This window comes from Corythoichthys intestinalis, chromosome 18 (assembly GCF_030265065.1).
Source record: "Corythoichthys intestinalis isolate RoL2023-P3 chromosome 18, ASM3026506v1, whole genome shotgun sequence".
NCBI lineage: Eukaryota > Metazoa > Chordata > Actinopteri > Syngnathiformes > Syngnathidae > Corythoichthys > Corythoichthys intestinalis.
This window is the reverse complement of record NC_080412.1, coordinates 43,750,547-44,022,846: the sequence shown is the minus strand read 5'-3', so window position 1 is coordinate 44,022,846 and position 272,300 is coordinate 43,750,547. Positions and strand designations below refer to the sequence as shown.

General features: G+C 39.6%; 3 protein-coding genes and 1 long non-coding RNA gene across 15 annotated transcripts; 3 read left to right on the top strand and 1 right to left on the bottom strand.

Annotated features, from left to right (window-relative positions):
- The first annotated feature begins 31,429 nt into the window (after positions 1-31,429).
- On the top strand, positions 31,430-41,024 carry epd (ependymin). Its single transcript, XM_057820981.1, has 6 exons — positions 31,430-31,563; positions 31,641-31,672; positions 31,769-31,906; positions 31,979-32,165; positions 40,207-40,288; positions 40,362-41,024. The coding sequence occupies exons 1-6, from the start codon at positions 31,491-31,493 to the stop codon at positions 40,486-40,488; spliced, it is 639 nt and encodes a 212-aa protein (XP_057676964.1). The 5' UTR covers positions 31,430-31,490; the 3' UTR covers positions 40,489-41,024.
- Positions 41,025-45,495: 4,471 nt separating this feature from the next.
- thoc2 (THO complex 2) lies at positions 45,496-89,872 on the top strand. Of its 8 annotated transcripts, none has more exons than XM_057821748.1 (39): positions 45,497-45,740; positions 46,748-46,803; positions 50,374-50,465; positions 50,603-50,654; positions 50,748-50,818; positions 51,022-51,143; positions 51,226-51,359; positions 52,261-52,421; positions 54,091-54,183; positions 56,777-56,932; positions 57,089-57,261; positions 57,331-57,526; positions 57,594-57,632; positions 57,710-57,840; positions 57,916-58,017; positions 59,383-59,467; positions 59,543-59,636; positions 59,717-59,797; positions 59,902-59,998; positions 63,701-63,818; positions 63,908-64,087; positions 64,161-64,325; positions 64,398-64,673; positions 66,257-66,398; positions 66,485-66,642; positions 68,182-68,310; positions 70,676-70,807; positions 70,896-71,080; positions 73,741-73,916; positions 74,010-74,109; positions 74,298-74,680; positions 76,038-76,096; positions 77,458-77,493; positions 81,498-81,626; positions 83,147-83,213; positions 83,289-83,431; positions 88,844-88,911; positions 89,014-89,053; positions 89,136-89,872. In XM_057821748.1, the coding sequence occupies exons 1-38, from the start codon at positions 45,676-45,678 to the stop codon at positions 89,033-89,035; spliced, it is 4,668 nt and encodes a 1,555-aa protein (XP_057677731.1). In that variant the 5' UTR covers positions 45,497-45,675; the 3' UTR covers positions 89,036-89,053; positions 89,136-89,872. The 8 variants fall into 8 exon arrangements, 6 of the variants coding, with proteins under 6 accessions (XP_057677731.1, XP_057677730.1, XP_057677728.1 ...); XM_057821747.1 differs by having other exon boundaries at positions 89,133-89,872; XM_057821745.1 differs by having other exon boundaries at positions 89,008-89,053.
- A 3,570-nt stretch (positions 89,873-93,442) lies between these two features.
- Positions 93,443-262,930, bottom strand: gria3a (glutamate receptor, ionotropic, AMPA 3a). Of its 5 annotated transcripts, none has more exons than XM_057821750.1 (16): positions 262,593-262,928; positions 258,929-259,087; positions 219,308-219,547; positions 180,503-180,690; positions 167,937-167,990; positions 163,240-163,401; positions 162,988-163,155; positions 162,555-162,659; positions 155,781-155,888; positions 146,332-146,538; positions 140,824-141,197; positions 136,815-137,013; positions 119,702-119,949; positions 115,876-115,990; positions 95,843-96,091; positions 93,443-95,770 (listed from the first exon to the last, which is right to left on the bottom strand). In XM_057821750.1, the coding sequence occupies exons 1-15, from the start codon at positions 262,672-262,674 to the stop codon at positions 95,846-95,848; spliced, it is 2,655 nt and encodes an 884-aa protein (XP_057677733.1). In that variant the 5' UTR covers positions 262,675-262,928; the 3' UTR covers positions 93,443-95,770; positions 95,843-95,845. The 5 variants fall into 5 exon arrangements, 4 of the variants coding, with proteins under 4 accessions (XP_057677733.1, XP_057677734.1, XP_057677736.1 ...); XM_057821751.1 differs by lacking the exon at positions 115,876-115,990 and adding an exon at positions 102,461-102,575; XR_009061388.1 differs by lacking the exon at positions 93,443-95,770 and adding an exon at positions 102,461-102,575 and having other exon boundaries at positions 95,944-96,091; positions 262,593-262,930.
- Positions 241,922-242,938, top strand: LOC130906983 (uncharacterized). Its single transcript, XR_009061399.1, has 3 exons — positions 241,922-242,459; positions 242,534-242,597; positions 242,688-242,938. It is a non-coding gene; the product is annotated as an uncharacterized LOC130906983 (long non-coding RNA).
- Positions 262,931-272,300: the final 9,370 nt, after the last annotated feature.

Here is a 272,300-nt window from a genome sequence, read left to right as displayed (position 1 = left end):
TACTCTCCAGTCTCCAGGCTTGCACACACTGTTAGATTGTTTTTCTTATCTTTGCCAGAGAGCATATGCAATGCTTTAGCCGTTAAAGGTCTGTGCTGAGTGATTATCAAACACTAAATGTAACTCATAGCGTTAGCATAGCGTTCGCGTAATGCTAATGCTAACTTTTTTTTTTTTTTTTTTTTTTTTTTTTTTACATATAGTTTGTGGTGTCCAGGTGGGTATAATTAATATAAAATAATGTACTGTTTTCCTACCGAGTGTGTACTATCGCCAAATTGGCGTTTACCTTGTAGATGTTACAAAACATGTTCGTCTGTCAATTTTCATTTGAAATAATTGGAAACTATTGGAATCTATTTATTTACTTTTGGAGTCTTTTTTTGTTGTTTTACGGACAGAAACATTTTTAATAAACGTCGACTAAAACTAGACTAAATTAGTCTTGCGTTTTCGTCAACAAAAACCTGACGAAGACAAACACATTTTCAGGTTACTAAAATATGCCGAAGACTAATAAGTGTTAACGTCCAAAAGACTCAGAATAAATCGAAAATTAAAAGGGCTGCCAAAAACAACAATGTTTTCCACTTACATATTTCGACAGTAGCTGCTGGACACGGGTTCGTGCAGATCTTGCAAGGTGGAAGGAGTTGCTGTATTTAGCCTTTTGAGTGCTAACTGATGGAGCTGAAGACTCGGCACAAATCAGTGTACAACAAAGAAGGATGAAAGCACAGCACCAAGCAGCCATCTGGAAAAAAAGTAGCAACTTAGTTGTGAGAAATGTTCCTTTAAAAAAATAACAATTAAAACTAGGCCTGCAAGCAGGACTGAACGGGCCCTCGCAATCTAGCGCAACTCGGACGTCACGCAACTCGGACTGTGTGCAGGTCAGGGTGTTGGCAGATCCTCCTCTCTAATCATCTCATTAGAACATAACATGCTCGAAAGTCGCCTATTTACATTCCCACACCCAAGAGATAAAAACCCCTATTGGAGAGAGTACTACAAAAAAGGAGCCACTACTGAGCTGTGCAGCCAAGCCCTTATTCAAAACCAAAATTAATCTTCTAACTCGGCCAATTCGACGAAGTGTGCCAACTATTGTGGCTCTATAAGCTCCCTGAGTCTCTGAAAAAAAATATTTCCTTTAAATGGCGAATAAAGGGTCGTCACGGCAACAGACAGAGACACGTGGACATGGGCCGTAAAAAAGTATTACAATAGGTCTTGAAACTACAATGACCAACATGAAAAGAACTGGACATGTTTTGGAAAAACGAGTGACTTTCTATCGCCACTAGTTGGCGCTGTAGGGTTGATGCAAATGACCCCTACAAGGCCCTTCAGGGTATGACTCTCAACAAGCACGGGAAGTTTGGCGCAGATATCTTGTATATCTGCCGAGTTATGACTGTTCAAAGTTTTTGGAGAGAAAAATTGTTGACAGTCATTTTCACTTTCCTGTTTGGACCCCTCCGCTTCAACGAAACTTCAATATTTTTCATCAGGCACCTGAAGACAGGTCTTAAGGTTTCCCTTATGCAGGTTTGAGGTAGATTGATTTTTTTCCCTTTAGAGGAGGAGTGTGTCCCGTAAAAAAGGGCATTTCCTGTTCCCACTAGGAGGCGCCAGGCACAAATGGTAAATTTTCAATCCAGTCCTGCTCAGGCTGGTATACCTCACACACATGCCAGATTTAAAATAGATTGAACGTTGTATGAGGGAGTTATCAGTCATTTTCCGAATTCGGTTTTTGGCGAAAAAATGGAAGAGTTTGGCGCCCCGCCCAGGTCAGGCCCATGAATGAAAACACACCATTTTTATAACTTAAGATTTCATATGCCTCATGAACAGTCTCACTAATTTTGAGAATGATCAAACTAATTCCCTAGGTGCCAAGGTGTAAAATGTGCACACTGTAAATCGATAAAAAGTTCACATTCAATCCAAAATACCCGATTTCCTGTAGGATTTGGAATGTGTGTGCAAGAGACTTTTTGGAGCAGTTTTGCACAAAGTTTTGACTCTCCAAATTTCATCACTCTATGTTAGAAAAACCTAAATGGAGAGGCCTTTTTGAAAATTTCAAGGGGGCGCCAGTGAGCCATTTTTTTACATGTTTTCGTAACGTTGCAAGATTATTGAACGTTATGCAAAGCCGCATGTATGTCGAAATTTTTGTGAGTTTTCGTGCATGTTCAAGCCTCCAAATGTAAACTCCTACTGTGAACCGATAAAAATTTCACATTTGATCCAAAATACCCGATTTCCTGTTGGATTTGGAATACGGGTGCAAGAGACTTTTTGGAGCAGTTTTGCATAAGGTATCTACTCCCCAAATTTCCTCGCTCTATGTTGAAAAAACCCAATAGGAAAGGCCTTTTTTAAAACTTCTTTCTGTCGCCACTAGTTGGCACTGTAGAGTTGATGCAAATGACCCCTACAAGAACCTTCAGGGTATGACTCTCAACAAACACGGAAAGTTTGGCGCAGATATGTTGCATATCTGCCGAGTTATGACTGTTCAAAGTTTTTGGCGAGACAAATTGTTGACGGTCATTTTCACTTCCAGTTTGGACCTCTCCGCTTCAACGAAACCTCAATATTTTTCATCAGGCACCTGAACACATGTCTTGAGGCTCCCCTGAAACAGGTTTGAAGTCAATAGATTTTTTTCCCTTGGAGGAGGAGCCTGTCTCGTAAAGAAGGCCATTTCCTGTTCCCACTAGGGGGCGCCAGGCCTAATGAGTAATATTTCAATGCAGTCGTGTTCAGGCTGGGATATCTCATATACATGCTAGAAATGAAAAAGATTGAACGTTGTATCACGGAGTTTTTAATCATTTTCTGAATTTGGTATTTTGCCCAAAAATGGCCGACTTTGGGACCACGCCCAGGTCAGACCCTTGGATGAAAACTCACCATTTTGAAAACTTAAGATCTCATATGTCTCCTGAATAGTCTGACCAATTTTGAAGACGATCCAACTATTTTCTTCAGCGACAAGGTCTCAAATGTAAATCGATAAAATTTCGCATTTGATCCAAAATTTCCGACTTCCTGTTGGATTTGGAATATAGGTGCAAGAGACTTTTTGGAGCAGTTTTACACAATGTATCGACTCACCAAATTTCATCATTCTACGTTGAAAAAACCTAATAGGACAGGCCTTTTTGAAAATTTCAAGGGGGCGCCACTGAGCCTTTTTGTTAATTTTTTTCAAAGATTATCAAAATTTACGCAAAGTTGAACATATGTGCACATTTTGGTGAGTTTTCGTGCATGTTCAAGCCTCCAAATGTGAACTCCAACTGTGAACCGAAAAAATTTCAGATTCGATCCAAAATAACCGATTTCCTGTTGGATTTGGAATATGGGTGCAAGAGGCTTTTTTGAGCAGTTAGGCATAAGGTATCTACTCCCCAAATTTCATTGCTCTACGTTGAAAACCTGAGAGGAGAGGCCTTTTTGAAAATTTTAAGGGTCAAGGGGGCGCCACTGAGCCATTTTTTGACATTTTTTCAAAACGACGCAAGATTATCGAAATTTACGCGAATCTGCACGTATGTGCAAATTTTGGTGACTTTTCGTGCATGTTCAGGCCTCCAAATTGGCCATTTTCATTTGCCATGAAGAAAGAAGAATAATAATAATAATAACTAGGCCTGCAAGCAGGACTGAACGGGCCCTCGCAATCTAGCGCAACTCGGACGTCACGCAACTCGGACTGTGTGCAGGTCAGGGTGGTGGCAGATCCTCCTCTGTAATCATCTCATTAGAACCTAACATGCACGAAAGTCGCCTATTTACATTACCACACCCAAGAGATAAAAAACCCTATTGGAGAGAGTACTACAAAAAAGGAGCAACTACTGAGCTGTGCAGCCAAGCCCTTATTCAAAACCAAATTAATCTTCTAACTGGGCCTATTCGACCAAGTGTGCCAAATATTGTGGCTCTATAAGCTGCCTGAGTCTCTGAAAAAAAATATTTCCTTTAAATGGCGAACAAAGGGTCGTCACGGCAACAGACAGAGACACGTGGACATGGGCCGTAAATAAGTATTTTAATAGGTCTTGAAACTACAATGACCAACCTGAAAAGAACTGGACATGTATTGGAAAAACGAGTGACTTTCTATTGCCACTAGTTGGCGCTGTAGGGTTGATGCAAATGACCCCTACAACGCCCTTCAGGGTATGACTCTCAACAAGCACGGGAAGTTTGGCGCAGATATGTTGTATATCTGCCGAGTTATGACTGTTCAAAGTTTTTGGAGAGAAAAATTGTTGACAGTCATTTTCACTTTCCTGTTTGGACCCCTCCGCTTCAACGAAACTTCAATATTTTTCATCAGGCACCTGAAGACAGGTCTTAAGGCTTCCCTTTTGCAGGTTTGAGGTAGATTGATTTTTTCCCTTTAGAGGAGGAGTGTGTCCCGTAAAAAAGGGCATTTCCTGTTCCCACTAGGAGGCGCCAGGCACAAATGGTAAATTTTCAATCCAGTCCTGCTCAGGCTAGTATACCTCACACACATGCCAGATTTAAAATAGATTGAACGTTGTATGAGGGAGTTATCAGTCATTTTCCGAATTCGGTGTTTTGGCGAAAAAATGGCCGACTTTGGCACCCCGCCCAGGTCAGGCCCGTGAATGAAAACACACCATTTTGATAAATTAAGATTTCATATGCCTCATGAACAGGCTCGCCAATTTTGAGAATGATCAAACTAATTCCCTAGGTGCCAAGGTGTAAAATGTGCACACTGTAAATCGATAAAAATTTCACATTCAATCAAAAATACCCGATTTCCTGTTGGGTTTGGAATATGCATGCAAGAGACTTTTTGGAGCAGTTTTGTACAAGGTATTGACTCTCCGAATTTCATCCCTCTACGTTGAAAAAACCTAAATGGAGAGGCCTTTTTGAAAATTTCAAGGGGGCGCCAGTGAGCCATTTTGTTACATTTTTTTGTAACATTGCAAGATTATCGAACGTTATCCAAAGCCGCATGTATGTGCAAATTTTGGTGAGTTTTTATGCATATTCAAGCCTCCAAATGTAAACTCTTACTGTGAACCCATGAAAATTTCACATTCGATCCAAAATACCCGATTTCCTGTTGGATTTGGAATATGGGTGCAAGAGACTTTTTGGAGCAGTTTTGCATAAGGTATCTACTCCCCAAATTTCCTTGCTCTATGTTGAAAAAACCCAATAGGAAAGGCCTTTTTTAAAACTTCTTTCTGTCGCCACTAGTTGGCACTGTAGAGTTGATGCAAATGACCCCTACAAGAACCTTCAGGGTATGACTCTCAACAAACACGGAAAGTTTGGCGCAGATATGTTGCATATCTGCCGAGTTATGACTGTTCAAAGTTTTTGGCGAGACAAATTGTTGACGGTCATTTTCACTTCCAGTTTGGACCTCTCCGCTTCAACGAAACCTCAATATTTTTCATCAGGGACCTGAACACATGTCTTGAGGCTCCCCTGAAACAGGTTTGAGGTCAATAGATTTTTTTCCCTTGGAGGAGGAGCCTGTCTCGTAAAGAAGGCCATTTCCTGTTTCCACTAGGGGGCGCCAGGCCTAATGGGTAATATTTCAATGCAGTCGTGTTCAGGCTGGGATATCTCATATACATGCTAGAAATGAAAAAGATTGAACGTTGTATCACCGAGTTTTTAATCATATTCTGAATTTGGTATTTTGCCCAAAAATGGCCGACTTTGGGACCACGCCCAGGTCAGACCCTTGAGTGAAAACTCACCATTTTGAAAACTTAAGATCTCATATGTCTCCTGAATAGTCTGACCAATTTTGAAGACGATCCAACTATTTTCTTCAGCGACAAGGTCTCAAATGTAAATCGATAAAATTTCACATTTGATCCAAAATTTCCGGCTTCCTGTTGGGTTTGGAATATTGGTGCAAGAGACTTTTTGGAGCAGTTTTACACAATGTATCGACTCACCAAATTTCATCATTCTACGTTGAAAAAACCTAATAGGACAGGCCTTTTTGAAAATTTCAAGGGGGCGCCACTGAGCGATTTTGTTAAATTTTTTTGTAGATTATCAAAATTTACGCAAAGTTGCATGTATGTGCAAATTTTGGTGAGTTTTCGTGCATGTTCAGGCCTCCAAACGTAAACTCCAACTGTGAACCGAAAAAATTTCACATTTGATCCAAAATATCCGATTTCCTGTCAGATTTGGAATATGGGTGCAAGAGGCTTTTTTGAACAGTTAGGCATAAGGTATCTACTCCCCAAATTTCATCGCTCTACATTGAAAACCTGAGAGGAAAGGCCTTTTTGAAAATTTTAAGGGTCAAGGGGGCGCCACTGAGCCATTTTTTGAAATTTTTTCAAAACGACGCTAGATTATCAAATTTTACGCGAATCTGCACGTATGTGCAAATTTTGGTGACTTTTCGTGCATGTTCAGGCCTCCAAATTGGCCATTTTCATTTGCCATGAAGAAAGAAGAATAATAACTAGGCCTGCAAGCAGGACTGAACGGGCCCTCGCAATCTAGCGCAACTCGGACGTCACGCAACTCGGACTGTGTGCAGGTCAGGGTGGTGGCAGATCCTCCTCTCTAATCATCTCATTAGAACCTAACATGCTCGAAAGTCGCCTAATTACATTCCCACACCCAAGAGATAAAAACCCCTATTGGAGAGAGTACTACAAAAAAGGAGCCACTACTGAGCTGTGCAGCCAAGCCCTTATTCAAAACCAAAATTAATCTTCTAACTTGGCCAATTCGACCAAGTGTGCCAAATATTGTGGCTCTATAAGCTGCCTGAGTCTCTGAAAAAAAATATTTCCTTTAAATGGCGAACAAAGGGTCGTCATGGCAACAGACAGAGACACGTGGACATGGGCCGTAAAAAAGTATTTTAATAGGTCTTGAAACTACAATGACCAACATGAAAAGAACTGGACATGTTTTGGAAAAACGAGTGACTTCCTATCGCCACTAGTTGGCGCTGTAGGGTTGATGCAAATGACCCCTACAAGTTCCTTCAGGGTATGACTCTCAACAAGCACGGGAAGTTTGGCGCAGATATGTTCTATATCTGCCGAGTTATGATTGTTCAAAGTTTTTGGAGAGAAAAATTGTTGACAGTCATTTTCACTTTCCTGTTTGGACCCCTCCGCTTCAACGAAACTTCAATATTTTTCATCAGGCACCTGAAGACAGGTCTTAAGGCTTCCCTTATGCAGGTTTGAGGTAGATTGGTTTTTTCCCTTTAGAGGAGGAGTGTGTCCCGTAAAAAAGGGCATTTCCTGTTTCCACTAGGAGGCGCCAGGCACAAATGGTAAATTTTCAATCCAGTCCTGCTCAGGCTGGTATACCTCACACACATGCCAGATTTAAAATAGATTTAACATTGTATGAGGGTGTTATCAGTCATTTTCCGAATTTGGTGTTTTGGCGAAAAAATGGAAGAATTTGGCGCCCCGCCCAGGTCAGGCCCGTGAATGAAAACACACCATTTTTATAACTTAAGATTTCATATGCCTCATGAACAGTCTCGCCAATTTTGAGAATGATCAAACTAATTCCCTAGGTGCCAAGGTGTAAAATGTGCACACTGTAAATCGATAAAAAGTTCACATTCAATCCAAAATACCCGATTTCCTGTAGGATTTGGAATGTGTGTGCAAGAGACTTTTTGGAGCAGTTTTGCACAAAGTTTTGACTCTCCAAATTTCATCACTCTATGTTAGAAAAACCTAAATGGAGAGGCCTTTTTGAAAATTTCAAGGGGGCGCCACTGAGCCATTTTCTTAAATTGTTTCGTAACGTTGCAAGATTATCGAACGTTATCCAAAGCCGCATGTATGTGCAAATTTTGGTGAGTTTTTATGCATATTCAAGCCTCCAAATGTAAACTCTTACTGTGAACCCATGAAAATTTCACATTCGATCCAAAATACCCGATTTCCTGTTGGATTTGGAATATGGGTGCAAGAGACTTTTTGGAGCAGTTTTGCATAAGGTATCTACTCCCCAAATTTCCTTGCTCTATGTTGAAAAAACCCAATAGGAAAGGCCTTTTTTAAAACTTCTTTCTGTCGCCACTAGTTGGCACTGTAGAGTTGATGCAAATGACCCCTACAAGAACCTTCAGGGTATGACTCTCAACAAACACGGAAAGTTTGGCGCAGATATGTTGCATATCTGCCGAGTTATGACTGTTCAAAATTTTTGGCGAGACAAATTGTTGACGGTCATTTTCACTTCCAGTTTGGACCTCTCCGCTTCAACGAAACCTCAATATTTTTCATCAGGGACCTGAACACATGTCTTGAGGCTCCCCTGAAACAGGTTTGAGGTCAATAGATTTTTTTCCCTTGGAGGAGGAGCCTGTCTCGTAAAGAAGGCCATTTCCTGTTCCCACTAGGGGGCGCCAGGCCTAATGGGTAATATTTCAATGCAGTCGTGTTCAGGCTGGGATATCTCATATACATGCTAGAAATGAAAAAGATTGAACGTTGTATCACGGAGTTTTTAATCATTTTCTGAATTTGGTATTTTGCCCAAAAATGGCCGACTTTGGGACCACGCCCAGGTCAGACCCTTGAGTGAAAACTCCCCATTTTGAAAACTTAAGATCTCATATGTCTCCTGAATAGTCTGACCAATTTTGAAGACTATCCAACTATTTTCTTCAGCGACAAGGTCTCAAATGTAAATCGATAAAATTTCACATTTGATCCAAAATTTCCGGCTTCCTGTTGGGTTTGGAATATGGGTGCAAGAGACTTTTTGGAGCAGTTTTGCACAATGTATCGACTTGCCAAATTTCATCGTTCTACGTTGAAAAAACCTAATAGGAAAGGCCTTTTTGAAAATTTCAAGGGGGCGCCACTGAGCCATTTTGTTAAATTTTTTTGTAGATTATCAAAATTTACGCAAAGTTGCATGTATGTGCAAATTTTGGTGAGTTTTCGTGCATGTTCAGGCCTCCAAATGTAAACTCAAACTGTGAACCGATAAAAATTTCACATTTGATCCAAAATATCCGATTTCCTGTTGGATTTGGAATATGGGTGCAAGAGGCTTTTTTGAACAGTTAGGCATAAGGTATCTACTCCCCAAATTTCATTGCTCTACGTTGAAAACCTGAGAGGAGAGGCCTTTTTGAAAATTTTAAGGGTCAAGGGGGCGCCACTGAGCCATTTTTTGACATTTTTTCAAAACGACACAAGATTATCGAAATTTACGCAAAGCCGCACGTTTGTGCAAATTTTGGTGACTTTTCGTGCATGTTCAGGCCTCCAAATTGGCCATTTTCATTTGCCCTGAAAAAAGAAGAATAATAATAATAATAATAATAATAATAATAATAATAATAATAATAATAATCCTTTGCAAAACAATAGGGCCTTCGCACGCTTAGTGCTCGGGCCCTAATAATAATAATAATAATAATCCTTTGCATTACAATAGGGCCTTCGCACGCCTAGTGCTCGGGCCCTAACTAGGCCTGCAAGCAGGACTGAACGGGCCCTCGCAATCTAGCGCAACTCGGACGTCACGCAACTCGGACTGTGTGCAGGTCAGGGTGGTGGCAGATCCTCCTCTCTAATCATCTCATTAGAACCTAACAAGCTCGAAAGTCGCCTCTTTACATTCCCACACCCAAGAGATAAAAACCCCTATTGGAGAGAGTACTACAAAAAAGGAGCCACTACTGAGCTGTGCAGCCAAGCCCTTATTCAAAACCAAATTAATCTTCTAACTGGGCCAATTCGACCAAGTGTGCCAACTATTGTGGCTCTATAAGCTCCCTGAGTCTCTGAAAAAAATATATTTCCTTTAAATGGCGAACAAAGGGTCGTCACGGCAACAGACAGAGACACGTGGACATGGGCCGTAAAAAAGTATTTTAATAGGTCTTGAAACTACAATGACCAACATGAAAAGAACTGGACATGTTTTGGAAAAACGAGTGACTTTCTATCGCCACTAGTTGGCGCTGTAGGGTTGATGCAAATGACCCCTACAAGGCCCTTCAGGGTATGACTCTCAACAAGCACGGGAAGTTTGGCGCAGATATCTTGTATATCTGCCGAGTTATGACTGTTCAAAGTTTTTGGAGAGAAAAATTGTTGACAGTCATTTTCACTTTCCTGTTTGGACCCCTCCGCTTCAACGAAACTTCAATATTTTTCATCAGGCACCTGAAGACAGGTCTTAAGGTTTCCCTTATGCAGGTTTGAGGTAGATTGATTTTTTCCCTTTAGAGGAGGAGTGTGTCCCGTAAAAAAGGGCATTTCCTGTTCCCACTAGGAGGCGCCAGGCACAAATGGTAAATTTTCAATCCAGTCCTGCTCAGGCTGGTATACCTCACACACATGCCAGATTTAAAATAGATTGAACGTTGTATGAGGGAGTTATCAGTCATTTTCCGAATTCGGTGTTTTGGCGAAAAAATGGAAGAATTTGGCGCCCCGCCCAGGTCAGGCCCGTGAATGAAAACACACCATTTTTATAACTTAAGATTTCATATGCCTCATGAACAGTCTCACCAATTTTGAGAATGATCAAACTAATTCCCTAGGTGCCAAGGTGTAAAATGTGCACACTGTAAATCGATAAAAAGTTCACATTCAATCCAAAATACCCGATTTCCTGTAGGATTTGGAATGTGTGTGCAAGAGACTTTTTGGAGCAGTTTTGCACAAAGTTTTGACTCTCCAAATTTCATCACTCTATGTTAGAAAAACCTAAATGGAGAGGCCTTTTTGAAAATTTCAAGGGGGCGCCACTGAGCCATTTTGTTAAATTGTTTCGTAACGTTGCAAGATTATCGAACGTTATCCAAAGCCGCATGTATGTGCAAATTTTGGTGAGTTTTTATGCATATTCAAGCCTCCAAATGTAAACTCTTACTGTGAACCCATGAAAATTTCACATTCGATCCAAAATACCCGATTTCCTGTTGGATTTGGAATATGGGTGCAAGAGACTTTTTGGAGCAGTTTTGCATAATGTATCTACTCCCCAAATTTCCTTGCTCTATGTTGAAAAAACCCAATAGGAAAGGCCTTTTTTAAAACTTCTTTCTGTCGCCACTAGTTGGCACTGTAGAGTTGATGCAAATGACCCCTACAAGAACCTTCAGGGTATGACTCTCAACAAACACGGAAAGTTTGGCGCAGATATGTTGCATATCTGCCGAGTTATGACTGTTCAAAATTTTTGGCGAGACAAATTGTTGACGGTCATTTTCACTTCCAGTTTGGACCTCTCCGCTTCAACGAAACCTCAATATTTTTCATCAGGGACCTGAACACATGTCTTGAGGCTCCCCTGAAACAGGTTTGAGGTCAATAGATTTTTTTCCCTTGGAGGAGGAGCCTGTCTCGTAAAGAAGGCCATTTCCTGTTCCCACTAGGGGGCGCCAGGCCTAATGGGTAATATTTCAATGCAGTCGTGTTCAGGCTGGGATATCTCATATACATGCTAGAAATGAAAAAGATTGAACGTTGTATCACGGAGTTTTTAATCATTTTCTGAATTTGGTATTTTGCCCAAAAATGGCCGACTTTGGGACCACGCCCAGGTCAGACCCTTGAGTGAAAACTCACCATTTTCAAAACTTAAGATCTCATATGTCTCCTGAATAGTCTGACCAATTTTGAAGACGATCCAACTATTTTCTTCAGCGACAAGGTCTCAAATGTAAATCGATAAAATTTCACATTTGATCCAAAATTTCCGGCTTCCTGTTGGGTTTGGAATATGGGTGCAAGAGACTTTTTGGAGCAGTTTTGCACAATGTATCGACTCGCCAAATTTCATCGTTCTACGTTGAAAAAACCTAATAGGAAAGGCCTTTTTGAAAATTTCAAGGGGGCGCCACTGAGCCATTTTGTTAAATTTTTTTGTAGATTATCAAAATTTACGTAAAGTTGCATGTATGTGCAAATTTTGGTGAGTTTTCGTGCATGTTCAGGCCTCCAAATGTAAACTCCAACTGTGAACCGATAAAAATTTCACATTTGATCCAAAATATCCGATTTCCTGTTGGATTTGGAATATGGGTGCAAGAGGCTTTTTTGAACAGTTAGGCATAAGGTATCTACTCCCCAAATTTCATTGCTCTACGTTGAAAACCTGAGAGGAGAGGCCTTTTTGAAAATTTTAAGGGTAAAGGGGGCGCCACTGAGCCATTTTTTGACATTTTTTCAAAACGACACAAGATTATCGAAATTTACGCAAAGCCGCACGTATGTGCAAATTTTGGTGACTTTTCGTGCATGTTCAGGCCTCCAAATTGGCCATTTTCATTTGCCCTGAAAAAAGAAGAATAATAATAATAATAATAATAATAATAATAATAATAATAATAATCCTTTGCAAAACAATAGGGCCTTCGCACGCTGAGTGCTCGGGCCCTAACTAGGCCTGCAAGCAGGACTGAACGGGCCCTCGCAATCTAGCGCAACTCGGACGTCACGCAACTCGGACTGTGTACAGGTCAGGCTGGTGGCAGATCCTCCTCTCTAATTATCTCATTAGAACCTAACATGCTCGAAAGTCGCCTATTTACATTCCCACACCCAAGAGATAAAAACCCCTATTGGAGAGAGTACTACAAAAAAGGAGCCACTACTGAGCTGTGCAGCCAAGCCCTTATTCAAAACCCAAAATTAATCTTCTAACTCGGCCAATTCGACCAAGTGTGCCAAATACTGTGGCTCTATAAGCTGCCTGAGTCTCTGAAAAAAAATATTTCCTTTAAATGGCGAACAAAGGGTCGTCACGGCAACAGACAGAGACACGTGGACATGGGCCGTAAATAAGTATTTTAATAGGTCTTGAAACTACAATGACCAACCTGAAAAGAACTGAACATGTATTGGAAAAACGAGTGACTTTCTATTGCCACTAGTTGGCGCTGTAGGTTTGATGCAAATGACCCCTACAAGGCCCTTCAGGGTATGACTCTCAACAAGCACGGGAAGTTTGCCGCAGATATGTTGTATATCTGCCGAGTTATGACTGTTCAAAATTTTTGGAGAGAAAAATTATTGACAGTCATTTTCACTTTCCTGTTTGGACCCCTCCGCTTCAACGAAACTTCAATATTTTTCATCAGGCACCTGAAGACAGGTCTTAAGGCTTCCCTTATGCAGGTTTGAGGTCGATTAATTTTTTCCCTTGGAGGAGGAGTGTGTCACCGTAAAAAAGGGCATTTCCTGTTCCCACTAGGAGGCGCCAGGCACAAATGGTAAATTTTCAATCCAGTCGTGCTCAGGCTGGTATACCTCACACACATGGCAGATTTAAAATAGATTGAACGTTGTATGAGGGAGTTATCAGTCATTTTCCGAATTCGGTGTTTTGGCGAAAAAATGGCCGACTTTGGCACCCCGCCCAGGTCAGGCCCGTGAATGAAAACACACCATTTTGATAACTTAAGATTTCATATGCCTCATGAACAGTCTCGCCAATTTTGAGAATGATCAAACTAATTCCCTAGGTGCCAAGGTGTAAAATGTGCACACTGTAAATCGATAAAAAATTCACATTCAATCCAAAATACCCGATTTCCTGTTGGGTTTGGAATACGCATGCAAGAGACTTTTTGGAGCAGTTTTGTACAAGGTATTGACTCTCCGAATTTCATCCATCTACGTTGAAAAAACCTAAATGGAGAGATCTTTTTGAAAATTTCAAGGGGGCGCCACTGAGCCATTTTGTTACATTTTTTCGTAACGTTGCAAGATTATTGAACGTTATGCAAAGCCGCATGTATGTCGAAATTTTTGTGAGTTTTCGTGCATGTTCAAGCCTCCAAATGTAAACTCCTACTGTTAACCGATAAAAATTTCACATTTGATCCAAAATACCCGATTTCCTGTTGGATTTGGAAAATGGGTGCAAGAGACTTTTTGGAGCAGTTTTGCACAAGGTATCAACTCCCCAAATTTCCTCACTCTATGTTGGAAAAACCCAATAGGAAAGGCCTTTTTTAAAACTTCTTTCTGTCGCCACTAGTTGGCACTGTAGAGTTGATGCAAATGACCCTTACACGAACCTTCAGGGTATGACTCTCAACAAACACGGGAAGTTTGGCGCAGATATGTTGTATATCTGCCGAGTTATGATTGTTCAAAGTTTTTGGCGAGACAAATTGTTGACGGTCATTTTCACTTCCAGTTTGTACCTCTCCGCTTCTACAAAACCTCAATATTTTTCATTAGGCACCTGAACACATGTCTTGAGGCTCCCCTGAAACAGGTTTGAGGTCAATAGATTTTTTTCCCTTGGAGGAGGAGCCTGTCTCGTAAAGAAGGCCATTTCCTGTTCCCACTAGGGGGCGCCAAGCCTAATGGGTAAAATTTAAATGCAGTCGTGTTCAGGCTGGGATATCTCATATACTTGCTAGAAATGAAAAAGATTGAACGTTGTATCACGGAGTTTTTAATCATTTTCTGAATTTGGTGTTTTGCCCAAAAATGGCCAACTTTGGGACTACGCCCAGGCCAGACCCTTGGATGAAAACTCACCATTTTGAAAACTTAAGATCTCATATGTCTCCTGTATAGTCTGACCAATTTTGAAGACGATCCAACTATTTTCTTCAGCGACAAGGTCTCAAATGTAAATCGATAAAATTTCGCATTTGATCCAAAATTTCCGACTTCCTGTTGGATTTGGAATATAGGTGCAAGAGACTTTTTGGAGCAGTTTTACGCAATGTATCGACTCACCAAATTTCATCATTCTACGTTGAAAAAACCTAATAGGAAAGGCCTTTTTGAAAATTTCAAGGGGGCGCCACTGAGCGATTTTGTTAAATTTTTTTGTAGATTATCAAAATTTACGCAAAGTTGCATGTATGTGCAAATTTTGGTGAGTTTTCGTGCATGTTCAGGCCTCCAAACGTAAACTCCAACTGTGAACCGAAAAAATTTCACATTTGATCCAAAATATCCGATTTCCTGTCGGATTTGGAATATGGGTGCAAGAGGCTTTTTTGAACAGTTAGGCATAAGGTATCTACTCCCCAAATTTCATCGCTCTACGTTGAAAACCTGAGAGGAGAGGCCTTTTTGAAAATTTTAAGGGTCAAGGGGGCGCCACTGAGCCATTTTTTGAAATTTTTTCAAAACGACGCAAGATTATCAAATTTTACGCGAATCTGCACGTATGTGCAAATTTTGGTGACTTTTCGTGCATGTTCAGGCCTCCAAATTGGCCATTTTCATTTGCCATGAAGAAAGAATAATAATAATAATAATAATAATAATAATAATCCTTTGCATTACAATAGGGCCTTCGCACGCCTAGTGCTCGGGCCCTAATAATAATAATAATCCTTTGCATTACAATAGGGCCTTCGCACGCCTAGTGCTCGGGCCCTAAAAAAAAAAAGCATTAATCACAATTACTCATTATGTTCAAATCTGAAAGATGAACTTACCTTGGAGCAGAAGTAGTGTAAGATCTCTCTGATGCTCAAAATCTGATGCATCTCTGAGATTTCACCTTCAATTTATATGATCTGTCATTGTTTCGGTTCTTTGCACTTAAGATACCGCCCCCGCTCCTTCCTTCACGATACAAGCATTCTGTCAAGAAAAACATGAATCATACGAAAATGAAGAAGTGTCACGTCCGAAATTTACAGCACATAAGTAGGGTAGAATTAATTAAATGTTTATTACACGTAGCATTCGAATATTGCTAGTATAAGTAGACAAATTTGGCCATGATTTGCAGGTGAAACATAAAGCAGAGTATGAGTTCAACTCTTACCTCAGGTTGAAATTGAAAATGTTTTAAAGATAAATACTGTAAATAATCATTTCAAAGTTCAAATAGTTTGTTTTCCATTGTTTTTCACACAGTAAAATCCACTTTCTATCTTTTCATTTTCCTTTCCCTCTTCTTGTAGTCTAAAAATAAACACCGCCTGGAAGGTCCCTGCCACGTTTGGCAATACTGTAACCGAGCGTTTGATCTCATGCGTATTTAGCTCTGTAAACAAAACAGGAAATTTTGCAGAGAATCAAATCTGAGCGTACACCCACAGGGAATATACCAGGAGTCTTATGATACAGATGACTAATGAAAGGAATAGTATCACTGAATTGCAAAGTTGGAAATATTTTTTTTTTCTCCACAGCTCACCCTGCAGAAAGGGAAAATACAATGGCTGTCTATTTCATAGTGAGTTATCATATTGTAGTAATCATATCCTTCGTAATATAATAATAATAGTAAAAATGAATACTAAAATCTTTGTAGCTGCTAAGGTAAAAACTCTCGTGTCTAATTTTATTAGTCGTTTGAATGGTTCTACAAAAGTGACGAACATGCATTTTTTCTACACGCTGCTGGCAGCAATGGTATAGGTGCCTTCTAAAAGTGGGTCACTAGGAGACCCAGTGTTGTGTCACTTTAGTTCCCTTTTTTAAAATTATTATTATTATTTTGTTTTGATTTTTTAATCTTTTCCTCGTGTTGTGTTGCTGTGATTTGGAAATCAAGTCTGTCAATAAAATCTATATATGTCTATATACAGTGGGGCAAATAAGTATTTAGTCAACCATCAAATGTGCAAAATCTCCTACTTGAAAAGATTAGAGGCCTGTAATTGTCAACATGGGTAAACCTCAACCATGAGAGACAGAATGTGAAAAGAAAAAAAAAAGAAAATCACATTGTTTGATTTTTAAAGAATTTATTTCCAAATTAGAGTGGAAAATAAGTATTTTGGTCACCTACAAACAAGCAAGATTTCTGGCTGTCAAAGAGGTCTAACTTCTAACGAGGCTCCACTCGTTACCTGTATTAATGGCACCTGGTTTAACTCATTATCGGTATATAAGACACCTGTCCTCAACCTCAGTCAGTCACACTGCAAACTCCACTATGGCCAAGACCAAAGAGCTGTCAAAGGACACCAGAGACAAAATTGTAGACCTGCACCAGGCTGGGAAGACTGAATCTGCAATAGGTAAAACGCTTGGTGTAAAGCAGACATGTCCAAAGTCCGGCCCAGGGGCCAAATGCGGCCCGTGGTCAAATTTCATCCGGCCCCCAGCCTCTGTCTTGAAATCAATAACGTCTGGCCCGCACACAGACTTAATAAATTGGTCAGCAGTACTGCTACCAGCATAACTTACACACTAAATGCTGCTCCTCATTTACCGACTTAAGGGCAGCATTACTCTAAGCAACATTACTCCGTGGGACCTTTTACTACCAATTTTCTAAAATGGCGACAATCAACAAAAGATTACAGGGAAGATTCGTAGCGAGAAATTGAAGCAACTTGAAGCTAGTTTAATGTTACACCAGCAGTGTTTCGCAAGAGCCCGAGAGTCGAAAGCCTCGCCACAATTAGGCTAGTTGCGAGATTGTTGAAATTCTTAATTTAAAAAAATTATAAAGCAAATGTGACACACAGAATGGCTTGCTAAAATTTGCTTAAATATATTGTTATACATAAAGGACGTCAGCCAAGGTCGGCCCCCCCACATTTTTACCACACCAAATCTGGACCCCTTTGCAAAAAGGTTGGACACCCCTGGTGTAAAGAAATCAACTGTGGGAGCAATTATAGCAAATGGAAGACATACAAGACCACTAATAATCTCCCTCGATCTGGGGCTCCATGCAAGATCTAACCCCGTGGCGTCAAAATGATAACAAGAACGGTGAGCAAAAATCCCAGAACCACACGGGGGACCTAGTGAATGACCTACAGAGAGCTGGGATCACAGTAACAAAGGCTACTATCAGTAACACAATGCGCCGCCAGGGACTCAAATCCTGCACTGCCAGACGTGTCCCCCTGCTGAAGAAAGTACACGTCCAGGCCCGTCTGCGGTTCACTAGAGAGCATTTGGATGATCCAGAAGAGGACTGGGAGAATGTGTTATGGTTAGATGAAACCAAAATAGAACTTTTTGGTAGAAACACAGGTTCTCGTGTTTGGAGGAGAAAGAATACTGAATTGCATCCGAAGAAGACCATACCCACTGTGAAGCATGGGGGTGGAAATATCATGCTTTGGGGCTGTTTTTCTGCAAAGGGACTAGGACGACTGATCTGTGTAAAGGAAAGAATGAATGGGGCCATGTATTGAGAGATTTTGGTGAAAATCTCCTTCCATCGGCAATGGCATTGAAGATGAGACGTGGCTGGGTTGATCCCAAACACACAGCCAGGCAACAAAGGAGTGGCTTCGTAAGAAGCATTTCAAGGTCCTGAAGTGGCCTAGCCAGTCTCCAGACCTCAGTCCCAAAGAAAATCTGTGGAGGGAGTTGAAAATCTGTGTTGCCCAGTGACAGCCCCTAAACATCACTGCTCTAGGGGAGATCTGCATGGAGGAATGGGCCAAAATACCAGCAACAGTGTGTGAAAAGCTTGTGAAGAGTTACAGAAAACGTTTGGCTTCCATTATTGCCAGCAAAGGGTATATAACAAAGTATAGAGATGAACTTTTGGTATTGACCATGATTTGCAAATAAATTCTTTAAAAATCAAACAATGTGATTTTCTGTTGGGTTTTTTTTCACTTTCTGTCTCTCATGGTTGAGGTTTGCCCATGTTGACAATTACAGGCCTCTCTAATATTTTCAAGTGGGAGAACTTGCACAATTAGTGGTTAACTAAATACTTATTTGCCCCACTGTACATAATAGTTTATTTATTTCCCCCTCAAAATAACTCAAAATATAGCCCTTAATATCTAAACCCCTGGCAACAAAAGTGAGTACACCCCTTAGAAACTACACACATCCCTAAACGTCCAAATTGAGTACTGCTTGTCATTTTCCCTCCAAAATGGCATGTGACTCGTTACAGGAGTGCTGTCAGAATTGCTGCAGAGATTAAAGAGGTGGGGGGGGTCAGCCTGTTAGTGCTCGGACCATACGCCGCACTCTACATCAAATTGGTGTGCATGGCTGTCACCCCAGGAGGAAGCCTCTTCTGAAGACGGTAAACAAGAAAGCAGTTTGCTGAAGACATGTCAACAAAGCACATGGATTACTGGAACCATGTCCTATGGTCTGATGAGACGAAGATTAATTTGTTTGGTTCCGATGGTCTCAAGCATGGGTGGCGGAGACCGGGTGAGGAGTACAAAGATAAGTGTGTCAGGCCAACTGTCAAGCATGGTGGTGGGAATGACCCCCCCACCCCCCACCTCTTCAATCTCTAACTTATTGCTTACACTGCCTTTCGGGGTGATCAACATATTGTGACCCACCTGCCCCAAAAGTCAAACTCCCCCTATGACTGTCCCACATGCGCAGGAGCATGAAAAATAATGACCACACATGCTGGCTCAACATCATCGAGAGGTGATCATATTTTGATTTCCAAAAAGAGGACACAAATAACAGACATAAATACTCTAATAATAATTAGTTATATATTTGAAGTTTAATTGGATATATAGCATGCACACACTGCCCGTGCATGATACACACACATACGGAAAGTTTGCCCCGACTCTCGGCCGTGTAAGCAATCTTGAAATGTTGCTCATATGGAGCAGAGGGAAAACCGAGCATTTTCAGGCTTATCATCAACCCATTTTTAAAAAAAAAAAATTTTTATGACTGTTGTCAAGCCCGACCCTTCCCCAAAAGCCGTGTTCAAGGCATGCCAGGCTCTAACGCACAGCTGCACCGCTACCGTAGCGCCCTGTCTCTCTCGACGTAATTGCTGCGTGAATTCCGATTTGGGAGACTTGACAACTCAGACCGCCACGACATTCTGGAAAAATGTGGCCCAAATTGGATTTAAACCACGTACAAAAGTGACCCAGATTGGATTTGAAATGGTCCAATTCTATGCGAATTGTCCTATTCAGACTGTCAAGTTAATGCCTCACTCGAGTCAGAAAAACAAAAAAATTGGATTTGTGCATTAAGACCTGCAGTATGAACCTAGCCTAAACGAATGAAAATTTCCATTACCCTAATATGTTAGGTCCAGGGCTGCATACATCGGCGTCTGTTTAATATTAGTAGCAGGTTTTTGGAGTTAGACAATATCGGGATATCGGTTTTAAAAAATTATAAAAAAAACAATAGGGTAAAATATCTAACAGATTCTTTCAGTAACACTTTATTGTGTGTGTGTGTCACAAGACTGTCATAATTATGACACCCAGCAAATGATGTAACTTTTGAATGGATGTAAAGGACATAAATGGAGTTAGTGACAAAATTTGATTTCATAACATCTGTCATAAGCATTCATTAATGCTCATGACAGTGTCTTATGACTGTCTAATGGCAGTCTTATGACGCACGCCACTGTCAAATAAAGTGTTACAGTTCTTTCATATTTCATCATATGGCAATATTTGAACTTCTTTGAAAAAAATAAATAAATAAAAGCACATACAGTATCTGCTTAATCTGGTATTTTACAGTTTTGTTGTTTTGTTCAGAAAATGGCGATCCTATAGTTCCAAAAATTTGATGTGGTAGTGAACACTGATATAAATGTTGGGTTCTGCACCCAAAAAATGAGTTGAAACATAACATACAGTGGGGCAAATAAGTATTTAGTCAACCACTAATTGTGCAAGTTCTCCCACTTGAAAGTATTAGAGAGGCCTGTAATTGTCAACATGGGGAAACCTCAACCATGAGAGACAGAATGTGGAAAAAAAACACAGAAAATCACATTGTTTGATTTTTAAAGAATTTATTTGCAAATCATGGTGGAAAATAAGTATTTGGTCTATACCAAAAGTTCATCTCAATATTTTGTTATGTACCCTTTGTTGGCAATAACGGAGGCCAAACGTTTTCTATAACTCTTCACAAACTTTTCACACACTGTTGCTGGTATTTTGGCCCATTTCTCCATGCAGATCTCCTCTAGACAGTGATGTTTTGGGGCTGTCGTTGGGCAACACGGACTTTCAACTCCCTCCTCACCCCGTGGCGTCAAAATGATAACAAGAACGGGGAGCAAAAATCCCTGAACCACACGGGGGGACCTAGTGAATGACCTACAGAGAGCTGGGACCACAGTAACAAAGGCTACTATCAGTAACACAATGCGCTGCCACGGACTCAAATCCTGCACTGCCAGACGTGTCCCACTGCTGAAGAAAGTACACGTCCAGGCCCGTCTGCGGTTCGCTAGAGAGCATTTGGATGATCCAGAAGAGGACTGGGAGAATGTGTTATGGTCAGATGAAACCAAAATAGAAAAAGAATACTGAATTGCACCATACCCACTGTGAAGCAAGGGGGTGGAAACATCATGCTTTGAGGCTTTTTTTCTGCAAAGGGACCAGGACGACTGATCTGTGTAAAGGAAAGAATGAATGGGGCCACATATCGAGAGATTTTGAGTGAAAATCTCCTTCCATCAGCAAGGGCATTGAAGATGAGACGTGGCTGGGTCTTTCAGCATGACAATGATCCCAAACACACAGCCAGGGCATCAAAGGAGTGGCTTCGTAAGAAGCATTTCAAGGTCCTGGAGTGGCCTAGCCAGTCTCCAGATCTCAACCCCATAGAAAATCTGCGGAGGGAGTTGAAAGTCCGTGTTGCCCAACGAGAGCGCCAAAACATCACTGCTCTAAAGGAGATCTACATGGAGGAATGGGCCAAAATACCAGCAACAGTGTGTGAAAAGCTTGTGAAGAGTTACAGAAAACGTTTGGCCTCCGTTATTGCCAACAAAGGGTACATAACAAAGTATTGAGATGAACTTTGGTATTGACCAAATACTTATTTTCCACCATGATTTGCAAAGAAATTATTTAAAAATGAAACAATGTGATTTTCTGTTGTTTTTTTTTCCACATTCTGTCTCTCATGGTTGAGGTTTAACCATTTTGACAATTACAGGCCTCTCTAATATTTTCTAGTGGGAGAACTTGCACAATTAGTGGTTGACTAAATACTTATTTGCCCCACTGTATGACATAAGTTGTGTTCCCTAGTAAACATCTGCTACAAGACTAACAATAAAGTGGCTTTATGAAGTAGTCCGAACTTTATTTACCAAAGGGACCGACCCCCTAGGTGGAAGAATACACAGCAAACCGAGAGGACAGGATAGACTAGGGTATGAAAGAGCAGAGTGATTTTCTTAAAAACAACAAATGAAGCATGAGAGCATAAGGAATGATGACCATAATTATTCATGAATGTACAAGCTACCCAAACAAGCATGTGATTTGTTTTAAATAATGTGTAGTAAGTCAGTGACAGCCGGGTTAAAACAGATTGAAAGTCTAACGGCAGTTGTGTGACCCCAAAAAATCTATATTTGTCTGCCTTGAGAATATCTTGCATTCAGCAATAATGTGAAATTTCAACACGAATATGACGCAACCAGTTTGCTATTGAATCATTGTGCCGGATGACTTGCGATTCTGCAGAAAAATTCATGTGCTTTGCGTATACGGAGAAGGCATTCCCTCATTTTCATAACCCCTGCCCCCATGGTCCTTCAAGAGCAAATTTCCCTTAAGCGCACGACATCTTATTGTCTTTACTCCAAGTCTCACTCTTGGTTTTGTTATGTATTTCCTTCCCGTTTTTGCTTTTCTCACTTTATGATGTAACTTCTCTATTTGTGCTGTGGTTGAGAACTGCTAAACAATCACTTGCACATGATGAAATTAATACAATAACCGGAGGTGAGTAGTAGCGTGTAACCTTTACTCCGTTACATTTACTTGAGTAACTTTTTGAGAAAAAAATTTACTTCTTAGAGTAGGTTTGCCACGCAATACTTTTTAGTTTTACTGGAATAAATTTGTGAAGAAGAAACGCTACTCTTACTGAACTACTTTGGGCTACACTAGAGTTGTTAAATCAGGGCTCCCCAAACTTTTTCCTGTGAGGGCCACATAACTATTCCCTTCTCTGATGAGGGGCCGGGTCAGTTTGTAACAGAAAAAGTGTGACGATTGCAGGAGTGCCTAAATGTAAAAATTTATTGTTTTTCAGAAAGCCACAATCAAATAACCCTATCTGGATTCTTCAGGGAACAAAAGTAAATAAAATAAAAATAATTACCAAAAAAATAATAATAATAACAATAATAATATGATATAATTAGGGCTGTCAAAATTATCGCGTTAACGGACGGTAATGAATTTTTCTAAGTAATCACGTTAAAATATTTGGCGCATATAACGCACATGCCCCGCTCAAACAGATTCAAATGACAGCACGGTGTCATGTCCACTTGTTACTTGTGTTTTTTGGTGTTTTGTCGCCCTCTGCTGGCTCTTTGGTGCTACTGATTTTATGGGTTTTAGCACCATGAGCATTGTGTAATTATTGACATAAATAATGACGAGTTACTAGTTTATTTTTTGAATGAAAATTTTACAAATATTATTAAATGAAAACATTAAGATGGGTTTTAATATAAAATTTCTATAACTTGTACAAACATTTATCTTTTAAGAACTACAAGTCTTTCTATCCATGGATCGCTTTAACAGAATGTTAATAATGTCAATGCCATCTTGTTGATTTATTGTTATAATAAACAAATACAGTACTTATGTACAGTATGTTGAAGGTATATATCCGTCTTGTGTCTTATTTTTCCATTCCAACAATAATTTACAGAAAAATATGGCATATTTGACAGATGGTTTGAATTGTGATTAATTACGATTAATTAATTTCTAAGCTGTGATTAACTCAATCAAAAATTTTAATCGATTGACAGCCCTAAATGTAATATAATATAATATAATATAATATAATATAATAATAACACTGTTAATTAAATACATAATAACCAAATAACACTCTCTGGGTTTTTCACAGAAAAAAGCCAGGAAATAAATAACACTATTGAAAATAAATAAATAAATCAATTGTTCTGGGGCCGGACCAAATGTGGAGGCGGGCCGTATCCAGCCCGCGGGCCGTAGTTTGGGGACCCCTGTGTTAAATTTTTCCTCTATATTCTACATAAAGGTAGTCCCTGGGTTACGAACTAGTTCCGTTCCTTTGCTGGCGACGTAACACATATTTCCGCGTAAATCAGGATGAACCCTTTACGTAGCCCTAAATCTCAAAAGAACTATCCAAAACTCCAAAAGTATTGTATTTTCTTTAATGATGGAGGATACACTGCCCTCTGGTGGCAGCGTTAGGTCTGGCTGGACTGTTGCCTTTTAAGACCGAGGAGCAACCTTGTCTGACATGGATAAAGGACAGCTGCACTCTGGTTTGGCCCACATAAGGCTGTAAGTTGTTTCAGCTAATAGTGCATATGTTTGTGTATGGTGGAAAACACTCAGGTAACTTGAAGTTCCGCTTTGAGACCCCTAATTTGGCCAGATTTCAAAATTGTCTGATATGCATGTGTGATACATCATTGGAAAGCTTAAAATCTCCATTTTCTGGAGAATGAACATTTTTGAACAGCAGGGCATTTATTAAAAAAAAAAAAAGCTTTTTAAACAGCAAAACCCGATCTGGAGGCGAGAGCAGAATTACAGACGCCATCTCTCTCTCTCTCTCTCTCTCTCTCTCTCTCTCTCTCTCTCTCTCTCTCTCTCTCTCTCTCTCTCTCAGACATTTTAATGCTTAAAGTCACATGACAATAGGGCACAATGCCGTGTCTGCAAACTTAACCCCTTATAGCCTAATGTATCAGATTTGATACATTTAGAATTTCATTCATCTGAGACTCTAATTAAGAAATTTTATTTTTTTTAAATTTTATTTTATTTATTTTTTTTTTTTATGAAGGATGCAAGTCAACATATGCATCTGCAGGTTCCAAGAGAAAAAAAAAATCTGGATTTAGCTAAAAGACTGGACAAATAATCACTGAAAGAAGGAGCTGGATCAGCCTGTCCAGTGTCCAAGTTGAAGTATTTAGTTTTCTTGAATGCAAATTTAAAATAAAGCACAGAGTAGCTCATGTTTGTTAAAATAAAGCAAGGAGTAGCTTATGTTTGTTTTATTCGCTACTGCTGTTGCAGTTACTACTCACTATCTTTGTTATGATGCAGGATGTTTGATTGTTGGTTGAAGTTTAATTTTGTTGCTTGTTTATTGTTTGGAGCCTTTTTAATGTTCAATAAAATAAGTAAACTAAACCCTTTCTTTGCTTGATAATTTTTGCTATTTGTAGTCAGTAGAGTGCAATATTTAGTTCACCAAGTCATTTATCAAAATGTATGCTAAATTTGTCATAAATATTTAAAAGAAAAGCTAAAGTTAAAAGAGCCGTTTGAGAGCCAAAAAGAGCCAGCTCTTTTCACTGAGCCGATCCAAATGAACCGAATCACCGAAAAGAGCCGAAAATCCCATCACTAGTAATACATGAGGCTTCTCCTTTTTACGCATGCGTAGTTTGCACAAATGCAGGCGTACCGTAGTATGCCATGTATCAGCCTACGGTGAATCTACTTACTTAGTTGCGCACTCCCGTTTTTAATGACGAATATTTTCCTGGGCTGAATTTTTTTACATGTAATCATATTTTGTACTTGTTTCATTGTTGGTTGAAGTTTAATTTTGTTTCTTGTTTCTTGTTTGGAGCCTTTATAATGTTCAATAAAATAAGTAAAAAAAAACCCTTTCTTTGCTTGATAATTTTTGCTATTTGTAGTCAGTAGAGTGCAATATTTAGTTCACCAAGTCATTTATCAAAATGTATGCTAAATTTGTCATAAATATTTAAAAGAAAAGCTAAAGTTAAAAGAGCCGTTTGAGAGCCAAAAAGAGCCGGCTCTTTTCACTGAGCCGATCCAAATGAACCGGATCATCGAAAAGAGCTGAAAATCCCATCACTAGTAATACATGAGGCTTCTCCTTTTTACGCATGCGTAGTTTGCGCAAATGCAGGCGTACCTCGCAGAAGCGGGGAGGCCCTTAAACGCACCTTAAACGAAGTGTGAACAGGTATAAAAATAGTCAGCAAAATACCCTAGAAAAAATTATCTGTCTTAGTGTAGACGTAGATAGTCATTTCATTTATATCGGACGTTATTATCAAGTAGTATGCCATGTATCAGCCTACGATGAATCTACTTAATTATTTGCGCACTCCCCACAGTACACGTTTTTGTTGACGAATATTCTCCTAGGCTGAATTTTGTTACATGTAATCATATTTTGTACTTTGGATGATTCAAAGGAGCTATTGAGAAGTATCTTGGAATTGGAGGTGGAGTGTCGTCCTCTTCACAAGATGATTTCCCCAAATGTACAATTCAAGGTAATACTTGTCAACATCGTGTACATAGTTATGAGATTAAGAATCAAGAAAGATGCACATAAAGTTACAATTTTAATACATTTTTACAAAAATATGGGACCCTTGGCATTATTTTGCTTAGGGCCGGCCCTGGATACAAGTGATTAGATTTCTCATGCCTTTATATTTACGAGCAGAAGACGCAATCGCGCTGTTGCTGTTGTTTGGTTGACCCAAAAAGTGGGGCTTGTTGACGGGGATAAGGTGACACAAGGACACGATGTTGAGCAGAATAACAAGCGACAGCTGAACCAACTTTGGACAACAACACATTCCAGAATAACAAATGCTTGCTACACAAACTTTGGGCAACAAAACATTCCTAACCTAACTTGTGCTGTTGGTGGGGTGGAAATCAAATGGCTACAATTTGTCTTAGTGAAGTTTTCTTTCTTAATTCAACTTTGAAGGGTAAATCCCAAAAATAAAAGTAGCTTTCTGTTAAGTAAAGTCCATCTAACACCTCACATTGAATTCACAGGTGTGCTGGAAGCTATCCCGGTGTTTAATGAACCAAACATGCATGCTTTTGCAAAAGTACAGCAACGTGCAAACTCCAGAGCTGAATTTCTGCAAGATTTTTCCAAGTGTAACAAACCTCGCGTCATGAGAATAATAGTTTACCCAATTTTATTAATTTTATCCGAATTTTTACTGCAAATAAATAACCCAATTAGTCCCTTTTTGACGCAATGCTGTATATTTTAGTAAGTAATATCGGGAAAGTTTTGCGTCAGTTTGTATGATGGGTTATATATTAATGTTCCAGCCTTTGTGTATGGGCTGGTCACACATTTATACAGCAGCTGTTTTCAGGGCAACCTGTAGATGTCACAAAACTAAGATGCTTGGGATTTGCGAACTGAGGGAAAGACTCTAATTACTCATGGTGCGCAAATAAAAATAATATAATAATGTAATGTAATAATAAAACAAAATAATGAATAATAAACAAAGCACACATAGCTACTGCGTTGCCAGAACGAAATAGTCTCTAAGAAAAGTAATAAAACACATAATTATAATGGAAAAATCTGTGCAAAAGCCCAATGAATGCCTGCCTGTATTTGTAATGCTTTGCTTGCCCCCTAGTGGCTCTTTGAGGTAATGAGTGTAAATCTGATTTAATTGTGGACATTTTGGCTCATTTCAGTTTATATTACATTACAGGGATCCTTCTTTGTTTTTTTTGCGGTTGATGGGGTGAACCCCCCCCCCCCCCCCCCAAAATCATAATTCGCAGTAGAGGCTAAGCTTATTTACATTTTTGTGTGTGTGTGTGTGTGTGTATGTGTGTGTTTAATGTATTTATTGTGGTATAACAGTATTGATACATATGAAACATCTTTTTCCTTTTTTCCCAAGGTATAACTTAAAACAAACAAACAAAAACCACTTATATGGATATGTATATTTTTATAATTGGCTTATAAGCACTGCAAATGTAATAATTATGATATATAAGAAAACAATAATTTGTACATGTATACATGTATGTATCTTAACATTCTAAAAAATACAATTCTATAACTTAATTTGAAACTGTTCTCTTATTTTTCACTGAATGTTTATTTTATTTGGAAAACCTTGAAGTTGGTTACATTTATCATTATTAAAGCATCCAGTGGGACATCAAAATACAATTAGAATTAACTTGTGAAGTCTACGACTGCATATGTCGGTATCGGTTTGATTTCGGAAACAAATTTTGGAGTTGGACAACGTCGGGCTATCGATTAAAAACTCAATATCGGACAACTCTAGTTTTAAGCATACAATTATGTCCAATTTATGTTCATTCATGAATCAATGAGTGAAGAAGGGGTTTAGTGGGAAATAAAACCTTGTCATGTCTATTCAAATTAGAAAATAAAATGGGAAGATTCCCTGTGGATACTGCCAAATTAAATGGTAACAAAAATTATATCCATTTTGACACTTTATAACCAATCAATAAATTCAGACTTATCCTCAGCTCTGTTACAAAGTAGCCTACAGTGGGGCAAAGAAGTATTTAGTCAATCACCAATTGTGCAAGTTCTCCTACTTGAAAAGATTAGAGAGGCCTGTAATTGTCAACATGGGTAAACCTCAACCATGAGAGACAGAATGTGGAAAAAAACAACAGAAAATCACATCGTTTGATTTTTAAAGAATTTATTTCCAAATTAGAGTGGAAAATAAGTATTTGCTCACCTACAAACAAGCAAGATTTCTGGCTGTCAAAGAGGTCTAACTTCTTCTAACGAGGTCTAACGATTCTCCACTTGTTACCTGTATTAATGGCACCTGTTTTAACTCATTATTGGTACAAAAGACACCTGTCCACACACTCAGTCAGTCACACTCCAAACTCCACTATGGCCAAGACCAAAGAGCTGTCGAAGGACACCAGAGACAAAATTGTAGACCTGCACCAGGCTGGGAAGACTGAATCTGCAATAGGTAAAATGCTTGGTGAAAAGAAATCAACTGTGGGAGAAATTATTAGAAAACGGAAGACATACAAGACCAGTGATAATCTCCCTCGATCTGGGGGTCCATGCAAGATCTCACCCCGTGGCGTCAAAATGATAACAAGAACGGGGAGCAAAAATCCCAGAGCCACACAGGGGGACCTAGTGAATGACCTACAGAGAGCTGGGACCACAGTAACAAAGGCTACTATCAGTAACACAATGCGCCGCCATGGACTCAAATCCTGCAATACCAGACGTGTCCCCCTGCTGAAGAAAGTACATGTCCAGGCCCGTCTGGGGTTCGCTATAGAGCATTTCGATGATTCAGAAGAGGACTGGGAGAATGTGTTATGGACAGGTGAACGATGGAGTTGCCATTTGATATGGTCATAATGTGCAGGTCCTGCACCCATCCGCAGCAAAACTGTTCGCAGCTTTGTAGCAATTTGTGATTTCGGAATCGCTAAAGAGTTTAGTAACATACACCAAACAATAAATACAGCAGAATGTCCATTTCGCGTAACTGTGGAAGCCCGTCGACATCTTTACTCCATTTGTCTTTGGCTTGCTCGTAAGGGTCAACATTTTTCACATCCTTAAGTTTGATCACATATTTGTTCTTCGCCTAAGTAACGAGTTTCTAGTGTCTCTTTACCGAACTGGCAAGTTAAAGTTTAATGTCCCGCGAGCCAGACCTGCTTTCAATATGGCTGTATTTTTATCAAATCTCACGTGATCCCCCATTCTGTGACGTAAACGCTCGAGCCTAGTAGCGCACGTGTATTTGTTGTTAATAAAGTTTTTTTTAAACAAACTTCAGAGTTTTCACACACAAACCGGAACAGCGCGTGCAGCAAACACACACACGCAAAACAGATGCAGAGGGATATGATGGCAGAGCATTCAGAGGAAAATTGTTCCTTTACGAAGTGGAGATATAAACACTATTTCAAGTTGGTCAAAATTAAAGGAAAGAACGTACACGTAAAGTGTCATTTATGTCTCAGGGCAAATCTTTTGTTGACATCTGTGGTAAGCAATTCAAATCTGTTCATTTTTGTTGCACTTCAAGTGTAGGATAAATCTGTTGCTGGTGAGGTGCAATAAATATTACAAGGTTCTATAACACAATTACTTGCCTGTTCTTCTTTATTCGACTGACTCGACTACTGCTCAGAAAATTTCAAATTCTTTGACATCCAACAATTTCTTTTTAGAGTAACGGAAATAGTTACTTTCCCTGGTAACTAGTTACTTTTACTATAGAGTAATTCAGTTACTAACTCAGTTACTTTTTGGAAGAAGTAGCGAGTAACTATAACTAATTACTATTTTAAAGTAACTTGCCCAACACTGATAACAAACTATTGAGATGAGCTTTTGGTATTGACCACTACCCTAATTTTCGCACTATAAGGCGCACCTGACTATAAGCCGCAGCCCACCAAATTTGGCACGAAAACGGCATTTGTTCATAGATAAGCTGCACTGGACTATAAGCCGCAGCTGTCCTCACTGTATCATGAGATATTTACACCAAAAGATATTAACCGGTACAACCTTATTTGACAGCGGCATCATACGACCGACTGTCATAAGACCAAATGAACCATCATTAAACTTTGAACCAATTAGTGCAAAGCTTTATTGCTTCAAGAAGCTTCATTTGGCCATCACTGCTCCCTTGGGGGAGACAGTCAACCTCTGCTGCCACCTGCTGTTGACTGTTGTCATCCAACATGCCTCTTAGCATGCACTGCAGCGCTACAGACGTAAATAACAATCAAAAATCATGTTCTGTGCTAAATATTTCTTCAGTTACTGTTCCAATTGTTTCATCAATTGCTAGTTATGGTATTTGCTAACACTTTATTTGACAGTGGTGCCATAAGACTGTCATTACACAATCATAATTATGACATGTCTCTGTCCTGAGCATTCATGAATGCTTATAACAGATGTCATTTAAGTGTTATCTGGCAAATGATCTCACTTTTGAATGGATGCAAAAGATCCAAGATGGACAAAAATTGAGTTAGTGACATAATTTGCCAAATGACACTTAATGACATAAGCATTCAGTAATGTCCATCATAGTGTCATGTCATAATTTTGATGATCTTATGACAGTCTTATGACACCGCTGTCAAATAAAGTGTTACCTAAAAAAAATCAACAAATAAGCCGCACTGGACTATAAGCCACAGGTATCAAAATGAAGGAAAAAAGTAGCGGCTTATAGTCCGAAAATTACAGTTCTTATTTTCCACCATAAATTCTTTAAAAATCAAACAATGTGATTTTCTGTTTTTTTTTTCCCACATTCTGTCTCTCATGGTTGAGGTTTACCCATGTTGACAATTACAGGCCTCTCTAATATTTTCAAGTGGGAGAACATGCACAATTAGTGGTTGACTAAATACTTATTTGCACCACTGTATACTGATAAAAAAAAATCAGGAAGACTAAAAAGAGCACGCATTTAAAAGCAAGCTGCAGTAAAACCCTTATAAAACACCAGACAGCTGAATACATCAAGTGACAAAAAGAAATTCTGACAAATCCTTTTCTAAAAAGGTCACCACCTGCTGGAACAAAGCAGGGGGCTTGTTTGGAAAGCTGACTGTTTGACGTCATCTCCGACTCGGTTACGTCCCTTTAAAAGCTGCTCGAGCTGCGCAGGAAGGCAGTTGCGTTCGGGCCATCCTTTTTTGTTTTTTTTATTTGGAACCAAAACTGCTTTCGAGGAGGAAAAACATGTATACGGCGTTTTTGATCTTTGCCTTAATGTGCTGGACTGCCCACGCAGACCATCATCATCATCTTTGCCGTAAGAATTTCAGTCTTTCCGTGTCTTGCAAATATCCATCAGGTAAGTTTTGTAATCCAAATGGAAATGCCTTTCAGGTTCATCCAATATGACAGGATTCCTTTCGGTGGTGAGTGAGAATCTTTCATATCTAACACCGAAACGCTGATGGATTTTCAAAGCATTAAACTTTCTCTTCCCGATGTTTGCTTTTAAATGAAATCAGATGGGAAACATGGCCGAAATAAAAGCAGCAGGCCAATTCACTTATGACTCGCAGAATAAGAGACTCCGGTTCCAAACCAATACAAGCATTCCCTGGAATGTAACCACGGATCAAGATCTATTGGTGTTTTTTGACGAGGTAAAAACTTTGTCACACTAGTCTATGATATTTCACAATATTAAATTTGTGTTTCATATTTGTATGCACAAGGGGATAATATACAAGATCGACAGCAAAAACCAGAGCTGTGAGAAGAAGTTGCTGCAATCCACAAAGCACCCTTTCGATCTTCCCGCTGATGCTACTTATATGTCCACTATGATCTCCGGGAGTGTCGCCCTGGAGGGCGAAGGCATGAAATTTCAAATATGGTCAACACCGACACCAAACTTGAAAGGTATATAGAACAAGTAATTGACAAGCACAGATATTCAGTAAAACATATTTTGGACTATAAGTCTCTCTGGATAGCAGGCGCAACAGTACAAATATGCATCATGACAAGCAAAAAAAAACCCACACTGGACTATAAGTCGCATTCTTTTGGGCGAAATACGTTTTTCAAGAAATCGAGACGAGAACAAATCTCCGCGAATTTATAGAAAAATTATGTCATTTCTTTGTGCCGAAAAACGGCGCTGTTAGAGATATTTTAACACCTAAAACTAGGGCTGTCAAAATCGCGTTAACGGGCGGTAATTAATTTTTTAAATTAATCACGTTAAGATAGAGTGCAAGTGCTGATGGTGATAGTAAAAATAAGTGGTTATACATATCCATATAAATGAAAACTAGTATTTAGAAAAAAAAAAGTTTATATGCCTAGTAGGGCTGTCAAAATTATCGCGTTAACAGGCGTTTTTTTTTTTTTAATTAATCAAGTTAAAATATTTGACGCAATTAACGCACATGCCCCGCTCAAACAGACTAAAATGACAGCACAGTGCAATGCCAACTTGTTACTTGTGTTTTTTGGAGTTTTGTCGCCCCCTACTGGCGCTTGGGTGCGACTGATTTTATGGGCTTAAGCACCCATGAGCATTGTGTAATTATTGACATCAACAATGGCGGGCTACTAGTTTATTTTTTGATTGAAAATTTTACAAATTTTATTAAAACGAAAACATTAAGAGGGGTTTGAATATAAAGTCCAGATTTTATAGTTTTTAACAATACTTTGAGTAAGATAGAGTGCTGGTGCTGATGGTGATAGTTAAAATAAATGGTTATACATATCCATATAGATGAAAACTAGTATTAAAAAAAAAAAAAAAGTTTATATGCCTGCTAGGGCTGTCAAAATTATTGCGTTAACAGGCGTTCTTTTTTTTTTTTAATTAATCAAGTTAAAATATTTGACGCAATTAACGCACATGCCCCGCTCAAACAGACTAAAATGACAGCACAGTGCAATGCCAACTTGTTACTTGTGTTTTTTAGAGTTTTGTCGCCCTCTGCTGGCACTTGGGTGCGACTGATTTTATGGGCTTAAGCACCCATTAGCATTGTGTAATTATTGACGTCAACAATGGCAGGCTACTAGTTTATTTTTTGATTGAAAATTTTACAAATTTTATTAAAACGAAAACATTAAGAGGGGTTTTAATATAAAGTCCAGATTTTATAGTTTTTAACAATACTTTGAGTAAGATAGAGTGCTGGTGCTGATGGTGATAGTTAAAATAAATGGTTATACATATCCATATAGATTAAAACTAGTATTTAAAAAAAATAAAATAAATAAGTTTATATGCCTGCTAGGGCTGTCAAAATTATTGCGTTAACAGGCGTTTTTTTTTTTTTTTTTAATTAATCAAGTTAAAATATTTGACGCAATTAACGCACATGCCCCGCTCAAACAGACTAAAATGACAGCACAGTGCAATGCCAACTTGTTACTTGTGTTTTTTAGAGTTTTGTCGCCCTCTGCTGGCACTTGGGTGCGACTGATTTTATGGGTTTAAGCACCCATTAGCATTGTGTAATTATTGACATCAACAATGGCGGGCTACTAGTTTATTTTTTGATTGAAAATTTTTACAAATTTTATTAAAACGAAAACATTAAGAGGGGTTTTAATATAAAGTCCAGATTTTATAGTTTTTAACAATACTTTGAGTAAGAGAGAGTGCTGGTGCTGATGGTGACAGTTAAAATAAATGGTTATACATATCCATATACTGGACTGTCTCAGAAAATTAGAATACACAATATTCTAATTTTTTGAGACAGTCCTGTGTATATATACAGGACTGTCTCAGGAAATTAGAATACACAATATTCTAATTTCCTGACTGTCTCAGGAAATTAGAATATTGTGTATTCTAATTTCCTGAGACAGTCCTGTATATATACACAGGACTGTCTCAAAAAATTAGAATATTGTGTATTCTAATTTTCTGAGACAGTCCAGTAGATGAAAACTAGTATTAAAAAAAAAAAAGTTTATATGCCTGCTAGGGCTGTCAAAATTATCGTGTTAACGGGTGGTATTTTTTATTTTTTTTTTGTAATTAATCACGTTAAAATATTTGACGCAATTAACACACATGCCCCGCTCAAACAGACTAAAATGACAGTACAGTGTAATGTCCGCTTCTTACTTGTTTTTTGGTGTTTGGCGCCCTCTGCTGCGATTGGGTCCAACTGATTTTATGGGTTAGTACCATGAGTGAGCATGGTGTAATTATTGACATCAACAATGGTGAGCTACTAGTTTATTTTTTGATTGAAAATTTTACAAATTTTAATAAAACGAAAACATTAAGAGGGGTTTTAATATAAAATTTCTATAACTTGTACAAACATTTATCTTTTAAGAACTACAAGTCTTTCTATCCATGGATCGCTTTAACAGAATGTCAATAATTTTAATGCCATCTTGTTGATTTATTGTTATAATAAACAAATACAGTACTTATGTACCGTATGTTAAATGTATATATCCATCTTGTGTCTTATCTTTCCATTCCAACAATAATTTACGGAAAAATATGGCATATTTTATAGATGGTTTGAATTGCGATTAATTACGATTAATTAAGATTAATTAATTTTTAAGCTGTAATTAACTCGATTAAAAATTTTAATCGTTTGACAGCCCTACTTAAAACATTATACAGTTACTATACAGGTATACGGGTTAAAAACGAGTTCTGTTCCTACGCTGGCAATGTATATTACCATAATGACCATTTGACACTGTCACGAGGATTAATGACAGAAGTGTGATCTAGCAAGTAATGTCACTTTTGAATGGATGTAAAAGATGCGGACTAATTGGTTGATTGAGTGATCTATTTTCAAGCCGTAATAACGAAATACAACAACAAGAGTGGAGAAAATAAAACAACAACAATAATAACAGTAATGATGATTATAACAAAAATAATAACAAGTACACACATACTGTACTTGTCCTTCTAAAAAAAAATAGCATTTTGTGATAAAATTCATTATTTTCTGTAATGTACATTGGACTTTCATATATTTTAGATTCATTACACACAACAGAAGTAGTTCAAGACTTTTATTGTTTTAATATTGATGATTTTGGCAAAAAAGTCAAGAAAAACCAAAAATCCCTATCTAAAAAAAAATTGCATATTTCATCCGACCAATACAAAAAAGTGTTTTTTAATACCAAAAAAATCAACCTTCAATTAATTATATCAGCTATGCACTCAATACTTGGTCGGGAATCCTTTTGCAGAACTGACTGCTTCAATGCGGCGTGGCATGGAGGCAATCAGCCTGTGGCACTGCTGAGGTGTTATAGACGTTTCGATAGCGGCCTTAAGCTCATCCACAATGTTGGGTCTGGAGTCTCTCAACTTCCTCTTCACAATATCCCAAAGATTCTCTATGGGGTTCAGGTCAGGAGAGTTGGCAAGCCAACTGAGGACAGTAATGCCATGGTCAGTAAACCATTTACCAGTGGTTTTGGCACTGTGAGCAGGTGCTGAAAAATGAAATCTTCATCTCCATAAACCAGACCATCACTGACTGTGGGTACTTGACACTGGACATTTCATTCTCCCCAGTCTTCCTCCAAACTCTGGCACCTTGATTTCCGAATGACATGCAAAATTTGCTTTCATCTGAAAAAAGTACTTTGGACCACTGAGCAACAGTCCAGTGCTGCTTTTCTGTAGCCCAGGTCAGGCGCTTCTGCCGCTGTTTCACACACGCTTGTGCACGGTGGCTCTGGATGTTTCTATTCCAGATTCAGTCCGCTGTTTCTGCAGGTCCCCCAAGGTCTGGAATGGGCCCTTCTCCACAATCCTTCTTAGGGTGTGGTCACCTCTTCTGGTTGTGCATTGTTTCCTGCCACACTTTTTCCTTCCCACTGAGGTGCCTTGATACAGCACTCTGGGAAAAGCCTATTCGCTCAGAAATTTATTTCAGTGTCTTAGCCTCTTGCTTGAGGGTGTCAGTGATGGCCTTCTGGACAGCAGTCAGGTCGGCAGTCTTGCCCATGATTGCGGTTTTGAGTCATGAACCAGGCTGGGACTTTTTAAAAGCCTCAGGAATCTTTCGCAGGAGTTAATTCGTTGATTCAGATGATTAGGTTAGTAGCTTCTTCAGAGTACCTTTTCATGATATGCTAATTTTTTGAGAAAGGGATTTTTGGGTTTTTCTTGACTTTTTTGCCAAAATCATCAATATCAAAACAATAAAAGGCTTGGGCTACTTCAGTTGTGTGTAATGAATCTGAAATATATGAAAGTCTTGTGTTTATCAGTACATTACAGAAAATAATGAACTTTATCACAATATGCCAATTTTTTGAGAAGGACTAGTATGTAGCCCGAAAAGGAGTGGGAAGAATCCCAGCTTTTTTGGGGGGGGCCCCACAGCCATTTCACTCCTTAAAAATTCTATAAGAATACAGTCACCTCCCAATATCATCATCATTATCATATCATCACTATCACTACCGCCATCACTACCACCGCCTTTATCACCGCTGTTTCAGTATAACGATCGTACATTCAAGAGTCAAAATATATGTAATAACAGCTATACTGGCACTCATGGTGATAACCATTATTATTGAGATGTGTATTATTCATTATCCAATATTATTTGTGGACTTGCTGCCAAAGGGAAGCAACCCCCAGGCAACAGGACCACCCATTACAAAGTGTCCTAACTTTGCATTAAAAGACAAGATTTGGGAGCCTGTGCCCAGGGGTTAGCCTCCAGCATCAGAGCTCCTCCTTGCCAGCCCCATACTCCAAGTTATATTGAATGTGTAGGCATTAGGGCTGTCAAACGATTAAAATTTTTAATCGAGTTAATTACAGCTTAAAAATTAATTAATTGTAATTAATCGCAATTCAAACCATCTATAAAATATGCCATATTTTTCTGTAAATTATTGTTGGAATGGAAAGATAAAACACAAGACGGATATATACATTCAACTTACGGTACATAAGTACTGTATTTGTTTATCATAACAATAAATCAACAAGATGGCATTAACATTATTAACATTCTGTTAAAGCGATCCATGGATAGAAAGACTTGTCATTCTTAAAAGATAAATGTTAGTACAAGTTATAGAAATTTTATATTAAAACCCCTCTTAATGTTTTCATTTTATTAAAATTTGTAAAGTTTTCAATCAAAAAATAAACTAGTAGCTCGCCATTGTTGATGTCAATAACAACACCATGCTCACTCATGGTACTAACGCATAAAATCAGTTGGACCCAAACGCCAGAAGAGGGCGCCAAACACCAAAAAACAAGTAACAAGCGGACGTTACACTGTACTGTCATTTTAGTCTGTTTGAGCGGGGCATGTGCGTTAATTGCGTCAAATATTTTAACGTGATTAATTTAAAAAATTAATCACCGCCCGTTAACGCGATAATTTTGACAGCCCTAGTAGGCATAGCCTATAAACTTTTTTTTTTTTTTCTTAATACTAGTTTTCATCTACAGGACTGTCTCAAAAAATTAGAATATTGTGTATTCTAATTTTCTGAGACAGTCCAGTATAACCATTTATTTTAACCATCACCATCAGCACAATCACTCTATCTTACTCAAAGTATTGTTAAAAACAATCAAATCTGGACTCAATTATATCCAAGCATCAAAACAAAAAATCTTCTAAAAACAGTGATTAGACATATAATAACAGATGAAACTATCAATTCTTTGAAGAATAGTTTAATGATTCACTTAATGAATAAGTGTTATTAAGAGGTCAATTTTGTCACTAACACCATTTATGTCCAGTCTGCTACTTTTACATCCATTCAAAATTGACATCATTTGCCAGATGACACTTCATGACATCTGTCATAAGCTTTCATTAATGCTCATGACAGTGTTATGTCATAATAATGACACTTTATTTGACAGCGGTGTCACACGTCTGTCATAAAACCATCATAATTATGACATAACAGATGAGATCAGCTGGCAAATGATGTCACTTTTGGATGGATGGATGAAGACTGGACAGAATTGTTAGTGACAAAATTTGACATTTAATAACACATAATGACACCTCTCATAAGTATTCATTAATATTCCTGACAGTGTCATGTAATAATTATGACAGATGACTGTCATAAAGTGTCATCTGGCAAATGATGTAAATTTTAAATGCATGTAAGAGACATGGAGTGGACATAAATAGAGTTAGGGACAAAATTTGACATTTATGTCATATATCATGTCATAATTATGACATGACGACACTGTCTTGAGCATTATGAATCCTTATGACAGATGTCATAATTAATTACACTTTATGACAGCCGTCTACATAGGCGGAGTTTGACTTTTGGGGCGGGGGGGGGGGGGGGGGGGGCAATATGTTGAAGACCCTGAACGCAGTGTCAGCAATAAAATTAATTTCCAATAATATTTTATAATAATAAGTTGACAATGAGCATTTTTTGTTTCCCATCATTCTTGAGGGGAATTCTAAATCAGGCTGCCTAAGCAATACTTTTCACAAAGATCGTCAACCATTGAAGATGGTACGCCCGCCGGTTTCGTACCAATGTAGATACCCCAGTCAAAAACTATCCCCTGGGCGGAGCCATATGGAGGTAGATTTGTGTCTTTATTATTCAATCCAAAAAAGAAAAAAAAAAAAAGTTGCTTCAATCAAAATATATATATTCAATCAAAAAACATGTTTGAAGGCAAAAATAAATTTGAAACTAAAAAAAAATGCATGTGAAAGCTATTTTTCTTTGATTTAAATTTATTGGGGGATTGAAGCAACTTTTTTGATTTGAAGTAATGTTGATTTGTGTTTGGGCCACATTTTGGCTAGGATGTTTTTGTCTTTATTATTCAATCAAAAAATAAGTTGCTTCAAAAATCTATATTTTCAAAAAGAAAAATCACTTTAATCAAAAAAGGAAAAAATTTCTATCACAGAAAACGTTTTTGAATGCGAAAAAATATTTGAGATTGAAAAATTTGCATTTGAACACTTAATTTTTCATTGAAAAAGTTTTATTTGATTGAAGCAATCCTTTTTGTGTTTGGGTCATATTATAGGTAGAACATTTGTGTCCAAATCATTCATTTCAATCAAAAAACATATTTTCAATCAAAGAAAAAAATCATTTGAAAAATAAATAATTTTTATATATTTATTTGCTGTTGAAAATTAAATGCAAAGCAAATGACAGTCTAAGGTGCTAGTCACATGATCTGTTCGGAAAATAATTTTGATGCATTATAAAAATTTTTTTTTTTGTTCATTTCATTCATTTTTGTTGCCGTTCTATTGCTTTACAACTTTTATATGTATAGGAAAGTCAATTTCATGCAATGATACTTTTCAGCCACCAGGGGGGGGCCTGCCCCCCCCTTAAAATCCGCTTATGGCAGTTTGTCATAATTATGACATAATACTGTCATGCTCATGACAGTGTCATATCATAATTATGACACTTCATAATTACGATATGAGACTGTCATGAGCATTAATGAATACTTATGACAGATGTCATAATTATGACACTTTATGACAGTCATCCGTCACAAATATGACATAATACTATCATACTGTCATAATTATGACACTCTACAACAGTCAGCCATCATAATTATGACATGAGACTGTCATGAGCATTAATGAATACTTATGACAGATGTCATGAAGTGTCATCCAGCAAGTGATATCACTTTTGAATGGATGTAAAAGATGCAGACCAGACAGAAATGGCGTTATTGACAAAATTGACATTTATTGACACTTCATGACATCTGTCATAAGAATTCAATAATGCTCATGACAGTGTCATGTCATAATTATGACAGTCTTATGAACACACTGTCAAATAAAGTGTTACCGATTTTCTTTTGTATAAGTGCACTTTAAAGTCCAAAAATAAGGTATGTGTATGTTTATGTAGTAAGTATAGGTGACTGACTGTTCTTCCTTTTTTTAAGGCAATGCCATGATGTGTTTAACCATGAGATGTTTGCCTGTAAGTACAATCTACGTGACGGAATCCTCCATGTTCATGTTCAGGTAGGTCTATGTCTTTTGAAGCATATTTAGTATCACATGAACATCTTCTTATGACCTATATGCCCCACGCCAGCAACATGAATGTGGAGCTGGATGTCAAGGATCCTGATCTTCTTACTGTGCCTTCGTTTTGCCAAGGATTGCCTGCGGAGGAGGCGCCCGAAGGGACAGCGTACAGTTTCTTCGATGAAATAATCTGAATGCAGTTTTGGTTGTCATTGCGGGTGATAGACGTCCAATCCATTCAAATGGATTGGATGTCTATCGCCCTCAACGGGTGTTTTTAATATAAGTTTTTTCTTTTTCTTTTACTAACTACCACACGACATACTCTGAGAAGAATATACATATACAGTACCTTGGCTTCCTGTGAATGAGATAATACTTTGCATGAGACCGTATTGCAGTTATTTCACATTCCGCTCCTTTATGCTGTACACACGTTTTCCGTGTTAAGAAATGACAGCTGATTTACTTAATCACATTTAATTACTGCTTATGCATCAGTATCGCTTCCAAAACCTTTCACAAAATGATTAATGGAAGAAAAAACTAAAGTGTCAGTGGTTTCAACTAGTCTTTTGCTTGTTTTTGTTTGTTTGTTTGGGTGGTCACTGAATGGAATAAGAGTTAAGGAATAATACAATTGCCTGGATTGTTCTATGTATTGTACTCTGTGTGTTCAGTTAATAAAATAGCTAATAGACGAGCGATGTCAGGTCGCTACAAAGAGAAATATTTGATATGTTGATTTATGCTCATGAGGTTCTGAGTTTGAATGTTGCTTCCAGCTTTCTCTATATTATTTTAGTTGTAACTAATTCAATTATGGATCCTCCTGCTATTTAATAAAATAAATATAAAATCGGTGAGCGAATTGGTAAATTGTAAAGTAAGTCGATATGGATTACTGATAATATTCACCAACAAGGTCCCTGAGCAGAGAGAACCTCAGAACTAAGAATCCATTGTGCTACCCACACACACTAAAATCAACATCTATTTTAATACTGTACATATGTTTAAAACGCAATGCAGGTTCAAAGCGCTTCCAAAGTTATATTTGTTCCAAAATGTGTATTCCTGGCATTTTGGCGCCCTCTAGCAGCGACAAAGCTATTATGTACTCGCTATAATGCACCCCCAAACACACACGCACAGAGTTTAAAAAAAAATAATAATATTAATAATATATATTTTATATATATATATATATATATATATATATATATATATATATATATATATATATATATATATATATATATATATATGGCGGAAAACACAGACAAGACTGAAAAAGCAGTTTCTGCTCTTGCACTCCTCTTTAAAAGAAACTGCTGTATTTTAAGCCAAAACAACTGTTGTGCTTGATAGAACAATATGTCTATACGCTGCCATAGCAGATTCATGGCACACTAAGCCTCCGAACTATTTTTCATTTGTCCGTTTTACCCTGAAAACCCCCGTTTACAGACGTCGTGCAACCGCTTTTGTTTCAACCTAGCCATAAAAAGAAGGTAAGTAATTATATTTATTATTCAAAATGTCTGTCATTTTTAGCTTAGAATCATTAATTGATGTCTAAATTTTAGTTAAAAAAAAAAAAAAAAAACGACTTTAAAAAATTATTCACTCGCATAGTTTAAACTTTTAAACGAATTACGTCACAATGAAAAATTTGGCGTCTGTAAAAAAGTAACGGATATCTACCTCATAACTATCGTTTAATTGTATTTTTTTTGTTACTGTCGCATTTTCCGCAATATGTTAGATGATAATTAATCGATCCAAACAAAAAAAAAAAAAAAAAGAAAAATAACGTTTAAAAGGGTAACTATATGAAAAAGAAAATGTCAACCACTACTTGTTGTCTGCGATTTCTGCATCGCCACCCTTGTTATATCACCATGTTTCACCCATAAAATACAAAAAAAATCTGGCTGTGGCCATTCACAGCTGTGTCTTGACACGTGGTGAAACATGCTACATGGAGTTTTTGGATCGAAATAAGGTAAGTACGCGATAATATCTCGTTAAAATCGTGGCGTCTTTAATTCTGCTCTTTAATTAGTGTTTTGCTGTTTAATTTTTTTTTTTTAATGCCTTCCTGTTCAAAATTTTTGTTCCCCCAGAAAATTGAGATTTTAAGCTTTCCAATGATGTATCACACATGCATTTCAGACCATTTTAAAAGTTGGCCAAATTGAGGGTCTCAGAGCGGAACTTCAAGTCACCTGAGTGTTTTCCGCCATATATATATATATATATATATATATATATATATATACATAAATGAAGATATCACTACAAAAGCATTTGTAATTACAACCATTTTCTGGGAGAAATAATAATTGTAATAGAAATAGTAATATCTTCATTTATTTTGCTTGCAATAAAAAAACACAAAAGAGAATGGGGGAAAAAATACCTAATCATTATCATTTTACACAAAACTCCAAAAATGAGCCGGACACAAGTATTGGCACCCTTTGAAAAATCATGTGATGCTTCTCTTGTGTAATTAACAGCACCTGTTACTTACAGTGTATCACAAAAGTGAGTACAACCCTCACATTTCTGCAGATATTTAAGAATATATTTTCATGGGACAACACTGACAAAATGACACTTTGGCTAGGTTCATAGTACAGGTCTTAATGCACGAATCCGATTTTTTCATGTTTTTCCGACTTGAGTCAGGCATTAACTTGACTGTCTGAACTGGACAAGTCGCATAGAAGTGGACCATTTCAAATCCGATCTGAGTCACTTTCGTATGTGGTTCATATCTGATCTGGGCCACATTTTTTCAGAACGTGACTGGCGGTCTGAACTGTCAAGACTCCCAAATCGGAATTCGTGCAGCAATTACGTCAGCAAAGAGCAAGAGGCACGGAGGATGGCAGCCATGGAGGCATTAGCGCCTAGCTTGAACTCTACTTATAAGCACGAAGCGGGCTTGACCACAGTCAAAAAAATAAAATGAATAAAAGAAGAATAAGCCCTACAATTTTCAATTTTCATTCTGTGCGCCGAATGAGCAATATTTAATTATTGCACACATGGCCGAGTCGGGGCAAATTGACGCACCCACGTCATTTCACGCACACACGTCAAGGCTCATACTGTATGTGTGCGTGTATGCGTTCTATCAGTCCATATAAACTTTGAATATAAGACTAAACGGGGATTATTAATGTCTGTTATTTGTGTCCTCTTTTTGGAAATCAAAATATGTTCGCTCTGAAATGACATACAGCTAGCATGTGTAATTTGTTTTGATGCCTCTGCGCATGCGGGTCTCTTTGCTGAGCGCATCTCGGACTGCGAATTAGTGCGCATGCGTGATACTCGAACGGTCTCAATTGACAAAGGCAGTCTGAACGGGCACGCCAAAAAAAAACAAATATGGCAAAAAAATCGGATTTGTGCATTAAGACCTGTAGTATGAACCTAGCCTTCGACACAATGAAAAGTAGTCTGTAGCTTATATAATAGTGTTGATTTATTTTTTTCCTCAAAATAACTCAAAATATAGGCATTAATATCTAAACCTCTGGCAAAAAAGTGAGTACAGCCCTTAGTAAAAGTTGTCAATATAACATACAACATTTCAACTGTCAATATTTTGTGTGGCCACCAATATTATCCAAAACTGCCTTTACTCTCCTGGGCATGGAGTTGACCAGAGCTTCACAAGTTGTCAATGGAATGCACTTCCACTCCTCCATGACGATGTTGCGGAGCTGCCGGATATTTGAGACTTTGCGCACCTCCACCTTCCGCTTGAGGATCCCCCAAAGATGTTCTATTGGGTTCAAGTCTGGAGACATGCTTGGCCAGTCAACCACCTTTACCCTCAGCCTCTTCAGTAAAGCAGTGATCATCTTGGAGGTGTGTTTGGGGTCATTGTCATGCTGGAACACTGCCCTGCGATCCAGTTTCTGGAGGGAGGGGATCATGCTCTGCTGCAGTATTTCACAGTACATGTTGGAGTTCATGTTTCCCTCAATGGAATGTAACTCTCCAACACCTGCAGCACTCATGCAGCCCCAGACCATGACATTCCCACCACCATGCTTGACTGTAGGCATGACACACTCATCTTTGTACTCCTCACCCGGTCGCCGCCACACATGCTTGAGAACATTGGAACCAAACAAATTAATCTTCGTCTCATCAGACCATAGGACATTGTTCCAGTAATCCATGTGCTTTGTTGACATGTCTTCAGCAAACTGTTTGCGGGCTTTCTTGTATACTGCCTTCAGAAGAGGCTTCCTCCTGGGGTGACAGCCATGCACACCAATTTGATGTAGAGTGTGCGTTATGGTCTAAGCACTAACAGCCTGACCCCCCACCTCTTCAATCTCTGCAGCAATGCTGACAGCACTCCTGTGACGATCTTTCAAAGAAAGCATTTGGATGTGACGCTCAGCACGTGCGTTCAGTTTCTTTGGACGACCAACCCGAGGCCTGTTCTGAGTGGACCCTGCTCTTTTAAAACGCTGGACGATCTTAACCACTGTGCTGCAGCTCAGTTTCAGGGTGTTGGCAATGTTCTTGTCGACTTGGCCATCTTCATGTAGCACAACAATACATCTTTTAAGATCCTCAGAGAGTTCTTTGCCATGTGGTGCCATGTTGGAACTTTCAGTGACCAGTATGAGAGAGTGTGAGAGCTGCACTACAAATTTGAACACACCTGCTCCCTATGCACACCTGGACCTAGTAACACTAACAAGTCACATGACATTTTGGAGAGAAAATGACAAGCAGTACTCAATTTGGACATTTAGGGGTTTAGATTTTAATGGTTATATTTTGAGTTATTTTGAGGGGAAAATAAATTAACTCTATTATATAAGCTGCACACAGACTACTTTTCATTGTGTCAAAATGTCATTTTGTCAGTTCTTGTCCCATGAAAAGATATGCGAGGGCTGTACTCACTTTTGTGGTACACTGTAGTCGAATCCTCTCAAAACAGGGTTTTAATTCACAAAACAATGCTATTTAAGACATTTTTTATCCCGTCACGGGCACTTCAATGTCCAAATGCATTAAGAACTGGGACGGTTGGAAGTGAATGATCACGTTTTAATGCCATTGTCAGCTATAAACATTGGAACTGAAATGAATTGGACGTCTATCGCCGTCAACGACAAGCGATGAGTACGTTATGTACGTTTGTACTTTGTGGCATTGGCTGCGAGTCTTTGTGAGAGAGAAAGAGAGAGCGAGAGAGAGCCTCCGGTCCACGTCCCGCCATGCATCTGTGTGCTTAGCCGCCATAGCGTCGATGTGCTAAGGCTAAACCGAGCCTAGCTAAGCGTGCGAATGTGCGCTGAGCCTACAAGACATCCGGGCGCTGTGGATGGAAGATGGCGACGCTTATCCTCGCTGGTGAATGGGTCAAAAATTGGGAGAAATCAGGAAAACATCAATTGTAAGTGAGCTAACTTCAACGCAGTTAATAAATATCGAAAAACAAATCATATACCGAAGACGGTGTATAGTAGTGGCGGTAGATTTGTACTGCTAGTTGTGCTTATGCTAGCTAGTTTGGTGACCGCTTTTTCTTCAAATTTGCTTGTTGTGGATGTAAAGCGGGCAATGTAACGGGATTATTTTTTGCCCATCGGGTGGAATTGATGAATAAACTTGAAGGTTGTGAGCTAACAATTCCTGCATGTTTGCCAAATCCATTCACTTAAGAGCTCGTCGATTGTAAACACGATGGCTAGTGAAGCTAGGCTAATTAGCACATTTGCACTCCTCGATTACATTTCCGAATTTAAATGCAAACTCTTCTAACATAAGTCGTGTTTCCCGTGTCGATAAACGTCAAATTTGATGATTGTTGGGTGAAATAAATGGCAGGGACAAGTGGGGTGAAGGAAAGAGCTTGACACAATGCTAGCAAATTAGCCTTGAATGCTAGTTCGTTGTTTCTCAATATCGATTTAGGCACATTTGATTCGATATTATACACATGTATTAATTCGAGTTCGGTACACGTTTACGAAGGCAACGCAATGTAAACGTCGACTGAATCTAGGCGTAAATAGAAAGTGCATAACATCTGACGAGTACTTTGCATAGTTTTTTTTACTAGTCAATCATATTTATTACAAGATTATTATTGTATGTTAATGATAATAATTCTGTGTTCAAGTAGCACTCAATTTCATGGTTAGAAATGTCCGTGGGTGCATTTTGTGAATTTTCTGTTCTGTTGGTCACTCTAGGCCTGTTAACATTTAAGGCCAGAAATATAAGGCCAGAAATACAGATAATGAATTCTATGTATAACATCAGTTTGCATCCTCGGACCGTAAAAATTAGTGAACATGAGTTGTAGTTATTTACAATCTTATTTATCTAATAAGCACTTTCACACTTTCCACAAAATCTGATGAGTTACTTATCATTTTTTTCCATTTTGTCTCCTAGTGTACAACTCTGCAAAGGACTAACAGAGAAAATAGATCATGGATGTCGGATTAAAGGTAAATATTGTTTTAGGGATGTCTTAATCACATGTTTTTGCACCCAAGTCTGTAACCTGAGGTTGACAATCTGCTAGTAACGAGTCCCGAAACGATACCGATAAAAAGTATTATTCTTATCTATTTTTTTTAATAAAAGTTCCAAACGTTTTACAGTACTTCCTCTCTTTTTTCCAGGAGTGTTGCGGAGTTAAAACCGTATATATATTTGTATCTTTTGGCAATGCCATTGTATTTCTGGATTATTTTCTTAGTTTTTAGCTCTTAAAAGTTAAAAAAAAAAAAAAAAAAAATACATATACAGTGGTACCTCTACATACGAAGTTAATTCGTTCCAGGAACTTGTTTGTAAGTCAAAATGGTCGTATGTCGAGCAGGATTTTCCCATAGGAATACATTATAATTCCATTAATTCGTTCAACAGCCCAAAAACCTAAACTAAATCCTTAATAAATACTGCTTGTACTATTACAAATGGCAATTACACCTAGCAAAACAAATAAATTATAAATAAAAATCGGAATAATATAATAATAAATAATAATAATTCCTGTAATAACGTAATGAACCGGGTTCTAATGTGGCAAACGTTTTTGCTGTACCTGAACGCACTGCGCCCGAGAGTGGTGAGCTTGAGAGTTTCACTTTCAATGTTTTCTTGAGAACACAGTCAACTTTGGCGGTCAGGAGGCGTTTTGTGTTGAATAAGTGTTGAAATAAATTATAAAAACTTGACGAAGCTGGCGATTTCTTTGGCGATGTTACCACAATAATAATTGTCAGCTTAACTTATAAAGACTGGTGAACGATTGTCGGAGAAGGACCGTGGAAATGTCTATAATCTATAATTTGCATATTCATTTAGAAGGTAAGTGTCACCTTTTTGAAACCCGTGTTGATTTCTCACACAAGAAAATCTGCCGTGCTTTCGTCTGCGGTGCTGTCATGTCGTCGTATGTAGAAAAAACTGGCAAGTCAAACTTTACGTCAAATGTCGAAAAGAACTTATGTCGAGGTACCACTGTATATATGAATTAGGCCTGAATGATATTGGGAAAAAATTAGCGCCTCAGAGTCTAAATGGATTTGATGTCCATCGTTTTCATTGGCAGTGAATGAGTTAATGTGGTTAAACATAAATGTGTGGGAACTGCAAAAAAGAAAATATTTGGAAAAAGCAGTAAATACTTTTCCACATGGGATAATGTTATTTAGAGGTCGACCGATAGGGGATTTTCAAACACTGATATGTGAAATGTATGTAATTTGTAAAATATCAACCGATTGCCGATATCCAAAACCAATTTTGTAAGCTGGATATTTGAGGACGATATACTTTTTTTCTTAAAGCACGTTGATTATGAAACGATTTTTTAAAAAAATTGCTTCAACAGCTTCAAATTTACAATGATGACCGGAGACTTAAAGGATTAATTCGGTCTAGTGCTACCAAACCAACAAACACAGCACTTTTTTAAAATTATTATTATAGACACTCAGCAGGAATAGTACATTATTTTCAAATAATTAAACCCACCAGGACGTTAAAAACGAGATGAAAACAAGTGAGAGTTTAAGAAGATGCTCGCCATGCTAACTCGATTGCTACGCTAATGTTACAACAGGGTTTCCCCTAGGATTTTTTTTAAGCTGTGGGGGTGGGCAGCATCGGAGTTGGACAGCCTCACCATGTTGCACTGCGGGGAAATTGCTTCATATCATGACAAATTAGCTCTTCTTTTTTTCCCCACATTTTTTCCCAAAAAGAACCATAACTAATATCTATTTGAAATATTTCATTCGCCAGGGTAATGTCGCAGCTCTCAGCTATGGTACATGTACGTAAAATGCGCGGCTGATTACAGCTACATTACCCTACGTGATAATATGACTTACAGTGGGGAGAACAAGTATTTGATACATTGCCAATGGATTTTCCCATTGGCAGTGTATCAAATACTTGTTCTCCCCACTGTATATGTCATAGTCCTTCTTTTTCCTTTTATTTGGCCCTAATTTGGAATGAGCTCGGCGACAGGCTTAAAGTGTTGAAATCCATCTCCACCTTTAAAACGATGCTAAAAAGCATTCTGATCAGTAAGCATAAAAATTCCAGCATACCTAGGTTATAAATTATCCTCTTCTAGGGAAGTATTTCTTTTGTGTGTGTGTGTTATTAGTGTTTGTTTGTCAGTATGTTATTGTATGAGGATACTATTATATGTGACAGTTGACCCTTTCTGCTCTTCTTATAATTTTTCTTATGAGTGTCTAATTGTATGCAGGCTCCTGGCTATAAGCTTTGAGTAGCTTCTTAAGGAGACCTGACTCACACATGATCCTACCTCAGCATTATGAGAGGATGAACACTTTGTGAATATGAATGTGCGTGTGAATAAATTGAAATTAATACGTACTACATTACCACAGCAATAATAGTCCTTCTGTTAATGGACCCATTTCAAGGAGTAGGGGGAAATTCTAATAGCAGTGTAAAGAGTTTTACTAGTTTTGGTGAGAAGGTGAATAGTTTTTTTTGTTTGTTCGTGAACTACATTTCCTTATAAACGCACGTCGAGGTACCATTTAGCTTAGCAAGGAGAGGTATGAGTCATTTTTCGAGTGTCCCAGAGCTTGCGAGAATTGGAAAAAAAAAAAAAACACATCAGGTTTCATCAGCTGTGATTACATATATCCATCTGCCAAAACAGCCTGATAGCAAAGATATAAGTACGCCTGCCCCTCTGCTATTGGATGCGTTGTTGACGTTAACGTGGCGACGCTTTGGGCCCCGCATCTCGGCGCAAATTCATTCAAGCTTGCTGTTCTGTCCAATACGCCTGTCTACCACTCACTTTCGCCAAAAAGTCGGATCCAAAATACTGTAATACCCCAGATGGGGGGAAAAAAGACAGGAGTCGGTATTGGCTTACCCACTTTATTGTGGCAACAATAATAAAGAAAATCAATAACAAAATAACAGCGGGTTGCTGCAACATGCGACCGCTATCTCTCACTATCTTGTCCCTCCTCGTTTCCCCCTACGTCACAGCTCTCCAGTCCGATAGTTTCTTAAGGGGGTCGCGCATAGTGTGCCACATTCTGTTATTTGTAGGGGAAACCCTGTTACAAGTTACATTTAGAGTGTAAGGGTCACTCAGGAAATACACCTAAAAAGGCTAAAGCAACACTGCATATTTTCTCATGCAAGATATAAAAAAAAAAACCTTACAATATTTACAAAACAGGCTAGCTTGAATCTTGTTGTAGCAGCCTGCATTCAAGCTGCTGCAGGGTCCTTTCGGGGTCCAACAGTCAGTCATAGGCGGCCACAGTTGCCTACACAGATGCCTAATCAAAATGCTTTATTGGCTTATTCTTTTTGTTTATCGGCTGATGTTGTGGAAAAAGTCCATATAGCGGTCGACCTCTAATCTTATTTGTCAATGTATTATTCACATGTCTTTCAGGTACTTTATAATATTGTGTTAAATGGGACTAAGTGGGCCTATGAAGTTTTTGCTTTCTGGTGCAAATAAACATGCATTTCTTGTCTGTTGAACCACGCAGACATCCAGGCAGCCTTATATGAGCTCTGCTGGCAAGTTGTGCAGGGCAACCTCAAATTGGACCTTGTCGCTAGTGTTCTCGGAGAGATGATGGTACTTTTATTTATTCATTTTTTAAAGCAATAATATTGCGTTTGGTGATGTAAATGACTTCCACACTTCCAGTCCATTTGACTTGGAATGCATTGCTGGTTTTCCATGTTCATTTCGCCCCCCAATTTTTCTCACAGGAACTCAGAGATGACATGCCATCGATTTTAGCTGATGTCTTTAGTATTCTAGGTAAAGTTTTATTATTGATCAGTGAGCAAGCATGCTTTAAGCACTGAAATCAGCCAAATTGTAAATATGTTTTATTTTTGTTTTCCGGCACAGATTTAGAGACTGTTGCACTGGAGGAAAAACACAAGCGTGACCATTATATCCAATTAGTGGGAGCGTGTTTGGTAAGAACGACTATTTTTATGCATGAGAGGATTTTGCTATGTACGTAATGACGATATAATAGACTAGTGGTTTTTAAAGTCAAGCTAACTTGGGTTTCTGCTTGAGTCCATAAAATATTTATTAGGAAATTGCACTAGGCTGGATAAAATTTGTGGATATGTTTTTAGCCCAAATTGCAGCCCTCTCTCTCCTATTGTCACAGGTTTTTGTTCCCGAGGCCATTTTGAAAGAGCGTCTAGATCCAGAAACACTTGAATCTCTTGGGCTTATTAAGCAAGCCCATCAATTTAATCAGAAGATAGTGAAGATAAAGACAAAGCTGTTGTAAGTAGTATTTGAGAAAATGAGGGAAAAAAACATTTTGCTTATTTAGTTTAACGTATGCTGACTTTTTTTTCCCCCCCAGTTACAAGCAACAGAAGTTCAACTTGCTAAGAGAGGAAAATGAGGGCTACGCCAAACTCATTACCGAGCTTGGCCAAGACCTGTCTGGCAACATCACCAGCCACATTGTTCTAGAAAGTATCAAGTCTCTCATAGGTATTTACTCATTTGTCACATTCCAAAGATTTGTTGCAAAAAAATAATCATTAGTCGACCATAGACTTCATAATGTAATGACGGGGCGCGGGGCCAATAAACAGGGGTCCTGCATTGTCGACGAGGCCGTCAAAGCTGACCGAGTGGAATCACAAAGAGCTTTTTTCGTCGAAAATTCTTGTGAATAAATGCTTAAATCCCTGAATTCTTTATAGATATGGACGTAAAACAGTCTCGATTCTTTGTTAGAAGCAGAAAAAAACCCCTGCCGTTGGCATTTATTTTACGTAAATATGTCGAAGTACAATGCTAGTCTGTTGGTGAATGTAGCTAGCGGCTGCCTGATGTAAACAGAGCTTTCCCGGTGAAAATTCTTGTGAATAAATGCTTAAATCCCTGAATTCTTTATAGATATGGACGTAAAACAGTCTCGATTCTTGGTGAAATGCAAAAAAATAGTGCAGTTAGCATTTATTTTACGTAAATATTGCGAACTATGATGCCAGTGCAGTAGCAGCTAATTTCTCCCATTGATTTTTTCCACAATGTTTCAAAATGCATGCTTTGTACGAAAAATATCATAATTACCTTGAATCCTTGAACAAATCATTCTTAAGACAATCTTTCCTGTTTGTATGCGGTACAGCTTTTGTACTTTTTCAACAAAAATCCGGCCTTAGATTGCAGCCTGCGTTTGTGAATAGCGGCTCTTGATGTGGGCGGTCCCCCTACTTGAATGCGAAGCGCAGTGCATGACCGATCTGACCCGTCAATACATTATGAAGTCTATGAGTCGACTGGCTAAATAATATCAGTAATGTTCTGGTTCATTTCTGGCAACAATGCATAATTATTTTGTTCCTAATGTTTCTTATGTCTCCCAAATTGTTGCTGCCAACAGGATGTTTCAATTTAGATCCCAACCGAGTTCTAGACATTATCCTGGAGGTGTATGAGAGTCGATCAGACCAAGATGAGTTCTTTCTGTCCCTCATCAAGTCCTACATGTGTGAGGCGCTGACTCTCTGCCACATCCTTGGCTTTAAATTTAAATTTTATCAGGTAAGAACATTTGAAGGGTGGAGTATATTTTAACAGCAAACTCCTCTAAGTATTTTAAAATTGATTAACAGTAGGGCTGCAACTAACGATTATTTTTACAGTCGATTAATCAGACGATTACTTAAACAATTAATTGGATATTTGTCACTTTTTGCAATTACGTTCACAATTTAACTTGAAGTTGTTTTAGGCATGTTGTAAGTAACCATGAAGACAAAATGGATGATTATTTCCTTCAAAAATATTTTATGACAGCTTCCTGACTGTACTGTTTTAAGTACATAAAACTTGTTCTAAATAAAGATTCTGAGTATAAGATATAAAAAATAATGTCTCAGAACACAAATCAGACAAAGATCCTGTTCATCCAAATAAGAAAAACGCTGCTGATTGACATTTTTTTTAATCTTGTGGGCAAAGCGCTGATATTAATTGGGTCAATGACTTATTTATCTTCTTTAAACAAACTAAACAACAAAATCGAACTAGGGCTTTGCTATGTGGAGATACAGTTCTTAGCCCAGCCCAGGTTGGTTTGGAGATGTTTCGGGGACAATATCAGGTCGCTTCCTGTTGATTTGGGGACATTTGGGGGACCTGTCCTGGTAATATCAGATCCTTTGGGAACCAATGGGGGGGCTTGTCCTGGTCATATCAGGTCATTTGGGAATATTTGGGGGGGGCGTGTCCTGGTCATTTCAGGTCATTTGGGGACATTTGAGGGGCGTGTCCTTGTCATATCAGGTCATTTGGGGACATTTTTTGGGGGGGGGGTCCTGGCCATATCAGGTCATTTAGGGACATATAAGGGGCATGTTCTGGTCATATCAGGTCATTTGGGGGCGTGTCCCAGTCATATCAGGTCATTTGGTGACATTTTGGGGGCGTGTCCTGGCCATGTCATGTCATTTGGGGGGCTTGTCCTTGTCATATGAGGGGTAGACTTTAAAATTTAAGTTTTCTTGATCAAAGAGGTGTTCATAAATACAATCCAATTTCAAAGCACACTCTCTTGTATGACAATTTACAGTTTGAATGGGAGTTTGTTGTTGTGTAATCCTAAACTGTTATAGGAATGGGTTTATGTGTGTGGTTTCTTTATAAAAAGAAATGAGACAACTTCACTATCTAACAATTACTCAAGTGCTAATATTTTCAAAACGATACAAAAACGGATACTCGACACTAATTAGCTTAATCGCTAACTAACTTTGCGCTCCGTGCTAAGTAGTAACGTCTCATCAACAAAGAATACGAAAAATACAATTGACTTCATTCATTCACCTCTAATGGAGGCACGCTGAATCTAACAACACAAAGACAATTGAACTCACGACACTTTGTCATACTGTATTATTGATTCCGCAATCCAACCTGAGTGTAGCAGTGAACTCTCTTTTGCTCCAATAGCTGACGCGTGCGCAGCCTCACATTACACACAAATAAGGACCCACACGGGACTGCTCATAGCTGCCAGCAAAATCGATTATCAAATTTGTTGGCAACTAATTTATGAATCAATTAGTTGTTGCAGCCCTAATAGAGTCATTTTGCAATTAAATATGTAAAGCTTCTTTTGCCTAAAACCCGGCACAAAGTTAGATTCTAAAGCATAATTGGCCTTTTTTCTATGATATCTGTGATTTTTTTTTTTTTTTTTTGCTTTCAGGAACCAAATGAGGAAACCCCCAAGTCACTATACCACATTGCTGCTGCTCTACTTCATCATAACCTAATAGAATTGGAAGATCTCTATGTACATGTAAGTGAAAATAATGACATTATACTGATTTTACCCTGTGCACATTGGCTAGGTTTACACGGCTGGTCTGAATGCACTAATCAGATTTTTTTTTTTTTTCCCGACTCGGGTGAGCCAGTAACTTGAGGTTCTTGAATGGGACAAGTTGCATTGAAGTGGACTATTTCAAATAAGCTCTAGGTCACTTTCATATGTAGTTTTAAAGGGAACCTCAGACTTAAAGACTTTTAGGCTCTAATAAGCCACAATGGTTCTTGTTTTCTTAAAATATGTTATTAGAAACACATAAAATATTGCCATTGATTTAAAAATCTATAATATTTAGTACATGTTTTGACCTACGGAGGGCGCCATGTTTTATGCGCGCAATGGACACTCGGGGTGATGACGTAGTTAGTCACTGTCACTAGATGAGGTGTTCTGCAATTCCTTCCTACGCGGCGAAACATCCAACACATGCGCACTTCGAATGAAAGCGGCGAATACTTACTATTTTGGTTTTTATTTTCATTGCTTCAAAATACTTTTTGCATGTGTTTCCCTCTCATATTTTGAGCATTGCGTTTTCTTGTGGTCGCATTAAAGCAAATTGTTGATCTGTTGACCATATCAGTCATGTAGCGTGTTTAGACCACTCTTATTTGATATTACTACATTTAAGTATTTTCCTAAGGCATCTTTAGAATATTCTGTCTGTATGCATCTAAACGCAACAAGCTGAAAGCGCACGGTAGTACTTTGGGTTTCAAATTTGCCTCTTGTAGACATTTCGCCGGTGTGGCACATTTTGGCAGAACACCGGTTTTGTCCTACTTTCGTCCCGTCTTTCCTGTTCATTTTGCTTTTGCTGCTCGTTTTGTGAAATATCGACAGTGCTGTCATGCTCATTAATGTTCCTCTCGCGTTCAAATTGAAAGGGCTGAACAGATAACATGTTTATGTCGCTAGAGTCATACTTTGGAAGCCCGGCAGCGTAACCCAGTGACGTCACCGCCCTGCGACGGCAATGGCGACCTACTGGTTAAAGTGATTTTATAAATTGTATAAAAACAAATACATCAAGAGGGGTTTAATACAATTATTTCAACTCATAATGTTTATCTTTGAAGAACTACAAGTCTTTCTATCCATGGTTCCCTTTAAATCTGATCTGGGCCACATTTTTCCTGGATGTGGTGGCAGTCTCACGTGTCTCAAACCGGAATTCGGGCGACTGCTGATGACGTTAATTTGGATTGCTTAGCTACGGGTGTGACATGTCTATTATTGTCCTACGCATGCGTAGGAGACCAATAGCGTAGTACTCTACCAAGAGCGTAGTACTCTGAACGGGCTTGCAAAAAGAGCAATTTGACAAAAAAAGGATTTGTGCATTAAAACCTGCTGTATACCGTATTTTTCGGACTATAAGTTGCAGGTTTTTTTTCATAGTTTGGCTGGGGGTGCGACTTATACTCGGCGACTTATATGTGAAATTATTAACACGTTATGATATCATTTTGTTATTTTGGTGGTTTGGAGTGACACTGATGGTTTGGTAAACTTGTTAGCATGTTCTTTATGCTATAGTTATCTGAATAACTCTTAATAGCTACGGCCACGTTCGCATCCTGCCTTTGGCAAAGTGTGTTCAATTGTATTATTGACTTTTTTTATATTCAAATGCATGCTTTTAGTTTGTGGCATTTTCACGCCCACGTGGGGGTGCATTTGCACTTGTTTACGTGCAGAAGAGCACTCAGACGCCAGAAGAAGACCGACAGCTATGTAGCTCTGAGTGGGCGAGTTAGCGAGAGAGAAGCACGGCTGCGAACCTACGTTCATTGTTTATGCTTGTAAAATATCTCTACAGTGGCAACGCCTGTGTGTATCGTCTTTTCTGTTGTTGTTGTTGTGTGTTTTCCACCCGCGATTGGACACTTAGAGCCAGTTGTTGTGTGGTTGTTTGAACGATGTGCTAGTGCTAGCGAATGCATGCTAACCGTTTTTGTCATTGCTGTAAAAGCACCTAATTATCATTTATTTACGTTGATGCGAACCTGTTTGGTATCGAGGACGAAATTGATTCAGCAAATTATACGGACGTCCAGAATCGTCATTTGGGAGTTTAGCCCGCTGAATAGCCAGGACCGAGCCGTAGCGTCCTGGTGAGGACAGTATATTCGCATTTCGTTGTTCATGCACTGTACACTGTACACTTATTCAGCATGTTGTTCTCTATTGTATTTTTATATTAAAGTGCCTTTCAAGATGACATGTCTGTTCTATGTGTTGGATTTTATCAAGTAAATTTCCCCCAAAAATGCGACTTATACTCCAGTGCGACTTATGTTTTTTTTCTCTTCGTTGGGAATTTTATGGCTGGTGCGACTTATACTCAGTTGCAACTTGTAGTCCGAAAAATACGGTAACCCTAGTCTTAGTGAATTGTATTTAGTGTAAACATTTGAATTGGACTAATCCAGTTTATTAGAATTTAAAAAAACAAACATTCATGGTACCGGTATTGTTGGCTCAGTAATCAGGTTCTTTATCAATTCTTAGAATAAGTTAAGTCATCAGCAACGTCTTCTTTTTGCCTCTATCATTCCAGCTTTTGCCACTTGATGCCGCCATTGTTGAGGAACACAAACTCGTCATTTCCGAGGCCAAACAGATCGCTCGCAAGCTAGTCATGGTTGTGGTGCCTTCAGACAAAAGTGAAGACAAAGAAAAAGAGAAAGAAAAGGAGGAAGACAAGATTGAGCAGGTACTTTGTTTGGTTTATAGACCAAAACGTGAGTAGTTTTTTGTAGGTTACACATCATTACGTTTAATCAAATGTTTTTTTTTTTTTTTTTAATTTGTCAAATTGTGGAATATCAAAGTCCTATAATGACATTCCCAACTCTGTGTTCTGCCATAGCCACCAGACAACCAGAAGCTCGGTTTGCTGGAGGCACTTCTCAGGATTGGTGACTGGCACCATGCACAGAGCATTATGGACCAGATGCCTCCCTTCTATGCTACTTCTCATAAATTCATCGCATTAGCACTCTGTCAGCTGCTCCACCTGACTGTGGAGCCTCTTTACCGAGGGTATGATTTGACTTTCGGTTAGACTGACGCGACAACGTTTATGCTAGTTTTTTTTTTTTCCCCTCACAGGGCCGGCCTTCCAAAAGGTGCACGGGGACGCGTGATGCATCCGCTGCAGAACAAGCGCGCTCCGAAACCGGCAGAGAGCTTTGAAGACTTGCGGAGGGAAACATTCAGCATGCTAGGCTACTTGGGGCCTCACCTTGCCCACGACGCCATTCTCTTCGCCAAGATCGTGAGACTCGGCAAGGCGTTCATGAAAGAGGTACACCATCGCGTCGCTGTGTATGCACTTGAACCTCGTATTTACGTGCGTATCCTTTGTTTCATAGTACCAGAGCAACGAGAACTTGGATAACAAAGACAAGATGGTCAGTGTAAAAATGATCTTCTAATTTCTACATTATGATTAAACGACAGTCCTTTGATTTTCACGGTTTGGTCCCAGGAAGTACTGTTGAGTTGTTTCCTGAGCATTGCAGACCAGGTGCTTCTCCCGTCCCTCTCGCTGATGGAGTGTAACGCGTGCATGTCTGAGGAGCTATGGGGTTTCTTTAAGCTCTTTCCCTACCATCACAGGTAGGACATACATACACACATTACTTGCATAAGGTGTCAGTAAACTGAGCATTTTTTGAAAATCTTTTTCTTCAGGTACCGCCTGTATGGACAGTGGAAAAATGAAACCTATTCCAGCCATCCCTTACTAGTAAAAGTCAAAGCAAACACTGTGGAAGGGGCCAGATATATCATGAAGTAAGTCCTTTTTTAATTGTTACAGCTTACATCCACATTTTTCTTTTTGCACAAGATTTCTTGTCCATTTATATGAATAAACAGTGGTACCATTTTCCTCAAAGTCCTGTTTTATACAGAGTTGTCCCAATCACATATTTTTGTACCGGAGTCAGATTCATCTTATTTTGAGGATCTGCCGATAGCAAGTACTAATCTGATACAGTGGTACCTCGACATACGATCGCTTCGACACACGTTCTTTTCGACATACAAATTAAAATTTTACTAGCCATTTGTTTCTACATCCGAAGACATGCTCGAAATACAACGACATGACAGCGCTGCAGACGAATGCACGGCAGATTTTGTGGTGTGAGAAATCAACACAGGTCTCAAAAAGGTTGGTACAGTTGGTGAAACAAGGAGAAAGGTGACGCTTACCTTTGAAATGAAAATGCAAATTATAGAAAATTATGAGCGTGGGGTGCGCATCTGTGAACTGGCTCAACAATACATGTCCACGGTCCTCCGACGACCACCGTTTGCCAGTGTAAGTCAAGTTGATAATTATTATTGTGGTAACATCGCCAAAGAAATAGCCATGTTCGTCAGGTTTTTATCATTAATTTCAGAATGTATCCAAAACAAAAAGTCTATTGTACGCAGCAGTTGACGGTGTTCTCAAGAAAACTTTAAAAGTGAAAGTTTTATCTCTACCGCATCGACTTCTCTTTATTTTGTTATGTGTAATTGCCATTTGTAATAACACCAGCAGTATTTATTAAGGATTTACTGTAGGTTTTTGGGCTGTGGAACGAATTAATGGAATTATAATGTATTCCTATGGGAAAATCCTGCTCGACATACGACCATTTCGACTTACAAGCAAGGCCCTGGAACGAATTAACTTCGTATGTAGTGGTACCACTGTACTTTGGCAACGACATACGACCATTTTGACTTACAAACAAGGCCCTGGAACGAATTAACTTCGCAAATAATGATTATTTCAACTCATTAGTCATAATTTAAAAAAATCATACATTACCAAAATATACAGTGCTGTGCAAAAGTTTTAGGCAGGACACCTGCCTAAAACTTTTGCACAGTACTGTATATATTTTTTTTAAATTATTCATTGGGATCATAGAAGCTTCCACTTGGGGAAAATATATGCATACAGTATATCCTGTATATACATAATATAATAAAAATATACAGTACTGTGCAAAAATTTTAGGCAGGTGTCCTGCCTAAAACTTTTGCACAGTACTGTATTTCAACAATATTCTTGCCCATCTGTTTGTAGCCATAAAAAAAAAAATCCCCCAAATTTTTTGAACTGTTTATTTAAACACTGCTGAAATGATTTTCTTCTTCCAGGCGGTTGACCAAAGAGAATGTGAAACAATCCGGAAGGCAAATTGGCAAACTAAGCCACAGTAACCCCACCATCCTTTTTGATTATGTAAGTGAATTTTGTCCATTTGTGTATGTTTGTTTTAATAGACTTTGTTGTGACCTGAATCTCTGTGCTTATCAGATGCTATCACAGATCCAGTGGTATGACAACCTAATTGGTCCAGTGGTGGATTCCTTGAAGTACCTCACATCCCTCAATTACGATGTCTTAGCCTGTATCCTACATTGTTCAACTAAAAAATGTGCATATAATGTCATTGCTTGGCTAATTAAAACTCTTAACCCCAATGTTCAGATTGTATCATTGAAGCTCTGGCCAATCCTGAGAAAGAGAAGATGAAGCATGACGACACCACAATCTCATCCTGGCTGCAAAGTAGGCTTTAATAGAAATGTTTGCTGTCCCTATACTTAACCTAATTGAAGAGAAACTATTTGAAATTTGAGTGCCTAACACTTGTGTTCCATTTGTCAAATAAGGCCTGGCAAGTCTGTGTGGAGCTGTGTTTAGGAAATATCCAATCGAATTGGCTGGCCTTCTTCAATATGTCACCAATCAGCTAAAAGCAGGAAAAAGGTGAGTTTCCTTTACCAGGGTTTATACGGGTCATTAAAATGCATTATGTCAAAATGCAGGCCTTAAAGTGCATGTGACACGAAAAAGCATGTTTATTTCATAATACACGCGGTATTTTATGCCCCTGAATGATATGGACCGCTTGGATGTGTGTGGAAGCGATCGCTATTTTTATTTAGTTTTTTTGAATCCCGCGCCATGAAAATGAGTGACCTCCGGCTTTAGTCTTGCATTGAGGAGGAGGACGCTGTGACGTGTACGGTAGAAGACGTCCTCTTCACGCTACAGTGTACTGTTGTGTATGAGGACGAAGGATTGAGCTGATTTTGCGGATTAATACGTTTATTTTTCGCATCACGCCAGCCAAATGGCTGCAGAAAAATCTTGCTGTATGAGGGAGAGGCGTATGCGCCTTTTTGGAGTTTCAAAAGGTTCCCATTCACCGTGGATATTTACTGTGGGACCATTGGACTTACGAGGAAGTGAGTAAACATCTTGTTTTGTATTATGTCAAATACGAATACAGCGATTACAAAGTAAACACTACAATCTTTTTTTAAATAAAGGACTACTTACGTTTGATCATTGATAGGCATGTAAAAAGCCCTCCTCATGCACATTAGCAGCACGTTAGCTGCACAACAACAGCAGCCGCCCTCCTCCGGGGAACGAACTGTAAATTGCTCTCCGCCGGGCTGTTTGCGAAGACAATCGACAACCCAGTCGTCATGTCAAATAATTGAGGCTAGTTATGTGTGATTTTCCGCTTCGAAGACTTTGAAACATCACTCGGTTCGGGTTAGCATGTCGGCTAGCTGTCACGCCTTTTGGTTTGTTTACATTCTCCGAAGCCGGTAAAGGGAAATGACATATGTCCGATTTAGGTGTCCTAAAATATCGTTCGGGAGGTGCGACAGTAAAGGTGAAGTCGACAGTTTTGACCATTATGGAGTAATTTTGCCATGTCGTCCTGAATAAATCCATTTTTATGATTTCATATTCCATTTAGCACAAGACTGTTATTTGTCATGACCATGCCATTTATATAGCTATTGGGGAAAAATACTTGGATAAAAAGAATATCCTGTAAAAATATTGGAGTAGAGAGACTGAAACAATGACATTTTGCGGCTCTCTTCGTCGCGTTTTCCTCGTTCTGAATAATTCCCCCTCAGTGGGCTGAATAGTAAAACCGATGAGCCCAGTCTACCGCTGACGTCATCCACCTGTTGGGGACGCTAAAGCCCTATAATGGTAGGCTTGGCTAACCGGCAGATTAAAAGACTAATTTCTTGTCATCTGCGCTTTGCTAAATTGTTGTATATAGTCGAATCGTCTCAAAATATGATTCTAATTCACATAATAATGCCATTTAAGACTTTTTTTTTCTCATGTCGTATGCTCTTTAAAAAGCATTCAGCTAAATGTTCGAGGCATTAAAAAATATGTAAACTTGACAGTTAAAAAAAAAACTTGTTTACATAATCGAGTTGTCCGATATTATCAGGTAGTTGATCATATCGGCCAATAAAAGCATTTTAAAATGGTATCGGATAATATCGACATTGGGATTTCATTATCGGTTTTTGGGCCAATATGTTTGTGGTCTTCAAAGTGAATTTTGAAGCCTTCTGCCTTTGTACAAGGGCTGATCACAGCTTAGCGCAGCAGTTATGCTTATTGACCATTAGATTTCTCCAAACTAAGATTCTAGGGATTTGTTATGGGAGCAGACCATTTGCATTATGGTGCAAAAATTCAATGAACATTAAATTAAAATAATGAATTATAAACTCATTACATACCTCATTCACTGTACTGAAGCTGTGTCCCTTTGTAATTTTGAGCCAGAGGCCCTGTGTGAGCCATATGTGATATGGCTAGAGGTGGGAATATTAGGTCACCTCACGATTCAGAGGCTACGATTCGATTATAAATCGATTATTAATGCCCCCCAGCTATTAGCTGCTTTTAATGTTTCGTACATTAGTCACAAAAATAGTACAAAAATCCTCTCAGGCTTAAATAAACTGTTTCACTATCAAGTTAGCAGTTCAAAACAGTAAATAAAACACTCAAGTCCCCATTCTGTATCAGCAGCTTTAAACTACATTCAATTAATTTAATGTGGTGAATCAATCATTAAAGTTGTTAAAATTGCTCCCGTTATTACCTAATTTTCCATTCTGTCTACTTTCGACATGTGAAAGTTTTAAAACTGTTTCATCATTTAAAGTTGGATACAAGTCAAGGTTTTGCCGATTTAAAAGTATTTTAGATAGTTAATTAGGTTCGCTCGGAAGGTTCGCTACAACAGAGCCTTCCTAAGAAGTCTACTTCTTTAAGATGGTGTCTGTTTACTAACGCTGGCGAGTCTGTCATTTCACATCTAGTTTCCTATACAAGTGATATCTACCGTAGCATTATGTGGGCATAGTTTTTAGCAAATGGGCATTGTTTTTTGAGGCTGTCGGCGGTTTTTTATCTAGCGACATGCGTTGTGGTGGATGTTTAATCTCGGTCCGTTCCTCATTGTGTCCCGAAGACTGTGCCGTCTGTGTTTTAGTTCTGCTTTACTTAGCATATTTAAATAATCGGAATATGGATGTTTGTGAATTGTTTTATAATCTTCAGCAGCCGAATCGCAATCATGTAAGAATCGGAAATTTCACACACCATTAGATATGTCAGTGCCTTATTGGTACTTTGCACTTGGACTTGAGCCAAAACTGATGTTTGCACAATTTTGATATTAACAACATGGAAGAAGTGTTGCAATATAGGCACTTCAGTTTAAGTTGTTCGCTTATTTTTCACAAAATGTTTATTGGAAAACCTCAAAGTTGTTACATTTATCGTTATTAAAGTATCCAGCGGGGAGTAATAGAACAATTAGCCATAACATGTTAAGTCCACAACCGCATTGATATCGCTATTGGATTTTTGGTGTTGGACAATATTGGGATATTGGTTAGAAAGTCATTGGACAACTAAACCTACAATTTACAGTGGTATGAAAAGGTACCTGAACCTTTTAGAATTTCCCACATTATTGCATAAAATCCCCATCAAATGTGATCTTTGTCAAAATCGCACAGATATAAAAACAGTGCTTAAACTAAAACCACCCAAACATTTATAGGTTTTTCATATTTTAATGAGGATAGCATGCAAACAATGACACAAGGGGGAAGAACAAGTACGTGAACCCCTTGCCGAAGGAGACTTAAAGAGCAACTGAAACCCATTTTTACCAAACAATTTAAGTCACAAAATATCAAATGTGAAGGTTCACTTACTTATTTTTTCCCCCTTCTGTCATTGTTTACATACTGTGCTAATTAAAATATGAAAACCTATAAATGTTTGGGTGGTTTTAGTTAAAGTAGACACCGTTTTTTCATCTGTGTGATTTCGACAAAATTCAGATCACATTTGAAGGTGATTTTATGCCGAAATGTGATAAATTCCAAAAGGTTCCGATACTTTTTCATACCACTGAATGTGTGTGAAACTATCTGTAGTTGGGCATGGGCATGAAATTTCAAAGTGGCGTTAAAGAGCATAAAATGGGATTTGCTGAAACCTGTAGAAACTATGTTAACGTCCAAACCAGACGTGGCATGGAACATGTTCCCATAATTCGCAGTTGCGACGGATTTGCGGACATTTTATGAACATTGTTGTCATTCCTCATTGCAGTTTTGACCTACTGATCCTCAAGGAAGTGGTACAGAAAATGGCCGGAATTGAGGTCACGGATGATATGACGTTGGAGCAGCTTGAAGCAATGACAGGAGGGGAACAACTCAAAGCTGAGGTATGGACAGTGGTTAAGTTTCCTTATATGCATCGGTTTGCATTTGACTTGGAGATACAATCATCATGGTTGTGGCACTCTGTCCACAGGGTGGCTATTTTGGTCAGATTCGGAACACTAAAAAGTCATCGCAGCGTCTCAAGGATGCGCTTCTTGATCATGAACTAGCCCTACCACTTTGTGTACTCATGGTCCAGCAACGAAATGGTGTGGTTTTTCTAGAAAGTGGAGAGAAAGATCTCAAACTAGTTGGTCACCTGTATGACCAGGTATGTATTCTGCAGATGTATAACTCTACATTATATGTTAATAAGATACTCATGACATGACTATTTCCTGCAGTGTCATGACACGCTAGTGCAATTTGGTGGCTTCCTGGCCTCCAACCTCAGCACCGAGGACTACATCAAGCGCGTTCCTCCCATTGATGTACTTTGTAACCAATTCCACACCCCGCACGACGCTGCCTTTTTCCTTTCCCGGCCAATGTACGCCCATCAAATCTCGGTAAGTGGGCGTCCTTGGCACGCGGGGGAGTTCATGTTCATCGAATCTAATCTGCTGACCGTCTTCTTTCAGTCAAAGTACGACGAGCTGAAGAAAGCAGAGAAAGGTAACCGGCAGCAGCAGAAGGTGCAGAAATATGTGGCGGCGTGCGAACAAGTGATGACGCCGGTGCACGAAGCGGTGATGTCCCTTCACCCAGGCAGAGTTTGGGAAGACCTCCGGCCTCAATTCTACGCCACCTTCTGGTCTCTTACCATGTATGACCTAGCTGTGCCTCACGCGGCCTACGAGCGAGAGGTCAACAAGCTCAAGGCTCAGATAAAGGCCATTGATGAGAACCCTGAAATAGTGAGTGTATTAAATTCATTCATTCATTCATTCATTTTCCATGCCGCTTATTAAATTGACTAATCAAATTAATGTACAACTATTTTGATAGTCAATTTATTATTTGGAGACAGTGTTGACCCGAAAATTGTCTGAATGCTCCTGTTTTTAAAAGCAACACTAAACTAGGTAACTTTTATAAAATATTTTCATAACATTTGTGGTAAGGGTTAGGCAGATGGCAGAGCAACAGAAGAGACAAAAGGTTTTGTCTGAGGAGGAGGAAAAAAAGGGAGGCTACCGGTGTTCGGCCATTCCTTACTACACGGCGAAGCGTGCTATACAATGCTCAGTGCGCTTGCGCAAGCATCCACACGCATGCGCACATCGGTTAGAAGCGGCGAATACTCAGTATTTTTGTTTTTATTTAGTTCCCACAACTGGATTCATTACCATATTAGTATTAATCTATCACACACCCGCTGGAAACAAAAATGTTTTATCCATCTGCAGGCGACCGGACAATTGATTGATGATTTTATTACACTGTGCGGTTGTGCGCTGGACCTCATGGGGAAATGCTGTCTTTCATAAGGCTAAACCTTTGACCTTTTGCTTTTGTCCACCAGCTTCGCCAAAATCGACCAAAACTGAAAAGTTACCAAGTGTTGCTTCAATAGTCAGTATTCACTATAATCACAATATTCAATTTAAAAATTACCGTCATTTCTGGACTATAAAGCGCACCTGATTATAAGCCGCAACGGCCAAATTTCACAAAATTTTAGAAATCCACAAATATGCCGTACCTGACTATAAGCCGCAGGTGTCCATATCTTAACATTGGATATTTACATAGATGTTAACTAAATATTTCATTGATCAAAAATATATTTATTAACCAGATAAACACGCATCAACATGCATTGTCTGAATGCTTAAAAACTAACTTTAAAAACCAGGTCACTACGTTTGAACGATATTTGCCTTCTAAACTTGAAGTGGATGAAATCCTCCTAAAAGCGGCTAACGGCTAGCGCTAACCCTTATATAGTAGCATGGCTGTAGCATACCATGACAAAAAAAGTCCTCCGAGTGACAGTTGAAAACAGCTAATTGACGCTAGCATCGCATTCTCTTGTCGTAGCAAATAGTGGATGTCCATCCATTTAAAGAGAAATTTGTTCTTTTGTAGCAGCATATAGTATCAGATGGAGCCAAATTCATATATAAAATCCTGAGTTTTTAAGTAAGCATGACGAGCTTCTGGCAAGCTTTATTGGTGCTAGTGTAGTGGCTAAGAGCTATGTCGTGGCAAAATTTAGAAAGCCATTCTTTTAAAATATGTCAAATCATCCAGTTTTTTTTCATTTAACAAGAAAATATGAAGCTCGCTTGTCAAACAATTAAAAAAAAAAAAAAAAAAAAAAACATGAATAAGCCGCTTCCTTTTAAAAGCCGCATGGTAGAAATGGCAAGAAAAAGAAAAGTAGTGGCTTATAGTCCGAAAAATACAGTAATGATGTGATGTGGGCATCTATTGCAAACTATTGACGCCTTATTGGGCATAAAGCATGTGTGTTTTGTTTTGCCTCCCCCTGCAGCCCATAAATAAGAAAAAGAAAGAAAAGGAGCGCTGCACTGCTCTGCAGGAAAAACTGCAGGAGGAGGAGAAAAAGCAGCTGGAGCACGTCCAAAGGGTTCTCCATCGTCTCAAACTGGAGAAGGACAAATGGTTGATGACCAGTAAGTATTCTGTAATGAAACACAGTCTCTTGATATTCTGACATTATCATCGTGGTGATATAATAATACAACTTATTAATCGACAGAATCTACCAAGAATGAGACCATAACAAAGTTTCTGCAGCTCTGTCTGTTCCCTCGCTGCACTTTCTCCTCCATCGACGCTGTTTACTGTGCCCGTTTCGTGGAGCTGGTTCACCAGCAAATGACGCCCAACTTTTGCACGCTTCTGTGCTACGACAGGGTAAGATGGATTTATACTGCGCTCCAGACACGACATGAATCAAAACAAAAAAAAAACTCGTTCACGCGCTCAAATTTTTTATGTGAACGAGTTTGTACTTCGTGCGCACTATGTATTTATTTTAGGGATGTCCCGATCGCATATTTTTGCTTCCGAGTCACCTAATTTTAAGAATATGTCGATACCAAGTCCCGATCCGATACGGAAGAAAGTTTTTTTTTCCCTAAACGTTACTGTCCTACCATGCCCCTTTCGTAATGTGAATTATTTATAAAGAAGAATTAAGTAGAAAAAAAAAAATTTTTTTTTAATTATTAAATTTATTAGGATCATGGAAGCTTCCACTTGGGGAAAATATATTCATACAGTATATCCTGTATATACATAATATAATAAAAATATACAGTACTGTACTTTTCTTTATTAACAAGCTAAACAATAATTGACACATTTATGCCTTTGACCGTAGAGCCACCAAGCTTCTCTGGCAAGATCAAAGCTATAAACCTGTCAATCATTGTTAACTTTAAGTACCAAACGCAAGCTGCACTGGACAGTTTGGCTGCACTGCTTAGCAGTAGGGGGTGTGGTGCTGTACAAGCATGAAGCAGAAAAACAAATATTTAAAAAAAAAATTAAAACCCCGATCCTTTGCAGCTGATTCTGATCCTCTGAAAAATGGTGCAATCGGCCCGATTTCCGATCACGTGACCAGATCGGGACATCCCTAATTAATTTCATGTGCACGAAATTGTTGCGGCGAGCTCACGAAGTACCGTAATTTTCAGACGATAAGACGCTACTTTTTTCCTTTATTTTGAAACCTGCGATTTATATACCAGTGCGGGTTATTTGATAATTTGTTTGGGTTAATAGGTAACACTTTATTTAACAGTGGCGCCATAAGACCGTCATTATTATGACATGACACTATCATGGGCATTACTGAATGCCTATGTAAGATGTCATTAAGTGTCATCCGTCAAAGTATGTCAACAACTCCATTTATGTGCAGCTTTTACATCCATTCAAAAGTGAGATAATTTACCGCACAACACTAAATGACATCTGTTATAAGCATTCATTAATGCTCATGACAGTGTCATAATTGTCTAATGACAGTCTTATGGCCCCACTGCTAAAGTGTTACCGAATACCATAACTAGCGATTAATGAAACAACTGGTTAGGTAACTGAATAAATAATTAGCACAGAACATGAATTTTGATTGTTTTTTACATCTGTAGAGCTGCAATGCATACTAGGAGGCATGTTGGACAACAACAGTGTTGACAGCAGGTGGCAGCAGAGGTTCACTTTTTTTAACTTGAATTTTAGCGCATGCACGAGTTAATTTTTTTTCATTCATGTAATGTGTGATGCTCCATACAATCAAGCTCTGTTATGTGTCTCTTTGAAAACAAGAGCATTTACAACATGTATCCCCCAATTACCTAATGCAATGGAGTTTGGTTATCTAACCAGATGCTATATATATATATATATATCTATATATAATTTTTTTTTATTGCTCTGTAGGTTTTCTCAGCCATCATTTACACTGTGGCCAGCTGTACGGAGAACGAGTCACACAGATATGGCCGCTTCCTCTGCTGCATGCTGGAGACGGTGACCCGCTGGCACAGCGACCGTGCTGTCTATGAGAAGGTATCTTTATGAACTCATTGGCGCTGAACAGTGTTTTTATTGGTTGCTGTTTTAATTTTTGTCTTGTCTTTAGAAGACGAAAATACTTATTAGTGTCATATTTTAGTCATTTCAAAATGTCTTCATCTAGTTTTAGTTGACGAAATCTCAAACAAATTTCGTTTAGTCAGAAGTTACTCAAAATGTTTTAGTCTGTAAAATTCAAAAGTTTTAGTCCAAAAACAAAGGTTTCCAACGATTTTGAATGTACATACAGACAAGCATATATTGTAGCATCTGCAAGGACAACTGCAACTTGGTGATGATAATACACACTCAGCAGGAAAAGCAGTATATTATGTTCAATTAAACCTACCTAGATGCCACAAACTGTATATAAAAATTTTTTTGCCCCAGCGTTTAACACTGGGAAGACTGGGTTTTTTTGGGCTATGCTTAGAATCTAGCACCAGAGCCACTTGGCGAACACATTCCAAGGTGACAACTCTGCTGCCTGCTATTAGCCTCCTATAGGCGACTATAAAGAGTGTCCAATAAATGCCATTTTGCCAAATATTGACTAGAAAAGCCATGTGGCTCTGCTTTAGACTGGCCAGAGTTTTGAGGACGCTCGCCATTCTGAAGCTAATGCTAACGTGAACTGAAATGCTACGCTAACGCGACATGTTACATTTAGCATCCGACAATGACTCAGCACTAGGGGTGTAACGGTACACAAAAATCTCAGTACGGTATGTACCTCGGATTTGAGCTCACGGTTTGGTACATTTTCGGTACAATAAGAAAGCAAAATATAAATGTGCTAGTTGTTAATTACACACTTTTGTGCTTTCAACAATAGGAACATTAGCCTATACAAAGCTAGAATTCTGCTCAAAAAGTAACGGGTACTTAAAGATAATTCAACAACAATTTGCCTTTCAGACACCGTGTATTGGTCAGCCTTCTTTCTGAAAGAAGAAAAAAGTCCTGTGCTAAAGAGAAAAGCAATCCCAATGACAGATTTTAACATGTATTTTACAAATGAAATGCCTCAATGAAACGTTTTTTTTTTCTTATGAACGGTTTTCAAAAGCTTTGTTGGTGGATTTTCTCAAGTTAAAGCACCACACAGAAATTAATAAATTTAATTGTGTAAGCAGGATGTGTGTATTATTCTTATTATTTAATTATAGGTGTTTTAACTCATTTCAATTTATTTTATTTAAACGGGCTATTATTTGTTTTACTATGTGTTTATATTTTACAAATGTGATGTAGTATTCATTTGTATTATATATTTTATGTTGTATAACTTTAGTTCCTATGTGAATATTAGTTCCTACTTGTTTTGTTGTGGTAGGAGGGTTTTGTATTGAACACGGGGCCGTGTTGGTTATTATTATAGCAGAGAAGACAGCAGTAAATCAACAAAAACAAGTCAACTGTACCCCAATCTACCACTCAAGAGATCTGATGGACTCAAAAAGTAGGTTACGATTGCATATTAGTTTGAAAATCGACCGGATCCACCGTATTTTTACACGAGTGACTTCCGGCCCGATCCTAGCTACAGATAGCAGTATTGACGCAGGAGGGCCGTGTCTCGCGTCAAATAATAAACGCTGCCGTTCTTTTTGCGTGCGTTGCGTTGAGCCGCTTCTGGAACACGTCTACACGCGGCCGCACTGCAACTGGTGTGTATTAGCTGATTGACTCTAACGCCCGCATTTCACCGCGTTCTCGCGGCGGCCACGTTCTCGCGCCGTTGACGTTTCTGGTTTATACTGTCTTACCGTGTTGGTCCTCATTATAGTAGAGAAGATGGCGTAAATATAATCTACACAAAGAAACTGTAACCCGATCAACTCACAGCCTCGAAATGTAAGGGTTACATTACGTCAGAAACTCGTTCGGTACGCGTCCGCTCCGAACCGAGCACCACGTACCAAAACAGTTCAATACTATTACATGTACCGTTACACCCTTACTCAGCACAGACCTTTAAAGGCTATAACAGCATTGCATATTCTCCTTTTCCGTTTCCAAACAAGCAAGATTGAGACACATCCTAAACTCCGGTGAGGAGAGTGAGGGAGCGGTGCACCACATGAGTGACACAACCCAAACACTGCCATGATGCAAGCTGGAATACCATATGAAAATTTCACACATTGTGAACATATTACAGAAACTATGTTGCATTTTCGTTTCGTTGTCGTCCCATCATACGAAAACTGACATTCGTCTCTTTGTTTTAATCTTCCAAGTCACGTTTTTAGCTCATCGAAGTATTTTGGTTAACTTCACTGTTGAGAAAAACAACACTGGGGCTGAAACATGATCATTCACTGTCAATTTTTTTTGTTTTAATTGTGTGATCCAGGAGTGCGGCAATTATCCCGGCTTTCTCACTATCTTGCGAGCGTCAGGCTTCGATGGAGGCCAACAAGCGAATCCGCTCGATTATGAGAACTTCAGGCACGTGGTGCACAAATGGCATTACATGTTGACAAAAGTAAGCCACTTCGAATTTTCCGTATAGTACCAGAGGTTCTGTTGAACATACATCCTCTAAACTATAAGCATATCTCTGTTTCATCCAGGCTTCAGTTCACTGCCTGGAAACGGGAGATTACACCCACATCCGAAACATCCTCATTGTTCTCATCAAAATCCTGCCGTGTTATCCCAAGGTTTTAAATCTTGGCCAAGCGTTGGAGTACCGTGTCCACAAGATCTGCCTTAAGGAGAAGGAGAAGAGGCCAGACCTCTATGCCTTAGCCATGGGGTAACATAGCATTGTGTGCAGTTTAGCGCTCTGTGGAGCTTTAAGATTAAGTAACATGGGGTTTAGTCCTGGGATGCTGTTCAATCGGGTAATGACATAACACAATTAGTCTTAAACTTGCAACAATGTTGCATACATTATCTCATTGTCATATTATAAATCTGTCTGTGCGGCTTTAGTGGGGGACATGGTTGTCAAACTTGGTGGGAGATTGCATATTGGCCAGGGGAAAAATGAGTTGAACCTTTTTTTTTTTAGGTGATTGGTCAACAAATGGCTTCAAAAATAGTTTAAAAAATTGAAATTAATCAGACACAAAGAATTGTTTCTGTACCGACCACCTGGCGTCGCCATGGGTACGGGAACCAACTGGTCCTCATTGAGTGAAAGAACTTCATATTGTAGATAAATTGTTAATACAAAAAGAAGTGGCCTCAAATTGACCAAAATTGAGAAAAATATGGCTTGCCAAAGAAAATTAACATGGTAACAAATTTGCAGGGGATTAGCGACCCTCTCAACGTGAATTCTGTTGGTGCTTTTCATACATTCTTTAATCATTTGTGTGTGTGAGACGGGGGAGTGGGGGAGGACTGACGTGGACAAGCTAGTATTGACTAATCCGTGTAGAGATTTGTGTACGTTACCCTCTAGTGGTTGGCCACCATTAGTGGGGTGTTTACCAGAGATGTCCCGAGCGATCATGCCATTTTTCAGAAAATCTGCTGAAAGGGATTAGGTTTTTAATGTTTCTCTGTATCATGCGTGTAAAGCCTTCACTCTCCCTCCTGCTGTTTTTCTTGCTCACGAGTGCAGCTAGCGTTGAGTGACAGCTTTCAAGCTTTGATTTTGCCAGAGAAGCCTGGGAGCGCTATACTTTAAAGAGGCCGCATGTTTAGCAAGGTCACCAATGATTGACACATCGTTGAGCTTGTTAAGTGTGTAAGTGCAGCAGCGTGAGCGGATTTAAGTGGACTTACTCAATGAGTATTTTTTTATACCTTATTCTTGTTTAAAAATTCAGTGGGAGAGTAACATTTTTTAAACTTTTTTTTTTTTTGGACATAGATTTTTTTTGTTATAGGATCGGGACTCTTAATCGGCAGACTCTCAAAATCCGGTGACTCGGGTGCAAAAATATGCAATCTAGACATCCTGAGCGTTTACACACCTATAGCAGCCCAGCGTCAGTCGATTTAAATCAATCAATGTCCAAACTTGTCCTCAAGGGCCGCTGTGGATCCTGGTTTTTGTTCTTACCAATCGAGCACAGACAGTCTTACCCAGTGTTTTTCAACCAGTGTGCCGCAGCACACTAGTGTGCCGTAAGAGATCGTCAGGTGTGCTGCGAGAAGTTATCCAATATCGCTTTTTCTTTTCTTTTTTTTTTTTTTTTTACATCGTTGGGCGACGTTGTAGTAGGAAAGAAGTAATAGACAGAACCGTGGAAGGTTGCGGTCGTGTGCAGATGAGCAAGTTATTGCTCGTGTTGCGTTCAAGAACTGCTCATATTTCCAGCCATCAGCCACCTTGCTGTCCGCGACAATGTTGACCCCAGCACGTCTACTGTACATCATTTGACTGGAGTCGTCAAGTATCAATATACATGAAAGTGTCCTTTCCATTTCATCCATAAGTGAGACCGTCAATCCCTCCCCCTGTTTTATTCCAACACATTGCAAGGTGGCTGATAGCCAGAAATCCGAGCAGTTCTTGAACGTGACACGAGCAGTAGCATTTGCTGTCGTTTCAAAACAAGTCGATTTGACTATTTTGTTCGCCTCCATGAAAACACAGAAAAACGGGCAGCATTTTTGAGAAACACTACAAAGGTAAATGAGAAAGCCCTCAAAACCTTGTTGCTAAACCCAAAAAAGACAATACTACCTGCCTGCAAAGCCATTGTCAACGAGATGCTTGGCCCTGATGCGGTTAAAGACATTGCTAAAGTCCCCTTGTCTGATTATTCTGAGCTTTTCAAGCCTTACTGCTCTAAAAAAATAAAAACAGAGAAAGACAAAGAGCTGTTGACGAAGATTCCTGCCAACAAATTGGCTTTGTGTTCATCCATACAGGCTCAAGTTTCACACTGAGCAAGTATAAATATTGAGAAATTATTTTATAATTAAATATTGAAAGTAATTTTGGAACATTTTATAAATATTGAAAAATTATTTTAAAATATAGAAAGTAATTTTGGAACATTTTTGGTTTGTGGTGTACTGCGAGATTTTTTCCAATGTAAAAATGTGCCGTGACAAGGAAAAGGTTGAATAACACTGGTCCAACCAATGAAGTTTCTTCTAAAACAAGCAGCGCCTGACTGCAATCAACTGTTTACATTTGTAAGACCACATTGGTAAAAAGTTGTCGTCTTGTTTTGGAATGAAATCCAGCAGCACTGCGGCACTATGTAGAATAGTTTGGACCCCCGATTTAAATAGTCACGTTAGCTGCAGTTGGCGGCACACCTCGGTAATGGTGGCGGCTTACTTCCGGTCGTCTTGCTAGGATTAGTCGACGAGAAAGCGTAAACTGCAAATGATACTCGCACTAATGAAGGGCTGTCGCTGCGCCAGAACAACTATTCTAATGAAACAGATGTTCTGCTCTGCTTTTTTTTTTTGTCTTCCATGTGAAACCTTTTATAAATCTTCCAGCTATTCAGGTCGGTTAAAAAGCCAGAAGTTGCGCATGGTCCCTGAGAACGAGTTTCACCATAAAGAGCCACCAGCACGCAATGTCACTTCCACCAGTCAGCAGAACGGTCCGGGCAACACGGGCAAGCCTGCCGCAGCCATGATGAAAGGAGACGATGTTTTTTCAGAAGATGCTGGTGAGTGACTGAAAGTTGGCTGACAAATAAGAGCAATGCTTTAAAGTGCACTGGAATAGTGAAGTCAAAACACTCTGAATTATTTGCCTGCAGATCGGGGCAAGGACAAATCTCAGACTACAAAGATAGTAAACAAAGCCAACAGTGCAGCCGCTAAAGTGACCGCCAGTAATGGGAATGGTGCTCTTAACAGGTGAGGAGATGAAAGTTTAAAAAAAAAAAAAAAAAATGGAAAAATGTCCTATTGATTGTGCATTGGGAAGTTAACACAAACAGTGGAGCAATACGTGTGGACAATCATAAAATAAACAATGAAAAGTGATAAGGCATTCTATTTCAAATAGGGAAAAAATACTTTAAAAAAATCTTTTCTCTTTGCAGCACCAAAATCATAAAAGAGCGAGACGACAAAGAAAAGAGTGGCAAGGAGAAAAAAGAGAAAAAGGAAAAGACAGCCGGCAGTACTCCTGACACAAAAGCCGAGGCCCGCCGAGAAAAGCTGAGAGAAGAGAGAGCTGGCAAGGATGAGCGGGCGCTACGCGAGGGTAAGGAGAAGACGCCCAAGGCGGAACGAGACAAAGTCAAGCCCGAGGAGAAGAATAAAGATGACAAGGCCAAAGCGGGCAACGGGGAGTCCGTGGAGCCTTCCAGGGAGCGCGATGCCATCAAGGAGTTGAAGAACAAGGAGAAAGCAGAGAGGAGCGCTGTGGCCGTCTCGCGCAAGTCACCAGTTCCCAGATCAGATTCAGCTGAAACAGAGAGGGGTATGGAACTTCTTACACTTGGCAATTCCACTAGCAAATTCATTCATTTAATTGTCCAATGGCGTACCGCAAACAACACGTCACTTTTGCTCATGAATATTCACGACGTTAGCAATTGTTGCTAGGCGGGTCAACCTCCCGTTTGTCCCTTATAGTAAATGAATGGAAATAGTGTACTAAAGAGATGTTTGCGGGGCTAAACCTTAAAAAAAAAAAAAAAAAAAAAAAAAAGAGGGTGTTTTGAGTTATTCAACACCAGAAGTTCCAGAGAATCCTGGTACTCCTATTAGTCACAAGCAATGGCCGATATGGCCTCTCCCTCGGAAAACCCAGCGGTGGTCAAAATGACCCATGTGCTTTTGAATTGGCAAGTTGCTATCCGACAGATAACGCCCGTTCATATGGACAACTAGGCATACATTAAGTTCAGACACAATGGCCACAATTCATGCTCCATGCCCCTGATTCAGTCCTTCTAAACTATAGACACAATTCGTCCTTTACATTCAAATTGCAGTTCTAAAACGCTTTTTTTTTTCTCTTCAAAATATACACATTTGGGCCATTTTTTCTGTCGTTGTGTGTAGAGTATAGGAGTAGTGAGTTAAAAAATGTGTAAAAAGTGTCAAACTTCATAAATAAATGTAATTAAATAAATGTAGCTTGACTTGAATTGATCCAAACTATTACATGGATAATTCACCCGTGATGTGTTTCCCTCCGTTTGGGCCACATACCAATACACTGTGTCTAGTGGTTGCATTTACATATGAACGGTTGCTTTCTGTCGGACAACGACTTGCTAATTCAATAGCACTTGGGTCATTTTGGCCACCTCTGGGTTTTTTTCAGGAGAGGCCAAATCGGCCATTGCTTGGGAACATTAGGATTATTTGTCTTGGGAAAGGCCGAGTCAGCCCCTGCTGGGTTTTCTAGTGTTAACTGGTTCATTCCGACTCACGCTGAAATCCGGGTTACATCGCCAGCGCAGGAACGGAACTGGTTCGTAAACCGGGGACTACCTGTATTTTTTCAAAAATTGTTATTTTTAGTTTTATTCAATTTTTTTTAGATTTAAATATTGCTACATTTGGCCCCTGAGAGCAGGTTTCAGACTCCTGTCCTGCATAAATAAAAACATTGAAGAGGAAAAATAATCACAATTCGTGCGTGAAAGGTTAATAAAAACAGTGAATATTCTCCGATTGCTGTCTTAGTGATTTCTAGATGAGCTGATAAGTCTGTGACTAGTCGCCAAAATCTCAAATTATCGATTGCAGCAGCCCTCATTTCAAATGTCTTGCGAAATTAATCCCACGACCTAAAAGTTTTTAATTGACCTGTTTCCTCCTTTCAGATCACAAAAGACGAAAGCTCGACAGTCACTCTTCTCCATCCCACTCCTCGTCTGTTAAGGTTAGTATGGCTTGAGGAAGGCTGTGCCATTACTTCTCTATCTGCCGGAGCGTTCCCTGCCGTTGCACATTCCAGCCCGCCCGACTCCCCTGAAGACCAGCGAGGAAAAATCATATAACCTATACGCAGGCTGCTCGGCGTCTGGAAAGCCCCACCGAATCCATGAGCGATGGAAAAGCATTCCGTGGACATTGGCAGAATATTTTTTGCAGAATTGAGAAAAAAACTTCTCAAGGACTTAGCAACGAAAATGTAAATATTGAATATTTTTTATAGTAAATATTTATCTATTTTCATACTAATGAAAAGCGGTCAGTGTGCCTTTGGAAGAAATGCATTTTTGTACGCATTTCTTTGTATCTGGTGGAGTTTTTTATTTTTGGGGAAACTTTTTTTTTTCCCCCTATCATCTTTTTGTACCTAATGAGGAATATGGCTCGTCTGTTCATTTTTTTCCTCCCCAAACCAAGAGTTTGCAACGTCTTTTTAAATTTTATGTGAGCTGAGAAGATTTTGTGATTCCTGCGATGAAAGCATATTGCATCCCTCCGCCCTCGTCGTTGCCAAATCCAGCAGAGAGTGGGATGTATTTCTGCTGACGGAGTGCCTGATCAATCCTCCCCCGTATGCAAGCTGCGAGTCATTTGGTCTTCCCGACCTCCGCCGCCCCGACAACCGCATCAGCAGCCACGCCACCTCCCGGCAAGCGTTCCGCGAAGCCGCCGGCAGCTGAGATCGACAGAGATGATGAATGTCACGGTCTTGAAGGGGCCTCTGGAAAATAAGCCTGCCTCTTCAACAAAGACAGGGCTGCAGCCGTGAGGAAACATCGGGAGCTTTGCCCAATCTGCTGGGAGCTTGTAATAGGTCTATATTTAACCTTCCAGCAGAGAAATAGGCTCCCTGTGTCATATCCTGAACTGTAAGTGACAGCCACAGTTATCTCTGTAGGGACGTAGTTTCATGCACTTGTGCACACACACAGATTTGTCATATGCACACGCACATTAGCACCACTAGCACTTTTGATGTAACGTATTTATATAGTATTAATAACACTAGAGACTATATTATACACGCTCAGGGATTTTCATTATATATTTACATTCCACATGTTGAGCCAATGATCTCTCCTCTGTGATAACCATGTCGAAGCCTAAGTCCTTGAAGGTCAGAAGTCAATGGAGCGCTACGCTGTTGGTCCGGCCAGCCCAGCCCAGCCCAGCTCAGCCCCCCCTCGCCCCCACACCCCCCGACACCTACCAAATCCTATCTTCCGACTCTCTACTGCTGTCTGACAACCGCCTACCAAAACTCCCACCCTCCCTCAGCTCATCTGTCATCTCCATTCATCCCTACAGGACAATAGCATCGATCCCAAGGAGTCCACATCCAAGGTTTGAACCCAGTTTGCTATTCATCAGACACATTTGCACACACTTTTATTGAATCAATGAGTCAGGAATGGGGCTGAGAATTGTTAACTTTAGCTGGCATTGACTGAATGATCGCTGCCATCCCTCCCAGTCAAAATGGATTGGATGTCTATCGCCACAGATGGCTGTGAATGAGTTAACTTCATTCATATAAACCAGGGGTCGGCAACCCGTAGCTCAAGAGCCGCAAAGCCCTGTCCTAGTGGCTCCCGGGAGTTTTTTCAAAAATGTTTTAAAATGGAAAAAGATTTTGGTGGGAAATATATACTGTATTTTTTTGGACTATAAGTCACACCTGATATACACTGCCCTCCATAATTATTGGCACCCCTGGTTAAGATGCGTTTTTTAGCTTCTAATAAATTTTTTTTCTTATCAATATGGGACCTTAATGGAAAAAAAATAGAAAAATCCAACCTTCAATACAAGTGCATTTATTCAGTGGGGGAAAAAATCCCACATAAAGAAATAATTATTTGACATCAAATAATGTGTTACCCAATTATTAGCACCCCTGGTGTTAATACTTTGTACAATCCCCTTTTGTCAACAAAACAGCACCTAATCTTCTCCTATAATGTTTCACAAGATGGGAAAAGACAGAAAGAGGGATCTTCAGCCATTCCTCTTTGTGGAATCTCTCTAAATCATCCAAAAACCTGGGTCCTCTCCTCTGTACTATCTTCAGCTCACCCCACAGGTTTTCAATGGGGTTGAGGTCTGGGGACTGAGATGGCCATGGGAGGAGCTTGATTTTGTGTCTGGTGAACCATTTCTGTGTAGATTTGGCCATATGTTTTGGGTCATTGTCTTGCTGAAAGACCCAGTGAAGACCCATCTTCAGCTTTCGGGCAGAGGGCAACAGATTTTGGTTTAAAATGTCCTGGTATTTCAAAGCATTCATGATGCCATGCACCCTAACAAGGTTCCCAGGGCCTTTGGAAGCGAAACAGCCCCACAGCATCACTGACCCACCCCCATACTTCACAGTGGGTATGAGGTGCTGTCTACACGCCAACAAGCCGTTTGGGAGGCATGCACGGAGAAAACTTTTCCTCACTCACAATCATAAACGCAAACGTCTGGAGTTCTGGAGCCAAGCGGTATTGGGGCTCCAACTGGGACCGTGTGCTTTGGTCAGATGAGACCAATATTGAGCTTTTTGGCAACAAACACTCTAAGTGGGTCTGGCGTGCCACTTAAGATGCGCATGCTGATAAGCACCTCATACCCACTGTGAAGTATGGGGGTGGGTCAGTAATGCTGTGGGGCTGTTTCGCTTCCAAAGGCCCTGGGAACCTTGTTAGGGTGCATGGCTTCATGAATGCTTTGATATACCAGGACATTTGAAATCAAAATCTGTTGCCCTCTGCCCGAAAGCTGAAGATGGGTCGTCACTGGGTCTTTCAGCAAGACAGTTACCCTAAACATATGGCCAAATCTACACAGAAGTGGTTCACCAGACACAAAATCAAGCTTCTCCCATGGCCATCTCAGTCCCCAGACCTCAACCCCATTGAAAACCTGTGGGGTGAGCTGAAGAGTACAGAGGAGAGGACCCAGGTCTCTGGATGATTTAGAGAGATTCTGCAAAGAGGAATGGCTGAAGATCCCTCGTTCTGTCTTTTCCCATCTTGTGAAACATTCTAGGAGAAGATTAGGTGCCGTTTTGTTGGCAAAAGGGGGTTGTACAAAGTATTAACACCAGGGGTGCTAATAATTGTGACACACATTATTTGATGTCAAATAATTATTTCTTTATGTGGGCTTTTTCCCCACTGAATAAATGCACTTGTATTGAAGGTTGGATTTTTCTCTTTTTTTCCCCATTAAGGTCCCATATTATTTAGAAGAAAAAAAAATATTAGAAGCTAAAAACCACATCTTAACCAGGGGTGCCGATAATTATAGAGGGCACTGTAGGTGCGGCTTATAGTCCGAAAATTACGGCTGTCATTTTGATAGTAGGCTAATATACCTAATATAGCATGTGTTACCTTCATTATAAGGCTTATAAAAGGCTTTTAATTTTTGGTGGGTCCAGACACGTTTTTTTTTTTTTTTTTTTTGGGTGGGGGGGTCCAGAATGACTTTCAACATTTTGGGTTGCCAACTCCTGATATACACCATGCATGCAGACATTTTTTTGTTTTTGATGGAAAACAAAATACGTAAAATTCTGCTTAGTTTCCTACACTGATCAGAAGCTACCACCATAGCATCATGTGGTAGTGTTTTGTACGAGGCGTGGTTTGTAGCAGCTGTCGCTTGGCTCTGGGCTGCAGTCAGGTATTATTGACATTGATTAGAAATACAGATAGTCCCCGGGTTAGGAACGAGTTCCCTTGCTACGTTGGCGAAGGAAACCCAATTTCTGCCTGAGTCGGAATCATTTAAGTACGCCATAATAACTCCACAAAGTTCAAAAGTATTGTATTTTGTTTAATGATAGAGGATACATTGCCCTCGTGTACTCATTTGACATTGATACAGGACAGCTGCACTCTTGTTTGGCCCACATAAGGCTTCAAGTTGTTTCAGTTAATATGTTTGTGTATGTATTTGTAAATAAGTCTACAGCTACAGTTTGTTGAGTTACGTGTGAGCAATTTGCTATGAGAATTGTAAATATGTTAGCATTCGTAGCATTTAGGATAGCAGACTTTTGTTAGTCAAATAAGGTTAATCAACTAAATTTACATCTTGATCAGACTAGATGGACGTTTGAACACTAGTTGTTTTGTGGCAAGTGTTATATTGTTAAAATGCGTGTTGTTTTGAACATAAGCGTACATATGTGTGTCGCAGCTTTACAAATTGTCAAAAGTGAAGGAAGTCAAAAGCTTCAAAAAGCACAATTGCCTTGTTTGCGGTTTGTTAACCTGAATAACTTCACGTTTAGTGAGAACAACGTCAAAAAATAAGATACTGTGAGGTACAATAAGGTACTGTTAATGAAACAAATGTCCATATTTTTATAGATATGGACATAAAACAGTCTGGATTCTTGGTTAAAAGCAAAAACAGGCAGTTAGCATTTATTTTTTTGTAAATATGTGGAATGCGCTGCTAGTCTTTAAGCCACTTTGCGCCGCCTTATCACCACAAAGAGCTTTTACATTGAAAATTCTTGTGAATAAATGCTTAGATCCCTGAATTCTACAGAGATATGGATGTTAAATGGTCTCGATTCTAGGTTAAAAGCAAAAAAAAAAAAAGGGCAGTTAGCATTTTACATAAATATTGCGAATTATGACGCCAGTGCCGTAGCGGTTAATTTCTCCCTATTGATTTTTTTTTCTTTCAATGTTTCAAAATACATGCATGGTACGAAAAATTTAATAATTACATCGAATCCTCGAACAAATCACTCCTGAGACAGTCCTTCCTGTTAGTATGCTGTACAGCTTTCATACTTTTCAACCTAAATCTGGCGTTGGATCGCTGCATGGCTTTGAGAATCACCGACTGAAGCGAATTGTGGGACGGCCCCGCTATTTGAAGGCGTGGCGCATTGTCTGGTGAAAGTGTCCCGTCAATATCATTATGAAGTCTATGGTAGGCTAAATTTAGGCTGCGAGCCAATAAAAACTGGGTGACGGGCTGCTTTCTGCCCGCGGGATGCAGTTTGGACACCTCTGTTTTAGAGCATGGATGGATAGTTTTTTTTGTTTGTTTTTTTTTTTTAAATATGGCTAGTGGTTAGCTAAGTATGGTCTAAACAAATAGGGTTTGTGTGCGGATGTCATCCATGCCTTCAAAATGGGTCCCTTGAATTTGGGAACAAGGAATTATCACACGAGCTAGGTGGGGTGAGGACAGAAGTTCATCTCGGCTAGGAAACGTGAGCGGCTACCACAAGGTTCTCCTCAGGAAATTCTTATTTCAAACATGTCTTGTCAAAGCGCCATATTTAAGACATTTGCTCTTTGTTTTCCTCTGTCTGGGTCTAATTGTCATTGCAGTACCACCTCAACTACATTGCACTATCGCGGTCCAAGAGCAGAGAGAGGGAGCTGGAGAAGATCGATCCTGAGAATGCAATTGGTCGTAAAGAGAAGAGAGAAGAAAAGGAGCGCAAAGAGAGGAAGAGGGTCAGTATCGCTAAAGTCGCAAATTTCATACGTGGGGGAGGAAAAAAGTGAAATTTTTGTCCTACATAATTAAGTTTACGGCAACAGTTTGTGGTGTTACATGTGAGCAATTTGCTATGAGAATTGTAAATACGGTAGCATTTAAGCTAGCGGACTTTTGTTCGGCAAATTAGGCTAATTTAATCTACTAAATCGACATATTGATCAGACTAGCTGGACGTTTGAACACCAAGTGTTTTGTGTCAATTGTTTTATTGTTAAAATGCGTGTCGTTTTGAACGTAAGTGTACACGTGTTTTACAGCTGTCCAAATTGTCAAAAGTGAAGGAAGTAAAAAGCTTCAAAAAGCATAACTACCTTGTTTACGGTCTGTAAAGCGGAACAACTTCACGTTTAGTGACGACAGAACACATCATATTAATAAAGTAAAAAATATGATACTGCAAGGTGTAATAAGGTACTGTTTAGAGGCGTGCAAAATTTCCGATTCTTAGATTATTCGCGATTCGGCCGTGGAAGATTCGAGAACGATTCACAAACATCCAAATTCCAATTATTGAATTATACCAGGTAGAGCGGAAATAAAACGCAGTCAGCGCGGTCTTCGGGACGCAATGAGGAACGGACAGAGAGTAAATATCATGTGCAGCTAATGCCGCTAGGTAAAAAAAAAAACAATAATCCCTGACTGCGGCCGTCAGCCGCTACAAACAGCGCCCAATTGCTAGTTGCTACAAACATACGGCAACATACGGCTATGGTAGATATCACATGTATCTAGACTAGATGGGAAATGACAGACTTTCCCGCGCCATCTTAAAGCAGTAGACTTCTCTAGAAGGCTCTGTTGTAGAGAACCTAATTACTTTTCATCTAAAATACCCCTAAATCGGCAAAATCTTGACTTGAATCCATCTTTAAATGATGAAACAGTTTTAAAACTTTCACACGTCGAAAGTAGATATGAGGAAAATTATGGAATAACGGGCGCAATTTTAACAACTTTAACGGTTGATTTACAACATGGAAAATGAATGAATGAAATTAATTGAACGTAGTTTAAAGCTGCTGATACTCAATGGGGACTTGAGTATTTTATTTACTGTTTTTAAACGGTAACTTGATACTAAAATAGTAGTTTGGTTTATTTAGCCTGAGAGGATTTTTGAACAATTTTGGAACAAATATACAAAACATAAAAAAAAAAATGGGGGGGGGGGGGCCATCAATAATCGATTTATAATCGGAGTCTCTGAATCGTAATCGAATCGTTAGGTGCCCAAAGATTCCCACCTCTAGTACCGTTTATGTGACCAATAAAAAAGATGCTTGGGACAAAATGGGGGGCGAGACTCTGGCGTCGTATAGTCGAAATCGCGCAAGTCGAGTACGTCTTAACCAGGGAACTACGTGTATTGATTCTCGGCGGGAGCATATCAGTAAATTCTTGCGCTACAAAGTATCGCGATATATCATCTTTTCGACATATTTTCACACCCCTGATTGTGATTGTCGTTTAGGACGTCGTTGCGGGTGAGCGCGAAGCCAGCCTCGAACCCAAACGCAGAAAGGATGAGAACGGGACCAGTAAGTTGTCGGACTTAAAGTAAAAGCCCGGGAAAACTCGCGAGAAGCCTTTGACAATAAGTGTTTTGTCGACAGACTCGTCCAAAAACAGTCAAAGCGAGAGTCCTTGCGATTCGCCGTTGTCTGTGGAAAAGGAGAAGAGCAAAAGATCCAAATCATCCAGCAAAGAGAAAGGCGAATCTGTCAAGACCGAGCGAACCTCCACGGGAGGGAAAAAGGTATTCTTTGCTATGTTCTTCCTTGGGCTGCAACTAACTACCGTAAATTCCGGACCATTGAGCGCCCCGGATTACAAGCCTCACCCAGTACATTTTTAAAGGAAAAAGCATTTTGTACATACATAAGCCTCTCCTGCCTATAAGCCGCGTGTGCCCACATATTAAACTGAAATATTTATAAAGAAATACACAGTTTTCCAAGTTTGAATACCATATTTTAACGAATCGGGTTATGATACAGCGCGTGACTTACAGGTAAGGGAGGTGCGGAAGAGCAAGAGACGTGCTGTCGTTGTTGTTGCGGGTGTGTCTGTGCGTCGGCTGCTAGAGGCAGCAGTCGTGTGTTGTTCGACGAGTTTCCAAAATAAAGAATTGTAACCTAACTTAACGGGTTACTATTTGTCATCGTTACAATACCTTAACTTTTCTTTCCAAACAGCGCCAGCAACACGGCACTTAGCTGACTCCTCAAGCTCACTCCTTAGCGTGTCGTCCTCTTCATCACGCAGCAGACCGGCTTTTCGAAACCCGTTGGTGATGGTGGATTTTTTTCGCGCTGCTCCACGCTGTCAGACTTTTGCAAAAGTTGCTCTTTGCATACGACCACTTTTGTAAACGATCTGACGCCGCTGGCCATCCAAGCCTTCAATTCAACTCGGCACATCATATCCATCTTCTAGCACGATGCGGGTATGCTAATTCTTGCCTGGCACGGCCAGACTGTTCTCCGTGTGTTTTTCAAACACTGAGACAATAGTCTGAGACCCAGCCCATTAATGCCCTCTCGCGCAAGTACAAAATCAATCGATAAATCAGATTCGTTTATTTGCGTGACGTGCTCTTAACGAGCGGTGTCACTCTTCCGCGTCGGAAGTCGTCTCCACAACACAGATGGCGAACAGGAGTGCCGAAAATATGTTCCAATCCACGGTAAAATCAGTTTTAAATTACCAAAAACACATCGACATAAGTCAGTGACAACAGTCTGTCTCGCGCTAGCCATGTTGAATAAACTCCGCTCTCCTCGTATGTTTACTTCCGCGCGCAAGTCCCTCGTCCCGGCCGTTGCTGATTGGTCCACTCCGCTGTCTGTTTGCTGTGGCTTGCTCCGCCCTGAAAATTTTATCTGCTTAATGGTGGCCAGACTCAATAGCTGGAACAGCGCTGAGTCTGGAGTACCAGGCTATGCTAATTCTACTAATGCACAAAGATAGGGTCTGCTACTTTTATTCGTGCACAAAGCACAAAGTTAAAATACGGGCAAGAGTGCCAACTGGCGTCTTCCTCGACACACATATTCCACGTGTCTTATGCTTGCATTTTATGCTCGAGCGCTCCTGGCGGTCGTTAGAAAAATTGATAAATTGGCCGCATCATTGCGTACGCCGCAGGATTCAAAATGAGGGAAAAAAGTAGCAGCTTGTAATCCGGAATTTACGGTATTATTTTCATAGTTGACTAATTGGAAGATTAATTCAACGATTAACGTATTGGCCCGAATATAAGACGGTGTTTTTTTGCATTGAAATAAGACGGAAAAAGTGGGGTCGTCTTATATTCGCGTTCTAGACATTATACCCATTCACGACGCTAGATGGCGCCAGATATCATTGAAGCGATGTTCTGTTCTGACAGATCTCAGCTACTCTCAAGTTTAACTAGTTTGCATTATTTTATTGCAGTGTCTTTCCTGATTCAGATTTTTTTTCAAGACTACAGTTACAGTTTGACTTGCAGTTGCTGCAATTTTGTTGTTTTGTCCCAATATATTGGTTTATTTACATTTCAAAAACCAGAAGCCATTCATTTACGAATGTGATTGCACTTTAGTTTACATATTTAAATGTTCAGATATTAAGATTTGAATAAGGCAAAATAACATACCGGTACTTTTTCTCTCAAATATGTTATAATCATTTGTTTCAGATGTACTGTAATTATTTTCTGTATAAAAATGAATTTGTTGTTCAAAAAGTTTTTTTTCCAAACTTAGAGGCCCAAGTACACTGCATGCGTGATCGTTGCGGTTCCGGTCCGACTCCGGTAAAAAATAGCGCCGAAGCCGATCCGTTCCCATTATATCCTATTGTTCAACGTATACCGGCCGCGTCAGTGCTCCGGCTTGACTGCGAACCACCTCCGGCGTGCCGCATGCCCGCCGGATGGTATAGGCTATTTTCTATTTTTGCCGGACACGCATCCGGCAAAATGGGCGGAGCTGGGCCTGGACGTAACAACCCAGGTGCCTAATCACGGTTTAAACACGAGCGAAGATGGATGATGAGCGCTTCATCATGGAGGTGTAAACCCACAAAATCATTTATGATGCAGCAGATCCTTTCTATAAGGACAATTTTAAAAAGGAAGCTGCAAGGTGTCCTATTATGTGTGTTTTTCTGTCCTGATCTCATCATGATGCAGTCATGTCTGTCTCTTAATTCCAGATTAACTAAAATATCAATATGCAAAGAAAATATGTGCTCTCTCTGCTTCTCTGATGAGCATAGACTCTGTGTGTTTTTCGTTGTTTTAAATGGCACATTATCGCGCGCGATCACGCGAGAGCTCACGGGGGGGACGAGGTTGGCGGACCGCAGCCGTGCAGCAGCCGGTATGATTTGCCTGTTTTTGACGGACTGCGTGGCACGCAGGCAACACTGGACCGGACCGGAACCGCAACGATCACGCATGCAGTGTACTTGGGCCTTGAGTCTTGGAAAAAGAGTCGTCTTATAATCAGGGACGTCTTATATTTGGGCCAATACGGTAATTGGTTAATTGGTACTAGGGCTGCAGCCGTTGATTATTTTAGTAGTCGATCAATCAATGAACTAGTTAATTGGAGTAACCGGATAAAGAACACAAAAAGTTTAAATACCTGAGCTGAGCTTCAAACGGTATTAAAAAATGAAGTCCACATTTAGGGAGGTTAGCCACAGTGCCATGGGCTTTACACTTATTGATAACACTGCGTACGGTCGACACAGGAACATTCAGGTCTTTGGAGATGGAGATAGCCTGCAGTTTTGTTTCTCAAGTCCTCAGAGAGTTCTTTGGTATTCTTTCTTTTCTCCATGCTCAATGTGTTACACACAAGGACACAGGATAGAGTTTGAGTCAATTTTAATCAATTTTAACTGGCTGCAAGTGTGATTTAGTTATTGCCTTCACCTGTTATGTGCCACAGGTAAGTAACAGGTGCTGTTAATTACAAAAATTAGAGAAGCATCACATGATTTTTCAAAGGGTGCCAATACTTTTGTTCGGCCCATTTTTGGAGTTTTGTGTAAAATGATAACAATTTAATTTTTTTTTCATTGCAAGCAAAATAAGTGAAGATATTACTACCAAAGCATTTGTAACTGCAATCATTTTCTGGGAGAAATTAAGCATTATCTGAAAGAATTGCAGGGGTGCCAATACTTTTGGCCAGCACTGTATAATGAAATTCATCAATTGAATTGATTAGTTGTTGCTAGTGGTGTCAACAATAACGGATGCGGCGATGCATCCCGATGCGGGGCTTGGACAATTCGATTCAATGCGGGCAACAAGCCGAATCGATAAAGCGCATTTTAAAATATACAAGTACGTTCAAAAATCTTCCCTGCGCAATTCCAGTGATGCAACAGATTTGGTTTCCCCATTTGTATTTTTATTCTCATGTTTCATTTTTTACACACCGCATAACTCTGGTCAAGTTTCCCACCAACCTCGTAGAAGCCAAAATGTCTCCAGATGTCTGCTTTCAATGTCTTAGGTGCATCAATAATGTTTCTCGCTCCCTCTTTCTCCGCTTCAGCCATTGTTATGTCCTATCTCTTTGAGCAGAGGTGTCAAACCGATTCCAGAAAGAGCAGGCTCTCTGTATTGTGCATTTGCATGTGCCGTGAACGCCGTGGCCCGCATGTTTTTTTAAAAAATATATATTAAACTTTACCAGCGTTATTTCATTGTGTAAATGCTTTTATAATGATCATAAAAATATGTAGACTATTTAAACATGAATAAAACTGAGAATTCGTTACGAAAGACACTTTTATTTATGCACACAAAGGCAACAGAATTGTTATCCTTTTGCATCTTCACATCTGTGTCTGCAAAACCCAAAATTTTTTTTTATATTACACTTTCCCAGCTTTATTTTGTTGTGTAAATGCTTTTATAATGATCATAAAAATATGTAGACTATTTCAACATTAAGAAAACTTTTTTTTCCTGCCAACTCGAAGAAATGAAAATAAATTGCTGCTGCTGTGTTTTTTTTTTCTTTTTCGCGTCACTCCAACAAAAAAAAAAACAAAAAAAAAATTCGGATTTTTCCGGGCCGGGCCTGCAAATCTAGTGAATTGATCAGGCTTGGGCCAGGTCGGGCTTCAATACCAGCGGGCCTTGTTGGGTCAGGCTGGATTTTTTAGGCCCGATCTAACCTCTATTGCACATATATAGTGGGCTAGGCCTACATTTTACTTTTGTTCTACATTGCAATTTAGTTGTTTTGTTTGCAACTGAACTGATCCCTGGATTGATATTGCGATAAAGATGCTGTTGCACTACAATATTTTCGTAGTCGTTTTCTTTAATATTTACTTGAATATTTTTATTGATGGGTCGTTGTGACTAAAATACAGTGACTGTTATTACTGATTTTGCACAGGAGTTCAGATGTTGCACTGTGTGAAAGGCTGCTACTGTGTGTATAAAAAATAATAATAATTTAAAAAAAGACAAAGCCCTGGTCTCATTCAAAGCACTAATTAAATGCTGTGATCTGGTTTTTTTCTTTTTAAATATACAGTATATGAAAGTATTTTCATTTGACTTCAACCAGGAGTGACACAAGAGCCAATAAAAAGTTGTTCATTGCCTCATGATTCAAGAAAAATATGCTTTGCTTTAGAATTTTAATGCATCCCAGGCTTTAATGCATTGCGATGCATTGCGAATCCAGGGCCGGCCCAGGCCATTTGGGGGCCCTAAGCAAAATAATGCCAAGGGGCCCATATTTTTGGCCAACCATTTCGTCACAGTGTACTGTGAAACCCATACATGCAATCCAATCCATACGTCCATATTTTGTATATTAATCATATTTTGTTGCACTGCATACTGCACCCCAAATGACATGTAATGACAAGAAAATGAATGTCTGCATGGATAAACAGCAATGCGCTCCACATTATTCACGATACTGTATTAACAACGTATAAAATGAGGTTACCAGATTGGGGGCCCCCTAGTGGTCAGGGGCCCTAAGCAGCTGCATAGTCTGTGTATAGGCTGGGCCGGCCTTGGCCGAATCGAACCGTGAGGGCAGTGCCGATGCACACCTCTAGTTGTTGCCGCCTTCATTTTTGGTGCCCCTCTTGGTTTGAAGCCATGTGTGACTTTGCCCGCGTTTTTGTGTTGCAGGAATCCCGACATGACAAAGAAAAGAAAGAGAAGAGGGACAGCAGCGGAGGAAAGGAAGAGAAAAAACAATATCCTTAACAGCCGTTGACTTTTAGCAGCGCCGGCACCGTCCGTCTACTAGCTTATGATAGGGACACGTCCAAGGTTTCCCTTAACACTCGCACTCATAAGTCCTCTGACAAGCACAGATAATGTGCGTTATGGGTGAAGGTAAGCCGCTTTCTTCAAAAGCACCAACGCGCCATTGGCTTCTCCTTTTGACGTCTTCTCTTTTCGTCTGATCCACCAGCAGACCTGCAAAGTCGTGCTTTTAACCGCAAGATTTCAACACTTCCATTTGCGCTTTGTCGACATTATTGCCAATCTCCATTCCTCCTGTTTCTTTTCCTTTTTTTTTTGTTTTGTTATTAAATGGCCTCCCACGTGCTATCTGCTGGACTCTGTTACAATTTGTAACCTGCAGAAAACAAGTCTGAATTTGTTTGGTGGCCAAAGTGTTCGGCCCTATTGACAATGTTGATATTTAGTGACGTCACTATAAGAAATGACCTCTTGTAGCACATAATAGATTTAGTGGTCTCATGCTTTTTAAAAAGAAAATGTCTTCAGGCTTTGCTTTTGCTCATTTTATTGGCATTAAAACACTTTCCATATTCACGAAGCTCATATCCCACCAAGATACTTTTATTTATTTTTTTCGCCGCCTTTAAGTGATTTAAGAAGAGACAATTTTGTATATTGTGTAAAATAATAAACACGGTAACATGAAATTCATGTCATTTTTATTTTCTCCTTCCGCTCCTTATTTTATATGCTGCAGTGTTTCCTCTTGTGCTTGTGTTGATTAGGTTTTACATAATTTATAAATAAATGGCAGTTGGTTTTAAATTGTTAAATAAATGGCAGTTGGTTTTAAATTGTTGTACGGCATAAATGCGAAAACTGTTCTCCACAATGGAAGCTGCTTTGGAGATTTTATCTGCTGTGCTCAATGAGTGTTTTTTTAATTGTTTTTTTTTTTTTTTTTTTTTTTTTTTTTAAACAGACAAAAAATAAATAGTTTTCCTATGGTGTGTCACTTTCGTCGTCTCTTTCCTCTTCTACTGACAGAACGCTGGGGGTAGTCATTTTTTAAGTTAGGTCTGATAGTTGTTTTGGTCACTGCCAGATCGTGATGGGCTACCGGATCGCGACAAATTCTTACTGCGCATGCGCCAGCGATTAAAAAGTCTTAAAAGCATTGAATTTAAGAATTGGGAAATAATACCTTAAAACAGGGGTCTCCAAACCGGTTCTCGAGGGCCGCTGTGGGTCCTGGTTTTTGTTCATACCGATCAAGCACAGACCTTTTAACCAATGTGGATTCTACTAAAAAAAGCAGCACCTGATTGCAATCAACTGATTACACTTATAAAACACCAGATTGGTGAAAAGGTGTGGTCTTGTTTTGTTGGAATGAAATCCTGCACCCACCGCGGCCCTATTTGGAATAGTTTGGAGACCACTACCTTAAAAGGTCTTTAAAAAAAGAAAAATTTCATATCTGGGTCTTAAAATTTATGATGCATGCATAGACTTCATAATGTATTGACAGGGCGCGGGGTTGAAAAGTAGGTTGCCTGCATTGTTAGCGAGGCCGTGAACACCGACCGAGTGGACCAGAGCTTTTTTTCGTTAAAAAGACTTCTGAATAAATGCTTAAATCTCTGAATTCTATATAGATATGGACGTAAAACAGTTTGGATTCTTGGTTAGAAGCAAAAAACCATACAGTTAGCATTTAATTTTTCGTGAATATGTCGAAGAAAATGATAGTCTGTTAGTAAATGTAGCTAGCGGCCACCTTATGTAAACAGCTTTTCCGATGAAAATTCTTGTGAATGAATGCTTAAATCCTCCAATTCTTAATAGATATGGACGTAAAACAGTCTCGATTCTTGGTTAGAAGCAAAAAAAACGTGCAGTTAGCATTTATTTTACGTAAATATGTCGAAGAACAACGCTAGTCTGTTAATAAATGTAGCTAGCGGCCACCTTATGTAAACAGAGCTTTTCTGGTGAAAATTCTTTTGAATGAATGCTTAAATCCCCAAATTCTTAATGGATATGGACGTAAAGCAGTCTTGATTCTTGGTTAAAAGCAAATAACCGTGCAGTTAGCATTTATTTTTCATGAATATGTCGAATTACAATGCTAGTCTGTTAGCGCATGTAGCTAGCAGCCGCCTTATGTAAACAGCTTTTATGTTGAAAGTCTTGTGAATAAATGCCTAAATCCCTAAATTTTTTATAGGTATGGATGTAAAATAGTCTCGATTCTTGGTTGAAAGCAAAAAAAGCGTGCAGTCAGCATTTATTTTACGTAACACCATGTATTGTACTCAACGCAGAGAAGATATATCCTTTGCAGCAACCACTGTGACTCATGGTTGCTCAAATTCCTATCATGCATTTGGGCAGTTAAGAACATTTAAATCGCTACAGTATCATTTAGTGAAAGCACAACAAAAATAATATTCCTATCTCTCAAAAATGAAATAATGTTCACAAAAAGAAAACCGCTCAATGCAAAGAGGTCTGGCATTCCCAATCGAAATAGCTATGCAAAATAATACGCTATTCAAACATTAAGTTTAGCTAAAAAAAATACACTAGATGGCAATATTTAGTCACAATATACAAACCTATCAAGATTACTATAACTTGTACTCACATTTATCTTTTATGAATTGTCTTACTATCCGTGGATCCCTTTCACACAAAGAATGTTAATGCCGTCTTGTGGATTTATTGTTATAATAAACACAGTACTTATGTACAGTATGTTGAATGTATATATCAGTCTTTCCATTCCAACAATAATTTACAGAAAAATATAGCATATTTTAGAGATGGTTTGAATTGCGATTAACTAATTTTTAAGCTGTAATCAACTCGATTAAACATTGTAATCGTTTGACAGCCCTAATATGTATATATATATGTGTGTTTAATATAGACGTATATAAGTGTATATGTAACCATGTAAGGATTTTTTTTTCTTAATTATTACGTCTAGTTTGGCGAGGACAATGTATGGTAAGGTTTTTTTTTTCCCCCTAAAAACCTAAAACGGGCATTTTTGTTTTGCAAATTTGATCATGTAATGTAAAATTGTATTTTTTTTTCCCCCCACTCAAAAATGATGACACTATAATTCAGCGCAATCTATTGGTGTGTGTGAATGTCCGTGAAAGTCTGTCCGGTTTTACATGAAGATTGAAGCGCACAGTCGTCCGACTGTTTTCCGCGTGTCATCAAGAGTAAAACAAACCAATACAAACCAGCTTTTATTAAGGAAATGTAGTAAAATGCTATGCGGCCTCTCCTTCCAACGTTCACGTGGTCCAAGCATGCATGTTTGCCATACAAATGATTTGAAACAACCGAGGTCATGTACTTCTGGAGATCAGATAGGCTCAAATGTCATTTACATATTTTCAAGTTTGTATAAAGTTCCCTTTTAATAAATGTGTTTTTGCCTTTTTACAGCTCACTTCCGTCAATTCACTCCACAAAGTGTCTCGCCACCTTGTTCTCACCCCCAAAAAAAATGCTGCGAACAGCGTCTACGAGTGTACAAAGTGTAAACCAGAAGCCCAGTTAAGCTGGAATATCACACGAGTTTTCTCAAATTCGGAAGTACAATATGGCACTAAGTGAAAAATCAAAGTGGCAGTTGGAGCAAATGTAGCAAAGGCAGTCATTTTATTTTTCCCTTCACTACATATCTTGTTCTTCTTCAAAATAATAGCTTTCTAATACAAAGACAGGGAAGGGGGGAAAATAAGCTTAAACCTTAATTGACGCTTGTTCTAAATATTATGACACTGAAAAGTCGAAAATCAAAATGACTTCACCAAATATAGCAGTAATACAATGTAAGTTTTCACCACAAAAATAGCTTTCTAAAGCAGGGTCACCAACGTCGTCCAAATAAGGCTTTCCTTGCAATGTTGTCTTTTGAGAATAACACGAGTATACATAAAATATCTTATTCTCTCATCATCAATGGCAGTCAAAGTGTTAATTCTGCTCATCTGGGACAACAAGAGTTCAGTTCAAGAAAATTTTACTGAGCCTCTAAAGGGACATCGACAGAAATAAAATAAATTTAAGCAATCTGGTCTGCACGAGATTACACTTTTACATACCATTTAAGATAGCGGAATTTTGCTATGTAAACTAGCCAATTATTGTAAACGTTAGCGTTATGTAGCATTTAATTTAGCTGACTTTTGCTATGCAAGCTAGCCAATTGTTGTAAACATTAGTATTATGTAGCATTTAAGCTAACGGACCTTTGCTATGCAAGTTAGCCAATTGTTGTAAAAAGATTGTATTTTTATTTCTCTCAGTTAAAATAGCGGAATTTTGCTATGCAAGCAAGCCAATTATTGTTATCATTTGAATCATTGTTAGCATTTCATTGAGCTGACTTTTGCTATGCAAGCTAGCCAATTGTTGTAAACATTAGCATTATGTAGCATTTAAGCTAGCGGGCCTTTGCTATGCAAGTTAGCCAATTGTTGTAAAAAGATTATATTTTTATTTCTCTCATTTAAAATAGCGGAATTTTGCTATGCAAGCTAGCCAATTATTGTAAAAGTTAGCCTTATGTAGCATTTAAGTTAGCTGACTTTGCTATGCAAGCTAGCCAATTGTTGTAAACATTAGCATTATGTAGCATTTATGCTAGCGGACCTTTGCTATGCAAGTTAGCCAATTGTTGTTAAAAGATTATATTTCTCTCATTCAAAATTGCGGAATTTTGCTATGCAAGCTAGCCAATTGTTGTAAATGTAACCGGTGTGTCCGCGCCGCACCCATGTTCCGATCCCACCTCGCTCAGGTCAAGACTTGAACACGCGGCGCCTGACGCGTCACTCAGCAGGTGGAAACACTAACCGCTAGGCCAGGGGTCCCCAAACTACGGCCCGCCTCCACATTTGGTCCGGCCCCCTGAACAAAACCAGAAACCATTTTGAATTTTTTTTTTTTTTTCTTAAGTGTTATTTATTTCCTGGCCTTTTTCTGTGAAGAACTCAGAGAGGGTTATTTGGTTATCATCTATTTAATTAATAGTGTTATTATTATTTATTATTATATTATTATTTTTATTTTATTTACTTATGATTGTGGTTTTCTGAAAAACAATATTTTTTTACATTTAGGCACTCCTGCAATCGTCACACTTTTTCTGTTACAAACTGACCCCGGCCCCTCATCAGAGAAGGGAAAAGTTATGTGGCCCTCACAGGAAAAAGTTTGGGGACCCCTGCGCTAGGCCATAAACTCGAGCTGACAGCCTAGCCGCCAGCCCACCCACATGAAGGTGGGTACACATTAATCTCACTCCCCGAAAACCTTCGCTGCCGATCCGGGTCACGGCACCAATGTAACTGGTGTGTCCGCGCTGCACCTGTGTTCTGATCCCACTTCGCTCAGGTCAAGATTAGAACACGCACCACATCCGCTCGGCAGGCGGAAACACTAACCGCTAGGCCATAAGCTCGAGCTGATGGCCTAGCCGCCAGCGCAACCACATGAAGGCATCGGAGGGAAGGTTTCTCACACACGCCGACCTGCGTGTACCAGTTACGTAAACATTAGCATTATGTAGTATTTAAGCTAGCGGACTTTGCTATGCAAGGTAGCCAATTGTTGTAAACATGAGCATTATATAGCATTTAAGCTGGTGGACTTTTGCTATGCAAGCTAGCCAATTGTTGTAAACGTTTGCATTATGTAGCATTTAAGCTAGCGGATTTTGCCATGCAAGTTTGCAAATTGTTGTAAACATTAGCATTATGTAGCATTTAAGCTAGCGGTCTTTGCTATGCCAGTTATCCAGTTGTTGTAGACGTTAGCAATATATAGCATTTAAGCTAACGGACTTTTGCTAATGCGCCAATTGTTCCAAAAAGTTTATTCTTATTTCTCTCATTCAAGATAGCGGAATTTTGTTATGCAAGCTAGTCAATTGTTGTAACCCAGATAGCAGACAGACATTGAATAAACGTTGATTTTCCATCAAAATCCTCAGTATGGTTATTGAAATTTTCGACGTCAAATGACGTTGAAACAACGTTCTATGGTATGTCAGGCGATGGTTGGGTTAACATTGTTTTATAGTTGATGAACTAATGTTGACAAATAGCTGATTTATGATTGACCGGGGAATATGATTGAAAAGTCATTGAATTATGGATGAGCGGGCATTTTGGTCGAAAAAATTGATTTAGCGTTGTTCCAACATTATTAATACTCTAAATGACGTTTAGGTTTTGTAAAGATTTCAGTGTTGAAAAAAAATTGAGGGTGCAAAAGTGACGTTTATTCAACGACATAAGATCGACAGCAGAATGTTGATCCAACATCTTTTCAGTGTCGGTCTGCTATCTGGGTAAACATTAGCGTTATGTAGCATTTAAGCTAGCGGACTTTTGCTCTGCAAGTTAGCCAATTGTTGCAAAAAGTTTATTCTTATTTCTGTCGATGTCCCTTTAGGGGCGGCGTAGAATTTTAAAAACTCAAATTTCCAAAGCGTGTATCAAACTGCAAGCCCTTCGCGTTACTGAAAAAGCAGCTCACAATTTCCAAAATGTTGGCGACTCCTGCTCAACAGAATTGAAATCAAGATGGTTCCAGTTCTCGATGATGTCAAACGTAAAAGTGAACGTTGACACTATTCCCTTTTTAACTCCACACACGTATAATTTCAAGTGAATGTCAATTGCCATGACACCGAAAGCTCCGTAAGGCACTTCGAGGCACTGTGTTTTTGTGGCGGGTCTCGCAAAAGAACGCCTCCCGTTGTCCACGCGGCGGCCGAGCGTCAGGGTCACACAAGCGGCGTACCCTTGGGAATTTGCCACCTTTCGCTTCCTGTGAAAGAACAAACCGGGCGTATTAAGCGTAGAATAAGCATTTAGACATAAACTAATCGCGAATACTTACCCCTTAGATTTTGACACTTTCTGTCCCGTACACATTGTAGCCTTCACGGTACGTGGCAAAATTCTGGCTGTTCACCGGAGGGGCCGGCTTAAAATTTTGTGCATTCTTTGCCAGTTTGAGTCTTTTAGTCTCTTGCCGAGACTTGTAGCAAAACTCTATGAGCGCCACGGTCATAGCCAGGCCGAGCCCCCCCACCAGAATATAGAAGACTCCTGCCACGTTGCTTAGGCTTAGTGCACTTGTCTTGTCCTGGGGGAGGTAAAAACCACCATTAAGGCTTTTTTGGAACTGGCGCCGTGAGGTCACAAAAAGTAGATTTGCTAAATAAAGCCCTTCCGAAAGGCCGCTCGGTGTAAAGTATCAACCGGGAAGGTGAATGCAGAGAAGTCTGAACGGCTGATATTTATTCTAAAAGGAAGGCGGTCGTGGTCGTACAGGTCTACGCGTCATGTGACTAGCTCTAACTTTGCCATTTTGCTGCTATTAAATGCCAAACGACAATATTGAAAGCAATTTATGTGAGTTTCCCCATTTGCAACGCTAGACTCTTTAGCATGGAAATGCTAGCTCGCATCCAAAATACGACTTTTAACAGCGACATGATCTATCTGCTAAATACAGGGGTGTCCTAAATTTTCAGCGACAGCCACTGTAGCTCTTTCAGTTTCACCAGTGAGAGGTTGCAACAATAATCACATGACTCCATTACAGGGCCAGCCCAGCCTATACGCAGACTATGCAGCTGCTTAGGGCCCCTGACCACTAGGGGGCCCCCAATCTGGCAATTGTTTAATTTATATTCTATTTTGTTTACTACAGTTTGCTTTATTTGACTTTTGTGAGTTTTGATACTTGATTAAAAGCTTTAAAAAATAAAAGTTCTTCCTTAACTTCTTTCTTTCCTCTTTTAGAAAAAGGTTTGGCAGTGTCTACTGTAAGTACTGACAATCATTTGGGGTGAGAAGTTTGAAGTATGCCGTGCAACAAAATCTGATTAATATACAAAATATGGACGTATGGGTTGGATTGCATTTATGGGTTTCACAGTACACTGTGACCAAATGGTGGGCCAAAAATATGGGCCCCTTTGCATTATTTTGCTTAGGGCCCCCAAATTGCCTGCTCCATTATAATAATCAGACTCAAGCTTGTGTTCTATGATCACGCTGGCCTGTTCAATCACGTGGCGTATTTAAAGCATGTACAAAAAGTATTTGACATAGCCCTTAACATGACTCGAAAGTGTGGATTTTAACCCCTCCCCCTGATTTTATTTGGCACCGATTGACCATGGAAAACTGGAGATAAGATCTTTTTCGTAACAGGAACTATGAACGAATGATTCATTATTCAACTTTTCAAACTAGGAACTATTTTCTCCACTAGAGGACACTCATGCTATTTGGACGAACGATGCTTCAGTTCTGTTTGATTTTTTTTCCCCCTATCGTCGGATTTATTTATTTTTCTTTGGCTTAATGTGGTTATGTAATAGGTTATAGTGCAGTTTAACCCCTTCAGACCCAAGCATGCTGCTGAAGGACATGACGCGTTCGCGTTGTGAATTTAGTTACTATTGCCACTTCTGGGATAGGATTGGATGAAACTTTACCCATCGTAATCAAATCATGCGGTTTGGCACGTCCTCTTTGAAAATGGCTGACCAAACGCAACTTCAAAAAGGATCACGTAAATTGCTCATTTCTCATTAAAAACACATCAACATTAAAAATAACCAATAAAAGCATGAAATATCCTCGACCAAAAAATTGCAGTTTGAGTGAATTTTTTTTTTTTGCCCAGCAGAAAAAATGCGGGTCTGAAGGGGTTAATAATATCGGTTCATGTAGGTAACTTTGTACTGAGGAAAAAAAAATTTGTTTAAAGCAACACTTGATAACTTTTCAGTTTTAGTTGATTTTAGCGACGCTAGTGGACAAAAGTGGTAGTGTTTTGCGTTAAAGTGCGTATGACACCAAAAAGCATGTTAATTTCATATTTCAAGTGATGTTTTATCCTCCTGAATGGAATGGACTGCTTGGATGTGTGTGGAAGCGATCGTTTTATGTATTCAATTTTTTAATCCTGCGCCATGAAAATGAATAACTTTTGGCTCCAGTCTCGGGTTTAGGACGAATGCGAATGTGACGTCACCCGGGTCAGCATCTCACAATACAGCATTGCTTTATAGCATGCGGATGGACTGCGCATTCAGGCGATTTTGCGGATTAATTCATTTATTTTTCGCATCACACCAGCCAAATGTGCTGCAGAAAATTGTTGCTGCACCAGGGAGAGGCGTGTGAGCTTTTTTGGGTTTCAAAAGGTTCCCGTTCACTGCGGATATTGTCCAAAACAAGCCCTACCACTGTGGGACCATTGGACTTACGAGGAAGTAAACATCGTATTTTGTAATATGTCAAATACTGGGATCATGGCACACGTTTTAATACGGAGGTGGCTTGCATTTTGTGACCGATTGTCCGAGAATGCCACTCGGCCGACGACCGGCAGCTTGACGCACATCCCCCCGCCGAACAGCACTATACTCTGCTTATTTCCCTCTTCGTCTGCCCGTTGTTCTGTCAAATTTTCAACCCCATCAGAAATTGCAACTTTGTGTTAAAAATGGCCGCGAATACAGCGATTACAAAGTAAACACTACAAACTTTCTTTAAATCAAGGAATATTTACTTATGTTTGATCATGGACGGACATGTAGAAAAGTTCTCCTCAGACACATCCTGCCATGTTAGCTGCACAACAACTGTACGCCGCTCTCTCACTGTTTATGTCTTTGCCGTGCAGTAAAGCATTATTTTACGCCATATTTGTGTTGACCATGTGACAGCTATGCGCTCCTCTGACGTCGGCCGGTTTGTGCAGCTGCTTCCCCGGCAAATGGGCTCTCCTGCCCGCAGCAGGGGAACGAGTCCGACGAGCTGTAACTTGCTCGCCGCCAGGCGGGTTGCCGATCGGCGATGACAATCGACAACCCTGCCGCCGTGCAACTCGATCCTGGGTAGTTTTGTGTGATTTTTCACTTCGAAGACTTTGAAACATCACTCGGTTTGGGTTAGCATGTCGGCTAGCTGTCGCGCCTCCTGGTTTGTTTACACTCTCTGAAGCCGGGCTAGGGAAATGACAAAAGCTGAATAACTCTGGTGGCAGAAAATATAGTTTGGGAAGTGCAAGAAGTGGATAGTTTTGACCATTATGGAGTAATTTTGCCATGTCGTACTGAGTAAATGCATTTTTAATATTTCATATTCCATTCAGTACAAGAATGTTATTTGTCATAACCATACCATTTATTGAGCAGTTGGGGAAAAATACAGATGTCATTCAATTAGTAGTCAGTCGACATATCATCACGTTATGAAAATATTTGATAAAGGTTAAGAAGTTACCTAGTGTTGCTTTAAAGAAAAATCTAACATCGTGACAATTTACTCCCAAATGTTACTCATTACTTGAGTTTTTTTTCCCCTTGTACTTATGTACATCTTTTGGATGACTACTTTTACTTGAGTACCGTAATTTTCAGACTATAAGCTGCTACTTTTTTCCTTCATTTTGAATCCTGCGGCTATAGTCCAGTGCGGCTTATTTGACACTAACACTAACACTTTATTTGACAGCGGCGTCATTAGACTGTTATAAGACCATCATAATTATGACATGACACTATCATGGGCATTACTGATTGCTTATGACAGATGTCATTAAGTGTCATCTGGCAAATTACGTCACTAACTCCATTTATGTCCAGCTGGGATCTTTTACATCCATTCAAAAGTAAGATCATTTGCCGGATAACACTTAATAACATCTGTTATAAGCATTCATTCATGCTCATGACAGTGTCATATCATAATTATGACTGTCTGATGACAGTCTTTTGGCGCCACTGTCAAATAAAGTGGTAGCAAACACCATAACTAGCAACTGATAGAACAACTGGAACAGTAACTAAAGAAATAATTAGCACAGAACATGAATTTTGATAGTTATTTACACCTGTAGCGCTGCAATGCATGCTAGGAGGCATGTTGGACAACAAAAGTATTGACAGCAGGTGGCAGCAGAGGTTGACTGTCTCCCTTAAGGGAGCAGTGATGGCCAAATGAAGCTTCTTGAAGCAATGACATTTTGCAGCCAATTGATTCAAAGCTTCATGGCACACTTACACTTATAATACAGTGAAGACAGCTGCGGCTTATAGTCCAGTGCGGCTTATCTATGAACAAATGCGGTTTTCCTTTCAAATTTGGTGGTAGGCGGCTTATAGTCCGGTGCGCCTTATAGTGAGAAAATTACGGTAATATTATTTAGAAGTCACGCTACTCTTACCTGAGAGAAATTTTTGGCTACTCTACCCGCCTCTGTTTGTTTGTCACTGAGACACGTGAAACTTGACTCATTGGCTGCCACTGACGACGTCTCACATATAGGGCCTTCAGCGGCAGTCAGGGAGTTAAAAGTCAGCTGGGACTTTTGTCAGGAAGTGCGATAATAAGTTACAGTCCTGGCCAAGAGTATCGGCACCCATGCAATTCTGTCAGGTAATGCTCAAGTTCTCCCAGAAAATGATTGCAACTAAAAATTGCTTTGGTAGCAATACCTTCATTTATTTTACTTGCAATGAAATAACACAAAAGAGAATGTGAAAAAAAATTATCATAATCATTTCAAGCAAAACTCCAAAAATGGGCCGGTCAAAAGTATTGGGCACCCTTTGATAAATCATGTGATGCTCCTTGAATTTGTGTAATTAAGAGCACCTGTTACTTCCCTGTGGCATATAACCGGTGGTGGCAAGAACTAAATCACACTTGCAGTCAGTTAAAATAGATTAAAGTTGACTCAACCACTGTCCTGTGTCCTTGTGTGTACCACATTGAGCATTGAGAAAAGAAAGAAGACCAAAGAACTGTCTGAGGACTTGACAAGCAAAATTGTCAGGAAGCATGCGCAATCTCAAGGCAACAAGTCCATCTCCAAAGACCTGAATGTTCCTGTGTCTACCATGGACAGTGTCATCAATAAGGTAAAGCCCATGGCACTCTGGCCAACCTCCCTAGATGTGGACGGAAAAGAAAAATTGACGAGAGATTTCAACGAATGCTTGTGCGGATGGTGGATAAAGAACCTCGACTAACATCCAAACAAGTTCAAGCTGTCCCGCAGTCCGAGGGTACAACAGTGTTATCCATCGGCGTCTGAAGGAAAAGGGACTCTATGGTAGGATACCCAGGAAGACCCAACTTCTGACCCAGAGACATAAAAAAGCCAGGCTGGAGTTTGCCAAAACTCACCTGAGCCAAAAACGTTTCAGAAGAATGTTCTCTGGTCAGATGAGACAAAAGTAGAGCTTTTTGGGAAAAGGCATCAACATAGAGTTAACAGGGAAAAAAAACATAAGGCCTTCAAAGAAAAGAACATGGTCACCACAGTCAAACATGGGGGAGGTTCCCTGATGTGGTTCTCCCCAAGGTTTCTTTTTTTTCCCATGGGTTTTTGAGTTTTTTCTTGCCGCCATAGAGGGTCTAAGGATGGGGGATGCCCAGGACATGGACTCATCTCATTCATCTACTGTATCTGACTGTATATCAAAATAACTGTAAAGCCCTCTGAGACAAACCTGTTGTGATATAGGGCTATACAAATAAAATTGATGTTTTGGGGTTGCTTTGCTACCTCTGGCACTGGACTGCTTGACCGTGTGCATGGCATTATGAAGTCTTAAGACCGACAACAAATTTTGCAGCATAATGTAGGGCCCAGTGTGAGAAAGCTGGGTCTCCCTCAAAGGTCATGTGTCTTCCAGCAGGACACACTTAAAAAAGCACTAGAAAATGGTTTGAGAGAAAGCACTGGAGACTTCTAAAGTGGCCAGCAATGAGTCCAGACCTGAATCCAAAAGAAGAGATCTGAAAAATGGCAGTTTGGAGTAGGCACCCTTTTAAATCTCAGAGACCTGGAGCAGTTTGCCAAAGAAGAACGGTCTAAAATTCCAGCAGAGTATTGTAAGAATCTCATTGATGGATACCGGAAGCTGTCTTTCGCAGTTATTTTGTCGAGAGGTTGTTCTACCAAGTATTAGTCTGAGGGTGCCAATGCTTTTGTTTGGCCCATTTTTGGAGTTTTGTGTAAAATGATAATGATTTAATTTTTTTTCATTCTCTTTTGTGTTTTTTTCATTGCTAGCAAAATAAATGACGATATTACTACCAAAGCATTTGTAATTGCAATCATTTTCCGGGAGAAATTGAGCTTTATCTGACAGAATTGCAGGGGTGCCAATACTTTCGGCCAGCACTGTAAATGTACTTTGCAAACGCAAACACCAATAAATTCCATTTCAATAGCAGCCTGGATGATTAAATAGCAGCAGGATGGTTTCATTCCAATGTGGCTTGATGGCATGATCTTAAAAAAAAAAAAGCCGAGTGTGTTCATGCGCTAACCGGATTCCGGACCGTCTACATGCATGAATCATGATCGCTACGTGTGATTTCCAGCTACGAATTGTGAATGCGCAGAGATGCGTATGAACAAGTAGGCCACAATGCACTGTTTTTGGCAATCAGTATAAAAAGACCTGCAGCGACTGACCTTACTTCCCGAGTCCTTGGTTCCACATTCACCTTTATCGTACCACCATTTGTTTTTCAGCTTGTCTAAGATGCCTTGTTCACTGAGTTTCAATACTGCAAGGTTTACTGGAGTTCTTCACGTGGGAAATAACATAAATAACATTTGATTATGTTATTTTATGTTATTCAACTTTTTGTCAACTAGTGTGCAAAGCGATCACAAGTAGGGTGCTGGCCAAGACATGACATATAGCAAGCAAGACTAGATCCAGAAAAAACAGCTGATGTGTGACCTGAGCCTAGACCCTAGCGTGCCAGACCCTACCGGTATCGCTCGGAGTAATCGGCACACGCTGCTCACGGGTTTTAACGATTATTCTCGAAGCCGCTGATGAATGAGAAGCGCTTGAATGCTTTGAACAACAGTCACCCTTTGTTGACTAACAAGTCAAGCAAAAATCAGTGTTAACTCATTGGCTGGCATTGACGTAATGGACGTCTAATCCATTTGAAATGGGCGGGGCTTCATTTAATCGCCGCCAGCCCTCCCGGTTCAGATAGATTGGAGGTTCATCGACATCCATGACAGGGAGTGAGTTAATATTTGGAATTAAAATGTGGGAGGAGCAGGATTTGGTTGTTGTTTTAGTCTGTAAAGAAACAAAAAGACACCTGAAAAAGTTGAACATGTGACATTAACATGGACATACATGTCATACTGCAGGGGTGTCCAAACTTTTTTCTCTGTTCCATCAGAGGATCGGAATTGAAAAAAAAAAAAAAAAGATTAGTTGTTTTTTTTTCTAAGTACAATAGCACCTCTACTTACAAATGTCTCTACATACAACATAAGAATTTTCAGGTCAATGGGGATAAAATTGCATCTTGGTATTGTAGGAATATATTTCCATTTATTCACAATAATCATATGTGGACATTGCATTCTCCATCATAAGACAGTATATGTCATTGAATAGCGGCACATCTGGAAAATATTAACTAGTCCTAGCAAGATGGGGGTGCACAATGCACGTTCCAAGCAATTTGACCCTGCCCCCAAGTTAGAGGGAAGAAAAAGAGTCCGAGCAGATAGGCGGGTGCACTTTTGTCCTTTGTCTGATGGTACCAATATATGTCTTGTGTGTATTTCTTTGTCTTTAAGTGTAAATTCTTTGTTCTTTTTTATTCCCGAATTCTGTCTCATCATCTCCTGTTCGTTGTAAGAATAAAACAACCTGTAACAAGGATAAATTTCCTTCAGTATGAAGGCATTGGAGGGAAAGGTTTTCCACGCAACGCCTCACACACGCGGACCTGCGTGTACCCGTCACACTCACCCCCTGAAAACTTTCGCTGCCGATCCGGGTCACGGCACCAATGTAACCAGTTTTGAAACACACCCCGACGCGATCCGCTCCCACCTATCTTGACCAAGCTGGGACGCAAACCCACGCCGAAAACCTTCGCTGCCGATCCGGGTCACGGCACCAATGTAACCGGTTTTGAAACACACCCCGACGCGATCCGCTCCCATCTATCTTGACCAAGCTGGGACGCAAACCCACGCCGCGTTATGTATGTGTGACCGGTACACGCCGGTACACGCAGGTCCGCGAGTGTGAGGCAGTGCGTGGAAAACCTTCCCTCCGATGCCTTCAAGTAGGGACGCTAACCACTGCGCCGTTGGCTCGAGCTTTATTGGAGCAGTGGTTAGCGTCCCTGCACTGTTGATGTGGGGCGCGTCATGCAGCGCGGCGTGGGTTCGCGTCCCAGCCTGGTCAGTGAGGTGCGAACAGAGCGTGGCGTGTTTTAAACCAGTTACATATGTCCAGTGTTGGGACGCTAACCACTGCGCCATAAAGCCCAAGCCAACAACACAGCTGCCAACGTCCCTACTTGAAGGCGTCGGAGGGAAGGTTTTCCATTGCCTGGTACACCAGACTCACCGCTGTTCCAGCTATTGAGTCTGGCCACCATTCACGTAAAAAAACAGCCCGTTATTTTTTATATTATGCGCAACTCTGATTTCATGTTTATTGTGCAATAATCTAATTGTTACATGTATTTGTTACATGTTTTGATGCATTTTAAATGATTTATGTCTGTATGTTAAACACATCTTTAATCACAGAATTTTCAGGTTACAAAACTATTTCCAGAGCCAATTAATTTCATCAGTAGAGGTACCGCTGTATTAACTCATTGGCTGCCATTCACTGACGTCATGGTGGCGATCGTTCAAGGGAAACATGATCACTCAATGCTAGCCAGTGTCGTTTTCGTCACAATGACGATAATGCAAAAATTTCGTGGACGAAAATTTTTTCATGACGATGACGAGACGATAACAAGCTAAAAACTTATCTTGGGAAACTAAAACCAGACGACACGAATGCCAGTTTTCGTCTGACGAGACGAAAATGCGCCATAGTTTTCGTCGCATGTTCACAGTGTGTGACATTTTATGTGGTTAGCCTGCCTGGTTGTGTCACTCATGTGACGTGCTGAGACTCCCCAACTCACCCACTAGTTTAGTGTTCTCTCCAGCCTACCCATTTCTTGTTTTGAGACACACACGGTAAGATTTTTTATCCTGGCAAGAGAGAATATGCAATGTTGTTTTAGCCTTTAAGGTCTGTGCTGAGTGCTAAATGTAACTCATAGCGTTAGCATAGCATTCACGTTAGCATTAGGCCATTGCTAACGGCGAGTGTCCTCCTAAACTCTCGGACAACTTTTTTACATACAATTTGTGGCGTCCAGGCGGGTATGACTAATTTAAAGTAATATAGCCTACTGTTTTCTTGCTGAGTGTGTATTATCACATGATAGATTTGTAGATGCTACAATATGTGCTCGTCTGTCAATGTCCATTGGAAACCTTTTATTTTTGGAGTGAAGTTTTCAAATTTTACAGATAAAAATATTGAGTAAACGTCGACTAAAACTAGACAAATTTTGAGTTTTCATCAACAAAAACTAGACAAAGACGCATTTGGAAATGACTAAAATAAGACTAATAAGTATTATCGTCCAAAAGACTAAAACTAAGACGAAAATTAAAATGGCTGCCAAAAACATCAGTGCCAGAGAGAATATGTAATGTTGCTTTAGCCTTTCAAGTCTGTGCTAGGTGATCATCACACACCAAATGTAACTCGTAGCGTTAGCAACGGCGAACGTCCTCTTAAACTGATGTAGTCCCCGGGTTATGACGTACCCAATTTACGTGATTTTGACATTTTCGCCATTTTGTCTAGTCTTTTTTTAAATAATGTTGACTTTTGTTTTGTGATGCTTGCTTTTATTTTGCTGCAGGAAGCATAGAGCAGGTAGTACTTCCGCATGCGAGTAAGAGGGTATTTAACAATTTTGAGATTTAAGGGGTGTTTAGGGGTACTTAAATGGTTAATACCAACTTACGCAGAAATTTGGGTTACGTCGCCAGTGTAGGAACAGAACTCGTTCGCAGTGTTGTTAATCTTACTTTAAAAAAGTAATTAATTACAGTTACAAATTACTTCTCCCAAAAGTAATTGTGTTAGTAACTCGGTTACCTGAATGTAAAAGTAATTAGTTACTTGGCAAAGTAACTGGTGAGAATTTTCTTTTTGTTTTCTCAAAAAATAAAAAATAAAAACAGCTCACACAATGTGAAGTTTAAAGGGTTTTTGGGACAATTGGCCCTAGCCCAATTCTTTACCCTCCACTTACCTGGACACAAGGGTATTGCGATAACTAGATAGTAACCTTTGCTATGTGTGGAAGTCATTTAATGTTCTAAATCAACCGTAAAAGTTGTTAAAATTGCTCCCATTATTGCATTAGTTCCCTTCTACTTTCAACATGTGTAAGTTTTAAAACTGTTTCATCATTTAAAGATAGATTTAAGTCAGGATTTTGCTGATTTAGGAGCATTTTAGATAAAAGGTTATTTGAATCACTAGGAAGCTTCTCTACTACAGAGCTTTCCTAAGAGGTCTACTGCTTTAAGATGGCGACTGTTTACTGACGCATCTAGTTCTTTAGATATGTTGCTAATGCCACTGTGTCTGTCATTTGCATCTAGTTCTACAATATTTGATTTCTACTGTAGCATTATGTGGGCGTAGTTTGGCTATCGGCTACAGTCAGGTATTATTGGAGCCACCTTGCATCGCGTTTGCAACGGGGTCCCCACTCCTGCTCTGCTCTCTCGTCTCCGTGAGTCCGTCTCCCTCAGATTTACGCGTAATCCAACATAGTAACGCAGAGTAACGCACGCCTTTTCCGCCTCAGAAATGGTAACGCCGTTGCCAAGATGAGAAAAGTAATTAATTAGATTAGCCACTATTGAAAAAAATAACGCCATTAGTAACGCTGTTATATTCTAATGCCGTTATTAACAACCAGTGTTGTTAATCTTACTGAAAAAAAGTAATTAATTATAGTTACAAATTACTTCTCCCAAAAAGTAATTGCGTTAGTAACTCAATTACCTGAATGTGTGAATAATTAGTTACTTGGCAAAGTAATTGGTGATAATTACTTTTTTTTTTCCTCAAAAAAAAAAAAAAAAAAAAAAAAACATTGGCCATACTATGTGAACTTTTTTTGTGAAGGTTTTTGGTACAATTGGCCCGAGCCCAATTCTTTACCCTAATTTACCCTTCACCCTGAATCAACTGTTAAAAGTTGTTAAAATTGCTCCCATTATTGCATTAGTTCCCTTCTCTCTACTTTCGACAAATGAAAGTTTTAAAACTATTTCATCATTTAAAGATAGATTCAAGTCAAGATTTTGCCGATTTAGAAGTATTTTAGATAAAAAGTTACTTAGGTTCGTTAGGAAGGTTCTCTACAACAGAGCCGTAATAAAAGGTCTACTGCTTTAAGATGGAGGCTGTTTACTAACGCATCTAGTGCCGTGTCTGTCATTTTGCATCTAGTTATATCTATATACAGTATATGCAGTGTTGTTAATTTTACTTTAAAATAGTAATTAATTACAGTTACAAATTACTTCTCCCAAAAAGTAATTGCGTTAGTAACTCAGTTACCTGAATGTAAGAGTAATTAGTTACTTGGCAAAGTAACTAGTGATAATTTTTTTTTCTCAAAAAAAAAAACAAAAAAAAACAAAAAACAAAACAAACAAACAAACAAACAAAAAACAGGTCACACAATGTGAAGTTTAAAGGATTTGGGGGACAATTGGCCCAAGTCTTTACCCTCCACTTAACTAGACACAAGGGTATAGAGCCTACCCACGTACCACGTGCTCGCTGTATGGTTCCGCCCACTTGTCCGTCATTTTGACTCTGTATTAGCATTGTTTTCAATTGATGGCGGAATTTAAAATGCATTTCATGGAAGACTCGGTGCTTTCTGATGCCGCAAACTCACTGGATCTGTTGCATAAAAGGCGTTATGAGGAAAAGCTTCGTTCTATACAGTCGCCAGATCCATATTTGATGCCCAAATCGATGTTTTTCGACCCACTGTCTTCGCCCTGTCTGCCTGACATCTGCTACGCAGATATTTACAATTATCTTGTCCACACTAAATCAGCCTATTCTCACGAAAATTTGAAAAACTTCAAGAGCTTGGAGGCTTATAAATACTTCGTTGCTGGTTGGGTGAAACAGGTCCTCGTCCACGAAAATTCGGCAGGAATCTATCTTGTGCTTGGAAAGGTGAGTTACGAAATTTTCAATTCAAAATCTTTTGTTATTGCTAACATCCACTGTCAAGTCTAATGTATTTCATGTCGTTTGTCAATGGAGTTAAGGCTTTTAATGTTTATATGGTTTAGCGATAGCACTCTCACTACATACATACGTGTATGTTGTCGGCGATTAGCCTAGCAATGATCTTAATTGTGGTTATTTGTCAGCCCCGTAGACGAGGCCAGTTTCTTTCACTTGGTACCAGCTAAATATTATTCAAAAAATAACGATGGTGGAAGAAAGGGAAGTCACAAACATCTTGAATTTGAAACTATGTCGTACTACGTCGTATGTTGTCGGTGATTAGCCTCGCAATGATCTTAATTGTGGTTGTCAGGCCAAAACCCTCTAAATATATATTAAATGCATCTTACCGGATATAAAATGACTACTACATAGTCTGTGGTGATTTTTTGGTGTCCAGTTTTCACGTCGAATTGCAGCCGTCCATTTCGCTCTCCTCTTTGGATCCCTCAGAATACGGTAAAACTTCAAGTCTCTCCTTCCATCTTCTCTGTTAGTGCAACCAACAGCCACACACGCCTTCACCATTTTGATTATTAATGTTAAGGAGCAGAAAAACACGCCGTAAATAGGAGAAATGTACGTAGCCGTAACAGGTTAACACTATGTTTTGACGGACAAGTGGGCGGAACCATACAGCGAGCACGTGGTACGTGGGTAGGCTCTATTGCGATAACTAGCTAGTAACCTTTGCTATGTGTGGAAGTCATTTAAAGTTGTGAATCAACCGTTAAAGTTGTTAAAATTGCTCCCGTTATTGCATTAGTTCCCTTCTGTCTACTTTAAACATGTGTACGTTTTAAAACTGTTTCATCATTTAAAGATAGATTTAAGTTAAGATTTTGCCGATTTAGAAGCATTTTAGATTAAAAAAAAAAAAAAGTTACTTAGGTTCGCTAGGAAGGATCTCTACATCAGGACCTTCCTGACAGGTCTACTGCTTTAAGATGGCGGCTGTTTACTAACACATGTAGTCCTTAAAACATGTTGGCAATGCAGCTGTGTCAGTTTTGCATCTAGTTCTATAATATGATATCTACCGTGTCATGTGGGCGTAGTTTGTCGGCTATGGCTACAGTCAGGTATTATTGGAGCCACCTAGCATCGCGGTTGCAACGGCGTCTTCCCCACTGCTGCTCTGCTCTCGTCCCCGTGAGTCCGTTTCTCTCAGACTGTTTTTTATTCAACCAACTTAGTAACGCATAGTAACGCACGCCTTTCCCGCCTCAGTAACGGTAACGGCGTTGCCAAGATGAGAAAAGTAATTAATTAGATTACTCATTGCTGAAAAAAATAACGCCGTTAGTAACGCCGTTATATTGTAACGCCGTTATTAACAACACTGTTAACAACACTGCTTGTTCGTAACCCGGGGACTACCTGTACTGGACATTTAGTTTCCTACATTGATTGGAAAAAATTGGGAGGCGGTGTTTAAGTGACTGGCTCCATCTAGTGTTAAAGCTGAGATGTGCAACAAAATGTAGGCTGAATTTAAGCTTCTTTTGTGGAAATTTTCGATGATATTCTCATAAATTCCTGTAGGCGAACAAAAACTGTGGCCGTAGTTTGGACACCCCCGCAGTACCGCATAATTGTTGGCTAAAATGACATCACATCTTGATGTAAATTAGGGCTGCCACAATCGACAACTATTTTGAAAATTGATAAATTGTCCTAAAAATTTCCCCAATCTTCTTTATTTAAAAACCACATAAGCTGTTTTCTGATGCATTGTTTTTTTTTTTTTTAAGTATTCATTTAAAAACAGCAATTTCCAACCTAAAATGTGAAGCCCAGAGTAATATATTGTGATTTAACGAGCTGATGAGTCGACTCATCGCAAAAGTACTTGTGGTGATTAACCAAGAATCAAAATAATTGTTTGTGGCAGCCCTAACGTAAATTTGGATTTCATTTCTGTAGAATACTATAGTGCACGTGATTAAACGTTGCCATGAAATGTTCTCAGCAGTTTTTGCATATGTTACATTGATTATCCACTTTTCTGAAACTGAAACAAAAGGCGTCAGTCAGGAGGTTGTCTACAGTCTCTCCCAGCGATGGACCACAGACTCGAGTCGTCGCCTGTTTGATAATTCTGTGGCAGTGTGTTGCAAGCTGGAAAAAAGGGAAGTGAGTAGCAATCGTGGGGCCGGTGCTCATTGTCAGGGGCCTCATTGGTGAACCAAACAAAAGGACACACAACATGATAACGTGCATCTTCTCAAATGGAATGAAAATATCCCACAAGACAGTACTGTACAAAAAGTCACCATTGTGTTTGTTGTTATTTATACTTCACGTCAATGTTGATTATCTTACTTTCTTAATTAATGTAGGCATCATATGTTAGCGTTAAAATTTGCATATTGCCACATCTTTTAGAATCTTTCGTGCCAAACATATATGGGAATTAAGCAAGGATTGTCTGAAACAGCTATACTGTGAATTTGAAGCTTGTTGACAAGTTTGAATTGAAAAAATTGCCACAAGAGCGCAGCAATCCACCATTTAAAAAAACATTAATATTAGAATTGAGGAAATACAGGTCGTCCCTGGGTTACAACGTAAACGACTTTGTGATGACGATGTCTGGTCCACCACTTTGTCGTGTTTTTTAGTCACATGAACAGTACCTTACTGTACTTCACGGTATCTCATTTTTTACTTTGCTTTATTAATATGACGTGTTTTGTCCTCACTAAATGTGAAGTCGTTCAGCTTGACAGCAAATAAGGTAATTGTGCTTTTTAAAGCTTTTGACTTACTTCACTTTTGACAATTTGTAAAGCTGTAACACACACATGTACACTCATGTTCAAAACGGCACGTGTTTTTATGATAAAATATTTGACACAGAAGTGTTCAAACATCAATCTAGTCTGATAATATATAAATTTAGTAGATTAAATTATCCTAATTTGCCTAACAAAAGTCTGCTAGTTGAAATGCTACGAATGCTAACATATTTACAATTCTCATAGCAAATTGCTCACACATAACTCCACAAACTGTAGCTGTAAACTTAATTACAAATGCATACACAAACATATATCAGCTGAAACATCTTACAGCCTGATGTGAGCCAAACCAGAGCGCAGCTATCCTTTATCCATGTCAGACGTCTGAGTCTGCTAAGTCATACAAGGCGACAGTCCAGCCAGACCCTACGCTGCCACCAGAGGGCAGTGTATCCACTGTCATTAAACAAAATACAATACTTTTGGACTTTTTGGATAGCGAAATCTCGGGTTACGTCGCCAGCGTAGGAAAGCAACTCGTTCGTAACTAGGGTTGTTCCGATCATGTTTTTTTTGCTCCCGATCCGATCCCGATCGTTTTAGTTTGAGTATCTGCCGATATTTCCCGATCCAATTGCTTTTTTTTGCTCCCGATTCAATTCCAATCATTCCCGATAATTTTTCCCGATCATATACATTTTGGCAATGCATTAAGAAAAAAAGGAATAAAACTCGAACGAATATATAGATTCAACATACAGTACATGAGTACTATATTTGTTTATTATGACAATAAATCCTCAAGATGGCATTTGCATTATTAACATTCTATCTGTGAGAGGGATCCACGGATAGAAAGACTTGTGACTTTGTATATTGTGACTAAATATTGCCATCTAGTGTATTTGTTGAGCTTTCAGTAAATGATACTGTAGCCATGCCCAAATGCATGATGGGAAGTGGAACCATGACTGTGCGCAGTGCTACCAATTGATATATCTTCTCTGCATTGGGAAATAACATAAGGTCTTAAGAAAAAGATCAACTGCTACCTTGCTTCCCCACATTGCTTCCCATGATATTTCTAATCATAGGGAGAGAGATTTTAAGGCTTTAGCCAATTAAAAAAAGGCTCCAAAGGCTGCCAAAATTCACTGTACTCATTTTACGCTGCCTTTTATCTATCTATACAGGCAAAACTGCGCCATTACAGATTGAGCGCAACAATGCGTGAGTGGGTCGTGCAGTGCATGCATTAATTGCGTTAAATATTTTTAACGTAATACATTTTTTAAAAAATTAATTACCGCCGTTATCGGGATAAATTTGAATAACCCTACCTTAAGCCTAAACTAAAGACTCTGGATGAGTGTAACATATTATGTCTGTAACGTTAAATACAATTAGAAAACGATTTAATTAAAAAAAAAATATATATTAAAAAAAGGCATGGCCGATATTTTTTTGCCAATTCCGATACTTTGCCGATCGATCGGGACATCTCTATTCGTAACCTGGGGACTACCTGTATTTGCTCCTACAACACATGAAATGCTGATGAACATAAGCGCTTTTTTGTTTCAAAAAATTCCAAAGGCTTTTCCATATATCCAGGGTGCTTAGTCTCGATGTGCTGAAGCAGCTTTGAAGGCTTAATGCTAACTTTTGGCCACATGTTATGCAGAGTGGACTTGGCGTAGACTCCTCTTCTGACTCGTCAGGTGGCATTTCCCCCGTAAAAAGCTGTTCTAAGACATCTGTTTTTCAGTCATCTTCCCTAAGCGTGTGGGCTTATAACCGTATTGGCCTGAATATAAGATGACCCCCTCTTTTGAAAAAAAGACTTTTTGAACACCAAATTAATTTTTATACAGAAAATTACAGTACATCCGAAACAAATCATTATAACAATATATTTGAGAGAAAAAGCATGTTATTTTGCCTCATTCAAATCTTAATATCTGAACATTTAAATATGTAAACTAAAGTGCAATCACATTCGTAAATGAATGGCTTCTGGTTTTTGAAATGTAAATAAACCAATTTATTGTGATAAAACAACAAAATTGCAATAACTGCATTAACCATCAAAGTGAAGTCTTACTAACTGTAGTCTTGAAACAAATCTGAATAAGGAAAAACATTGCAATAAAATAATGCAAACTGGTTAAACTTGAGAGTAGCTGAGATCTGTCATGACAGGACATCGCTTCAATGATATCTGGCGCCATCTAGCGTAGTGAATGGGGAGAGTAGCTGAGATCTGTCATGACAGAACATCGCTTCAATGATATCTCGCGCCATCTAGCGCCGTGAATGGGTAGTATGTCTAGACCGCGAATGTAAGACGACCCCCTCTTTTTCAGTGTTATTTCAATGCAAAAAACACCGTCTTATATTCGGGCCAATACGGTAATAAACTGTGAACCTTGACAACTGAATGTTGGACTTGTCAAGACAAAGTAGAGGTGCTTAATGGGATTTGTCCCAGATTTTCTAATACTACATTTTCTAAAATGTAGACAGAACGTACACTGGTTTAGCTACAGTTCTGGATGCTAGTCGTAGGGGCCGTTTACATGGTGACTCTCCAAGAAGACGAAAAATTTCAAATATGCATTTACATGGTTTCGTTCCAATTTTTCGTCTTCGCCGACACCATATGCACGCGAGGCAATTCCGCTACTCAGTCATTGCGTCTTTGTGTCGCAGAGTCGCCATGTAAACTGCCCCTAACACACCACAGACGCGCCTGGTGTATTACCGGGGTCACTGTTTTCACTGACTGACGCTCGGCTGCTACTGAGGTGTGTAAACACTCCAGTAATGGCGGCCACCACTAGAGGGCGATGTTTTTATATCTCTACACGGATTAGTCAATAGAGTAGGCAGGCAGATTGGTGTGTCAAGAGTCACAGGCCAGAATGTGGTCGTTAATTATTTATTATTTCTGTGCGGCCTGGTAGCATTTGCGCCACGGTGGTTGGGGTACAATGATATCAACAATAATCTGTGACCTATCTAAAAAAATATTAATATTAGAAATGAATAAACTATTATTGTTTTCAATTTTATTAAATAAATAAGCACTATTATAAGAGTCTCAAAAAAGAGGGTTCCAAACGAATTTAAGTAAACTATGTCACAAAACTAATAATCGACTATTAAAATAGTAGTTGCAATTTATCATGGCAGCCCAAGTCTGTAATATATCCACAATACAGATTGTATTGTCATAGCCAGGGGTGAAAGTGGCTAGAATTTCTTGCCGGAACTCCCCAACATGAATGTCGCCACGGAGCCAGAAATTTTATTTATTATTATTATTTCTTTCTTTTTTTTTTTCTTTATGCTACCTCTTAAACTACTGAAATGCAAAGAAAACTGTTTTAGTGCTATCATTCAAAATTGTATTTTTTCAATGATTTGCAAAATAAAAGTTAACAAAAGCAGCAATAACCCCAACCTCCATCTCCTATTTTTTATTTTCCCTCATTTCCTCACATACTAAATGCCAAATCTCAATTTTAACTACTTAAGAACATAGGATGTATATTAAAATTGAGGTTAATGTAAACATGTACAATAAGATGTAGATAACATACATTCAGAAAAATAAGTGAGTGAAATGGAATATATTTTGAAGATTACGCAATGACTTTTTCAAATCACAAGGAAATGAATAAGTAGCCTTACATAAATGAACAAATATAAGTCCAAAGTGCACATTGACAGCTAAGATGTTCTGAACTTCCCCATCGGAGCAAATAAAACTAAACATGATAAATAAGCCTCCTCAACTCTTTCATTGCTCTTAAAGATTTGATCCATTTTACGTTGCATTGCCCTTTTTTGAACCTTCATTTGAACCAATCAAAGCTAACTATCTCTGCTGATCACATGTTAGTATGTCAGCCAATTGAACAGATAAATGAGTCAAGGCGTTTTGGTTTGCATTCGCACATTAACATGACTCATCATCATCAGACTGCAGCAGCTGCGGAAACCTCCATGCCGTCCGTGGAATAAAATAAATAATAAATATTGGCGGAAACGGATTACGCTACACAAGCACTTTATTATGCTTGTTGTTAACACTTGTGTATGTAAATCTGATGTTGGTAGATTGTTTTCTTCTTGGAGATGAAACGCACGTGTGGCAGCTTAGCATTATTATTATTTTTTTTTACATAACGATTTGACAGTTGCCGTCATTTTTTCGGAATCAAACCACCGTGTACCGGAACAGCATTCCGGCCCTGAATCTTATACCAGAACTGCGTTCCTGACTGTTCTGGCCCACTTTCACACCTGGTTATAGCAAACAATAATCAAATGAAAATGGTACAACAAACGTGACTTTTTAACAGTACTGTATAAGAAAAAAAAAAAAAAAATCAAAACCAGAATGGGATATGATGGTGTACATGTCACAAATGGGGCCCCTGTTTATATCTTGCATGGTTTCACCGCCACACGGAGGTGACCATTTGTGTGTGTGTGACCAAGCAAATGTGACATCCATGATTTGTCTGTTTAGAATTCTCACGTTTGCCTGTAATGCTTCATCCCCTCAAGACAACGCTGTTCCCTGTGCCTGCTGCACTAGAGCGCCCACTGGGGGCGTGCTTGTAGCGCTCAGCTTAGCGCTTTGGCAGATTAACCTTAAAGCGTTCTTGTTGGCGTGTGGTTAAAAAAAAGCGGGGTTTAGGAAATGTTTCCCGTATTTTTTAGCCACACACCAAACGTTTCCACTCCAAAAAATATTCACAAATCATTCATTTCTTATGTAAGAATGAATGGCGCTCTATTAGCCAAGTAAAGGGTTCCTGGTTGATCTCAGCAGCAAAGAATCAAGAGAAACTAGAATAGTTATCACGTGGGATTAAGTTTGACGTGACGTCAGCCTTGCCGATTACTCTGTTAGGACACCCGACTTTGGTGACATTGAGGCTGACCTTAGAGTCACCTCCCCCGCTGCCGCACTCTCCTTTGTCGTACCACCATTTGTTTTTCAATTTGTCCAAGAGGCCTTGCTCATTCAGTTTTAACACTGCCAGGTTAACAGCATTTCTTGAAACGATAAAACATAACTTGTAAGAAAAGGGAACAGGTCCGTGAGAAATCTAATAGTAATAGTAGTGGTGTTCAAGATCAGTGAGTGGTTGATTAGGGGAGCACGGAAGGGACAAATTGCTAGAGAATTGTCACTTGTGTGGAAAAAGTAAGAGGCAATTTGACATTCATACGTAGAGAGGTGGCATGGAGAGTCACACTGTTTGGTACACCGCTCACCAAAAGTTCGGGGTGAAATTTCAGGATGAACCTGAAGTGCACTTTCACCTTTACAAGTAAACTAAACAAAAAAAGTCATATTATTACATAGTGTAAACTGCTACACACTCTACGTACATGTAGCTTAGCTGGGAGCTACGACGAAGCATCAATATAAGCCATTTATTGATTATAATTTGATGTAGATGAGCCAAAAGATAAACTCTAAAATATAGACTCAGGAGATGCACTATATTATTCCAATTCGCTATGACGTCACTTACGTCGTAAAGCTACTACGTAGCTGGGAGTTACGACGAAGTGTCGGTAGAACTATAAATCATTCTATTGATAATGATTTGATGTAGATGAGCCAAAATATGAAGGATTTCTTTTTCTTTAATTGTAAACCCGATTGTAAAACGTAGTGGGTAGCAGTTTATTAAGCTACATCATACGGAGCCCCTATAGGGACATGGGACATAAACTATCTGGTAAACATTAGCATTCTATAGCATTTAAGCTAGCGGACTTTTGCTATGCAAGTTAGCCAACTGTTGTAAACATTAGCATTATATAGCATTTAAGCGAGCGGACATTTGCTATGCATAAATATATAATATATGATAAAAATAATAATATACAACATACATAATATATAATATATATTAGTGCTGCAATGATTAATCGATTAACTCGAGTATTCGATAGGAAAAAAATATTCGAATTAAATTTTGCTGCTTCGAGTATTCGTTTAATTAAAGTGACATTGTAATGGTTTATTTTGAAAGTGTTTGCATTTAGTTTTATTGATTTGGGTGGATACACTGCCTTCTAGTCTGCCTCAATTCACATGGCTGAATCCAGGTGCTCGCTGTTAAGACCAACATAAGCTAAATTTTGTTTGAGCTAATTTAATTTTTTTTTTTTTTTTTTTTTATGCATTCGTAATTTAGTTTATAGGTATATTTAGCCTATTTTTGTGGGAATATGTGTCTGAACCATTTGTTAAGAGCATTGTAAAAAAGTTAGCATTTTATCGCATTTAAACTAGCGGACTTTTGCAATCTAAGCTAGCCAATTGTTCTTTTGTTGTACATAGAGCCTCATTAATTTTTCATACCGTTTGAGGCTCAGCTCAGGTAATTTAATTTTTCATGTTCCTTATCCGATTACTAGATTATTCAAAGTAATGGTTTATCAATTAATCGACTACTAAAATAATCGATAGCTGCAGCCCTAATATATATAAATATAAATATATGTTTACCAGATATTATCAGTTATTTTCTGGTAAACATTAGCATTATGTATCATTCAAGCTATAATGCTATATAATGCTAATGTTTACCAGATATTTTCAGATATATTCTGGTAAACATTAGCATTATATAGCATTCAAGCCAGCGGACTTTTGCTATGCAAGTTAGCCAATTGTTGTAAACATTAGCATTCTCTAGCATTTAAGCTAGTGGACTTTTGCTATGCAAGTTAGCCAATCAACAATTTACCAGATATTTTCTGGTGCGCACCATCGATGTCCCTTTAAGGGCTCCGTATTATATAGCATTTAAGCTAGCAAACTTTTGCTATGCAAGTTAGCCAATTGTTGTAAACATTAGCATCATATAGCATTTAAGCTAGCAGACTTTTGCTATGCAAGTTAGCCAATTGTTGTAAATATTAGCATTATATAGCATTTAAGCTAGCAAACTTTTGCAAGTTAGCCAAGACTAACTTGCAAGTTAGCCAAGGCCAACTTTCATAGCAAACGTCCGCTAGCTTAAATGCTATATAATGCTAACCCCAACCAGAAAGTTTCTGGTGCGCACCAGAACATTAGCCCACGGAAATAATACGACTTTTTCTCTCATAGTAATAGTACTAGTAGCAAAAGTAGGACTATTACATCGAGAAAAAAAGAAAGTCAAACTGTTACTACGAGAAAGTCGTAGAAATTGTTCAAAACATTATTTAAAAGCAAATTTTTCTTGATTTAGATGAAAAATTACCATTTTTTAGAGCTTTAATAAGAACAAATGGTCATATTGACTTAAAGTGAAATAAACTAACACATTCATCTTTTAACTAGTCTTCAACACTCAAAACAAGATGGAGGAAATTATTTGACTACATTTAAGAAAAAATAGCTGATTAAGATGTTATAAATTTGCATTGTAAAATATTTATTCTGGAATCAAGAACTTTTCTGATTAAAGATGAAATATTAGGGCTGTCAAAAGATTAAAATTTTTTAATCGAGTTAATTACAGTTTAAAAATGAATCGTAATTAATCGCAATTCAAACCATCTGTAAAATATGCCATATTTTTCTGTAAATTATTGTTGGACTGGAAAGATAAGACACAAGATGGATACATACATTCAACATACGATACATAAGTACTGTATTTGTTTATTATAACAATAAATCAACAAGATGGCATTAACATTATTAACATTCTGTTAAAGCGATCCATGGATAGAAAGACTTGTAGTTCTTAAAAGATAAATGTTAGTACAAGTTATAGAAATTTTATATTAAAACCCCTCTGAATGTTTTCGTTTTAATAAAATTTGTAAAATTTTCAATCAAAAAATAAACTAGTAGCCCGCCATTGTTCATGTCAATAATTACAAAATGCTCATGGGTACTTAAGCCCATAAAATCAGTCGCACCAAAGCGCCAGCAGAGGGCAGCAAAACTCCCAAAAACACAAGTAACAAGTTGGCATTGCACTGTGTTGTCATTTTAATCTGTTTGAGGGGGGCATGTGCATTAATTGCGTCAAATATTTTAACGTGATTAATTTAAAAATTACCGCCCGTTAATGCGATAATTTTGACAGCCCTATTAAATATACTCATTTATTGCTTAAAATAAGCATGTTAAGCTTATTTCCAGCTAGATGGCAAATACAACACCTGGACTGGAAGGGAGTGAGTTAATCACTCTCCAGGAAAATAACTACCGGTAGCATAAGTGTAGCTAGCTAACGCTACGTCTCAGCGACTCACAATTTAGGTGTAATAAAAACTACAGAAACATTAAAGAGCTAGACATGTGTTAACCTGTGAAGGTTAAAATGCATTTAGGGTCCGTTCAGAAATTTCAAGTGATAGGCCAACATCCCCAACTTTTTGTGAGTGGTGTATCAGTGTGCGGGATAGGGACGAGCGTTGTTGGATTAGCAGAGAAGACATTCAGCATGCTGCTCAACATTCATCACGAGGAACTCTGCTTGCAAATGCAAAAAAAAAAAAAAAAAAAATCATTCGGGAGTATGATTTAGGAAACAAAGGCACTACAAAAACAAGAAGCACTCAACCAAAGATGGAGGACAGGAAAAGGGAGGTGTGGCAAAGGAGGCAAAGACAATGCAGACAGAGCAAAGAGAAGATTCTCTCCATCCATGATAGGAAAGGGAATGAAAGCATGAGAAAAGGTGACATCAGGGTGAGTGGAATACTATAACAACATGGCGCATATTGTTATAATATCCCACCCACCTTAATGCGGAGCCTTTGGGTGTGGCCACGCCGTAGCCTTTGGAGTCGAGGTTGCCGCCCACTTTCATGGTGTCGCACGGCTTGCGTTGCTCTATGTACTCATTCATAGTGGACTCCAGGAGAAAGGCGAACTTTCCCTTCGACTTTCGTACCCGGGAGACCCCGTCCGGTGTTGTCTTGGCAAACACCGACGGTTCCGCCGATTTCATGTATGACCACATTTTCTCGTAAACGGCTATTTTGGAGCGCTGCGTTTGGAGGGAAAGACACAAAACAGAGTTAGATTATGAAATCACAAACAATGAAATGGTTGTAATCATTTTTTTCACTCATGTATCATGTTTTTGGTTTCAATGTGATGCAATAATATTTAGTAATGCAACGATTAATCGATTTAACTTGAGTAATTTGATTAAAAAAAAAAAATTCAAATTAAATTTTGCTGCTTTAAGTATTTGTTTAATTAAAGTGGCATAGTTTTGAAAGTGTTTGCATTTAGTTTTATTGATTTAGGTGTATACACTGCCCTCTAGTCGCAAAGCTGAATATGACATAACTCATTTCACATGGCTGAATCCAGCCGCACCCTGTTAAGACCAACTTAAGCTCAGTTTTGTTTGAGCTTATGTTTTTTAACGCATTTGTAATTTATAGGTATATTTAGCCGTTTTTTTGTGGGAATGTTTTTGAACATTTTGTTAAGAGCATTGCGAAAAAAATTTAAATAAATGACCATTTTATAGCATTTAAGCTAGCGGACTTTTGCTATCCATTTGTTCTACTTAGATCCTCATTTATTTATTTATTTTACACGGTTTGAGGCTCAGCTCAGGTATTTTAATTTTTTATGTTCCTTATCCGATTACTCGATTACTCGAACTAACAAGTTCATCAATCAATCGACTAGATGGGATCAGAAAAAAGCTTCAAATCAAATTTTGCTGCTTCGTGAATTCGTTTAGTTAGAGTGGTGTTGCAATGGTTTGTTTTGAAAGTGTTTGTATTTAGTTTTATTGATTTTGTTGGATACAAGGCCCTCTAGTGTCAACAGTGAATATGACGCAACTCATTTAACATGGCTGAATCTAGCTGCTCCCTGTGAAGACCAACATAAAGTTGCGCTAATATGTTTTTGATGGATTCTTAATTTAGTTTATATGTATATTTAGCATTTTTTGTGGGAATATGTATTTGAACAATTTGTCAAGAGCAAGTGCAAAAAAATTCTAGCATTTTATAGCATTTAAGCTAGCGGACTTTGTTATGCAAGCTAGCCAATTGTTCTTTTGTTGTACTTAGAACTTTTTTTTTTTTTTTCTTTTTAAATACTGTTTGCATTTATTGCTGTTGTGAAATTAAAGTGCAATTCTGCATCGTTTGAAGAAACACTGGGGAATTTTATTTTGTATTCTCTTAATGCTCTTTTAAAAGTTCAATCTTAGCAAGCCTTTGTTGTACATCTCTTAAAATGTATTCTGCAACACATTGAAATGGTTGTAATAATTTTTTCACTCATGTATATTGTCGTTTCAGTGTGATGCAATAATGTATATTCTGATAAGACTAGATGGGTATAAAGTAGGGGTGGGAACATCTGGGCAGATATCGATGATACAATTTGTGATACAATGCGATAATTATCTTATACTATGGCGATAGTGATGAAACGATTAATCGATTAACTCGAGTAATTGGATTAGAAAAAAGTTTAGAATGAAATTTTGCTGCTTTGAGGATTCCTTTCATTAGAATGGTGTTGTAATGAATTGTTTTGAAAGTGTTAGTTTAGTTTTATTGATTTGAGTGGATACGCTGGCCTCTAGTGGCAACAGTGAATATGATATAACTCATTTAACATTGCTTAATCTAGCTGCTCCCTGTTAAAACCAACATAAGGTAAGTTTTTGTTTGAGCTAATATGTTTTTTTATGCATTTGTAATTTAGTGTATATGTATATTTAGCAGTTTTTTTGCAGAAATATGTGTTTGAACTATTAAGAGCATTATTTAAAATAAATAAATAAATAAATAAACGTTATTGTTATATATATATATATATAGGGCTGTCAAAATTATCGCGTTAACGGGCGGTAATTAATTTTTTAAATTAATCATGTTAAAATATTTGACGCATTTAACGCACGTGCCCTGCTCAAACAGATTAAAATGACAGCACAGTGTCATGTCCACTTGTTACTTGTGTTTTTCGGTGTTTTGTCGCCCTCTGCTGGTGCTTGGGTGCGACTGATTTTATGGGTTGCAGCACCATGAGCATTGTGTAATTATTAACATCAACAATAGCAAGCGACTAGTTTATTTTTTGATTGAAAATTTTACAAATTTTATTAAAACGAAAACATTAAGAAAGGGGTTTTAATATAAAATTTCTATAACTTGTGCTAACATTGATCTTTTTAAGAACTACAAGTCTTTTTATCCATGGATCGCTTTAACAGAAAGAATGTCAATAATACCATTTGTGAATTTATTGTTAAAATAAACAAATACAGTACTTATGTACAGTTGTATGTATATTCCATCTTGTTTCTTAACTTTCCATTCCAACAATAATTTACAGAAAAATATGGCATATTTTAGAGATGGTTTGAATTGCGATTAATTACGATTAATTAATTTTTAAGCTGTAATTAACTCGATTAAAAATTTTAATCGTTTGATAGCCCTAGTTTTATAGAATTTAAGCTAGCGGACTTTTGCCATGCAAGTTAGCCAATTGTTATTTTGTTGTACTTAGATCCTCATTTATCTTTTTTTATACCATTTGAGGCCAAGCCCAGGTATTGTATATTCTTAAATGTATTTATTTCTCTTGTAAAATGAAAGTGCAATTCTGCATAGTTTGAAGAAACACTTGGGAATTTTATTTTGTATTCGCCTTTAATGATCTTTTGAAAGTGCAATCTTAGCAAGCCTTTGTTTTATTCTGCAAATTTTTAAAAACGATACATGAATTCTTGGCAGGAGCATTTAGATTTTTGGGATACAAAGTATCACGATATATCATCATTTTGATATTTTGTCGAGCATAAAGTGCTTCTCAAATTGTTGCTTCCCCTTCCAGAATAACAGACAATGTTTAAGTTTGTGTACAAGTGCCAAATAATGGTGTGACAATACCAACAAAGTAGTAAATAACAGTTATCAGCTCCTTGTAATTCTGTTAATTGGTCCAGTTAGCTCAGCCTTTAAGTCAAGCGGCGATGCGGAGCGATTGCGGGCCTCATGCCAGAAGCCTGAGGTCAGAAGTTCTGGCGGCGGAGCGGACATAAATAACAGCCATGTTTGGACCCAGGATTAGCAGGCGGGCACGACCTCGTCCTTGTTTTATCCCACCAGCACCTCAAAGTTTGTTACAATCACTTATTTTGACTCGGTGTTTTTGTCTTTTATCATTACTTTTGTGCACGCGTGTAAATCATAAAAAGGCAAGACTTAGGGTTAGGGTTAAATTTCATGAAGGCAAGCTATAAAGCTTCTTGGGGAATTGTCGATCGGACCCAAGGGCGGAGGGTTGGTCATAGACTTCATAACCTATTGACATGACACGGGGCCGATTCGTAAGGGGCCTATTTTCAAAAACTTCAAATTCAAATATTAACAAAACCAAAGCTGCTACCGACCTAAAACCAAAACAGGCACCTACCTCAGCCATATAGGAGTCTCCATGAGCAGCGGCACCAACAAAAATGAAAAGTCCTTCCCTTATAAAATCACGATTAATTATTTTTTATATGTAGGGTGACCATACAGTATATTGATTTCCAAAAAAAGAGGACACTCAGCCTGGCCTCAAGATACTTGAATTTTACTCAAAGTTCACTCAAAGATGCCTATATAACTTTAATATATTTAAAGTGTGCCCCCTCACTCTGGATGGAAAAATGCAGTTTGATTAAAAAAGAAAAAAAAAAAAATATATATATATATAGTATAGAATGCAGACCCATGGAAATGTAGTCCAGTATCACGATTTTCATAAATTACTATCACGACAATTGTCCTTGACGAATTGTTATTCCCATTCAATTGATATTCTCATTCAATGTTCTGAATTGCACACAAACAATAACCGAAATAAACTGACAGACAATTCATTCACATTCTTCCAAACGTAGCAGTTCAAAACTACGTTTCCCATAATGCCTAGCGTGGTTTAGCTTACTGATGGATAGCTGAGGCAAAAATCAAACTTTGCTATAAAAGTTTACAATCATCGGCAGCGCAACGATGCGACACCAAACGGGATTTTACAGTCAAAGCTCCGACAGAAGTCAACAGTTGCCATTATAAAAGTATTTATCGTAAAAAACTTCAGGCGTTGTGTCCAAATCGTCAACCCAGTAGATGGCGGTAATGCCTCATGATAGGGGTAAACTGCCAACAAAAACAAGAAGAACGACTCCTTCCCTCCCTTCTAGTAGGAGCCATGTCAACTGCTGCCACCAGCGGCCGGAGGGATTCTCTTCAAATTGGTCCGTGAAAAATTGTAAAAACTGGACATTTTTATGAATTTATAAAACCCGCCCGGACGACGAGGACACTACGTGAAAGTAGGACTTTTCCGGGCAAAAGAGGACGTTTGGTCACCCTAGGCAACACGGACTTTCAACTCCCTCCACAGATTTTCTATCACCCTATTTATATGAGTATAACACAACTTAAAATGGCAATAAAAGTCTCAGATTTTACACTAGATGCACAAAAATCACCAAATACAGAGATAATCACCTATATTTTCAGGATCAATAGTAATATTTACCATATCATACACGTTTTTGACCAAAATAGCAACTTTATTTTTTTATTTTTATTTACTGCAAGTTTTCAACTGCTAATAAATCACTCAATTTAACATCAGAAACTTAATACTTGAGGAAAACATGCAGAATCAATCAAATATTATGTAAATAGATTATTAATAAATTCTATATACGATCACAACTTATTATAGAATAGAATAGCCCTTTGTTATCATTATACACTATATACTGTTAGCGAATGAGGCTCGCGGCTGCTTGGCGTAAAAGGAGATTTTCTGGCGAAACTTCTTGTGAATAAATGCTTAAATCCCTGAATTCTTTATAGATATGGACGTAAAACGGTCTCGATTCTTGGTTAAAAGCAAGAAAAAAAACGTGTAATTAGCGTTTATTTTATGTAAAGAGCTAGTGGCCGCTTGATGTCAAAAGGGCTTTTCTGATGAAAATTCTTGTGAATAAATGCTTAAATCACAACGTAAAACAGTCTCGATTTTTGGTTACAAGCATAAAACGTGTAGTTAGCGTTTATTTTGCGTAAATATGTCGAAGAACAATGCTAGTCTGTTAGTGAATGTAGCTAGCGGCCACCTGATGTGAAAAGAGCTTTTACGGTGAAAATTTTTGTGAATAAATGCTTAAATCCCAGAATTCTTCATAGATATGAACGTAAAACAGTCTCCATCTTTGGTTAAAAGCAAGAAAAAAACATGCATTTAGCGTTTATTTTACGTAAATATGTCGAAGTACAATGCTAGTCTGTTAGTGAATGTAACTAACGGCCGCCTGATGTCAACAAAGCTTTTCCAGTGAAAATGCTTGTGAATAAATGCTTAAATCCCCAAATTCTTCATAGATATGGACGTAAAACAGTCTCGATTCTTGGTTAAAAGCAAAAAAAAAAAAAAAAAGTGAAGCTAGTGTTTATTTTATGTAAACATGTTGAAGTACAATGCAAGTCTGTTAGTGAATGTAGCTAACGGTCCCCTGATGTAAACAGAGCTTTTCCGGTGAAAATTCTTATGAATAAATGCTTAAATCCCCGAATTTTTTATAGATATGGACATAAAACAGTCTCGATTCTTGATTAAAAGCAAGAAAAAAAACGTGCAATTAGCGTTTATTTTACGTAAATAGCTAGCGGATGCCTGACGTTAAAAGGGCTTTTCTGATGAAAATTCTTGTGAATAAATGCTTAAATCACCGAATTTTTCATAGATATGAACGTAAAACAGTCTTGATTCTTGGTTAAAAGCATAAAACGTGTAGTTAGCGTTTATTTTGCGTAAATATGTCGAAGTACAATGCTAGTCTGGTAGTGAATTTGGCTAGCGGCCACCTGATATGAAAAGAACTTTTACGGTGAAAATTCTTGTGAATAAATGCTTAAATTCCCAAATTTTTAATCGATATGAATGTAAAACAGCCTCAATTCTTGGTTAAAAGCAAGAAAAAATGTGCAGTTAGCGTTTAATTTACGTAAATATGTCGAATTACAATGCTAGTCTGTTAGTGAATGTCACTAACGGCTGCCTGATGTAAACAGAGCTTTTCCAGTGACAATTCTTGTGAATAAATGCTTAAATTCCCTAATTCTTCATACATATGGCCGTAAAACAGTCTCGATTCTTGGTTAAATTGCAAAAAAAACGTGCAGTTATTTTACGTAAACATTGCAAACTATGATGCTAATGCAGTAGCGGCTAATTTCTCCCATTGATTTTTTTCTCCAACGTTTCAAAATGCATGCATGGTACGAAAAGTAATCACCTTGAATCCTCGAACAAATCACTCCTGAGACAATCCTTGCTGTTTGTATCTGGTACAGCTTTTGTACTTTTTCAACTGAAATCAGGCGTTAGATCGCTGCGTGCGTGTTTGTGAATAGCTCCTCTTGATGTGGGTGGCCCCCTACTTGAATGCGAGACGCAGTGCATGACTGATCTGAGCAGTCAATACATTATGAAGTCTATGGTTGTATATACCTTTTATATAGTTTTCTGTATTTTATACTTTTGACTGCATGCTGTTGAGATGCTGCCGCAATCCCTAAATTTTCCTTATTCGGGAAAAATAAAGGATTATCATATTTTATCTTGTCTGATCTTAAAGCTTTCTTTAATATGAGCTATTAACGGCATAATTGTCATCTATTGCGGTCTTTGGATAAGATGAGCTATTTCTGTATATGGCAGGGAAGCGGTCCTGCATTAAAGTTGGATAATGTGACCTTCTCTTTGAGATGAGTAAAGAAGAAGTGCCTCAGAGGAAAACTTTTCATTAACTCTAAATGTCTTCAAGAGGCTGTTTATTAGTGTTCTGCTTAGGGGCGAGCGTCAAAACCCCGAGACAGAAAAATGACCAAGCTTTCAATCTCTGCTGTATTTATTTTCAAAGTCATACTATAATAGGACGAACAGGGACGACATCACGGAAGCGTTTTGTTTCCCTCGCAACCTGTTTGTTATTCCGTGCATGTTTAGTGTTGAATGAACACGTGCTCACGATAGGAACATAAATAATTCACCGCTAACTTAACAGATGGTGAGCTCAGGCTATACTATGTGAATCATTCTTGAAATATGCACCATTTTCCATTATTACAGTGTTCATGTAAACACTTCTAATATGACAATAACAGCTGATGACAGTCCCGACGGCGCTGCGAAGCCTTTTATTCTTTTCGCTATTACGTGAGGATCACTGCTTGTCAGCAGCAGCTTTTTTGATGTATTGCGACTGCATGGAAGTCAGCTCATTATGCGAGTGATTGGCATTTTTATGAGTAATTGTAGCGATGTAGTCTTGGCAAAAGCTAAATCCCCAACTAAACTAATATAAAAAATGAGTCATGACACATTTCTGATGTAAAAGTGGATAGTGAAGAGGATGCTTTCGGTAGAATATTTTCAACACAGGTGACTACACTTTTGTGTTTGTCAGTTACTGTATTACACAGTAACTAAAGGTTGACCGATATATCAGTCGGCCGATATATCAGGCTGTTATATGGAGCTTTTCCTAGATCAAACATATATAATAGGATAAATGGTATGTTCATTGTTTGGATGATAAGATTTCTACTGAGGGTTTACCGATATATCGATCGGCTAATTTATTGGGCCGATATATGGTCTTTTTCTGTAGATCGGCCGATATCAGCCAATATAGAGTGAAGGAATCTGACCTTTAAGCCAGACTGCCGGAATCACGACAGCCGAACCGCCGGACCTGCGCTGGCGCAGCTCCAACAACCCGGCCTGGCGGGACACCAATAACCCGGCCAAAAGGCCAAACTACGCGCATTCACCTTAGTCTTAACTAGTGCTGCAACGATTAATCAATTAACTCGAGTATTCGATAAGAAAAAAATATTCGAATTAAATTTTGTTGCTTCAAATATTCGTTTAATTTAAGTGGCATTGTAATGGTTTATTTTGAAAGTGTTTACATTTAGTTTTATAGATTAGGGTGGGAACATTGCCCTCTGGTCTGCCTCATTTACACTGCTGAATCCAACTGCTCCCTGTTAAGACCAACGTAAGCTAAGTTTTTGTTTGGGCTAATGTTTTTTAATGCATTCGTAATTTAGTTTATAGGTATATTTAGTCGTTTTTTTTGTGGGAATATGAGTCTGAACCATTTGTTAGGAGCATTGATAAAAAAAAAACTTTAGAATTTTATAGCATTTAAGCTAGCTGACTTTTGCTGTGTACGTTAGCCAATTGTTCTTTTGTTGTACATAGATCCTCATTTATTTATTTTTTATACCGTTTGAGGCTTATCCCAGGTATTTTAATTTTTCGTGTTCCTTTTCCGATTACTCGATTATTCGAACTAACTAGTTCATCGATTAATCGACTACTAAAGTAATCGATAGCTGCAGCCCTAGTCTTAACCCTATATTGCCAAATGTATCACATCTGATACACCTAAAATTTCATGATTTTGACACTAATTCAGAATTTTGACATTTCTTTTTGGAAAAAAAATAATGGATGCAAGTCAACACATGCATCTGCAGCCATGAAAAAACAGGATTTAGCAAGAGTTATAGATATCTGAGCGCTTATTACACATATTCAATTTGACTTTTCTTTTTGCAAATTTGAAAAAAAGTTTTCATTATGACCTTATTTTTCAAATTTTTAGATTCTCTGTTGATTGCTTCATATTGGTGGCATTTAAGGGTTAACCCCTTCTACTGACTGCATTTTAAAAGCTGGAAGAGGGCTTCAAAACACAAGTCACCATATCACAAGTCAACAAAAGCTTCCCGAGAAAAATGACAACCATTAGTTAAATTTTGTCTTTTTGAGGCTCTCGTGGAAGGGTGTGTTTGGGCATTGTTTAGGATTATTGTGTTTGTGGATTGGACAGGAGGATTCGGGAGTTACTGTTGTCAGGGCAACGAGGGTTGTGGATTTTACCACCTCACCATAGGCAGATCTACTATTCAGGCGAAGTAGCGATCGCCTTAGGCCCCGGACCAGTAAGGTGCCCCCCAACCAGCTGCCCTTGCCCCAACGAGCAAGGGCTTGGGCCACCGGAGCCAGCAGCACCCCCAACTATTTGTCATGTATAATTATGTCAGCATACCAAACAAACAACAAAACAAAAAAGAAAGCAATTTGAATGCTGCATTTATATTATCTCACCCCCACACATGCACTATCAGTCGCTTAGCTTCATTTAGCGCCGTTTAGCTTCACTTAGCTCCGTTTAGCATCGCTTACCTGTTCGTTAGCTTCAATTAGCTCTTCCGCGTTTTTCACGCCACTAAGCTCGCTAGTTTTACAGCTCACTTGTTACTTTGCACGCCGGCTTTCGTTCATTTCGAACACATGAGCGAACGTGCTTTCCATGACAGCCAAAGTGCAGTGAGGGAGAAATTGAGAACAGGCCGCTAATGCCTCTTTTAACTTTCTTCTTCTTCTTCACACCCAACATAAAATACACGACAGCACATCCTGTGGCGAAACAATGCAGTACAGTTCCAATCAGTCATAAAATAGCACTCAAGAGCTGGTTAACAGCATTTGCTAACGAAAAAATAAATAAAATCTATTAATGACACCACAAGCCATGACGAAGAATTTTTTTTTTTACGGCGTGTAAAGCTTTCAGTTAGCGGTTTAGCGAACGTACATCCGGTGAACATTTCAAAATAAAAGCACCTCATGTTCGTCATATAAATAACGATTTCTGGAGTTAATCCCACATACTTCAGAATTAATATTATAATATGTTGAGTAAATACTACAGAATACAGATTCTACACTAAGAATAGCTTTCAAATGACACTCTTTATGACGAATATGATTGGCAATGAATAATTATTATAATTATTATACTACTATTATATATAGTAGTATACTATAATAATAATGCTAGAATTTTTTTTAAAGAATTGTTTTGAATAATGTTGGAAAGGCAAAGTCAGTGTTCTAAAACGGTTTACTTTCCATTCTTTTGCACTAGTAAATGCTATCAGTATTTAACCTTATTGTTTATTTGTGATTAATTATCGTTATTTACATGATTATTTGTACTTTAATGAAGAATTTAAGTGTTCCAAAATGGTTTTGTGAATTAATAAGCGTCAACAAAAATTTCACTGCTAAATTAGTAAAAAAAAAAAAAAAAATGTATTAGATTAGTCGACTAATCGTAAAATCGTATTGTTGCAGGCTCTTGGCGTTTTTTGTTTTTTTGCAAAAGTTTTGAAATAAATGATTAAAAACCTGACGAAGCTGGCGATCTCTTTGCGGATGGATGTCACCTTTACTTATAAAGACTGGCAAACAGAGGTCGGAGGACTGTCAAGCAGTTCACGGACGCGCACCCCACGCTCATATTTTTCCATTGGTAAGCCTCACATTTTTTCTTTTTTCACCACCTGCTTAAATATTCTTGGAACCCATATTGATTTCTCTCACCGCCGTGTGTGCGTCTTGCGGGAAAACAATGAAATTGCGACGCTGTCATAAATCGTCGAATTTCGAGTATTTCGTCGGATGTAGAAACAAATGGCGAATCAAATTTTACGTCAGATGTCGAAATGATCGTGTGTGGAAGCGATCGTATGTGCAGGTACCGCTGTATTACTACCAAAGCATTTGTAATTGCAATCATTTTCTGGGAGAAATTGAGCATTATCTGACAGCATTGCAGGTGTGCCAATACTTTTGTCTAGCAGTGTATTGGCCGGCCGATATAATACAGAATAACTGTTACTGTCAGTGTTTCGGTAATGATCTTTGTTAACTATGATTTTGCACCAGTGTTACAAAAAGTACAAAAATCCTAATAGAGAGATTTACCGTATTTTTCGGACTATAAGTCGCACCTGAGTATAAGTCGCACCAGCCATAAAATGCCCATTGAAGAGGAAAAAAACATATATAAGTCGCACTGGAGTATAAGTCGCATTTTGGGGGAAATTTACTTGATAAAATCCAACAGATAGAACAGATATGCCATCTTGAAAGGCAATTTAAAATAAAAATACAGTAGAGAACATCATGCTGAATAAGTGTACAGTATGATAATGTTACATGATGCATGAACAACAAAATGTGAACGTGGCCGGTATGTTAACGTAACATAACTATTAAGAGTTATTCAGATAACTATAGCATAAAGAACATGCTAACAAGTTTACCATACCATCAGTGTCACTCCAAAACACCAAAATAACATGTGAAATGATATCATAATGTGTTAATAATTTCACACATAAGTCGCTCCTGAGTATAAGTCGCACCCCCACCCAAACTATGAAAAAAACTGCAACTTATAGTCCGAAAAATACGGTATACAATGAGTGTTTCGGTTGTCTTTCATAGTCAACGTGCTTTTAAAAAAAATATGACTAACTCAGAATAACAAAAAAAATATCGGCCTCAGATATCAGTTTATGAAATCGGCGTCAGATCTTGATATGCCACACTGTAATGTGTTACTGTACTGTATAAAGTAGAGGTCGACCGATATATATGGTTGGTTTAAATACACTACGTGACTAATCCAGATCAATTATATTAAAAGCAGTGTTGTTAATAACGGCGTTACAATATAACGGCGTTGCTAACGGCGTTATTTTTTTCAGTAGTGGGTAATCCAATTAATTACTTTTCTCATCTTGGCAACGCCGTTACCGTTACTGAGGACGGAAAGGCATGCGTTACTATGCGTTACTATATTGGTCGAAAAGTCTGAGGGAGACGGACTCACCGAGACGACAGAGCAGAGCAGGCAAGAAAGTTGTGACGCCGAGCAAACGCGATGCTAGGTAGCTCCAATAATACATGCCGATAGCCTACAAACTACGCCCGCATGTTATGGTAGATATGGTAGACATGATAGATATCACATGTACTGTACATAGATATAACTAGATGCAAAATGACAGACATGGCACTAAATGAGTTAGTAGACAGCCGCCATCTTAAAGCAGTAGACTTTTTAGGACGGCTCTGTTGTAGAGAACCTAAGTAAATTTTTACATAGAATACTTCTAAATTGGCAAAATCTTGACTTGAATCTATCTTTAAATGATGAAACATTTTTAAAACTTTCATATGTCGAAAGTAGAGAGAAGGAAACTAATGCAATAATGGGAGCAATTTTAACAACTTTTAACAGTTGATTCAGGGTAAAGGGTAAATTAGTGTAAAGAATTGGGCTCGGGCCAATTGTACCAAAAACCTTCCCAAAAAACTTCACATAGTGTGGCCAATGTTTTTTTTTTTTTTTTTTTTTTTTTTTTGAGGGGGAAAAAAAAAAAAAGTAATTATCACCAATTACTTTGCCAAGTAACTAATTACTCTTACAATCAGGTAATTGAGTTACTAACGCAATTACTTTTTGGGAGAAGTAATTTGTAACTATAATTAATTACTTTTTTTCAGTAAGATTAACAATACTGAAAAAGTAAACTAGTAAAACTGCTACAATCTGATTCCTTTAATAAGAGTAAGAACAGGCGTGATACTGGTGTGTCGCCACAGCGCACACATCTGATGTTTCTCACAGTGGTCCTAAGTAGAGTTGTCCCGACTAGTCGACGTGATCGATGACCTAAATCCGTCGACGAGCACAACATCCCGTCGACGGTTAATGAAGGGTTGAAAAAAATATATCCGTGGAAAGTTCAGAATGTCGAACGCTCTGTATGCAAGCGGGGAAAGCGGCACAAAGCCAAAAAGGCGCACCAGAGTGTTCAAAACATTGGCTTATTTCAAAGAAACAAAGGTGGGTACACTCTCTTCAATGCCAAGCTTGGCTGCACGTCGGCCGTGAATAAACATCTAAAGCGCCGTCACCCAGTTTGTAAGCCCATCTAACTAACTAACGACATGTTTTATTGAAGTTGCTAAACCTGTCGCGATATGCAATGAGTCCATTTATCGCACGGCAAATAAAAATGAGGGCGGTAATTTTCACGGCTGCCTTTTATCGCTGCGCGCGTGCATGCGTGCTGATGGCATATGAGACTCCAGTTCCTTTCTCTTATCGACACGCTGCAGAATTAAAGTTCAGACATACAAAGTAAGAAAACACATCTATATTAAACACTGTAACGTTAGCACTGCTACACTGAGGTGAATGGGGGGAAAAGGGCAACTTATTTTAGCCTGCTATAAAACATTAGCAGTCGTCTCGTGAAAGCAAACTTGCGGTTAAAAGGTGACACTTCAAACATGAAAAATCACTGGTTGACAGCATTTGCAAATGAAAAAAATGACCAAAAAAAAAAATCTATTACTGACACTACATGCAATGACAAAAAGTGCTTTTTTTTGTGGAGTGTAAAACTGAAGTTAGCTGTTTAGTGAATGTACTTCTGGTGAACATTTCAAAATAAAAGCATGTCATGTTCGTCATATAAATAACTATTACTGGAGTTAATCCCACATACTTCAGAATTCAGATTCTACACTAAGAATACCTTTAAAATGACACCCTTTATGAAAAATCAGATTGGCAATGAATAATTATTATAATTATTATAATACTGTCATATGTATTACTATACTATAATATTAATCCTAGGTGTTTTTTTAAGAATTGTTTTGAATCACGTTGGAAAGGCGAAGTCAGTGTTCTGAATCTGTTTACATTCCATTCTTTTGCACTAGTTAATGCTATCAGCATTTGAACTGACTGTTTATTTGTGATTTATTATTGTTATTTTCGTGGTTATTTGTACTTTAATAAATAATTTAAGTGTTCCAAAATGTTTTTGTGAATTGATAAGCGTCACCAAAAATTTCATTGCTAAATTAATAAAAAGCCCAAAAAAATTATTGGATTAGTCGACTAATCGTAAAAATAGTCGGCTGATTAATCGGGAGAAAATTAATCGTTTGGGACAGCCCTAGTTCTAAGTGTGCTCAGGGAGCGTGTGTGTCTGCTCAGGCACATGGAACATTAGAGGGAACATTGATCAGAAATACCTAACTTAAAAAAAAAAAAAACTCCCAAGTGTAAATGACCTTCTTGGGTGACTCGGCAAACTGGATTCTGTTGAAAATGTATCGTATTCAAACAAATTTGCTTAACAGCGGAGATGAACAAGTCTGCATGAAGGCTTCCAAGTTGAAGCATTTATGCCTCTGCATCCCATTTTTAGAGGCGTCCAAGCAGAACAGCGTTGTCTGAGCCGAGGTCTGAAGGCAGTGACATGGAGCAATCGCTATGATTAGTGTGGAAGAAGGTCACCCGCCGCTACCTCGCTGCGCCCGCCGCCTCTTAAATTTTGGGAAAAGATGCAAGGCCTTGCAAAAATAGGGTGAATTCACCCGAGCTGAACTCGTCAAAATAGGAAGAAAGTGCTTGTAGCTTTGATCTTGGCATAGTAAAACCTTGTCCTTCATTTTAGAAAGTATGTTTAAAAAATGTATTTGCTCAATTTGATTTAAAAAAAAGTATGCTAGTCCATCATGCTTTCTTATTTGTTTGTACTTATTTCTCTCAACAATACTATAAAATTTACACTGGTGGAATGAATTCCACATTTTCTGGAAACAAACAAAGTGCCTTTACAAATAAGACTATATTTAACCAATATACTTTGTTTTCACAGATGTTTGTACTATTTCGCATTTTTGTAGTGTTACCGCTGTACAGTACTTAATCCTGGTTTAAAACAGACAGATCGACTTGTTAGCGAATTCGCTAATTAGCATAGCACTCGTTGCTAACTAGTAACCTCTCAAAAACAACAAAAATGAAGGCTAAACAGTACAAGCTCAACTCTTATAAGCGCACACGGGACTTAGCAACACACTAGGGACATTTTCCAATCAACACGACTTGAACCTACTGCTGGACAACTGAAAGGCAAAGAGCTCTTCCCCTCTTGCTCTAAAAAATTACTTGCGCACAGAAGAGGACCCAAAGCGCGACCCGGTTCTTGCCTGTCTCATACACAAATGCATTTTCGAGTCTTTTGAACAGGAGTAACTTCCGCTGCAGCCATCTTAAGCTTGTGCATCCCTTTAGGTGTCTGGGTGGCAGACGTGTCTTGAATTTCGTTCGCTAGCAGCGGGCTGTCATTAAGTTATTAGGGAAAATCCCCATTTTTGAACATTTATGAATCGTAATCGAATCGTCACGTGTCGAATCTTGATTCGATCTAATAAGGGATTTTTTGGCACACCATTAATGGTGACCATGGATCCAGCCTTTCTTATCGTCTGGGTCTGTTTGCTGTTTTTGCCTTGCTGTTGACTTGGAATAAATTGTCAACTTGTGTTTCGATGCCCTTTTCCAGCTTTTAAAATGGAGTCAGTACAAGCGTTTCACACTAAGGTGAACACGTAGAGTTTGGCCTTTTGTCCGAGTTGTTGGTTCGCGCCTGCCTGGGTCACTGGAATTGCGCGAGCGCGGTTCTGGCGGTTTGGCTGGCTAAAAGGTCAAATTCCAACAAAGTCATCATGACCAAATGCAGTTTCAATTATAATGTGCCATAATGATTCAGGAAAACAGCATATTCTATCTGTATTCAATACACAGGGATTTATAGTAGAGGTCGACTGATATGGGATTTTCAAATGCCGATGCTGATACCGATATCTAAAAAAAATTTCAGCTGATTGCCAATATCCAAAGCCGATTTTGTAAGCCAATATTTGAGGCCATAATATTGACTTGCCCAGAACTATCTATATAAGGGCTGTCAAACGATTACAATTTTTAATCGAGTTAATTACAGCTTAAAAATTAATTAATCGTAATTAATCACAATTAATCACAATTCAAACCATCCATGAAATATGCCATATTTTTCTGTAAATTATTGTTGAAATGAAAAGATAAGACACAAGACGGATATATACATTCAACATACGGTACATAAGTACTGTATTTGTTTATTATAACCATAAATCAACAAGATGGCATTAACATTATTAACATTCTCTTGAAGCGATCCATGAATAGAAAGACTTGTAGTTCTTAAAGGATAAATGTTAGTACAAGTTATAGAAATTTTATATTAAAACCCCTCTTAATGTCTTCGTTTTATTAAAATTTGTAAAAATTTTCAATCAAAAAATAAACTAGTAGCTCGCCATTGTTGATGTCATTACACCATGCTCACTCCCCAAACCCATAAAATCATTTGGACCCAAGCGCCAGCAGAGGGCGCCAAATAACAAAAAAACAAGTAACAAGCGGACTTTACACTTCTGTCATTTTAATCTGAGCGGGCCATGTGCGTTAATTGCATCAAATATTTTAACGTGATTAATTAAAAAAATTAATTACCACCCGTTAACGCGATAATTTTGACAGCCCTAATCTATATCCTTAGTAAAAACATAACAGTTTTAAATAAAGATTGCAGTCATGCCTGATTTTTTTGCATTCAAACACATGGCGTGATAGTAAAAAAATGAGATCAATTTGGGGTTCTGCACCCAAAAATGAACAAAAGTTGCTGTCAGACGGAGGTCAATAAAACTGTCTTACCTGGTGTTATATTACTATTGTAATTCAAGCAGTTGCAAGACGGCCTTTTACCTGCATAACACTCAAGTGTACAGTTTTTTCCAAACCTTGTTTTTTTTTTGGGTGTACAGTATATTTAATTTTATTCGTCTACTGAATGTGATATAGAACCTAATTGGATTTGTTAAACCACACTAATCTCTGTAAAATCAAAATATTTAATAAAGCTCTTTTATTAGCGCTCATTAGGTTTTCAGAACATTAGATTGCTGCGTGCTTCATTCTTGAATAACAATTCAAGCCACACAAAGAGGCGCTTTAAAACTCAGAAATGTCATCTTGGATGAGAACATTACCAGAGTGACAACAGCACTCACCCTAAAGAATTCCTTTGTAGAGCCTGAGTCTAATGTCCCGTAGGCGATCTCCGTCTGCTTGGCCAGGTCTTCGGCGCTCTCGATGGGAGAAACCATCCTCTCCACGGTGAGGAAGGCTGCCAGGTTGGCCGTGTAGGAGGAGATGATGATGAGGGTGAAGAACCACCACACTCCTCCGACGATGCGGCCCGAGAGCGACCTGGCAGGAGGAAACAGAGCAGATGGGAGACATGGTGAGGAAGATAGCAACGGCATAAAAGCCAGATGCAAGGAAATGAAGAGTTTTGCCATGGCTGATCTGGCACAACTCCCTCCTTGAAGTCAGCCCTGAGGTCATTCAGAAGCACAACGAATGGTACTATTTCGGTCTGTTTTGCAATAAGTGGGGTCGTCATCATTCAAAATTAAGATCTCCAAAACGATGGCTGCAAAAACCAAAGTTCTTACAGCACAAACGAAGCATAAATGATTGACACCATTTTTAATCAAAAAGGGGGGCGGGTTGCTCAGATTGACCTGTAAACGAATTGTAATATCTTAAAAACAAAAGCAACATTATTACTTTTCTTAGTGACTATTTCTTTCTGGTAGCGCAGTAGTTTTATGTAATGAGTTTAGAATTCATTATTTTTCAATTCATTTGAATTGTGCACCATGAGTGATTAGGGCCTTTCCCTTAGTTTACAAATTCCAAGTATCTTAGTTTGGAGACATCTAGAGGTCAATCTAAGCATAGCTGCTTTGCTAAGCTGTAACCTGCCCATGTACAAAGGCTGCAGGCTTCTACAAATTGGCCTAAAACTAATCCCGACATTTTCCAACTTTATATTATAAGCTTTCAACTGCCGGTATTATCAGCCACCAATAATATTGGACAACTGTAGTATACAGTGGTATGAAAAAATATCTGAACTTCGGAATTTCTCACATTTCTGGATAAAGTCACCATCAAATGTGATCTGATCTTTGTCAAAATCACACAGATGAAAAAAAAAAAAACTTTTGACTAAAACCACCCAAACATTTAAAGGTTTTCATATTTTAATGAGGATAGCATGCAAACAATGACAGAAGGGGGAAAATAATAAGTGAACCCTCTGCCTAAGGAGACTTAAAGAGCAATTGAAACCAATTTTTACCAAACAATTTAAGTCAGGTATGTGCCCAATCACTGATGAGTGGTTTAAAGCAGCCCTGCCCACTATAAAACACACACTTGCTAAAAATTGTCTTGATGAGAAGCATTGTCTGATGTGCCTTATTGCTCGGTCAAAAGAGCCGTCTGAGGACCTGCGATCAAGGATTGTTGAGTTGTATAAAGCTGGGAAAAGATACAAAACCATCTCTAAAAGTCTGGATGTTCATCAATCGATAGTCAGAGAAGTTGTCTAAAAATGGAGAGAGTTTGGCACTGTTGCTTCTCTCCCAAGGAGTGGCTGTCCGCCAAAGATGACGCCAAGTTCAGCACTTAATACTCAGAGAGGTAAAAAAGAACCCTAGAGTATCTGCTAAAGACTTACAGAAATCACTGGCACAGTCCAATATCTATGTGCACACATCAACTATGCAGCCCCATAACATCAAGGACTGAGGAAATTTTGATGTCTTCTTCAGGCAGTCGTCTTTGTAAATCTCCACTGGAACAGCACCAAACAAAAGTTCCAGCATCATCACCTTTTCAAGAAAGAATCTGCATTGGACAAGGTGTCAAGAGTCAAGAGTCCGCATGGGAATGCATGTCTGGCAAAGGTACTGGAGAGATGGCTGTGGTTAAATCTTCAATAAATGCCAAAGTTTACATTGAAATTTTAGACAGCTTTCTTATCTCTTCAATTGAAAATATGTTTGTCATTTTCAAAGATGACAATGCATCATGCCACAGAGCAAAAACTCTTAAAGCATTCCTTGAAGAAAGACTTATCCAGTCAATGTCATGGCCTGCAAATAGCGCAAATCTCAACCCTATAGATAACCTGTGGTAGATATTGGGAAAAAAATGGTCCACAGCAAGGCTCTGACCTGCAAGGATGATCTGGCAACTGCAATCAAAGAGATTTGGCACCAAATTGATGAAGAATACTCATCAAGTCCATGCCTCAGAGACTGCAAGCCAGAGGTGGTGCTACTAAATACTAGAGATGTGTTTTGATTGTTATTTCTTTGTTTGTTTCTCATGATTCCATATATATGTCCATGCACTTGCTCTATAAAATTAACATTTACTGACCATCACAATGTTTTTCATTCATTTCTTTTAGTGTTTCTGAATGCTAAAGAGCTGCACTTTTGAACTAATTCATTATTTTTTTCAAACTTTTTATTGGAGTTTGTTCTACATGATAAAATATCTGATTGAGTGCCGGTCCGAGACTGGTAATTCCATACTTTTTGCTAGGGGTTGTATGTAAAACTATGGCCAAGAATGGTGTTCACGGGAGGACTCCACGGAAGAAGCCACTGCTGTCTAAAAAAAAAAAACATTGTCGCTCGTTTAATGTTTTCAAAAAGGCATTTAGACACTCCACACAAGTTTTGTCAAAATATTTTGTGGACTGATGAAACCAAAGTTGAATATTTTGGGAGTAACACACAATGTCATATGTGGAGGAAAAATGGAACAGCTCACCAACATCAACACCTCATCATCACCGTGAAGCGTGGTGGAGAGAGCATCATGATTTGGGGCTGTTTTGCTCCCTCAGGGCCTGGACAACTTGCAATCATTAATGAAAGAATGAATTCAAAAGTATTGCCTGAGGCCGTCTGTCAGACAGTTGAAGCTAAAAAGAGGATGGATGCTGCAACGATCCAAAACACAGAAGTAAATCAACTTCAGAATGGTTTCAGAAGTACAAAATACACGTTCTGGAGTAGCCAAGTCAAAGTCCAGACTTGAACCCCATTGAGATGCTGTGGCATGACCTAAAGACAGCGATTCATGCCAAACATTCCAGGAATCTGACTGAAATAGAGCAGTTTTGTGGGCCAAGATTAGTCCTGATCGATGTGCCAGACTGATCTGCAGCTACAGGAAGCGTCTGGATGAAGTTATTGCTGCCAAAGGGGGGGCCACAAAATATTAAATATGATGGTTCACTTACTAATTTTCCCCCTTCTGCTATTGTTTGCATACTATCCTCATTAAAATATGAAAACCTATAAATGTTTGGGTGGTTTTAGTGAAAGCAGACACTGTTTTTTCATCTGTGTGATTTTGACAAAGATCAGATCACATTTGATGATTTTATGCAATAATGTGACAATTGCAAAAGGTTCAGATACTTTTTCATACCACTCAATATTTATATTTATGCTACTGACACAAACTTGTGGAACAAAGAGAAATTTGCAAAACAAATCACTGAAATTCTTTAGTTTCTTACAATATTTGGAAATACTGGCGAGTCACTGTTGAAGCGACTAGCTCTATCTAGTGTTCAAGCAGAGAAGTGCAACAGAATTTAAGCTGAATTTAAGCTGATTTTAAGCTTCTTTTGTGGGCCATATTCAATGATATTTTCATCATTTGCTGCAGGTCAATAGTTTGGACAACCTTGGTCTTGGTTAGTTGAGGTGACTTGAAACAGACCATTTTTACATTCAAGCGCCATACGTCGACAGGTGAGAATCCTCGAGGGACGCCACACGAGAGATGGATGAAATCATGGATGGAGAACCTGACTCGCAAGGGCTGTTTTGTTGGCAAAACCGCTGGAAGGCGCTTGTTTGGCGGCTTGTTGATGAGCGTAACATGGGACATGCAGCAAAAACACGGTAGCCCTCCAAGAGTTACAACTCGAGGAATTAGTAGGACTTTGCATGGCGGGATGGAGATGTAAAGTATGTTAGGACGCCAACTCATTCACCGCCATTGACGGCGATAGACGTCCGATCCATTTCGACCGGGAAGGACGTCAGCGATCGGACGTCTGTCGCCGTCCGCGGCGGCCGATGAGTTCAAATGCAACGAGATGACGAGAAGCGGCGGAGCGGGAACGCGACGACCAACCTTGGCGAGATATCGCATCCTTGCTGCATGAAGGCACCCAGCGAGAACCAGAGGCTATTAAAAATGCCAAAGTCGTTGGGCGGGTCGGGGGGGCTTTGAGGGTCTTTGGCCTCATCGTTCTCATCCAGATGCCACTCGTAAGGACTGAAGCGGCTCACCAGGAACAGCACCACGCTCACGCCGATATAAGCGAACACTATACACATCCAAATCTCATAGGCCAGCGGGTCCAGGAAGGAAAAGACGCCGGGCTTGGACTTTTGCGGTTTCTTTATCATAATGGAGATGCCCAAGCTCATAAAGGGCTTTGAAAAGTCTATCACTTCTTCTCGAACCAACGTTATAGTGAGAGGAGCCACCGCTATGTCAGCTCTCTGTGGAAGCGGGAACAGGCACAGTGAAGGTTAGAGCCAACAATACATGATATCGAGTGAAGAGCAAACATGCAGAAATTTCTATTCACGCGGAAACGCCGTTTGGAAGAAGATTAGCGTATTCTGCAAGGGCGAGAGAAAAATCTTTCTGAGATGAGTCATCGGTTGCCGTCTTTGTCTTGAGCCAACTCTCCATTAAGAGGGTTGAAAAACAGAGGTGGAAGAGTTTATGTGGGCAGCACTCGAAATGTGAATCAGCCTGGCAATTCACCTCTCCTCCAACATTTCGCACAATGCGAGCTAAAGAAGCGACACGAAAAAGCGTCTTGTTCTAAAGGAGGAGCTGCGGCGGCCAAAAATTGCTTTTAATATTACATGTTTAGTTTTTGCTGTGCGCTCTGCTAAAGAGTCGCTGACCTGCATGACTTGAGTTGCCTACGTGAGGCCTTCAAGTTCATGTCTAATTCTCATATAATCATTGGCTGGCATTGCCCACGATATACATCATTTATACAGTGAAGAAAATAAGTATTTCATCACCCTGCGATTTTGCAAGTTCTACCGCTTAGAAATGATGGGCGGGTTTGAAATTTTCATGGTAGGTTCTCATGTCGCTATAAGTCAACTTATCACACGGTAAATAAAAATGAGGGCGGTAATTTTCCCGGCTGCGATTTATCGGCGCGTGTGTGCGAGTGTTTGTATGTACTGCGTGCACTCGGTATACGTGCGCGTTGATTGCATATGAGACTCCAGTTCCTTTCACAGATGTTTATTGGTGTCTACACGCCGTAGAATTAAAGTTCAGACATACAAAATAAGGAAACACATCTATATTAAATATTGTAAAATGTTAGCATTTCTACATCGATGCTAATGGAAAGACCCAGACAAATATACTGCTGCAGATAAGTATTAGAACACTTGTCTATTAGCTAGAATTTTTAGCCTCAACGACCTGTTAGTCGTCTTTAAGAAGTCCAACTCCACTCCACTTATTCTCATAAATAAGTGGAGTGGAGGTGGATTTTTTGAGTCAGACTTTTTGACCTGTTTGAGGTGGTTAGCTGCATATAAACACCTGTCCACACCATACAATCAGGAAGACTCCAATTACTAACATGGTCAAGACCAAAGATTTTCTAATGGGCTTAGGTCTGGAGACTGGCTAGACCCCGCCAGAACCTTGAGATGCTTTTTACGAAGACACTCCTTGCTTATTCTGGCTGTCTGCTTCAGGCCATTGTCATGTTGAAAGACCCAGTCAAAACTAAAGAAGTCCCGATCGATCGGCATCCGATCACATCATTTTCAAAGTATCGGAAAAAAATATCGGACATGCCTTTTCTTAATATATATATATATATTTTAATTAAATCATTTTCTAATTGTATTTAACGTTACAGACAAAATGTCTTTTGTTTTGGCTTAAAGTAAGGCTATCAAATTTATCGCGTAAACGGCGCTAATTCCTTTTTAAAAAATTAATCACGTTAAATTATTTAATGCAATTAACGCATGCGCTGCATGACCCACTCACGCATTGTCGCGTTCAATCTATAATGGCACCGTTTTACCTATATATAGAGCTAACAGGCAGCGTAAAACAAGCAGAGAGAATTTTGGCAGTCTTTGGAGCCTCTTTTTAATTGGCTAAAGCCTTAAATTCCCTCTCTCAACAATTAGAAAAATCGCGGGAAGCAATGTGGGGAAGAACGGTAGTGGTTGATCTTTTCCTTAACACCCTATGTTACTTCCCAACGCAGAGAAGATATATCAATTGGTGCCACTACGCGCAGTCATGGTTGCACTTCCCATCATGCAATTGGGCAGAAGAGTTAAATGGCTACAGTATCATTTACGGAAAGCTCAACAAATACACTAGATGGCAATATTTAGTTACAATATACAAAGTCACGTTTATCCTTTAAGAATTACAAGTCTTTCTATCCGTGGATCCCTCTCACAGAAAGAATGTTAATAATGTAAATGCCATCTTGAGGATTTATTGTCATAATAAACAAATACAGTACTTATGTACTGTATGTTTAATGCATATATTCGTCCGAGTTTTATTCATTTTTTTCTTAATGCGTTGCCAAAATGTATATGATCGGGAAAAATTATCGGGAATGATTGGAATTGAATCGGGAGCAAAAAAAAGCAATCGGATCGGGAAATATCGAGATCGGCAGATACGGGATCGGATCGGGAGCAAAAAAACATGATCGGAACAACCCTAGTCACAACCCATTTTCAATGGTCTAACTGAGTGAAGGAGGCTATTCCCCAAAATCTCACAATATATGGCCCTGGTCATCCTCTCCTTAATACATTGGAGTGGTCTGGTCTCATGTGCAGGAAAACACCCTCAAAGTTTGATGCTTCCACCCCTATGCTTCACAGTAGGGATGGTGTTCTTGGGATGGTACTCATCATTCTTCTTCCTCCAAACACTATGAGTGGAATTAAGACCAAAAAGTTCCATTTTGATCTCATATGACCACATGACTTTCTCCCATGACTCCTCTGGAACATCCAAATGGTCATTGGCAAAATATAAAAGAGGCCTGGACATGTGCAGGTTTTAGCAGGGTAACCTTCCATGCCATGCATGATTTTAAACCATGACGTCTTCGTGTACTACCAACAGTAACCTTGGAAATGGTGTTCCCAGCTCCTTTCAGGTCATTGACCAGCTCCTTCTGTGTAGTTGTTGGCTGATTCCTCACACTTCTTGGGATCATTGGGACCCTACGAGATAGATCTTGCATGGACACCCAGTCCGAGGGAGATTGACAGTCATGTTTAGCTTCTTCTATTTTCAAATAATTGTTCCAACGGTGGATCTTATATTACCAAGTTGCGTGGCAATTACCCCGTAACTCTTTCCAGCCTCGTAGAGGTCTACAATTCTCTCTCTGGTGTCTTTGGACAGCTCTTTGGGGTGTATGGCTTGGACAGGTGTTTATAGGCCACTAACTGCTTCAAACAGGTCAAAAAATTCCTACCTCCACTCCACTTATTTTGGAGAATAAGTGGAGTGGAGGTGGTTTACAATTCTATCAAATAGACAGGTGTTAAAATACTTATTTGCAGTAGTATAATACAAATAAATTTCGAAAAAAATCATAAACTGTGATTTCTGGATTTTATTTTTTTAGACTGTCTCACAGTGGACAAGCAATGAAAATTTCAAACCCGCCCATCATTTCTAAGTGGGAGAACTTTCAAAATCACAGGGTGTTCAAATACAGTGAGGCAATTAAGTATTTAGTCAACCACCAATTGTGCAAGTTCTCCTACTTGAAAAGATTAGAGAGGCTTGTAATTGTCAACATTGGTAAACCTCAACCATGAGAGACAGATTGTGGAAAAAAAAACAGAAAATCACATTGTTTGATTTTTAAAGAATGTATTGCCAAATTGGAGTGGAAAATAAGTATTTGGTCACCTACAAACAAGCAAGATTTCTGGCTGTCAAAGAGGTCTAACTTCTTCTAACGAGGTCTAACGAGGCTCCACTCGTTATCTGTATTAATGGCACCTGTTTTAAATCATTATCGGTATAAAAGACACCTGTCCACAACCTCAGTCAGTCACACTCCAAACTCCACTATGGCCAAGACCAAAGAGCTGTCGAAGGACAACAGAGACAAAATTGTAGGCCGGGAAGACTGAATCTGAAATAGGTAAAACGCTGGGTGTAAAGAAATCAACTGTGGGAGCAATTACTAGAAAATGGAAGACATACAAGACCACTGATAATCTCCCTCGATCTGGGGCTCCATGCAAGATCTCACCCCGTGCCGTCAAAATGATAACAAGAACGGTGAGCAAAAATCCCAGAACCACACGGGAGGACCTAGTGAATGACCTACAGAGAGCTGGGACCACAGTAACAAAGTCTACTATCAGTAACACAATGAGCCGCCAGGAACTCGAATCCTGCACTGCCAGACGTGTCCCCCTGCTGAAGAAAGTACACCTCCAGGCCGGTCTGCGGTTCGCTAGAGAGCATTTGGATGATGAAGCGGACTGGGAGAATGTGTTATGGTCAGATGAAACCAAAATAGAACTTTTTGGTAGAAACACAGGTTCTCGTGTTTGGAGGAGAATGAATACTGACTTGCATCCGAAGAACACCATACCCACTGTGAAGCATGGGGGTGGAAACATCATGCTTTGGGGCTGTTTTTCTGCAAAGGGACCAGGACGAGTCATCTGTGTAAAGTAAAGAATGAATGGGGTCATGTATCGAGAGATTATGAGTGAAAATCTCCTTCCATCAGCAAGGGCATTGGAGATGAGACGTGGCTGGGTCTTTCAGCATTACAACGATCCTAAACACACAGCCAGGGCAACAAAGGAGTGGCTTCGGAAGAAGCATTTCAAAGTCCTAGAGTGGCCTAGCCATTTTTTAGATCTCAACCCCATAGAAAATCTGTGGAGGGAGTTGAAAGTCCGTGTTGCCCAACGACAGCCCAAAAACATCACTGCTCTACCAAAGATCTGCATGGAGGTATGGGCCAAAATACCAGCAACAGTGTGTGAAAAGCTTGAGAAGAGTTACAGAAAACGTTTGGCCTCCGTTATTGCCAACAAAGGGTACATAACGAAGTATTGAGATGAACTTTTGGTATTGACCAAATACATATTTTCCACTATGATTTGCAAATAAATTCTTTAAAAATCAAACAATGTGATTTTCTGTTGTTTTTTTCCACATTCTGACTCTCATGGTTGAGGTTTACCCATGTAGACAATTACAGGCCTCTCTAATATTTTCAAGTGGGAGAACTTACACAATTAGTGGTTGACTAAATAATTATCAGCCCCACTGTACTTATTTCCTCACTGTATGTTTACCCAGAAATAACCATTTCTATTTCAATGAATACCCATTATCTCCTAAATTGCTTGGATTTGTCAAAAACTATAGCCAATTAACACTTTTGACCTGGTTTTTCTTTTTTAGTGACCCCAAATCTAGTAAAGTCTCACTATTTTTATCTAGGAAGCATTTTGACTTATTATTACATTGGAACATCTGAGGCCGAATGTGCGTTTCTATTTATCACCTGAAATCGCACTGAATTCTAAAAGATTTTAATAGTGTTAAACTGACACTCACCCCGTACACCAGTTCACCCACCATCCCGTTCCACGTCTTGGTCTCCGGATCTCTGGCTCCGTACTTTCCATCCGGAACTACTGACAGCTTATATCTTATGCCCACATGCTTTGCAATTTCAGACGCTAAATCGACACAGTAGCCTTCATATCTGTCATTCCCGTCCAGCTGCATATAGTTTTTCTTGTACATCACATACGGCGCTTCCTGTTAAATCAGACACAGTTTGAGTTGATGGTAAAGACAGCACACTTGTTTTGACCTTAACGGTCACATGTAGGCATGCTGAGAGGTAGGGACGGCAAGCACACATGAGACATACAGTGATCACAAAGCATCAGCTTGGGAGGGGAAGGGGGGCATCAAAACACGCCAAAATAAAGCGGCTGCTGCAGTAAAGAGGCCGAGTGGGCTAGCAGAAAAAGTAGTGCACAAAGCAGGAAATCAGGGCTCCCTCATACTAAAACTATCACTTTGCGGGAAGGTGGGGCGGGGCTCGATTGTGCGTGCGTGCGTTTTATCGGCATGGCACACGGGGGAAGGCGGGGCAAGCTGAACAGAGCACTTTTCCAGTTCATCAAGTAACCGTCAGTGACAGGAGAGACATCGCAGACACTCAAGTGCCAATTGGTTTGTCAATCAATATTGGACAATAATCCATTCATTGGTTTGCTTCTATTATTAGAGTATTATTTTCAGTATTCATGACTTTCACTACGTGAGAAAGTGTCCATAAGTTATAAAAATGCTTACAGTACGTATGCTTCTGTCTGTTTTATTGTTAAAGAAAGGTTTAAAACCGTATTGGCCCGAATATAAGACGGTGTTTTTTGCATTGAAATAAGATTGAAAAAGAGTGGGTCGTTTTATATTCGCGGTCTAGACGTTATACCCATTCACGACGCTAGATGACGCCAGATATCATTGAAGCGATGTTCTGTTATGAAGGATCTCAGCTACTCTCCCCATTCACGACGCTAGATGGCGCCAGATATCATTGAAGTGATGTTCTGTCATGACAGATCTCAGCTACTAGTTTAACCAGTTTGCATTATTTTATTGCAGTGTTTTTCCTTATTCAGATTTGTTTCAAGACTACAGTTACAGTTAGACTTCCCTTTGATGGTTAATGCAGTTATTGCAATGTTGTTGTTTTATCACAATAGATTGGTTTATTTACATTTCAAAAACCAGAAGCCATTAATTTACGAAAATTATTGCACTTTAGTTTATTTAAATGTTCAGATATTAAGATTTGAATGAGGCAAAATAACATGCTTTTTCTCTCAAATATATTGTTATGATCATTTTTTTCAGATGTACTGTAATTATTTTCTGTATAAAAATTAATTTGGTGTTCAAAAAGTCTTTTTTCAAACTTGAGTCTTGACCCCCTCTTGAAAAAGAGGGGGTCGCCTTATAATCAGGGCTGTCTTATATTCGGGCCAATACGGTAATTAAAAAAATATATATATACGCTAATTACAATGAAAAAGTTGCACTTTTGAAAATCATCTGTCTTAAAATGTTGGTTTGTGTGCAAAAACAGTATACAGTATGTACCAGTGTCGTTTTTGGCAGACCTTTTAATTTTTCGTCATAGTCTTTTGGACGATAATACTTATCAGTCTCAGTCATATTTTAGTCTTCTCAAAATGTGTTTGTCTTTGATTAATTTTGTCAGTGGTGAAATGTAACAAAGCAAAAGTACTTCGTTACTGTACGTAAAGCAATAGTTTCTACCTTTTCAGTTTTGGTCAATTTTAGCGACGCCGGTGGACAAAAGTGGTAGTGTTTTGCCTTAAGGAAGACTGAGTTACCCATTAGGACCAGCACACACCCGCACAGTGTGGTAAAATCATCAATCAAACAAAAATCAATCTCCCGGTCGCCTGCAGATGGATTAAACAACGTTTCTGTTTCCAGTGGCCGTGTGAAGGATGTATAGTAATAAGGTAATGAATCCAGTTGTGGCTAAACAATAGCATAAGACAGTTAGCAAGACAGTTAGCTAGTGTGGCAGCTAATTAGTGCCTTTGAAAGTGATACAGAGCCCCTCAAGATATAAAAAAGGTGTCATTCAACTAGTTGTCAGTCAACATATCATCATAAATGTTATGAAAATACTTCATAATGGTTGAAAAGTTACCTAGTGTTGCTTTAAGTACAGTTTTTGCGTATCTGTACTTGAGTACAAATACTTAGTGGTCATTTTTGCTTTTACTGTGTTAAACATTACTTTAGTTCGTTTTTTTTTTTTTTTTCATCATTGTGAATTAATAGTTTCGTTTTCATGCTGGAGACAAGAGAAATCCGGTTTAAGCCTGAAATCTGATGATACGTTAATGTCATTTAGTCAAGGGCAGTGTTGTTAATAACGGCGTTACAATATAACGGCGTTACTAACGGCGTTATTTTCTTCAGTAGTGAGTAATCTAATTGATTACTTTTCTCATCTTGGCAACGGCGTTACCGTTACTGGGGCGGGAAAGGCGTGCGTTACTATGTTGGTTGACTGACGCAAACAAGTCTGAGAAAGACGGACTCACGAAGACGAGAGAGCAGAGCAGGAGTGGGGAGGAGGCAAGGGAGGGTGACGCCGTTGCAAACGCGATGCTACTATGCTAGGTGGCTCCAATAATACATGACTGTAGCCGATATCTTACAAACTACTCCCACATGATGCTCGATATTAGATACATACAGAACTAGATGCAAATGACAGACATGGCTGCATTAGCAACATGTATAATAAAGAACTAGATGCATTAGTAAACAGCCGCCATCTTAAAGCAGTAGACTTCTCAGTGTCAGGGCCTCCGGCCCCTGAGGCCTGCTCCTCCTCCTTGTTTGTGTGTGTGTGTGTGTCTTGATTGCAGGATTGGGCAGATGGGTGAGCCTGGGACCAGGTGCAGTCGATCATCGTTAGCAGCCTACTTAAGCCAGTCCCTGGCATCACTTCATCGCCAGATCAACTACTCTACTTGACGAGTTTGTGACTCTAGCATTTGCCTTGTTACAAGTATTTCTGATATCCTACTCACTTTGCCTTGCTTACAGATTCTACATTGCCTGCCTGCCTTGACAACTTACCTGGTCACTCAACAACTGCCGCCTGACTTTTTGGACACAGACCATCTTTGTATTCTGCAATAAACATTTGTCAACTCTACCACCTTGCCTTCCTCTCTGCATCTGGGTCCCCCGCTCACCCAGAAACGTAACAGCTTGATCTGGCCAAGAAATGGACCCAGCAGAGACCAACCCGCTCCGTCGCCGAGTAGCTGCCCAGGACGGCCTTCTGGAGCAACACAGTGAGGCGATCACAGCCCTCATGAATCAGGTGCGCGACTTTGCCGAAACCCTTAATCGCCTCCAGGCTGGGCTCTCCTCCCTTCAGGCCTCCGAGCGTGCTCCTCCTGCTCCAGATTTGTCCAACACAGCCCCTTATGCCCTCAGAGAGCCGTTCGTTCCGACACCTGCTCCCTATTATGGGGACCTGGGGACTTGCCGAGCTTTTCTGGTTCAATGTGCACTCGTCTTCAGGCAGCAGCCCCGCTCGTATGCTTCCGAAGAAGCTAAAATAGCATATCTTATCGGCTGCCTTCGGGGCTCCGCGCTCGAATGGGCCACAGCAACATGGGAGGGGCGCTCTCCCGCCTGCTCCTCATTTGACGCCTTTACGGATGAAATGAAGAGGGTGTTCGATCACCCAGTGCGCGGCAGGGAGGCGGCGAAGCGTCTCATGTCGCTCCGGCAAGGCACAGACAGCGTAGCCGAATTTGCAATCCGCTTTAGGACGCTTGCCGCCGAGAGTCGCTTCAACGATGAAGCACTCCAAGAGGTCTTCCGGGGTGCACTGAATGACTCAATCAAGGACGAATTGGCCGCCCGTGATGAACCAGCTGACCTCGACCAGCTCGTTAGCCTTTCTATCAGACTTGATTGTCGTCTCCGTGAGCGCCGCAGGGAACGTTCGAGAATTCCGGGACCGCTGACTTCTTCGTCTGCCCTGCCACATACCCCGCTCAACGCTTCATCCCAGGGGGGACACGGCTTTCCAGCTGCATCGCCCCCTAGTGCTGGGCCCGAGCCGATGCAGCTGGGCCGTGCACGGCTATCCACCGCAGAGAGGGAGCGCCGGCGGGGCGCCAATCTGTGCCTTTACTGCGGGGCTGATAACCATTTTGTCGCCAATTGCCCACTGCGGTCAGGGAAGAGAACTACACCTCCCAACAAGGTCGGCCCGGTGAGTCATGATCAAACCGTTACCACTGTTCGTTTGAAGCTATCTGCCATGCTTTGTTGGAAAGATCTGTCCATGCCGTTACATGCCTTCATTGACTCTGGTGCAGACGATAACCTGATCGACCGCGCCCTGGTGGATCAGTTAGGGGTCTCCCTGCTGCCCTTAAAAACCCCCATCAAGGCTCGGGCCCTCAATGGCGACTTGCTGTATTGTGTCACTCAGGAGACTGCGCCATTGTCCTTGGTACTCTCAGGAAACCACAGAGAGGTAACAAAGTTTTATGTTTTCGAGAATCTACAAGTGCCCTTAGTTCTCGGCCTGCCCTGGTTAAAGACCCACAACCCCAACATTGACTGGAGGAGGGGCAGCGTTGCGGCTTGGAGTGACTTTTGCCTCAATAATTGCTTAGGATCTGCTGCCGATGTCGCTGTTCCACCACCAGCTCCGGAGCAGGTCGACCTGTCCCTCGTTCCAGCCTGTTATCATGATCTTGCTCCTGTTTTCAGCAAAAGCCGTGCCAAGACGCTACCACCTCATAGGCCCTACGATTGTGCCATCAACTTGAAGCCAGGGGAGCCTCTACCCAGTGGTCGGCTATTCAACATCTCACGCCAGGAACGCCAAGATATGGATGAATACATTTCTGAATCTTTGGCTGCGGGCATAATCCGTCCCTCTTCTTCACCGGTGGGGGCTGGCTTCTTCTTCGTGGGCAAAAAGGACAAGACCCTGAGGCCTTGTGTGGACTACAGAGGCCTAAACAGCATTACAATCAGGAACAGGTATCCACTCCCGCTCATTGACTCTGCCTTTTCTCACCTTCATGGAGCCTCATTGTTCACCAAGCTCGACCTGCGCCAAGCCTACCATCTCGTCCGCATTCGTGAGGGGGACGAATGGAAGACAGCCTTTAATACTCATCGCGGCCACTATGAGTATTTGGTGATGCCCTTTGGCTTAACTAATGCGCCTGCTGTCTTCCAGTGCCTGGTCAATGATGTCCTGCGGGACATGATAGGCAAATTTGTTTTCGTTTACCTGGACGATATACTTGTGTTTTCCGAATCCCCCGCAGCTCACGTAAACCACGTACGGCAGGTGCTCCAGAGACTGCTTGAGAACCAGCTGTACGTCAAAGCAGAGAAATGTGAGTTCCATGTCTCCCAGACCACATTCCTCGGCTTTGTCGTTGCTGAGGGAAAGCTGAAGATGGACCCTGCCAAGGTGACGGCGGTCGCTGATTGGCCCAGACCGACAACGCGGAAAGGACTGCAGCGCTTCTTGGGCTTCGCAAACTTCTATAGGCGGTTCATCAGGGACTACAGCCGGGTGGCCGCCCCCCTCACAGCCCTGACCTCACCATCTACGCCGTTCAAGTGGACGTGTGAAGCTGAAGTGGCATTCAGCGATCTCAAGAAAAGGTTCTGTTCCGCACCTATACTTCGTCACCCCGACCTGACTCGCCAGTTCATTGTTGAGGTGGACGCTTCGGATCTTGGAGTGGGAGCCGTGCTCTCTCAGCGCTCGGAGGATGGCAAGGTACACCCATGCGCCTTCTTTTCCCGCAGGCTCTCAGCGGCAGAGCGCAATTATAGCATTGGCGACAAGGAGCTCCTGGCGGTGAAGCTTGCCTTGGAGGAATGGCGCCACCTCCTGGAAGGGGCGGAGCATCCTTTTGTCATCTGGACTGACCATCGGAACCTGGAGTACATTCGGTCGGCCAAGAGACTGAACTCCAGGCAGGCGAGGTGGGCTCTCTTCTTCGACCGTTTTGCCTTCACTCTGTCTTATCGCCCAGGATCACAGAACACCAAGCCAGATGCTCTGTCACGCCAGTTTGCACCTGATAGTGAAAGACCAGAGCCCAAACCCATCCTATCCCCGACCTGTTTTGTGGCCAGTCTCAAGTGGGAGATCGAGTCGGTGGTCAAGCGAGCCCAAGTACAACAAGCAGACCCAGGTGGAGGCCCCAGGAACCGTTTATTCGTGCCCGATTCCGTCAGAGCCCAGGTATTGGAGTGGGGGCACTCAACACCCTTGACATGCCACCCTGGCGTGCGTAGAACATTGGCCTTTATTAGACGGAGATTTTGGTTGCCTTCCATGGAAGGCGACGCGAAAGCCTTTGTGGCTGCTTGTACAGTTTGCGCCCGGAACAAAACCTCCACCAAGCCAAGTTCCGGTCTTCTTCAGCCGCTTCCCGTTCCTGGACGCCCATGGTCGCACATTTCCCTGGACTTTGTCACCGGTCTCCCACCTTCCAAGGGTAACACAGTCATCCTCACAGTCGTAGACCGTTTCTCAAAGACTGCCCGCTTCTTTGCTCTACCCAAACTCCCGTCTGCCAAGGAGACCGCAGATCTGCTAGTCCACAATGTGTTTCGCCTCCATGGCATCCCTGCTGATATTGTTTCTGACAGAGGTCCCCAGTTCATCTCCCAAGTCTGGAAGGCTTTCTGTGCGGCCCTGGGCGTCAAGGTTAGTCTGTCGTCTGGATACCATCCACAGACTAACGGGCAGGCAGAGCGAGCCAATCAACAACTGCAGACGGCCCTGCGCTGTATGTCCAGTACGCTTCCCTCCTCCTGGTGTACACACCTAGCCTGGGTCGAGTATGCGCACAACACGCTCCCAAGCGCTTCCTCAGGTTTGTCACCTTTTCAATGCTCGTTAGGCTACCAACCTCCCGTTTCCATCACAGGAGACAGAATGCGCAGTTCCGTCGGTGCAAGCCCACATGCGCAAGTGTGCCCGGGTCTGGAAGACAGCTCGTACTGCCCTGCTCCGCGCGGCCTCAAGCTCCAAGACGCAAGCCGATCGCCACCGCACCCCCGCGCCCACATACACCGTCGGACAGCGGGTCTGGCTCAGCGCCCGTAACATCCCCCTCAAGGTTGAGTCTAAAAAACTGTCGCCTCGGTTTGTGGGCCCGTACGAGATCGTGGCAGTCGTAAACCCAAGCGCTGTTCGCCTCAAGCTTCCTGCCTCTCTTCGAGTCCACCCCACATTCCATGTGTCCCAAATTAAGCCAGTCTCATCCAGTCCGCTGTCTCCTCCGGTGCCAGCTCCTCCTCCTCCCCGGCTCATCGATGGGCATCCCGCCTTCACTGTCCGGGGGCTGCTGGACGTCCGCCGACGAGGTCGGGGTCTCCAGTACTTGGTGGACTGGGAGGGTTACGGGCCTGAGGAGCGCAGCTGGATCCCCGCCCGCCATGTTCTGTGTCGGTCCCTCATCCGTGACTTTCACCGTCGGAACCCTGGTCGGCTGGCTGGTGCGCCAAGTGGCGCCCGTAGGAGGGGGGGTACTGTCAGGGCCTCCGGCCCCTGAGGCCTGCTCCTCCTCCTTGTTTGTGTGTGTGTGTCTTGATTGCAGGATTGGGCAGATGGGTGAGCCTGGGACCAGGTGCAGTCGATCATCGTTAGCAGCCTACTTAAGCCAGTCCCTGGCATCACTTCATCGCCAGATCAACTACTCTACTTGACGAGTTTGTGACTCTAGCATTTGCCTTGTTACAAGTATTTCTGATATCCTACTCACTTTGCCTTGCTTACAGATTCTACATTGCCTGCCTGCCTTGACAACTTACCTGGTCACTCAACAACTGCCGCCTGACTTTTTGGACACAGACCATCTTTGTATTCTGCAATAAACATTTGTCAACTCTACCACCTTGCCTTCCTCTCTGCATCTGGGTCCCCCGCTCACCCAGAAACGTAACACTCAGGAAGGCTCTGTTGTAGAAAACCTTCCTAGCGAACCTAAGTAACTTTTTATTTAAAATGCTCCTAAATCGGCAAAATCTTGACTTAAATTATCTTTAAATGATGAAATAGTTTTAAAACTTACACATATCAAAAGTAGACAGAAGGGAACTAATGCAATAACGGATCAATTTTAACAACTTAAACGGTTGATTGACAACATTGAATGACTTCCACACATAGCAAAGGTTACTATCTAGCTATCGCAATATTCGCATTACCTCTGTGTCTAGTTAAGTTTAGGGTAAAGAATTGGGCTAGGGCCAATTGTCCCAAAAACCCTTTAAACTTCACATTGTGTAACCTGTTTTTTTTTTTTTTAATAGAAAAAAAAAAAACATGAAAATGATCACCAGTTACTTTGCCAAGTAACTAATTACTCTTACATTCAGGTAACTGAGTTACTAACGCAATTACTTTTTGGGAGAAGTCATTTGTAACTGTAATTAATTCCTTTTTTTAAAGTAAGATTAACAACACTGGTTATGAGTATGCAGGTTCTAAAAGCTTAAAGTACGACTTAAAGCTATGTTTTACCAGATCTGATTCCGGTTGTGTCATTCGACAGCTATTTACATGTTAACATTGACAAATCCTATTGTTCATGTTCCGATTCCATCAGGTCATCTGGTCGTTCACATAAGGAATCTGGTTTAAGCCTGAAATCTGATGATACGTGAATGTCATTTAGTCACGGGATAAAATAGAGATGAACTTGAAAAAAAAAAAAACAGTCAAAACTGTAAAACCAGACAGACGGAAAATCAAAGAATGCTGTGACATTACAGGTTATGTATTCATGAAAAGAACGTTCTGAATTTGCCTAAGATGAAAACATAATAGACAAAGTCAGAAGGAAGACAAGGCCCTGGTTTTAAATGTAAGATAAGGCGCACCTTATTTTACATTTAAAGAGGCCTGATGATTCCACACTAGTTGATCTTTACTGCGAGCACACAAAGTATGACAAGAATTATGCATGTCTTAAATTTAGAGGATTGAACTTTTAGTATATTTGTAAGGGTGCACAAGGGGATAAGCAACCACGGGCGGGCCGCCTATGGTTGCTTATGTCCTTTCCGATATTCATCTGTCACTGACCGCTTTACTCCATGAGACGGAAGGACTGTTACTTACGTACGCACTGAACGTGAATAGGTTGCTTATCGCTACGGTTATCGTTACCAATGCCGTTATTGTGATGTCACTACTACGACAGCCCACTGGAATATAACAAAACCAAAATGCTTTGACACCCACACGGATACAGTTGAAACACTCTTTGTGAATCGACTGTTTCAACATGTAGTGAGTGGATGGAAAGCAACTCAAAAGAAAATAATTCTACCCTCCCAGGACAGATTGCAACAATGGACACCTTGACCTTGAGTGGCAGAAATCTTGAGGTGAAACACTTAAAACCTGCTTGAGAGTGTACCATAATAGTAGTGACCACAATTGTTCGGTTTTCCACAGAAGACGATTCGTTGGTGACCTGTTGATCCATTACATATACAAATTTTTCATATTCATTCCAGTAGCCGATCTGAAAAAAAAAATCACACAGATAATGAGAGTTATTACAAGAGACAGTTGCATAGAAATTGCCATCTTTCGTATAAGCGCTCTTCCAATATGTTGATGCTCGGACGAGCACTCACTCAGACATTTTATCATTTAGAATAAACTCAGATAAAAAGCTTGAAAAAATTCATGTATTAGTTGAAAAGTGCAACTCTTTAGCATTCAGAAACACCGAATGACATGAAAAAAAAAAACATTGTGGTGGTCAGTAAATGTTAATTTTATAGAGCAAGTGCAGGGAAATATATATGGAATCACTCCATTTTGAGGAAAAAAATAAGGAATCATGCCAATGCAGTTTCTTGACAAGGTGATGATGCTGGAACTTTTGTTTGGTGCTGTTCCAGTGAGATTTACAAAGATGACTGCCTGAAAAAGACATCAAAATTCCCTCTGTACTTGATGATATTGGGCAGCATGTCAGGCAAAGGCACTGGGGAGATGGCTGTGGTTAAATCATGAATAAATGCACAAGTTTACATTGAAATTTTGGGCAGCGTTCTTATTATAATTTTTAGATTTAACCACAGCCGTCTCCCCAGTGCTTTTGCCTGACATGCAGCCTCATATCATCAAGGACTGGGGGAATTACAATGTTTTCTTCAGGCAGTCATCTTGGTAAATCTCACTGGAACAGCATCAAACCAAAGTTCCAGCATCATCACCTTGTCCAATGCAGATTCTTGACTCTTGACACCTTGTCCAATGCAGATTCTTGACTCTCGACAAGGTGATGATGCTGTAACTTTTGTCTGGTGCTGTTCCAGTGAGATTTACAAAGATGACTGACTGAAGAAGACATCAAAATTCCCTCAGTCCTTGATGATATTGGGCTGCATGTCAGGCAAAGGCACCGGTAAGATGGCTGTGGTTAAACCATGAATAAATGCACAAGTTTACATTGAAATTTTAGACAGCTTTCTTATTATAATTTTTAGATTTAACCACATTCCATTGTGAAATTTTTTTTATTCATGCTTAATAAAACACATAACTGGTGTGATACTATATTCATTTGTTAGACTATTCATCCTGGTTCGTGTGTTGAATTTCTTTGAACATAATACAAAGAGGTTCTGTTGACTGTCTTATCAGATTGTAACTCCCTTTTGGTGCCAGCCACGGCCAGGTTCTCAAGGTTGTAAGTCACGATGTTTTTTCTGTGGAAAACCAGCAGATTCGATACTTAAGTTTCACTTTCATTTTCATAGGTATCGTTTCACAGTAAGCATACTTGGGTAACACTCTTTCAACGGTATAAATGTCCAGCCTCTATTGTACTTTGTACTCTTGCGTGTTCATGGCTCCTTGCCGGATTGCGCCATTGTATCCTTGATATATCAAGTTTTTATATAAAGTAGGGCTGTCAAACGATTGAAAATTTTAATCGAATTACAGCTTAAAAATTAATTAATCGTAATTAATCGCAATTCAAACCATCTATAAAATATGCCATATTTTTCTGTAAATTATTGTTGGAATGGAAAGATAAGACACTGGGGATAAGGACTGGGGACTGAATGATATATACATTCAACATACTGTATATAAGTACAGTATTTGTTTATTATAACAATAAATCAACAAGATGGCATTAACATTAATAATATTCTCTTAAAGCGATCCATGGATAGAAAAACTTATAGAAATTTTATATTAAAACCCCTCTTAATGTTTTTGTTTTATTAAAATTTGGAAAATTTTCAATCAAAAAAATAAACTAGTAGCTCGCCATTGTTGACGTCATTACACCATGCTCACTCCCCAAACCCATAAAATTATTTGGACCCAAGCACCAGCAGAGGGCGCCAAACAACAAAAAAACAAGCAACAAGCGGACATTAGACTGCTGTCATTTTAATCTTAGCGGGGCATGTGCGTTAATTGCGTCAAATATTTTAACAAGATCAATTTAAAAAATTAATTACCGCCCGTTAACGCCATAATTTTGACAGCCCTAATATAAAGTCTTTGAAGCAGGCAATCTTTGGTTGGTCTGATTCATTTCTCATCGAGCTATCGAGTTGACACTTTTCCTGGAGTTCAAAGTTGAATTTCCCTGACAATTTTCCAAGATGCCATTATGCCACAGAGCTAAAACTGTTAAAGCATTCCTTGGAGACAGACTCATCCGGTCAATGTCATGGCCTGCAAATAGCCCAGATCTCAACCCTACTGTAAACCTGTGGTGGAAATTGAAAAAAAAATGGTCCACAGCAAGGCTCCGACCTGCAAGGATGATCTGGCAACTGCAATCAAAGAGAGTTAGACACCAAATTGATCAAGAATACTCATCAAGTCCATAACAGCCATAGGGGGTGCTACTAAATACAAGAGATGTGTTTTGATTGTTATTTCTTTGTTTGTTTCTCATGATTCCGTATTTTTTTCCTCAGAATGGAGTGATTCCATATATATTTCCCTGCACTTGCTCTATAAAATCAACATTAACTGACTACCACAATGTTTATTTCTTTTACTGTTTCTGAATGCTAAAGAGTTGCACTTTGAACTAATTCATTATTTTTCAAGCTTTTTATCTGAGTTTGTTCTACATAATAAAATGTCTGAGTGAGTGCTCTGGTGATTCCATACTTTTTTGCTAGCGGTTGTATTGTTATGTCTGGCGCAATATGGCGATAACGTCCTTATATGGAGGCTCGAACGGTAGTCGGCGGTGGCATCACATCACCTGGGCCTCGTTTCAGCTGAGTAGGAGGGAGCTATTCGCGGTTCTGCAAATGTTCTCTTACATAACAAGAACGCAGCATGGGTCAAGAAGGACAAACTTCATGTTTTGCTGCTCTAATAATACAACGAACACATCAGTAGGGTGTGATATAATCCAAAATGAGTGTTTTCTTTTATTCCACTCGAGGAAGGCTGTGGGTTTTTCTAGAGTGTGGGATCTGGCGCTATTTAAAGTAGTGCTGCAATGATTAATCGATTAACTTGAGTAATTCGATTAGAAACAAGCTTCGAAACAAATTTTGCAGCTTCGAGTATACGTTTACGGTAATTACAGTGGCGTAATCGTTTTTATCAAAGTGTTAGCATTTAGTTTTATCGATTTGGGTGGATACACTGCCCTCGAGTGGCAACAGTAAATATGACATAACTTATTTAACATGGCTGAATCCAGCTGCTCCCTGTTACGACCAACAAGTTTTTGTTTGAGTTAATGTTTTTTATGCATTTGTAATTGAGTTTATAGGTATACGTAGCCGCTTTTCTGTGGGAATATGCGTTTGAACGATTTGTTATAAGAACTGTAAAAAAAAAAAAAAAAAAAAAGTTAGCATTTTATGGCATTTAAGCTAGCTGACTTTTGCCATGCAAATTGGTCAATTGTTCTTTTGTTGTACTTAGATCCTCATTCATTTCATTTATACCGTTCAAGGCTAAGCTCAAGTATTTTAATCTATTTTGAAGATAAAATGCAATTCTGCATAGCTTGAAGAAACACTCAGGAATTTTGATTTTGTATTTCCATTTAATGCTCTTTCGAAAGTGCAATCTTTGTTTTAGATCTCCTAAAATGTTTTCTGCAACAAGTTAAATGTTCCTAATCCGATTACTTGATTATTCTAAGTAACTAGTTTATAGATTAATCGACGTTAAAATAATCGAAAGCTGCAGCCCTAATCAGGCCTTCTCAGTTGTTTTAACCAGTTCCTGCCAATGTTAAAACACGGGCCTTGAGCGCCCTCTTGTGGTTTCATGTAAAAATAACATGTGAAACGTGTTCATAATTTAACACATAAATCGCTCCAGAGTATAAATCGCACCCCCAGCCAAATTATAAAAAAACTGCAAAGACATAGTTTGAGAAAGGTCCAGCTACGGCCCGCAGTACAAGCCAATCGCACCCTCTGCTTTCAACGACCAATCAGATCAAGCGTTCATCATCCGCCAACCACGCCTCATGATTTTAATTTTAAACTTTTTAAACTTTATTAACTTGACGTGTTCTGTCCTCACTAAACGTGAAGTTGTTCAGCTTGACAGAGAGCAAACAAGGCAATTGAAACAAGTTAAAATTGAGCCTTTTGAAACTTTTTTTCTTCCTTTACTCTTGACAACTTGTAAAGCTGCAGCACACATACGTACACTTATGATCAAAACAACACACATTTTAACAATAAAACACCTGACACTAAACAATTGGTGTTCAAACGTCCAACTAGTCTGATCAATATGTAAATTTAGTATATTGAATTAGCTTAATTTGCCTAACAAAAGTGTTAGCTTAAATGCTACCAATGCTAACGTATTTACAATTCTCATGGCAAATCGCTCACACGTAACTCGACAAACTGTAGCTGTAAACTTCATTACAAAAGCATACACGAAGATATATTAGCTGAAACAACTTTCAGCCCTCTTCAAAACGACACGCGTTTTAACAATAAAATACTTGCCACAAAACAATTGGCGTTCAAACGTCCATCTAGTCTGATCAAAATGTAAATTTAGTAGATTAAATTAGCCTAATTTTCCTAGCAAAAGTCTATTATCTTAAATGCTACCAACGTATTTACAATTTTCATAGCAAATCGCTCACACCGAACTACACAAACTGTAGCATTAAACTTAATTACAAATGCATACACAAACATACCAGCATGTACACTTATGATCAAAACGACACACGTTTTAACAATAAAACACCTGACACAAAACAATTGGTGTTCAAACGTCCATCTAGTCTGATCAATGTGTAAATATAGTAGATTAAATTAGCCTAATTTGCCTAACAAAAGTCCGCTATCTTAAATGCTACGAATGCTAACATATTTACAATTCTCATGGCAAATCGCTCACACGTAACTCCACAAACTGTAGCTATAACTTAATTACAAATGCATGCATATATTAGCGGAAACAACTTACAGCCCTCTTCAAAACAACACGCTTTTTAACAATAAAACACTTGACACATAAAAATTGGTGTTCAAATGTCCATCTCATCTAATCAAAATGTAAATTTAGTAAATTAAATTAACCTAATTTACCTAGCAAAAGTCCGCTAGCTTAAATGCTATGAATGCTAACGTATTTACGATTTTCATAGCAAATCGCTCAAACCTAACTACGCAAAATGTAGCTGTAAACTTAAATTACATATGCATACACAAACCTATATTAGCTGAAACAACTTATAGCCTTATGTGGGCCAAACGATAGGGCAGCTGTCCTACATCCATGTCAGACGAGTCTCCTACTCAGTCATAGAAGCCAAGGCGACAGTACAGCCACACCCAACGCTGCCACCAGAGGGCAGTGTATCCTCCATCATTAAACAAAATAAAATACTTTTGGCCTTTTTAGATAGCTGTTTTTTTAAAGGGTTAATTTCGACTCACACGAAAATTCGGGTTACGTCGCTAGCGTAGGAATGGAACTCGTTCGCAACCCGGAGACTAACTATTTCTTTATCCCTAAACCTAACTAGACCTTGGAATATTAAGATTTATAATATATAATCCTATCTAAAATTTAATAATATGACTTTACAGGATTAATATATCTAGCGCTTGTCTCTCCAATCAGATCAAGCGTTTGTCATCCGCAAACCACACCCTCCCGCCTTCAACGACCAATCGGATCAAGCGTTTGTCATCCATAAACCGCGCCGCCCTGCTTTCAACGACCAATCGGTTAATACACTCATCATCCGTTAACCATGTCCCCTGCTTGAGTACTGCGGCCCACAGCTGGACTTATTTGCATAGTTTAGCTTAACTTCATGAGAATCACCCACTATGTACCGTAATTGTAATAGAAAGTCAAAATCGGGTACATGAATCGGCTTTTTTATCACTATCATCATTGTGACTAATGCTAGAAGTTGAGAGAAAAAGAAAAATTAGACTTGCATCTTACCTGGTCGTTCCTCTATTCTGTAGTCCGCTTCAATGTTTTGAAACAGTAAAAAGTTACGACTGAGGAGGAATTATTAATTGTACATTGACATTGCTGCTGCTAGATTGACAAAATGGAACCTATAAAACTGCTATTTGCTAAGAATCTCCCTACGTTATCCCGGTAAAAGTCCGGATTGGTCGCCCGTCAGTCACTGGGCAAGAGGAGTTATCGTAAAGAAAAATCCAAAACTGCTGACAAGCTGATTCAAGCCCTTCAAGCGATACACAACACGTCCTTGTCCTTTAAGATGGCAACGACACACAAGTGACGACCGGTCGTTGTCGGACCGTTTGTCACTGTCTCGCCAACAATAAAAGAGTGACAGTTATTGCTCCGTTCAAATCCAAAGTAAATGTTAGCCACGCGTCTCCTCAAGGATACTGAGGACAACAAACGTGAGACTGATCTGTTGCCGGAGCGTCAATCATTGGTTTACGTCGTGTTGTTGCATTTTAATAGCTCATTTGGAGAGGACTTATGGACAACAAGACAAGATACAGAATCCTTCAAGAGGAGAGGTCAAACATCTTGTGTAAAGTTCATACGATTTGCTCGTTGAGCTCACTTTTTAATACTCACTGCTGACTATGATGTGATCATCAAGTAGGGCTGCCATAGCATTTTAGCTAACAGTCATCTGTTGTCCGTCAATGGTGGGCAGCGAGTTAATAATTCCGTTTTGAGGAAATGACTCACGTACCTTCCTCGGACCTCCTGTCTTCATTTCGTACACATCGATTGTGTAGTTAGCTCTACGTCCGAATGTGTCAAACTGGATGTTTCCTGTCATGCCTTGAACTTGAACCTGTCAAAATGAGAAGAAAGGTCAGACACCTGACTCAAATATTCTTCATGCTTACGTAGAAACAGCATTTGTTATCAGTGAAGGAGCATATGCCGGACAAGACTCCGGCGTCGAAACCGCGTAAATCGAGTACCTCGTAACCCCGGGACTGCCTGTACAGTACCAGCCAATATATGACAATGCAACAGTGTGGAAATCTGTACCTATTCAACTTTTGGAGTTTTATTGTTTTGAGGTCTGGCAGAACAGTTTCAGATCAGCTCATGCAGCTATAAGTCCAAAACCAAAAATCCTAATGAAATGGAAATGTGCTAGTGCGTGCGTTCACCATTTTCAGAGCTCTCTCTATGTCGATGCCTTGACTCCAGGGCACGGCGGGATTAGCCAGGCAGTCGCCTGCGCTCCCCCTGCGGGACACGTCCACGCGCTGGCGCCGAAGGTAGCGGAAGGCCTCAGAGATGATGAGGATGGCATCATGGGTCAGCGCCGATGTGTACTGTGACACACGAGAAAGCGGCGCGTTCAGAAACACAAAGAAACCAAAAGAAAGCGAGCCATCCCGGTTTAGTTTTTCAGTGACCTTTAGTGGCGTGTTTTTGGCTTCGGGGAATTCTCTTTCGTCAAGACGCTCCCAGCGTTGGAGAAATTGCTGGACGATGGCGCTTTCCGGGTTGATGATCTGGAAGCCTGTGATGTTGGCTCCGCCGGAAAACACCCTGTCCAAGCTCATGTTGGAAAAACCCTGAAGGTCAAAGATTATAGAGTGTGGTTGGTTAACGCATTGGTTTCCAGATGTAGTTTTTAGAGCTGTCAAAATTATCGCGTTAACGGGCGGTAATTAATTTTTTCAATTAATCACGTTAAAATATTTGACACAATCAACGCACATGCCCCGCTCAAACAGATTAAAATGACAGCACAGTGCAATGCCAACCTGTTACTTGTGTTTTTTGGTGTTTTGTCGCCCTCTGCTGGCGCTTGGGTGCGACTGATTTTATGGTCTTAAGCACCCATGAGCATTGTGTAATTATTGACATCAACAATGGCGGGCTACTAGTTTATTTTTTTGATTGAAAATGTTACAAATTTTATCAAAACGAAAACATTAAGATGGGTTTTAATATAAAATGTCTATAACTTGTACTAACATTTATTTTTCAAGAACTACAAGTCTTTCTATCCATGGATTGCTTTAACAGAATGTTAATGCCATCTTGTTGATTTATTGTTATAATAAACAAATACAGTACTTATGTGCCGTATGTTGAATGTATATATCCATCTTGTGTCTTATCTTTCCATTCCAACAATAATTTACAGAAAAATATGGCATATTTCATAGATGTTTTGAATTGCGATTAATTACAATTAATACATTTTTAAGCTGTAATTAACTCGATTAAAAATTTTAATCGTTTGACAGCCCTAGTAGTTTTATGTTGTTTAGGAATGTAGCCTATAAAACCTGCATATTCCGCATTATAAGGCAAAACCTGAAAGCTTTCAATTTTCTTAAAAAGCGCACCTTATGATGTGATGCGCCTTACATATGGATCAATATTGGTTAATCATGGCATCGCGATCGCGACAAGGGAGAAAGGTCGGGATAAAAAAAAAAAAAAAAAAAAAGAAAAACGAGGGGAACAGCGGTGAGGGGCAGTCAGGCAAAAAAAAAAAAAAAACAAGGCAATGATGCAACCAGCAACAAAGGGATAAACAAACTGTCAAATGGCATCAAGTCAATTCTATGCAAGCCGCCTAGGATCGGTCTAAAAACACTGCTGATGAGCTGGAATTGCATGCAGGTACGACGTCAGGAACTCATCCCACAGGTTTGTCACAAAACAATCTGACCAGTAGCAGAATGTGACAGAATCATGGCAGTCGTCATACTAGTTTTGCTTGCTACAGTGCTTGCCAAAAGTATAGGCCCCCCCAATTCTGTCAGTTAATGCTCAATTTCTCCCAAAGAATGATTGCAATTACAAATGCTTTGGTAGTAATATCTTCATTTATTTTGCCTGCAATGAAAAAACACAAAAAGAATGAAAAAAAAAAAAAAATTATCATTTTACACAAAACTCCAAAAATGGGCTGGACAAAAGTATTGGCACCTTCAGCCTAATACAACCTTTAGATAAAATAACTGCGAACAACTGCTTCCAATATCCATCAATTAGATTCTGCTGGAATTTTAGACCACTCTTCTTTGGCCAACTGCTCCAGGTCTCTGAGATTTGAAGGGTACTTTCTCCAAACTGCCATTTTCAGATCTCTCAACAGGTGTTCTATGAGATTAAGGTCTGGACTCAATGCTGCTCCAGTGCTTTCTCTCGAACCATTTTCTACTGCTTTTTGAAGTGTGTCCTGCTGGAAGACCCATGACCTTTGAGGGAGACCCAGCTTTCTCACACTGGGCCCTACATTATGCTGCAAAATTTGTTGGTAGTCTTCAGACTTCATAATGCCATGCACACGGTCAAACAGTCCAGTACCAGAGGCAGCAAAGCAACCCCAAAACATCAGGGAACCTCCGCCATGTTTGACTGTGGGGATTGTGTTCTTTTCTTTGAAGGCCTCGTTTTTTCCCCCTGTAAACTCTATGTTGATGTCTTTTCCCAAAAAGCTCTAGTTTTGTCTCATCTGACCAGAGAACATTCTTCCACAACGTTTTTGGCTTTCTCAGGTTAGTTTTGGCAAACTCCAGCCTGGCTTTTTTATGTCTCTGGGTCAGAAGTGGTGTCTCCCTGGGTATCCTACCATTGAGTCCCTTTTCATTCAGACGCGGACGGATAGTACAGGTTGACTCTGTTGTACCCTGGGACTGCAGGACAGCTTGAACTTGTTTGGATGTTAGTCCAGGTTCTTTATCCACCATCGGCACAATCTTTTGTGGAAATATCTCGTCAATTTTTCTTTTCCGTCCACATCTAGGGAGGTTAGCCACAGTGCCATTGGCTTTACACTTATTGATGAGACTGCGCACGGCAGACACAGGAACAGGTCTTTGGAGATGGACTTGTAGCCTTGAGATTGCCCATGCTTCCTCACAGTTTTGCTTCTTGGGTCCTCAGACAGTTCTTTGGCCTTTTTTCTTTTCTCTATGCTCAATATGGTGCACACAAGGACACAGGACAGAGGTTGAGTCAACTTTAATCCAATTTACCTGGCTGCAAATGTGATTTAGTTTTTGCCACCACCTGTTATGTGACATAGGTAAGTAACAGGTGCTGTTAATTACACAAATTAGAGAAGCATCACATGATTTTTCAAAGGGTGCCGATACTTTTGTCCGGCCCATTTTTGGAGATTCATTTTTTTTCCATTCTCTTTTGTGTTTTTTCATTGCAAGCAAAATAAATGAAGATATTACTACTAGAGCATTTGTAATTGCAATCATTTTCGGGGAGGAATTGAGTATTATCTGACAGAATTGCAGGGTTGCCAATACTTTTGGCCAGCACTGTATCTAGCACAGCAATTTTCCCAGTCCAGTGCAACCGCATCATCAGCCCCAGCGTGCATTGCGCGCATAAATCATGGCGCCCCCCGTAGGTCAAAACATGTACTAAATATTATAGATTTTTAAGTCAATGGCAATATTTTATGTGCTTCTAATAACATATTTTAGTAAAAGAGAACAATTGTGGCTTATTAGAGCCTACATGTTTTTAAGTCTGAAGTTCCCTTTGAGGTGGTACCATAGATGTCTGATAGGTCTTGTATTGGATTGTAGTTGAATTTCATATACGTGATAAAATATCCAGTGATCTTTATTGATTTCTATTCACAGGAGTTACAGTTTGTCGCATATCATATCATACCCTACCCATAAGCTGAGTTTGACTTTTGGGGCAGGGGGTGCACAACATGTTGATGACCTCGAAACGCAGTGTCAGCAATAAAATTAACTTTCAAGAAAATTTATAATAATAAGTTGACAATGAGTGTTTTTTGTTTCTATTCTAAATCAGGCTGCTTAGGCAATACTTTTCGCCAAGATCGTCATCCATTGAATATGGTACGCCCGCCGTTGTCGTGCCAATGTAGTTACCCCAGTCATAAATTGTATCCGCTGGGCGGAGTCATATGGACGTAGATTTGTGTCTTTATTATTGAATCAAAAAAGGTTCTTCAATTAAAAAACAAAGTTTCTTCAAACTATAAATTTTCAACCAAAAAAATGTCGCTTCAATTAGAAAGAAAATGTGTTTGAATGCAAAAATAAATTTGAAATTTAAAAAACAAAACAAAAAAAAAAATGCATGCGAAAGCTATTTTTCTTTGATTGATTGATTTTTTTTTTTTTTTTTTTTTTGATTAGAGTCAAGTTTTTTTTTGTTTTTATTTTTTTTATTAAAGCAACTTTTTTGATTGAAGTAATGTTGAATTGTGTTTGGGCCACATTTCGGCTAAGACGTTTTTGTCTCTATTATTCAATTAAAAAATAAATTGCTTAAAAAAATATATATAGATTTTGAAGAAAAAAAAAATCACTTCAATCAAAAAAATAATAATTAAATCATTGAAAAAGTTTTTGAATGCGAAAAAAATATTTGAGATTAAAAATTCTGCATTTGAACACAAATGTTTTCTTTGATTGAAGCAATCCTTTTTGTGTTTGGGCTATATTATGATTAGGACATTTTTGTCTAAATAATCCCCCAAAAAGTTTCTTTAATCAAAAGAAAATATTTTCAATCAAAGAAAAAAACACCTTTTTAAATTTTTTTTTTCCAATGTTGTTTTTTTTGAAAATTATATGCAAAGCAAATGACCGTATAAGGTGCTCGAAAAATAATTTTGACCTATTACAAAATATACATTTTTGTTCATTTCATTCATTTTTGTTGCAGTTTTATTGCTTTACAACTTTAATACTAGTATATATATATATATATATATATATATATATATATATATATATATATATATATATATATATATATAAAAGTCATTTACATGCAATGACACTTTTCGGCCACGGGGGGGGCGGTGCCTGGTCCCCTGGCCCCCCTTTATATCCGCTTATGAGTCCCTACCCTACCGTACTGTACTGTATCATATCATATATCATATTATTGTTCCCTCAACGGATGGCATACATTATTGTACATGGGAAAATATCATGTAATTTAATACATTAAATTCCAAGTAAAATGTTAGTAAATAAATTTTCCTTCCCTAAAGAAGTGCACCAAGTCTAAACACCCACTCCATGTACCCGCCACAAAAGTGAACTGTATATGATTATCATTTTGTTGGCTCATTTCTCACCAGGTTGGCGAGGATATAGTGGTAGCCTCTGGTGTTTTTGCCCGCAATCACCACCTACAAGAGAAAAAAAAAAAACAGTGAGTCACAGCTCGCAACGCTGACAACTGATCGAAGGTTGCACAACAAAGCGTTGTTTTAGGACAAAAAGAAAGAAATGACATTTGCACAACTTGTGAGTCGACTTTTCCATGCGAGTGTGTGTGTGGGAGACACGCAGAGAGGCGAGAAGCCATGATGACACTGCCTGTTCCTTTCCATTAACTTCAACAAGTGAAATAAGGTCAAGGCTGCAGCAAAACTGCACTCTCGCTCTGCTTGGTCTCTGCAGTGGGTCTCCCCCTCATTCAAACCTCCGCCTCCTAATTAGCACCAAAACGTTGCAGCGCGCCTGTTAGCGCGCCGCGTTGAACTTCGTTAACAGGCAAAATATCCTTTGCACACTACATGCGCTTTAGCGCTTCATATTTCTCCCTCACAGAGCAGCGATCTTAAAAATGGCACTGTGGAGGTGGTGGGTTGTGATTTTTTTTTCTTTTCTTGCTTTTTTTTTTCCCTCTCAATTCCCTTTCGGTACACCCCCACAGTGCACATTCAGGCAATGCAATCATTTCAACTGCCCAGAGTGTCTTTCTGATAGGAATTCTGTCTTTACAAAGATAACAATAGTCAGTTCTGGGATTTATTTTGCTACAGTACAACAGTTAAAACATCAACAGCAATTCAAGCAAACAAATAGCACAAACTGGTAATCAATTCAACGCTTTTGCCTGCCATGGACGGCGAAAGGTGTTTGAACCATTTTGATCACTGCTGGCATTACCAGTCAGATTGGATCGGACGTGTATTGCCGTCAGTGGCGCTCAATGAGTTAATAGCGAATCGCATGCAGCAGGTGCCTGGAATTCATTTTTAAAAATAATAATAACTTCAAACTTTTTTTTTAAAATGTATTTTTTTAGGGCTGTCAAAATTATCGCGTTAACGGGCGTTAATTAATTTTTTAAATTAATCACGTTAAAATATTTGACGCAATTAACGCACATGCCCCGCTCAAACAGATTAAAATGACAGCAGTGTAATGTCCGCTTGTTACTTGTTTTTTGGTGTTTGGCGCCCTCTGCTGGCGCTTGGGTCCAAATGATTTCATGGGTTTGAGCACCATGAGAATTGTGTAATTATTGACATCAACAATGGCGAGCTACTAGTTTATTTTTTGATTGAAAAATTACAAATTTTAATAAAACGAAAACATTAAGAGGGGTTTTAATATAAAATTTCTATAACTTGTACTAACATTTATCTTTTAAGAACTACAAGTCTTTCCATCCATGGATCGCTTTAACAGAATGTTAATGTTAATGCCATCTTGTTGATTTATTGTTATAATAAACAAATACAGCACTTATGTACAGTATGTTAAATGTATATATTCGTCTTGTGTCTTATCTTTCCATTCCAACAATAATTTACAGAAAAATATGGCATATTTTATTGATGGTTTGAATTGCGATTAATTACGATTATTGAATTTTTAAGCTGTGATTAACTCGATTAAAAATTTTAATCGTTTGACAGCCCTAGTATTTTTTAAAGGGTTACCTCAGTGGCTGCCATTGACGGCGTTAGACGTCCAATCCATTATAACTGAGAGGGCTGGCAGCTATTGTTCATTCGCTGCCAGCCCCTCAGTCAAATTGGATTGGACATCTACCACCGTCAACGGCAGCAACACATGATCACTCAATGCCAGCTTTCCTAGTTGAAATGCATTTGAAATCTGTAACAGTCGATTGCAATGAATGAATTAAGGGCTAAGAGCAATTTCCCTCATTTACAGTTGTGTTTATGTATTAAGATAGTAATTAACAAAAACATTTATATAATTTGTCAATGGCAGGGAATGTATGAAAAAATATATTTTGATACAAGAATCTCGTACTATGGAAGTGTATTGCAGCCACCAAAAAAAATGAAATAAAAAAACCCATCACATTTTTACGTGATAATTATCACATTTTTATATGATCGTATCACGTTTTTACATGATAGATATCACGTTTTTAGATGATAGTAACATGTTTTTACATGACAATTTTCACGTTTTTAAATGATAGTTATCACATTTTTACAGTATAATGATCACGGTTTTAGATGGTAGTGTCACATTTGTACATGTCACCATGTTCTTACATGATAATGATCATGTTTCACATGATGCTATAACATTTTTCTAGGATAGTTTTCACATTTTTACATGCTAGTATCACATTTTTACATGATAGCATGGTTTTACATTATATCACATTTTTGCATGATAATTATCACGTTTTTACATGATACTATGACGTTTGTACGAGATAGTTATCACGGTTTTGGATGATAGTAACACGTTTTAACATGACAATTTTCACGTTTTTACATGACATTTATCTCGTTTTTTTTTACATGGTAATCACATTTTTATATGGTCTCATCACATTTGTACATGATAGTTATCATGTTCTTACATGATGATCACTTTTCACATGATACTATAACGTTTTTCTATGATAGTTATCACATTTTTACATGATAGCATGTTTTTTACATCATTTCACATTTCTGCATGTTATCATGTTTATATATATATATGATAGTAACACATTTATACATGATAGTTAACACATTTTTATATGATAGTAACGCATTTTTACATGACAATTTTCACGTTTTTACATGACAGTTATCATGTTTTTACATGGTAATTATCATGTTTCTATATGGTCTTATCGCATTTGTACATGATAGTTATCATGTTCTTACATGACAATGAGATAATGATCACTTTTCACATGATACTGTAAAGTTTTTTATGATAGTTATCACATTTTTACATGAAAGCATGTTTTTACATCATATCACATTTTTGCATGAAAACTATCACGTTTTTACATGATAGTATCACATTTATACATGATAGTTATCACGTTTTTAGATGAAAATGTTCACGTTTTTACATGACAGTTATCACATTTTTACATGATAATTATCACGTTTTTATATGGTCTTATCACATTTGTACATTTTACATGATAAGGATCACGTTTCATATGATACTATCACATTTTTATATGATTGTTATCACATTTTACATGATAGTATGACGTTTTTACATGATAGCATCACTTTTTTAAGTGATAGTAACACATTTTTACTTGACAATTTTCATATTTTTAGATGACAGTTATCGCGTTTTTATATGATAGTTATCATATTGTGACATGATAATTATCACGTTCTAACATCATAGTATCACATTTTGACATGATTATCACAGTTTTTCACAGTGATATCACATTTTTAAAATAATGTAGTATCACGTTTTTACATGATGGTCAGCACGTTTTTACATGACATCACGTTTTTACATGAGTCAACGTTTTTACATGATATCATCACGTTTTTACATGACAGTACCACATTTGTAAATGATAGTCATGTTCTTACATGACAATGATTACATTTCACATGATACAGTCACGTTTTTCTATGATAGTTATCACGTTTTTACATGATAGTATGACATTTTTACATGCTAGCATGTTTTTACATCACATTTTTGCATGATAATTATCACGTTTTTACCTGATAGTATCACGTTTTTACATGATAGTATCACGATTTTACATGAGACTTATCACGTTTTTAGATGACAATTTTCATGTTTTTACATGACAGTTATCACGTTTTTACATCACAAACACATTTTTATATGGTCTTATTACATTTGTACATGATAGTTTTTATGTTCTTACATGTAAATGATCACATTTCACATGATACTATCATTTTATGATAATTATCACATTTTACATGATAGTATGACGTTTTTACATGATAGCATCACTTTTTTAAGTGATAGTAACACGTTTTTGCATGACAATTTTCATGTTTTTAAATGACGTCACATTTTTATATAATAGTCATCACATTTTACATGATAATATCAAGTTTTTACATCACAGTATCGCATTCTGACATAATTATCACGTTTTTACATTGATATTATCACATTTGTAGATCATAGTACCACGTGTTTACATGATAGTCATCACATTTTTATATGATCACATTTGTACATGATAGATATCATGTTCTTACATGACAGCTATCACATTTCACATGATGGGAAGCACATTTTTGCATAATAATTATCACATTTTTATATGAAAGTTAATACATTTTACATGATAATTATCACATTTTTACATGATACTACCACATTTCTATATGATAGTTATCACATTTTACATGATACTGTCATGGTAAAACGTTTTTTTTTTTGGGGGGGGGGGGGGGTGTCAGCAATACGCATCCGCACCACACAATTAGGAGACCACCCAAAAAATCAAAGTGAAGAAAAAAAACCCGAAAAGGATAACCAAATAAAATACCATTTTCTATAACAGTCAATGGCAGCCAGTGGGTTAAATCTCCATATTCGAGACTTTGTGACCAAGCACCAAAACAAGGTCATAATGAATTGAACGTCAAAATGCATTGGGCGTCTATCATCATCAATTTTATTCTCATATCTAAATTTTCATTCATTCATTCATTCATTTATAATAAACGGCTATCTCTTGCCCTCTATTAGCAGATTTGTTCTAGGTAAAAAGCATGTGGGCATAACAAATATTTTTAGGATCCTCATGCTCTACTTTCATCTTCCCTTGGGATCACTGCTTTCTGTGAGTGCTTGAAACTGCCAGAAAGCTGCTGGAGGTCAGTGGAACGATCACAGAGGAGAGAAGAAAAAAAAAAAAAAACACTCCATTTTTGTAGTCTTCGCAAACATACAAATGAATAGATAACTGCATAACATCATCTGCTGTCTCTCCAGCTCAAATGGATGGGACTTCTGTCACTCTCAGTGGCAGTCAATGAGTTAAATACAGCTCATTAGGTGTATCACTCGGTGGTATTTGATGTCCGACCGCAGTCTGAATATTCCCAACGGAATCTCATCTAATTACGCAGAACGCTGCCCGACTTTAGTGCAGAGCTGGATGTGTGCCCGAGTCTCTTCAATAGGATTTGCCTCCCTACTCACTGATGGAAAATTCTCTTTGTAACACTCATACACTGTCGGTTGCCATCACCAGCACTTGCCAGCAGTCAGCTCATTCTTGATATTGTACCTCAAAAAATGTTGAGTTGGATGTGAACTGCAAAAAATTGGCGCGGAAAATATTGACCCAAATTCCAGTGTAAAAGGTGTTCAGTATAAAAAGAACAAGACAGAAAAAAACGTATGAACAATCGCAGTTTTGTTGCCGTTTTTAAATCAATATTTATAATCATCGTCAATAATAGGTACGTATTCACGTTGTGCCCATCTGTGCTCGCTCCTATTCTCCACTCTTAATTATAAGCTCTATGATATGAATCATTTTGTATAGCCTGAAGGTAGAAACTGTTTGACATGAGCATTAGTCATCACATATACTGACATTGACAGAGGTAGGTAGAGTAGCCTATCACGTAAGACTAGCATTACTTCAAAATAATATTACACAAGTAAAAGTAGTCATCCAAAAGGTACACTCAAGTACAATTAAAAAGTATTTGGTGAGAAGAATACTCAAGTCATGAGTAACATTGTGAGTAACTGCTTACGATGTTTGTTTTGTTTTTAACATTTTTTTTAATCAACACAAAGTTATTTAAATGAAATATTATTATACTGTACTATAACCTATTACATAACCACATTAATCGTAAGAAATACAACAACAACAAAAAATTCCAACAAGAGAAAAAAAAATTACAGGGATCCCGCGCTACTTGGCGCTTCAAATTTCACGCCCTCAGTCCATCGTGGATTTTTTTTTCAATTAAAAAATAAATAAATAAATAAAGTACTTTATAGAGATGTCCCGATCCAATCACGTACAGTCTCTCACTCTCCCTCCAGCTGCTTTCAGACATGAAAATGGGTCAGGGGTTGAAAAGGTGAGAAGGGTGTGGAGGAAATATGTTCCGGTACACCGTACAACTTGGGCTGTCCCAAACGAATAATTTTCTCTCGATCAGTCAGCCGACTATTCTTACTATTTATTTTTATTTTTTTTTTTACTAAATTAGCAATGCAATTTCTGATGACGCTTATTAATTCACAAAAACATTTTGGACCAAAGAACTGTCTGTGGACTAAAGAAGCAAAATTGTGAGGAAGCATGGGCAATCTCAAGGCTACAAGTCCATCTCCAAACACCTGAATGTTCCTGTGTCTACCGTGCGCAGTGTCATCTATAAGTGTAAAGCCCATGCTAACGTGTAAAGGAGCTAACCTCCTTAGATGTGGACGGAAAAGAAAACTTGACGAGAGATTTCAACTAAATATTGTGCGGATGGTTGATAAAGAACCTCGATTAACATCAAAACAAGTTCAAGCTGTCCAGCAGTCTGAGGGTACAACAGTGTCAATCCGTCGGTGTCTGAATGAAAAGGGTAGGATACCTAGGAAGACCCCACTTCTGACCCAGAGACATAAAAAAAGCCAGGCTGGAGTTTGCCAAAACGAACCTGAGAAAGCCAAAAATGTTTTGGAAGAATCTTCTCTGGTCAGATGAGATACAAGTAGAGCTTTTTGGGAAAAGGCATCAACATAGAGTTTACCGGGGGGAAAAAACAAGGCCTTCTGTCACACAGTGGTGAGGTCCTGTCGTGTCATGGTCATTTCCTCCTTTATTTTGTAAGTCTCACCCTCCTTGTTTCAGAGCACTTGCCCTTCCTCTTGTCACCCTATAGACCCTACCCACGTGACGTCACAACTCCGCCCTCCTGACTGGTGCCGCCCAATTGTCCGTCAACACATCGTGTTTACCTGTTACGCCTACGTACATTCCTCCTATTGATGGCGTGTTTTTCTGCTCGTTAACATTAATAATCAAAATGGTGAAGGCGTGTGTGGCGGTCGGTTGCAATAACAGAGAAGATAGACGGAGAGACTTGAAGTTCTACCGGATTCCGAGAGACCCGGAGAGGAGAGAGCGAGATGGGCTGCTGCATTTCGACGAGAAAACTGGGTTCCAAACGATTACCACAGATTATGTAGTAGTCATTTTATATCTGGTAAGATGCATTTAATATATATTTAGAGGGTTTTGGGCTGACAACCACAATTAAGATCATTGCTAGGCTAATCGCCGACAACATACACGTATGCGTGTAGCGAGAGTGCTATCGCTAAACCATATAAACATTAAAAGCCCTAGCTTCATTGACAAATGACATGAAATACATTAGACTTGACAGTGGATGTTAGCAAGAACAAAAGATTTTGAAGTGAAAATTTCGTAACTCACCTTTCCAAGCACAAGATAGATTCCTGCCAAATTTTCGTGGACGAGGAACTGTTTCACCCAACCAGCAACGAAGTATTTATAAGCCTCCAAGCTCTTAAAGTTTTTCAAACTTTCGTGAGAATAGGCTGATTTTGTGTGGACAAGATAGTTGTAAATATCAGGGTAGCTAGCAGATGTCAGGCAAAGACGGCGAAGATAGCGGGTCGAAAAACATCGATTTAGGCATCAAATATGGATCTGGCGAATGGATAAACTGAAGCTTTTCCACATAACGCCTTTTATGCAACGCATCCAGTGAGTTTACGGCATCCGAAAGCACCGGGTCTTCCATGAAATGCATTATAAATTGCTCAATCAATTGAGACCATTGATAATACAGACACAAAATGACGGACAAGGGGTCGGAAAAATACAGCGATCACGTGATTTTGTGACATCGGTGGGTAGGGTCTATAGTCACCCAAACCTATTGTTTCCACCTGTTTCCCATTACCTTCTGTGAGTGTATATATAGTCAAGCTCCCCTTTGTTTTGTGCCAGGGTGTCATCGTCTACCGTCGTGTCACCCCAGCTCACTTCTTGCCCACAGCCATAGAAGAAAATCCGATCTTGAATCTTTTGTAAGCATTTCTTAGTTTGTTTGCTACCTTTTGTTTTTTGATAACTTTTTGCCTTCCTCAGTGAAGTGAATTTTTGTTGAAGAACCTGCCTTCTGATTGTCCCCACAGTCAAATTTGGTGGAGGTTCCCTGATGTTTTGGGGTCGCTTTGCTGCCTCTGGCACTGGACTGCTTGACCGTGTGCATGGTATTATGAAGTCTGAAGACTACCAACAAATTTTGCAGCATAATGTAGGGCCCAGTGTGAGAAAGTTGGGTCTCCCTCAGAGGTCATGGGTCTTCCAGCAGGACAATGACCCAAAACACACGTCAAAAAATACTAGAAAATGGTTTGAGAGAAAGCACTGGAGACTTCTAAAGTGGCCAGCAATGAGTCCAGACCTGAATCCCATAGAACACCTGTGGAGAGATCTGAAAATGGCACCCTTCAAATGTCAGAGACCTGGAGCAATTGGCCAAAGAAGAATGGTCAAAAATTCCAGAGCATTGTAAGAATCTCATTGATGGATACCGGAAGCGGTTGTTCGCAATTAGTTTGTCTACATTAGGCTGAGGTTGCCAATACTTTTTGTCCGGCCCATTTTTGGAGTTTTGGATAAAATGATAATGATTTCATTTTTTTCCCATTGTCTTTTGTGTTTTTTAATTGCGAGCAAAATAAATGAAGATATTACTACCAAAGCATTTGTAATTACAATCATTTTCCGGGAGAAACTGAGCATTATCTGACAGAATTGCAGGGGTGCCAATACTTTTGGCACTGTGGATGTTTTAATGATTCCAAAAGAAATCACGTGCGTAACATTTATTCCTGACGCCTGCGTGATCTCGGCCCTGTTTGCTCACTCCAGCTTTTGTGCGAGATCTTCCCTCCGGCTAGGAGGATAGGCTATTTATAGTAAGCTCATTGTTGTTGCTGTTACGGGACCGTGTGTCCTACTTACATTTGGAGCTGATATTACATTAAAGCAAGTGTTGATGTCACAGCTCGTATAAGGAATTGTTCTCCCGGGACCAAAGCGCGGGGAGCCTCTTCGGAGGGAACGCGTGCAGTTTTACAAGGCTACGCTCGAAGGCACCGCGGTGCTGACCACTTGCCACAAATGTCTGAAAGGATGATTACCGCCGTGGAGTATGTTATGATTATATCTTTGTGTATCTACAGACTGTTAAGTCACCGCTCATTGTTTTTGTTGGTGTTTACACTATTTTTATCTATTCCTCCGATATTCGTGGACGAATTACAATGACAAAAACTCCAAAAATGGGCCGAACAAAAGTGTTGGCACCCTCAGCCTAGTACTTGTTAGCATAACCTTTAGACAAAATAACTTAACAACTGCTTCCGGAATTCCATCAGTGAGTTTCTTACAACACTCTGCTGGAATTTAAGACCATTCTTTTTTGGCCAACTGAGATTTGAAGGGTGCCTTCTCCAAACTGCCATTTTCAGATCTCTCCACAGGTGTTCTATTGGATTCAGGTCTGGACTCATTGCTGGCCACTTTGGAAGTCTCCAGTGCTATCTCTCAAACCATTTTCTCGTGCTTTTTGAAGTGTGTTTTGGGGTGATTGTCCTGCTGGAAGACCCATAACCTCTGAGGGAAACCTAGCTTTCTGACACTGGGCCCTACATTATGCTGCAAAATTTGTTGGTAGTCCTCAGACTTCATAATGCAATGCACACGGTCAAGCAGTCCAATGCCAGAGGCAGTAAAGCAACCCCAAAACATCAGGGAACCTCCGCCATGTTTGACTGTGGGGATCGTGTTGTTTTCTTTGAAGGCCTCATTTTTTCCCTGTAAACTCTATGTTGATGCCTTTTCCCCAAAAAGCTCTACTTTTGTCTTATCTGACTAGATAATTTTCTTCCAAAACATTTTTAGCTTCCTCAGGTAAGTTTTTGTAAACTCCAGCCGGGCTTTTGTATGTCTCTGGGTCAGAAGTGGGGTCTTCTTTGGTATTCTACACTGTTGTACCCTCGGACTGCGGGACAGCTTGAAATTGTTTGGATGTTAGTCGAGGTTCTTTATCTACCATCCGCACAATCTTCCATTGAAATCTCTTGTCAAATATTCTTTTCCGTCCACATCTAAGGGGGTTAGCCACAGTGCCGTGAGATTGCCCATGCTTCCTCACAATTTTGCTTCTCAAGTCCTCAGACAGTTCTTTGGTCTTCTTTCTTTTCTCCATGATCAATGTGGTACACACAAGGACACAGGTTGAGTCAATGTTAATCCATTTTAACTGGCTGCAAGTGTGATTTAGTTCTTGCCACCACCTGTTATGTGCCGTTAATTACACAAGTTAGAGAAGCATCGCATGATTTATCAAAGGGTGCCAATACTTTAGTCCGACCCATTTTTGGAGTTTTGTGTAAAATGATAATTATTCCTTTTTTTTTTCAATTCTCTTTTGAGTTTTTTAACTCATTTGCTCCCAAAAACGTATAAATATGTTCTATTTTTAATTGTTTCAGTGTCCTAAAGACGTATTTATACGTCTTTTATGTTTTGTTTTTTTTCACAAAAGACATCTCTGGGTTCTGATTCAACTTAGTTTCAAAGCACAACGCTGAAAATCCATTTTAAAGCAATAAAACAGGCCACTGGAGGGCAGTAGCGCATTTGGTAAGACCCGCAACTCAATTCAACGGAATGAACGGTCAGGCCGCACGACCGGGGCGCCGGCGGAAAACAACCGAATGGAGGAACAGGAGGACGTCCAGGACGCCAAGCTCGGGAAGTCCAAGCAGGACGACCGGGAGGACGTCCGGAACGCCAGGCGACGAACAACCAAGTGCGACGACCAGGAGGACGCCCGGGATGCCAGGCGCTGGACAACTGAGCAGAACGACCGGGTCCACCAGTTCAGCGAACGATGCCGTTGAGTCCGTGCTGCTCGCCGAGCAAAGCCCGCGCCACCGTGCTCGGCCGCTCGCGTCCCCCTGACCCTCCAGTGTCCCGTGACTCAGCCAGAAACGCGCACGGCCAAACCAGTTTCCCCCCAGGAACACAACATGCCCCACACAAGTTCCCCAGTCAAACTCCGCCACGAGGCAGTGGTCACCACAAAAGAAAGACAACAAAAAAAATCCATCTTGATGAGAAATTTTAAATTGAGTTAATCACAGCTTAAAAATTAATTAATCGTAATTAATCGCAATTCAAACCATCTCTAAAATATGCCATATTTTTCTGTAAATGATTGTTGGAATGGAAAGATAAGAAACAAGACGGATGTATACATTCAACATACTGTACATAAGCACTGTATTTGTTTATTATAACAATAAATCAACAAGATGGCATTACCATTATTAACATTCTGTTACAGCGATCCATGGATAGAAAGACTTGTAGTTCTTAAAAGATAAATGTTAGTACAAGTTATAGATATTTTATATTAAAACCCTTCTTAATGTTTTCGTTTTAATAAAATTTGTAAAATTTTCAATCAAAAAATAAACTAGTAGCTCACCATTGTTGATGTCAATAATTATACAATGCTCATGGTGCATAAAATCAGTCGCACCAAATCGCCAGCAGAGGGAGACAAAAAACAAGTAACAAGTGGACATGACACTGCTGTCATTTTAATCTGTTTGAGCGGAGCATGTGCGTTAATTGCGTCAAATATTTTAACGCGATAATTTTGACAGCCCTAGTGTAAATAAATTGTTACTTTGCTATCAAAAGCTCTATTTGTCTTGTTGTTTATGTTATTTTGTAGAAGAAAAACACTATTCAGATGTTTGGGATGTCACAAAAGCAAAAAATAGCTGTGTTAAAGTCAGAGTTACGTTTGAAATGTATGGTTCTACAAAAAGCTCCATTTCTCTGTTTTTTCATCAGAAATTGGAAAATTGCTCAAACTAAGCAATATTCTAATGCTGATTTCTAAAGAATGAAAAAAGATATGAACTTTTTTCCTACTGAAAGAAGAGAGTAATCTTTCTTTTGGTGGGTTCCATGTTTATATAGTAATAGAATAGAATTTTCTTTTTTTTTTTTTTTTTAAATAAAAAAATATATTAAAAAATAAAAAATAAAATTAAAAAAAAAAATTTTTTTTTTAAAGAACAGAATTTTCTGTGGGCCTTGCAAAATCAGTCAAAATCCAGTAAAACAGCCGGGAGCGAATGGGGTTGCACCAGTGAAAATGGCTGGGAGTGAATGAGTTAACTGGGAGGGCTGGCAGCGATCATTTGTTTTTCACATTGTCCCAACTTGATATTTGGGATTTGTATGTATACTGTCGCACATATTCTCCGGCGTGCTCTCACAGTATGCAAACACTCTGCGCGACTCATGAGGGAAAACTGCAGTTCACCGAGGAAACAAATATGAGGAGGCTGTTGAATTCCCCCTCCTGCCTGAAGCATTGTTGACTTCAAACAAGTCGCAAAAAAAATAATGCAACCGCTTTTGCTAGCTGTTCTAAACGAACCCGGTGACATCCAGTCGAAACGAGTCAACTTGATTTGTACAGCCCTTGAATCCTAGCTTTGTTAATCAGACTGCACTTAAAGTAGCAGAGAATTGATTCCACATGAGAAGAAAGATAAAAAAGCCCAAGAATGAAATTTGCCTCCCTACCTGCTCTAGAATTGAGTTGATCCTGTTCACCTCACAGTCGACGAGGAAGCGTTTCTCCTGCCGGCGGTCCATCTCCTCGATGATGCGTCGATAGTCGGCGGGGTCCACGATGTTCCCCACCGAGCGCGCCGTCACCTGCCAGTTGTTCGCCACGGCCGACTCCATGATGGCCTGGAGGATGGTGAAACCTGCGGCAGGAACATACAGCAACATTTACATACAGTAGATGCAACACTTCTTGCCTATGACCAGTGTTGTTAATCTTACTTTAAAAAAGTAGTTAATTATAGCACCGTCTAAGTGTTTGCATTATTCTAACACACTTGTTATAGTAAAAAAGACATTTAACCATATCCATCCATCCATCCATTATCTTCCGCTTGTTCCGGGGTCGGGTCGTGGGGGCAGCAGCTTTAACAGGGAAGCCCAGACTTCCCTCTCCCCAGCCACTTCAACCAGCTCCTCCGGCGGGATCCCAAGGCGTTCCCAGGCCAGCCGAGAGACATAGTCTCTCCAGCGTGTCCTGGGTCGTCCCCGGGGCCTCCCGCCGGTGGGACATGCCCGGAACACCTCTCCAGGGAGGCGTCCGGGAGGCATCCGAACCAGATGCCCGAGCCACCTCAGCTGGCTCCTCTCTACGCGGAGGAGTAGCGGCTCGACGCCGAGTCCCTCCCGGATGACCGAGCTTCTCACCCTATCTCTAAGGGAGAGCCCGGACACCCTGCGGAGGAAACTCATTTTGGCCGCTTGTATCCAGGATCTTGTTCTTTCGGTCACGACCCAAAGCTCGTGACCATAGGTGAGGGTAGGAACGTAGATCGACTGGTAAATCGAGAGCTTTGCCTTTCGGCTCAGCTCCTTCTTCACCACTACGGACCGGTGCAGAGTCCGCATTACTGCAGACGCCGCATCGATCTCCCGCTCCCTCCTACCGTCACTCGTGAACAAGACCCCAAGATACTTGAACTCCTGCACTTGGGGCAGGATCTCATCCCCGACCCGGAGAGGGCACTCCACCCTTTTCCGACTGAGGACCATGGTCTCGGATTTGGAGGTGCTGATCTTCATCCCAACCGCTTCACACTCAGCTGCGAACCGCTCCAGTGAGAGTTGGAGGTCACGGCTTGATGAAGCCAACAGCACTAAATCATCTGCAAAAAGCAGAGATTCAATGCTGAGGTCACCAAACCGGACCCCCTCAACGCTTCGGCTGCGCCTAGAAATTCTGTCCATAAAAATTATGAACAAAATCGGTGACAAAGGGCAGCCTTGGCGGAGTCCAACCCTCACTGGGAACGAATTCGACTTACTGCCGGCAATGCGGACCAGACTCTGACACCGGTCGTACAGGGACCGAACAGCCCTTACCAAGGGGCTCGGTACCCCGTTGCCCGGAGCACCCTCCACAGGATTCCCCTAGGCACACGGTCGAACGCCTTCTCCAAATCCACAAAACACATGTAGACTGGTTGGGCGAACTCCCATGCACCCTCGAGGACCCTGCTGAGGGTGTAGAGCTGGTCCACTGTTCCACGGCCGGGACGAAAACCACACTGCTCCTCCTGAATCCGAGATTCGACTTCCCGACGGACCCTCCTCAATGATCCTAGGAGCTATGTTGTCTGGGGCTTCAAGCCCCTGGTAGGGTCACCCATGGCAAACAGGTCCTAGGTGAGAGGCCAGACAAAGTATGGCTCAAAAAGACCCCTTATGATGAGCAACATTAATGAACCCCAGTTTCCCTTGCCCGGACGCGGGTTATCGGGGCCTCCCTCTGGAGCCAGGCCTGGAGGTGGGGCTCGAAGGCAAGCGTCTGGTGGCCGGGCCTGTCCCCATGGGGCCCGGCCGGGCTCAGCCCGAAAAGGCAACGTGGGTTCCCCTTCCCATGGGCTCACCACCTTTGGGAGGGGCCAAAGGGGTCGGGTGCGTAGGGAATTGGGCGGCAGCCAAAGGCGGGGGCCTTTGCGGTCCGCCCCCACAGCTGCTGAAGCTAACATTTAACCATAGTTTAATAATATAAGTTATAATACACAGACACACTCCTCACAAAGCAGAAGGCCAGCGCTGAGTCATCAGTACATTCCATATCAGCCCTCGCCTGATAAGCAAAGGAAAAGACGCCGTCGTCATCTCTTCGGTAGGGCCAAGACACCCCGGCCTACCAAAGAAACACCCGAGAACAAGAAGAACTAAGTTTGATAGCTCGCGTCTCTCAGACACCAAGGCAGGCCCAACCTCCCACCTCAGTTGCCTCATTAACCATGACCCAGCAACGGTGACACACGAACTAAACAGCCCAAACTGCGATAGAAGATTATCCTAAACACATCCTTCTTCTGCCCACTGCCCACCCCGTGAGAGCCTTCAAAAGACTGAATGTTTAACTAATCTTTGTCATTTTTCTCAGGAACCTTTTGTTGACGTATGGTAGGGTGACCTTGCCTCCCCTTCCAGTCTATTTTCTGTTTGCCTTGCTGTTTGATCACTGTCGACCTGAATAAAGTATCAACTTGTGCTCCGAAGCCTTTTTCAAGTTTTCAAAATAGAGTCAGTACAAGGGCTTAAGACTAGTGCTGTTAATCTTACTTTAAAAAAGTAATTAATTACAGTTACAAATTACTTCTCCCAAAAAAATAATTGCGTTAGCAACTCAGTTACATGAATGTAAGAGTAATTAGTTACTTGGCAAAGTAACTGGTGATAATTTTCATGTTTTTTTTTTCCCCACCCCCCCCAAAAAAAACAACAACAAAAAACTTAGGTCACACGATGTGATGTGTAAAAGGTTTTTGGGACAATTGGCCCTAGCGCAATTATTTACCCTAATTTACCCTGAATCAACCGTTAAAAGTTGTTAAAATTGCTCCCATTACTGCATTAGTTCCCTTCTGTCTACTTTTGATATGTGGAAGTTTTAAAACTGTTTCATCATTTAAAGATAGATTCAAGTCAAGATTTTGCCGATTTAGGAGTATTTTAGATAAAAAGTTACTTAGGTTCGTAGGAAGGTTCTCTACAACAGAGCCTTCCTAAGAAGTCTACTGCTTTAAGATGGCGGCTGTTTACTAACGCATCTAGTTCCTATACTGTACATGTTGCGAACGCCCCCGTGTCTGTCATTTCGCATCTAGTTCTATATATATGTGATATCTATCATGTCTACCATATCTACCATATCATGTGGGCGTAGTTTGTAGGATATCGGCTACAGTCAGGTATTATTGGAGCCACCTAGCATCGCGTTTGCTCGGCGTCACAACTTTTTTGCCTCCTCCCTACTCCTGCTCTGCTCTGTCGTCTCGGTGAGTCCATCTCCCTCACACTTTTATCGCGTCATTCAACCAATATAGCAACCCATAGTAACGCGCACCTTTCCATCCTCAGTAACAGTAACGGCATTGCCAAGATGAGAAAAGTAATGAATTAGATTACTCACTACTGAAAAAAATAACGCCGTTAATAACGCCGTTATTAACAACACTGCCTATGACAATGATATACACTACGGCAAGACCGGTCCTCAAGAGCCCCTGTCCAGCTTGTTTTCCATGTTTTCCCACCTCCAACACACCTGAATCAAATAACCAGTGTAAGAATCTCACCTTTTAGCCGGACGGAATCAGCGCAATTCCAACAACCCGGGCCGGTAGAACTCCGACAACCCGGCCAAAAGGCCAAACTCGGCGCGTTCACTTTACTTTCAACCCATTGTACTGATTCCATTCCATTTTAAAAGCTGGAAAAAGGCTTCGAAACACAAGTATTCAATTTATTCTAAGTCGGCAGCAATCATACAGCAAGGCAAAACAGCAAAGAGACCCAGGTGAAGAGGAAAACTGGATCCAGGGTCACAAACAACGAGTACACAAGAATGTACCTGAGAAAAATGACAACCATTACCGTATTGGCCCAAAAATAAGACTGCCCTGATTATAAAACGACCCCTTCTTTTTCAAGTCTCAAGTTTGAAAAAAAGACTTTTTGAACACCAAATTAATTTTTATTTAGAAAATAATTACAGTACCTCTGAAACAAATGATTATCACAATATATTTGAGAGAAAAAGCATGTTATTTTGCCTCATTCAAATCTTAATATCTGAACATTTAAATATGTAAACTAAAGTGCAATCACATTTGTAAATTAATGGCTTCTGGTTTTTGAAATTTAAATAAACCAATCCATTGTGATAAAACAACAAAATTGCAATAGCTGCATTAACCATCAAAGTGAAGTCTAACTGTAATTGTAGTCTTGAAACAAATCTGAATAAGGAAAAACATTGCAATAAAATAATGCAAACTGGTTAAACTTGAGAGTAGCTGAGATCTGTCATGACAGAACATCTAGCGTCGCGAATGGGTATAATGTCTAGACCGCGAATATAATACGACCCCCACTTTTTCAGTCTTATTTCAATGCAAAAAACACAGTCTAATATTCGGGCCAATACGGTAGTTAAACAGTCTTTTTGAAGGCTCTCACGGGGCGGGCTGTGGGCAGGAAGAAGTGCGTGTTTGGGTGTTGTTTAGAGTAATCTTCTATTGCAGGTTGGGCTGTATAATTCATGCCTAACAGTTGCTGTGTCACCGCTTCTGAGGCAACCAGAGTGGGAGGTTTCGCCCGCCTAGGCGTCAAAGGGGCGCTTGGAATCTTTGTGTTATCGGTTGGATATCGGGCGTTATCCTTGTGGCAAGACGGGATGTCCCGCTATTTGTTCTGGACTATCCTGAATAGCTGATTGTGGGATTTAGTGTTGCTGACGTGGGCTTGTAGATATCTTGCCTATCACCTGCTTGTCAGTGTCAATTCTCGCTCACTCAGCTGCATGACACGCTTCCGTGGTCAGAAGGCGTCCTGTATCTCTTATGCCCTTATCTACCCGTTGTCTTGGCCAGTGTTGTTAATCTTACTTTAAAAAAGTAATTAATTACAGTTACAAATTACTTCTCCCAAAAAGTAATTGCGTTAGTAACTCAGTTACCTGAATGTAAGAGTAATTAGTTACTTGGCAAAGTAACTGGTGATAATTTTCTTTTCTGGTGATAATTTTTTTTCTTCTCAAAATAAATAAATAACAGGTCACACAATGTGAAGTTTAAAGAGTTTTTGGGACAATTGGCCCTAGCCCAATTCTTTACTCTAAACTTAACTGGACGCAGGGGTATTGCGGATATTGCAATAACTAGATAGTAACCTTTGCTACGTGTGGAAGTAATTTAATGTTGTGAATCCACACTTAAAGTTCTTAAAAATGCTCTCTTCTCTCTACTTTCGACATGTGTAAGTTTTAAAACTGTTTCATCATTTAAAGATAGATTTACTGTATGTCAAAATTTTGCCGATTTAGGAGCATTTTCAATAAAAAGTTACTTAGGTTCGCAAGGAAGGTTCTCTACAATAGAGCCATCCTGAGAAGTCTACTGCTTAAAGATGACGGCTGTTTACTAACGCATCTAGTTTTTTATACATGTTGCTAATGCCGCCGTGTCTGTCATTTGCATATTAGTTCTATAGATACATGATATCTACAGTCGCACCATGTGGGCGTAGTTTGTAGGCTATCGGCTACAGTCAGGTATTATTGGAGCTACCTAGCATCGCGTTTGCAATGGCGTCACAACTCCCTTGGCTCCTCCCCACTCCTGCTCTGCTCTCTCTCGCCTCCGTGAGTCCATCTCTCTCAGACTTTTCTCGCGTCATTCAACCAACATCGTCACACATAGTAACGCACGCCTTTCCCGCCTCAGTAACAGTAACAGCGTTGCCAAGATGAGAAAAGTAATTAATTAGATTACTCACTACTGAAAAAAATAACGCCGTTAGTAACGCCGTTATATTCTAACGCTGTTATTTAGAGCTGAAACGAATACTCGAGCAACTCGAGTAACTCGAGTTTAAAAACTGATCCGAGTAATTTTATTCACCTCGAGTAATCGTTTATTTTGACAGCTCTAAGCATCACGTTTTGCTCGGACTACTTTTAATGCGGGACAACGCGCTGATGTCCCATGCAGCCCACTGCCGCTACAAACGACGCCGACATTGCTAAATACTAGCCCGCACGATGGTAGCAGGTAGCGTCTGATGAGTCTCATAGAGATCACATGTATGTTGAACTAGATGCGAAATGACAGACTCGGCCGCTTCCGGGCAGCGTTAGTAAACAGCCACCATCTTAAAGCAGTAGAGCGCTAAGCGCTAATAAAGAGCGCTAAGCGCTAATAAATAAGATTAACTTTACTGTCTCTAGTTCACGTAACGTTAGCCCTGCGGAGGGCTAGGTTTCTATATTATGACCACTGTCGATGCGTGGCTAACGTGTCTTACATACAGGCTTTAACATAAGATAGCGATGTGGAGTGATGAGGGTGTAAAATAAAAACTCAATAATGCTAACTATCAATTTTAGCTCAGTAGTCATTGCTGGATAAAACACCAAGTAGCACTGGTCCTTAATGTGCTCCAATACAGCCTGTATCATACATTTATTTTGATTGTAAACTGCAAAAACTCAAAATCCTATCAGGACTTACAGTTTAGACTAACTCAAAACTTAACTAGAACTTAAAAATGGCTTGTTACAAATAGAAATTCAATTGAAACACATGGGGAAAAATCCTAACTTTTAAGTGATGTGTGTTATCAAGCGTAACGGCATTTTTAGGTATATATACTGTATATATACTGTATATATATATATTTTTTTAATAAGATCTAAAGGTTTTTGAGTGAAAGCAGTGAATTTGTCTTTTTTTTTTATTCTAGTTACATCTGAGATGCAATTGTTGGCTGTTTTCAACAATATACATCGAAAATAAAGACATTGATTGACTGAAAATGGTTCAACATTAGATGAAATGTCTTTGTTTTCTCATGTATATTTATAATTGCTCTTCACCGAAAAATATACTTGTTTTATCCGATTACTCGATTAATCGATAGAATTTTCAGTCGATTACTCGATTACTAAAATATTCGATAGCTGCAGCCCTACTGTTATTAACAACACTGTTCTTGGCACTGCAACTAGCTTCTGGTGCATGCCTGATACAACACATATGCCTTTCTGGTCTTTCTTACCCCAAAAAACCCCACCAGTGTAAACAACATTTCTGTTTCCAGCAGCTGTGCAAAGGAAGAAAAGTAATAAGGTAATGAATCCAGTTGTGGCTAAACAATAGCATATGATTGTTAGCACCCATGTGGCTCAGTGTGGCTAACCACCCCACCCGCATGTGGGGGGATTACGTCAGCGAGCGAAAGCCGGGCCTATGTTTATTCTGTATATCCCGGTAGCCGCCCATTCTTTTTCCTCCACAGACAAAACTTTTTTTCTTTGTTGCTCTGCCATCTTTGGAGAATTCACGCTAAAGCCTTAGCATCGACTTCCGTCTTTATAATGGATGGGGAAAGGGGGAAGTGACGTATGCCATAAAGCAGTCATCACAATTGTATTTTTTTTGTGTGTGTGTGTGTGTGTGTGTGGCAGGGTTCCTGCCACCCTCCTCCAAGTTAATAAGTGCCGGTGAAAGTGATACAGACCCCCTCTCAAGTTATCAAAGAGGTGTCAGCTGTCAGTCGACATATAACAAGTGTTATGAAAATAGTTTATAAAGGTTGAAAAGTTACCTAGTGTTGTATTAAATTCACTGAGGTGCTTAAAAAAGCATGGTCAGCAGTCATATTAGGTCACGGAGCAGCTGGTGAAATATTCACCCTGTGCGTGTCTGGGTTCTTAAGATTCTATACTCTTTGTTAAGGTTAAATCAGGAAAGTGATTTCTGGGCTGGAAAGTTAAAGCGAAATCTACTAAATCAATGGCTTACCGCAAGCAACACGTCACTTCCACTCATTAATATTCATGACATTAGCTACTGTTGCTAAGTAGGGACAAGCCACCGTTTGTCCCCAATAGGAAATGAATGGAAATCGTGTACGAAGATGTTTACAGAGATAAACCTACCAATTCTCTCCGAAAATGATGTGCCTGGTGCCAAATTGACTGGCAAAGATGTGGAAGAACATAAAAATGTTCAGTTAAAGAGATGGCTTGAGTGTCGAAGGCTGAAAAAGACGGAAAAAAAACGAGCCGACCTAAGCATAGCTTTAGCTTTTTTATCGACGCGACTGACAATGACATTCTCCTGTTTAAACAAGCTATCCTTTACCATCAGTCCTGTCTTTCTTATATATCCTCTGGTTGTCCTACGTCTCTTACCGTTCTTGGGGGTAATTTAGTTAGCTTTGTGTAGCGATCGCAAATGGTACTCAGTGACAGCCGACGAACACTTTTAATTTTTTCATTGATAACACATCTTAATTCTATAATTTATTTACACTTCCCCTTACTAAAGTTTTTTTTTTTTAACATATATATATAGCAGAAACGGTAACAGTGGCAGTCAGATAGCATTGTAATTCTTTTCAGGTCATTCATTGTCAGACAGAAGCAGTACGGCACAACGTTACGCTAAAAAAATAAGTTAAAAATATAAAAATAGCTTACCGCTTTGTCCTCTGAAAGACCATGCCAACCCAACATAATGTTTACTGCATATGAAATGTGAATGGATTGACCGAGCTGGTGTTAAAGTCCGCGCAAGTTGATTCGGTCTTCACATTTTTTCCTCCCGAGTTTTTGGTTTCCGGAAACGTATGAAGAAAACATCCTTCATGTGTCGTAATGTCGAGGGTCGTTTCTACAAGTTCCAAAAAAAGCAATGCGTGATCGGCATGTTCGTTTTTGAAAGATTACCGGCGAAAAGTAGCACAAATTACGTTAATGTAATATAATTATAATGTCCCACTTCGGCTTTACTTCCGCTTTACGATGCAACGTCACGGTCTAAAACTACCTTGCGTGCGGTACGCCATTGCTGTTGGACTTTGCGGCAGTGAATGGCATTCAGCATGGAACAACCATGAATAAAGGTGTGAATTCATTTGTTATCAACACAATTGTTTTCTTCAAAAATCCAGAGATAGGGAAGACACCACTTTCGGTTATTTATCAATGCACAGCATCATTTTTCAATCGTTACAGACAATGACTGACTGACTGCTAGCAAGTAGGTCACTGCCACATGCCTGAGGCCATTGAGCTTTTTCTTTTTAAAAGTGGTACACATCAATTTTGTCAATGTGCTTGGGGAAAAAAAGGGCTCTACAATTAGATTTTGCCGCTTCTAGGACACCTCTAACACGCAGCCGCACTGCAACTGGTGTACATTGGCTGATTGACTTAAACGGCCGCGTTTCACTGCATTGTCGCGGCAGCCACGTTGTCGTCCCGTAGACGTGTCTGGTGTACTACAGGGTAAACTGCTGACAACACAAAAGTGAGTTTTGGGTGACGACTGACTTCAGTACTCCAAACAATAGGTGGCGATAATGCTCCAATAAATATATTTATAGTGATTGAATTGTGCATACATACATCCTAAGAATATAGGTAGTCCTCAGGTTACGAATGAGTTCCATTCCAACGCTGGCTGCGTAACCCCAATTCCGCTTAAATTGGAATAAGCCCGTTAAGTACCGGTACAAAATAACCATCCAAACAGTCCAAAAGCAGTATAGTTTGTTTAATGATGGATACACTGCCTTCTGGTGGCAGCATTGGGTCTGGCTAGACTATCACCTTTCAGACTCGTCTGACACGGATAAAGGATAGCTGCGCTCTGGGCTGGCCTACATAGGGCTGTAAGTTGTTTCAGCTAATATGTGTTTTTGTATGCCTTAGTAATTAAGTTTAGAGCTACAGTTTTTGGTGTTATGTATGAGTGATTTGCTATTAGAATTGTAAATATGTTAGCATTTAACCTAGCGGAATTTTGTTAGGCAAATTAGGCTAATTTAATCTACTAAATTTACATACTGATCAGACTAGATGGACGTTTGAACACCAATTGTTTTGTGTTAAGTGTTTTATTGTTAAAATGCGCGTTATGCGCGTAAGTGTATACGTGTGTTACAACTTTACAAATTGTCAAAAGTGAAGGAAGTCAAAAGCAGTGTTGTTAATAACGGCGTCAGAATATAACTGCGTTACTAACGGCGTTATTTTCTTCAGTAGTGAGTAATCTTAAAAAAGTCACCTTTTTAAAAAAGCTTATTCTAGCTAATTTTATTTGACTGTCTTATTTTTATCTGATTGGTATCTGATTTTATCTGTGCTTCTGTTTTTGCTTTTACTCTTTTATTCTTAGTCTTTTTATTTTATTTTTTTGTTAACCCTTAGATGCATAAGTGGGTCAAAAATGACCTGGTGAGGTTGTTTTCTTGAAATATCTTCGGAATGAAAGATTGTTATCAATTCATATTCCAGGTATTCCTAAAAAAATATGTTTTTGATATAATGCCATTCAAATTTTTGATGAACTTTTTATACATTTGAAGAAATTGTCATTTTGTATTGCTACCCTAAGCTTGCACAAGTGGGTCAAAAATGAGCCACATGCATTTTCTATGGAATCCAATGGGAATCTTTCATTCTTATCAACTTTGGCTGTCAGGAATAAATTTACCGTGGACCACACAGACTAGGTATGTAAAAAGTGACATCCCTTAAGAAGATTATTTTACACAGCAAGAGCTGATACGCGTACTGTAAGTGATATGTCCAGATAGTGTTTTGTGTGTGTGTCTTTCATGACTCTTTATTATTATTTATCAACAAATTAACCTACTTCATAACTAGCTAGCTAACTAAGGCTAGGTTATAACCGCAGGTCCTAATGCACAATTCTGTTTTTTTTGTGGTACCCGTTCAGACTGCCTTTGTCCATTGAGCCTGTTCAAGTGTCACACATGTCACACACACTCTAATTCGCAGTCCGAGATGCGCTGAGCAAACTGGCTCGCATGCGCATTGGAGCAGAGAGAAAAACAAGCATTGTCAGTCTTATCCTTAACCCATTTTATTTTTTAATGACTGTTGTCAAGCCCGCACCTTCCTCAAAAGCTGCCTTCAAGCTAGGCGCTAACGCTAATGCACAGCTGCACCGCTACCGTAGCACCCGGTCTCTCTCGCTCTTTGCTGATGTTAATTGCTGCATGAATTCCAATTTGGGGGACTTGACAGTTCGGACTGCAGCCACATTCTGGAAAAATGTGGCCCGGATGGGATTTTAACCACATACGAAAGTGACCTTGATCGAATTTGAAATGGTCCACTTTCATGCGTCTTTTCCCGTACAGTCGAGTCGGAAAAACACGAAACAATCTGATTCGAACCTAGCCTAGGTTAGCTAACATTACTGTATATATATATAGTGTCTATTGAAAACACTACTCTTATGTTTCCTTATCCAAAATGTCATAGCTGCTAGATTTACAGCTGAAATGGTCCTACAGATGTTGGATGATGGAGAGGCAGTGACGGGGTTGGACTCAAGTGTCCAACATTTCTAATGATGAGGACCTAGACTATTGTTCAGGTGGCAATGGCAGCTGAACAGGATCAATATGACTCATAAGATTCCACTTATGTGTCCTCTGAAGAAGAAAGTGTTCAAATAATGGCCAACAGAATGAGTTGATAGGGCTCTTACTAGAGACAGTTACCTCCCACCCAGGGCAGAACACAGAACCACAAGTTCTTCAGAAATCGGTCAGTGCCTCCACAAGGGCTTAGCACCGCTGTCTCACCAAAAAGATGCATGGGAGCTCTTCATCATTGATGATAAAATACAAGGAAGGATGAAGTCTATTGCTGTTATGTTTTTCTTTTTTTTCCCAAAAAAAGTGTTAATTGAATCATAAAGATATTTCAAGCATGGCATTATTCTTGTGTGGCCCTAAATACCATACTAAAATAATATACAAGTGATTATTCTTCACCAAAATGGCATAAAAACACATTGGTTCTAATATGGGTAATTTTTTACCCACTTATGGAAGAGTGCAGAGTCCAGTAACTTGTGCATCTAAGGGTTAATGTGCACTTTGAGATTTGTTTTTCAAATGTAAAGTGCGTTATAAATAAAATGTATTATTATTATTACCTAATTAATTACTTTTCTCTTCTTGGCAACGCCGTTACCGTTACTGAGGCCGAAAAGGCGTGCGTTACTATGCGTTACGATGTTGTTTGACTGGATAGGAATCTAACAAATCAAGCATGTATTTTGGTCCAAGGCCATTAACAGTTTTGTAGACGAGTAGTAGTATTTTATAGTCTATCATTTGACTCACTGGAAGCCAGTGTAACGATTTCAAAACCGGTGTAATGTGGTCCAGTTTCCTTGTATTTGTGAGGACTCTGGCTGCAGCATTCTGTACTAGCTGCAGCTTCCTGACTGATTTTTTTATCAAGACCAGCAATTATTCCGTTGCAATAGTCCAATCTGCTGAAAATGAATGCATGCATAAGTTTTTCCATGTCTTGTGTTTACGTGACTACAAAAAAAAAAAAAAAAAAAAAAAAAAAGCTGGAGACAAAATGGCGGACGAGACACCTGCGTTGTAAAGTCGAAATCGCACAAGTCGATACGTCATAACTGTATGCAGTACCAGCCAAATTGCATTCCGAACCATCCATAATAATGAATTTTAGGTAGGGTCCTCACCAAGAGGAACAAGAAAGAAGCAAGTGAGATCTTGAGCCCTCCCTTGTGTGGTTTAAAAATTGCGGCAGTGTCACATAGTATTTACCGTATTTTTCTGACTATAAGTCGCAGTTTTTTTTTTTTCATAGTTTGGCTGGGGGTACGATTTATACTCTGGACTTATGTGTGAAAATATTAACACATTATTATATCATTTCACATGCTATTTTGGTGTTTTGGCGTGACATTGATGGTTTGGTAAAATTGTTAGCATGTTCTTTATGCTATAGTTATCTGAATAACTTTTAATAGCTATGTTACGTTAACATATCGGCCACATTCGCATTTCGGTGTTCATGCATCATGTAACAGTATCATACTGTAGACTTATTTAGTGCTGCAACGATTAATCGATTAACTCGAGTATTCGATCAGAAAAAAAAGATTCGAAATAAATTTTGCTGCTTCGAGTATTCGTTTAATTATTGTGGCGTTGTCATGGTTTATTTTGAAAGTGTTTGCAATCAGTTTTATTGATTTGAGTGGTTACACTGCCCTCTAGTCTGCCTCATTTCACATGGATGAATCCAGCTGCTCCATGTTAAGACCAGTTTTTTTTTACATGTTTAAGTTTTTTGTGGGAGTATGTGTCTGAACCATTTAAGAGCATTGTAAAAAAAAAAAAAAAAAAAAAGTTAACGTTTTATAGTATTTAAGCTAGCAAAGTTTTGCTATGTAAGTTAGCCAATTGTTCTTTTGTTGTACATAGATCCTTATTTAAACAGTTTTTAAATTTTTTTTTATACCGTTTAAGCTCAGCTCAGGTATTCTAATTTTTCATGTTACTTATCCGATTACTCGATTATTCGACAAACTAGTTCATCGAGTAATCGACTACTAAGTTAATCGATAGCCGCAGCCCTAGACTTATTCAGCATGTTGTTCTCTATTGTATTTTTATTTTAAACTGCCTTTCAAGATGACGTATTTGTTCTATGTGTTGGATTTTATCAAGTAAATTTCCCCCAAAAATGCCACTTATACTCCGGTGCGACTTATATATGTTTTTTTCCCCTTCGTTGGGCATTTTATCACTGGTTCGACTTATACTCAGGTGAGACTTAGAGTCCAAAAAATACGGTATTGGTCCTAGAAAGAAGAGATATGCCTGTGAGTATTGACTAAGATATTATGTTTTATATGATCTCAATACACTGCAGATTTGGGGGAAGATGGCTAATGTGTATTGATCCCAAAAATACAAGGGCGTAGTTATTATTATTAAGAATCGAGACTGTTTTACGTCCATATCTATAAAGAATTTGGGGATTTTAGCATTAATTCACAAGAATTTTCACCGGAAAAGCGCTATTTACATCAGGTGGCTGCTACCTACAATCACGAACAGAGCAGCATTGTACTTCGACATATGTATGTAAAATACACGCTAACTGCACGCATTTTTTTTGCTTTTAACCAAGAATCGAGACTGTTTTACGTCCATACCTATAAAGAATTCATGGATTTAAGCATTTATTCACAAGAATTTTCACCGGAAAAGCTCTGTTTACATCAGGCAGCCGCTAGCTACATTCACGAACAGACTAGCATTGTACTTTGACATATTTACATAAAATAAATGCTAACTGCACGTTTTTTTATTTTTTATTTTTTTTGCTTTTAACCAAGAATTGAGACTGTTTGACTTCCATATGTATAAAGAATTCGGGGATTTAAGCATTTATTCACAAGAATTTTCACCGGAAAAGCTTTGTTTTACATTAGGCGGCCACTAGCTAGATTCTCACCAACAGAATAGCAATGTACTTCGACATATTTACATAAAATAAATGCTAACTGCACGATTTTTTTGTTGTTGTTGTAGCTTTTAACCAAGAATCAAGACTGTTTACGTCCATTTCTATAAAGAATTCGGGGATGTAAGCATTTATTCACAAGAATTTTCAATGAAAAAAGCTCTGATTCCTTCAATTCCTGTGAACTCTTCGTTGGGCATTTTATCACTGGTGCGACGTATACTCAGGTGTGACTTATAGTCCAAAAAATACAGTATTCGTCCTAGAAAGAAGAGATATGCCTGTGAGTATTGACAAAGATATTATGTTTTATATGATCTCTATACACTGCAGATTTGGGGGAAGATGGCTAATGTGTATTGATCCCAAAAATACAAGCGTAGCATAGTTAAAGCAAGCAGCGATTTGCTTGTGGCCCTCCCTGATGGATGTGCCAGCTGATCCATTCCCAATAAGCCATCAGAGCACAGGGACTCAGGTGACATGATGCCCGCTGACCTTCAGAGTCATGCATTAAGCAAACAGTCAGCCATGGCCTTTAAAGACTCATTCAAGCAGATCGAACCTTAAAACACAGTTAATGTAAATAGTCGTGGTCACAGACAAGTGAAAACTCCTCCTACTGTTCAACAGAACAGCATAAGCCCAGATATGCATGACATTTGGATTTGTAAATGGTTCTCATAAGAGTTTTAAGTGTGCTGAGTTTTTTACCACCTGACACTAAACTACAGTACACTAAGCAGGATATTAAACGTTTGTCTATTCAAATCCCAATCAAATACTTTAATACAAAACAAGTGGGAACTGAAAATGTCAAAGGCAAACAGCCAAAGTCCTTTGGTGAGTTGCGCTGATGTATCAAGTCAGTGAACAAGTGACAAAGTCTTTTGGTCCTTCTGGTCCTTTGGTTGACTTTGTAAACAGATGGCACCTTTTGCAAACGCCATCAGGCAGAATGACTATCAAGGACATTTTACCATCTCAATTATTTGGTCCTGGTGTGAAGACTTTTTATATCCACTGTAGACAATACATTATCATTGATTCTAGCTTTGCATGTCATGCAGAAGGTACCATCTATATTCCTTTCTCATACCTGTCAACCCGAGGCCATTGGCAATCTTACAAATAGTGGCGTATGCCCTTACAAATTGGTGACTAATCTTAAAACGTTTTATATAGCTTGCAATATGAAACAAAAATAACTCAATTTCTAAAATAATATGAATTTATTGGTAATATTGTAACAGAACCTGGTGCAATCAAAGAACAATCAATATCTTTAGCTACATCATGACTACTAAAATTTAACAGTGACTTGTGTTATAATTGTATGTCGCACTTTTGGCAATTTCTATCATGTCTTTTGATGGCTGCATTTCAGCTCGCAATTCAGTTTGACTTGAAGGTAGTTCGTTAGTGCGTCCAATTATAAATTAAAAAAGGTCAATTGATAAAATTAACTTACCGATGCAATCTATGAGTCAGGGAACATATATTTAGTTAATTCTGAGAAGTGATCAGCAATAGTTGCAGGCAAATTGTGTTCGGCAACAAATTGGCAGAATAAAATCTCCGCTTTCGTCACTTTTCTTTCTGCAGACGGCATCTTTATGACCAGTGTTGTTAATCTTACATTAAAAAGTAAATTAATTACAGTTACAAACTAGACACATTTTGAAACGCTCCTTTTTTTCCATTAAAAATGAATGGGCAAGTTTTGTCAAATATCCTGGAAACCGTACATTTTTTCAAAACATTTTCCTCCATCACTTTTATTCCTCTCGCCGTCCCGGAATTTTTGATGCCCAAATTGTGTGATTTGGTCAAAAATTGAAGGAGTTTGACACTTTGAAACTTGTCTTTTTTTGTTTTTGGCAAATTTCCGGGGAAACGTAATTTTTTTTTTCCAAATTCTGTATACAACTTTTATGCCCCTCACCGTCCCAGAATTTTTGATACCTAAATTATGCAATTTGGTCAAAAATTGTAGGACTAAATACATTTTAAAAATGGCTTTTTTTTTCCCGGAAAATTGCCGTTGGCGGCGCAACGGAAATTTTTTCGGAGCCGTTTGAAAAATTCCCTGCGTCGCGCAAAAATTCCAGATGTGTCGATACTTGAACGGTGCCGATCGGTCAAGTGGTTTGGGCTGCGCGGCGCGCCGAAGGAATCCCATTCAAAAAAAAAAAAAACAGAATAACACTATCTGGGTCTTAGACCCAGATAATTACTTCTCCTAAAAAGTAATTGAGTTAGGAGCTAAGTTATTTGAATGAAAGAGTAATTAGTTACATGGCAAAGTAACTGGTGTTACCTTTCAAGTTTTTTTTTTAATAAACATTGTAACCTTTGCTATGTTTGGAAGTCATTTTAGTGCTGTGAATCAACCGTTAAAGTTGTTAAAATTGCTCCCGTTTTTGCATTAGTTCCCTTCTGTGTACTTTTAACATGTGAAAGTTTTAAAACTTTCATTATTTAAAGAGATTCAAGTCAAGATTTTGGGAGTATTTTAGATAAAAGGTAACAGTTACTTAGGTTCGCGAGGAAGGTTCACTACAACAGAGCCTTTCTGAGAAAACTACTGCTTTAAGATGGCGGCTGTTTACCAACGCCGGAAAGTGTATAATTTCGCACGTTTTTTTCTGTTTTTTTTTTTTTTTTTTTTTTTTTTTTTTGCTTTAACTAAGAATCGAGACTGTTTTACGTCCATATCTATAAAGAACTCGGGGATTTAAGCATTTATTCACAAGAATTTGCACCGGAAAAGCTCTGTTTACATTAGGTGGCCGCTAGCTACATTCACTAACAGACTAGCATTGTACTTTGACAAATTTACCTAAAATAAACGCAAACTGCACGTTTTTTTTTTTTTTTTTTTTTGCTTTTAACCAAAAATCGAGACTGTTTTACGTCCATATCTATAAAGAATTCAGGGATTTTAGCATTTATTCACAAGAATTTTCACTGGAAAAGCTCTGTTTACATCAGGTGGCCGCTACCTACATTCACGAACAGAGTAGCATTGTACTTCGACATATGTATTTAAAATACACGCTAACTGCACGGATTTTTTTGCTTTTAACTAGGGCTGCAGCTATCGAATATTTTAGTAATCGAGTAATCGACTGAAAATTCTATCGATTAATCGAGTAATCGGATAAAACAAATATATTTTTAGGTGAAGAGCAATTATAAATATACATGAGAAAACAAGACATTTCATCAAATCTTGAACCATTTTCAGTCAATCAATGTCTTCATTTTCAATGTATATTGTTGAAAACAGCCAACAATTGCATCTCAAACTGTAACTAGAATTTTTAAAAAATGACTAATTCACTGCTTTCACTCGAAAACTTTTTAGATCTTATATATATACGTAAATATCTTACCTAAAAATGCCGTTACGCTTGATAAAACACATCACTTTTTTCCCACGTGTTTCAATTGAATTTCTATTGGTGTCAAGCCATTTTTAAGTTCTAGTTAAGTTTTAAGTTAGTCTAAACTGTAAGTCCTGTTAGGATTTTGAGTTTTTGCATTGTTCAAAATAAATGTATGATACAGGCTGTATTGGAGCACATTAGGGACCAGTGCTACTTGGTGTTTTAGCCAGCAATGACTACTGAGCTAAAATTGATAATTAGCATTATTAAGTTTTTATTTTACACCCTCATCACTCCACAATGCTAAGTTATGTTAAAGCCTGTATGTAAGACACGTTAGCCACGCATCGACAGTGGTCATAATTAATAGAAACCTAGCCCTCCGCAGGGCTAACGTTACGTGAGCTAGTAATGACAGTAACGTTAATCTTATTTATTAGCGCTTAGAGCTCTTTATTAGCGCTTAGAGCTCTTTATTAGCGCTTAGCGCTCTACTGCTTTAAGATGGCGGCTGTTTGCTAACGCTGCCCAGAGGCGGCCGAGTCTGATAGGTGCATCTAGGTCAACATACATGTGATCTTTATGAGACGCAGCAGACGCTAATGGCAAGTAGCATCGTGCGGGCTAGTATTTAACAACGTCGGCGTCGCTTGTAGCGGCTTTCAGCTGCAGTAAGTTTTTTTTTTCCCTTCTTCCTCCCTGCACGTGACATCAGCACGTTGTCCCGCATTAAAAGTAGTCCGAGCAAAACGTGATGCTTAGAGCTGTCAAAATAAACGATTACTCGAGGTGAATAAAATTACTCGGATCAGTTTTTAAACTCGAGTTACTCGAGTTGCTCGAGTATTCGTTTCAGCTCTACTTTTAACCAAGAATCGAGACTGTTTTACGTCCATACCTATAAAGAATTCATGGATTTAAGCATTTATTCACAAGAATTTTCAACGGAAAAGCTCTGTTTACATCAGGCGGCCGCTAGCTACATTCGCTAACAGATTAGCATTGCAATTTGACAGATTTACATAAAATACACACTAACTGCATTTTTTTTTTTTTTTTGCCTTGTAACCAAAAATTGAGAGTGTTTTACGTCCATATCTATATAAAAGTCGAGGATTTAAGCATTTATTCACAAGAATTTTCATCGGAAAAGCTGTTTACATAAGGCGGCCGCTAGCTACATTCACGAACAGACTAGCATTGTACTTTGACATATTTACGTAAAATAAATGTTAACTGCACGTTTGTTTATTTTTTTTGCTCTTAACCAAGAATTGAGACTGTTTGACGTCCATATCTATAAAGAATTCTGAGATTTAAGCATTTATTCACAAGAATTTTCACCGGAAAAGCTTTGTTTACATTAGCAGCCGCTAGCTAGATTCACCAACAGAATAGCATTGTACTTCGACATATTTACATGAAAATAAATGCTAACTGCACTTTTTTTTGTGTGTTTTGTTGTTGTTGCTTTTAACCAAGAATCGAGACTGTTTATGTAAGCATTTATTCACAAGAATTTTCAACGAAAAAAGCTCTGTGATTCCACTCGGTCAGCTTTCACGGCCTTGCCAACAATGCAGGCCCCCTATTTATCGGCCCCCCCCTACCCCGTGTCCTGCCAATACATTATCGAAGTCTATGGCGGAGGATTATTGTTCACTGCGGGAGTGTGGTGTTTTCCTAGTCTACACTAAGAACAAACCGAGGGTCATCTCGCCCGACCGCAGTTCTTCAAGTCAATAGTTCAGTCTGTGTTGTCTCATCTGTGACTCAGTCATCCTCCCTGGAGGAGGCGACCTCTTTCCAATCCTAAAGAAGCTATGTTGCCATCCTTATATCAAAGAAAGTAGCTTTAGAAATATACCATTTAATAAACAAGCAGGAAAATACTTTTAGCAGTCAGTAAAAGGACATGAATGAAAAACTAATGATGGAATAAGAGATCTTTATATGTGCAATTAGCCTCCCATCGCAGTTAACGGTGAGGAGATGGCGTGCAAAATTACCCCTTCCACTGCAGCCAGCACTGCAAATGATATCTCATCAAACAAATAACACCTTATCTAACAGCCATTGTGTATTTGCCAACAACATGTTGAGCATTTACCCCCCTGCTTCCTGTTTGCGCTTGGTGTTTGTGATCATTGTCAAGTTGTAAAATCAAATGGACAAAGAGAGGAGGCTAACCAATAAAGCACCACTTTCAAATGCAACGCAGCTCTTTTCAGCACGCTCATCCTCTGGTTTCTTAAGCAAAGAAAAACAACATTTTCTCTTGGGGCGAGCAGGGATGCGCGTGTCACATCAATCTCTTTCATAATGCATTAAGACGTCTGCTGTAATGGCTTTTCGTTATCCTGAAAGCAATAGTCCTGAAATAGATGAGGGGAGAAAAGCGGCGGAAACTGAGCGCAGCTTTAGAGCAGAGGGAGTTATTTCATCGCTCCCGTCCAAATGGATTGGACATCTATGGCTGACAATGGCAGCCGGTGAGTTAACAATGGCAAACATGGAGTTAGCCCACTATTGCTCCCAATTTGGGAATGATCCATACATAGACTTCATAACCTATTGGCATGACACGGGAAACGGGGCCGATTTGTAGGGGGCCTATTTTCAAAAACTTCAAATCCACTGCCCCAAGCCAAGATCTCCTATTTTAATGCATACATTGCACTACCCTCCCCTCACAATCCCATCACGGCAGCCACAGTAATAGGGTGGTAGGTGGGTCCCACACTTTTTTTCTATGGCATGGCTCCCGAGGCGTGGCCTCCTCTCTGCCTGGGCTGCCGGCCGCGGGAGTTGGGGGAGGTCGGGGCTCCGGTCTCGCGTCGCCCCACGGCGGCTCCTCGGCGTTCTCCTGCCTCCGCCTTCCCCTCTCTTCTCTAACTGGGTATCCACCCTGTGCACCGCCGCGGATCACTGGCTGGGCGGCGGTGTATCGGCTGGATGTTGCCTGCTACGGCGGGGGACCCTGCCCAGCCCTGGGTTTGGTGGGCCGCTGGGGGCCCCGTGGCGTGCCGTGTCAGCTTGGGGGCTGCGGCGGCGGTTCGTGGCCCGGGTGGGCGGACGGGCGTGGGGTTGGTGGTGCGTCCCCTCTTGCCATCCCCGAGGGCCGGTAGATGGGCGCGCTGGTGGCCCAGGGGACCACCCTGGATTCCGGGGGGGGGGGGCTCCTTTTCTGGGCTGCAGGAGGACGGATGGGCTGCGCTGCCCGACCTCCCCCAGGGCCCGCCCTCACTCCCCAGGCTGGCTGAGTGGGGGCCGTGGCCCTGTGTCGGCGCCCGCGTGGCGTCTCCGCTCGTCTGCGTGACTGCTGCGTGCCCGGCAGGGCCCGCGTGCGACTGGATGTTATTGGGCGTGCTCGGGCGGCGGGTCCCGGTGCCGGGATTGGTGACAGGGCGGCGTAGGGTCGGTCGCCAACGGGCTTACACTCACTAGGGATTCACACGATTACTGGGTTCTAAATCACAGAGATGATTTGTGTACACTCTACCCCTTTCTATCACTTAGCTTATAGACTCCCCCACCTTCTTCCCCCTTTCCCTGGTCAACAGGCCCCCCACATGGTGTCAACCGGAAATACATTTAGCTGACGATAGCACCAACATATTAGTAGTTAGTGTAGTTAGGCGTTCAATGTATTTCTTGTTATTGTTTGTGTTTCTTCTCTTTCTTCTCTTGTGTTTCTTATCTTCTGTTCCCCCATAACCCCTTCCTGTTCGCTGTTTTGTCATAATAAATGAGGTATGTTGAATGATCACAAAGGGAGTATGTCAGACTCTCAATGTGAAACATTAAAACTGTTCAGACTATCCGGGCACTTAAACTTCCATTCTCCGTGTCAAACAGCTGAACAGGACAGGTTTAAAAAAAAAAAAAAAAAAAAAACTTCAAATTCAAATATCTACAAAACCGAAGCTGCTACCGACCTAAAACCAAAACAGGCACCTACCTTAGCCATATATGAGTCTCCATGAGCAGCAGCATCAAAAAATTCAAAGTCGTTCCCTTATAAAATCCCGATTAATTATTTTCTATATAAGTATAACACAACTTAAAATGGCTATAAAAGTCTCAGATTTTACATTAGATGCACAAAAATCACCAAAGGCATTGATAATCATCTATATTTTCAGGATCAATAGCAATATTTAACATATTATATAAGTTTTTGACCAAAATAGCAACTTTTTTTTTTTTTTACTGCAAGTTTTCAACAGCTAAAAAAATCACTCAATTAAACATGAAAAACTTAATACTTGAGGAAAACATGCAGAATCAATCATAAATAAAATGTAAATAGATAATTAATAAATTCTATATACAATCACAACTTATTAGAGAATAGAATATCCCTTTATTATTATTATACACTATATACTGTTAGCGAATGAGGCTAGCGGCCTCCTGGCGTAAACAGAGCTTTTCTGGCGAGAATTCATTCATTCATTCATTCATTTTCCATGCCGCTTATTCCTCACGAGGGTCGCGGAGGTGCTGGAGCCTATCCCAGCTTTTCTGGCGAGAATTCTTGCGAATAAATGCTTAAATCCCCGACGTCTTCATAGATATGAATGTTAAACAGTCTCGATTCTTGGGCAAAAGAAACCGTACAGTTAGCATTTATTTTATGTATATTTAAGAAGTACCATGCTACTATGTTAGCGAATGAGGCTAGCGGCCGCCTGGCGTAAAAGACGCTTTTCTGGCAATAATTCTTCTGAATAAATGCTTAAATCCCCGAATTCTTCATAGAGTTGGACGTAAAACAGTCTCGATTCTTGGTTAAAAGCAGAGAAACTGTATAGTTAGCGTTTATTTTACGTATATTGACAAAGTACCGTGCTATTATGTTAGCGAATGAGGTTAGCGGCCGCCTGGCGTATAAGGAGCTTTTCAGGCTAAAATACTTGTGAATAAATGCTTAAATCCTCGAATTCTTCATAGATATGGACGTTAAAAAGTCTCGATTCTTGGTTAAAAGCAGAGAAACCGTACAGTTAGCGTTTCTTTAACGTATATTGACGAAGTACCATGCTACTATGTTAGCGAATGAGGTTAGCGGCCGCCTGGCATAAAAGAAGCTTTTTTGGTGAAAATTCTTGTGAATAAATGCTAAAATCCCCTAATTCTTCATAGATATGGACGTCCAGATTTTTGAAGTCTATGATCCATCCCTGCCCATCCTCTCAATTCAAATGGATTAGACTTCCACTGCTGTCAACGGCAGCCACTGAGTTTATTACTGAATATTACTTGCCAGCCCTCTCAATTCAAATGGATTGATCACCTACCGTAGGTGTGTCCAAACTATGGCCCGTGGGCTAAATGCGACCCGCTGCCCAGTTTTGATTGGCCCAAAGCAAATGATGAAAATATCATTGAATATGGCCCAGAATAAAAGCTTAAAGTGCATATGACATGACAAAAAAATGTTAAATAGCATTATTATTGGAACGAAAATCATATTTTGAGACAATTCAACTATATGCCAAAGCACAGATGACAAGACATGCGTCGTAAAATCTGCCGTTTAGCTCCTCCTGTCATTATAGCGCTCTGGCGCCTCCATCTTGGCGATGATGTCAGACAATGAGAGATTTGAGCCGATTTAGCATTGAGCCCAATGGAATAGGAAGCTTTTAAGTGATTCTGGTTCAAGTGTGGATTTTTGGAACGATACTGTGGATCCAGAGGAATTATGTGACATGCAGCCAAATATATTTGAGTCTTATTTGGAGAAGGAGGAAGATTCTGAATGAGAAAAAGGCGACAGAGATGACAAACATGAGGCTGATGGCTAGAGCCGACTGCAAAATGTTTTTACAGGATATTCTTTGTATCTAAGTATTTTTTTCCCCGATTGCCGTATAAATTGTTTAGTCATGACATATAACAGTCTTGTGCTAAATGGAATATGAACTATTTAAAATGCATTTATTCATTACAACAGGGCTAAATTACTGCATAATGGTCAAAACTGCCGATTTCCTAAACCTCCCGAAAGGTATTTTATGCCACCGGAGTTAGTCCCGGCTGTTGTCATTTCTCTGCCAGCGACTCAGAGACGGAGGAAAGAGCGTAAACAAAAGAGGAAGCGTGAGAGCTAGGCTACATGCTAACTCGAACCGAGCGGCTCTTCCAAGTCTTTTTTTCTCCTTTCGAACACGAAAAATCACACAAAACAACCCCGACTCATGTCACATACGGCGGCGGGGGTGATTGCCCTCACCGATCGGCCAGCCCCCGGTGGCAAGCAAGTTTCGGCTTGTCGTTACCCTGCTGCGGCCCCGGCAGGCAGGCAGTGCTCATCGCCGGGGACGCAGCAGGGGAATTAATGCCGAAAATGGCGCTTTCTCGGTGGACAAACTGGCCGACGTTGGAGCGCGTGGCTGCCCGAGCCCAAGCGCTCTCTAGGTGGGCAAGCGAAGAGGGCCGAGGGGGGTGGAGGTTCTGACGCAATTGAGAACCGGAGACGAGAGTGGAGAGCTCCCCAGGCCCAAGCCGACGATAGCGCTCTCTAAGCGGGCACACGAACAGGGACGAGGGGGGTGGAAGTCTTGACACAATCGAGAACCTTCATTGGCCGGCAACCGTGGTGTGCCACAAGCCAACAGTCGTCAGCCGTAAGAGGCGGCCACTCCCGCCTTCTCGGTGGACAGGGAGCATTGTCACCAACAAAATGCAAGCCACCTCCTTATTAAAACGTGTGCCATGATCCCAGTATTTGACATCATATAAAATAGCTTACTCACTTCCTCATGCAATGGTCCCTGGATTGGTGGAGTTGTTTTGCCCATTTTTTGCATGTTTTGCGCAGATTAGATATGATGTGCTGGATTGTCAAAAATCTAGAATGTGAAATTCACAAAATAAAAAAATTAATATATCAAAACACGGGTGCATTTGACAGCACGGCTGACAATGCTTGGCCCTTTGCGACGCGGGCCCAGCACAAACCACAAAACTCCTCTTGCTGACTCCTCTGTTCCTTCTATCCCTTGCCTCCGTACACTTTTATTTACTCCTCCATTCCATTGAAGACGCTCCTGCTGCTGTAAAGACGCCGGGACGACCAGCTGAGAGATGAAAATCTTTGGCCCGAATAGTCATTTTGCTCTCGGCCTGTGCCAGGAGGAAAGATACTCTGGTGCACAAGCAGAATTAGAGCAGCGCGCTGTGGTATACTGTACTTTATATAAAAATAGGCATCTGTATATTCATGTGTGTGTGTTTGTGGTGTGGCACTCCATTTTCCCCATGCGTGAGTGCACAGACCTCAGGCCAAGTTTGGCCTGCATACACTTTAATTGCATCAATCTCTCCCAACTATTGTGCTGACCGTGCAAAGAAAAAGCATATCTGCCTCCTTCTAATAGGTGTCGAGATACGAGTGTGACCCGAGGCTCTACTTGTGTAAACGGTCCACAGATAATCACACGGCCTCCGGCGGGAATTTCATTTCGCCCGGGTGTAAAGACCGTAAAAGCAGTTTCATCTCTAAAGCTTTTTTTCCCTAATTCATTCGATTTTACTACACAATTGTGTCGCAAAATGATAATAATAGCGGATAATGTTCTCTTCATAGTAGGGGCAGGAACATCTGGGTAGCTCACGATGAGATACAATTTGCGATACGAGGCTCACGATGACGATCACGATGTGGCGATACAACCATTATCGATACAGGGGTCAGGAAATCACGGTACGGTATTTTACAAAACAACTAAGAAACTGAACAACAAGCTATTTTCATCATTCTGCTCAGTGCTTAATTTGTAAATCATAAGGTGCCGGAACATAAAGTACTTATGACAGCGCAGGGATGGCGAGACGGGCACAGGTCCCGGAACATAAGCAGAAAATGGTGCTGAAAACAACACGCAAATGCCCACTTGCCATGCTGTGGGACTTACAGGCCTCAATTTCAGATAATATCCATGGAATAAATGTTATGACAACAATTTATAATTATTTAGGCTATACTCTGCACAGCACAGGCAACTGCCCACATAACCACAGGTACAACTTACAGTACACAGTCAGCAAGTAGTTTTTCAACAGGTCTAACTTGTAAAACATAAGAAAAAATCTGAGATTACAATAAATAACACAAACCCATTCTTTGGAGAGTTTCATATCCAGTCTTCTCTGGTCCCAAAGTCAGGCATGAAAACGGGCCGGGGGTTAAAAAGGTGAGAAGGGAAGACTTAATATTTAATTTAAATCTTAAATTTATATCCTATATGCTAAATCTGGAAACGGTTGGAACTAAATATTTAGCTTAATATGCAAATTCACATGACTGGAGACCGGAAGTAACACAATAAAAGCTGGAGCACACAAAATACTCTTTAAATAGCTTCTGCTAAATATGTATTTTACCTATATATTGTTATTATCACAATGACTAATGTCCAAGAGCAGACTGCCACCGTTGAGTAGGTTTTATTCATTTTCAAGCAAACAGACAGTCTGAGCTGCTCCACCAGCTTTTATTTTTTTTACTTCCGGTCTCCAGTCATGTGAATTTGCATATTAAGCTAAATATTTAGTTCCGACAGTTTCCTGATTTAACATTTAGGATATAGATTTAAGATTTAAATTCAATATTTAGTTCTGGATTCAAACAATCAGGTCCGAAACTTCTTATTTGAAAATAAATATTTAAGTTGCTAAATAATGTTGTAAATGTGCAAAAAAAAGTGACAAAAAATTTCACACCATTTTAAAAACTGTGTGGCGCTAAATGTGAGAAAATGTTGTCGTAATTTTCAGCGTGTGCTGCTTTACAAATGGCGCCCCATATACTGTACATGAAGTGCTGAACTGTGTAGATTCGAGGAGAAAATTTTTAAAGGTGGGGGGTGTTCAGGAGATTGCAAGCAAGGAAAGCGGCACAAAGCCAAAAAACGCATATGGCGGCCCATACACGTAGGTCTTCGTTTTTTTTACTTCAAAACGGCTAATTCCACTGAATTGTGCAGCCCAAATCTGAATTTCCCATGTTGCTCTGGCTGTTGGTGGTCCACCTGGCTGACTGCTGGCGCTGTAGCTGGCCCCCACTCCGGGTGGCGTTGAACCTGACCAACTGCTGCCACGGTAGCAGCCTCCTGCCCCGGCTTGGCAGGCTGTCCGTGAACCTGGCTAGCTGCTGCAACCCTAGCCACCTCCATTCCGTTAGCATGATCGCTGCAGCTCCCCTCATCACCGGTTGTTGCTTTTCTGACTCCTTTTGAACCATCTTCCTTCTTTTTGAAAAAGGACAGTAAATGCACCTGTCTTTTTTTCTCATTTTGAAGTACCATTTGATCATGACTGCTTGCTCCCCAGATGTTGCAAAGTTTTTTTTTTTCTTTTAATTTCAGGGGCGTGATTTGTAGGTCCAACTTTTCAGTGCACCAACAAATCTCCACCTCTTCCAAATGACGTTAAATTTTTATAAACAACATGTAATTCTTGGGATTTGTTCTGTAAATGAATTCATCCATATTATCATTTTGTATATTTTTTAAAAACATTTTTATATTGGAGCAAATTTTAACAGAATTCACTAGAGATGCCGATCGATCGGGTCCGAACACGTCATTTTCAAAGTATCGGAATCGGCAAAAAAATATCGACCATGCCTTTTTTTAATATATATATATTTTTTAATTAAATCATTTCTAGTTGTATTTAACGTTACAAACATAATATGTTACACTCATCCAGAGTCTTTAGTTTAGGCTTATGGCAGGGTTATCAAATTTATCCCGATAACGGCGGTAATAAGTTTTTTAAAAAATGTATCACGTTAAAATATTTAACGCAATTAATGCATGCGTTGCACGACCCACTCACGCATTGTCGCGCTCAATCTGTAATGGTGCCATTTTATCTATATAGAGAGATAAAAGGCAGCGTAAAATGAGTAGAGTGAATTTTGGCTGCCTTTGGAGGCTTATTTTAATTGGCTAAAGTCTTACAATCCCTCTCCCTACGATTAGAAATATCATGGGAAGCAAGGTAGCAATTGATCTTTTTCTTAACACCTTAATTTATTTCCCAACGCAGAGAATATATATCAATTGGTAGCACTACGCAGTCATGGTTGCACATCATGCATTGGGGCATGGCTACAGTATCATTTACTGAAAGCTCAACAAATACACTAGATGGCAATATTTAGTCACAATATACAAAGTCACATTTATCCTTTAAGAATTACAAGTCTTTCTATCCGTGGATCCCTCTCGCAGAAAGAATGTTAATAATGTAAATGCCATCTTGAGGATTTATTGTCATAATAAACAAATACAGTACTTATGTACTGTATGTTGAATGTATATATTCGTCAGTTTTATTCATTTTTTTCTTAATGCATTGCCAAAATGTATATGATCGGGAAAAATCATCGGGAATGATTGGAATTGAATCGGGAGCAAAAAAAAAAAAGCAATCGGATCGGGAAATATCGGGATCGGCAGATACTCAAACTAAAACGATCGGGATCGGATCGGGAGCAAAAAAACATGATCAGAACAACCCTAGAATTCACCTGCGGAACTAAAGTTGGCAAGTTGTGTAGTTCCCGGGGGGAAGGGTTTGGTTAAAGAAAAAGCTGGAAGTAAAACAGTCTTCTCTCGCGAGTGCACGCAAGTGTGACATGCGTTGTTATTTAATGCGGTGTCAATGTCAATAAAACAACGTAGCTTGGCTCCGTGGTTCAACACTCCTCCTCAGACTCCTGTCCTAGCTCGCCACAATATTATTATTATTTTCTATACACAAGAGGTGCCGGATCTGCCCAAATAAGTCCCGGAACACAGAGCGGCCAAAATAAGGAGGTGCCGGATCTCGTTCCGGCAGGATCTGGCACAAATTAACCCCTGCTCCTGCTGTGAATTAGAATGAGTTTTTCACAAAACAAAAAATTGCACCCTGAAACTGTCAACTGCAGGGATATTCAACCTGGCGCTTTAAAAAACATTTAGCATCAAATTGGAAAATAAAAGCGAAGGTGAAGCCATTGTCAAGGTTATAACTTTCTTTGAAAAAGATTTAAATGTCTCTCATTCCGTGAAAGCTAGTTCTCTCTTTGCTAAGCAACTGCATTTATCTCGTGGAGGAACACATGCATGTTGACAGTGCTCAAAGCGATGCACACGGCAACGAAAGAACTGTCCAAGGTCCTGAAGTTCACAGCCTTCTCGACACTGAGTCATCAACACGGTTTCACTAAGAAGTCGCTCGTCTTCAAGGCTGCAAAAATCACCAGAAGATGATATCCAGATGATATTCTAAAGCAGGTATGTCCAAACAACGGCCTGCGGGCCAACTGCGGCCCATTACCCAGTTTTTATTGGGCCACAGCCGTTGTTGTTCCAGTCAACGATAATGATATTTCGTCCAAAAATGTTTTCATGACAATGACCAGCTAAAAATAACAAGACGTGTGCCAGTTTTCATCAGCCGAGACCAACAAAAAAAAAAAAAAAGCGACATTGTAGGGCGTTGACGCGATTACACGGTGACGGTGAAAATGGAAGGCGAAGACGAAGACTTTTGATTCCGTCCTCCGAAGCATTGCGGGGATTGCTCCGCAACCATATGAATGAAACTCTCTCGCTCCGAAGACGTCAGCACTCGCACACGTCACTTTGGACGTGTTCAAGTGGCCATGATATACAGTGTATCACAAAAGTGAGTACACCCCTCGCATTTCTGCAGATATTTAAGTATATCTTTTCATGGGACAACACTTTGACAAAATGAAAGGTAGTCTGTGTGCAGCTTATATAATAGAGTTCATTTATTTTCCCCTCAAAATATAGCCTTTAATAGCTAAACCCCTGGCAACAAAAGTGAGTACACCCCTTAGTGAAAGTTGTCAACATTAACATACGTACAACATGTCAACTGTCAATATTTTGTGTGGCCACCACTATTATCCAGAACTGCCTTGAGGATCCTCCAAAGATGTTCTATTGGGTTCAAGTCTGGAGACATGCTTGGCCAGTCCACCACCTTTACCCTCAGCCTCTTCAGTAAAGCAGTGGTCATCTTGGAAATGTGTATTTGGGGCCATTGTCATACTAGAACACTGCCCTGCGACCAAGTTTCTGGAGGGAGGGGATCATTCTCTGCTGCAGTATTTCACAGTACATATTGGAGTTCATGGTTCCCTCAATGGAATGTAACTCTCCAACATCTGCAGCACTCATGCAGTCCCAGACCATGACATTCCCACCACCACGCTTGACTGTAGGCACGACACACTTATTTTTGTACTCCTCACCTGGTCGCCGCCACACATGCTTGAGACTATTGGAACCAAACAAATTAATCTTCGTCTCATCAGATCATACGACATGGTTCCAGTAATCCATGTGCTTTGTTGACATGTCTTCAGTAAATTGTTTGCGGGCTTTCTTGTGTACTGTCTTCAGAAGAGGCTTCCTCCTGGGATGACAGCTATGCACACCAATTTGATGTAGAGTGCGTCGTATGGTCTGAGCACTAACAGACTGACCCCCAACCTCTTCAATCTGCAGCAATGCTGACGGCACTCCTGCGATGACCAACCAGAGGCCTGTTCTGAGAGGACCCTGCTCTTTTAAAACACTGAATGATCTTAGCCACTGTGCTGCAGCTCAGTTTCAGGGTGTTGGCAATCTCCTTGTAGCCTTGGCCATCTTCATGTAGCGCAAAAATACGTCTCTTAAGATCCTGAGAGAGTTCTTTGCCATGCGGTGCCATGTTGGAACTTTCAGTGACCAGTATGAGAGAATGTGAGAGCTACACTACAAATTTGAACACACCTGCTCCCTATGCACACCTGGACCTAGTAACACTAACGAGTCACATGACATTTTGGAGGGAAAATGACAAGTAGTACTGAATTTGGACATTTAAATATGTAGTTTCTAAGGGTTGTACACACTTTTGTTGCCAAGGGTTTAGATATTAAGGGCTATATTTTGAGTTATTTTCAGGGGAAAATTAACTATTATAGAAGCTGCACACGGAATACTTTTCATTGTGTCAAAGTGTCATTTTGTCAGTGTTGTCCCATTAAAAGATATAGTTAAATATCTGCAGAAATGCGAGGGGTGTAATCATTTTTGTGATACACTGTATATTATATAGATACCGTGTCTTCCGCACTATCATGCGAACCCAGAATGAATGACCTGTTTTAAAATGTTTTTTTCTATACACGTAGTCCCCGGGTTATGAAGGAGTTCCGGTCCTACGCTGACGACGTAACCCAAATTTCCGCGTCAGTCTGAATGAACCTTTTAAGTACCCCAAAGTAACCATCCATAAAGTCCAAAATTATTGTATTTTGTTTAATGATGGAGGATACACAGCCCTCTGGTGGCAGCGTTGGGTCTGGTTGGACTGTTGCCTTGTCAGACTCAGACGTCTGAAATGGATAAAGGATAGATGCGCTCTGGTTTGGCCCACATAAGGCTGTAAGTTGTTTCAGCTAATATATGTTTGCAGTGTCTGCTTCAGCTAAAACCACCCAAACATTTATAGGTTTTCATATTTTAATGAGGATAATATGCAAACAATGACAGAAGGGGGAAAAATAAGTAAGTGAACCCTCTGCCTAAGGAGACTTAAAAAGCAATTGAAACTTTTACCAAACATTTTAAGTCACGTGTGTGCCCAATCACTGATGAGTGGTTTAAAGCTGCCCTAACCACTATAAAACACACATCTGGTACGAAATGCCTTGACGTGAAGCATTGTCTGCTGTGCATCATGGCTCAGTCAAAAGAGCTGTCGGAAGACCCGCGATCAAGGATTGTTGATTTATGTAAAGCTGGAAAAGGATACAAAACCATCTCTAAAAGTCTGGATGTTTATCAATTGACAGTCAGAGAAGTTGTCTACAAATGGAGAGAGTTTGGCACTGTTGCTTCTCTCCCAAGGAGCGGCTGTCCACCAAAGATGGCGCCAAGAGTTCAGCGCAGAATACTCAGAGAGGTAAAAAAAGAACCCTAGTGTGTCTGCTAAAGACTTACAGAAATCACTGGCACAGTCCAATATCTCTGTACACATCAACTATATGGCCAAGAATGGTGTTCATGGGAGGACTCCGCGGGGGAAGCCACTGCTGTCAAAAAAAAACATTGTTGCTCATTTAATGTTCGCAAAAAGGCACTTGGACACTCCACAGAAGTTTAGGCAAAATATTTTGTGGACTGTTGAATTGTTTGGGAGTAACACACAACTTCATGTGTGGAGGAAAAATGGAACAGCTCACCAACATCATCTCCACCGTGAAGCATGGTGGAGGGAGCAGCATGATTTGGGGCTGCTTTGCTACCTCACGTCCTGGACAACTTGCAATCTCTAATGGAAGAATGAATTCCAAAGTTTATCAGAGTGTTTTGCAGGAAAACCTGAGGCCGTGTGTCAGACATTTGAAGCTAAAAAGAGGATAGATGCTGCAACAAGACAATAATCCAAAACACAGAAGTAAATCAACTTCAGAATGGTTTCAGAAGAACAAAATACACGTTCTGGAGTGGGCAAGTCAAAGTCCAGACTTGAACCCAATTGAGATGCTGTGGCATGACCTAAAGACAGCGATTAATGCCAGACATCCCCAGGAATCTGACTGAACTACAGCAGATTTGTGGAGAAGAATGGGCCAAGATTAGTCCTGATCGATGTGCCAGACTGATCTGCAACCAAAGGAAGTGTCTGGTTGAAATTGTTGCTGCCAAAGGGGGGGGGCTTGTAAAAGCAAACATGAAAGTTGTAGTACTCTTGGAGCGTCACCATGTAAAGTTTCTTTTGGGACTGTGCCAGTGATTTCTGTAAGTCTTTGGCAGACACTCTTTTTACCTCTCTGAGTATTCCGCGCTTAACTCTTGGCGTCATCTTCGGTGGACGGCCACTCCATGGGAGAGAAGCAACAGTGCCCAACTCTCTCCATTTGGAGACAACTTTGATTGATGAACATCCAGACTTTTAGAGATGGTTTTTGTTTCTTTTCCCAGCTTTATAAAAATCAACAATCCTTGATCGCAGGTCTTCAGACACAGCTCTTTTGACCGAGCCATGATGCACATCAGACAATGTGCCTCTCATCAAGACAATTCATACCAGGTGTGTGTTTTATCGTGGGCAGGGCAACTTAAATCCACTCATCAGTGATTGGGCACACGCCTGACTTAAAATATTTTGTAAAAATTGGTTTCAATTGCTCTCTAATTCTCCTTAGGCAGAGGGTTCACTTACTTATTTTTCATCCTTCTGTCATTGTTTGCATGCTATCCTCGTTAAAATATGAAAACCTATAAATGTTTGTGTGGTTTTAGATAACGCAGACTGTTTTTTTCATCTGTGTGATTTTGACAAAGATCACGTTTGATGGTGATTTTATTCAGAAATGTGAGAAATTCCAAAAGGTTAAGATACTTTTTCATACCACTGTAGACATGAAATCCATTTCAACTGCAAAAGCTGGCATTGAGTGATCATGTTTCACTGCCGTTGACGGCGGTCGACATCCAAACAATTTCACTGTGTGGCTTGTAGCGATTAAACGATGTGTTTGCCACACATTGAATCCAAAAATGATAATAAAAACCTGATAAAAAAGCAGAAGGGCACATCATTTACCGAATATGAGGAAACATCCCCATGTTATTGTAAGAGTTGTTTGGTTACGTATTCATGTGCGTGACCTTGTGGATTTTGATGTTAAAGTAGATTTCTCATTAGCATCTCTTTGTTTCGGGGACCACTTGAAAAGCATTTGGCTACGATATCACAGTTTTGTTCTCTCTTTACCCTTCTTTGTTGATGTTCCACAAAAGAGTCCTTGAAGAGGAAAAAAGAGGCTTTTGAAACTGAAGTGCGTCTCTGATGCAGGACTACGTTTCTTTACGATTAGGTCGTGAAATTGTATTGGACGTCTATCGCCGTCACTGTAGTCAAGGGGAATTTGTAACACCGCATGGCCTGACTTACAAAATCAAAAAGTGTGACTGTAAAATTGGATTTTTCAAGGCATCACCATTTATTTACAAATTCATAGTTCAGAAAGTATATCAAATGCACGCTAATGTTAGCGGCGTCTCCGTGTGACAGCAGTCCACAGCTGATCTAAAAAGAAGTGACACGCAGACTATGAATCGGAAATAACGAGCGTCGTTTTTCGCCCGCTTGTCACCGCAACAATTTATTGTTCGGGAGACAAAAGGAATGTCAGACAGCCAGTCGTAAAAAGACTAGAGAAGCGTTGCACGTTTATTTGCTGCAGAGTGACGTCATCATTGAAAATGTCCTCGTTTAACAGCCTGCGGGCAAAAAAAAAAAAAAAAGACTTGAACCGTGCAACATCTGGTCTTCACCAGCTGGCCACTGGAGTGGGACCTTGCCAGGTTTGTTCATGCTAACATGATTTACTGCAAATTAAACTTCATTTGGAGTCGTAATTAGCGGTTTGGTTTTAAGCCAAAATAAAGCTCCAACCTTGCATCTTAATAGATTTGCTTATGTATTTTTTAAACTGTCAACATCACCATCAAAATTAGACACTTTGAATTATGAGTTCATATATGAAGAATAAATCTATAATTGTAACACGAATGTTTGAAATTAAGGTCATGGGAAACGCAATATTCCTTAAAGCAAAACACTACCGCTTATGTCCACCGGCGTCGCTAAAATTGACCAAACTGAAACGCTACAAAAGTCCCTTTTATACACATATCCTGGTAAATCCCCATGTAAGGTGACGCAGGGTTTACAGCCGATGTTGCCCAAAATTTTTCTACATCCATATCTATAAAGAATTCAGGGATTTAAGCATTTATTCACAAGAATTTTCACCGGAAAAGCTCTGTTTACATATGGCGGCCGCTAGCTACATTCACTAACAGACTAGCATTGTACCTCGACATATTAACGTAAAATAAATGCTCAGCACACTTTTTTTTTTTTGCTTTTAACCAAGAATCGAGACTGTTTTACTTCCATATCTATTAAGAATTCGGGGATTTAAGCATTTATTCACAAGAATTTTCACCGGAAAAGCTCTTTTTACATCAGTCGGCTGCTAGCTACATTCACTAACAGACTAGCATTGTACTTCGTCATATTTACGTAAAATAAATGCTCAGTGCATGTTTTTTTTTGCTTTTAACCAAGAATCCAGACTGTTTTAAGTCCATATCAATAAAGAATTTGAGGATTTAAGCATGTATTCACAATAATTTTCAACGAAAAATGCTTTGTTTACACCAGGCAGCTATTACTTACATTCACTAACAGACTAGCATTGTACTTCAACATATTTACGTAAAATAAATGCTAACTGCACTTTTTAAAAATCTTTTAACCATGAATTGAGACTGTTTTACATCCATATCTATAAAGAATTCAGGGATTTAAGCATTTTTTTCACAAGAATTTTTGGAAAAGCTCTGTTTACATCAGGCGGCCGTTAGCTACATTCACTAACAGACTAGCATTGTACTTCGACATCATATTTACGTAAAATAAACACTAACTGCATGTTTTTTTTGCTTTTAACCAAGAATTGAGACGGTTTTAAGTTCATATCTATAAAGAATTCTGAGATTTAAGCATTTATTCACAAGAATTTTCAACAAAAAAAGCTCTTTGTCTGTGATTCCACTCGGCCAGCTTTGATGGCCTCACCAACAATGAAGGCCCACTAGTTATTGGCCCCGCGCCCCGTCAATACATTATGAAATCTATGGAGTGGACTATCAAACTAATATCACGTGGCAGCCTTAGTCTCAATACTTGTGCTCAGAAAACGAGGCAGCCGCCTGTTCATCCTTCTGATGAGATGCAACCCCTCCCTCCCTCTGTCTTTGATGAAACCGAATCTGCCAAGTGAATGAGTGGTGATCGCGTTGCCGCAAAGGCCCAACAGGGAGGAGGCAGCCAAAATAGGATGGCTAACGTGCTTCTCTCAGTAAACACAAGCTGTGCGGCATGTGGGAATCCATCCTAAGCTGCGGTGTTTACACTGCGTCTGGCTGCGGACCGTCAAAGACGGCAGGCCGACAAAGTGGCACGATCTGGAGGAGCGACGAGGGCCGCTCAGGGGAGCTGGCGCGCTCCTTAATCATTTTGTCAGCGTCCCACCGGCGGCCTAATTATCGAAAGGTGTCGACCGGCTCCGTCGAGCGAGCGCCTCCGCCCGCCCGAATCGGAGACCGTCTCACCGATGAGTTCAAACGTGACTCAGTTTCGAACGGTTACGTGGGAAGAAAATGGTTTTAGGGAAAAGCGTTTCTGCCGTTCCGCCGATGACACTCAATAGTCTGAGAGTCGATTTGGTAAGTGAGATGATGATTCGACGCCCACTCGAAACGGGAAATATGTAACGAGAGGCGGGGGAAGTCACGGATAACGGAGTGCTCTTGTCCTAGAAATGCTGCGTGGCGGTTTAAAAATATCTGCGACGTGTGAACACGGTGACACGGCAATTATCGGGAGGAAGGATATTCAATTATTGCTTGTTAAATCTGATTTAGAGCCCGTGGCGATCGCAGTCAAAATGGATCGGAGGTCTTTCGCCGTCAATAGCAGTGAAACACGATTATTGACTTTCAGGGATTCGTAGTACTAAAAGTGAAACATCAGTCACTTTGTGGATTGATAGCTGACTGGTGCTTTGACACAAGGGCGTAGGTTTGCATAGGGACAGTAGGGACATAACACTAGCAACTTTTCAGGATGCTCACATTATCCCCACCAACTTTTAAGCAACCTTATTTGCATTATATAATGACTTCAGTTATATAGGTGATTTAGATTGTCTTCCTATATATATGTTGTAAGGATAGAATTGATCCTACCATTATTAAATCAATTTCAGTACTTTCATTATGTTCACTTACACTGACCCTTTTTCACTTGTTGAATGTGCCCGTCCATTTTTCACCTGATACGCACGTTTGATTGGCTGATGATTTGAACCCCCCCACCCCCACACACCCATTCACAGCCGGACTGAAATACAACATGCCGCCTCCCCTGCCCCCTTCAAAGACCAGGGATATCAGAATTTTTTTCCCCGCCAGCAGCAGCCAGTGTAAGTAATGTAAAAAGCCGTCAATGTTGTGGAGGTGGGGAACACTCCACTAATTTTCCCCACTAATTTTGCTACTGCTACAGTGCTTCCAGTCGAATTTACTCACTGAGATTTCGTGAAATAATTAATTAATTAATTAATTAACAGCTAGCTGAAAATAAAATGTAGGCCAAACGTTTTCTGTAACTCTTCACAAGCTTTTCATACACTGTTGCTTTGTATTTTGGCCCATTCCTCCATGCAGATCTCCTCTAGAGCAGTGATGTTTTGGGGCTGTCGTTGTGCAACACGGACTTTCAGCTGCCTCCACAGATTTTCTATAGGGTTGAGATCTGGAGACTGGCTAGGCCACTCCAGGACCTTGAAATGCTTCTTACGAAGCCACTCCTTTGTTGCCCTGGCTGTGTGTTTGGGATCATTGTCATGCTGAAAGACCCAGCCACGTCTCATCTTCAATGCCCTTGCTGATGGAAGGAGATTTTCACTCAAAATCTCTCGATACATGGCCTCATTCATTCTTTCCTTTACACAGATCAGTCATCCTGGTCCCTTTGCAGAAAAACAGCCCCAAAGCATGATGTTTGCACCACGACGCTTCACAGTGGGTATTGTGTTCTTCGGATGCAATTCATTATTCTTTCTCCTCCAAACACGAGAACCTGTGTTTCTACCAAAATGTTCTATTTTGCTTTCATCTGACCATAACACATTCTCCCAGTCGTCTTCTGGATAATCCAAATGCTCTCTAGCGAACCGCAGACGAGCTTGGACGTGTACTTTCTTCAGCAGGGGGACACGTCTGGCAGTGCAGGATTTGAGTCCCTGGCGGCGCATTGTGTTACTGATAGTAGCTTTTGTTACTGTGGTCCCAGCTCTCTATAGGTCATTCACTAGGTCCCCCCGTGTAGTTCTGGGATTTTTGCTCACCGTTCTTGTTATCATTTTGACGCCATGGTGTGAGATCTTGCACGGAGCCCCAGCTCGAGGGAGACTATCAGTGGTTTTATATGTCTTCCATTTTTTCTCTAATTGCTCCCACAGTTGATTTCTTTACACCAAGCGTTTTACCTATTGCAGATTCAGTCTTCCGAGCCTGGTGCAGGTCTACAATTTTGTCTCTGGTGTCCTTCGACAGCTCTTTGGTCTTGGCCATAGCAGAGTTTGGAGTGTGACTGACTGAGATTGTGGACAGGTGTCTTTTATACTGATAATGAGTTAAAACAGGTGCCATTAATACAGGTAACGAGTGGAGCCTCGTTAGACCTAGTAGAAGAAGTTAGACCTCTTTGAAAGCCAGAAATTTTGCTTGTTTGTAGGTGACCAAATATTTATTTTCCACCATGATTTGCAAATAAATTCTTTAAAAATCAAACAGTGTGATTTTCTGTTTTCTTCCCCCACATTCTGTCTCTCATGGTTGAGGTTTACCCATGTTGACAATTACAGGCCTCTCTAATCTTTTCAAGTAGAACTTGCACAATTGGTGGTTGACTAAATACTTATTTGCCCCACTGTATTAGGGTTTCTCTGAAGGATCCAACACCCAGAAAAGTATCAATAACGCACCCTCAGAACTGCTGGGACAGTTGAAGCCAGGTCAGCCTCTTCCTATGCTAACCTTTCAAAGACTACACAAAAGTCTTGAAATAATTGTCCTACATGACGTGAAGAGGAAGCTATGCAGCACACGCACAAGTTACAATATCCGACATTACATCTTGCTGTAATCCAATCAGCTGAATCTAAATGACAAAAAGCTTAATGATAATCAGAGAGTGGTGAAGATGAGACGTCCGCACCTGCGAGTGACTCACTTCGCGGGATTCAATGGAACGCTACTCAGAAGACACGTTCCGTCGCAGCAATTTAGGCTCATTAAAGGCATAGATTGAAATCGAGCCGATGATTGAGGATGTCGTAATTAAGCGCAGATGCGCTCGGAAAGAAGCTCTTACCTCTATCGGTGTCGTAAAGGTAGACAAACTTCTCCCACTTGTAATGGTCCAGGAGACTGAGAACGGCGCCTCGCAAGCCGGGCCTCATCTGGATGACAAACTGTGCGTCCACGTCGATGGGGAAGCTGGGCGTAATGAAGGAGGTGTGCAGCGCCCCGCAGAATGAGGTCAGCGTGTTCATGGACTTCCTGTCGTAAAAGCCAAAGATGGCGTAGACTCCTCGGGAGAACTGAGAGCAGACTGGACGGTGACACACACAAACAGAAAAATGTCACTGGAGCAACACAAAGATAGGTGAAACGTAGCTTTCCGCAGAGGTGGGAGGAAAAAAAATACATTAAGATTTACAGTAAAGCCCTTATTAGATATTCGGGCTACAACTAATAATTGATTAATAAATCAATCCACAACTATTCTGATAATTGATTAATCCGCTTATTTGAGCATCAATGATTCAAATCAAATTTATTTCTATACCCCTTTACAAAAATCCGAAATGTCCACAAAGTGTTTTACAACAACCATATAGTTCATAATAAACAAAAGGCAGGAAAGTATTATACAGTGGAATGAAAATGTATCTGAACCATTTGGAATTTCTCACATTTCTGCATAAAATCACCATCAAATGTGATCTATCTTTGTGAAAATCACACAAATGAAAAAACTGTCTGCTTTCACTATAACCACTAAAGACGATCGGGTCCGATCACGTCATTTTCAAAGTATCGGAATCGGCAAAAAAATATCGAACATGCCTTTTTTTAATATACAGTGGGGAGAACAAGTATTTGATAAACTGCCAATGGGTTTTCCCATTGTTCTCCCCACTGTATATATTTTTGTGTTTAAATCATTTTCTAATTGTATTTAACGTTACAGACAAAATGTCTTACACTCATCCAGAGTAGTTTTGGCTTAAAGTAGGGCTATCAAATTTATTGCGTTAACGGCGGTAATTAATTTTTTAAAATTAATCACATTAAGTAATCAACGCATGCGCTCCACGACCCACTCACGCAATGTCGCGTTCAATCTATAATGTCGCCGTTTTTCCTATATATAGAACTAAAAGGCAGCGTAAAATGAGTAGTGTGAATTTTGACAGCCTTTAGAGCCTTTTTTTAATTGGCTAAAGCCTTACAATCCCTCTCTCAACAATTATAAATATCGTGGGAAGCAATGTGGGGAAGAAAGGTGGTAGTTGATCTTTTTCTTAACACCCTATGTTATTTCCCAACTCAGAGAAGATATATCAATTGGTGCCACTTTGCACAGTCATGGTTACACTTCCCATCATCCATTTGGGCAGAACAGTTAAATGACTACAGTATCATTTACTGAAAGCTCAACAAATACACTAGATGGCAATATTTAGTCACAATATACAAAGTCATATTTATCCTTTAAGAATTACAAGTCTTTCTATCCATGGATCCCTCTCACATAAAGAATGTTAATAATGTAAATGCCATCTTGAGGATTTATTGTCATGATAAACAAATACAGTACTTATGTACTGTATGTTGAATGTATATATTTGTCCAAGTTTTATTCATTTTTTTCTGAATGCATTGCCAAAATGTATATGATCGGGAAAAATTATCGGGAATGATTGGAATTGAATCGGGAGCAAAAAAACAGCAATCGGATCGGGAAATATCGGGATCGGCAGATACTCAAACTAAAACGATCGGGATCTGATCGGGAGCAAAAAAACATGATCAGAACGACCCTAATAACCACCTAAACATTTATAGGTTTTCATATTTGAATGAGGATAGCATGCAAACAATGACAGAAGGGGGAAAAATTAGTAAGTGAACCCGATACTTAAGGACACTTAAAGAGCAATTGAAACCAATTTTTACCAAACAATCTCAGTCAGGTGTATGTCCAATCACTGATGAGTGGTTGAAAGCTGCCCTGCCCACTATAAAACACACACCTGGTAAGAAATATATTGATTAGAAGCATTGTCTGATGGGCATCATGGCTCGGTCAGAAGAGCTGTCTGAAGACCAGCGATCAAGGATTGTTAATTTGTATAAAACTGGGAAAGTATACAAAACCATCTTAAAAGTCTGGATGTTCATCAATCATAAGCTGATTTAAAGGGGGGGGGCCAGGCCCCCCTGGTGGCCGTAAAGTGTCATTGCATGTAATTGACTTTCATGTATATATATTAAATATATATAAGTTGTAAAGCAATAAAACTGCAACAAAAATGAATGAAATGAACAAAAAAACAGATCATGTGACTAGCAACTAAGATGGTCATTTGCTTTGCATATAATTTTCAAAAATAAGAAGAAAAAAAAATAAGGGATGGCAATTTTTTTTTTTCCAAATGATTTTTTTCTTTGATTGAAAATATTGTTTTTGATTGAAGCAACTTTTTGGGGGGGATTAAATGATTTAGACACAAATGTCCTACCCTTAACATGGCCCAAACACAAAAACGATTGCTTCAAAGAAAACTTTTTGGGTGAAAAATGCAAATTTTTCAATCTCAAATATTTTTTCGCATTCAAAAACGTTTTCCATGATTGAAAATTTTCTTTTTTTTTGATTGAAGTAATTTTTTTTTTTTTTTTTGAAAATATATTTTTTTTTGAAGGAACTTATTTTTTGATTGAATAATAAAGACAAAAATGTCCTAGCCAAAATGTGGCCAAAACACAAATCAACATTACTTCAAACAAAAAAAAAATATTTTTTTTTTTAATCAAGAAAAATAGCTTTAACACGCATTTTTTTGAGTTTCAAATGTATTTTTGCATTCAAACACATTTTTTTTTTAATTGAAGCGACTTTTTTTTTTTTTGGTTGAAAATACATATTTTGATTGAAGCAACTTTTTTTTGGATTGAATAATAAAAACACAAATCTACCTCCATATGGCTCCGCCCAGGGGATACAATTTTTGACTGGGGTAACTACATTGGCAAAACACCGGCGGGCGTACCATATTCCACGGATGACGATTTTGGCGAAAAGTATTGCCTAAGCAGCTTGATTTAAAATTCCTCTAAAGAATGCTTGGAAACAAAAAAAATGCTCATTGTCGACTTATTATTATAAATATTCTTGGAAATTAATTCTATTGCTCACACTGCGTTTCGGGGTCATCAACATGTTGTGCGCCCCCTGCCTCAAAAGTCAAACTCCGCCTATGTCATCAATCGACAGTCAGAGAAGTTGACTACAAATGGAGAGAGTTTGGCACTGTTGCTTCTCTCCCGAGGAGTGGCCGTCCATCAAAGATGACGCCAAGAGTTCAGCACAGAATACTCAAAGAGGTTAAAGAAGAACCCTACAGTGTATGCTAAAGACTTACAGAAATCACTGCACTTTCCAATAACTCTGTGCACACATCAACTATATGTAAAACTATGGCCAAGAATCGTATTCATGGGAGGAAGCCACTGTTGTCTTAAAAAAACATTGTTGCTCGTTTAATGTTCTCAAAAACGCACTTGGACACTCCAGAGACGTTTTGGCAAAATATTTTGTGGACTGATGAAACTAAAGTTGAAGTGTTTGGGAGTAACACACAACGTCATGTGTGGAGGAAAAATGGAACAGCTCACCAACATCAACACCTCATCCCCACCATGAAGCAAGGTGGAGGGAGCATCATGATTTGGGGCTGTTCGCTGCCTCAGGGCCTGGACAACTTGCAATCATTAATGGAAGAATGAATTCAAATGTTTATCAGGAAAACCTGAGGCAGTCTGTCAAACAGTTAAAGCTGGAAAGAAAATGGATGCTACAACAAGACAATGATCCAAAACACAGAAGTAAATCAACTTCAGAATGGTTTCAGAAGAACAAAATACACGTTCCGGAGTGGCCAAGTCAAAGTCCAGACTTAAACCCCATTGAGATGCTGTGGCATGACCTAAAGACAACGGTTCATACCAGACATCCCAGGAATCTGACTGAACTACAGCAGTTTTGTAGAGAAGAATGGGCCAAGATTTGTCCTGATCGATGTGCCAGACTGATTTTCAGCTACAGGACACATCTGGTTGAAGTTATTGCTGCCAAAGGGGGGGGGGCACAAAATATTAAATGTGATGGTTCACTTACTTATCTCCCCCCCCCCCCTTCTGTTATTTTTTAATACTATCCTCATTAAAATATGAAAACCTATAAATGTTTGGGTGGTTTTAGTTTAAGCATAGTTTTTTTCATCTGTGTGATTTTGACAAAGATCAGATCACATTTGATGATTTTATGCAGACATGTGAGAAATTCCAAAAGGTTCAGATACTTTTTCATACCACTGTATTACCGTATTGGCCCGAGTATAAGACGGTGTTTTTTTTTTTGCATTGACATAAGACTGAAAAAGTGGGGGTCGTCTTATATTCGCGGTCTAGATGTTATACTCATTCACGACGCTAGATGGCGCCAGATATAATTGAAGCGATGTTCTGTCATGACAGATCTCAGCTACTCTCAAGTTTAACCAGTTTGAATTATTTTATTGCAAAGTTTTTCCTTATTCAAATTTGTTTCAAGGCTACATTTACAGTTAGACTTCACTTTGATGGTTAATGCAGTTATTGCAATTTTGTTGTTTTATCACAATAGATTGGTTTATTTACATTTCAAAAACCAGAAGCCATTCATTTACGAATGTGATTGCATTTTAGTTTACATATTTAAATGTTCAGATATTAAGATTTGAATGAGGCAAAATAAACATGCTTTTTCTCTCAGATATATTATTATAATCAATTGTTTCAGATGTACTGTATTTATTTTCTGTATAAAAATTAATTTGGTGTTCAAAAATTGTTTTTTTAAAAAAATTTGAGTCTTGAAAAAGAGGGGGTCGTCTTATAATCAGGGCAGTCTTATATTCGGGCCAATACGGTATTAAGTTTCTGATGTGAAAATTGAGTGATTTATTAGCTGTTGAAAACTTGCACTACATTAAAAAAAATAAGTTGCTATTTTGGGCAAAAAACAATTTTAAAAAATTTATTAAATCGGGATTTTACTAGGGATCAACTTTGAATTTTTTGATGTCGCTACTCATGGAGACTCATATATGCCTAAGGGAGGTGTGCGTTTTGGTTTTAGGTTGCTAGCGGCTTTGGTTTTGAAAATATTTGAAATATAAGAGGGGGTAATCTTATAATCAGGGCCGTCTTATATTCGGGCCAATACGATATGTTATCTATTTTTTTATAATTGTTCCTAAAGGTAGTAAATAAGTGCAAACAGAACAGGCCCTGAAATAGAGCCTTGTGGCACCCCGCAAGACAATCCAATCATTACCGAGAAGGTGCTATGTTCCAGGCACGACTTAAACCATTCTAGAGCGTTACCACGAATTATAACAATTTTAATAATTTGTGGAGATTATATTAAAACAAAATAGTGACAATAGAAAATTCATAGATTAAAAGCAAAGAATATTTTTTTTTTTCTCCACTGGAATACTGGTGGGTCATCGGCTCCACTTGAACCAAGCTGTGTTGCGGCCCCGTGCCCTCCACTCGTCCTTGGGCTTGTTGCATTGCATCCGCTAAAATAATGAGGCAATCATTCCCCCACTGAAACATGAGCATGCAAATGCGCAAGCCTAAGATGTGCTGTACTGTAGTGTCCGTGATTTATGCGCGGTGCAATCCTCCTCCAAAGGAACCCGCTCCAGCCATCAGAACCGAATGGTGGACGTGACTTATATCAGGTTTACTCGCACACTCAACGATTTAATCACAAATGTTTGATTTAATTTCAGTCCGACAATTTTTGAATGGATGTAACAGCACTTGAAATTCAGGTCGTGTTCCAAAAGGAGAATTAAATCAATCCATAAAGCAGCAATTGGGCCACAAATCTTCCAATTGGACATGGTACTTAAGTTTTTGTATAGGCAGGTTTTCTCCTGAGGGAACAATACAACGAGGAGGTAGAGTCTACAAAGAACATTTGCGTCATTTGTTTTATCACCTAACGGAGATTTTTTTTTCCTTTTTGTACTGCAGCCCAGAATACTAACGCAGGTTTTATAGATGGCATTAATAGTAATAAGAGCAGCCCTCATTACTCTTAAAATCCTCCCACTTTCATTTGTTAAAGGTACTATATGGACTTTTTAGTGTTAATTCAAAATTTTACTCCACGCATGTTCCACCACAGTGGTGGAATGTAACGAAGTATCTGTACTTTACTTGAGTACAGATATGAAGTGGTACTTATCACTTCACTTCATTTTACAGCAGGTATCTGTACTTTTTACTCCACCACCATAGACGTCATGCACATAGGCGGATCTACTATTCAGGCAAAGTAGGCGATCACCTCAGGCCCCCAACCAATAGGGGGCCCCCCAACCAGCTGCCCTTGCCCCAACGAGCAAGGGCTTGGGCCACCGGAGCCAGCAGCACCCCCAACTATTCGTCATGTATAATAATCAGTGTTGGGAGTAACGCCGTTATAAATAATGCCATTACGTAACAGCGTTATTTTTTCAGTAACGGGGTAATCTAACTAATCTTTTTCCGCCGTTAATGCATGTCAGGCAAAGGCACTGGGGAAATTGCTGTGGTTAAATCTTCAATAAATGCACAAGTTTACAGTGAAATTTTAGACAGCTTTCTTATCCCTTTAATTGAAAATATGTTTGTCATTTTCCAATAGGACAATGCATCATGCCACAGAGCTAAAACTGTTAAAACATTCCTTGGAGAAAGACTCATCCGGTCAGTGTCATGGCCTGCAAATAGCCCAGATCTCAACCCTATTGAAAACCTGTGGTGGAAATTGAAAAAAAAAAGGTTCACAATAAGGCTCTGACCTGCAAGGATGATCTGGCAACTGCAATCAAAGAGAGTTGGCACCAAATTGATGAAGAATACTCATCAGGTCCATGCCTCAGAGACTGCAAGCTGTCATAAAAGCCAGAGGTGGTGCTACTAAATACTAGAGAGTGTTTTGATTGTTATTTCTTTGGTTGTTTCTCAGGATTCCATATTTTTGTCCTCAGAATGGAGTGATTCTATGTATATATTTTTTTCCCCTGCACTTGCTCTATAAAGGTAAAATTAACTGACCACCACAATGTTTTCTATTAATTTCTTTTAGTGTTTCTGAATGCTAAAGAGTTGCACTTTTGAACTAATTCATTATTTTTTCAAGCTTTTTATCCGAGTTTGTTTTACATGATAAAATGTCTGAGTAAGTGCTCGTCCATACATTTTGCTAGGGGTTGTATTTTTGGTTTCCTTTTAATTTCCCCTATGTTTTGACATGACTGCTGCACTTGCTTTAAACCCGTTTTTCCATCTATTCGCAGTGATGTAATGTAATGCATTATGTAACAGCTGTTTTTTTTTGCCTGTTTATTTATTTTTTATTTTTTTCCACTGCCAGGTCGGCGTCGCAAATGAAAATTCGTCCTCCGAATGATGAAAGGTTTCAAAGAAATACATTTTGTTTGCTCTTGAATTGGATTTCTTAATACGCAAGTGAACTGTCTGCTGAATGGAGGAAGGGTGAAGGTAACCTAACGTGCTTTGGCGTCCTTCCCTCCTCATCCGCGCCTTCTTTGTTACAGGTCCTGTCGCTTGATAAAATATAACAGGAAGAAGTAGCGTCTACGTGTCTGCCTCTCATCTTTCAGACACTCTTTGGCAAAGCAGCCTCACGGCTCTCCGATGCCGGTGAATCATAACCTTACCTCTATTATGTTGCTGTGAACCTATTGTGTAAGGGAAGCTCAAACTGAGTTGACGTTTAGCTGCACAAGAATGCGGAGGGGCGAAAAAATGCAGCATAGCAGGGAATCACATCCTTCTGTATGGATAACAGGAGACGTGAAAGTGTTAGGGAGGTGAGGTGAGAGAATTTAGGTGTGATGGCATGCCATTTTGCACCGAAAAGTGACAAAAACAACTCATTGTGAAAATGGAAATTTACAGCATTGTAATGGACAACAAACAGTAGCTTGTTCATGTAAAGGTTAGCAAAACTGTATTAACTCATTTGCTCCCAAAAACGTATAAATACATTCTATTTTTAATTGCTTCAGTGTCCCAAAAACGAATTTATTAGAGATGTGGGTCCGATCACTTCATTTTCAAAGTATCGGAATCGGCCAAAAAAATATCAGACATGCCTTTTTTTAATATACAGTGCCTTGCAAAAGTATTCGGCCCCCTTGAACCTTTCACCACATTTCAGGCTTCAAACATAAAGATATAAAATTTTAATTTTTTGTCAAGAATCAACAACAAGTGGGACACAATCGTGAAGTGGAACAAAATTTATTGGATAATTTAAACTTTTTTAACAAATAAAAAACTGAAAAGTGGGGGGGTGCAATATTATTCGGCCCCCTTGCGTTAATACTTTGTAGCGCCACTTTTTGCTCCAATTACAGCTGCAAGTCGCTTAGGGTATGTTTCTATCAGTTTTGCACATCGAGAGACTGACATTCTTGCCCATTCTTCCTTGCAAAACAGCTCGAGCTCAGTGAGGTTGGATGGAGAGTGTTTGTGAACAGCAGTCTTCAGCTCTTTCCACAGATTCTCGATTGGATTCAGGTCTGGACTTTGACTTGGCCATTCTAACACCTGGATACGTTTATTTTTGAACCGTTCCATTGTAGATTTGGCTTTATGTTTTGGCTCATTGTCCTGTTGGAAGATAAATCTCCGTCCCAGTCTCAGGTCTTGTGCAGATACCAACAGGTTTTCTTCCAGAATGTTCCTGTATTTGGCTGCATCCATCTTCCCGTCAATTTTAACCATCTTCCCTGTCCCTGCTGAAGAAAAGCAGGCCCAAACCATGATGCTGCCACCACCATGTTTGACAGTGGGGATGGTGTGTTCAGGGTGATGAGCTGTGTTGCTTTCACGCCAAACATATCGTTTTGCATTGTGGCCAAAAAGTTCAATTTTGGTTTCATCTGACCAGAGCACCTTCTTCCACCTGTTTGGTGTGTCTCCCAGGTGGCTTGTGGCAAACTTTAAACGAGACTTTCTATGGATATCTTTGAGAAATGGCTTTCTTCTTGCCACTCTTCCATAAAGGCCAGATTTGTGCAGTGTACGACTGATTGTTGTCCTATGGACAGACTCTCCCACCTCAGCTGTAGATCTCTGCAGTTCATCCAGAGTGATCGTGGGCCTCTTGGCTGCATCTCTGATCAGTTTTCTCCTTGTTTGAGAAGAAAGTTTGGAAGGACGGCCGGGTCTTGGTAGATTTGCAGTGGTCTAATGCTCCTTCCATTTCAATATGATGGCTTGCACAGTGCTCCTTGAGATGTTTAAAGCTTGGGAAATCTTTTTGTATCCAAATCCGGCTTTAAACTTCTCCACAACAGTATCTCGGACCTGCCTGGTGTGTTCCTTGGTTTTCATAATGCTCTCTGCACTTTAAACAGAACCCTGAGACTATCACAGAGCAGGTGCATTTATACGGAGACTTGATTACACACAGGTGGATTCTATTTATCATCATCGGTCATTTAGGACAACATTGGATCATTCAGAGATCCTCACTGAACTTCTGGAGTGAGTTTGCTGCACTGAAAGTAAAGGGGCCGAATAATATTGCACGCCCCACTTTTCAGTTTTTTATTTGTTAAAAAAGTTTAAATTATCCAATAAATGTTGTTCCACTTCACGATTATGTCCCACTTGTTGTTGATTCTTGACAAAAAAATTAAATTTCATATCTTTATGTTTGAAGCCTGAAATGTGGCGAAAGGTTGCAAGATTCAAGGGGGCCGAATACTTTTGGAAGGCACTGTACATTCAACATACAGTACATAAGTTCTGTATTTGTTTATTATTACAATAAATCATCAAGATGGCATTTACATTATTAACATTCTTTCTGTGAGAGGGATCCACAGATAGAAAGACTTGTAATTCTTAAAGGATAAATGTGACTTTGTATATTGTGACTAAATATTGCCATCTAGTGTATTTGTTGGGCTTTCAGTAAATGATTCTGTAGCCATTTAACTTCTGATCGGCAGATACTCAAAGTAAAACGATCGGGATTGGATCGGGAGCAAAAAAAACATGATCGGAACAACCCTAGTATTTATACTTTTTTTTTTTTTTTTTACAAGAGTCATCTATAGTTTCCAATCTATCTAAAATATAATGCACAAAGCTCAAAACCCATTTTAAAGCAATAAAACTGGCCACTGGAGGTCAGTAGCGCATTTGGTAAGAACTCATCTCGGGCCAAGAAAGGAAGTGAAGAAAAATAGGAAATGGAAGTTGGTGGGATCTTGTGAAGACGCGTGAGAATTTGAGAAAAATGTGGAGAACGATCAGGAAAAAAAAGGCAAACGACACTGGAGGAGTGTTTTGAAAAGAAAACGAAACCATCATCAAAGAAGGATTAAAAAACGGTGACGTCCACAACAGCGTCAGGTTCCACACACGTTCTGCGGAGTTCACGTTGCGTTACTCCTTAGCTCGAGGTTGAAAAAAACGATGAAGATGATGAAAAAAGTGGGACCGATCTTGATCCGGACTCATCAGATTACTGGGAGCCACCTCATTCAACAGGGTGCAGCCGAGAGTCTTCCCTGTTGTTATGTGTGCAAATACTTCAACAGTTCAATAGTTTAGTTATGTGTAAATTAGGGCTGTCAAAATTATCGCGTTAACGGGCGGTAATTAATTTTTTAAAATTAGTCACGTTAAAATATTTGACGCAATTAACGCACATGCCCCGCTCAAACAGATTAATATGACAGCACAGTGACATGTCCACTTGTTACGTGTGTTTTGTTGTGTTTTGTTGCCCTCTGCTGGCGCTTGGGTGTGACGGATTTTGTAATTATTGACATCAACAATGGCGGGCTACTAGTTTATTTTTTGATTGAAAATTTTACAAATTTTATTAAAACGAAAACATTAAGAAATGTAAAACAAATCATTGGTGTTTCCCACACGATCTGCTGCCGATGTTTCATCAGTGTCATTGCTCCTGTTGAAATTCGCCCCCCCCCGGCCCAGATGCACCCGCGGACAGCACCAACCAAAACAAGTGCCACTCGGCTGACGCTGCCCTGCGTGCGCCCGCCGGGAAGGCCGAATCTCGCGCGTCCTCTTATTTTAACCCTTTGTACTGACTCCATGTTTCAAAAGCTTGAAGAACACTCACCGAAAAAAGGTTGACAATGTATTCGTCGACAATGGTAAAAACAAGGCAAAAACAGACGACGGAGGGACAATTCTGGATCCAAAACAAGGCTACGTGTTTCCGAGCAGAAAAAAATCTGTCTTATCTCAGTGTCCAGTCTTTTTAAAGTCTTTGCTGAGGCGGGCCTTGTCGAAGGCGTTTCTGGGCGTTGCTTTTGGGTCATCCCCTCTGTGGCCGGTTTTGGGCGGCTTAGGTTCGTGCGCGGATTGGGACGCCCGCTATCAACTTTGCTGTCCGGGCTGGTTGTACTTGTTTTAGGACAAAGCGCTTTGTCCTTGGAGTTTGCTGGGAGAGCTGATTGCCAGAGTTTGTGCGTCAATCTTGTGATAAGACTGTATTGTGTATCTCTTCTATTTCTTCTCATTAAACTATGGTGTGCCATTTATTTTATATTAGTAGTGTAGTCCTACCGTAAATATGAAAATGATACTATTTCCTGATTAATTATATTACGTGTGTTAGACTAATGCCAACAGTTAGACGGTGCCTATGAAAACCTGTACCATATGTATGTGTTAGACTATATATGTGTTAGACTAATGCAAACAATTATATGGTGTGTGCGATGACGATATCTTTTCTCCTTCACTCCCCTCAATGACCGTTTCATTACGCTGCACTGGCATTTGTTTGGGCTCAAATTGGTAACCTAAAACACCGATTAAAGCTTCGTAACTCTCCTCATCACCATAAGATGAACATTCGTTACGTCGGATTCGTCGCTGAAACTAGAGACGAAATTGTCTGCCATCATCGCCGCCATTCAGTATTAAAGCACTGAGCCTTTTTCATGTTGAAGAAACACCCCTCACAGTCAATTCTGAATTCTTTTATTGACAACGAGGGGTGTTTCTTCATGAGGGAACCTGCAATATGTGCAGGACGAACACAATGCATCAGCATAAACAGCTCAAAACACCCCTAATTCTCCCCTCACTAGAAGGAATTACATTGATGCAGACAGGCGCTGCCCCCCTAGTGGCCGGTGGCACTCTCTTCACTTGTCGTGACGTCACGCACACAATCTGCCAGATCTCGGGCGCCGGTCGTTTGAGCTTGACAATCGAGCCAAATTTCTCTCATTTTCTTGTGTGTAATTACACGAAGTGGCATGATATGAATACAAAAGGCATGCGTGTATGGATAAATGATGGAATATTAACATTTTCCCAGGGCATGACATACCCTTTAAAGCAGGAGACTTCCCTTGTAGGCTGTTGTGAACCTTCCAAGCGAACGTAATTAACTTTTTATCTAAAATACTCCTAAATCGGCAAAATCATGACTTAAATCTATCTTCAAAACCGTTTTAAAACTTACACATGTCGAAAGTAGATAGAAGGGAAATTATGGAATAACGGGAGCAATTTTAACAACTTTAACAGTTGACTCGCAAAATTAAATGAATTGAACGTAGTTTGAAGCTGCTGATACAGAATGGGGACTTGAGTATTTTATTTATTGTTTTAAAATGTTAACTTGATACTGAAATAGTCATTTTTTTTAAAATCTGAGAGGCTTTTTATACAATTTTTGGAACTAATGCACGAAACATTGAAAGCATCTAATAGCTTGGGGGATTTGTGGGATTTCCCACTGAGGTTGTTGGTGTATTTTGCTTTTTTAAGACCGTTTACAATATGATTTGCACGTTTTACCGACTGACTATGCCATTTCTGTTTGTTATTTATAATGTTTTGTGTTTGTCACTGAATAAAAAGGTCAGTTTCTTGTGACCAACCGTTGTGTGTTATTCAAACTCACCTAATTCAGCTGGCTAGTTGTTATCAAGATTACTAAAACCTTTTTCAACATGAGTCTGACAACTAAGTAAGGAGGCTAAATAACTTTAAACATTAACACATGCTCAGATAGGTCGGTATCGGTATCGGCCAGTATCGGTATCGGATCGGAAGTGCAAAAACCCGGATCGGGACATCCCTATTATGATGTACTGAAAAAGACGTCAGTCACGTTATTTTCAAAGTCGAAATCAGGGTGGAAGTGATGTTAAAGGGGAAGCAGCAGAAAGAGACAGACGGTACTTGTCCTACCTTGTCAGAATTAGTTAGCGAGGGCGCAGCTGCTGTCCCTATATGGCAGATTTATAAATGATGGGGTTCTATTAATATAAAACCCGAAGGTCACACGTGAAGCTAGGATAAATAATGAAGTAATGGGTGTTGTCCTCATTTTTTTTTTTCTGCTGACCTAGCACGGAGTTGCTTGTTTGAGCATCTGTGGCCTTAACACTGACTTTTCAATAACACTGTAAACTTGCTCATTAGTATTAAACCAACTAGGGCTGCAACCAACGATTTTTTTAAAATAATCGATTAATCGACCAATTAATGAAACGATTAATCGATAAATGTCACTTTTTTCCCAATTACCTTCACAGTTTAACTTGAGGCATGTTGTAAGTACCCTAATTTTCGCACTATAAGACGCACCTGACTATAAGCCGCCGCCCACAAAATTTGGCACAAAAACAGAATTTGTTCATAGATAGGCCGCACTGGACTATAAGCCGCAGCGGTTTTCACTGTATTATAGGATATTTACACCAAAAGATATGAACCGGTAACACTTTATTTGACAGCGGCATCATACGACTGTCATAAGACCAAATGAACCAGCATGAAACTTTGAACCAATTGGCTGCAAAGCTTCAACGCTTCAAGAAACTTTATTTGGCCATCACTGCTGCCTTGGGGGAGACAGGCAACCTCTGCTGCCACCTGCTGTCAACACTGTTGTTGTCCAACATGCCTCCTAGCATACACTGCAGTGCTACAGATGTAAATTATCAAAAAAATAGTGAAAAATCATCTTTATCAGTAAAAAAATAAAATTAAAAAATCATTCTGTGCTAAACATTTCTTTAGTTACTGTTCCAGTTTTTTCATTAATTGCTAGTTATGGTATTTGGTAACACTTTATTTGACAGTGGTGACATAAGACTGTCATTAGACAATCATAATTTTGACATGACACTGTCCAAAGCATTAATAAACGCTTATAACAGATGTCATTTAGTGTTAACCGGCCAATTATTTCCCTTTTGAATGGATGTCAAAGATCCAAGCTGGACTTAAATGGAGTTAGTGACATAATTTGCCAGATGATACTAAATAACATCGTCACAAGCATTTATTAATGCCTATGATAGTGTCATGAAAATTATGACGATCTTATGACAGTCTTATGACACCACTGTCAAATGAAGTGTTACATATTAACCCAAATAAATCCACAAATAAGCCGCACTTCACTACAAGCCACAGGTATCAAAATGAAGGAAAGAAGTAGCGGCTTATAGTCCGAAAATTACGGTAACAATGAAGACAAAATCCAATTTCAAAGCACGACTCTTGTATAACAGTTTACAGTTTGAATGGGAGTTTGTGTTGAGACTCCAAGCTTTTATATGAATGGGTTTATATGTGTGGTTTTATAAATATCTCGTTAAAATCATTTACCTATAGATAGCGCTAAAAGGCAGCGTATATTGAGTAGATAGAATTTTGACAGCCTTTGGAGCCATTTTTTATGTAGCTAAAGCCTTACAATACCTCTCTCAGCAATTCAAAACAAAGTGGGAGGCAATGTGGGGACGAAAGGTAGTAGTTGATAATTTTCTTAACACCCTATGTTCTTTCTCAACGCAGAGAAGTTATATCAATTGGTGCCCCTACGCACAGTCATGGTTGCACTTCCCATCATGCATTTGGGCAGAAGTTCAATGGCTGCAGTATCATTTACTGAAAGCTCAACAAATACACTAGATGGCAATATTTAGTCACAATATACAAAATCACATTTATCCTTTAAGAATTACAAGTCTTTCTATCCGTGGATCCCACTCACAGAAAGAATGTTAATAATGTAAATGCCATCTTGAGGATTTATTGTCATAATAAACAAATACAGTACTTATGTACTGTATGTTGAATGTATATATTCGTCCGAGTTTTATTCATTTTTTTCTTAATGCATTGCCAAAATGTATATGATCGGGAAAAATTATCGGGACTGATTGGAATTGAATCGGGAGCAAAAAAAAAGCAATCAGATCGGGAAATATCGGGATCGGCAGATACTCAAGCTAAAACGATTGGGAGCAAAAAAACATGATAGGAACAACCCTAATGAAAAGCTTTGATGTTTTCACCTCAATACAGCATCATAAATATTCAATCAATTTTTATATATATAGTACCTATTTTTTTTTTATTAAAATGAAATTAACAAGTATTCATGTGTGGTTTTAACTTTACGTTGACCCACCTTATAATTTATTCATTGTCATTAACTGTTTTATTTATACATCATCAAGTTTGTGTCTTGTAGTGCCTTATCAACCACAGTGTTTTTTAACATGTAGTCGCTATTGCTCAAAGCCATTAGCTTCTCAGGCTAGCGAAGGGTCATCATATATTTACATTTATCCGACGGATGATTGTTGGATTAACCGAGAAACACAACTAGAAGCGGCTCACAAACCCAGGCAACGTGACAGAAGAAAATCTACAGCGGCGCCACAGAGACATGGCCTGTGGCTATTAGAAGCTTGCAGGGGAGAGTACATTTTATTATTTCACTGCAGCAAAGTGAAAAGCCCGCTAACACTCCACCTACGCCGACTTTCCATGCACAGCAATATAATTACCCAAGGACCACTACAACAAGAAGCAAAGGAATGGGGTGGTAAAGTGCTCTTAGGCTGTACAGAAGACACTTGAAAAAGCAATATGCAAATTGTTGGAATTAATATTCGGGATAAATTTGCATGGGGAAACAGCTTAGCGCGTATGAAATTAACCACAATTTATTTAATCAGGAGAACTCACTCTGGATGCTAAAAATCCCTGAATATCAATGATCATGACTTTTCAGTGCCGTTGATGACAACGAAACCAAATTTTGGTTGAATTAGCCGTTTTCAACTAACTTTTGGGTGCGGAAAACAAAATGGATGTTTTTCCCCCATCAGAGTTTTTGAAGTCCCCGGGTTACGACTAGGGATGTTCCGATCATGTTTTTTGGCTCCCGATCCGATCCCGATCGTATTATTTTGAGTATCTTCCGATCCCGATATTTCCCGATCCAAGATTTTTTTGCTCCCTATTCAATTCCAATCATTCCCGATAATTTTTCCAGATCATATATGTAACCGGGTGAACTGCGTAATGTTAACTAGTGGGAGTTGCCTGCGCCCAAAATGTTGCGCTGCCGCTTTAAGAATTGCGCGGTCACGTAGGAGTTGGCAGCGCGGGGTTTGGAGTTAATGCGGAAGTGGAACAAGGAAAGAAAGCGCGAATACACGCAGTTGAGAGGAGCGGTGCTGGAAGACAGTTGTCAATCAGTACACTGAGAAGCCTCGCGTTGAAACAAAATACAGTGTAATACAGGTAAACCAGTGAACTGTTAAGTGTTAGAAACGATCTGTTGTTATGGATGTTTTATTTTGATGATGTTTGCGCAGTGATGGTGTTCGACATGCGCCCAAGGATGACCGCGCTACGCAATAATTGAAACGGCGGTGCAGCGTAAGTGGTGTTCAATGCATAACCATGAAAAACTGTATTTCTACCCATAAAGGGAAACTAAACAATATTATTTTGTTCCACGCTGTTTAGAGGGGAGAGTTTGTTGCTTGTCGTGTGCGTACGGGCGAGCGCGGCACATTAGAAGTGTGGTAGGTGAATCGTTCAAGTGATGTGCACTATTTTTGTTAGCTTTGGGGATCTCTAGTGGAGTGGTGAGTGACTAACGAAGTATTTGTTTTTTTGTTCAGCCAGCCACTGTTGTTGTCTATTTATTTTGTGTTGAATCAATCTCACAATTTGTCCTATTAATGCTGTACAAATTTATTTTAACTTGATGTGCAGTCGGGAATAAAGCCCACATAAAAAATAAAATTACTTGTGTTGGTCCAATCAATTCACCCGGCCACACAATTTTGGTGTCAGAAGTGGGATTCCCTCTAAATTCTGAGATTGTAGTTAACTAGACAACAACAGTGGCGAGAAGTTGGCCAATCCTGAGACCAGAAAGCTCGACGACAAGGACGTGACGTCTTGGTGTGCAACCTGCGGTTGGCGTTGCTGAAGGAGACGTGTTGTCGGGAGGCTGCTGGACGGAGGAGCATTGACTTTTTGTGACTGTTGCATATCACTGCATTAAATAAACTAAAAAAAAATAACGCAGGATGTCAGTGGACGACCTGCCAGCTCAGTCTGCAATGGAAGGAGTCATCCATCAAGACGACACCAGTTCTACATATTCTGATGATGGAGGTAATCCGGTGGCAGAATTACAGGCACAAATTCAAGATTTAAGTAAAAAACATGATGCCGTATTGTCAAGCATTGCTAGTTTGGGTAATGCTTCTGCGAGGTCAATTGTGTATATTCCCCGGGAAAAACACATTGTACCATTTTGTGGTGAAATTGGGAAAGATGTTAACACTGTTGATGAGTTCATTGAGGAAGTTGAGCGGGCAATGAGAAACCGAGGTCTTCAAGGAGAGGAACAAGTAGACTTTATTCTTTCATTGTTAAAGGGCTCAGCGTTAGAGGAAGTCAAATTTTGTATGAGAGAACAACCACAACAACCTAGTGATTTGTTCTTATACTTGAGAGAAGCGTTTAGGGAAAAACGCACAACACCACAACTCCTTCATGCGTTCTATGCTCGTAGACAACTTGATGGGGAAGACTTGCGTGATTTCTCTCATGCCCTCTCACAACTGCTCAATTCAGCTCTTCAACAGTCGCCTCATGTGGTAGCTGATCCCCAGCTAGCTTTAAGAGATCAGTTTATTGAGGGAGTGCGAGACGCAACACTCAGACGTGAATTGCGTCGACTTGTTAGAGAGAAACCGGACAGTAGTTTATTTGATATAAGAAATGAAGCCATAGTGTGGGCTCTCGAGGACCCCCCAAAAAGCACTAATGTCGCGAGAAACAGAAACCTAGTTGGTGACCATCGAGACCCAACCTTAGAAAATAAGGGCCAGAACAGCAATATGCCTAATGATTTGAATACGGCCCTGCAGGAAATAGTTAAAACGATAGCCCAGCAGGGAAGGGCCATCAATGAGTTAACTAATGCAGTACGAGGACTGAGCATGCCGAATCCGGGTACTGGGGGGGTTACTAGAAGTGGTCGGCCGAAATTTCAACCCAGGTATACAAGTGATGGTCAACCAATATGTTTGCGGTGTGAAGGGGTGGGGCATATGGCACGACAATGCCCTGTGCAAAGCACACCTGGGTACCAACCTCCTACAGCACCCAACCAGGTAACTCAGGGAAACGGGATCCCTCCGTCGCTATGAGCCGGGCGATGAAGGGAAAGTCTGTCGGCTCAGAGAACACTTTGACAAAAGAACACTTCCTGAAGCGGGCAGTTGGTAAATGCCCTGAGGTTGATATACAAATCGGTGGTGTTCCTTTGAGGTGTGTACTCGACTCAGGAAGCAATGTTAGCACATTGACAGAAAGTTTTTTCAGAAAATATCTCAATGGCGGGAATGAAGATTTATACTACACCGCTAAATGGCTTAAACTTACTGCAGCAAACAAGTTGCCCTTGCCGTACATAGGCTATGTGGAGTTAGATGTCCAGGCCATGGGTATCACTATCCCCGAGTGTGGGTTTCTTATCATCCAGGATGATAACAGAGGTGAGGCAGACCTTTCACTCCCCGGGATTATTGGAATGAACATCACCAAGCGATGCAGGCAGTTAGCATTGACACAATTTGATGCTGCTTCGGGGGAGGAGTTGGATTCTGTCTGGCGAGAGGCTTTCCAACGAGTTCAAGAAGCAGAATTGGTGGGGAAATGTTCAACTGCACGAATAACTGGAAGAAGCAAAGTGCGTGTGCCCTCTCTGTCAGTTGCGACCTTATACGCGAGAGGCCTCAGAAAGTCATCCAATAGCAATAGTAGTATGCTGCTCGAGTCTGGAAACACGTCGCTACCTGGAGGGTTGATGATAGTACCAACTGTGATCCCTCCGGACAATCAGGTGTTTCCCGTTCAAGTAATCAACCTTTCTGTGGAAGACATCTGGCTGAATCCAAAAACTAGACTAGGCATTCTCAGTCAGTGTCAGTGTATGAAAGGTGACCCCTATGAAGTGAAATTTCAGAGGATTTCTGCTGACCATGAGGAAGTGACCATGAGTCAAAGAGATGCTCAAAACCCAGAGAATGATGCCCAGGGCTTACTGGATCGACTACACATTGGTGGCACGCTGACACAACAAACAGAGTTAGGGGTACTCCTGAAGAAGTATGCTGATGTGTTCGCGGTGCATGATGAGGACCTGGGATTTACAGACAGAGTTAAACATGAAATCCCAGTGGTGGACGACACACCCATCCAACAAGCTTACCGACGCATACCACCTAACCAGTATCAAGAGGTCAGGGAACACATATCAGAGTTATTAAAGAAGGGCGTGATCCAGGAGAGTTCAAGCTCCTATGCCTCGCCGATTGTTTTGGTCCGAAAGTCAGATGGTAGCTTGAGACTTTGTGTTGATTACAGGAGGCTGAACTCAAAGACAAGACGGGATGCATTCCCACTTCCGCGCATAGATGAAAGTCTGGATGCCCTGAGTGGTGCAAAGTTCTTTTCCACAATCGATCTTGCAAGTGGATACCACCAGGTGGCAGTGCATGAAAAGGATAAGCACAAAACTGCGTTCACTACACCTTTTGGTCTGTATGAATACCAAAGAATGCCTTTCGGGCTGTGTAACGCTCCTGCCACTTTTCAGCGGCTCATGCAGGCTACAATGAGTGACTTAGTGTTTCAGATCGTATTGATCTATCTAGATGACCTACTGGTGTTTTCACCTACTTTTTCCGATCACCTGATTAGGCTAGAGACTGTTTTGAAGAGATTGCAGGATACAGGGCTTAAAGTAAAAATTGAGAAATGTCACTTCCTGCAAACTGAGGTCAAATTTCTGGGTCACCAAGTGACCGCCGAAGGCATAAGTACAGATCCAGACAAAATAAGTGCTGTGATACAGTGGCCTGTTCCGAGTACTGTAAAGGAGCTCAGGTCTTTCTTAGGCTTCTGTAGCTATTACAGGAGATTTGTGGAGGGTTTTTCAAAGATTGCTGGACCCCTTCATGATGCTGTTAGCCTGTGTGCCCAAGAAAATAACAGGGGTAGGGCTAATTATGTGTTCAGGACAGCTTGGACACCCCATTGTCAACAGGCCTTTGAGGCTCTGAAAAGAAGGCTCACCAGCGCACCCACGCTAGGCTATGCAGACTTTACACTGCCTTTCATCCTTGAGACAGATGCAAGTAATTTAGGTCTGGGTGCCGTTCTTTATCAGGAAAAGGAAGGGCAGAAAAAGGTGATAGCCTATGCAAGTCGCAGACTTAGGGGTGCTGAGAAAAACGACCAGAATTACAGCAGTATGAAGCTTGAACTGCTAGCTCTAAAATGGGCGGTAACTGAAAAGTTTCGAAGTTACTTGTTGGGTTCCAAGTTCACTATCATTACAGATAATAATCCCTTGTGTCACCTTCAGACTGCAGATCTGGGGGCAATTCAACAGCGGTGGGTGGCTCAGCTAGCAGTGTTTGATTTTGACGTAAAGTATCGTCCCGGCAGATGCAATACTGCGGCTGATGCATTGTCCCGTCGGCCATCTGCGGCTGAACCGGAGCCACACAGTGAGGACAAGGAATATGATGGTTGTGTAGCGATATGCAGCTTGATAAAGACTGGGACAGGTTTGGGACCAGATTTAGTTGCTGCTGGGGTTGAGCTTGGAAATGTCAGACAGTTACAGGGATCAGAGACAGGTGAGACAGTCAATGTGCTTGATAATACCCCCACCTTGCCGGGGTATTCTAATGTAACACTCAGAGAGTTTCAAGCTGCAGATCCAGACCTAAAAATATTGCACAAGTTTTGGTGCAGAAAGAAGAAACCTGAATATCATGAGAGATTAGGTCTTCCTAAGACGGTGCGTTCTCTCTTGAAGCAGTGGTCACGTCTCAGAGAAGAAGATGGACTTTTGTACCGAGTGATAGATGATCTGAACCTAGGGAAATGCCACCAATTGTTGTTGCCTGCCTGCCTCAAGGAACCAGTGCTCAAAAGTGTTCATGATCAGATGGGACATCAGGGCATAGAGCGAACGCTAGGCCTACTGAGGCAAAGATGTTTCTGGGGAGGCATGTATGAAGATGTGGAACAGTGGGTAAAGACCTGTCAGAGGTGTGTCTTAACAAAAATGCCACAGCCAAAGATCCGGGCTCCTCAAACTCCATTCTTGGCTACCCGCCCTCTTGAGGTGGTTGCAGTGGATTTTACAGTTCTTGAACGTGCAACAGACGGACGTGAGAATGTGCTAGTTATAACAGATGTATTCACGAAGTTCAGTCAAGCTTTCGCAGTTCGTGACCAAAAGGCAGATACCACTGCAAAAGTCATCCTCAAAGAATGGTTCCTCAAGTATGGTGTACCCGAACGCTTGCATTCAGACCAGGGCAGGAATTTCGAAAGTGCAGTCGTTGCGGAGTTATGCAAGCTGTACGGAGTGAAGAAAACGCGAACAACGCCCCACCACCCTCAAGGTAACCCGCACTGTGAAAGGTTTAATAGAACCTTACATGACCTGTTGCGAACACTTCCCCCTGAGAAAAAACGTCGTTGGCCAGAACACCTATCTGAGCTGGTGTACGCCTACAATGTAACCCCCCACTCGACAACGGGGCATTCACCCTACTACTTGCTGTTTGGAGTTCGCCCTCACCTTCCCATTGATGCCCTGCTAGGCCAACAACAAATTAAGGACGACATACCTGACTGGTTACATACACACCAGGAGAGGCTTCGGGATGCCCATGCAAGGGCCAGGGAGATGACTGAGCGCAAAGCTGCAGAAAGGCTAGCCCAGCAACCGAAGGTATATTGTCCACCTGTGAAGTTGGGGGAGTTTGTGTACCTCCGCTTTAGGCCTCCGGGAAGAAATAAGATCCAAGACTCATGGGCAGACACGGTGTATAAAGTTATGGATGTTCAGGGAACGACTTACACGGTGGAACCCCTGGATGGTGGACAAGTAAAGAGAGTCCATAGGTCCAACCTCAGGCCGTTGGGAGGCCCATTACCAGAGCAGAAGAGAGGTCGCTCTAGACCTGTCATGAGACCTGTTTCCGTTCCTGAGCCAGAGAGTGAGGCGGAAGATGTTGATTTTGTGTTGGTGAAAGAAGTCAGCAGTCCGCCTGATACGGAGCAACCAAACCGGAGACATGATTATGGTGTGCTGCCGAGAGATTCTGTGGGGGAAGAGGAGTGTGCTCCAGTTGAGTATGGATGTGCAGGACCAACAGAGTCACCTGAAACTGTGTCACCGCCAGTCCCCCGCGTCACTTGGGATGTCAGCATGCTTGAGCACGGACGGAGTCCGGCACCTCCTCCGAAGCCGCAAAGTGGGGGGGCTGAGGTTTTGGGAACGTGCATTCCTACTCTACGTAGAAGTAAGAGGGAAACGGCAGGGAAACACAGAAACCCTTTCAATTTACCTGTATCCGCATGTAATGCTGTGTGTTGTAATCCAGATTTATTACCCCAGATTCTGGCCAGCGCGGCCCTCGATACTGCAGTTATGTCTGGTCAAGTTGGGAAGTAGTAAGTCACCGAGGACGTTGACTTTCAGCAGGGGAGAATGTAACCGGGTGAACTGCGTAATGTTAACTAGTGGGAGTTGCCTGCGCCCAAAATGTTGCGCTGCCGCTTTAAGAATTGCGCGGTCACGTAGGAGTTGGCAGCGCGGGGTTTGGAGTTAATGCGGAAGTGGAACAAGGAAAGAAAGCGCGAATACACGCAGTTGAGAGGAGCGGTGCTGGAAGACAGTTGTCAATCAGTACACTGAGAAGCCTCGCGTTGAAACAAAATACAGTGTAATACAGGTAAACCAGTGAACTGTTAAGTGTTAGAAACGATCTGTTGTTATGGATGTTTTATTTTGATGATGTTTGCGCAGTGATGGTGTTCGACATGCGCCCAAGGATGACCGCGCTACGCAATAATTGAAACGGCGGTGCAGCGTAAGTGGTGTTCAATGCATAACCATGAAAAACTGTATTTCTACCCATAAAGGGAAACTAAACAATATTATTTTGTTCCACGCTGTTTAGAGGGGAGAGTTTGTTGCTTGTCGTGTGCGTACGGGCGAGCGCGGCACATTAGAAGTGTGGTAGGTGAATCGTTCAAGTGATGTGCACTATTTTTGTTAGCTTTGGGGATCTCTAGTGGAGTGGTGAGTGACTAACGAAGTATTTGTTTTTTTGTTCAGCCAGCCACTGTTGTTGTCTATTTATTTTGTGTTGAATCAATCTCACAATTTGTCCTATTAATGCTGTACAAATTTATTTTAACTTGATGTGCAGTCGGGAATAAAGCCCACATAAAAAATAAAATTACTTGTGTTGGTCCAATCAATTCACCCGGCCACATATACCTTTTGGCAATGCATTAAGAAAAAAATGAATAAAACTCGGACGAATATATACAGTCAACATACAGTACTGTATTTGTTTATTATGACAATAAATCCTCAAGATGGCATTTACATTATTAACTTTCTTTCTGTGAGAGGGATCCACGGATAGAAAGACTTGTAATTCTTTAAGGATAAATGTGACTTTGTATATTGTGACTAAATATTGCCATCTCGTGCATTTGTTGAGGTTTCAGTAAATGATACTGTAGCCATGCCCAAATGCATGATGGGAAGTGCAACCATGACTGTGCGTAGTGCTACCAATTGATATATCTTCTCTGCGTTGGAAAATAACATAGGGTGTTAAGAAAATGATTAATTACTACCTTGCTTCCCCACATTGCTTCCCATGATATTTCTAATTGTAGGGAGAGGGATTATAAGGCTTTAGCCAATTAATTTAAGGCTCCAAAGGCTGCCAAAATTCACTCTACTCATTTGTCGCTGCCTTTTAGCTCTCTATATTAGGTAAAACGGCGCCTCTACAAATTGAGCGCGACAATGCGTGAGTGGGTCGTGCAGCGCATGCATTAATTGCGTTAGATATTTTAACGTGATACATTTTTTTAAAAAATTAATTACCACCATTATCAGGATAAATTTGATAACCCTACCTTAAGCCTAAAGACTCTGGATGAGTGTAATATATTATATCTGTAACATTAAATACAATTAGAAAACGATTTAATTAAAAAATATATATATATATTAAAAAAAGGCATGTCCGATAGTTTTTTGCCGATTCCGATACTTTGAAAATGACGTGATCGGACCCAATCGATCGGCATCCCGACATCTCTAGTTACGACGGACTCGACCTACGCAATTTCGACTTTACGACACCGAAGTCTCGTCAGCCATTGTCTCCAGTCATTGTTTTTTTTTTAAGCTGTGTAAACAGTACCTTATCCATCCATCCATTATCTGCCGCTTAATCCGCCGTCGGATTGCAGGGGCAGAAGCTTTAGCAGGGAAGCCGAGACTTCCCTCTCCCCAGCCACTTCACCCAGCTCCTTGCGATTTACGCATTTATATTAGGGCTGTCAAAATTATCGCGTTAACGGGCGGTAATTAATTTTTTAAATTAATCACGTTAAAATATTTGACGCAATTAACGCACATGCCCCGCTCAAACAGACTAAAATGACAGTACAGTGTAATGTCAGCTTGTTACTTGTGTTTTTTGGTGTTTGGAACCCTCTGCTGGCGTTTTGGTCCAACTGATTTTATTGGTTAGTACCATGAGTGAGCATGGTGTAATTATTGACATCAACAATGGCGAGCTACTAGTTTATTTTTTTAATGAAAATTTTACAAATTTTAATAAAACGAAAATATTAAGAGGGGTTTTAATATAAAATTTCTATAACTTGTACTAACATTTATCTTTTAAGAACTACAAGTCTTTCTATCCATGGATCGCTTTAACAAAATGTTAATAATAGAGATGTCCCAATCGATCGGGTCCGATCACGTCATTTTCAAAATATCGGAATCGGCAAAAAAAATATCGGACATGCCTTTTTTTAATATATATATAATTTTTAAATAAATCGTTTTCTAATTGTATTTAACGTTACAGACATAATATTACACTCATCCAGAGTCTTTAGTTTAGGCTTAAGGTAGGGTTATCGAATTTATCCCGTTAACGGCGGAAATGAATTTTTTTTAAAAATTATCACGTTAAAATATTTTGCGCAATTAATGCATGCGCTGCACGGTCCACTCACGCATTGTCGCGTTCAATCTGTAATGGCGCCGTTTTACCTATATATATAGCTAAAAGGCAGGGTAAAACGGAGTTTTGTGAATTTTGGCAGCCTTTGGAGCCTTTTATAATTGGCTAAAGCCTTACAATCCCTCTCCCTACGATTAGAAACATCGTTGGGAGCAATGTGGGGAAGAAAGGTAGTAATTGATCTTTTTCTTAACACCCTATGTTATTTCTCAAGGCAGAGAAGATATATCAATTGGTACCACTACGCACAGTCATGGTTGCACTTCCCATCATGCATTTGGGCATGGCTACAGTATCATTTACTGAAAGCTCAACAAATGCACGAGATGGCAATATTTAGTCACAATATACAAAGTCACATTTATCCTTAAAGAATTACAAGTCTTTCTATCCGTGGATCCCTCTCACAGAAAGAATGTTAATAATGCAAATGCCATCTTGAGGATTTATTGTCATAATAAACAAATACAGTACTTATGTACTGTATGTTGAATGTACATATTAGTCCGACTTTTATTCATTTTTTTCTTAATGCATTGCCAAAATGTATGTGATCGGGAAAAATTATCGGGAATGATTGGAATTGAATTGGGAGCAAAAAAAAAAAAAGCGATCCGATCGGGAAATATCGGGATCGGCAGATACTCAAACTAAAACGATCGGGATCGGATCGGGAGCAAAAAAACATGATCGGAACAACCCTAATAAAAACATTTGAATATTGACATATAGTTAAATATGAAAGCTCCAGACACGACCGCAATGCTAACTAAAGGCTATAACTAAAATCATTATAATTATGTGCAACTACAGCAAACGCACAGTCATGGTTGCACTTCCCATCATGCATTTGGGCAGAACAGATGGCTACAGTATCATTTATTGAAAGCTCAACAAATACACTAGATGGCAATATTTAGTCACAACATACAAAGTCACATTTATCCTTTAAGAATTACAAGTCTTTCTATCCGTGGATCCCTCTCACAGAAAGAATGTTAATAATGTAAATGCCATCTTGAGGATTTATTGTCATAATAAACAAATACAGTACTTATGTACTGTATGTTGAATGTACTGTACATTTTAGCCCGAGTTTTATTCATTTTTTTCTTAATGTATTGCCAAAATGTATATGATCGGGAAAAATTATCGGGAATGATTGGAATTGAATTGGGAGCAAAAAAAAAGCAATCGGATCAGGAAATATCGGGATCGGCAGATACTCAAACTAAAACGATCGGGATCGGATCGGGAGCAAAAAAACATGATCGGAACAACCCTAATAAAAACATTTGAATATTGACATATAATTAAATATGAAAGCTCCAGATACGACCGCAATGCTTACTAAAGGCTATAACTAAAATCATTATAATTATGTGCAACTACAGCAAACATTAGGGAAAAAAATGAGACCAAGATCGTTTCCTTTCAACCCTTGAGGCACTGTTAATTTTTTTTTTTTTGCTAGATTTTCAGATGCAATGAGAAGTTTATTTAGATTTTTTTAAATGTCATCTATGAGTCACTGATTTTGCAGCATCTTTGCATTCTCCTATGTCTCATCTTAGGTTACATTTGGGCCAGAGGAACAAAAGCAGCATTTCTGAGGACGACGTGGCGTTACCACAATGTTGCCGCAGCGTCACTGTAGTGCGACTTGTCACTAGTCATCACTGTTCCTCTGCTGCAGCTCTGACATGTGAGCACATTCTGATGCACGGGATGAGAGATGAACACATCCAGCGGCTTGGCCCCAAACCCATTTGGTCAGAGTAAAATTCCTTTTACAGCATTATGTTGCAACTGTGCTGGCAGAGGGAGGGCTCTTGGGTGAGCAAATATAATGCTTTTGTATAGAGCCATCTGAAAATATCGGCTAATAAAAGTATTGAGAATAATATTGGTACATATCCGTATCAGTTTTGTACATGTATGCTGGATTATAAAATAATGTTAATGTACAAATTTTCAGATTTTGTGCATGGGCTAGTCACAACTTAGTCGAGGTAGATCCATATATCGGCCGGCCGATACATCGGGCCGATATTTGGAAATTTAACATGTGTTGGCCTTTTTTTTCATTCCGACCAATATGAAAAAGTCAATTTAAAACTAGGGATAAGGACTAGGGATTGCGCCATTTTTCAGAGGATCGGAATCGGGTGAAAAGAATCAAGTTTTTAATTTTTAAAAATGTGTTTCTCTGCTTCATGCTTTTACAGCCTGACTCTCCCTGCTGGTGCTTTTCTTGGTCAGCAGTGCACTGAGAGTTGTGCTTGTTAAAGTTAACGATGATTGACAGCTTTGATCTTTTAAGAGAAGCTTAGAAGTGCTACCTTCAAAGACGCCAAATGTGTCAATCATCATTTAGCTTGTTAAACACGAGTGTGCGGTGGCAAATCTTTGTGTGGGTGTGCACGGCTGTTCTCAACAGTGATGTTAACACTTATATTTTCGGGAGAGCTATTTATTTAACCTTTTATTCAACTTTATAACAGATGTTTTTGTTTTTAGGAAATTCAGGTACTTCTAGAGCTATTTTGTTTTTTAAACATTTGGGTGATTCAATAAACATACTTTAGCCATATCAATAAAGTTCAGTGTTTGCATTATTTATTTTATTTTTTTTTCAAAGCCAATTTTTACACTTTTACTGCAAATGAATATCGGCTCCAAAAATCGGCTATCAGCCCTTCTTATTTCTAATAATCGGTATCGGTCCTAAAAAGCTCGTATCGGTCTATCTCTACAGCTTAGCACAGCGACTATGCTGAGAATGACCTCTACTGTAGATGTCGCAAAACTAAGATGCTTGGGATTTGTTAATTGAGGGAGAGACCTTAATCACTCATGGTGCACAAATAAAATGGAAAAATAAAAGAATATATAAACTCATCATATATAACTACTGCATCACTAGAAAGAAATAGTCACTAAGTAATAAAACACATAATTATAAATACAAATCTGTGCAAAAATCCAGAAAAAAATCAACTTGGGAATTTTTACTGCATTGGCATGTCCTATGATTGCTGTATTTATATTGCATTGGTCACCCCCTATAGGCTCTTTGGGGTAACTAGCGTAAACGTGATTTATTTCTGAATTATTCCTTTTAATGAATCCCGTACATATTGGTTCATTTCAATTTATTTTCTATAAATGGGACGTTATTTAGGGAGCTTTTTCTATAAGTTCAGTAGAAGTCGTTCTCTTATTTTTCAAAAAAATGTGATTAAGTTGTTACATTTATCATTATTACAGCAGCCAGTGTGGCATCACAATACAATTAGCATTAATATGTAAGAGATATTTAGTTTTCAGGTTCTAAGTTGTATTTCCTAGTTAGTTTTGTCTTCTAGACATATAAAAACACTTTTGTTTCCCAAAAAGTTTGGTATTTTGGTCACGACTTTGAAATTCTATTTTCCAATTTTCTTTATTGTTGTACTTGATAATGCTTTAACATATATTTGTACATTTTCCTCCTTATTTTATAGACTTAGCTTGACCTGAAACACAAAGAAATGACATTTAACAAAAAATATTTAGGGTTTAGGTTGGGTTCGGGTTTAACCTAAACCCAAAACTAAGACTTAAAATCGGAAATTTTGAATATAGCCTCTAATTTTAGCAAAACCAAACTTTGACCTTTTAAGTGGCACTTTTTCATTTATTTTGGACCCAAGAGACACAAATAGAATGACTACAAGCCTGGATCAAAATGTACCGTAATGGCCTGAATATAAGACGTTGTTTTTTGCATTGAAATAACACTGAAAAAGAGTGGGTCGTCTTATATTCGCGGTGTAGACATTATACCCATTCACGACGCTAGATGGCGCCAGATATCATTGAAGCGATGTTCTGTCATGACAGATCTCAGCTACTCTCAATTTTAACCAGTTTGCATTATTTCATTGCAATGTTTTTTCTTATTCAGATTTGTTTCAAGACTACAGTTACAGTTAGACTTAACTTTGATGGTTAATGCTGTTATTGCAATTTTGTTGTTTTATCACAATAGATTGGTTTATTTACATTTGAAAAACCAGAAGCCATTCATTTATTAATGTGATTGCACTTTAGTTTACATATTTAAATGTTCAGGTATCAAGATTTGAATGAGGCAAAATAACATGCTTTTTCTATTGTTATAATCCTTTGTTTCAGATGTACTGTAATTATTTTCTGTATCGGACAACTGTACTTTTGCACAGGTTTTGTATTTGAATGTAACTGTGTCATGAGTCATAGTTTCTACAGTGATTGACGGCCATCTATGGTGAGGCAGCATGGTCTTCAATTACAGAGAGCCAAAGGCATTTAAGCAGTGAGAATTAACCGAACAAACTAAAATACAGTGTATAGTGAATTATATGTTAAGAATCAGGCTTCTACATGAATACACTCTAATGAAGAGATCTTGTCATTTTAGGGCATGTCATCTAAATTGACGGGATTGTAGTCGCTCGGATATTTTTAACCAGGCATGGTTATAAGAGGACATGCTTTTGGGTAAGACTTTTCCCTCTCACTTCAAGGGCTCACAGACGCAGAAGAGCCAACCGCGTGAAGAGGGGAATGCATGCAAGTAAATGTTATTTGAGAATTGTTAGGGTGTACACTTACAGTTTGTTTTTATTTTTTTTTAAAGCTAAAAAGTAGGGTTGTTCCGATCATGTTTATTTGCTCCCGATCCGATCCCGATCGTTTTAGTTTGAGTATCTGCCGATCCCGATATTTCCCGATCCGATTGCTTTTTTTTTTGCTCCTGATTCAATTCCAATCATTCCCGATAATTTTTCCCGATCATACATTTTGGCAATGCATTAAGAAAAAAATGAATAAAACTCGGACGAATATATACATTCAACATACGGTACATAAGTACTGTATTTGTTTATTATGACAATAAATCCTCAAGATGGCATTTACATTATTAACATTCTTTCTGGGAGAGGGATCCACGGATAGAAAGACTTGTAATTCTTAAAGGATAAATGTGACTTTGTATATTGTGACTAGGCATGTGCCGGTTACCGGTTTCAAGGTATACCGTGGTATGAAAACGTCACGGTTTCAAAACCACTAAAATTTTCCCTCATACCGTAGTTAGGTATTAGCCATTTTTGAGGTCCCAAAAATGTAGCGAGAAATCCATGGCTTGAAGCGGCAGTGCTCACCCATCCCCTTCCAGTTGTAGCTCTTTCCTCTGTCTGACAGTGACATGACACCTGAGCTTCCCCTCCCGCAAAAATAGAAAAAGTTGCTAGTATGGGAGTACTTCGGCTACCGAAAAGAAACAGACGGCTGAGGCTTAGAGGAGGAAGGTCAGCTGACGTGCAGGCAACACCTCCAACATAATTTTTACTTTACGTGGGCATCATCCGTCACTTTAAACAAACTTTAGGGTAAGTAAATGCTGTCATGAACGTTTCCCACCAGCTACAAGAGTTCACTCAAGCTGGTTTAGTGTTTCTAGCGATGGTAAAAGAAATACTATATCGTAAGCTTGTCAACGAGGCAGGCAACGGGGCTAGTTAGCATGCCAAGACGGCTAACTAGTTTCCCCTCTACCATTAGCCTACTTCTGTAAAGTCTTCCGCCATTGTAAACTTCTGCCAATTTGCAAATCTGTTGTGAAAAATAAAAATCCTGTTGAATAAAAACTTTTTTTTTTTTTTAACCCATACATCTCAAAATAACACATTTTAGAGCTATAATTGTAATACCGTGGTACCGTCAAACCACGGTATTTTTGCTTAAGGTTATCGTACAGTCAAAAATCTCATACCGGCACATGCCTAATTGTGACTAAATATTGTCATCTAGTGTATTTGTTGAGCTTTCAGTAAATGATACTGTAGCCATTTAACTTCTGCCCAAATGCATGATGGGAAGTGCAACCATGACTGTGCGTCGTGGTACCAATTGATATATCTTCTCTGCGTTGGGAAATAACATAGGGTGTTAAGAAAAAGATCAATTACTACCTTTCTTCCCCACACTGCTTCCCACCATGTTTCTAATCGTAGGGAGAGGGATTGTAAGGCTTTAGCCAATTAAAAAAAAGGCTCCAAAGACTGCCAAAATTCTCTAAACCCATTTTACGCTGCCTTTTAGCTCTATATATAGGTAAAACGGCGCCATTCAAAGGCTGCCAAAATTCTCTCTATTCATTTTACGTTGCCTTTTAGCTCTATGGTTACGTAAAACGGTGCCATAATAGATTGACACGACAATGCGTGACTGGGTAGTGCAGCGCATGCGTTAATTGCGTTAAATATTGTAATGTTATTACCGCTGTTAACGCGATAAATTTAATAGCCCTGCTTTAAGCCAAATCTAAAGACTCTGGAAGAGTGTAAGACATTTTGTCTTTAACGTTAAATACAATTAGAAAACGATTTAATTAAAAAATATATATATATATTAAAAAAAAGCATTGCCGATATTTTTTTTGCCGATTCCGATACTTTGAAAATGACGTGATCGGACCCGATCGATCGGCATCCCGATGGATCGGGACATCTTTAGTGATAACCGTGATCATCGTCAATACTGTGATCATCGCTGAAGAATCGAATCGTAGCCCCTTGAATCGTAATCGAATCGAATCGTGGGGTGCCTAAGATGGCACACCCCTAATCGTGCTGGGACTGTGTCGGGAGGGTAGTACAGTGTCGGCATTAAAATAGGAGACCCCGGCTGAGGGCAGTGGGACCACCGCATGGAAGTTCTTCTCAGCCGCCCGTATCGGCATTCTCTCAAAATCAGGTGACTCTGACTCGGGTGCAAAAATATGCAATAATTGCAATTAGGGTTGTTCCTATCATGTTTTTTTGCTCCCGATCCGATCGTTTTAGTTTGAGTAGCTGCCGATCCCGATATTTCCCGATCCGATTGCTCTTTGTTTTGCTCCCGATTCAATTCCCGATAATTTTTCCCGATCAATTACATTTTGGCAATTGATTAAGAAAAAAATGAATAAAACTCGGATGAATATATACATTCAAGATACAGTACACAAATACTGTATTTGTTTATTATGACAATAAATCCTCAAGATGGCATTTACATTATTAACATTCTTTCTGTGAGAGGGATCCACGGATAGAAAGACTTGTGACTTTGTATATTGTGACTAAATATTGCCATCTAGTGTATTTGTTGATCTTTCAGTAAATGATGCTGTAGCCATGCCCAAATGCATGATGGGAAGTGGAACCATGACTGTGCGTAGTCCTACCAATTGATATATCTTCTCTGCGTTTGGAAATAACATAAGGTGTTAAGAAAAAGATCAATTGCTACCTTGCTTCCCCACATTGCTTCCCATGATAATTCAAATCGTAGGGAGAGAGATTGTAAGGCTTTAGCCAATTAAAAAAAGGCTCCAAAGGCTGCCAAAATTCACTCTACTCACTTTATGCTGCCTTTTATCTCCCTATATAGGTAAAACGGCGCCATTACACATTGAGCGCGACAATGTGTGAGTGGGTCATGCAGCGCATGCATTAATTGCGTTAAATATTTTAACGTGATACATTTTTTAAAAAATTAATTACCGCCGTTATCGGGATAAATTTGATAACTCTACCTTAAGCCTAAACTAAAGACTCTGGTGTAACATATTATGTCTAACGTTAAATACAATTAGAAAATGATTTAATTAATAAATATATATTAAAAAAAGGCATGGCCGATATTTTTTTGCCGATTACGATACTTTGAAAATGACGTGATCGATCGGGACATCTCTAATTGCAATCCTCAGTGTGATAGCGACAGAAGCAAATACAAGCTAAACAAAAATGATTCTGCAGTTTATAAAAGACCAACCAGCAGTCAGACAGTTTGACAAATGCTCCAAACTAAATATAATTCTTATTTTAGTCATCCAGGTTGCATAATGGCTTGCTAGCCTGCCGGGGGTTTATGCGGCAAGTGAAAGTGCTGATTATTTTGACACATTTCTATTCTGCCCAGAGTGATAGGTTAGTCATTCCTGGGCTTTGCCACGGCTCACGTCGCTCATTTTCATAATAAGGTGACGGAGAAGTTAAATCGGCTTATTTCTTCTCATCTTGTGTGTCATCTGCAAAACCCTGCTCTTTTGTATTGCCGTCAAACGACTGTGATCAGACGCCGCGCTTTGATTTAGAACGGAATAAAGCTCGCCGTTGTCCTCTAGCTGGGTCGCTTGATAATGACTGTATACAAATCCCTCATTGCAAATGCATTTTATTGGCTGTTTTGATCAATAGATGGAGGGCCGCAGTCCGCGCGCGGTTTGTTCCCTAGTGGAAAAATCGATTCTCTTCATGCTCACAGACACAGCATTGTCATTGCGACGCTGCGCGCATTGTAAAAGAGACAAACGAGTAAGTGACGATATGAACCAGAAAATAAGAACATGTCACGGATACCTCGACGGACCGATGCTAGACTACAACTAGCTACGTTACACAACTGTTGAGCATACCTCATTAGGTCTGCTTAAGTGCATATCATGTACCGGAGCCTTTTTGATGTGTGTTTTCGTGTGACAGCACTTTGTACTCGTGCGAGATGTTTAAAGCGTCTTGTAACCGGGCAACTGAGTGTCAACAGATGCATGAAATTTCATTTTGAGTTTTAGCAAGCTGACGAGGAGTAAGGTTGAGTTTCCAGACAAATCTATGGCGTAGTAATGTCTAATTAGCGAGGAGACGGCATATCACGCTGAGCCAAGACAACTTGACATCTCATACATAGCGTCTAGGGTTGTTCCGATCATGTTTTTTTGCTCCCGATCCGATCCCGATCATTTTAGTTTGAGTATCTGCCGATCCCGATATTTCCCGATCCGATTGCTTTTTTTTTTTTTTTTTTGCTCCCGATTCAATTCCAATCATTCCCGATAATTTTTCCCGATCATATACATTTTGGCAATGCATTAAGAAAAAAATGAATAAAACTTGGACGAATATATACATTCAACATACAGTACATAAGTACTGTATTTGTTTATTATGATAATAAATCCTCAAGATGGCATTTACATTACTGACTTTCTTTCTGTGAGAGGGATCCACGGATAGAAAGACTTGCAATTCTGAAAGGATAAATGTGACTTTGTACATTGTGACTAAATATTGCCATCTAGTGTATTTGTTGAGCTTTCAGTAAATGATACTGTAGCCATTTAACTGTTCTGCCCAAATGCATGATGGGAAGTGGAACCATGACTGTGCATAGAGGCACCAATTGATATATCCTCTATGCGTTGGGAAAGAACATAGGGTGTTAAGAAAATGGTCAACTACTATCTTTCTTCCCCACATTGCGTCCCACGTTAATTTTAATTGCTGAGAGAGGGAATGTAAGGCTTTAGCCAAATAAAAAAAGGCTCCAAAGGCTGTCAAAATTCTCTCTATTCATTGTACGCTGCGCTTAGCTCTATATATTGGTAAAACGGCGCCTTTATAGATTGAACGCGACAATGCGTGAGTGGGTCGTGCAGCGCATGCGTTAATTATTTAACGTGATTAATTAAGAAAAGATAATTACTGCCGTTAACGCAATAAATTTGATAGTCCTACTTTAAGCCAAAACTACTCTGGATGAGTGTAAGACATTTTGTATGTAACGTTTTATACAATTAGAAAACGATTTAAATAAAATATATATAAAAAAAAAAAAGGCATGTCCGATATTTTTTTGCCGATTCCGATACTTTGAAAATGACGTGATCGGACCCGATCCCGATCGATCGGGACATCTTTAATTATAATGATTTTAGTTATAGCCTTTAGTAAGCATTGCGGTCATATCTGGAGCTTTCATATTCAATTATATGTCAGTATTCAAATGTTTTTATGAAACAAGCCGTAGACTTCCCTATCAGTTGACGGGACACGGGGCTCAGGGCCGATCTGTAGGGGGCCTATTTTCAAAAACTTAAAATTCCAATATGTTCAAAACCAAAGCCCCTAGCGACCTAAAACCAAAACGGGCACCTCTCTTAAGGACATATGAATCTCCATGAGCAGCGACATAAAAAAATTCATAGTTGTTAAATAAAATCCCAATTTAATAACTTTTTTTAAATTGTTTTTTCCCCAAAATAGCAACTTGATTTTTTTTTTTAATTTAGTGCAAGTTTTCAACAGCTAATAAATCACTCAATTTTCCCATCAGAAACTTAATACCGTATTGGCCCGAATATAAGACGGCCCTGATTATAAGACGACCCCCTCTGATCCGATTGCTTTTTTTTGCTCCCGATTCAATTCCAATCATTATCAGGGCCGGCCCAGCCTATACACAGACTATGCAGCTGCTTAGGACCCCTGACCACTAGGGGGCCCCCAATCTGGCAATTGTTTTATTTATATTCTATTTTGTTTACTACAGTTTGCTTTATTTGACTTTTATGAGTTTTGATAGATGATTACAAGCTTAAAAAAAATAAAAATTCCTCCTTCTTTCTTTCCTCTTTTAGAAAAAGGTTTGGCGCTATCTACTGTAAGTACTGACAATCATTTGGGGTGAGAAGTTTGAAGTATGCAGTGCAAAAAAATCTGATTAATATACAAAATATGGACGTATGGGTTGGATTGCATGTATGGGTTTCACAGTACACTGTGACGAAATGGTGGGCCAAAAATATGGGCCCCTTTGCATTATTTTGCTTAGGCCCCCCAAATGGCCTGGGCCGGCCCTGAGTGGCACCTGTTTTAACTGTCTGTTTAGCTGTCGAAGAGGTCTAACTTCTTCTAACGAGGTCTAACGTGGCTCCACTCGTTACCTGTATTATTGGCACCTGTTTTAACTCATTATCGGTATAAAAGACACCTGTCCACAACCTCAGTCAGTCACACTCCAAACTCCACTATGGCCAAGACCAAAGAGCTGCCAAAGGACACCAGAGACAAACTTGTAGACCTGCACCAGGCTGGGAAGACTGAATCTGCAATACGTAAAACGTTTGGTGTAAAGAAATCAACTGTGGGAGCAAGTATTAGAAAATGGAAGACATACAAGACCACTGATAATCTACCTTGATCTGGGGCTCCATGCTAGATCTAACCCCGTGGTGTCAAAATGATAACAAGAACGGTGAGCAAAAATCCCAGAAGCACACGGGGGGGACCTAGTGAATGACCTACAGAGAGCTGGGACCACAGTAACAAAGGCTACTATCAGTCACACAATGCGCCGCCAGGGACTCAAATCCTGCACTGCCAGACGTGTCCCCCTGCTGAAGCCAGTACACGTCCAGGCCCGTCTGCGGTTCGCTAAAGAGCATTTGGATGATCCAGAAGAGGACTGGGAGAATGTGTTATGGTCAGATGAAACCAAAATAGAACTTTTTGCTAGAAACACAGGTTGTCGTGTTTGGAGGAGAAATAATACTGAATTGCATCCGAAGAACACCATACCCACTGTGAAGCATGGGGGTGGAAACATCATGCTTTGGGGCCGTTTTTCTGCAAAGGGACCAGGACGACTGATCTGTGTAAAGCAAGGGCATTGAAGATGAGATTTGGCTGGGTCTTTCAGCATGACAATGATCCCAAACACACAGCCAGAGCAACCAAGGAGTGGCTTCGTAAGTGTGAGAACTTGCACAATTAGTGGTTGACTAAATACTTTTTTGCCCCACTGAAATTGTCAGACTAAAAGGCGCACCTGACTACAAGCCGCCACCCACCAAATTCGACATGAAAACGGCACTTGTTCATAGATAAGACGCACTGGACTACAGTGGTATGAACCAGTATCTTAACTTTTGATTTCTAACATTTCTACATAAAATCACTATCCAATGTGATCTGATCTTTGTCGAAATCAGATGAAAAAACAGCGTCTGCTTTAATTAAAACCACCCAAACATTTATATTTTAATGAGGATAGCATGCAAACGATGACAGAATGGAGAAAAATAAAGAAGCGAACTATCACATTCAATTTGCTCTCATTTGCTCCCAAAAACGTATAAGTACGTTCTATTTTTAACTGTTTCAGTGTCCCAAAGACGTATTTATACATCTTTACCTTTTTTTTTTTTTTTTTTTTTTAAAAGAGACATCTCTGGGTTCTTATTCAATTTAGCTCCAAAGCACAAAGCTGAAAATCCATTTTAAAACAAAAAAACTGGCCACTGGAGGGCAGTAGCGCATTTGGTAAGACCCGCAACCCGATTCAACAGCAACGAACGGCCAAGCCGCACGGCCGGGCCGTGTGTAGTTATTTGTTTTGATGCTTCTGCGCATGTGGGTCAGTTTGCTTAGCGCGTGTCGGACTGTGAATTAGTGCGCATGAGTAATACTTCAACGGGCTCAATGGACGAAGGCAGTCTGAACGGGCACGCCAAAAAAAAAATACAACAAAAAAATCAGAATTGTGCATTAAGACCTGTGGTATCAACCTAGCCTAAGACTATAGTACTTTAAACCATAGGCGGAGTTTGACTTTTGGGGCAGGGACGGCACAACATGTTGATGACCCCGAAATGCAGTGTCAGCAATAAAATCAACTTACAAGAATATTTATAATAATAAGTTGACAATGAGCGTTTTTTTGTTTCCCATCATTCTTGAGGGGAATTCTAAATCAGGCTGCTTAGGCAATACTTTTCGCCAAGATCGTCATCCATTGAATATGGTACGCCCACTGGTGTTGTGCCAATGTAGTTACCCCAGTCAAAAATTGTATCCCCTGGGCGGAGCCATATGGAGGTAGATTTGTGTCTTTATTATTCAATTTTTCAAGAAAAAGTTGTTTCAATCAAAAAATAAAAAATTTGCTTGAATGCAAAAATAAATTTGAAACTCAAAAAAATGCATGTGAAAGCTATTTTTATTTTATTTACTTCTTTTTTGATTGAAGTAATGTTGATTTGTGTTTGGGCCACATTTTGGCTTGGACATTTTTGTCCTTATTATTCAATCAAAAAATAAGTTGCTTCAAAAAATATATATATTTTCAAAAAGAAAAATCCCTTCAATCAAAAACAGAAAAATTTCAATCATAGAAAACATTTTTGAATGCGAAAAAATATTTGAGATTGAAAAATTTGCATTTGAACACAAAAATATTTTCAATCAAAGAAAAAAATCATTTGAAAAATAAAATTGCCCTACCCTATTTTTTTTTTTTGTTGAAAATTATATGCATAGCAAATGACCGTCTAAGGTGCTAGTCAAATGATCTGTTCGAAAAATAATTTTGACCCATTATAAAAAAATTTTTTTTTTGTTCATTTCATTCATTTTTGTTGCAGTTTTATTGCTTTACAACTTATATATGTATCTATATAGAGAGAGAGATATATATATATATATTAGGGCTGTCAAAATTATCGCGTTAACGGGCGGTATTTTTTAAATTAATCACGTTAAAATATTTGACAAAATTTACGCACATGCCCCGCTCAAACATTAAAATGACAGCACAGTGAAATGTGCACTTGTTGTGTTTTTTGGAGTTTTGTCACCCTCTGCTGGCGCTTGGGTGCGACTGATTTTATAGGCTTCAGCACCCATGAGCATTGTGTAAGTAATTATTGGCATCAACAATGGCGTGCTACTAGTTTATTTTTTGATTGAAAATGTTACAAATTTTATTAAAACGAAAACATTAAGAGGGGTTTTAATATAAAATTTCTATAACTTGTACTAACATTTATCTTTTAAGAACTGCAAGTCTTTCTATCCATGGATCGCTTTAACAGAATGTTAATAATCGTAATGCCATCTTGTTGATGTATTGTTATAATAAACAAATACAGTACTTAAGTACCGTATGTTGAATGTATTGTATATATCGTCTTGTGTCTTATCTTTCCATTCCAACAATAATTTACAGAAAAATATGGCATATTTTATAGATGGTTTGAATTGCGATTAACTATGATTAATTAATTTTTAAGCTGTAATTAACTCGATTAAAAATTTTAATCGTTTGACACCCCTAATAAAGTCAATTTCATGCAATGACACTTTTCGGCCACCAGGGGCGGCCTGACCCCCCTGACCTGCCGTTAAAATCCGCTTATGCTTTAAACTGATTTTTTGGCTGCAATAACTGGCATCCTAAAGCCTGAGGCCTCTTCGGAATCGTCGCGTGCGACTACTCACAGGCATGTGTGACGGAGAAGCTGTTTGAGGACTCGAGGTTGTCGACGTTATAGTTGAGGTGGAAGGGTTTCTCGGTGGCGTTCTGGTTGGTGTTGTAAAGCTGCACCGCAAACCTGAAGGCGCTGTGCTCCTGCACCGTGGAGCGCATGAAGAGGCCACCTACCAACAAGGAACAATTTACATGGAGCACTGCCAGCAGATGATACATAACAGAAAAAAAAAAATCATAATTCAAGGTTACGTGGTTTATGATTGCAACCACGGACGAATACTAAAACGAAAAGTACTGAATTGTGCAAGAGTCGTCTGAAATTACAGAAGTGAACAGAATGCAGTCATTGTGATTGTACACTGCAAATTTATAATTATAACCTCTTAATTAGATATTGGACTAGATTTAAGAAAAAATAATTTTCTCCATCTTTTTTTAAGTGTTAAAGGCTAGTTAACAGATTAGTGTGTCAGATTATTCCACTTATTTTAAAGCAACACTAGGTAATTTTTCAACCTTTACAAAATATTTTTATAATATTTGTGATGATATGTCAACTGACAACTAGTTGAATGACGCCTTTTTTATATCTTTATGAGGGGGGTCTTACCCACATTAAGCCACACGGTTGCTAACCGTCATATGCTATCATTTAGCAACAACTGGACTCATTACCTTATTCCTTTTCTATCCTTCACACAGCCATTGGAAACAGAAATATTATGTAATCCATCTGCAGGCGACCATCATGATTTTACAACACTATGTGGGTGTGCGCCGGTCCTCATGGGAAACGCAGTCTTCCTTAAGGCAGAACATTACCGCTTTTGTCCAACGGCGTCGCTAAAATCGACTAAAACTGAAAAAGTGTGACTTTAAGTAAATATTACTATTTGTTCTTATTAAGACCATAGATCCAAAAGTTTGTCATTTGTCACCTAAATGAAGAAAACTTTGCTTTCAAATAATATTTTGAACAATATACTTAGAATTAAGAAAATTTCTGACATACAAGCTTTTTTTCAAGGTTAAATACAATGGTATGGAAAAAGTATCTGAACCTTTTGGAATTTCTCACATTTCTGCATAAAATCACCATCAAATTGTGATCATTGTCAAAATCACACAGATGAAAAAACTGTCTACTTTAACTAAAACCGTCCAACATTTATAGGTTCTCATATTTTATTGAGGATAGTATGCAAACAATGACAAAAGGAGGAAAAATAAGTAAGTGAACAGTCACATTTAATATTTTGTGGCCCACCCGTTGGCAGCAATAACTTCAACCAGACGCTTCCTGGAGCTGCAGATAAGTCTGGCACATCGAGCAGGACTAATCTCGGCCCATTCTTCTCCACATAAGTGCTGTAGTTCAGTCAGATTCCTGGGATGTCTGGCATGAATCGCTGTCTTTAAGTCTGCCACAGCATCTCAATGGGGTTCAAGTCTGGACTTTGACTTGGCCACTCCACAACGTCTATTTAGTCCTTCTGAAACAATTCTGAAGTTGATTTACTTCTGTGTTTTGGATCATTGTCTTGTTGCAGCATTCATCCTCTTTTTTGGCTTCAACTGTCTGACGGACGGCCTCGGGTTTTACTGCACAACATCCTAATAAACTTTTGAATTCATTCTCCCATTAATGAATGCAAGTTGTCCAGGCCCTGAGGAAGCAAAACAGCCCCAAATCATGATTCTCCCTCCACCATGCTTCACGGCGGGGATGAGGTGTTGATATTGGTAAGCTGTTCCATTTTTCCTCCACACATGTGTTACTCCCAAACAATTCAACTTTGGTTTCATCCGTCCACAAAATATTTTGCCAAAACTTCTGTGGAGTGTCCAAGTGCCTTTTTGTGAATATTAAATGAGCGACAGGTTTTTTTTTTGTTTGTTTTTTTTTTTAAACAGCAGTGGCTTCTTCTGTGGAGTCCTCCCATGAACACCGTTCTTGGCCATAGTTTTAGATATAGTTGATATGTGCACAGCCATACTGGACTGCGCCAGTGATTTCTGTATGTCTTTAGCAGACATTCTAGGTTTGTTTTTTTTTACTTTGTGTATTCTGCGCTGAACTCTTGGCGTCGTCCTTGGTGGACGGCCACTCCTCGGGAGAGAAGCAACGGTGCCAAACTCTCTCCATTTGTAGACAACTTCTCTGACTGTCGATTGATGAACATCCTGACTTTAAGAGATGGTTTTGTATCCTTTCCCAGCTTTATACAAATCAGCAATCCTTGATCGCAAGTCTTCAGACAGTTCTTTTAAAGAGCCATGATACACATCAGACAATGCTTCTCATCAAGATATTTCTTATCAGGTGTGTGTTTTATAGTGGGCAGAGCAGCTTTAAACCACTCATCAGTGATTTGGTACACACCTGACCTAAAATGTTTGGTAAAAATTGGTTTCAATTTCTCTTTAAGTCTCCTGAGGCAGAGGGTTTCACTTTTTTTCCCCTTCATTGTTTGTATTAAAGATGTCCCGATCGATCGGCCGATCACGTCATTTTCAAAGTATCGGAATCGGCAAAAAAATATCGGACATGCCTTTTTTTGATATATATATATATATATATATATATATTTTTTTTTTTTTTTTTTTTTTTTTTTTAATTAACTCGTTTTCTAATTGTATTTAACGTTACAAACTGTCATACACTCATCCAGAGTCTTTAGTTTTGGCTTAAAGTAGAGCTATCAAATGTATCAATTTATTTATCAATATATATTCGTCCGAGTTTTATTCATTTTTTTCTTAATACATTGCCAAAATGTATATGATCGGCAAAAATTATCGGGAATGATTGGAATTGAATCGGGAGCAAAAAAAAGCAATCGGATCGGGAAATATCGGGATCGGCAGATACTCAAACTAAAACGATCGGGATCGGATCGGGAGCAAAAAATCATGATCGGAACAACCCTAGTTTGTATATTAAAATATGAAAACCTATAAATGTTTGGGTGTTTTTAGTTAAAATAGACACTGTATTTTCATCTGTGTGATTTTGACAACGACCATATCACATTTAATGGTTATTTTATGAAGAAATATGAGAAATTCCAAAAGGTTCAGATACTTTTTCATACCACTGTATACTAATGTATTGCCTAAAATAAGCCTTTTAAGTTTTTTCAGCTATTTTTATTATTTCAAGAAATCGAAGTGAGTAAAAATAAATTACCAACTTTGAGATTTATAGGCTTAATAAGAACAAATAGTAATATTTACTTAGAGTCGGTGGAATAATCTGACACATTCATCTGTTAACTAGTCTTTAAAACTTAAAACAAGATAGAGAAAATTATTTGACAAGATTTAAGCAAAATAAACTGATAAAGATGTTATGAACTTGCAGTGTATGTAGTTTAGTGAGCAATATCATTTTGTGCAGAAAACAAATGTGCAAATTTGGACGTCGGTCAGCGTCAGTGGCAGCCAATAAATAATTGAATGTGGACACAGCACGTGTCCCTCATATTTGAGAGACTGCCGTGTACATACAAGTGGTCTTCAACTCATTTTAATCGAGTCTCTTATCCAATTCTTCCTTGAAGGTGACCAAACATCATCGTCAACTTGCTTATGAATCCTACCCTAATCAATACAATCGGCCGCAGTGTCCTATTGCGTCTGTGGACAAAGCCGGCGTCGCAGTCAACTTACCGATGTTGATTTGGTTGGGAAAGCCAGCCATCGAGTCGCCGCACAAACACAAGCAAAGTGTCGCCACTATGCCCGGCCACATTTTGTTCTACCCGAGAAGTGAGAGTAACTCCTCGCAACGCACCATCAACGTCAGCTCGCAAGGGGAGAAATCCACAAGATGCGCGTCCTGCGAGACTCGTAAACCCCAAAACGGCGTATTCGCAGTGGCCAAAAAATGGAAAAAGGTGGCGGTGCAGTCGGATGGAGGAGGAGGAGAAAGACGAGATCCTGTTTAGAAGACCAGGAGCTCACAAATGGAGCGCTGAGTGAGAAAGAGAGAGAGAGCGGTTGTTCAAACTTGAGTTGTCGACGTTGAATTACAAGCTCAGCCTCAACAGCTGCAGTCTATTTCAGCTGCGTGGATTTCTTTGTTTACTAAAAAATTGAGCCATTCCACCAAATTGAAGTCAAACTCGCTCAGAATTATATTGTACTCTTATTAATAACCCTTAACCCCTTAAGACACTTTATTGAGCGAATGACAATTTTGGGGCATTTAAAGAAACACTAGGTAACTTTTCAATTTTGGTCGATTTTAGCGACGCCGTTGGGCAAAAGCATATGTGGAGATTAAAGGGGGTCGGGGGCAGTGTTGTCACAGATTACTTGAAAAAGTAATTTAATTACTGATTACGCCTCAAAAAAGTAATCTAGTTACTTTACTGATTACTTCATTATCAAAGTAACTAAGTTACTTTAAAAGTAATCTATCAGTTACTTTTTACCCATTTTTCTCCCTAAAGAATGACAACAGAAAAATGTCATCACATGTAATTGACTTTCCGATGATTGAATTTAAAGGGGTATATCAAAATTTCGCACTAGCTGAGCCACTCCAGAGCCCTGAAGCTAACAAATATCTGACAAACTGCTTAGAATTTGTTGAAATCAACTCCACCGACCAATTAAACCCCGCTAACTCTAAGATTAAGCCTGATGTCAAAACTTCTGAATTTCGGGTTATGGTTAACAGCATATCAGTGGCAATGTAAAACAATGCAAACTGACTGCACAAAATTGCAAAGGTGGTGGCGGGCGCGGATGCGCGTCCACAACACAGAAGTACTCCTCTCAAAACACACGCGGTCAATTTGACCACAAAACGTGGCGGCAACTAAGCACTTTACACTCAATCGGACTTACAAAACATCCCATAGATGCTAAACGAACACATCCCCTCACGGCATAAATGTGCAACACGCATCTGATGTAAACAAAGCTTGCCAACTTGGAGGGATGACTGCCCGTCGTTGCTACGGCAAAACTACGAAACGGCCGCGCATGTAGGGGGTCCAACCTTTTGCCGATACCCTCCAGAATGAAGGAAAAATACTCACCTTCATTCATGGATATCCACAGATCAACATTCCCTCGCAACATCTCAACACTCGGTGCGAATGTCCACCTGCCTCAGTCCCACAACACGTAACGCGAGATCAAACAGGAAATAGCTAAGAGGTTGTCATGGAAACACGTTCCGGGAACCTTTCACTTTAGCATTTTCTATTCAAAATGCTCTTCGTACATGACTACAATATTCTTCGTTACGTTATGAGGCAATGAAAAAATAGTAACGCAGAGACACTAAGGAAACTAACTTTAATCAGATTACTGGTGTAGAAAAATGAACGCGTTAGATTACTCGTTACTGAAAAAAGTAATCAGATTACAGTAACGCGTTACTGACAACACTGGTCGGGGGGCATAGTCCTCCTGGTGGCATGAAATGTCATTGCATTGCATTGATTGATTGATTTCGAGTAATAACAACAAAAATGGATTAAAAAATAAAACAGTAATGATGATTATAACAGAAATAATAAGAATACATGCATGTGTAGCTCAAAAAGGAGTGGGAAGAAGCTGAGCTTTTTTTGGGTCCCACACACATTTCACTCCAAAAATTCCATAAGAATGCAGTCACTTCCCTACAACAACTGTACTAATCAAAATGATTACATCGATAATAACAACAGAAGTTGCAGTAATCATAATAACACCTCTATATATATACATATATTAGGGCTGTCAAACGATTAACATTTTTAATCGAGTTAATTACAGCTTAATAATCTTAATGAATCGCAATTCAAACCATACATAAAATATGCCATATTTTTCTGTAAATTATTGTTGGAATGGAAAGATAAGACACAAGACGGATATATACATTCAACATACGGTACATAAGTACTGTATTAGTTTATTATAACAATAAATCAACAAGATGGCATTAACATTATTAACACTGTCTTAAAGCGATCCATGGATAGAAAGACTTGTAGTTCTTAAAAGATAAAGATTAGTACAAGTTATAGAATTTTTATATTAAAACCCCTCAATGTTTTTGTTTTCTTAAAATTTGTAAAAATTTTCCATCAAAAAATAAACTAATAGCTCGCCATTGTTGATGTCAATAATTACACCATGCTCACTCATTATGCTGAAAGCCATAAAATCAGTTGGACCCAAGCGCCAGCAGAGGGCGCCAAACACCAAAAAACAAGTAACAATCGGACATTACACTCTGCTGTCATTTTAATCTGTTTGAGCGGGGCATGGGCGTTAATTGCGTCAAATATTTTAATGTGTTTAACTAAAAAAATTAATTAACTCGTTACCGTTAACGCGATAATATTGACATCCCTAATATAATATATATATATTTATATATATATACAGTACATATTAGGGTTGTTCCGATCATGTTTTTTTGCTCCCGATCGTTTTAGTTTGAGTATCTGCCGATCCCGATATTTCCCGATCCGATTGCTTTTTTTTTTGTCTCCCGATTCAATTCCAATCGTTCCCGATAATTTTTCCCGATCATATACATTTTGGCAATGCATTAAGAAAAAAAATGAATATAACTCGGATGAATATATACATTCAACATACAGTACATAAGTACTGTATTTGTTTATTATGACAATAAATTCTCAAGATGGCATTTACATTATTAACATTCTTTCTGTGAGAGGGATCCACGGATAGAAAGACTTGTAATTCTTAAAGGATAAATGTGACTTTGTATATTGTGACTAAATATTGCCATCTTGTGTATTTGTTGAGCTTTCAGTAAATGATACTGTAGCCATTTAACTGTTCTGCCCAAATACATGATGGGAAGTGCAACCATGACTGTGCGTAGTGGCACGAATTGATATATCTTCTCTGCATTGGGAAATAACATAGGGTGTTAAGAAAAAGATCAACTACTACCTTTCTTTCCCACATTGCTTCCCACAATATTTCTAATTGTTGAGAGGGGGATTGTAAGGCTTTAGCCAATTAAAAAAATGCTCCAAAGACTGCCAAAATCCGCTCTACTCATTTAACGCTGCCTTTTAGCTTTATATATAGGTAAAACGGCGCCATTATAGATTGAACGCGTCAATGCGTGAGTGGGTCGTGCAGCGCATGCGTTAATTGCGTCAAATATTTTAACGTGATTAATTTTTTAAAAATTAATTACCGCCGTGAACGCGATAAATTTGATAGCCCTACTTTAAGCCAAAACTAAAGACTCTGGATGAGTGTAAGACATTTTGTCTGTAACGTTAAATTAGAAAACAATTTAATCAAAAAAAATATATATATATATATATATATATATATATATATCAAAAAAAGGCATGTCCGATATTGTTTTGCCAATTCCGATACTTTGAAAATGACGTGATCGGACCCGAATGTTTGCGATGTATTAAGACTGTAAGTGAACGATCACGCGTGATAGCGAAACCTGATGTTAGAGCCAAAACCAATTATTTTGTGTTGATTTTTACCAATTTTGTGTCCATTTCTTGATCAGTCGCTTCAAAAATATGAAGTCTGGATTTCAAATTTAGGACGACACTGGAACCAAACCGTGGCGGCGAGCAGCATGTGGCTGCTTCACGGCCGCCTAATATAAATGCGACTTGGCACTCGGTAATTAAAGATGAGAAATCCTGTTGTAAACGGGGTCTAAAAACAAACACAACATCTTTTGCCGTTATCGATTTGAAGTCAAGGCTAGGACAAAAGGCCTATAAAATGCGATTGGATTGTGTCGTACACAATACGCAACGGAGCTACAGTACGCTGTTACAAGCTGCATGGATCCAATCAAAAAAAGAGCAGGCAACCTGAGGGAATACTGATTAACACGCATTAATAATGGAGTAGTCCTTTAAAATTAACAGTAGGTGTAATGGATAGCAACGCAGTAGGGTTTTGTAACCAAACGGAACAGTTAAAGTCATGCCTGTGACAATCCGGAGATGAAATTATATTGTAGTTGGTGCTCCAAAGCTCAGCGGAAAGGTCAGCAGATTGAAAGGAAGACAAAGTTGAGATCCATTCAAGTCCACCGTGACACCTTTCCCGTTTCTTCCCGTAGTTATGGCAGGCCATAAAGTTTTAGATGGTGCCTCTGGATACGCCTGCTCTGAAATTACAGGCCGCCTTTTTATTGCTTTTCAATTAACTTGACTATTCACATCTTATTTAATGGCTTCTTTTAATATGAGGTGCTATCTTACCCTCACATGCACTTTGGCAAAACATTGTTGACCAAAATCAACCTCCAGCCCAATTTTGAAGAGTTGGGAGGCTCCTCACACAACCACATCACTGTGCTGGGTTGTGGCTGCCAGGTGTCCCACACTTTTCTACAACCCCTAGCAAAAAGTATGGAATCACCAGTCTCGGACGAGCACTCACTCAGAAATGTTATCATGTAGAACAAACTTAAATAAAAAGCATGAAAAATATAATGAATTAGTTCAAAAGGGTAACTCTTTAGCATCATCACCTTGGCAAGAGACAAAAATCTGCATTGGTCGAGAGTCAAGAATCTGCGTTGGACAAGGTGATGATGCTGGAACTTTTGTTTGGTGCTGTTCCAGTGAGATTTACAAAGATGATTGCCTGAAAAAGACATCAAAATTCCCCTCAGTCCTTGATGATATGGGGCTGCATGCCAGGCAAAGGCACTGGGGAGATGGCTGTGGTTAAATCTTTAAGGACTGAGGGAATTTAGATGTCTTTTTCAGGCAGTCATCTTTGTAAATCTCACTGGAACAGCACCAAACAAAAGTTCCAGCATCATCACCTTGCCAAGAGTCAAGAATCTGCATAGGTCAAGAGTCAAGAATCTGCATTGGACAAGGTAAGGATGCTGGGGCTTTTGTTTGGTGCTGTTCCAGTGAGATTTACAAAGATGACTGCATGAAGAAGACATAAAAATTCCCTCAGTCCTTGATGATATGGGGCTGCATGCCAGGCAAAGGCACTGGGGAGATGGCTGTGGTTAAATCTTCAAGGACTAAAGGAATTTTGATGTCTTTTTCAGGCAGTCATCTTTGTAAATCTCACTGGAATTGGCACCAAACAAAAGTTCCGGCATTATCACCTTGTCAAGAGTCAAGAATCTGCTCCAAGGCTCCGTTCTTGTGCTGCCTTGCGGTGGCCTATTGGCATTGTCCTGCTTCCGCCTTCCTCTCTCCTTTCTACCCGGGCATCCTCCTTGGGCCCCAGCGCCGGTCGCCAGCTATGTGTCGTCCCCTCTGGGTTCGGCTCCGTTCCTCCCTCAAGTGTCCCTAGTGGGCCGGGGCGGTCCACTGCGTCGGATGGGGAGTTGCAGCAGTGCTGAGGGTCCGGGTGGGTGGGCGATGGCGCATCCCCTCATCCCTTCCCCTGAGGGCCGGTTAACGGGTGCGCAGATGGTCCGGTCAGGTCAGGTCTGGCTGTGGCCCCTTTGCGGGAGCTACGGGAGGACGGTTGGGCCACACTCGCTACCCCGATTAGCTGGGGCGGTGTCAGGATCCTGGGGCAGCCCCCCCACAGCCTTTCCACTTGTCTGCAGGACTATCACACGTCTGAGTGGGTTCACGCATGACTGGGTGCAAAAGTGTATCGCACGAACGCTATTTTTAGATGGCAAGGCTCCGTGACGTCACCATCTAAAACCGGAAGGGGGTCAACATAGAAGCGCGGTCGCATACAACCCATGCTAGTACAGCTTGTTTTCTGTCGGTAATCTTTCAAAAAAGAACATGCCAAGTAAACACTGCTGCTATGAAACTTGTAGAAGCGACTCTAGACATTACGACATATCAGCATATATTCAGCATATCTTTTGTGAGCAATGAGGTCCTCATTAGTAATTGCCATTCACACTCGCAAAACCACAGGGTTGGAATGCTCCAGTTAGCATCTTGAGTGTTTGCAGGGCAAGGCTGCTTGTTTGCAGAGGACTGCCTGACATTACAGCATTGAGAAAAAACAGCTGTCTAAATCCCTCCGAATATTTAGTTGCATTGTTTCTTGTATGTATGGAGCTATAATTGTCATATTGCTGATGATGAACAGAAGTCACTTTTTTTGCACAAAAAAGCTTTTTATTCAATAAAGAAACTTATTGAAGACACTGGTCAACTCCGTGTTCCTCCGTGTTTGAATAAGCCAAGGGAGCCCTGGCTTTGCAAACATTCAAAATGCTAATTGCAGCTATCCAGAGTGAAACCCCCCCTTCACACCAAGGCAACGACTCCACAGGAGTGTGTAGGGGTGTTGTCTGCTTGATTGCTTGTTTGAGTGGTCTATTGTTTGGCAAAGTCAAGTAGTCAGTTTGGTATCGGGGTCATTTGACCCCTTTCTGTTCTTTCTTTATAGCCAAAAAAAAAACAAAAAAAAAAAACAGTGTTTAACCACTCAACAGTGATTGGGCATACACCTGACTTAGGGGCAGTTTACATGGCAACTCTGCGACACGAAGACGCAATGACTGCGTTGCGGAGTGGCCTCACGTTCGTATGGTGTCGGCGAAGACGGAAGGCAAAGACGCAAACCTTGGAATCCTGCCTCCAAAGTGGAAGAATTCGATTGCGGGGGGGTGGCTTGCTCCGCATGCATATCAAAAGCTCCCCACTGTATATATCCATCTTGTGTCTTATCTTTCCATTCCAACAATTTATTTTACAGAATATATATATAATTTACAGAAAAATATGGCATATTTTATAGATGGTTTGAACTGCGATTAATTGCGATTAATTTTTAAGCTGTAATTAACTCGATTAAAAATTTTAATCGTTTGACAGCCCTAATTTAAATATGTTGAATGTTTCAATTTTTATGCCTTTTTGAACAAAAGAAAATGCCATACCTTGGAGTGGGCGGGCATGTTGTCTTCCGGGCTGAGGAGGTCAAAGCGGAACCTTCGCTGTCACCTTGTAAATCTGCACTGCTCCCTAGGGCCTGGCATGAATACTACATCGTTTTCATGTGGAATTGCGACATTGTTAACGGAGACGGAACCATATAAATGCAAACATGAAATTTGTCGTCTTCTCGGAGAGTCACCATGTAAACAGCCCCTAAATTGTTTAGTAAAAATTGGATTCTTTGACTTTGAGCAATTGAATCCAATTTTTACTAAAATTGGATTCAATTGCTCTAAGTCTCCTTAGGCAGACGGTTCACTTACTTATTTCGCCCCTTCTGTCAATGTTTGCATGCTATCCTCATTCAAATATAAAAACCTATAAATGTTTGGGTGGTTTTCGTTAAAGCGGACACTGTTTTTTCATCGGTGTGATTTTGAAAAAGGTCAGATCACATTTGATGGTGATTTTATGCAGAAATATGAGAAATTCCAAAAGGTTCAGATACTTTTTCATACCACTGTAGGTGTGTAATAGCGTATTTATTGATGTTTTTCTCCACTTCTGTCTGCTTCCTTCCTTTCTGTCACTGCATTCTCCTAATAAACAAAACATCATGAACAACCACAATGGGAGGACAACAAACTCCAATGTGATACATTAAAACTGTTCAGACCATAAGGAACCTCAGATTGCTATTCTAAGTGTCTAAGCATCTGAACAGGACAGGGGGGAAAAGTTGGGAGGGATATTTCTTTTGAAAAAGTTTGGACAAAGTTTCAACTTGACAGCTAGTGGATGAATACATTTCTCGCAAGGGGAAGATGACAGAAACACGTATCTCTTGATCGTTTTCAGTCATGTGAATATCTAATCCGGTTGACAAGTATTTGAACAATGACGGAATTTAGGATTTGGACATCTGCCGTGGGTTTAAAATATAACAATCAAGATGTGACTAAAGAGTAGACTTCAGTTTTAATTTAAGAGGTTTTGCAAAAAATATGGCATTTATGCAGATGACTTCCATTTTTGGGTCCTAAAAGCATTCTAACAAAAGTTACTCGGTTCTAAATATACCCGGAATTGTTCATACTTGACGAAAACAGTTTGCCGTCAATGACTGAAGATGAGTTACTTAGTCATTCAATTCTAAACATAATAAGCAACCTAATCTACAAGGACATTCACTCAATTAGATTTATTGCCCGTTCGTTAGTTGCGGGATTCATAATCGATCTTGATTTAGGCTTTTTTTTTTTTTTCCTCCCGGAAGAATGGGCACATTTGCACAATAAGTCTCATTTGCGAAATATCTAATGTGATCGCGGCTTTTATGGGCCTAATAAAGACTCAAGTGAGGCACCTGGCAATAAAAGCATTAACTGTCTGAAGCTCTCAAGAAGTGACGCGTGTTAATTAAAGCCAACGAAGTGCGTAAACCGTCATTAAATATTGAATGCATGTGAATTAAACCGACTGTATTATCAGCTATGGCTGCATAGTTTGAGAAGGCTCAAGGGTATTAAGTTTTTACATGGATTATACCATGTCATGTAGGATGCTCACTAGGGATTGAAACCTCTGGATAGCTCACGATACGATACGATTTGCAATACAAGGCTCACGATAACGATGAGACAATTATCGATACATGGGTGAAGAAATCATTCTACGGTATTCTACAAAACATCTTTTTTTTATCAGACTTCTTTTTAAAGGTCATACCGGTTCTCGGTGGGAGCATAACGATAACCTTTTGGGCTACAAAGTACTGCGATATATCTTTTTTTTTGTTATATTTTCGCACCCCTAACACTTACTATGATACCCAAGTGGGCATGTTTCATTATTTACTATGACATTTCATTGGGCTTCACATTTTAGCTGTAAATATGTATTCAAACCAAAACCTGTGTGCCACTGAGAAAAGTCGAATGATAAATATTATGTAACCGTAGCATTATTTTCCTTTTTTTGTTGATGGTATATTGACCATTACTGGTATATTGTTCATTATTGGAATATTGTCTTTTAACTCTATGTGACTTGAGCAAAATAGACATTGTACGTGATGTTTTACCATGCGGTTATTGTTCATTCCTTTCCATGCTGGTAAAAAACCAGTACTGCAACTATGCAATTACTTAAAATGTCGATATACTGTATATACATATTAGGGCTGTCAAAATTATCGCGTTAATGGGCGGTAATTAATATTTTTAATTAATCATGTTAAAATATTTGACGCAATTAACACACATGCCCCGCTCAAAGAGATTAAAATGACAGCACAGTGCAAATGTCCACTTGTTACTTGTGTTTTTTGGAGTTTTGTCGCCCTCTGCTGGCGCTTGGGTGCGACTGATTTTATGGGCTTCAGCACCCATCAGAATTGTGTAATTATTTACAGTACATCAACAATGGCGGGCTACTAGTTTATTTTTTGATTGAAAATTTTACAAATTTTATTAAAATGAAAACATTAAGTGGGTTTTAATATAGCCTTTTCTAT

Coding starts and splice junctions, on each gene's coding strand:
- epd (XM_057820981.1), top strand. CDS start 31,491: ATGTATACGGCGTTTTTGATCTTTGCCTTAATGTGCTGGACTGCCCAC. Junction 31,564..31,640: donor CCATCATCATCATCTTTGCC/GTAAGAATTTCA, acceptor AATGCCTTTCAG/GTTCATCCAATATGACAGGA. Junction 31,673..31,768: donor TGACAGGATTCCTTTCGGTG/GTGAGTGAGAAT, acceptor AAATGAAATCAG/ATGGGAAACATGGCCGAAAT.
- thoc2 (XM_057821745.1), top strand. CDS start 45,676: ATGGCGACGCTTATCCTCGCTGGTGAATGGGTCAAAAATTGGGAGAAA. Junction 54,184..56,776: donor TGGAAGATCTCTATGTACAT/GTAAGTGAAAAT, acceptor CTATCATTCCAG/CTTTTGCCACTTGATGCCGC. Junction 57,527..57,593: donor GCAAGGCGTTCATGAAAGAG/GTACACCATCGC, acceptor TTTGTTTCATAG/TACCAGAGCAACGAGAACTT.
- gria3a (XM_057821750.1), bottom strand. CDS start 262,674: ATGTGGCCGGGCATAGTGGCGACACTTTGCTTGTGTTTGTGCGGCGAC. Junction 259,088..262,592: donor TCCCAACCAAATCAACATCG/GTAAGTTGACTG, acceptor CCTTGTTGGTAG/GTGGCCTCTTCATGCGCTCC. Junction 167,991..180,502: donor TCAACTCAATTCTAGAGCAG/GTAGGGAGGCAA, acceptor TTTCTCTTGTAG/GTGGTGATTGCGGGCAAAAA.